At 43.0% G+C, this 266,336-nt stretch overlaps 4 protein-coding genes across 7 annotated transcripts; 3 read left to right on the forward strand and 1 right to left on the reverse strand.

The window, feature by feature from the left end:
* The first annotated feature begins 10,317 nt into the window (after nt 1-10,317).
* vipas39 (VPS33B interacting protein, apical-basolateral polarity regulator, spe-39 homolog) lies at nt 10,318-41,703 on the forward strand. Of its 2 annotated transcripts, none has more exons than XM_041215106.1 (20): nt 10,318-10,392; nt 11,513-11,593; nt 13,034-13,133; nt 14,871-15,017; nt 16,402-16,470; nt 18,027-18,082; nt 19,622-19,678; nt 20,124-20,216; nt 22,450-22,483; nt 26,968-27,070; nt 27,673-27,700; nt 29,111-29,184; nt 30,554-30,629; nt 32,408-32,542; nt 33,741-33,782; nt 36,541-36,630; nt 38,454-38,540; nt 39,820-39,909; nt 40,616-40,720; nt 41,020-41,703. In XM_041215106.1, the coding sequence occupies exons 2-20, from the start codon at nt 11,513-11,515 to the stop codon at nt 41,038-41,040; spliced, it is 1,488 nt and encodes a 495-aa protein (XP_041071040.1). In that variant the 5' UTR covers nt 10,318-10,392; the 3' UTR covers nt 41,041-41,703. The 2 variants fall into 2 exon arrangements, with proteins under 2 accessions (XP_041071040.1, XP_041071041.1); XM_041215107.1 differs by having other exon boundaries at nt 10,341-10,376.
* Nucleotides 41,704-42,752: 1,049 nt separating this feature from the next.
* ak7b (adenylate kinase 7b) lies at nt 42,753-108,359 on the forward strand. Its single transcript, XM_041214762.1, has 18 exons — nt 42,753-42,850; nt 46,222-46,401; nt 51,353-51,461; nt 56,473-56,567; nt 58,860-58,970; nt 61,790-61,873; nt 68,115-68,203; nt 71,387-71,477; nt 73,696-73,770; nt 75,020-75,169; nt 76,305-76,433; nt 82,464-82,587; nt 86,541-86,669; nt 91,358-91,423; nt 92,074-92,271; nt 97,939-98,159; nt 102,982-103,140; nt 108,164-108,359. Exons 2-18 carry the CDS (start codon nt 46,237-46,239, stop codon nt 108,200-108,202), a joined length of 2,034 nt encoding a protein of 677 aa, XP_041070696.1. The 5' UTR covers nt 42,753-42,850; nt 46,222-46,236; the 3' UTR covers nt 108,203-108,359.
* Nucleotides 108,360-116,453: 8,094 nt separating this feature from the next.
* papola (poly(A) polymerase alpha) lies at nt 116,454-190,316 on the forward strand. Of its 3 annotated transcripts, XM_041214974.1 has the most exons (23): nt 116,454-116,708; nt 127,991-128,161; nt 133,558-133,624; nt 134,480-134,561; nt 139,435-139,544; nt 139,636-139,689; nt 140,151-140,262; nt 140,766-140,855; nt 143,823-143,961; nt 146,162-146,234; nt 146,871-146,991; nt 147,234-147,318; nt 159,800-159,853; nt 160,955-161,074; nt 161,300-161,409; nt 162,251-162,372; nt 163,988-164,109; nt 168,445-168,542; nt 169,570-169,772; nt 172,881-172,985; nt 182,866-182,943; nt 183,783-183,839; nt 185,403-190,316. In XM_041214974.1, the coding sequence occupies exons 1-23, from the start codon at nt 116,701-116,703 to the stop codon at nt 185,496-185,498; spliced, it is 2,277 nt and encodes a 758-aa protein (XP_041070908.1). In that variant the 5' UTR covers nt 116,454-116,700; the 3' UTR covers nt 185,499-190,316. The 3 variants fall into 3 exon arrangements, with proteins under 3 accessions (XP_041070908.1, XP_041070910.1, XP_041070909.1); XM_041214976.1 differs by lacking the exon at nt 172,881-172,985; XM_041214975.1 differs by lacking the exon at nt 159,800-159,853.
* A 28,064-nt stretch (nt 190,317-218,380) lies between these two features.
* On the reverse strand, nt 218,381-260,956 carry ism2a (isthmin 2a). The gene is made up of 6 exons (XM_041215145.1): nt 260,880-260,956; nt 244,556-244,807; nt 235,110-235,425; nt 222,253-222,393; nt 219,885-219,953; nt 218,381-218,898 (listed from the first exon to the last, which is right to left on the reverse strand). Exons 2-6 carry the CDS (start codon nt 244,790-244,792, stop codon nt 218,381-218,383), a joined length of 1,281 nt encoding a protein of 426 aa, XP_041071079.1. The 5' UTR covers nt 244,793-244,807; nt 260,880-260,956.
* Nucleotides 260,957-266,336: the final 5,380 nt, after the last annotated feature.

Below are 266,336 nucleotides of genomic sequence, written 5' to 3' on the forward strand. Positions count from 1 at the left end.
AACTTCAGAGCATGTACTCCCTCCTCCATCCTCACCCCCTTTTTTAATCCCCTTTTTTCTACTTTCATTTTATTTTTTATCCACTTATCTTTATTCATTTATCCATGGTTTTATTCCTTTTTATCTCCTTTTCTTTCTCCACCACTGCCCCCTACCCCCCACCATCCCCCACAGGGTCATCTGTTACTTGTTCCACGTTGTTCTTTCACACAATGCTTTCCCTGCTATAATCACATTCTGCTTTATCTTTAAGTCACTATTAGCACCTTTTTTAGCACTAACCACCACTATCAACACTCCCTTTGTTCCTCAGTTCCTTTGTCAATCCCTCCTTTGTCCTTCTGGCCTTCTATCCAGCTCCATCTGCCCCATGCCCCTTAAACAGTATAAATTTCAACACATTTCCACTTCTCTTCAGCTCTGAAGAAGGATCATATGGACTCAAAACGCTAACTCTGTTTCTCTCTTCACAGATGCTGCTAGACCTGCTGAGTTTTTCCAGCATTTTAAGTTTTTGTTTCAGATTTCCAGCATCCGCAGTATTTTGCTTTTATCCCGGTCTGTACAAGGTGACCAACTCTCGCAGAGAAGATTAAGAGACACGCTGGTTTGGGCATGGGTCCCAGCCATGCCTGTCTCTTTATGGGGTATGTGGAACATTCCTTGTTCCAGTCCTACTCCGGCCCCCTCCCACAACTCTTTCTCCGGTACATCGATGATTACTGTGGTGCTGCTTCATGCTCTCGTCGGGACCTGGAAAAATTTATTAATTTTGCTTCCAATCTCCACCCCTCCAACATTTTCACATGGTCCATCTCTGACACTTCCCTTCCTTGACCTCTCTGTCTCAATTTCTGGTGATAGACTATCCACCAATATCCATTACAAGCCTACTGACTTCCACAGCTACCTCGACCACAGATCCTCACACCCCGCTTCCTGTAAGGACTCCATCCCATTCTCTCAGTTCCTTCGCCTCCGTCGCATCTGTTCTGATGATGCTACCTTCAAAAACAGTTCCTCTGACATGTCCTCCTTCCTTAACCAAGGTTTTCCACCCAGGGTCGTTGACAGGGCCCTCAACCGTGTCTGGCCCATCTCCCCCGCATCCGCCCTCACGCCTTCTCCTCCCTCCCAAAAACATGATAGGGTCCCCCTTGTCCTCACTTATCACCCCACCAGCCTCCGCATTCAAAGGATCATCCTCCTCCATTTCCGCCAACTCCAGCATGATGCCACCACCAAACACATCTTCCCTTCACCCCCCCAGCGGCATTCCGTAGGGATCATTCCCTCCGGGACACCCGGAGATGGTCCACTCCTCCATCACCCCCTACTCCTCAACCCCCACCTACGGCACCACCCCATGCAAACGCAAAATATGCTACACCTGCCCCTTCACTTCCTCTCTCCTCACCGTCCAAGGGCCCAAACATTCCTTTCAAGTGAAGCAGCCTTTCACTTGCATTTCCCCCAACTTAGTCTACTGCATTCGTTGCTCCCAATGCAGTCTCCTCTACATTGGAGAGACCAAACACAAACTGGGTGACCGCTTTGCAGAACACCTGCGGTCTGTCCGCAAGAATGACCCAAACCTCCCTGTCACTTGCCATTTTAACACTCCACCCTGCTCTCTTGCCCACGTGTCTGTCCTTGGCTTGCTGCATTGTTCCAGTGAAGCTCAACGCAAACTGGAGCAACAGCACCTCATCTTCCGACTAGGCACTTTACAGCCTTCTGGACTGAATATTGAATTCAACAACTTTAGATCTTGAACTTCCTTCTCCATCCCCACCCCCTTTCCGTTTCTTCCCCCTTCCTTTTGTTTTTGTTTTTTCCAATGACTTATATAGATTTTTCTTTTCTCACCTATTTCCATTATTTTTAAATCTATACCTTTTATGCCCTGTTAGTCTTATTCCACCCCACACCCACTAGAGCTGTACCTTGTGTGTCCTGCCATCCATTCTTAATTAACACATTCCTTTAGATAATATCACCACCTTCAACACCTCTTCATTCTTTTGTCTGTGACACCTTTTGATTATCTGCTCCCATCATTGCTTGCTTGTCCCTACAACCACAACCCCCGCCCCCCACTTCTCTCCTCCCACCACCCCCCCCACCTTAAACCAGCTTAAATTTCACCCCTCTCCTAATTTTACTCAGTTCTGTTGAAGGGTCATGAGGACTCGAAACATCAACTCTTTTCTTCTCCGCCGATGCTGCCAAACCTGCTGAGTTTTTCCAGGTAATTCCGTTTTTGTTTTGGATTTCCAGCATCCGCAGTTTTTTGTTTTTAACTCTGGTTTGGGAGTTTGTTAGAGTCGGGGGACTGCTATCAAAGCTATGAAAGCAGGGAGGGACTGCCAAAGCTGTGAGAGCTGTTGGGGGTGGGTGGTTGCATAACTGAGGAGAGCAGGTACTGTGCATGTGCAAGATTTAAAGGACCATCTTATATGAGAAGTGGTGTCCAGGCAGCCTGGGAGACAGGACCGTGGCCTCAAATATTGGGCAGTGCTGTAAAATAAGGGACGGTTGCTTACCCTGGTTCTGGAGACAGGCACGTAATGCATAACATAAATTAGGGTTGTTCAACATACGCCCTATCCCAGGGTCCGATTAGCCAAAGGTTTCTATCTGGTTTGCCAACCTCTCATAACTTGTGCCGACGGGGACTGAAGAATGTAGGCCAAGTGAGTTTCAGACTTTTCTTCTTCACCTGAGTTTTTCACTCTTTCGACTTCAAAATTTTTCAAATATCTATCTCAAATAACAGCCACCCAAAGCACAAATCAAAACAAAGATGGCAACTCCCTTGATTAGAGGCAAGAGAAGGAAAATTAATGCTGAATGTCGAGACTTCGAAGGCTCTTGGACCAATTTTTTTTTTTATTGAGCAGAACCAATAGGGCAACATCTTTCTTCAAAGCTGCAAACCCATGTTCAGAGGCAGCAGCCAAGATCAGTTTTCCGATGGCTGAAACAATAGCCGAGAGAGGGAAACCATTGCCTGACGGGGAATTTGTGAAAGACTGCTTGGGCATATTTACATCAAGGAAATCAGCCTTTCACATCAACTATTGCTAGAAGATTATACAACCTAGCATTCAAAATTCTGTGATCAAAAGGCTCAATGCATATCAGTTTTACAGTTTAGGGCTAGATGAAAGAACAGATGTGAATGAGACAGCTGAACTGGCAATCTTTTCACAAAACATTTGAAGTTGTTGAGAAACTGCTGGACCTATGTCCAATGAAAGTTACAAGAACGGGACAGGACATTTTTAATTAAGTGTCTTGGTGAAATTCAATCTTCCAGAGGACAAACTTTGTGGCCTAACAACTCATGGAGCTCCTGTGACGACAGACAAGCACCATGGATTCGTTAGCCTAATGTTCAAGTCACCATCTCATGAAGTCATCACACATCATTGCTTCATTCACCAAGAACAGCTGTGTTCAAAGACCCTGGAGATGAAACATATGTTGGAAAAGGTTACTTCTACAGTCAATTTCATAACGTTCAAGGGTCTCAATCACAAATAGTTCCAAGCCTATCTTAGCCTTTGATAGAGTCAGATTATGATGATGTCATTTTCTTCAGCCATGTTCGCTGGCTCACCAGGGCAGCCACATTAGCCAGATTCTGGTCATTGTTTGAAGAAATAAAAACCTTCATGATAAACAAAGGAAAAGATGTGAGCTTCATGGATGATGATGAGTGGTTTAATGACTTGGCACTCCTAGTTGACATCACCAAATATCTTGCAGACTTGAACATGAACCTACAAGGAAAGGAACAATTTGTCAACATTCTGTATGAGCATGTCCAAGCATTCATTCAGAAGTTAGAATTGATTCCAAAACAGTTGATTATGAAGAAAATTGTCCATTCCGTAAGGCAATCGACAAGGTTAGAGGCCTTGAGGTGCAGTGGTAGCCTCCCTACCTTCCCTCCTCTGGGCCAGAAGCTCTGGATTCAAGACCCACTTCAGAACTCGATGGCTGTGGAAGCATTCATAACATAGCAAAACAGATTGATTAAATCCTTCCAATACGCCTGATGGCAGATGGGAAGAGTGGTAGAGTTTCTTGATCAGCTATACTACACTAAGCAATAGCAAGCCACTTTACCAAGTGTAATCATGGACCAATCCAATTGAAGTCCATGGTCACCAACACCCTCTTAGGGCAAGGTAGCTGAAGGAGGAGGAGGATTCATAAATGATGTTGAGACAGTAAACCATGAAAATTATTCTTCACTGATCGGCAGTGTAAGAATATTTGCAGATTTCAGTAAACACTGTGATGAACTGAAGCTGTTTGCAGATCCATTTAAAACCAACGCCACTGATTCTTAAGACATGTTCCAACTGGAATTACTTGAGACCCAAAATGACAGTGACATGAAGAGAGCTTTCGCAGACCATGACCTTCTGTAGTCAAGATGTTCCCTCAGAGTGCTATCCAAATCTATCAAAACATGCCCTTGGACTCATTGCACTGTTTGGCAGCGCATAATGCTGCAAACAGCTGTTTTCAAGAATGAAAAAACATGAAAACAAAATCAAGATCACTCCTGACAGACGGACATGTATCCGGAATATTTTGGATCGCTGCATCAGGTTTGCTGGCAAGCATTGACTACTGGTGCAAGCAAAAATGATCCCAGATATCTCACTAAATCAGTGTTGCATAAAGTGACGAGAAAGTAAGCTGATAAATCAGTCTACCCATTTGAAGCTTGTTCCTAAAACTGCACATTTTTTTGTTGTTTTGATTAGTAGTGAGATAAATTTCCAATGCCTTACCTTTCCAAAATTTGCTCACCGAGCCCCTTGAGTGAGAAAAATATTTAGTGAGTGAAGAGGCGGATACCCCTGATCTAGACTGACAAACCAGCTCAGGACAAAGGTGACTGCCCTCTCAAGTGAATGTAAAAAACTCCATGGCTACTATTATTAAAAAGAGCCAGGGTGAGGTTGGGGTTATCCCCATTACTCTGTCCAACATTTATCCCTCAATCAACATCACTAAAACAGATTATCTGGTCATTATCACATTGCTGTTTGTGGGAGTTTGCTGTGCAGAAATTGGGCTGCTGTATTTCCTACATTACAACAGTGACTACACTTCATAGATACTTAATTGACTAGACAACCAATGGGATGCTCTGAGATTATGAAAGGTGTTATGTCCATGCAAATCTTCCTTTCTATAATATTAAAGCAACTTTAGTGGGGGGTTGGTTAGCTCAGTTGGCTAGATTACTATAGTGTGGTGCAGAATAATGCCAACAGCATGGGTTCAATCTCTGTACTGGCTGTGGTAGTTTGTGGAGGGTTGACTCCTTGCCTTACTTGTGGCTTAATAAGGAGTGATGCCCTCAAGCTGTATAACTACTTGTCTCTCTCTAATGGAAGGACATGCCTATGGTTTTCTGTGGACTCTAGCTAGGAACATAGGAGTAGACTATTTGGCCCATGGAGCCTGCTCCGTTATTCAAACAGACCATGGCTGATCATCTACCTCTGTGCCATTTTTTCCCCTCTATTCCCATATCCCTTGGTGTCTTTAGTATCCAGAAATCAATCAAATTCTGTCTTGAACATGCTCAATGATTGAGCTTCCACAGCCCACTGGGATAGTGAATTCCAAAGATACAGCACCCTCTGAGTGAAGAAATTCCACTTCATCTCAGTCCTAAATGGCCTACTCCTTGTTCTTAGAATATTACCATACATACCAAAAGCAGCTTTCATGGTCATTTTCTGGTGATGGACCACAAATTACCAAATTTATTGAATTCTATTGTCCAACTTGTCATGGTGAGATTTGAACTCAATTTCTGTGGTAATTATTCCAGTGTCATAACCATTAGGCTGCCATACCCTCTGATTGGTTGTGGGAGGAATGTTGGCCAGTATACAGGAGAATAGTATCACGGAACTTTAACATTCACCATTACTGGCAGGTGGTTCTTGCTTCCATTGCACATCTGAGGGATGTCCTCTGAGAATGTAGTATTCTGTCAGTAAAGAAAGACTATGCCATTCACATCCTCAGCATTGTATTGGTCAAGGGAACAATGACAACCAGAATATCTCGAGAGCTCAGTCTCCTTCATATAGTGCCATGGGATCTTTTATATTCACCTAGACTAGGCATTCATGAGAGCAGGTCTGTGGTAAAGCAGCATTCCCCCACTACTACACTGAAGTGTCAGCCTAGGTTTTGTTCTCTGCTGTTGGGTCTGAACTCAAAGCTTTCTGAATCATAAGCAGGACCACAGGCACTGAATCAAGCTGCCCTATCCTTAAAGCTGCCCTAAATTCTTAACCATAACCTCAGAAAACTACCCATATTACACCAGCATAATTTTTTTACCTCACAGCAGCTTTCCTAATGATCTCTTTAAGTGCGAATAATTTTGAGATTGCCCAACTTTAGTCCACAAAGAACTTTAACAATAAATGCAATAAATCAAATAGGAACCTGTTAACATTAGTATTGCTCTAATACTTGTGATTTGTCAAAGCTTGTTAATCATTGTGATATATGTAAGAGATATAAGCAGCAAAGAATTACTTATTTATTTCAAGCTTTGTATACAGTCACTTAGAAACATTGCAAAGTTTTCGATGTGCATTGATTTTTGTGATGTAGACAAACGTGCCAGCCATTTTGCACATAGCAAGATTCCTTAATGTATCACATTCTGCCACACTTCCAATGTGAAACCATGTAACACACCTAGTTATAAAACAGCATATCCTCTTCCTCAGAGTGAGTAATGGCAATTTGTTAGTAATTATACAATCAGTTTTAACCCTGTTAGTGATTTGGTGGATAAATGTGAATGATCAACCTGTGCCGTGTGTCATACAGATCACAAAGATGCTGGAAGTGCTGCTTGATCTATGCTCAGTTGGTTGATCTTGTCTGGGACAGCAGTAAGGACACTGCAATTAGCTTCAGTGTCATCGGATTTAGCACTAGGGGAATCCTGTTTCTCATCATTAACCATTCATCCCTGTGCGTGAGTGTCCATGTGTGTGAATTCCAGATGAAAGAAGGCTCAGATTTGGTTTTAACACTCCCAATGATGACACTCAAATGTTTATTGCAATATATTTTTTCCTTTTTGTTTATGGTTCTTTTACCAATTGCCTTAAAGCTGCGTGTCTGATTAGTTTTAACGTATTTACTCTATCAAAACCCTTTATGATTTTGAACGACTCTATTAAATCCCCCCTTAACTTTCCCTGCTCCAAGGAGAGCAATCCTGACTTCTCTAAGTTTCTGCAGACAACTGAAGTCCCTCATCCTTTGTACCATTCTAGTAAATCTCTGTACCCTCTCCAAGGCCTAGACATTCTTCCTAAAGTGTGGTGCCCATAATTGTCCACAATACTTGAGGCTGTGGCCTAACCGAAATCAACATGGTTTTACAAAAAGGAAATGATGTTTGACAATTTTATTGCAGCTTTTTGATGATCTAACTAGTAGGGTAGATGAAGGAACCAGTAGATGTCATATACTTGGATTTCCAAAAGGCATTTGATAAAGTGTCACACAAAAGGTTATTGAAGATAAGGGCTCATAGAGGAAGGGGTAATTTGTTTGCATGTTTGGATGATTGATTAATGGTCAAGAAGCAAAGAGTAGGGAGAAATGGGAATTTTCAAGTTGGCAGTCTGTAACTAGTAGAATGCCACAAGGATCAGTGCTGGAGCATCAGCTTTTTATAGTCTATACTAATGACTTAGGCAAAGGCACCAAGAGTAATGTATCTAATTTGCTGACGATACAAATCTATGTGGCAATGTAAGCTGTGGGGAGGACACAAAGAGGCCGCCAAGAGATATAGACAGGTAAAATTAGTGGGCAACAAGGTGGCAGATGGACTATAATGTGTGGAGGTGTGAGGTTATTCACTTTGGCAGTAAGAATAGAAAAAGGAATATTTTTTAAATGGTGTGAAACTTGTAAACGTTGATGCTTCATACAAGGAACACAGAAACATGTAAGTACGGCAAGTAAATAGGAAGGCAAGTGGCATGTTGGTCTTTATTGCAAGGGAATTGGAGTAAATGAATAAGCAAGTCTTGACACAATAGTACAATGAGACCATACTTGGAATATTGTGCACAGTTTTTGTCTCCATATCTAAGGAATGATATATTGGAGTCAGTACAGCAAAAGTTCACGAGATTGGTTCCCAGGATGAGAAATTATTAAATTGGGCTTATACTCTCTGGAGTTTAGAAGAATGAAAGCTGACCTCAATGAAACATACAAGATTCTGAAGGGGCTTGACAGGGGAGACATTGAGAGGTTGTTTCCCTGGGCTGGGGAAACTAGAACGCGAGGGCACAGCCCCAGGATAAGGGGCTGATTATTTAGGACTGAGATGAGGAGAAAATTCTTCACTCAAAAGGTTGTGAATCTTTGGAATTTTCTACCTCAGAGCATTGTGGATGCTGCATGGTTGAATATATTTAAGGCTTGGATAGACAGATTTTGGAGCGGGTGGGTAAGTGGAGTTGAGGCAGAAGATCACCCATGCTCATACTGAATTGCAGAGCCATTCAGGGGCCATATGGTTTACTCTCTGCTCCTTGTATTCTTAAGTTAACCAGTGTTTTATAAAGTCTTGGCATAACTTAATTGCTTTTGTATTCAAAAGCCCATATTCCCTTTTAACAATGTTGTCCTGCCTCCTTCAAAGTTTTGTGTACACATTTGTCCATATCTCCCTGTTCCTGCACCCCATTTAAAATCATACGACAGGATGGTGACAGCACACATGGAGGCCATGTGGCCGGTCAAGTTCATGCCAGCTCTCTGCAAGAACAATTTAGCCAGTCCCAATCCTCTTTCCCCACAGACCTGCAGATATTTTCCCTTCAGTTCCTTATCCAATTGTCTTTTGAAAGCCACAATTGAATCTGCCTCAACCACACTCTCTGGCAGCGCATCCAGATCCTAACCATTCACTATGTAAAAAGTTTTTTTCTTATGTCAACAACAACAAAAACATATTCATATAGCACCTTCAACGTAATGAAACATCCCAAAGCGCTTCGCAGGAGCATAACAAAACAAAGTATGATACCGAGCCACATAAGAAAATATTAGGTCAGGTGACCAAAAGCTTGGTCAAAGAGGTAGGTCTTACGGAGTGTTGTAAAGGAGGAAAAATTAGGTTGAGAGGTGATGGGAGGGTATTCCAGAGGTTAAAGCCTAGACAATGAAATCATGACCACCAGTTGTGGAGCAATTAAAATTGGGGATGCAGGAGGCCATAATTAGTAGATCACAGATATCTCAGAGGGTTGTGGGGATTACAGAGATAGGGAGTGGCAAGGCCATGAAGGGATTTGAAAACAAGGATGAGAATTTTAAAATTAAGGTGCTGAGAACTTCAGTATTGCTGATAAAAGATAAATGCTGGCGAAGCGTTTCATCCTGCACTCATCAGGATAGACGTAAGAATGCCAAATTTCAAAGGTTGCAACAATTTAAACTACATGAGAAAAGGGTGGCTGATTGGTTGAAGCATTGCCATGGAGAATGCACCAGGGAATTATTGTCGTTCCCCCCTCCCCCACTTTTGTTTAATTCAAAAAAGGCGCAATGCCTGGACATGTTCCCTTTGCCTGCAGAGGACAGGTATCTGCTAGTGAATATATGTAGCTTCTAGCACATTGTGAGCTTGACTGGTAATCTTAAATTGGCTGTTAGTTGTGATTCTTAGCACACTCTGGATTGTTCCTAAATCGCTAAAACACTTCCTTTCACTAAACTTCATCTACCAAGTGTCTGCCCATTTCACCGTTCTCTGTCGGTACGTTGGAGTTGGAAAGGTGAAGGAAATGTGGAGAAGATAAATACCTCATTTCAAAGAAAGAAAAGTGCTGGAAACCTGAAATAAAAGAAAATAAATTTGAGCTAAACGTGTAGGCTCATTGGAAAGGGGTAGCTGACCCTGCAGCTCACAGCCTGGCACTTTGGTCATGCGGCCCTTGGGAAAAGGTCACTGGCTGCTGCACGGGACCAGTTCATCGATGCACCCATTGTGTAGGCGCACTGCACACCCCTGAAGTGAAACTCTTGTCAAGGAGCCTGTAAATGTAAAGCGCCGAAAGGAAGAACAAAATCAACTGTTGTCGCTACGGCACGAACAGGACATTGACCTTCACCCTGTGTCTCCAAAGCGGCGGTTGGGCTCTGGTCGCGCGCGCCGGAAGCCTGCCCTCGCGGGATCTGTCGGGAGTTGTAGTTCGAGGGTCTGTTTGAAACTACAAGTCCCGGCAGCCCTTGCGCAGACCGGGCGGTGCTGCTTGTTCCTGGGAGGCTGATGCAGGGAAGTGAGTGAATTCAGGGGTGAGTGAGTGGGGGTAGGGAGCTAACAGAATTAACCTTCGACATGTAAACACGAATGTAGTAAACAAACAAGTAGATTTTCCTGGTGTTTTAAATCAAAAGTGGGCTCTTCCCTGTCACTGCCCTCCAAGTGTGTTTGAGTCTGAGTGACACTAGTCAGTCTTGTGTGTCCTGGGATTGCCTTTGCCAACCACCAGCACTAAATGGCAGCTAAACCCTTCTAGAGGCTCAGCTTCCAGCATTAAACTTCCATTGTTTTTGTGAGGGAATGTTCTCTCTTTTTTTATCTTGAAGAATTCCTGAAACCTAGGCCAAAATCTACTTCCTAATTTCACCCCCCCCCCCCCCCACTGAAGGGTACATTTGTCCCCATTTTCAGTTTTCTTCCCCCTGCAGTCAGATTCCTTGCTGATGCCCATAGCCCACCCTCCAGTTTCCAAGTGCCTGTTGTAGTGTGAATCTAGGCAGTCAGCTGTTTGGTTTTGGAGGGCATTTATATCGCTCTTTCAGGTCAATTCTATGCCTCGACTGCTACCTTGGCTGAGATCAGCCAACCAGACTGGTGCATTAATCCTCCTGAGTCAGCAATGAACTCTAACTTGAAAGCTGAACTGGGACTTTACAAAGAGTAGCAGAAACCTCAGCGTGCGTTTAAAATGGAGAATAATTCCTGTATTTTATAAATGTTTGTGATTAATTCTCATTTATGTTTTCAAATCCCTTCATCCCTCCATGGCCTTGCCCCTCCCTATCTCAATAATCTCCTCAAATCCCACAACCCTTTGAGTTATCTGGGCTCCCCTAATTCAGGCCTCTTGTGGATTCCCAATTATAATTGTTCCACCGTTGGTGACCATACCTTCAGTTGCCTAGACTCCAAGCTCTGGAACACCCTCCCTAAGCCCCTCTCTGTCTCTACTTCACTTTCCTCCTTTAAGACACTTACCTCTTTGATCAAGATTTTAGTCATCTGACTTATTAGCTCCTTATGTGGCTCTGTGTCATACCTTATTTTATAATTCTCCTGTGAAGCACCTTGGGATGTTTCATTACTTTAAAGGTACTATATAAATGCAAGTTGTTAATGCAACATTTTTCAGGTTATCTATTATACTTGCAGATGAGCAGAACTAAAAATGACGAAGAAGAATATTGGAATAGCACAAAATGCAAAGCTTTCATGTTTGATGATGACGATGAGGTGAGTAAATTGCCTGCATTTAAAATTCCTGATCAGATTATTTTTTGAGAGCTGATTTTTGAGGTGCTCTGTCCTGCTTTAACATTCCTCTTTGTTTTTGGGCGGGGGGGAGTGCGTAATGAAGGAAAGGACTTGCGATTATGTAGCATCTTTTCATATCCTCAGGACATTGCAAACTTCTCTCAACCATTGGAAGCGTCTCTGTAGACAATTACAGCACCCATTTGTGTGCAGCAAGATCCCACAAACACCAAACCGATACTTGACCAGTTAATATTTTTGATTTTGGAGTTAATTCAGGGAGGAACATTGCCCAGGTTACCAGGAGAACACCTTGATTTTCTTCTGGACAGTATTATAGGATCTTAAATGTCTCTGTACAGGCAGACAAGATCTTGGTTTAGCTACTTATTTAATGTGCTTATTTTGAAGAATAACTTGAGAATGGTTTAAAGTCTATATAATCTTATTTATTCCAATTTCTAAAAAATAACCCATCCTTTACAGCCTACCTCTTGGAGTTTTCCTTTTTCGTGCACCAACCACAGGTGACCTGCCCACAAGCCTTGAACAACGGCAGTATCTGATCTGGCAGATTGGAGTAGTAAGGGAATAACATGCAATGACTCTCCATCTTTCTCTCCCCCTTTCTAGTATTTTTCTTCTTTCATGGGATGTGGGTGCCATTGGCTAGGCCAGCATTTATTGCCCATCCCTAATTGCCCCTGAGAAGGTGGTGGTGAACCACTGCAGTCCATGTGGTGTAGGTACACCCACAGTGCTGTTAGGGACAGAGTTCCAGGATTTTGATGCGGCGATATAGTTCCAAGTCAGGATGGTAAGTGGCTTGGAGGGGAACTTCCAGGTGGTGGTGTTTCCATGTATCTGCTGCCCTTGTCCTTCGAGTTGGTAGCGGTCGTGGGTTTGGAAGGTGCTATCTAAGGAGCCTTGGTGAGTTCCTGCAGTGCATCTTGTAGATAGTACACATCGCTGCCACTGTGCATCGGCGGTGGAGGGAGTGAATATTTGTGAATGAGATGCCAATCGGGTGGGTTGTTTTGTCTTGGACGGTGTCAAGCTTCTTTAGTATTGTTGGAGTTGCACTCATCCAGGCAAGTGGGGAGTATTCCAGCACACTGGCTTTGGGGGAGACAGGAGGTGTGTTACTCAGCGCAAAATTCCCAGCCTCTGACCTGCTCTTGTAACCACAGTATTTATATGGCTAGTCCACTTCAGTGACGATGGGGTCAGTATAACTGGTTTGGGGTTCATGTCCTTTAGAACTGGCCAGGGATCTCTGTTATCAAGTGTGTGTGTATGTGGTTATTGGGGGAGCCACATAAAGTTTGAATTTATCTGCTCTCGCCCTATCGTACTTGGCTGCCACTTAGACAGTTTGTTACATTATGTATGATAATTCGTGTCATATTGTCACTTCAGCTGAAAGAGTCCAAGCGAGCAGTGAACAACCTCCGCAGTTTTGTGGATGAGGATGACGACGATGTAGAGAGGGTCAGCTGGAGCGGGGAGCCAGTGGGAAGTAAGTGCTATAGCTGTAACCCAAGCCACTCTCTTTTCTCCACCCCCCCCCCCCCCCCAACCCACCCACCCACACTCTTTGCCCCCCCCACCCCCACTCTTTCTGCCCACCCACCCATGCTCTTTCTGCCCCCCCGCCACCCACGCTCTTTCTGCCCCCACCCACACTCTTGCCCCCCCGCGCCCTGTTGTCCCCCCCACGTCCTGTTGTCACCCCCACCCCCGCTCTGTCCTCAGCCAGACACTATGGAGCTCTTCTCAACTCCCCACCAAACACTTGTCACACCATGAGTCAACCAGTCTCACTAAACTCCATCTTTGACATGAGGATTTCCAATCTCCACTCTCCAAGACTTTGCCTTTGAATCTTTACCCATACTAGTGCTTTCTCTCGGACACCTTCCATAAGGGTTCACAATCAGGGTTTCTAACTCTCCTTCCGATGTCCCTCTTCCCTAGTTCACCACCTGCATTCAAGCTATCTGCCACACACTCTGTCTCATTGATTCAGCCATCAACAGTACCACTGCTTCACATGCCCATAGCAAAGAGTTATGGATCTTCAGCCATCTCTTTGAACCTTCTTGCCTCTTGTAAGTTGTTCTTGCTTTAAATCTGCTTTCTGCAGCTTTTACCTCTTTAAATCTGAAGCTTAGAGCACCTCTCTCTATCGCTCACTCTTAACAGGACCTTTTCTAAGTTCCTGTCCTCCTTTTGATGAAAAGTTCTTCTTGGGACTTTACCCTGTTTCCATCTCTCTCCTTTGAACTTGGGACCTTTTGGCTCTTTTGGGACATCTGCAGTTCCCTTTCCCAGTGCCCAGTCTCTCTGGGGTCTTGGCTTCAAAACTGAACTTAAAACTGCTGTTTCTTTAGTTTTTTGTGTGTGTCTGAGGGAGGGACCTGACTCTCTAAACCCCCTGTTGCTGGGCAACAGCCCACTTCTCTACCGTTGTGTTTTTTTAACTTAGAAGTCGTAAAAACCTCATTAGAAATGCAAACGTCCTTATAGAGTGAAACTAAAACTCATTTTGATGTTTCTTAACACAGATACAGAAACAAAAATCAAACTTAAACATTAAAGCTAGAACTCATTGCTAACACCCAAAAAATACAAATATAACTGACTTAAACTGTCTCTATTTCCTAACACCTCCCCCCTTCACTCCCTTCCCTCAAGCTCATTTTTTTTTTCCCCATAACCTCACTCTTTTCCTCCAACAATTTCACTCTCTCCACCCCAAATCACACTTTCACCCCCTCCGCCCTCCCCCACCAACCCTCCCACTTACCTTCCACTCACTCCCCATTTGCTCTCGCCCTCCCACTCACCTCCCACTCACTCCCCCCTTGCCCCCCGCTCTCACCCACCTCGGCCCTCAATCCCCCCCTCACCTGCCCTCGCTCCTCCCCCCTCACCTGCCCTTGCTCCTCCTCCCCACCCCCTCTTCCCCTGGGACCCCCTCCCCCAACCGGGAAACAGAAAAGACGCTTTTGTTTCCAGATGCCTGAAAGCTTTACAACCAATGAAGCACTTGTTGAAGCATGCTCACTGTTCTAATGTAGAAGGCAGAGTTAAATCACGAATATAATGGGATCTGCGAAATGGGTGGAATATAATTGGCTGCTAAGATATTGTAAGTATTTAGAATGCAACTAAAGTTTCCAACTAAAATGCACCTTGTATCCCTGCGTCAGTATCTGATGTGCTTCTGAATTATATATTTCCTTTTCCTCAGGTATCTCATGGTCAATCAAAGAGAGCGCAACTGGAATCCGAGCAGGTGACCTCCGAGGCCTGGAACCTGTAAAATCCCTCTCTGACACAGCACAGTCGACTATTTCCAAGCCTGCCCCGGCGTATTCCTTCAGCAGCTTCTTCAAAGGTAGTGGCAGCTTCATGAACGTTACTGTATTACAGATGAACTGACAAAAATTGCGATGGAGGGAAAGACTAGGAGGCCCATCAAGCCTGCCCCCTCATTTATGGTGGCTGGAGCATTGTGAATAGGCACATCTTACCATACTCCCCGAAGCCCCCTCTGCAGCCCAGCGGCGTAGTAATGCCTCAGAAGGCCACCATTCACCTTTGAACTACACCTTACTTTGAAAGCAAGGCTAGCGCACCTTGGCAGCATGACTCCCTTTCAGACCCACAGGCTCTGGACGCCTTTCGATATCCCACCCATGATGCCATCCTTCATGGGTGAGCTATGATGATCTGTGTCATCAAGTTGTTCAACTATAAAGGGAGCTAAGACTACCTCAACTTTAAAATCCTTAATCTTTTGATAAAATGCCTCCACGCTATCTCTAATCTCCTCTGCCAGCCTCCAGGATATCTACACTCATCTAACTCTTGAATATCCCTGATATTTATTACTCCATCATTCCCTCCTTAAAGCTCACTGTCTCTCTACCTCTCTTTTCCTTTTAGGCTTTCCTAAAAAGCCATCACTTTTGGTGACCTTTCCTAATATCTCCTTGTGTGCTTCGATGTCAAAATTGTTTGATTTTTTTTTTGCCCATGAAGCACATTGGGTTATTTTGCTACGTTAAAGGCACATTATTGCAACTTATTGCCAGCCACACGCATGCAGACACACCCCAGGAGTGCTCTGTGTTTATCATTCAACAGTAGGAATCCTGGTTGAGGAGGTTGGTGTTAATTGTATATTAATTGCGTTTAATTGTATGCAGATAGAGCATTAACTGGGAATTCGGGTAAAAAAGGAAAGACCGAAACTGTGGGTTAGGAAGTACATGCTTGGAATGTGTAAATAAAAGCTTATAAAAATATGTAAAGATTGGCTCCAGTTCTATCCTTCAGTGCCTGACTTTCTGGAATAGATCAGATGGGAATTGGGGTGACCAATCTGTAGTTAAGTGGAATCCTTACTACAGTTGCCTTTGACTGGAGAATACCGCATACTCCACTCACTGCTGTGTGCTTGCTATTTCAATTTGCATTCTGACTCCAGAATCACTGGACGTTTTGGAGTGAATCTATGGCAAGTAGGCAGTCATTCTGATCCTGTTTTTAACAGCATATATGCGCATTGCACCACAAGGAAGGGGTGGTAATCCCTTTTAAAAGTGTGTCCAGCTATATGAGAGATTCAGAAAGATACTGTGACCTCTGTTACTGTGGTAAAGTAAACTATTGTGATACTGGGTAAATATGACTTTTATAAAGAAAGTGGACCAAAGTGTTAGTCGGTCTCGGGCTGTCCTGCACTCACCTGACTTTGAAACTGTTTTATTCCACAGGTAAAAGGGATCCTTCGAGTGTTTTATTTGGGGTCAGTCGGCCTGGGAGTTTCCAGTCACTTTCTGATTGTAAGTTTACCTAGTATTTCATAGAATATACAGCACAGAATTAGGGCATTCAACCCAACTGGTCCATTTTCTGTTTATGCTCCATTTCAACCTCCTCCCACCCTACTTCATGTAACCTTATCACCATATTCTTCAATTCCTTTCTCCCTCATGTGTTAATCCAGCTTCCTCATAAATGCATTTACGCTAGTCACTTCAAACACTCCACGTGGTAGCGGATTCCACATCCTAACCACTCTCTCGGTGAGGAAGTTCCTCTTACTGGATTTATTAGTGACTGTCTTATATTTATGCCGCTAGTTTTGGTTCGCTCCACAGTTGGAAACATCTTCTCTACATCTACCTTATCAAACCCTTCCATAATCTTAAAGGCCTCTATCAGGCCAGCCATCAGCCTTCTTTTCTGGAGAAGAGCCCCAGCCTGTTCAACCCTTCCTGATAGGTATAATCTCTCCATGTTGGTTGTGTGGGACCTTTATCATTTCTCCTGTGTCGCTAACCTTTGCTGCTTAGGGTTGCACAGGATTCCATTGTCAGCACAGTATCTACTCAACTCCCTTTTAAAATTATTTATGGAATCAGCTTCCACCACCTGTTCAGATGAAGCATTCCAGATCCCAACAACACAGCTCATCTCCTTTCTTTTGAAATGAAAGTTTCAAAATATTGTAAAATGTTGGCAGTAGAGGGAGTTGGCTTTATTGAAGCCTGTTCTTCAGGGGGCAGCAGATTACAGGAACTAGGTTTATGACCACAGACTCCCCAATCTCAGCTGTGGGACACTAGGGGCATTATAAAGTTCTCCCTCTCCTCTAAAATGGGAGGAGGAAGGATCAAGGGTTACGGTGTTGGCAACACTCACACAGCGTTTGTAAGGAGTTCCACAGTGGCTGCGTGTGGCTGGAGGAAACTCTTCAGCCACTCTATCACAACTCCTTCTTTGACCCGATGTCAGGGCCTCCCTTTGAGCGAGTTGCTTTTTTATTAAATAATTCATGTGATATGAGCAGTGCTACCAAGACCAGTATTTGTTACCCATCCCTAATTATCCTTGAGAAGGTAGTAGGTAACCTCCTTCTTGAACTGCTGCAAGCCACGTGCAGTTAGGCAGTTCCAGGATTTAGATCCAGTAATAGTGGAGAAATGGTGATATAGTTCCAAGTCAGGATGGTGTGTGACTTGGGGGGGTGGGGGGGATCTTTCAGGTGGTGATGTTCCTGTGCCCTTGTCATTCTGGGTGGTTGAGGTCATGGGTTTGGAAGGTGCTGTTGAAGGAGCCTTGGCAGGTAGCTGCAATGTATCTTGTGGATGGTACGCACTGCTGCCACTGTGCATCAGTGGTGGAGGGAGTCGATGTTGGAGGTGGTTGAATGGATTTCGATCAAACAGGTTTTTTGTGAAAATTGAGTAGACATGTTTTATTGGAGGGGCTGGTCACCTGAGATAGCACTCAACATTGGGCAAAGGCAAGGGAATAAAAAAAAGGTGAGATTTGCTTTCTCTTAAATCGTCAAGGTTTTGATCACCCTTCAATACTTTTGTGCCAACTGTCGTAGGCTCAACCACCACGAACTATGCACCCAATCTACGTAAATCAAAGACCGATTACAAGGTAGGTAAATTCATTTATTTAAACTTTCTGTGTAAATTACTAGTTGAGTTGTAAACTAGTTCCATCACTGTATCCTTAGAATATAATGATTAGGCACAGGAGTGGACTATGTGGCCCCTGGAGCTTGCTTTGTCATTCAGTAAGATCGGGGTTGATCTATCTCAATTCCACTTTCCTGCCCATTCCTGCAATTCCTTGATTCCCTTAGTATTCAAAGATCTATCGATTTCAGTCTTAAATATACTCATTAATTGAGCATCCGTAGTTCTCTGGAGAATTCCAAATATTCACAACCCTCTGAGTGAAGAAATTTCTCTTCATGTCAGCCGTTAGCAGCTGTTCCCTTGTTCTTAGAATGTGGTCCCTAGTCTGGACTCCTCAGAGAGAGGAAACAGTCTCTCAGCACTTACACTATAAGGTCCCTTAAGAATTTTATAAATTTCAATGAGATTAAAGGCTAAGAATTTTAAAATTAATTTCTTTGATCAATTTTTGGTGAGCATTGTCACCTTTGGGGAAATAGAACACTTAAGCCAGTAGCAGACCCTCTTGGGTCAACCATAACCTAGCCAGCTTCTGCCCAATTCCTAGAGCAGGACCCTTACAGCAATAGTTTTACATTTCTTGCACCCTTCTCCTCCTAAGGGCCTCTCTGGGCATGGATGCCAGATTGATGCTGAACCATGGGAGTTGAACCAATCACCCTACCGGCATTTTGCTGTTCCCTATGGAGAGGGGGGGGGGTTCTAATTCGAAGCAGTATCCCAAAGGATGAAGAGCGTTATGCTAACTCACTGCATTGCCAACCACAGCACCCCCACCCGACCCCATCCCAACAACCCAACTGGGTGGTTCTTGCCAAAACCTGAAGCATCAACTCCCAGCCATACGCTTTTAATGTCCAGCAGTTTGACAACTGATTGTGGCTCCGTGAACTATTTTGGAACTTTTCTACATGTTAAACGTGCTGCGTAAATCCAAGCGAGAATGTTGCATTCTCGTCTATATAACAGAAAATACTACTTAATTAGAAGACAGTAGCCAGATAGTGTAAAAAAGAAAGAGGTGATTCTCGTTTTGTTTACTGAATATGCTAAGACTAAGCTTCTGTCCTTCATATTCCTTGTCCTTTAAAAATCCAATGCCACTTTAATGAAATGAATGCTGTCCATTTGGGCCACTCTAATGGTTACGCTACTGGACTAGTAGCCAGATGCCTGAACTAATGATCCAGAGTTCATATCCCTACATGGCAGCTGGAAAATTTAAAATCAGTTAATTGACTAAATATGGAATAGGAAGCTAGTATCAGTAACCTGGACGGCAGTAGTTCAAGAAGATAGCTCACCACCATCTTCTCGAGGGCAATTAGGGATAGGAAATAAATGAAGGCCTTGCCGGTGATGCCTGCACCCCGTGACTGAATAAACAAAATCTGATGTTGAAGGAGTTGGCTCTGAACTAATTATATTGATATTGTAAAGCTTTATGATTTTGACTGTGGGGATTCATCTCGTGTTTCCCACTCCCTTTTCACAGGACGTTTCAATTGACTGGAGTCCACTGGAGACGGTTAGGCAGATGCAGAAAGGCAGGGTATGGTGAAATATTGACAAATGTTCTTTTGCATTCTCATCTTTTCTTGAAATTGAGGTACAGTTCCGCTGGCACAGGGGATTTTCCACTCCCTTTCCCCAGTGTCATTATTAATGTGTAAGCCTGGATGCTGAGTGTCTGCTGGACATTCATCCTTGAGGGGGCTGAGCCCTCTTGTCCTCAGCCGACATTCACACGTTTTCTTTCCTGGGATTGTTGGACAGATGATTTATTCCCTGCTTCACCTTAGGGACATTGGCTGATTGCAGCGGCTGATGCCAGGAGCTGTCATTAAAACATTAAAAACAGAAGATTTAAATTGGAGGGGGAAAAGATTGATTGAAACTTGAACATAATTGCGCACACACACACACAAACACACACTCTCTATTCTTATGGAACTAGCATTTATTTTTGCTCGTTCTTGTACCAATTTGGTTTTCAGATGTACTCTTTAGAGAGGTTTCGTTCCTTGAATGACAAACTGCACCTCGTGGATGAAGCTGTTCGAACGCACGATGGGAATGTCATCACTGCGGTGAGTGCTCATTGAAACTCCATTCAAAGTTTATCAGGTGTCTTGTTGAATGCATGATGTAAATCTCAGTCTGATGGAAAGTTTTGAAGAGCAGTGAGAGTGAAAGAGGTATTCCAGCTTGTTGAGTTACCCTGACTCTCTACCAGGGATATTGTCGGGTGATCACTCTCTGCCGAGAATGACTGTAGCAGGACCAACTGAGTGCAGGTTCTGGCCACAGACCTACAGTCGCACCTGTCTTGCTTTGTCCCAGAATGCAGAGCAACAACAACTTGTGTGTGTGGTACGTGTGTGTGTGTATATATATATATATAAAAAAATATATAAACATAGTAAAACATCCCAAAGTGATTCATAGCAGTGTCATCAAACAAAATTTGACAGCAAGCCACATACGGAGTTATTAGGACAGATGACCAAAAGCTTGATTAAAGAAGTGAGCTTTAAGGAGTGTCTGAAAAGAGGAGAGAGGCAGAGAGGTTTAGAGAGGGAATTCCTGAGCTGTTACGGTCTTGGCAGCTGAAGGCACAGCTGCCGATGGAGTGATTAAAATCGGGGATACACAGGGGGCCAGAATTGCAAGAGCTCAGAGATCTCGCAGGGCTGTAGGGCTAGAAGAGGATGCAGAGATTGTATTTGTGCTGCTCTCAGAGTCTGTGCCATGCCTATTGATGGCCAACTCTGACATCTTCAGATTTTTCTGTGCTGTGAGCAACTCACTGAGATAAGATTCAAGAGCCACCTGACCTTGTTACAATTGCTGTACATCATGCCTGTGCATCTACTGAGCAACATTGGTGACAATGGGTTTGTAGCAGTTGCAGATGGTTTTGTAGATCTACTTATTGTTTGATTAATCCCTACCATGTTCTCTCTGTATTTAATAAAAAGATCTAGACTAGTGCAAACAGTGGAATTTCAGTTCACTAAGCCATGAATGTTATGTTTATTTCCATTTAAGGTTCTCTTTGGACTGAACCAGATATAGGATATGTTAGTAGGGTGAGATGGAGTAAGGTTGAGAGGAGGCTCAGAAACACACAACCTGCGCAGCCACTGTCAGTGATTGGACTTGTAAATTCCAATTGGGTATAAAAAGGCCTTAATTCTTTCTACTAATGTTAGAAATAATCATACATACAGCATTGAAGCAACAGTCAGCAGAATCAAGGTTGGTATTAACTGGCCCGAGTCTCTGGACAATAGCACAGCATGGTGGGTCTTGTTCAAATCTGCTGTGTTTTATTCAGTTTGCCCTCATGTTTATTTTGTTCCCCTTTACGACTCAATTGTGCGCATATGCATTTATATCAGCCATCAGACTGCATTGACTGCATTGTGAATAGCTTCAGCCAGCCATTATCTCAAAAAGGCAACTGTGTCCTTATTTGTCTAGAATTGGGTGTAAACTCCTGCCAATCAACCATCAAAGCATATAATTATATAAGTTATTCAAGTTAACGAAGTGAAACGGGACAAGGAGATGTTCCTGTAATTATTTTCCTGATTGCTCAAGGAGTTACCAGGAGACTAATTTTTAATAATAAACAAAAGCAGGAAATGCTGGATAAGCTCAGCAGGTCTGGCAGCATCTCTGGAGAGAGAAACGGAGTTAACATTTTTAGTTCATATGACGACTCTTCAGAGACTCTCCTTCAGCTCTGCAGATATGTCATACAGACTTGAAACGTCAACTCACTTTCTCTCTCCACAGATGCTGCCAGACCTGCTGAGTTTTTCCAGAATTTCCTGTTTTTATTTCAGATTTCCAGCATCTGCAGTAATTTGATTTTAGATTAATCTTTAATTCCAGGAGAAGACCAGTGTGGACAGTGCTTGTAATGCTTGGGCTCAAGAAGAAAGATAAACATGTGTTGGGAAATATAATTAGAGGGGTACCTATTGCAATGATCTATCAGTTTGCAATGTGTGTTTCAGAATGCCAATAAACTAAAGAGCCTGGTATAACCATATGTCAGTTTGCAATTTGGAGATTATAAGGAAAGGTTGGTCAGTTATATGTGAAATCGTAAGGAACTTGAAATAAAGCTTGTCCTCCCAACTTAACATTTTGAAGATATCATCATTCAACATTCTTTCAGTGCTGTACTCAGGGATCATAGGGAAGCTTGAACTGCCAATCTTCATGGAGGATGGTTAATTATCTGTTTAACGCTTATTGTATTAGAGCCTATATTTACAAAAATGTTTCTTATATTTTATTTTCTTATAGATTTTGATATTCCTGAAAAAGTCATTAAGCAAAGGTAATTTGTTCTTGTATGATATCAGTATTTGTAGCAACCAGGGGAATTGAGGACAACATAAAGCCCTATCTACTTTGTCTCAGCAAGGCACCTTTCTCTCCTGGTGGCTCAACAACTGGGCTTATACACACCCAGTAACGTCCCGCATTCAATCCTGGCTCTGTGCTGAGTAATGCAATCTCAACATTGGGTGGACAGGGATAGGAGAGCTACAATTGACTTCAACCTTTGTGTGTTTCTGAAGGAGGGGCAAAGAGGAATGGGAGTGAACCTGGCAGGGTGTCTGATCTTCTAACTGCCTAGTGACCTCCATCAAGTAAAGACAGATGAGCTCTGTGCCTCTCACAATTAAAGAGCCGACTGAAATTCACGTTCTGTTTGTATATGAAGAATAGGAACAGGACATAACCATTTAGCCTCCCTCGAGCCTGTTCCACCTTCTGATGAGATCATGGCAGATCTGTGGCTTGACTCCATGTTCTTAGGCAAGCGAAAGGGATTTTAAAAAACTACTTTCTCTCTCTCCATTGCATTAAGAGTTAAATTGTGCCACTTCTCAGATTGAGCATCCATGCAGCCTGAGCCCAATTGCATATTTTACTGAAATACACACAGAAAATTCCGGATACACTCAGCAGGTCAGTCAGGATCTGTTTTTCTCTCTGCACAGATACTACCAGCCTGCGGAGCATTTTCAGGGAGTTTTCTGTTTATCTTTCAGATTTCCAGAATCTGCAATATTTTGGCTTCTGCTATTTTGCTAAATGATGGGCAGTTAATCCTATTGGTCCATTGGTATTCACTAAACTGTCACATGCATGTGTCTTTCCTGCAGCCCTTCTTACTACATCTCCCTGGGCCCTTTTTCATACAGTATTATGTTGATGAACTAACTGTCTAAGCTGGAGGTTCCCAAACAGTGAGTCTTGACTCCATGAGCAATTTGCGTTGCGAGTTCCTCCTCCTCCTCCGAGGCAGTGCTCAATGTGAAGTGGAGGTGCTCTAGTAGGACAACCCTGGCATTGGCTCAGAGTCCCCATGCCATGCGTGCAAGCATTTTTTTTCTTCTTGCCCTAGGTTCGGAGGGTGTGCTGTAAGGGAAAGTGCTCTGTAACCCCAGTACTGCCTCCAACAGCGTCTGCAAAATGATGTGGGAAAAACCATTGCTCCCTGCTCTCACAGCTCTACCCCTCTGATCTCATAGCTCCTACCTCCCCACATCCACTCTCCCAACTCTACTTCTACCACTGCCCTCATGACTCTACCCATCTCTCACCACTCTATCCCCTATCCTGCTCTCATGTCTCTATCCCCACCCTTGCCATCATGACTGTATACTCTGCTCTCGCTGCTCTACACTCCCCTGCTCTCGCCACCCTACCTCCACGCCCTTGCTGCTCTATCCACCCCCCCGCCCTCGCAGATAAACCCCCCCTGCCCTTGCTGCTCTATCCCCTCGCCGCTCAACCCCCCCCCCCGCCCTTGCTGCTCTATCCCCTCGCCGCTCAACCCCCCCCCGCCCTTGCTGCTCTATCCCCTCGCCGCTCAACCCCCCCGCCCTTGCTGCTCTATCCCCTCGCTGCTCAAGCCCCCCCGCCCTTGCTGCTCTATCCCCTCGCCGCACAACTCCCCCCGCCCTTGCTGCTCTATCTCCCCCCCGCTCCGCCGCTCTCACTGTTCTCCCCAAATGCCTCCTACCCTGCTCTTTTGTGGCCCAATCAACATTTTTCAGTATAACCATTGGTCCTCACTGTTTTTCTAGCAAATCCCACTATATTAGCCCCATACCTGCAGGGAACTGGGTTGGATTACCCAAGCTAATTTTCATTTATAGATCCTTGGCTGATGAGAGAAAAAGGATGAGGAAGAGGAGAAATGTTCGGCCATTAGTCCAGAATTTGTCTGGGACCCAGAGATGCAAGAGCTGTGTATAAATACACTGCACCTCCCTAGGGTCCCATTAATTCTTGTTACTGTGCCAAATAGAATGTGACACTTTGTTATGTTTGTTGACGCTTGTTAGTTTCACAGGATTCCCCCAATCGTGCCACTGATGATATGAGCCAACTGGTGGGAAGTATTTCTTACCTGTTTGAGTAAAGTTGAGGGAATACTTCATGCAAACAATATTGTCTTTCCTTACTGCTGATCTTTAAGCTTAAATTCAGCTCATGGGATCATCAATCTTTTCCAAGTCAGTACCTCCAATCATGTCTCCACATAAAAACGCTGTGAATTTACCATTGAGTTTATAATGCTGCAGTGCTCCAGTTATTGAAGTCAAGTGTTGTTGACAGTAGTGGTAATGCCTGCTCCTCCTGCTTCCTCCCCTCGATGGCACTGTTACATGTTAAAACTAATATAAGATATTGTAAGAGGCTATCCTTGCTTTGCCCGGGCATGGTGATGTCAATTCTCTCTGCAAACGGAATTAGAGGCATCGGCTTGGAATTTCCACTAGGTTACAATAGTTATTTCCAGTGCGACTCACCCAAAATTGCCCAAACCAACACAAAAGCAGTTGTTGTTGATCTTTTATTTATATAGCGCCTCTAACATAATGGAACGTCTCAAGGCACTTAGATCACAAACACATGATTTGCAATGAGCAGAACTTGCACTTGAAATTCCGCCGTCTTCAAGACTGGTTTATCAAAATTTAGGCTGGAAACCAGCCTGTCCCACAAACTGGCCACCCCGGATTGAATTAATCACTACGGCGAGTTTCCACTAATTGCTCCAGTCTGCGGGCCTTGGAGGAGGCTCTTAAAATTAAACTTTGTTTTTGTGCACAGGAGCGCTAATGGGCAGCTTTTTAAAAGCTTTTAAAAATTAATTTACTAAGGAACTGACTGCAGTACACCAATGAAACTAGCATATGGTTCCATATGGTTTTTAAGTCATTTTCAATTCTTTAAAATTGAGTTACTCACAGTTGGTGGACTAAAATGCTTATTTTTGGTGATAAACCCATTTTTAGCTGTATTAATAAAACTGCATCAGATTGCCACTCTTAAACACATCAGGGGCTATTTTTTGCCATAAAGGTAAGAATTACATTGTAAAACCCTGCCAGATTGTGCTGATTCATTGATGATTTTACATTTATGCAAATGAGTTTGAAAGGACACTTGAACATAAAATAAATCTGCAAACCTGGTGTAATTTTGAGTGCAATTTGCACCCATGGAAACTGTACCCCATAGGGTACAAGGATAAATATAGTTAACACCAGGGAAACCATTTTGATCAGGCATGATGGGCTGAATAGCTTCCTGAGTTGTCCAAAATCATGAGGGGGTCTGCACAGTGTAGATGGAGAGAAACTGTTCCCATTGCTGTAAGGATTGAGAATCAAAGGGCACAGATTTAAGGTGATTGGCAAAAGAAGCATATGGAAAAACTTTTCACACAGCAAGTCGTTAGGACTTGGAGTGTGCTGCCTCAGAGTTGGTGGAGGCAGGTTCAGTTGAGGCTTTCAAGAGGGAATTGGATTGCCATCTGGGAAGAAATAATGCGCAGGGTCACGGGGAGAAGGCAGGGGAGTGGCACCAGGTAATTTGCTCCTACTGAGAGCCAACATAGACATGATGGGCTGAATGGCCACTTGTGTGCCGCAATAATTCTGTAATTCTGTTCTGCCTCATCTAATGAGGAGAGACTTGAGATATTGAGTTATTTCCTTTGGAACAGGAAAGGCTGAGTAGAATCAATGGAGGTTATTAAAATTATGAAGAGTTTTTTGATGGAGCAAATAAGGAAAGATTATTTCTTTAGTTTGGGAAAACCTTGATAAAGGATCGTTAATCGTGATTGAGAGGAGATGCCAGGGGAAGTTTCTTTAAGGAGGGAGCTATTAGAGCACAAAACACTTTGCTGCAGCGTTAGATTGAACCAACAACCCTTGTATCTTTTAAGAGAAAATTGGATAAATATTGGCAGGTACAATGGGGTAAAAGCAGCACAGAGGGATTAGATTTTGTGTTGCTGTCACAAGAAGCTTGTATGGGCACGTTGGGCCAATTGGCCACCTCCTCCTGTGTTGCAAATGTCTATGCAGCCTCTCTGTCAGTTGAAACAGACACAGTTAAAAGGCATACTATGCCATAGATTGCATTACCAGAACCAGTGTGGAAGCAAAAGAAGTGAATAACTATTTGAAAAGGGAAAATTTAGAAGGATTTGGGGAAAGGGAAAAGCCTAAGTGGGTAGCTCTTTCGGAGAGCCGTCGCAACTGTGATGGGCCAAATGGCCTCTTTTTGTGCTGCAACATTCTATGATTTTACATCTAACGCAGTGGAGATTGCTTAACATATACTTTAAAAAAGTTAAACCTCTCTGATTTTCTCCTAAGCCCCTGATGGTAAGAATATCTTTTTAAATGATCGCGTAATTCCTTAACAGAATGATTTGATGTAGGAATGTGGGTTTCTTTGCATTGGTAATTTGCCATGCTTATCTGGAAGTATGTGTGTATATTGTAGAAGTACTATTTCGAGAGCTGGAGTACAGACAGGTCGCCCTACAACATTTTGTCCACTATCTGAAAGAGACAGGAGAGCAGAAACTGCTGTTGGAGATGCTCAAGTAAGGCAACCATTTTTATATCCTGTAGTTTTTGGTTATGAATACACATGCTATGAGAATAGAGCATAGAAGAACAACATAAATAAATGGCAGGTTAATGCAAAATAGTGCAAAGAGAAGAATTGGATTCTTAGAGAACAGGAGAGAATAGTTGGTGTTAAGAACAGGTGAAGAGGCAACGGGGCTGAAGATTAGACAAACTCCCATCTCATCCCATCTCCCCAAAACTGTTCTGGATAGGGGAGGGGACAAAGAAGGGGAAGAGATTGATCAATATCGAGAAAGCAAGGTAGATAAGGTTTGATTCCCAATCTTACCTCAGCTGATCTGCGAGGCAGCGCTAAGGATGCTCAAGTGGGCCTCAGGGATGTGAAAGGAAATGTGGAATTAGCCAGTATTCCCACTCCTAATCAATATCCTGTAATGACTGGGTGGGGGTAGAATTAGATTTTGCTAGCTAGCATCAGCGGCAGCAAATCTTGCAAATGAAAGCTTCAGAAGTAGGTAAAGAATGAAATTTAAGAAATTTAAATCAAGAAGAAAGCTGCTGCAATTTAATGTGCAAAGTGACATTACAGTATACTTTGTTTCTTTTAATGCAGGGTTCTGGGGAGAACAGAAGAGGCTGCAGTAAGTATAATGCAGCTTAGAGATGCAGAATAAAGCTCTGTCTGATTCACTCAAACATTCCCGGATCAAGTTTAGTAACTGTTTGGGGTATGATGGCTATGTGGTTATGTTACTGGACAAGTCATCCAGAGAATATGAACTCACCTTAAAAGATCTGGAAATAAAGAGCTGGCATCAGCACCAGCGACCATGAAGCTGTTGACCCGTTAAAAATCCCAACTAGAGAAGTAAACCTGCCATCCTTACCTGGTCTGGCCTATTTGTGACTCCAGTTGCACGCTGATGTGGTTGACTCATCTGCCCTAGCACTTGATTCAGTTGTATTAAACTACTGCAGGACTTCAAAGAAAAGGCTGCTCATTATTACCACCTTTTTGGGGCCCTCCGGATGGGCAATTAATGCAGCATGTGACAGTGATGCCCATATCCTGAGAGTGAATTAAAATTAAATGTAAAATTCACAGTAGTGTTTCCCCCATCAATCATCCACAGGTTTAGTGTAGCATGGGTGAGTTGGTATATCTTTCTCAACAATGTTCCATGTTCTTAGACCTTGAGTGACTATCCCTTGCTGCTTCGGTATAACGTTTTCAATTCTTGTGCAGTCTTTCCGATTGAAGTTTCCCCATGTAAAACCAGTTACCGTGCAACTTAATGGATCAAAATGCCAGCAAACTGGCAGAGAGGAAGCAGCCATCTCCTTGGGTCCGGGCTGCAGCTGAATCCCAGGCACAGAGGTGCAATTATAAGGGATTCCACCAGCCTCCTCTGTTTAAGCCCGTCCCATATCCGGCCTGGGTAAATTGAGTGTTATCTCATTAATCCTTTCATTTTAGAACTCAAAAACTTCTGGCCCAATGTGATTTTTTTTTTACCCACTTACACTGCAAGGAGTGACTAAATGACTTTTCAAAATGCCCACTGATGTAGAATTCAAATTGATGTGACTTTCCAGTACCACTTCAGAATCATTACCTGTATGTCAGTCATCAAACTGCAGGTGATATGTGGGGTGGGGCAGAGGGGAGGTGTAAAAGCCCTGGGGTGAAAACAGAATCCTAAGAATACACAACAGGTCCATCAGCTTCTGAAGGGACAAAAGTTCACATCTGGATTCTTCATCAGAACTGATGAAGCATTTATACCCAAAACATGAACTTCTTTGTTCCCCCTTTGGTGCCTCTCATGCTTTGAAGAATTTTCTTACTTTATTCCAGAATTCCACCATTTGCATTGTTTTCTTGTTGCCATGTGAGTGGTTTGGTTTGTGAGATTCTGTTTGTTAAATTGATACCAATTTTTTTTTCACATCGTGTGAAGCAAATGAACATGAACACCAAAAAGTACTCCAAAAATGCTGTTGTTTCTTAGCAAGGTTATTTTGTAGAACTATTTCATTTCTTGTTACAGCTATTGCAGTACAAGGAACATCTGAATATCAAAGGCCAAATGAAAAAAACAGAATATTTAAAAACCTGCACTGGGTGAGTGTCCTGAAGAGATATATACAAGTAGCTGAATGGAAGCTAGGCTATTTGTGCTCTTTTCTAACAATTCCTACCCAAATGTTTCTATCTTCATTTTCTCTCCACCTTTCCTGCAGATGTCGACTCCTTGCTGTGGTGTGACTTTGGGCTCTGTGTCATCCAGTACCTCACCCAAGTTCCTTTTCTTTGTGAGAGTCGTGGCAGTCTGTGTCAGCGGGCTGTGTCAAGCATGCTGCAATTAAGCCCAGTCATAAACCCAATCTTCACACCGTGCTTTCCAGCGGTTCTGCTTTTGGTACAACTTTCTACGCTCCTCTAATTCTGGCCTCTTGTGCATTCCCGATTTTAATCACTCCACCATTGGCAAAATTCCCTCCCTAAACCTCTCTAACAATCTTTTCTCCTTTAAGATGCTCCTTAAAACCTACCTCTGACCAAAGTTTTGGTCACTTGTCTTAATATCTCTTATGTGGCTCAGTGTCAAATTTTGTTTGATGACACTCCTTTGAAGTGCCTTGGGGTATTTTTAACTATGTTAAAGACACTATAGAAATTCAAGCCATTGCAACCCTGGCCGTGTTTGCTTTCTCTCTTCCCTAGCCCAGGTGACCATTCGCAGTTGTCCCTCCAAAGGTGCAGGCCGATATCTGCTAACTCAGTGTTTATCAGGAATTAAACCTGGGACCATATGGAGAATGCCTTATATCTGATTCCTTCCAGCTCTGTTGTGTTATGTTTGGGCTCTTGCTGCACCCAGATTACTGCCAGCTTGGAGTGTACAGTCTGGTAGATCAGAAAGACTGAATATTCTTGCGTTAAATGGGAAAGCATATCCAGTGAGCAGCTTGACCCAAACATAAGCTTCATTTTTATTCGAGGCTGAAGTAGTGGAGTGAAGAATGGATGGATTCGATGGGCTGAACGGCCCCCTTCTGTGCCTTTATCCTTTCTATGCGGCACACTAACATGCAGTGCAGTAGGAGGTATGTTCACTCCAGTAATCATTGACAAACACATTGATTAGCATGTGGTGTCTAAGGGCAGACAAAGGTGAGTTGTGTATAGTGTGTGACTGCTTTTTGGACTGACCTTGGCAGCTCCCACAATGTGTGTGAAGCCTTTCAAGAACATTTCTGCAAGACATAATAGAACACAATATAAATGCAAGTTCTTTTTCTTTTTGAACACTCTCCAATCTATGTCATTGCAACAGAACCGGTGTGTAAAAGTGTTCTCTTTGCACACTACCAGTTATGCCTGTCTTGCACTGGGTAGCTGCTTTACTTCAAGTGCCTGGGGAATGGTCATTATTGAAGTGTTGAAACAGGCATTCCACATTACTGTATCCCCATGTTTTTCCCTTTAGACTTCCATTTGCTTACGATGATGCCACATTTGTCAGAGATCACTATACACTGCTGGACAGACAGATCATTATCGAGGTAAGGGTAATCTTGAAATATTTCACTTTTTTGCTAAGTTTAATTTTGTTTCCATTCTTGTTGGATCTCTTGGTCCCCGTTCCCAATACCCGCCATTGGTCACCATCTCCCATACCTGCCACTGGCCCCTCTCCACAAGTATGATAATATCCTGCTTGATTACCATTTTGGAAGGAGCTACGCTGCTTCCAATTAGCCAGTAATCACACTATAAATCTACTCACTGAGACTAATTTTGGGTGATGGTAACATGGGTAACCGATGCCCTCCAATCTCATCAGGTGGACTTTCTTCATGAGCGGCTACGGACTATTCCTCACGGCTGAGTCTGTATTTTCCAAAATTGAGGAATGGGGACTGTGACTAGTTTCCCCTCCCTCAATCAAGGGCGCCAATGGGTGCATTACAGCACCCATACTGCTGCCTGCTTCCGGTTAAAGGGTTTGTTAAAATAGCCACAAAGTAAATTTGTAAGAACCCACTAAACATTTGTGTGCTAATATCACATCGTGTAATTTCTAACCTCCAGTGTAGAGGAAACAGTGGCATAGTGTTAATGTGCCTGGACTAGTAATCCAAAGGCCCAGCTAATGTTCTATGGATGTGGTTTCAAATCTCACCAAGGCAATTCAATTAATAAATCTGGAATATAAAGCTAGTCTTAGTAATGGTGACCATAAAACTATCATTGATTGTTGCAAGAATTTATCTGATTCACTAATGTCCTTTAAGGAAGGCAGTCTGTCTTCCTTACCTTAGTCTGGCCTACATGTGATTCGAGATCCACAGCAATGTGGTTGACTCTTAATTGCCCCCTGCTATGGCCCAGCAAGCCACTAAGTTCATGGGCAATAAATGCTGGCCTTGCCAGTGACACCCACATCCCATGAAAGAATAAAAAAGAGTTTTGCATTAACGGTCTGGATCTTGCTTAGGGAATCACAGCGCTCACCATTTTTGTTGATTAATCAGACATCGACTTCCAGAGTATGCATATACACGGTTAAATGTGGAAACCTGGAAGTTACAGCCTGCTGCTCAATAATAATGTAATTAACGAGAAGTTGTTGCACTTAACCTTAGTTACCAACTAAACGTGGTAAAAAAGGATGGGGCTGGGACATTCAGGTGAAAGTGACATTTTAACAGCATGTTAATTAATGCCAAACAACCTCTCCAGCCCTGAAAAAGTAGCTTTATAAATGTGGAATTTCGTTCCTTCAGAGTTTGTTTGATATTGGAGATTTTGAAAAATTAAAATAATTCTTATTTTTATTTTTTCTATCTTTTTATCACCTTTTCTCTCATTCCCTCTTTCAATCCTTCTTATTTTGCTTTTTGTACATGATTTAAATCTGATTTATACTTCCTGGTTTAGACTTTGCGTGACTCAGCGTTCTTCAGTCTGATTGGTTGAAGAGCCTAACTGTTGCTTTCCCTGCATTAACACACCACAGATCTCTGTAAAGGGGGCTGCACTGGATCAGTGTCCTGATGACGGTGAGACTCCACTCAAAATCCCACGAACCTTTGTGGGCAACTGTCAGCATAGTGAACAGCAACTGCTGTTCCTTTGCCACTGGCTGCATTGTACGTTTTCAATGCCCTCTAAGTATACAATCCAGTGTGCATATGCAGTGGCTTTAACTGAACAGCAAACTGCAAAAAAAGAGAGCAGCTATACATCTAATTTTATCAATAACCATGTAACCATGGGTGTATTAGTGAGAAATCAGTTTTGGGATTGGAAGTGAACCTTTTTGCTTTGGGATTTTCAGGAGAATGATAAACGCATTGAGGCGTCTGGACAAATGGAAGTTTTCAGGAAACATCCCAGGAAGGCCTCCATCCTTCACATGCCACTAGTCACAACGCTTTACTATTCCTGCTTTTATCATTACGGGGAATCTGAAGTAAGTCATTGTTTGTTGTATGTATATGTATGTATGTATGTCTGTACATATGTGTTAATCATAGCAAAGTTGATGACATAGGGGAACTGCTTTGCAGTATTTTGACCAGTTACACTATCACCTTGAGGAAGAGCCACTATTTTGAATTCCATCAGTGCAGGCACACATTTGGATCATAAATGTAAAATAACCACCACCCCACCCTGAAATAAATGCATGTAGAAATAAAACTATTCATTCTTGGTGGCAGAGCGATTCATGGTGTTGTTTATTGAGTGCTAATTCAATAAAGTAACATTGACCTAAAATTATCAGATGAACTTATAACCCCTTTGCTTCAATTCCACAGCAGAGAAGGGGTTGGAGTTTTACCTTCCACCTTTAAGCTTTATCAGAACTTGACCTGATTTACAAAACCCAGATCAACGTTTGTTACCAGTCCTGTCCCAAAGACCACTACAAAGGACAAGAGCAGTACCATCGTAGGAACCCCTGTTACCACCAGGTTCCTCACTTGGACATATGTTGCCATTTCTTCTCAATTTCTGGGTCAATATACTTGAAATCCCGACCTCACACTGGTATGGGAGCATCATCGCCACAAGGACTGCAGCAATTCAAGGGGAAGTTCTAGCACCAAATTCTCATGGTAATTAGTGACCAATAGTAAACAGAGTCTTGCCTACATCCCAAGAACAATTTTTTTTTTGAACGTTGCCCAAACCACTTTAATCACAGTTGGAATCTTGCACACCAGTGAGTAAGTTATTCCATTTGTTTTTGCCTGAGTCATTAAGAATTAATCCAGGCACATACACAAATGAACACCACTTTATTAACACATCAATTAATACCATCATAATCTTAAACATTTAAACACCACCTCACATACTTGGGTAGATATTGTTAATTGACACATCTTTGTTACAGGGGCAAACATAATTAAATCTGTTGCAATAGCATCAGCTAGACTATACGTAATACAGAATAAAGTTGCAGTTCCTATCGAGATTATGTTAATTGACAAGGTTGTTTAATGGCCAGAGAAAGGGAGATGAGGGCACTGCTGCTGGTGCCAGCAGCATGATGGTTGGGGTAGGGAATGTGGTGGTACGTGTTTCATTATCTCATGAATTGTTCTGGTCCTCATTTAGAAATTAAATACCTTGTGATCCTAACTCATTTTGTTTCTTCATAGGGAACATTCAGTAGCCCAGGCAATTTGAAAACAACTTTCAAAGTAAGTACTGCGCTTTTACAGTCGAGCGTAAGAACACATTCATTAAATAAAAGACATTGGTCCCAACGAGCGCTTGTATTTCACTGCGACCAAGCTCATCACTGATTCCATCCTCCCTATTTAATATGTAGAGAGAAAATGGTCAGAAATTCTCCCAGCCCTCCTCAATTTAATGTGTATAAAGACGCTGCCATTTCCCTCATGAGAAGTTGTGATTTTATTGTCTGCTTCCTTTAGCAGTCACCCAAGAATCAACAAACATCAACATGGTACAAGGGCTCAGTGGTAACACTACCTCCACAGAGTCAGAAGGTTGTGTGTTCAAACCCAGTCCAGAGAATTGAGCACATAATTTAGGATGACACTCCATTGTAGTACTGAGGGTGGGGTGCTGCACTGTTGAAGGTGCCATCTTTCAGATGAAATGTTAAACCAAGGCTTTATCTGCCTGCTCAGGTGGATGTAAAAAAAAATTCCATGGCACAATTCATAGAAGAGCATAAACCTGCACTTAACGGGTGGAATCTTTGGCATTTTGAGATATTTCAGGCATGGGACCTTTTCCCAGGCCGGACCCTGCATGTATCAGAAATGTGACAACAGAGAGAATTTCTGGGAGGTAGCCAATTAAGAGGCTGTCTCCATGGTGACTATCTAATTTTGGATAGCGGGTTCCTGAAGTGATAGGCCCAATCAGAGGGCCCGCAGCTCTCGACCGACAGCAGCCCCTTTGGGAGAGATAGGTGCTGCTGAAGCAGGTCGGAGAACCTGAGACCACTGCAAAATGGAGGCACCCTCAGAAGCCTACCTAAGATTAGAAACTATGGAAGGCCCACAGCTCTTGGTGCCTTTAGTGTGGAGGGGTGCCCCTCCACAGGAATGCTTACGGAATAGGCTCCCTCCTTTGAAATCATGCAGCTTAACAATGGGGCCAGTAAGATGGAGGGCCTTCAGGCCACCCGCTGGGAAGCTGCCTCCCCACTTAGCAAGGGGCCGGTCGACACCCGAAGAACTCCAGTGTCATCTGCACTTTGGTCCTAATTGATGTTAATTGGCTACCTACTGCTACAGGGGGGTAGCCACTGCTGCTTAGAGCCCGCCTCCAGCAAACGCTGACCTTACGCTTGACTTTCGCAATTGGCTACTGGTCCCACTGCCAAACTCGCTGCTAGAAGATTGGGCCTACAGTTTGCTTCACCAATTTTCAAATTGGCGAAACTGATGAACACTGTCAAGACAAGGTCGATGGCTATTTTTGCAGAATTTACGTGATTGAACAAAAGTAGCAATTTCCATCCACAACGCCTCCTGTAAGATGCTTTTCTGAATAGTGAAAGGAATATTTTCTTTAATGCTATATTTTCTTAAGGGTCGATTACTAGCTGGGAAAACCAACCTGTTCTATCTCGATACCCAATTCATGCCCAGACCTGCTTTCTTGAAGCCATATGAGTCTGGCTGACATTGAATTTTTTTTTTGTAAAATCTTTTTTTATACTCGTTCATGAGATGTGGGCATTTATTGCCCATCCCTTGAGAACTGAGTGGCTTGCTAGGCCAGGTAAGGTTGGTAGATTTCCTTCCCTAAATGATATTTGTGAACCAGACGAGTTTTTACGACAATCAGCAAAGGTTTCATGGTCATCATTAGACTTTTAGATTTTTTTTATTGAATTCAAATTTCACCATGTGCCTTGGTGGGATTCAAATCCAGAGAATTACCCTGGGTATCTGGAGTACTAATCCAGTGACAATACCACTACACTACAACCTCGTCAGGATGCCTTGGGAACTCACCCTTGGGAGCTCATACGTGATGAATCAACTCATCAGAACAGGTGTGAACGATCACTGAAATATCCAAACTGAAGCTTTATTGTGTGAGGCACATTAGTTCAGACATCTCATTCAAATTGTAATCTACACCACTCAGCCCTTCTGTCTTGTAGCCCCAACCCTTTGAGACACAAGTTTAACTCAATTGTAGCACTTAGTATGTTATATCAAGTTACCTCATATGTCAAATCTCGGTATGCAACAGTGAGCTGTGATAGCGAGAAATACCATTTCTGAGCTTGATTCTGTCTGGAACAGATGCATGTCGCCAGAAGCACTTGCTGAATGCAGTTGGCAATGGTGACCTTGGCTGTGTATTTTTCTTCTTTTGCTAATACCATAAATGCTGAGGCCGGCTGTAGCATCCCGACTGTCACCCCAGCATAGATCAGCAGGGACTGGGGAATAACTTGCCTACCTAATAGGAATACATTCTGTACAGAAAACAAAACCCTTACCTGTGAGCTGGACCAAAACACCACAGGCAAGTTTATTTTAACATGCTAACAGAAGAATGCGGAACTGGACTGCACAAGGTGTATGAACAAAATCTGCGTCAGAAATTACTGACCAGTTAGGAAAGCGTTTCTCTATGTGATGCATTCTCCTCCAATTGTGGTGACCTCTGTTTTTGATTTAGGGGTAGAGGGGCGAACCCATACATCATACATATGAATGCAAACGTAGGGCATCTTGAGTTGGAATCCTGGCCAAGATTAGGGAATAAAGAAGCATTAACAAGGGCAACTTGAATTTACATAAGTGTCTTTAATGTAGAGAAATGTCTATCAGTTTCACAAGAGATGTGAGGATGAAAATAACAATCACTTGTAGATGACTTATGTCCTGTTTTTAGTGAGGTTATATTCTGTGTGTTTATATTAATATTTAACAGAAAATATTGCTTCTGCTTGTGTTTTAGATTTCAGACAAACAGTACTTACTCACTACACTTGCAGCTCGTGCCAAACTGAAGGCTTGGAAAGATGTTGATACTTTATTTACTACAAAGGTAACATTTGTATAAAGTCGTCATTTGTATCACTGAGTCTAAACAGAAAATTCTGGAAATACTCAGCAGGTTTGGCAGCATCTGTGGAGACGGAAACAGAGTTAACATTTCATGCCAATGGCCTCTTCAGAACTGGACTTTTGAAGTGTTGTCACTGTTGTAATGTAGAAAATGTGGCAGCTGATTTGCGTACAGCAAGCTCCCACAAATAACAGCTAGTTTCTGTGATTGAGAAATAAATATTGACCAAGACACCAAGGATAGTTTCCCCTACATTCGGAAGAGTACCATGGGATCTTTTATGTCCATTTAAGAGGGTGGATGAGGCCTCAGTTTAACATCTCATCTGAAAAATAGCACCACTGACATTGCAGCACTCCCTCCATAGTGCACTAGACTGTCAGTCTTGAGCTTTGTGCTCAGGTCCTGGGGTGGGACTTGAACCCGGAACCAGTGACTACTAACTGGGCCACAGCTAACATCTAAGTAAATGAAGTTTAGTAATTTATAGATATGAAGCACATTTACCCATATTGTGTAAGACAGTTTCTATCAAGATTAGTACATGCTATTAACTGTTGTCACTGATTTAAACAAATTAACTATCATTTGGCCGCCCACCAAAGCTGTTCCTACCAATCTAACTTCTCTCAAATTGATCTATCTGGGCTGTTGTTGGTAAAGCATCCCCTGATGCTTTTGCCCAATAACTCACAGGTCTTCCTTCTTCATATTCATGACCTTGTACAACTTACCTCATCCAAGCTTACGTAGTCTGCATTTGTGAATTTTTGACCTTAAAGTCACATTCCTGGTCCACTCATTGCACTCATTTCAGACAAACAGTACTTACTCACTACACTTGCAGCTCGTGCCAAACTGAAGACTTGGAAAGATGTTGATACTTTATTTACTACAAAGGTAACATTTGTATAAAGTCGTCATTTGTATCACTGAGTCTAAACAGAAAATTCTGGAAATACTCAGCAGGTCTGGCAGCATCTGTGGAGACGGAAACAGAGTTAACATTTCATGCCAATGGCCTCTTCAGAACTGGACTTTTGAAGTGTTGTCACTGTTGTAATGTAGAAAATGTGGCAGCCGATTTGTATCTCCTGTATCTCCACCATGGCTTTCGATGGGGTAAAAGAAAACTAAAAGGATTTGGGGCCAATATCTACAGTTAGTATAATTATTCTGCAGAATTAGAATTAGACAAAAAAAGATATTATTTCCATTAAACTAAATTTCAGAGTGTGGTGAGGTAATTTTCAATTAATTATATTTTACCCACATCATTCCACCTTTGGTGACTTTTGCCACAAGCCATTACTATGGTCATTCAAATCCTGGGGTATGATAGAATACTCATTTTGTTACCAGTTCAGAGGCTTGGATTATTGATCAGGATACACAGGTTCAAATCCCACAATGGTAGCTGGGAATTTAAATTCAATTGAACCTGGAATAAAAAGTTAATATCAATAATGATGACCATGAAAGTACCGGGTTGCCATAAAAGTGCACCTGGTTCCCTGATGTCTCTCAGGGAATGAAATCTGCCATCCTTACCCGGTCCGGCCTGTATGTGACTCCAGATTCACAATTATGTGGTTGACTGCCCCTGAAGTGCCCTCACAAACCAGTCAGTTGTACTCAAGAAGGCAGCTCACCACCCAACTTCTCAGGGGCAATTAGAGATGGATAATAAATGCTGGTCTTGCCAGCGATTCCAACATCCCACAAATTAATTTTAAAACGTTCCTTAAGAATAACCTTTCTCCCTTTAAATAGATGATACATTGTGTTTTGTTTTATTTTAGAATTGGCTAGGATATACCAAGAAGAAAGCCCCAATTGGATTTCATAGAGTTGTGGACATTTTGCATAAAAACAATGCTCCGGTTGAGGTAAGATGCAAGCTTCTGATACTTCTGGAAGAAATTTTCTTCATTCTCCTCCTTTGGATAGGAGTCAAACGGGCCCCAAACGAGGAGAGGCACAAGAACAACAACAATCCTTCAGGCTTCTCTTAGTGCCCACAGAGTGGACCAGTGCCATGTGTAAGGTGGGGGTACTAGCAGTTACTATTCCATGATAAGTTAATTAGCCTCCTTCTGTGCATTACTATTCTCTGAGCCTCAAATTCGCTTCCTTTGCTGCCCCACATCGGCCTAGATGTCACTTATTTTTTTAATCAGTTTATTATCTTAGTTACTCAGTCATGGAAATGTCACGGTCTGGGTTATAATATGATTGTGTCTTTAGGATCAGATAACTATCACTGCCACAAATGTCTTTTGTCTTGGCAATGCAACATGATCGCCATTAACATCCACATGAGGATTCGCAATACTGCGGTGATTCGGTTCTTTCATGCAATTTAAACTCACACCCCCCCCCACCCTCCCCACTCCTGCACGCTACATATAACTTTGTAAGTGGGGGATCACTGTATCCATTTTTTCATGTGGAAATGGCAAACACCAGATCACCTTTAATGCTGAAACAGAAACCATTTGGGATATTGAGATGGCTGCTGGGGCAAATGAAATTATTACATTGGTGATGTAGGAGAGGGTAAGCGTTTATGCATTTTGATGAGGGTGCGGTTTATGCATTTTGTTTTGGGTACAATAGAGGACACTGCACTTTACAAGTTGATCAGATCATATCTGACCCAAAGGCTCTTGATGTTGGGAAAAGTCCGTTATTACCCACTATTCCTATCTCTCATGGCAAATAAATATCAAGTTGGAGGTAATTTTTGGAATAAGGTCAAAGTTTCCCTGACACCGTGTGATGGGGACTGGGATATCAGCAATGGATGTTCAGTTTGCAAAACAGTCAGTCTGTGATATCATCTATGGGCTCCTGCAACACATGCTGCCCTAAAAAGAAAGGATGTTTCATGGAATGATACCACATAGAAGAAGGCTGTTTGGCCCATCATGCTCTGATTTTTTGGTAGAGTTATCTAATTGGTCTCAGTTGCCTGCTCTTTCACCATAGCCTTGTAAGTGTTTTCCATTCAAATATTTATACAAATCCCTTTTGAAAGTTACTATTGAATCTGCCAGATCACAACAACTCGCTGCGTTTTTAAAAAAAAAGCTTCCTCACGTCACCTCTGATTCTTTTGCCAATCACCAATGGCATTTCATACGGTATTGTAACACTTTTCTACAGGTTGTTCAGGAATACGTTGCTTTAGTGGATAACACAGAACTGAAGTTGAACCTTGCCACAAAGTACAAGTGCCATAACATTGTGATTGATGTAAGTATAAGTGTGGATTTATTTCTGCTGCGATAGAAAGGAGTTTCTTGACAAAAAGAATAGCAGTGCAGTTTCATGCAGAGTATCCATTGTTGATGTGTTTTACACTCATAGAGGTCCACGACAGCCAAGTGTGTTTAATGTCAGAAATGGCATGGATCAACTCAGCTTCTGGATATCCTCTTGGACACTATAAATGGCAGCCTTTCATCCACCACCTCTACCCCCACCCCCCTCAATCCTCCACCCCCTCCCCCAAAGAGTACTTTTGAGTTGCATGGCAAGAGGATTCCTCTTCACACTTTCTGCTCTCCAGCAGCTTGATCATGGTGACAAAGGCGCTCAGTTTGAGTGCGTAAGGCCCAAATACCCATCAAAATAATTTGGTGAGTTGAGAATGCAAATGTGCCGTAGATTAATTACTCTGACTCTTCTGAACCTCTTGCATTAGAAGTCTCATTGCCAGAGACCTGAGAATGGTTCAGCAGGGAGGTACTGATTGGTTTAAAGGGAATGTGACTGAAAAAAGGAGAGCTAAATCTGTCTTTCAGGGAAGATGAGCAAAGGTGGTGGTAATGCAGTGACAGCAATTCCAGATGTTGTATAAATTGAAGACATAAGCATCAGTTGAGATTACAAAAAGTAAATGATGCAGTGGTTTGCAAGTGCTCTTTTACTTTACTGTTTTTTTTTGCTCCTGATTTAGACCTACAGGGATCTCAAAGACCGGCAGCAGCTGGTTCTGTACAGAGACAAAGTGGAGAAAAGCTCACTAGAACAGAGGAAGATAGATTATATCCTGAGCAATTCTGTAAGTTAAAACAAGGCTTTAAATCTTAGCTAGTGCTGGACTGCAATATTTAAGTCGTCTTGTGACAGCTGACTTAAATCTTCTGGCCAAGAGTGATGATCTCAGTCCATGATTGGGACTCTGGACTGCTTTAAAGCAATGGTCCTGTTCCAGAAATAGAAACAAATACTGCCCTGTTAAAGCTGTTGCCTGTTTAATGACTGGAAATGAGAGCTACCTAACGTGAAAACAAATAAACAAAAAACAAATGCACCTGTCAGTTTGCTAATGGTAGTTTTGAATATTGTCGAACTTTGCAGCAAATCAGATGGAAAAATTGATGAACCAAGATTCAATGCAGGAAAGCCTCCTGTGTGCATGATTCCTGAGGGAGCTGGAGGTTGGAGAACCTGGTAATCAGCAACAAGGAAGAGTGATCGACATCAACCTTCTGAGAATTGCAGGAACTCTTCCCCCCCCACCATGATTAAAATGAATAATTATACAGGACCTTACAAATTAAGTGTCCTATCCATATATTTGTATATTTCATGTGTATCAAGTTGTTCCATTGCAGAGTTATGACTTTTAAGAAAAGGGGTGGGGAGCGGTGGAGGAGGTATGGCTGGTGAAGGACAGTCATACCTCATGGGAGAAGTACAGATTTTCCAAGCTAAAACTAACAAAGTACTGAGGAATAGAGAGGAACTCTATTTCAGAAATTCAGGTATTTGGTTTTAGCCAGTAGATGTTGCTAGTTGGCCTCACTGATGACATCTAGAAACAGGAATAAAATGCTATTAGAGAAGAGTTAATATATTTATTGTCTGATTGTTTGGACCCTCTCCTTTTCTTCCCCACCCTAATAACACTTTAAAAATAAATAAATGTACAATTCCTGCATATTATTCCAACATAAATGAAAGTATATTTGCTGTACAGAAACTGAAAACCAAGTCTTGCATTAAGAATACATTTTGTAATAAAACTCTGGTAGCTTTCAATGTTGCACTTCATTTGTTTAATTGCATGGTGCTTTATTGTTTTCTTCCTGTGCTTGGCACCACTTCTGGCCTATCTTGGGTCTTAAGAGGAGAATGAGTGTTGGTTGGGGGAGATTGGGGAAACTCTCGCTGGTTTTCCTCCCTTCCCACCACTGTGGGGGAGGGGGGTATTCTCCCATTGCGTAGGGCTTTACTGGGGCAGACGGGCTAGGCTTAGTAACTCCAAGTGCCAGCATAGTGAGCTAAACCCAAGTCCTATAAACTGTTTCTCAACACACTGACATTTTTGATGTGCAGACCCTGATCTTCAGAGCTGCACTGCTGCAAACCTTACTTCCACATCTTTTCCTGGGTCGCTTGCTGTGATGCCTGGAAGACCAGTTATTGTTTGCAGGAGTCTCCTGGCACAAGAATAGAGCAAAGTACAAACAATACTCTGCTTTGGAGCAATTTTGGGCCTTGACGCCTAATTTAGGCATTGGTAGGTGAACCAAAGCAAAATGAAGCGGGATTAGTTTTGGGTTGTTGCAGAAAAGTGCTGATGTGGACAAGATGACTAAGTGCTTCACCCTTCAGTTCCATCATTATACCGGTGGCAATGCTTCAAGAAAGTACCTCATTGGCTATAAAGTGCTTTCATTCCCAAGGTTGTAAAAGGTACTATATAAATGCAAACATTTTCTCTCATTATGCAAAGCTATGTGTGCTTTCCGCTAAGCTTGCAGTGTGAATCCCCTGACAATGATTGACACTTTGTGGTGTGTCCCAGGCTGCAGAGTAATGACTATAATTCCCTCAAGAACACTGCCCATACTGGCTGCCTGCGTGCCCTCATTTCCCTTTGGGGAAGAAAAGGTCCAGTCTCATCCCAGAAGAGAGCAGATGGAGCGGGCAGTGGCAGTGATTGTTTTTCAATGGGATCCTTCCCCAACTCTGCTGTGCAGCTTCAACCTGACCTCCAGGTGTCCTGCTCGCTGCCTGACGGCACAGGCGAGGACCCTTCCTAGCAACGCGTCCTCCCGCTGCGTATCCAAGGGCCCGGGCAGCCATGGTGGGCACCGAACCGGGCACCACGCCGGACAAAATCCGGAGCAAACGGATCTTCCTCAACCACTTAGACTCGTTCGTGGGGACTCATACAGGGAAAGTTAGTGAGATCGGCAACTGGCTACTTAAGGGCAGTGTGTGTGAATGAGGGGTGTAAGTGCGTCAGAGGGAGGTATGTGTCTTTGAGGGGTGAGTGAGAGAGGTGGGTTGTGTATGTGTGTGAGGGGTGTAAGTGCATGGGGTGGGGGTGGGGCTAAGTATGGGTGTGTAAGGGGTATAAGTGCGTGTGAGGTGGGGTAAATGTGTGGCTGGGGGTGTGTGTGGGGGGGAAGGGTGTAAATGTGCGAGAGTTGGTAAGTGTATGTGAGGGGAGTAAGTGTATGTGTGTGTGTGGTTAACTGTGTGGGGGTAAGTATTCATGTCTAAATGTATGTTGGTAACTGGATGTGAAGTGTGTAAGTCTGCATATGGGGATAAGTATGCATGTGTGTGTAAGTGTATCTCTAATTGTGCATGTATGTGTGAGTTTGTGCATAACCATGTAAAAGAGTGTATGCATACATACTTGTGTACACAATTCTGGTTGGGAAAATTCTGGAAGGGTGTGTTACTTAACATCTAACTATACAACCGCCCAACCATTGCCCTCCCTCCCATAAATTTCTGGTACTGGCCACCTGACAATAATAGTTGACAACTTCGGTTGGAGGCATTCCTGGCCCCTGACGTAGGGCCACGAGATTCAGAATGCATTTTATTTATCCCCACCACGTGCGTATCAGCAGCTGTTGTGCGAGAAGTTGAGAGAGTCGGGAGGCCGTCCATCATTTTCGTCTACACTTGACAGGGAATCAGTGGAAAACAAAAGCAGAATTACCTGGAAAAACTCAGCAGGTCTGGCAGCATCGGCGGAGAAGAACAAAGTTGACGTTTCGAGTCCTCATGACCCTTCAACAGAACTGAGTAAAATTAGGAGAGGGGTGAAATATAAGCTGGTTTAAGGTGGGGGGAGAGAAGTGGGGGTGGGGGGGTGGGGTGGTTGTAGGGACAAGCAAGCAGTGATAGGAGCAGATAATCAAAAGGTGTCACAGACAAAAGAACAAAGAGGTGTTGACGGTGGTATTATCTAAAAGAATGTGCTAATTAAGAATGGATGGCAGAGCACACAAGGTACAGCTCTAGTGGGGGTGAGGTGAAATAAGACTAAAAGGGCATAAAAGGTATAGATTTAAAAATAATGAAAATAGGTGGGAAAAGAAAAATCTATATAAATTATTGGAGAAAACAAAAGGGAGGGGGAAGAAACGGAAAGGGGGTGGGGATGGAGGAGGGAGTTCAAGATCTAAAGTTGTTGAATTCAGTATTCAGTCCGGAAGGCTGTAAAGTGCCTAGTTGGAAGATGAGGTGTTGCTCCTCCAGTTTGTGTTGAGCTTCACTGGAACAATGCAGCAAGCCAAGGACAGACATGTGGGCAAGAGAGCAGGGTGGAGTGTTAAAATGGCAAGCGACAGGAAGGTTTGCGTCATTCTTGGGAACAGACCGCAGGTGTTCTGCAAAGCGGTCGCCCAGTTTGCGTTTGGTCTCTCCAATGTAGAGGAGACCGCATTGGGAGCAACGAATGCAGTAGACTAAGTTGGGGGAAATGTAAGTGAAAGGCTGCTTCACTTGAAAGGAGTGTTTGGGCCCTTGGACGGTGAGGAGAGAGCAAGTGAAGGGGCAGGTGTTGCATCTTTTGCGTATGCATGGGGAGGTGCTGTAGGTGGGGGTTGAGGAGTACGGCTTGATGGAGGAGTGGACCAGGGTGTCTCGGAGGGAACGATCCCTATGGAATGCTGCCGCGGGGGTGAAGGGAAGATGTGTTTGGTGGTGGCATCATGCTGGAGTTGGCGGAAATGGCAGAGGATGATCCTTTGAATACAGAGGCTTGTGAGGTGATGTGAGGACAAGGGGGACCCTATCATGTTTCTGGGAGGGAGGAGAAGGCATGAGGGCGGATGCGTGGGAGATGGGCCGGAAACGGTTGAGGGCCCTGTCAACCACCGTGGGTGGAAAACCTCGGTTAAGGAAGAAGGAGGACATGTCAGAGCAACTGTTTTTGAAGGTAGCATCATCAGAACAGATGTGACGGACGCGAAGGAACTGAGAGAATGGGATTGAGTCCTTACAGGAAGCACGGTGTGAGGATCTGTAGTCGAGGTAGCTGTGGGAGACGGTAGGCTTTTAATGGATATTGGTGGACAGTCTATCACCAGAATTTGAGACAGAGAGGTCAAGGAAGGGAAGGGAAGTATCAGAGATGGACCATACAAAAATGATGGAGGGGTGGAGATTGGAAGCAAAATTAATAAATTTTTCCAAGTCCCAACGAGAGCATGAAGCAGCACCGAAGTAATCATCGATGTACCGGAGAAAGAGTTGTGGGAGGGTGCCGGAGTAGGACGGGAACAAGGAATGTTTTACATACCCTAAAAAGAGACAGGCATGGCTGGGGCCCATGCGAGTACCCATAGCCACACCTTTTATTTGGAGGAAGTGAGAGGAGTTAAAGGAGAAATTGTTCAGTGTGTGAACAGGTTCAGCCAGACGGAGGAGAGTAGTGGTGGATGGGTTCTCATTGGCTGTGGTAAGATGCACTGCCTTAGTTATCAGAGCACAGAAATTCCTCTTTTATATGCTTCCATCATGACACCTTGACCAAACTGACCTCTGCTAAAATTGACAGTACTGAAAGTTAATATTGCTGTTGGAGAACTGTACAAAAACAATCTCTTTATAATATGATGTGGGTTCCATCAGCAGATTTTGATTTGTAACTCTTATATAATTTATGTAATTATGTATTTGTAACTCTGATTCTTACGCTAAGCTATACAATACTTGTTTGGCTTCAGCTGGAGTATTTTGTCCAATTCTGGGCACCACACTTTAAGAAGGACATGATAACTTTAGAGAAGGTACTAGAATGGTTCCAGGTAAGAGGAATTACAGTTACATGCATAGACTGGAGAAGCTGGGGTTGGTCCCCTTAGAGCAGAGGAAAAGCTAAGAGGAGAGTTGATAGAGGTGTTTAAGATTATAAAGGGTTTAGATAAAGTGAAAAGAGAAACTATTTCCAACAGCTAAAGAGTTGATAACCAGAGGGCACAGGTTTAAGATGATTTGAAAAAGAATCAAATTTGTCATGAAGCAAAGCTTTTTTACAAAACAAGGGATTAGGATTCGGAATGCACTGCCTGATAAGAGTGGTGGATACAGATTCAATAGTAACTTTCAAAAGAGAATTGGATAAATACATGAAGGAGAAAAAAATTGCAGGGGTATAGGGGAGGGCACGGGGGAATGAAACCAACTGGATTGCACCTCAGATGAGCCATCATAGACTTGATGAATCGAATGACCTCCTTCTGTGCTGTACTATTCAATGGTTCTGTGAACTCAAAGGTTGAATTCTGATACCTGATTCATTTCCAGCATCTATCCAGCTGTATGGTTGGAGCATCGCTGGAGGAACCAAAAGAAGATGAAGAACTTGTTGAGGAAGATGATGAAACAATTAAAAGTTTTCAAGTCGTCAAAGGAACATACCAGGTGGTGGGAACATTGAGTAATCCTGATGCCAGGAAGCCTGATTTTGCTTTTGAAATCTTCTCTGTAAGTTCTCAAATTCACTTTTTGAAGCAAAAATATTCCTAAGACTATTATTTTTAAATTTACTAACAGGACTGGAGCTTTTACAATTAGGCAAAGACAAGTCTGTATGCTCCCGGTTCCTTATCAGGTCACTACTGCTTGGTATGTAGTAAAGTTGATTGTCAAAGCCTCATTGCACAAAGGGAAATGGGCCAAACAGAATCTGAAAGGAACCTTGGGTGAAGGTTTCAAGTGTAACCTTCATCAGAACTGGCACAGTGAGGCTGAAGAAGACATCTGGTCTCAATGTTCACTGCAACAGCTACAGAGTTTAACTCCAACCTGATAGTCACCCAACCTTGGACGGCCCGCTTCTATCTCCTACCCAAAATCCACAAACAGAACTGCCTCGGTAGACCGATCGTCTCAGCTTGCTCCTGCCCCACAGAACTCATTTCTCGTTATCTTGACTCCCTTCTCTCTCCCCTTGTCCAGTCCCTTCCCACCTACATCCGTAATTCCTCTGACACCTTACGTCACATCAACAATTTCCAGTTCCCTGGCCCCAACCGCTTCCTCTTCACCATGGACGTCCAATCCCTCTACACCTCCATCCCCCACCAGGATGGTCTGAGGGCCCTTAGCTTCTTCCTCGAACAGAGGCCCGAACAATCCCCATCCACCACTACTCTCCTCCGTCTGGCTGAACTTGTTCTCACGCTGAACAATTTCTCCTTCAACTCCTCTCACTTCCTCCAAATAAAAGGTGTGGCTATGGGTACCCGCATGGGCCCCAGCTATGCCTGTCTCTTTATGGGGTATGTGGAACATTCCTTGTTGCAGTCCTACTCCGGCCCCCTTCCACAACTCTTTCTCCGGTACATCGATGATTACTTCGGTGCTGCTTCATGCTCTCGTCAGGACTTGGAAAAATTTATTAATTTTGCTTCCAATCTCCACCCCTCCGTCATTTTCACGTGGTCCATCTCTGACACTTCCCTTCCCTTCCTTGACCTCTCTGTCTCAATCTCTGGTGATAGACTGTCCACCAATATCCATTACAAACCCACCGACTCCCACAGCTATCTCGACTACAGCTCCTCACACCCCGCTTCCTGTAAGGACTCCATCCCATTCTCTCAGTTCCTTCGCCTCCGTCGCATCAGTTCCGATGATGCTACATTCAAAAACAGTTCCTCTGACATGTCCTCCTTCTTCCTTAACCGAGGTTTTCCACCCACGGTCGTTGACAGGGCCCTCAACCGTGTCCGGCCCATCTCCCGCGCATCCGCCCTCACGCCTTCTCCTCCCTCCCAGAAACATGATAGGGTCCCCCTTGTCCTCACTTATCACCCCACCAGCCTCCGCATTCAAAGGATCATCATCCGCCATTTCCGCCAACTCCAGCATGATGCCACCACCAAACACATCTTCCCTTCACCCCCTTTATCGGCATTCCGTAGGGATCGCTCCCTCCGGGACACCCTGGTCCACTCCTCCATCACCCCCTACTCCTCAACCCCCTCCTATGGCACCACCCCATGCCCACGCAAAAGATGCAACACCTGCCCCTTCACTTCCTCTCTCCTCACCATCCAAGGACCCAAACACTCCTTTCAAGTGAAGCAGCATTTCACTTGCATTTCCCCCAACTTAGTCTACTGCATTCGTTGCTCCCAATGTGGTCTCCTCTACATTGGCGAGACCAAATGTAAACTGGGCGACCGCTTTGCAGAACACCTGCGGTCTGTCCGCAAGAATGACCCAAACCTCCCCGTCGCTTGCCATTTTAACACCCCACCCTGCTCTCTTGCCCACATGTCTGTCCTTGGCTTGCTGCATTGTTCCAGTGAAGCCCAACGCAAACTGGAGGAACAACACCTCATCTTCCGACTAGGCACTTTACAGCCATCCGGACTGAATATTGAATTCAACAACTTTAGGTCGTGAGCTCCCTCCCCCATCCCCACCCCCTTTCTGTTTCCCCCTTCCCTTTTTTTTTCCAATAAATTATAAAGATTTTCCTTTTCCCACCTATTTCCATTATATAAAAAAAAAACCCCACTAGAGCTATACTTTGAGTGCCCTACCATCCATTCTTAATTAGCACATTCGTTTAGATTATATCACCAACTTTAACTTTAACACCTATGTGTTCTATTGTACTACTGTTGTTGACATCTTTTGATGATCTGCTTCTATCACTGCTTGTTTGTCCCTACAACCACACCCCCCCCCCCACCTCTCTGTCTCTCTATCTCTCCGTCCCCCCACACAAACACTTTAAACCAGCTTATATTTCAACTCTTTCTTGGACTCGAACTCAAGTTCTGTCGAAGGGTCATGAGGACTCGAAACGTCAACTCTTTTCTTCTCCGCCGATGCTGCCAGACCTGCTGAGTTTTTCCAGGTAATTCTGTTTTTGTTAGAGAGTTTAACTGTCTTACCCCATTTTCAGCGTGGATCCTCCCAATAGGTGTCATTCACATATTGCTGTTTCCATACAAAAGCACTCTTTTGTCTTTCCTGCCTTTGTCTTGTCTGTACTGCATGCTGCTGTATTCCCCTCCTCTCTTTATTTTCTTAGAACTATTCTCAGCAATTGTGTAAGAGGGGTTTCCCCAGTCTTATTTTTCTAATGGCTTCTTCATTGACACCCCCACTTTTAGCCTATATAAACTCCAACATCCAGAACTCTGTTGCCTGGAATGTTACCCCTTTTCTTACCAACCTTCATTAGCTCCCCATCCCTCAACATGTCAACCTTAGAATCTTCATTGTCTTCAATAAATGTTTCTGTTTGCATCCTGTCTTCTGATCTACCATTGGTGGCAGAACTATTTCCCTCCAATGCTCTGGAAGCCTTGCCAAAAGTGAAAGACCTTCATACACCCCCAGTTTCAAAAAGCTTCTTGAAACCTATCTCCTCAACAATATCTTATCTACCTTCCTTAATTCCATCACAACTCTTGCATTGGGAGGTTTAACCTGAACCTCTGAAGGAGTTTGGGAGATTTTGCTGCTTTAAAGGCAGCACATATTTATACATTATTGTTGTTAACTGTGCCAGTTCTGATGAAAGATCACTCCTTAATCTGCCTTTCTCTTTTAGATATTAATAAACCCACTATGCATTACCATCAACTTTCAGCTTTATTTCACATTTCCAGTTTTTCTTTTATCACATAAATTGTCAAATTAGCTGTTCCCATTAAGTAATAGTGTTTTTAAATATTACTGGAGCAACAGTGAAATTAAATCTTTAAAATTGATGGTATGGTACAAAGTTTTGTAAATCAGGTTTCAGGCTCAACCTCAGTCCCCATTTTGTTTCCTTTTTCTTTGCTAGTTTTGTTTTTTTTTTCATTTTTGCCCCTCATTTTGTTCTTGAATGTCATGATTATGCCACTCACACCTCCTCTAGACACACATCTTGTTTCTTTACTTGTCCTACTAACACTGCCTTTTGCCTTGAGCCTTTTCTCATTTAATCTCTCCTGGCAACCACCTCATACCATACCTTTTGTTGTCTTTGCACCCTCTCATCTTTCCCTGTCTCTGTACTCACTTTAAGCCTGTTACATCTCTAACTTTTCCCAGTTCTGTTGAAACATCATCGACCTGAGATATTAACTCTGTTTCTTTCTTCACAGATGCTGCCAGACCTGCTGAGTATTTCCAGCATTTTCTTTTTCTTTTCATTTTTCTTCTCCTAGGGTAGAGTTTTTAGCTAGGCATGTGGGCATGAGCCCAATCCGCTCAAGTGTAAATTAGCACGTGATGACATCAGGAGAATGTCCCGATGTCATCCCATACTCACGCGATATTTCGGTTGGCAGGTGTGCGCGAAAATTGGAAGCACACCGGACAACAACTAAGAGGGCAATTAAGCCCATTAAAGTTGGACTTTTTGTGGTCCGTCCAACCTTACAGTTGGCGGACAGGCGAATTTGCCAGGCAAACTTTGCCTTTTTGATAAAACCTCATCCAAGGGCAGGATGAGGTTTCCGTTATTAATTTAAAAAAAAGTTTGGACAGAATTTTCATCATCTATTTTTTCAGGTGACTGATTCTGATACGTGGACATCTTTTCCAGCATTTTAAAGCCTTTATTCATTGCTTTTAAATTCTTCAGCTCCCTGAGGCAGCTGTCTGCCTTCAGGGAGCTTTCATTCCACGCTCCCCTGCACCCATGCTTACATCAGTCCCCACCCTCCTCTTGCCTCCACCCCGGCAGTGCTGAGCATTTCAGCATGCTTTTCATGCTGGCTGGCCGTTAACTGGCCAGCCAGCGTGAAATTGCGGTCAGGGGCCAATCGCGGTTGGCAGTCTGTTCCCCGGCTGCTCCTGGGCTCGCTGATAGCGCGCGCCCACTGAACTAAAAGCCCTGCCCCTGGTGTTTTTATTTCAGATTCAATATTGGGTCTGCACTCAAGTTAGCTGGTCCCACTTGCCATAATTGGCATTCATGCCTCTGAGTTAGAAAGGGATCCCGATCTTGGTTTCTATTCTAGTGACCCCCTGCTGGAGAGTCTGTATGCATTGGTATTGAATGAGTCTAAGACTGAGCTTAACTCCAATGCCCTCCACAGTCAAACAGTCTGCTGAAAATCACTATCTCCAGTCACACATGAAAAATAGCCATTTGGGAGTGATACTAGAGAGGCTTAGCAAGAGAAGAGGGAAGAAAATTGAATTGAAAGTCAATAATATAACATGTCAAAATAAACAAAAGCTTTAAATCTCCATTTGAACAGTTTGACTTTGATATGCTCGAAGTATTGCAAAAATCAACTGCCAATATGCACTGCTGTTCTCTTTAGAGTTTAGACACAAATTATTGAAAATTGCCATCTTACACATTTTTTGGGAAATCTTTATTAAAAAGGTAAAATTATATAAATATCTGGAAATCATTTAATGAAACATCTGTAAAAAAGTAGTTTTCTTTATTTTTCACATCTTATTTCAGTTTAATACACGGGAGCAGCTATTGGAATATCTTCTGGACTGCGACATCATTATCTATAACATCACAGAATCAACAGAGATAATTGATGAAGCCACTTGGGCTGTTTCAGGTTCTTATTTATCATTTCCTTTTCCTACTTTTCCTTTTGCTTTTTCAACAATAATTATGTATCATCTGATCAATTTCTTTCACCTGGTTAGTTTCCTAAATGATCAAGATCAAATTAAAAATCCTAGCCTTAATTACCTATCAGTGAAGATGCAAATATTTCATTTGTTAAAGAAGTGGTGTGCTGAATGTCATTAAAACTGTAAAGGAGGCCTTGTACTTTCACCCACTAATATAGAGCGGAGCCCATGCTGAGTTATCCTCTCCTTAGAAAGCTGAGACACACAAATAGACAATGGTAATGTTGAGATATGCAACTTATCTCTTGTCAGTGGGATTTAATCTGTAAAGGGCTCTGATAAAATACACACTACCATGGTGTTTAGGTTATAGTGTGACTAATCGCTTGTTCTGATCTTCAGTATTGGCTCCACTTTATTTGAGGTCTGTATGCATGCCTATGCCTTTATCAGTATCTAAGGTAACTTGCATTCCACTTGAATTAGCAATGATAGAAGTCTGCACTTAGTCCTTTAAATTTTTAATGAGGTGGGAGCTTAAAACTAAGCAATTTTAATTTGGCATTTTTATTGGTCTAAGTGTGCTATTGTGCGTCGTATAATCAAAAAACAATTCTATTATTTATCCTTAGCGTGCTGGCAAGTTCAGGGAAACAACGGCTTTAATACTAGAATATTAACTAACTTACAGAAAATATACCAACATAAACATATTTGCATAAAAATAAAACCGTAAAACATTCTACCTGTGCTCCCTGTTCTCACTTTTTTCTTCCTATTGTCTCTTCTTCCCATGCAGCTTGTTTGAAGTTGAAAACATGACCTTTTATCTTCTGCCATCCAGCTACCAGCTGTTGGGGAAACTTTTATTAACAAGGGTTTTTGTCAGTTGGAAGCTAGCTTTAAAGGCCACTGTTCCTGCCACTGAGCATTATATATTTGGACGATGGGGTGAGGTGCTTCGTAGGTGTGACTAGGATTACATAGGATATTCATCTCAGAAACATGCCATTCAGCCAAACCAGTCCATGCTGGAGTAGGTATATCATTGACATGGCAATTATATTTAGTACCCAGACTATTGACCTCATTCATGGCACACAGTATGTTAATAAATATGGTTTTTAATCATCAAGGGTAGATTTTCTGATACAAGGTGATGTGCTTAGAAACAGATACAAAGAGTCAAATTGAAGCTCAATTCCACACAATTTTCCTTGCCCATCTCATTTACACCATTATGCATAGCTCCAGATGCAAAATTGAACATGGGCGGAAGGCAAGCTGCAGTGTCTGAAATTTAAAGAGACGCAGGCAATTAATGAAGAAGCATCACAATTGGAGGCCCAAAATCCTTGCAGCCTTGGAAAAGCTCAAAGGCTTCTCAATCCATTTCCAATCTTTGACAAAAGCTGACAAAAGAGATCTCGGAGGAGGTTACAGAGATAGGGAGGGGTGAGGCTGTGCATCAGTCTGCCGGCACCCAATCAGTTATTTTATAACTGCAAAGGGGAGTTTGCACTACATGGAGTAAGAGTGAAGAGGATTTGCCCCACCATGCTCCTAACCTCATAGGATGGGCGATGTTAGGGAGTTAGAAATAGGTGATCTTAATGATGGCGCAGTTATGTGATCAAAAGCTCATCTCGGGGTCAAACATGACACCAAGATTGTGAACAATCTGGCTTAGTCTCATATAAAAATTATTTTTAAATGCTATTTTATTTGCTAGAATGTGGTATCTCTTCAGAATGTTTTATTATTTAAGTGTGACTAACACTGGGCGGAATCGTCCCAGATTTGCACTAAGTGCAGTAGCAGCTGGCTAAAACGACGTTTTACCTGCGGCTGTGATGATAGGTTTTCACACCGTATCGTCTCAAACCTGCCTCATAACTAATGCATTCCTGGAAAACAAGCCGTTTCCATGGCAGGCGGGCTCTTATTTGTCCGTCACTCCACCACCTCGCCACTTCAGCACGCCGGGCACCATGTTTAAAGTCCAGTGCACGCACACATCTCAGTGCTTCCAGCCCACAACTACTGCAGGAAAGGTGTCCACAAAAGGCAAAAAGACTGCAGCCCCCAGGTTTAATGACGCATCACTGAAATACCATTTGGACACCCTGGAGGCTGCCATGATGTCCTCTACCCCTGCTCTGGCTGCAGGACGGGCAGCAGCATCACCAATCCAGCGTGGCAAGTGGTGGAGCGGTGGTCAGTGCCAATGCTGCATAGAAGAGGTTGGCTATCCAATGCAAAGAGAGGATGAATGATCTCATCCATGCAGCCAAGCTATGGCAACCATTTCATTACTAAACTCACACACTTAAGCCCATCACACATTTACTGGCATCTCACTCACAGCCAGCTCAAGGGACATCACCACCTATTCTCACACACAATCCCCATACGTCCTCTGGAGACTGCCACCTCAGCCCTCACCACCTTGAGGCCACTTGCACAGATCAACATGTGCCCCCCACTGACACCCTCGGATATCCTCCGTCCCCAATACAGCTCTTGTCCTGCAGCCTCTTCCCTTGCCTGATGCCACTTCTCCCTCTTTCCCAAGCAAGACCTTGCCCTGCAGTCATTATAAAGCCACACACATGCGGTTGGTTTGGAAGGTAGAGATCTACCCGTGAGCTCCACTAAACATGATGTGGTGCTGTCTGTGAAGCCTGGCGCTGATGATTGCGAGTGCTGACCAAATCAAGATAGGCAAACAAACCTTGAAGTCCCTAGTGAAGTGCAGCTCGCCAAGTGCACGTTGCTAATGTGCTGTTGTGAAACATGTTGGCGTGTTTTCTGGCCGATCCAGCGGGCAGGGGGCTGCTGAGTCCAGCCAGCTGGCCTTATGATGATATGCTGATGTATTACAATGAGGTTCCTGACATCCAGTGGCAGGAGACGTGGCCTGTCATTGGCTGGCTGAGCAGACAATCACAAACTAGTTTCACGCCGTCTTGAAACTGATCATGCCATATTGTCCGCTCACGCCACTGACAATGCCCGACGCCGGCAGGCACGGAAAATCCCAGCCACTATTTCAGGTGGGCATTTCCTGTTACCTGCTGCTTAGTCATTTTCTGTAGAGGCATGATTTGGGAAATTATTCAATATAATTGATCTCTGGCTAGTTTTCTGATCAGTCTGTAAATTGAATGAACGTGATAGAAAAATCTACCCTCTTTTATTGTAGTTTAATATGACATTTTAGGGTATCTAGGGATCTTATTGAGTTTAAGTTCAAAATGCTTATGATATGCATTAAGTATTTAAAAAGTTGAGCTTTCTAATGTACTGCTGGATGGCCTCCCACATTCTCCCCTCTGTAAACTTGATGTCATCCAAAACTTTACTGTACGTGTCCTAATGGGCTCTAAATGCTGTTCACCCATCACCCCTACACTGTTCATTGATCTACATTGGATCCTGGTTAAACAATACCTTGATTTTAATATTTCCATCCTTGTTTTCAAATCCCTCCAGGGCCCTTACCCCTCCCTATCTATGCAATCTCCTCCAGCTACACAACACACCAAGGTATCTGTGCTCCTCTAATTATGATCTTTTGACCATTCCCAATTTTAATCACTCCACCTTTGATGGCAGTGACTTCAACTGCCTAGGTCCTAAACTCTGGAATTCCCACCCTAAGCCTCCCTGCCTCTCTACCTCCCTTTCTTCCTTTAAGACACTCCTTAAAGCCTACCTCTTTGAGCTTTAGGTCATCAGTCCCAATATTTCCTTGCATGACTTGGTATATTTTGTTTGATAATGTTTCTGAAGCATCTTGAGGTTCTTTATTACATCAAAGGTGCTACCTAAATGCAAATTATTGTTGTCTCAACATTCCACTTTTAGGTGGTGCTATGACCATCACATTACATGACTTAATGACTGTAGGACCATCTGGAAGAAACAATAGTAACTCATTTATGGATCAACATGGCAAGGAAATAAATAATTATTTTTAAAAGAAATGTAAGAAACACAGGATGCACAGCAAATTGAAGAACCTCAGATATTTTCCTGTTTGGTTGTTGTCTTCCTCTTCCTTTTCCTCCCCACTCTGTCCCCTCTCATTCTTCTCTTTTTTTTCCTCCCATTCCTCTATCTTTCTCCTCCCATCCCTTGACACACCTCTACTCCCCCTCCTCTGAAAATCTTTGCACCTCATCTTCTGTGTCCCCCTTTACTATTTCCTCCCAGCCCCTTGCTCCCTTCCCTCCCATCCTTCCTCCTCTTCCATTCCCTTCTCTTCTCCTCTCTTTTCTCCTACCCTCCATTCCTCTTCTTTCCTCCCCTCTGGTCTTCTCATCAACTCCTCCCCCCCCTCCTTTGCTCCTTGTCCTCTGTTCTCCACTCGCCTTTCTTTTGACTTGTATCAGGGATCATAAAAATAAGATACTTAATAAATCCAATGAGGAATTCCAGAGAAACTTCTTTACCTAGAGTGGTTCGAATGTGGAACTTGCTACAATAAGGAGTAGTTGAGGCAAATAGCAGGGATATATTTAAGGGGAAGCATATGATGAAGAAAGGAATAGAAGGATATACTGATAGAATTGGATGAAGGAGGCTTGTGTGGAGCAGAACACTGCTATAGACCAGTTTGGCTGACTGGCCTGTTTCTGTGCTGTAATATTTATGTAATCTATATAAAGTTCATTATAACTAGTTGGACATTTTGTATATGAAGAGCAGCTGCATATTGCTGCCAACTGCAGCCTGACCCCATTTCCCAAGCAGTGACAAACATGATGTGCCTACTGGAGCATCCAGCATTCAAACTTATGAAGTATGGCACAGGAGAGATTTCACCAAGTTATGAATCACCTCTGAAACTCAGAGGCATGCAAATATATTAAAAAATACTTTTCTGTATCAACATACATTTCCTTGGCTTATTCAGGACCAGATAAGTAAATATTGAAAGAATGCTAAAGGCTAATATTTATTTTTTGTCTCCTTTTCTACTTGCAGCGCTACATTCAGAGATGGAAAATTTTGAGGGCCCAAAGATATTCATTCTGTTGTCAACAATAATGACATGGACACTCACCAAACCCGCTGATCCTGTAAGAAAAATTCAAAATGTTCTGACATTTGCCATTTAATCATTAGGAAAATCAGCCTGTTGTGAAGTTGAGTTTTATTGCAGACAGAGCTGATCTTCAGAATTCAAAACTCCATGATCATGGGCAGTTTGTGACTTAGTCTGTACCTGTTAAAACATTTGTGGATATGTTGATTATTGTTATTCTTGGCAAGGCCCATCCCTAATTGCCCTTGAACCAAGTGGCTTGCTAGGCCATTTCAGGGTTAAGAGTCAACCACATTGCTGTAGGTTTGGAGTCAAATGTAGGACAGACTGGGTAAGGATAGTAGATTTTTTTTCCTGAAGGACATTAGTGAACCAGATGGGTTTTTATGACAATTGATGATAGTCACCAGAGAGACTATTATGAATTTAAATTCCAGCAGCTGTTGTGGTGGGATTTGATCCTATATTCCCAGACTATTAGCATAGGCCTCTGGATTATTAGGCCAGTGATATTACCACTACACCACCATCTCTCCTGAGGTTAAGCTATGCACAATTACAGGATTTACAAAGTGTAAGCTGTTTTTCAATAAACGTAGTGATGTTACATTTATTATTCCTGCATAAAAATTAGCTTAAAATCCAAATTATAGTTTTAGATGGGCATCGCCATCTTCAACTCCCATCAGTCATTGTGTTTGCTGACCATGTGCACAGTCAGTCCTCTAATCTATTGATCTAAATTGCTCTTATGGGGAGAATAAATGAACTGAGGCAGTTTGAGAACCTTTGCCAAGTTAACTGGTGTCAGCAGCTTGGCAATAGGGTTGCTGCATTTACACTTTTAGTGCCCCTGAAATAAGGAAAGGAAAATGCCAGCAATATTCCAGTTACTGATAGCCATCTAGGACTGGAAAATGCACTTGTGTTGACACCTAGGCCTAGGTTTTCTGATATGTACATAGTTTAAATCTGAATGACGAGAAGAAGGTTTCAGACATATCCAAATGCAAGTTCCCAAGTTTGCACCTTATTTTCAGTATTTAGCTCCTGACGCAGATTTGAATGGGTGCGGGAAGCACAGAATGTGCATTAGTGAAATTTTAAAGGTTGGAGGCCATACAAAGGACTTGGCATTTCTGAAATGCTTTGGAAAAGTCCAGAAAGTACCTCAGCACATGAGAAGCCTTTGCCAAGGCTCTCAAAGGTGAGGGGAATAGGAAGTACCAGCAAACCTGAAGAAAAAGTTAACCCAAAGTCACGACAGCAAACCGATGATGGTTTGATGACTTCTGAAGTAGAAATAGTGCTGCATTAGATGGTTGCACAGAGGGTGGCCCTCTTTGTAACTCCAGGGCTCCATTCCATAAGGAGGCGAAGACAACTTTGAAGCTTCAGCTAACAGTTACTGTGCTGCTTGATTGCTGCAGATGCCTCAGCAGCAGATGGTATAGTTCTGCAACAATATTCCCTTTAAAATTTATCATTTTGTGCAGCCAGTTTTTACAATGTGCAGTACCTTTACATTTGCTTGACTGCCAAGCATTTGCAGTATTTAACACAGAATAAGTTTTGTGCAGTCCTTCCAAGTGGCTCTGCACGTGTACAGCTTAGCAGGAACATTGCTCTAGACTTGTTTGTTTTTTGCATGAACCCTGTGAAAATAATTTCCTGCAGCTTTTGGAGGGTGGATGCAACAGTGTTGCAGGTTTGGTTGGTGACATCTTGGCAGATACAACCAATTAAGACTGTGCTGCACGTCGATCTCCGGGTGCTTTCTTTAATGCACCACCACTGAAAGTGGGACAAAATGTGACTGGGGTTCTTCCAAGAAAGTGTCTAATGTCATGGTTACTCAGCTATTCCTGTGCCTTAATGATACCGTCAAGTCGCCTGTCCTACCCTCCCTTGGGAATCCACCACTTATCTCCTTTTGCAGTTGGCTTCAGATTTATGTCCATAAACGAGGCAGAATAGAATGGAAACCTCCAGACTCTGCTGAGGACAGGATTGGATTCAGCCACTAACAATTGCCAAGCTGACCCAATGCAGAGGCAGTGCTGAAACATGAAGATAAGTCATTGGGCGAGGTAATGGAGAGCTGCTGCACCATTGGAGCCATGCATGGCATGAGTTGGCACCTTCACGAGAGGGGAAATTAGGAGACAAAAGTCTTAATGGCCTTAATTGCTGCTATATAGTCTATCCATTATTACATGTAGTCTATATTAAACCATTAGGTAATATATTTTTAAAATTTGCTTCTGCTTTTTTAATGTGTTTTATTCACATGAAAATAAAGTTGACTGCTAATTTCTTTTTGCAGGAGGATCCAGAGGCTCCCTTAACAGAAGATGACTATCGTAGAAGAAAGGCTCATCCAAATTTTAAGGATCACCTCAGCCTTGAGAAACTGGTTACCAAACTTGGAAAAACTGTATGTAATCACAGAAGATGGTTTGAATTTTAGAGAAGTAATTTTCCTGTGTGCAGCTGCAATGGTTTGATGTGATACTTCAGTGTTAAAGCCAATAGAGAATTCAAGAGCAGCTTCTTTAGCCAAAAGATGCCAAGAATGTGGAACGTGCAACATCAGAGTATTTGAGATAAATAGGATATATACATTTAAGGGGAAGCTAGTTCACCTAAATGGCTTTTTTCTGTGCTGTAGATTCCATATAAAGTATATTTTATCTTAGTGTTTTGGGTGTTCATTTCCTTATTTTTGGATGAATCTCCAAGACTATAAATATCCTATTTCATTACAGGCATCAAGCCATGCGTGACTCAAACAAGTTGCATTTCAACTAATTCCCAATTTTTAATCAGATTTGAGAAATGTTATTGTCAGAGGACGTAAGGGAGAAAATTGCATTAATTCATGTTTAGGAAAGTATTGGTGTTGCATTTAATGCATGGTTTTACATTTCAACAGCATTTTCTTGTATAAGAAATGTGAATTACATTAAGAATGACTTCATTATTCATGCAATGCCATACAATAGTTTTTTTACAGGATAGATTATCAACTTGCTCCCTTGAGTACACAACTAACCTTCATTTCCGACATAAAAATAAGGCAGTTTTGGTAATGGCCAGTTGATCCACAATGCCAATTTTCTCTCCCCTTATAAGTAATTGAGACTAGGGTCAATGGAAATCTTAAAAACTGAGATTAGTAGATTTTTACTAAGTAAGGGCGTTAATGGTTTCAGAGCCAAGACAGGTAAATGAAGCTCAGCTATGATCTAATCAAATGGCACAATGGGCTGAGTGGCCTTCTCCACTTCCTACATGTTTAATGTAACCAGTAAGAACATTAAGTGAAGAAATGGATCTTTTTAGGTGGATCATGTAAATATAATTTAATGAATAATTTACGAAAGGGAAATCATGCTTGACAAATCTACTGGAATTTTTCGAGGATGTAACTAGTAGAGTTGATGAGGGGGAGCCAGTGGATGTGATTTATTTGGACTTTCAGAAGGCTTTCGACAAAGTCCCACCTAAGAGATTAGCATGTAAAATTAAAGTGCATGGGATTGGAGGTAGTGGATTGAGATGGATAGAAAACTGGTTGGCAGACAGGGAACAAAGAGTAGGATTAAATGGGTCTTTTTCCGAATGGCAGGCAGCGCCTAGTGGGGTACCGCAGGGATCGGTGCTGAGACCCCAGTTATTCACAATATATATGAATGATTTAGATGAGGGAACTAAATGTAATATCTCTAAATTTGCAGATGACACAAAGTTGGGGGGGAGGGTGAGCTGTGAGGAGGATGCAGAGATGCTTCAGTGTGATTTGGACAAGCTGAGTGAGTGGGAAAATGCTTGGCAGATGCAGTATAATGTGGATAAATGTGAGGTCATCCACTTTGGTGGCAAAAACAGGAAGGCAGATTATTATCTGAATGGCTATAAATTGAGAGAGGGGAACGTGCAACGAGACCTGGGTGTCCTCGTACACCAGTCATTGAAGGTAAGCATGCAGGTGCAGCAGGCGGTAAAGAAAGCAAATGATATGTTGGCCTTCATAGCAAGAGGATTCGAGTACAGGAGCAGGGATGTCTTGCTGCAATTATACAGGGCCTTGGTGAGACCACACCTGGAATATTGTGTGCAGTTTTGGTCTCCTTATCTGAGGAAGGATGTTCTTGCTATAGAGGGAGTGCAGCGAAGGTTTACCCGACTGATTCCTGGGATGGCGGGACTGACATATGAGGAGAGATTCATTTGGTTAGGATTATATTTGCTGGAGTTCAGAAGAATGAGGGGGGACCTCATAGAAACCTATAAAATTCTAACAGGACTAGACAGGGTAGATACAGGAAGGATGTCCCCAGTGGTGGGGGAGTCCAGAACCAGGGTCACAGTCTGAGGATATGGGGTAGACCATTTAGGACTGAGATGAGAAATTTCTTCACCCAGAGAGTGGTGAGCCTGTGGAATTCACTACTGCAAAAAGTAGTTGAGGCCAAAACATTGTATGTGTTCAAGAAGGAGTTAGATATAGCTCTCTGGGTGAAAGGGGTCAAAGGATATGGGGAAAAAGTGGGAGCAGGCTATTGAGTTGCTTGATCAGCCATGATCATAATGAATGGCGGAGCAGGCTTGAAGGGCCAAATGGCCTACTCCTGCTCCTATTTTCTATGTTCTTATGAATGTATATGTGGACAAACCAATATAACTGTTCCAGGGGGAGGAGTGGAGGGGTGATTGTAGGGCAAGGCCTGTGCATGGGAGTTCCCCATATGGTTAGTAACTGAACTCAGCAACTCTGGTGCCAAGTGAAGGTCAGGCTCTTACCTGCAGCATGGAGAAATCACAGGGAGAGTACATGCGTGTTGACAGCAATGTGAGAACAGTGGATGGATGAGGATGGAAGAATACATGCTGACAGGTGAGAACAGGGATCGATGACTGATGATAGCATGAGGACAGAGCCTAACCACAGATGATAGCATGAAAATGGAGCTTGAGTGTCGACAACAGTGTGAGGACTATCAAAAAATGTTCAGTATGACTCATTGTTACACTATATTTTTAAGTAGATCTTGAAGCAGACTGTAACAGTTTTGAAGTTCGTTTAGTATTTGTTACTACTTTGTTTTTTCAGCTAAGAGAAATGAATAAATTAAATGGTCAATGATTGGAATGGTCTATTTTATATGCATGTTGCATGATTTACATCTGTTAACGCTGCATTGATCAATCAATTTATTTGTGAGGAAAATACTTTGCATTTGTTGTTTTTAGAAGAAGCGCAAGTTTGCCACATACGTTATTGCTTCTGGACTTGTTTATGGAATGGAAGAAGATACATTTCACTACTTTTTCAAGGTAAAGAATATGTGAAGATTATGTTTATCACCATTTTGCAAAGGTCTTGAGTATACAGAAATTATAACTTGACCCATAGCATCAGTTCTTTTCTGTACTGTAATATATGGAAGGTGTCCTTGACAGTGCTATCAAACAGCACTTTCACAGCCATAACCTGACCTGTTCACTGGCACTCATTTTGGGTTCTGCCAGGACCACTCAGTTCCTGACCTCATTACAGCCTGGTCTAAACATGGACAAAAGAGTTGAATTCAAGAGGTGAGGTGACAGTGACTTCCCTCGACATCAAGGCAGCATTTGACTGAGTGAGCAATCAAGGACCCCCAGCAAAACTGAAGTCATTGGGAATCAGGGGGAAAACCCTCCACTAGGAATCATACCTAGCACAAAGGGAGATGGTTGTAGTTGTTGGAGGTCAATCATCTCAGTCCCAGGACATCACTGCAGGAGCTCTTCAGGGTAGTGTCCAAGGCCCAGCCATCTTCAGCTGCTTCATCAGTGACCTTCCCTCCATCATTAGGTCAGAAGTGAGGATGGCTGCTGATGATTGCACAGTGTTCAGTCCTACTCACAGCTCCTCAGATACTGAAGCAGTCCATTTCCATATGCAGCAAGACCTAGACAACATTCAAGCTTGGACTGATAAGTGGCAAGTAACATTTGTACCACACAAGTGCTAGGCAATGACCATCTCCAACAAGAGAGAATCCAACCATCACCCCTTGACATTCAATGCCATTACCATCACTGAATCCAACACTGTCAACATCCTGGGAGTTGCCATTGACCAGAAACTGAACTGGACCAACCATATAAATACTGTGACAAAAACAAAAATAGCTGGAAAAACTCAGCAGGTCTGACAGCATCTGTGGAGAGGAACACAGTTCACATTTCGAGTCCATATAACTCTTCATCAGAACTAAGGAAATAGAGAAATGAGGTGAAATATAAGCTGGTTGAGGGGGTTGGGACAGGTAGAGGTGGATAGAGGGCCAGTGATAGGTGGAGGCAAAGAAGAAATTGCCAAAGATGTCATGGACAAAAGGACAAAGGGGTGTTGACAGTGGTGATATTATCTAAGGAATGTGCTAACGGGGACATTAAGGGTAGCAAGCAGGACAAGCAAGTGACAGATGGCCCTAGTGGGGGTGGGGTGGGGGGAAGGGATCGAAATGGGCTAAAAGGTGGAGATAAAACAATAGATCGAAATGAATTTAAAAATAGGTGGAAAAAGAAAAATATTGTTAAAAAATTATAAATTGTTGGAAAAAGGGGGATCGGAAAGGGGGTGGGGATGGAGGAGAGAGTTCATGATCTGAGATTGTTGAACTCAATATTAAGTCCGGAAGGCTGTAAAGTCAGAAGATGAGGTGCTGTTCCTCCAGTTTGCATTGAGCTTCACTGGAACATTGCAGCAGGCCAAGGATGGACATGTGGGCATGAGAGCAGGGCGGTGTGTTGAAATGGCAAGCAACAGGGAGGTCTGGGTCATTCTTGCGGACAGACTGAAGGTGTTCCACAAAGTGGTCACCCAGTCTGCGTTTGGTCTCGCCAATGTAGAGGAGACCGCATTGGGAGCAGCGAATGCAGTAGACTAAATTGAGGGAAGTGCAAGTGAAGTGCTGCTTCACTTGAAAGGAGTGTTTGGGTCCTTGGACGGTGAGGAGGGGGGAAGTAAAGGGACAGGTGTTGCACCTCCTGTGGTTGCATGGAAATACTGTGGCTCCAAGAGCAGTTTAGAGGCTGGGAATCCTGCGATGAGTGGCTCACCTCCTGATTCCCCAAAGCCTGTCCACCATTTACAAGGCATAAGTCAAGAGTGTGATGGAATACTCTACACTTGCCTGAATGAGTGCAGCTCCAACAATACCCAAAAAGCTCGACAGCATCCAGGACAAAGCAGCCCGCTTGACTGGCACTCCATCCAGCTCCTTAAAAAAAATTCACTCTCAACCACCAACACACAGTGGCAGCAGTGTGTACAATCTACAAGATGCACTGCAGCAACTCATCAAGGCTCCTTTGACAGCATCTTCCAAATCCTTGACCTCTCCCACCTAGAAGGACAAGGACAGCAGATGCATGGGAATGCCACCACCTCCAAGCCACACACCTGACTTGGAACTATATTGCCATTCCTTCACTGTTGCTGCGTCTAAATCCTGGAACTCCCTCCCTAACAACACTGTACTTGTACCTACACCACATAGTCTGCAGGGGTTCAAGAAAGCAGCTCAGCACCCACTTCTCAAGGGAAATTAGGGATGGGCAACAAATGCTGGCCTAACTAGCAATGCCCACATTCTGTGAAAGAATAAAAAATAACATTCTGATTTTTTTTTTCATTTGTTCATTGGATGTGGGCATCGCTGGCTAGGCCAGCATTTATTGCCATCCCTAATTGCCCTTGAGAAGGTGGTGGTGTGCTGCCTTCTTGAACCGCTACAGCCCATGTATTGTAGGAACACGCACATAGCTTTTAGGAAGGGAGTTCTAGGATTTTGACCAAGTGACAGTGAAGGAATGACATTATAGTTCCAAGTCAGGGTGGTGCCTGACTTGGAGGGGAACTTGCAGGTGGTGTCGTAGCTGTACCGGAACCGCTTGACTAGGGCACAGCAAGTTCTGGAGCACAAGTTTTCAATACTATTCCCAGATTGTTGACAGTGCCCATAGGCTTTGCAGTATCCAGTGCCTTCAGCTGTTTCTTGATATCGCGTGGAGTGAATTGAATTGGCTGAAGACTGGCACCTGTGATGCTGGGGCCTCAGGAGGAGGCCGAGATGGATCATTTATTCGGCACTTCTGGCTGAAGATGGCTGCAAATGCTTCAGCTTCGTCTTTTGCACTGATGTGCTGAGCTCCCCCATCATTTAGGATGAGGATTTTTGTGGAGCCTCCTCCTCCAGTGAGTTGTTTAATTGCACATCACCATTCACGACAGGATGCGGCAGGACTGCAGAGCTTAGATCTGATCCGTTGGTTGTGGGATTGCTTAGCTCTGTCTATTGCATGCTCCTTCCACTGTTTGGCATGTGCTTCACCAGGTTGACGCCTCATTTTCAGGTGTGCCAGGTGCTGCTCCTGGCATGCCTTCCTGCTTTCTTCATTGAACCAGGGTTGATCCCCCCAGCTTGATGGTAATGGTAGCGTGGGGAATATGCCGGGCCTTGGGATTACAGATTGTGATTGAGTATAATTCTGCTGCTGATGATGGTCCACAGCCCCTCATGGATGCTCAATTTTAAGTTGATTGCCACACAATACAATGGAGGACATCCTCAACGGGAGTTGATCTCCACAAGGACTGTGCTGTGGTCACTCCTACCAATACTGTCATGGACAGATGCATCTGTAACAGGTAGATTGGTGAGGATAAGGTGAAGTAGGTTTTTCCCTTTTAGTTCCCTCACCATCTGCCAAAGATCCAGTGTAGCAACTATGTCCTTCAGGACTCGGCCAGTTCTCTCAGTAGTGGTGCTACTGAGGCACTCATGGTGATGGATATTGAAGTCCCCACCCAGAGTACATTTTGTGCGCTTGCCACCCTCAGTGCTTTCTCCAAGTGGTGGTCAACATGGAGGAGCACTGATTCATCAGCTGAGGGGGGACTGTAGGTGGTAACCAGCAGGAGGTTTCCTTGTCCATGTTTGACCCAATGCCATGAGACTTCATGGGGTCTGGAGTTAATGTTGAGGACTTCCATGGTAACTCCCTCCTGACTGTAGGCCACTGTGCGCCACCTCTGGTGATGGTGGTGCCTGGGACATTGTCTGTAAGGTAAGATTCTGTAAGTATGATTATGTTGTTTGACTGGTCTGTAAGACAGCTCTCCCAAATTTGGGACAAGCTCGCAGATGTTCATAAGGAAGACCTTGCAGGGATGACAGGGCTGGGTGTGGTGTTGCCTAGGTCGATGCCGGGTGATCCATCCGGTTTCATTCCTTTTAGACTTTGAGCGGCATCATCTGGTCCCGTTGGCAGCGGGTGTCATGGCGGTCGTGAGCGGACGATGTGGTGAGAAGACCAAAAATCGGTTTTACACCGTTGTGAAATCAGTTTGCGATCGTCCACTACACTGGCCAATGGCGGGCTACATCTACCACTGCCGCAAATCGGGAACCTAATTTCAATGCTTTAGCATCTCATATAATCCCTGCTCGCTGGAATCATCCTCCCATGCTGGATCATACGGGCACATCTTAACGACGTGTTTCACACCTGACATAGTGACGTGCACCTAGCAACTTGCACTTCACTCAAGACCGATTTTTGTTTGCCTACCTTGCTTCGGGCACTTGTAGTCATCAGTGCCAGGCTTCGCAGGCAGCACCGCATCACTTTTAGGGGGGCTCACGGGCAGGTCTGTACCAACCAGACCAGCCATAAGGTGGGGGTGGCTTTTCAGTGGCTGCAGGGCTAGGGCTTGCTTAGCGAAGGGGCAGAAGTGGCCTCAAGCATGGGAAGAGGCTGCGGAACAAGGGCTGTACTGGGAAAGAGGGGTATCCCAAGGTGTGTGTGGGGGCACATGTTGATCTGCGCAGCATGGATGAGATCATTCAACCTCTTTCTGCACTGGATGGCCAACTCTTCTTTGCAGCCTTAGCACTGACCACCACTGCCACCGCCTCCTAAACCAGAGTGGTGAGATTGCTGGAACTCCTGCAGCCCGTGCAGGGGTGAAGGACATCACAGCAGGCCTCCAAAAGGCACTCCAGTGACGGGTCGCTGAACTCTTCTTGGCTTTTAGAGCTATGTCTTCACTGGAGCAGTCCTGGGCTGTAAGCATTGAGAAGTGTGCACACAGCTGCAGTTTAAATATGGCGTCCAGCATGAGGAATTGGCAAGGTAACGCCATGGTGGGAAAATCACAGGCCATCCGCAACGAGACGGCGTGTTTCCTGTGGCTGCATAACTAATGAGGTAGGAAGCGGACGATATGGCGTGAAAACTCCCCCCATTGCGGCCGGCAGGTAAAACAATTTTTTTCATGCCCGTTACCACACTTAGTGCAATTCTGGGATTATTCCACCCTTTGTAGCGGTTTGATGCAACTGCGTGGCTTGCTAGGCCATTTCAAAGGGAATTTAAGAGTCAACCACATTGCTGTGGGTCTGGATTCACATCCATGCCAGACCCAACAGCAGATTTCCTACTCTGAAGGGCATTAGTGAACCAGATGATAATTGACAATGATCTTGTGGTCACCTTTAGACTAGCTTTTAATTCTGCCAGCTGCTATGGTGGGACTTAAAACCCAGAGCTTTAGTCTGGACTTCTGGATTACTAATCCAGTGACATTACCACTATGCTACCACCTCCCCTTAGTTGTTGTTTTACTTTATTGAAAAGAAGCATAAAATTTGCAGGTATCTGAAGAAAGGCCATCTGATGTTGGAACCCTCATTCATCCCTTTGTTATGTCTAGATTTGGCTATTACAACACACTGCTGGCTGATTTTCCATATTCTACCCTCCATAAACCTGAGGTCATCCAAAACTCTTCTGCCCATGTCTTTGCTCGACCAGGTCCCACCCCTGGGATCCCTGTGCTCGCTGAACTACTCTGGCTCCCGGTCAAGTATTGTCTTGGTTTTAACATTCTGATCCTTATTTTCAAAGCCCCCATGATCTCACCGCTCTCTGCCTCTGTAATCTCCTCCATTCCTAAAACCCCCTGATATTACTGTGCTCATCTCATTCTGGCCTCATGAGCATCCCTGATTTCACCATTGCTGGCCATGCCTTCAGCTGCCTAGCCCCTGAGCTCTGCAATAAACACTCTAAAGTCCTCTGCTGTTCTACCTCTCTTTCTTCCTTGAAGGTGCTCCTTAAAAACTACCTCTGACCATCTTAAAATCGGGCTTAAAATCGCCTGATGTGGCTCAGTATCTTAATTTTATTTTATAATGCTCTTGCGATGCACCTTGGGGCATTTTATTATGTGAAAGGTGCTATCTAAATATATATATTGCTGTTACTGAAATTCATTTGATTTTATTGTGACCAGGACTGCATTATATGATGTTTGCCCAAAATGATTATGTCATTTCACAACTTTGTTCCAATGGATGTGTCAAAAATGGATGTTATCTTGGACTGCTAGTACTGATGACCTTATGTGTGTTTGTTGTGTTTAATGCTGTGGTATTATTCTCATGAGGTTTGCACACTTCAAACATTATGCCAGTATAAGCAATTCTGACCTCATGTGAATGTTTGTTTCTGTATTTAGGAGGCCTGGCTTGGGCTGAATCCAGCAATATCATGCTTTGGAGAGGGAAAAAATATTGTTCCAACCATTCATGTCCAAGACTTAGCTTCGTAAGTATAGAACAAAAGCAAAGAGAAGAACTTCACTTTAAAGTCAAGAATATCAGCGGTGCTGTACTCCTTGCTTAATTTAATGTAAGGAGTACAGTTTAGTCAACTGTCCCAAGTACATAATTCTGTTGCATACAGCAATTCTGTCATTACCATCATAACTAGACAGTCTTGTAGCCCTGTTGGTTCTTCACCTGTCTTTTAAGTTAATTGGATCCTTGAGGGACTGGCTGTGACTTATTCTATGCCGTCCTCAACCTAAGTGAAAACTATACTTTATGTTTCTTAAAACATGTAATTTTCATTAACATTTTAAAGATGTGATTAAACAATAGAAGTTGGTTCCTCATTTGGCAGTAATTGAAGTTAGCCCAGTTTATTGCATGGCTTGCTTGTGCTTTCCCTTATTATTTCATCATATAGTAAACCCTTGAAATAGATGCTTGAAATGGAAGGAGGAGTAGATTTGATCATTTTCTCTTCTTTTCTGCAGAATGGCCCTCTTGCTGGGTCACAGTATCATGAGTATAGGATGACTTCCTGCATTTTGTTCAAATGCTATTCATAAAGAAAAATAAAGACTTGCATTTACATAGCATCTTTCATGAACACCAGATGTCTCAAAGTGCTTTACAACTAACGAAATACTTTTAAAGTGTAGTCACTGCTGTAATGTGGCAGCCAAACAGCAGAGTGATGATAATAACCTGAAAATCTTTTTTTGTGATGTTGACTGGGGGATAAATATTGGCCAGGATACCAGGGATAACTCCCCTACTTTTCTTTGAAATAGTCCCATGGGATTTTTTTGTGTTTACCTGAGAGGGTAGATGGGGCCTCAGTTTAATGTCTCATGAAAGACGGCACCTCAAATAGTGCAGCACTCCGTGCAGTACTGCACTGGAGGATTAGGCTTGTCTTTTGTGCTCAAGTCCTAGAGTGGGACTTCAACCTGCAACCTCCTGACAGACGACCAACTGAGCCACTGCTGGCAATCATTTCAGTTATTCAGTGTGAACCCTGACAGTGAGTTTTGGCAGGATATTGAACCACAGCAATGTTACACCCAAACCAGATCTTGCCCTTATCAAAGTCTGGACACAATGGGAATGAAGTTAGGCTTAGTGGGTATCATAAAATGGGCAGTATCCTATTGGACACCCATTATACTTCTGACTCAACATCCAGTTACATTTATTTTAACAGAACTGGATTTCATATGGGGCCCATAACAAGCAGATGATGCAATGACACCCAATTAGCACATCTTTTCAAGATGAATTTCTATCCTATTCCTACAGCAAAACTCACTGGACAGTGATCAGGAAGGACACCCTGGTGAATTTTGCCCTTGCTAACTGAGGTGTGATGTCAACCATGGTGCCCCTATCATTGCCCAAAACTGAGATGAACTAACTGAGCTCATGACAAGGGATTGAACCCGGGACCTTCCTCATTTGAATCACTCAGGTGCTTAATAAAGTTGCTGAGCCTTAAGGAGAGCCTCTTACATGCATATTTTATTCAAAGGACTTCATTCTTTTGAAAAAAATACAGTTGTAAAAATGTTAATTTATATTTTTTAAAATAACGTCAAATACTAAAGTATCCCCAGTGTTCTGGTCAATATTTACCCCTCAATGCAACAGTAAACTGAGGCCCTGTCTGGTCTTTCAGTTGGAAGTAAAAGAGCCCATGGCATTATTTTGAAACAGGTTATCAGGTCACTTAGCACAAAATATTCTGTCTCTAACATGTTGTTGTAGCCAGAGTATTTATGTGACTGGTCCAGTTAAGTTTCTAGTCAATGGTGAACCCCCACACTCCGTCTTCCCCCCACCTCAGGATGTTGGTAGCAGGCAATTCAACATTGGTAATGTGATTAAATGTAATCCCAAGCAAAGTTCTATCTTATTGGGCCTCATTGTCTTCTTTTGTTTCAGTTACACCAATGTTTATGTCTCTACTGAGGTATATAATGTTTTCAGAACTAAAGAACAAAGTGTGCAAGAAGTTAAACAGAACTGTACTTTAAAAAAAATTCAACTTTAAAGATAACCACAGCTGTGGCTCAGTTGGTAGCATGCTCAGCTCTGAGTTAGAGGGTTGTTGGTTCAAGTGTCACTCCAGGACTTCAGCATAAAAATCAAGGCTGATGCACCAGTGCAGCATTGAGGGAGCATCAGAGGTGTCATGTTTCAGATGTGACAGTAAACTGAGGCCCTGTCTGCTCTTTCAGGTGGGCGTAAAAGAACCCATGGCACTATTTTGAAAAGAGAAGGGGACTTATCCCCAATGTTCTGGTTAATATTTACCCCTCAATCAATATTACAAAAAAAACAGATTATTGGCTCACTTAGCACAGAATATTCTAACACGCTGTTATAGCCAGAGTATATGACTGGTCCAGTTAAGTTTCTAGTCAATGATGAACCCCCACACCTCAACTACCTGCCCCCAGGATGTTGGTAGCAGGGAATTCAACATTGGTAATGTGATTAAATGTCATGGGGAGGTTTTCTTTTGTTGGAAATGGTCAGCCTGACACTTTTGTGGCATCACTCAGCAGCCCAGACCTGATTGTTGTATGCAGGAATGGGAGCGCTTCATTAGCTGGGGAGTTGCAAATGTAACTGAAAACTGCAATCATCAGCAAACATCCCTACTTCTGGCCCTATGATGGAGGATGGTCATTGATGAAGCAGCACATGAGCCTTGGACACTTTCCTGAGGAACTCCTGATATCTCAGGGCTAAGGTGGTTGGCCTCCATAACCGTCTTCCTTTGGTTTTAATAGCAACAGGAGAGGTGAAAATAAATAAAGAGTTTTGTAATGAGTGTTAGGGGTGATTCCTCACTCCTTTTGGGGAGCTGTTCTCATTGGGAGTCCAGGTCAGAGAATAGGGGTACAATATTGTGGCTATACGGTATCTCATTCTTACAATCCTTTCAAGTGTGACTTTTCCCATTGAGATCAGAGAATCACCCCTTAATTTAGACTTGTTGAAGTATCACTTTCATATGGATTTATTGTTTTTGTTTGGTAAATTATCTCAAATTTCTAGGCAGGTGAAAGTGAAAGACACCATGTGGTTATTCCAGCACCAGTGTATACATGGACCAGTGTATTTATGAGTTTATGCTCTTTCAAAGGAGTGACATTTTTTTGGCCTTACCTTGCAGAGTGTTACAAAATGTAATGGAACGTAAACCAAAATCGTACTACATTCTTGCACTGGATGACTCAAAGCACCAGCTGAAAGAGATACTCAAGGTAAATGCTTAGAGGTCCTTCCTGAAAGAAAGATGTGCATTTATATAGCACCTTTCACTTCCACCGGATGTTTGAAAGCTCTTTACAGGCAATAAAGTACTTTTGAAGTGTAGTCACTGTTATAACTGTTATAATCTAAAACGATAAGTTTCAATCTGTTCTATTTTGATTGTGTCATGTCATCTTATAGGGAAAAATTATCCCCCCGTTGGGGGGAAAGTGCAGATGCGGGTGCGGGTTGGCGTGCCTCCGATCGGCGCCCTTGATTGGGGGCGTGCTGCCATTTTACAGGGGCTGGCCAAATAAGGCCCGCCCAGCGTGACATCTGCCAGGAAGCTCCCTGTGCGGGCGGGGTGGGGGCTTTCCCTCAGCCAGGAGTGCGTGTGTGCAAAAGAGCGCACTGATTTCCCCAAGGCTAAGTGCTGCCTCAGGTAGATCGGCTCGGAATTAAAACTTTTAAGACAAATGTTAAAAAAAATTTCCCTGACATGTCTCCTTGTGTGGCACTGTCACATGAGTTGGGACATGTCCATCACTTTTAGTGAAACCTTTATTAGGTATTTAAAAACCCCCATGAAACCTCATCCCACCAGTGGATGAGGTTTCATGCTTTTTCTTAAGCCCGCCAGGGCTCCCGGCCTGCCCGCCAACCCTAAGGTTGGATGGGCAGCCCTGTTAATTACCTAAATTGGTTTATTAATGGCCTCAGTAGGCCACTGACAGGTCGGCAGGTGCACAGCTGACTCGGCTGCGCCCCCACCGAGCTGAAAATGGAAATGATGCAGGGTGACATTGGGAGTTCTGCACTACGTCATCACGCGTCATTTTATGCGTCGGTGAGCAGGCCCCACCCCCGCTTGCCAACCAGAAGATCCTCCCCATAAAGTACATAAAATGTAATAGCATATAAATACTTCCAATGACGGATCATTTACTTGCTTTGCTTTCATCTTAACCTGCGGAACGTAAGAACATAAGATATAGGAGCAGGATTGGCCATTTGGCCCCTTGAGCTTGCTCTGCCAGTCAGTAAGATCAGGGCTGATCTGACTGTGACCTTAACTCTACCTTCCAGCCTGCTCCTCTCCCTTTTGACTCCCTTGTCACTCAAACATATGCAAGAAATTACTAGGAATCAACCTAGTCAACCTCCTCTGTACTGCCTCCAATGCAAGTATATCCCTCCTTAAATAAGTATACCAAAACTGTACACAGTGCTCCAGGTGTAGTCTTACCAATGCCCTGTAAAGTTGGAACAAGACTTTACTTTTATACTCCATTGCTCCCTTGCAATGAAGTTCAACATTCCATTTGCCTTGCTGGTTATTTGCTGTACCTGCAAAATGTGTGACCAACTCTCCCTACATCTCCATTTCCACAAAACTCTGGTTGCAATAAGCCAGCCTTGAACTCATTCACTTATGAGTCCAGGGAAGGGGTCCCTCGCATAACCCATTCACCTCCCCACACAGCCTTGAGCTCACCACGGTCTAAACCAACATGGGCTGTCCTCATTGCTGACTGGAAGTCCCTGTCAGCATGGTAATGAGGCCTTAATAGGTTCTATAATTAACTATAAATGGCTTCAATCGATTGTCCATCACTGTCCAGTGGGTAGCCGATCTAACCTGAGTTGTTCCTCATACAAAATGGCTTGGAATCGGGATCATGGGGCCAAACTGGCTCGGAGGCTGGTGGTGCAAATTTGTGTGCCCATCCCACCTCCTGACCGTTGGACATTTTGTCCTTGAGCTGACATTTTGGGTGTCATTCTGTTGCAGGTTTCATGTGAATGTTAAAGTTGTAATGGCAATTTTCAGAGAAATAGAGTTCTCATGGTGTCCCGGTCAACATTGCTCCCAACCAATACCACACATTAACTAGTCATTTACCTCAGTTCTTTTTGTGGGATGTTATTGGTGCAGTACGTACACCTCTTTTGTTTATACAACAGTCAATAGACTTCAAAAGTGATTCATTGTGTGATATGCTTTGAGACATTTGGACATGATAATTCCATATAGGGATGTTTCCTCGTATCATTGGGTCAACTATATCAGCATTGGAAATTTAGCCATCGATCTCCAGATCTGTATTGCTCAATTCTATCTTAGACGGTACCTTCAAGTGCTAGGCAGTTGGGTGATCTGTAAAGAATAGCTTAATCTAGAATCCAGTACTGTTGGAGACCTAGTAAATATAGTAATTATCTTGACAGGCAATCAGCAAACTTGGACCTGGCAAGATCCAGCATGTTCCTGAAGGAGATGCCCTGCTCAACTATGACTTGACAGTTAGTACATCATTTATTTCAATCTTTAACCATGCTTATGCTTAACTGCTTGAGTCGCCATTGTATTCAGCAAAATAACAAATAGGCTTTCCATGGCTGCTGCAGTTTTACCAATGTTGCCCATGTCCTGAGAGCAAAAACGCAGGTTATTTCCAAAACATTGTTGCTGCTGAATGTACTTTCTTCAATAGCATTAATATTTGAAAATCTTATTTGTGCAGCCATTGTTTCTTTCATAAAATTGGGAATTATTGAACTGGGAATTGAACTATAGAGTCTCGACATGCTGCACATTGCCCATTAGGAACCATTAATGGGAAAGGACAGAATAGCAAGCAGCGAGAGAATGAGAAGAATGATGAAAAGAAAGAGAATTTGGCTAAGTCAATTGAAAGGAAGAAACAAGGCTGGAGAATGTGGGAAGCAAGAATAGGAGATAAATTGGAGGCAATGATGAGTTGGCAGGCAGACTTCAGAGGGACCAGAGTGAAACTGGACAAATTATTGGAAGAGAAGGCATGAGGCAGGAACAGTTGCAAAACATACTGTGGGTGTTGACCAGTGTAAGGGGAAGGGAGGAGGTTACATTGTCTTATTTTCTACATACAAGTAGTGGATTTTGCACACTATAGAATACAGAAATAGAGAGAAGCTCATTCATCATCTGAAAAAGAAAAGGCAGGTTAACGTGTTGAGTGGCATAAAAACAGAAAATGCTTAAAATACTCAACAGGTCAAAGAACAACTGTGGAGAGAAACAGAGTTAACGTTTTAGGTTGATGACCCTTCAGATTTCTGATGAAAGGTCTTTGTCCTGAAACGTTAACTTTGTTTCTCTCTCCGCCGATGCTGCCTGACCTGCTGAATATTTCCAGCATTTTCAATTTTTATTTCAGATTTCCAGCATCTACAGTTTTTAAATACTGTGGATGCTGGAAATCTGAAACAAAAACAACAATTGCTGGAAAAACTCTTAAGAACAAGAAGAGTCATACGGACTCGAAATGTTAGCTCTGTCTTTCTCTCTACAGATGCTGTCAGACCTGCTGAGTTTTTCCTGCAATTTTTGTTTTTGTGTACAGTATTTTGCTTTTGAGTGGGCTTGTTTCACCAGAATCTTTCACTGTGGCTCTGCTAGTGTAATTTTAACTTCATCCACAAGGCAAACTTCCTTGAACCATTTTCTTTATTAATTTCACTTTTCAAAATTTGAAGTTTTAGTGTTTAAATTTGTTTTCTGTTCCAACAGCAATCAGATCTTGATCATTTGATGGTGAATCTGACAATGGAGGCTTTTTACATCAAGGAAAACTTTAACATCCAATGGGTGGCTGAAAGCGGTATTGTGGATAACATTCAGAACCTTATCAAAGAATACAAGCAATCTCGAACACTTCTGGTAAAGTGGTTTATTATCTCAGTGATTGATCATTTCTCATGGAGATCTTTTTACCAAATTTCATTTGGCTATATGAGTTTCTGGAATTTTATATTCATCTTCATACTTAATTCCTTCACATATAGAAAGAATGAACTATGGGGAAAGCAAAAGCATCTGCAACCTGATGAAAGGCCATCGACTTGAAATGTTAATTTTAATTTTGTTTCTCTCTTCACAAATGCAGCCCCACCTGCTAAGTGTTTCCAGCATTTTGAGCTTTTATTGTACCATGTCAAGATGTTTTGATGCCATCTATATTCACCCACCCCATCTTTGGACCATTCATTCTTTCCCTATAATTGACAGTGACAAATGTTGCTGTTATTTTGCACTGGATATTACTGAAAGTTAGACGAGTGCAGTGCTTATTTCTGTTGTTTTCCCTTGCCCCTCCAATTTTCTCCTATCCTGTCCTGAAGACCTTGGATCATGCTGGAGTACAGTTTGCTTCCCTCTGTTTCCTCACCCAAATGACCACTTTTTATAGGTGAGCCTAGACCAGAGTGTTCTAACCTCCAGCCAGTGCCACAAGCAGGTCCCAAGTGCTGGCAATCTGGCCACCAAAGTAACTCCATCCATTTTAATTGTTATATTCCTCTCTTTTAACCTGTTTGAATTTTGTGGGCCTGAATGCTTGACAAGTGTTGTTTTAGGTCCTCTGCTTCATTGCTTTCATTGCTGAATAACTCACAAATAACCCTCTAGACCCCACAAGGAAAGCCAAGCCCTCCCCTTCCCTTCAGTTTTCCCTCCCACAGGACCCTCCTGAAACCCCTCTTCCTTATCCCCACTATCTTCTATGCTGTAGGCCAATAATTATTTCCCACCTGTCCACACATGTGGAAGGCGGACTGGCAGTATGTTAATGAGGCCTGGGACTTATCATACACAGCCCACCATTCACCCACCCAAAACACGCCTGAAGTCTCTTTGCTAAATTAGCCAATAAGACATTTCAGCCCTGCTACCTCAGTGTTTGTTTTCTGCCTCCCCACTGAAGGATATTTATTATTTTTCTGAAAGCCTTATAAGATGTTTTGATATTCAGACAGATGCACTCAACATGTTATGATAATTATTTTATTTTCCACAGCCACTAAAAATTGCTATTCTGGGACCCCCTGCAGTGGGGAAAACCTCGGTGGCGGAAAAGTTGGCCAAGCATTACAAGCTGCACCATATCAAAATAAAAGATGTCATTGAAGAGGCTATAGCAAATCTGGTACGTTTATTCTAACCAGACATAAGAAGAGTCAAAAATGAGAAAAAACCACTTGACCCACCCAAACTCATCCCTCCAGTACTCTCACTTTCTAATTGGACCATCCAATTTTATGGCCTGAATCTTTCCCTTGTTGGGACCATGCGATTGGTGGGCCCAGGAGCAATTGGGAAACAAACCCCTGACTGCGATTAACCCCTGACTGTGATTTCACGCTGGCTGGCCAATTAATTGCCAGCCAGCGTGAAACTCGTGCTGAAAACCTCAACACTGCCAGGGTGGGGACGGGAAGAGGGCCGGCGATGACATCACCGCTGGCACAGGTGAGCACTTCAGACAGCTGCCTCAATGAGCTGCAGACCTGCAAATCACAAAACCACAGAATCACACTGTGCAGAAGAGGCCCTTCGGCTAATCGAGTCTGCACAAACACGTGAGAAACACCTGACCTCCCTACCTAATCCCATTTACCAGCACTTGGCCCATAGCCTTGAATGTTTTGACATGCCAAGTGCTCATCCAGGTATTTTTTAAAGGATGTGAGGCAACCCGCCTCCACCACCATCCCAGGCAGCGCATTCCAGACCGTCACCACCCTCTGGGTAAAAAAGTTTTTCCTCACATCCCCCCTAAACCTCCTGCCCCTCATCTTGAACTTATGCCCCCTTGTGACTGACCCTTTAACTAGGTGGAACAGCTGCTCGCTATCCACACTGTCCATGCCCCTCATAATCTTGTATACCTCGATCAGGTCGCCCCTCAGTCTTCTATGCTCCAATGAAAACAACCAAGCCTATCCAACCTCTCTTCATAACTTAAATGTTTCATCCCAGGCAATATCCTGGTGAATCTCCTCTGCACCCCCTCCAGTGTAATCACATCCTTCCTATAATGTGGCGACCAGAACTGCACATAGTAGTTCAGTTGTGGCCTCACCAATGTTCTATACAACTCCAAATGACCTCCCTACTTTTGTAATTTATGCCTCGATTGATAAAGACAAGTGTCCCATATGCCTTTTTCACCACCCCACTAACATGCCTCTCCACCTTCAGAGATCTATGGACACACACACCAAGGTCCTTTTGTACCTCAGAACTTCCTAGTGTCATGCCATTCATTAAATACTTCCTTGTCAAATTACTCCTTCCAAAGTGTATCACCACACACTTTTCAGGGTTAAATTCCATCTGCCACTTATCTGCCCACTTGACCATCCTGTCTATGTCTTCCTGTAGCCCAAGACACTCAACCTCACTGTTACCAACCCGGCCAATCTTTATGTTATCCGCAAACTTACTAATCCAAGCCCCCACAAAATCATCTATGCCGTTTATATAAATGGTGAATAATAGGGGACCCAGCACAGATCCCTGTGGTATGCCACTAAACACTGGCTTGCAGTCAATAAAGCAGCCTTCTGTCATCACCCTCTGTCTCCTACAACTAAGCTAATTTTGAATCCGCCTTTTCAAATTACCCTGTATCCCATGTGCATTTGCCTTCTTTATAAGTTCCCCCATGTGGGACCTTGTCAAAGGCTTTGCTGAAATCCATATAAACTACATCAACTGCACTATCCTCATCTACACACCTGGTCACCTCCTCAAAAAATTCGATCAAATTTGTTAGGCATGACCTCCCTCTGACAAAGCCATGCTGACTATCTGTGATCAAATCTTGCCTCTCCAAGTGGAGATAGATTCTCTCCTTCAGAACTTTCTCCAATAGTTTCCCTACCACTGACGTGAGGCTCACTGGTCTGTAGTTCCTTGGCTTATCTCTACAACCCTTCTTAAATAGCAGAACCACATTAGCTTTCTCCAGTCCTCTGGCACCTCCCTCGTGGCTAGAGAGGAATTAAAAATTTGAGTCAGAGCACCTGCGATCTCCTCCCTTATCTCCCTCAGCCGTCTGGACCTGGAGATTTGTCCACTTTTAAGCCTGCCAAAACCTCCAATACCTTGTCACTCCCTATGTCAATTTGCCCAAGAACCTCGCAGGCTCTCTCCCCGAGTTCCATACCTTCATCCTCATTCTCTTGATGTGAAGTATTCGTTCAGCATTCTAGCGATGTCCCTGGCTCCATCCATAGATTGCCCCCTTGGTCCCTTATGGGCCCTACTCTTTCCCTGGTTATCCTCTTCCCATTGGTATACTTATAGAATATCTTGGGATTTTCCCTACTTTTACCATCCAGAGTTTTCTTATATCCCCTCTTTGCTCTCTGAATTGCTTTCTTAAGCTCCACCCTGCACTTTCTGTACTCCACTAATGCCTCCACTGATTTGCTCCCCTTTTCTTTCTCATTGTATCCTGAATATCCCTGGTCATCCATGGTTCTCTAGGCTTGTTACTCCTTCCTTTCACCCTAGAGGGAACATGTTGAGCCTGTACCCTCCCCATTTCCTTTTTGAACGCCACCCCATACCACAACCCCCCCACTGCTCCTCTGTAGATTTCCCTACAAGTAACTGTCCCCAGTCTATCTTGGCCAGATCCTGCCTTATTTTACAAAAATCCGCGTTCCCCCAATCCAAAACATTTTTTTGCAACTTGTCTTTTTCTTTGTCCATAACAAGCTTAAATCGTACCTTGTTGTGGTCACTATCACTAAAATGCTCCCCCACCACCACTTCAGCCACCTGTCTGGCTTCATTCCCCAGAATTAGGTCCAGCACTGCGCCGTCCCTTGTTGGACCCTCTACATATTGACCTAAAAAGTTCTCCTGTGCACATTTCAAAAAATCCACTCCATCCAAGCCCTTAACACTATATCTATCCAAATTAATGTTGGGAAAGTTGAAATCACCTAATATAATTACCCTATTGTTATTGCTTTTACACACCTCCACAAATTGTGCACATATTTGCTCCTCAATTTCCCGCTGACTATCTGGAGGTCTATAATAAACACCTAATCATGTGGCTGCCCCTTTTTTATTACTAAGCTCTACCCACAAAGCTTCATTCGATGCCCCCTCCAAGATATGGGGCTGAATTTTCCCCCCGTCGGTGGAGGGGGGGAGGTTGATGGGCGGGCGTGTACGGGCACGCTTCCGATCAGCGCCCCCAATTGGTGGCGTGCCACCATTTTACATGGGCAGGCCAATTAAGGCCCGCCCAGCGTGACATCCGCATGGAAGCGCTATGTGCTCCCTGTGCTGGGGGGGGGGGGGGGGGGGGGGGGGAATCTCAAAATCGAGAGTGCGCTTTTTCACTCGTGCACGAAAGAGCGCACTCATCTCCCTGAGGCTAAATGCTGCCTCAGGGAGATAGACTCTAAATGTGAAAAAGACAAAAGCAGAAAAATAAAATTTCCCTAACACGTCCCCTCATGTGACATGTCACGTGAGTTGGAACATGTCCATAATTTTCACAAAACCTTTATTTAAATTTTTTAAAGCCTACATGAAACCTCATCCCACCCATGGATGAGGTTTCATCTTTTTTCTAATTCCCGCTGGGGCTCCTGGCCTGCCCACCAACCTTAAGGTTAGACGGGCAGGCCCTTTAATTACTTAATTGACCCTGTCAATGGCCTCAATTGGCCATTGACAGGTCAGGGGGCATGCAGCTGATTTTGCTGCGCTCCAGCCTTAAGGAAAATTTAAATGGGGCACGGTGACGTCAGGAGATCCCCCCAACGTCACAGCGTGTCATTTTGCGCGTTGGCGAGCGGGCTCTGCCCCTGCTCGTCAACTCGTAAAATTCTGCCCATCGTCTCTCCTTACTGCAGTAACTGACTCCTTAACTAATAATGCAACTCCTCCTCCTCCTCTTTTACCCCCTCCCGTGTCTCGCCTGAAGATTCTATATCCCAGAATGTTGAGCTGCCAATCCAGCCCCTCCCTCAACCATGTCTCTGTGATGGCTACTATAGCACAATTCCACGTGTCAATCCTCACCCTTAACTCATCCATTTTACCTTTAATACTCCTGGCATTAAAGTAGAGGCCATCCAGCCTTGCCTTACTCCCTTGAATCTTAATGCAGCTGTACTCCCTCTGACTTGATTGTTTTACTGTATTATGATGTGTCCCTATTCTGCTAATATTCTGTGTCCCTCCCCGTGCTGAATTAGTTTAAACTCCTCCCAACAGCACTAGCAAAACCCGCCCACGAGGATGTTAGTCCCGCTCTGGTTCAGATCTAGACCGTCCCTCTTGTACAGGTCCCACCTTCCCCAGAAACGGTCCCAGTGATCCAGAATAATAAAATAAAACCCCAAAAAGCTGTAAAAATGTCAACGCAGCACAATCAAGCACCTGAAAGCATGCATCCTAAAAATGTTATCCCCAGATATTCTTTTTATTTTATTTTCTAACCAAGATTTCATCCTGCCCTTGGATGAAGTTTCATCAAAAATGTAAAGGCCACCTGGCCGATTGGTCTGTTCGCCAAATGCAAGGTTGGATGGGCCATGATAAACTGCGTTCAATTGCACCATTAATGGGCTTGATTGTTCGTTTAATTGTCGGCAGGCACGCGAGTCAGTTGGGAAATATTGCACGAATGCATGGTGATGTCAGGACACCACCCGACGTCATCTCACATGATTTTATGCCTGATCGGGTCAGGCGCGCACCCAGTAAAATTCTGCCCTAAGTTAAATAATCCCAATGTTCTTACTTCTTCTACCCTGCCTGGCAGATTACCCCCAACATGTATCACTCTTTGAGTAATCCTTTTATTCCTGAACTAGGTTTAAGTTTACTTTGAACTAATTTCTATTCACGTTCTGTGCTCCAATTTTTCCAGCTCACTTTGAAGAAATACTCTATACTATTTAATATTTTATGGGGAGAATTTTCTCTCCGTCGGGCCGGGGTGGGGGGGGGTTGGGGTTGTACGCCGCCATTTTACGTGGGTGGGCCTTAAGAAACCTGGAAGCCCTGAGCGCTCCCTGTGCGGGTGGGGGGAGTAGGCGAAGTTGGGCACAGAGCTGCCTCAGGGAGATAATTTTGATTTTTTAAAATTTTAACAAAGGGAAAAAAAAATTTAAAGACATGCCCCCTGATGTGACAGCATCACATGAGCTGCAACATGTCTATGAATTTTATTAAAGTTTTTTATTAATGTTTTAAAATCATGAAACCACATCCCGCCTGTGGGTGAGGTTTCATGATAAATGCAAAGGCCACCTGGGCTCTTCACCTGCCCGCCAAACTGAAGGTTGGATGGGCAGCTCAGTTAGTTATTTCAATTGGAATTTAAGTAGCCTTAATAGGCCTTTGACAGTTCGCTGGGTGCGCATCCGATTGCGGTGTGCAGTTGGCGAACTGAAAATCTGAATGATGCGCATTGACATCTGGATGCACGCCCGACATCACCGCGCATCATTTTACATGTTGGCGAGCGGGGCCCGCACCTGCTCGCTGACCTGAAGCTTCTGAAGTGTATAGCTTAAACTTCTCTAATCCTTCTTAATAGCCCATCCAATTTACATATGGGAATCACTGTTATTTTTCTGTGGTCACTTATCTCTGGGAAGACTTTGTTAATTTACTTCTCCGGAAATATTGCAATGTTGCAAACATGCAGTTACCTTTGCATGTGTTTTTGTTGCAAGCTTTTTTCCTCCTAGATAGCTTGACTTATGCTAGTGTACACTTCCATGAATGCCAGTTTCCCTCAGGCACCTCATCAATGTGTCTGTTCTTCATGTGTAAGTCTAGGTATCAGTTGGCAGTAAGTTATTTAATCATGGTTGGATCACAGTCCTGTTACCTGCTGATGTCCACATACTTCACGTTCTTTCCAGAAGAGGAGTAGAGGAGTTACTGGATAGGAATTGAGCTACAAGCAATGGTTGACCTGGTCCTCCTTAGCCCAGAGGCACGGAAGCCAATTGAGGCATGCTTTCTTCCACTCTGGCTAAGACATGTGACTCAGCACAGACCAGCAGTGCCTGATGCAAACATTGCTTTTGCCAGCTGAACTTTTCTGGGTTAGCTGAGGCCTACTTTTTGAAAAACAAAACGTGTTATTTTCACAGCTTTGTTTTAAACTGAACATTCACCGTTTTAGGAATTTAAAAGTGTGCAGCCTGATACTGGGGAACTTGAAGAAACTGAAGAAGAAAGTGATGACATGGCAGCCAGAAGTGCCCAGGACCTTCTTGACCAAGTCAAAGAAAATATGGAGCAAAATGGTGGTAATGAGTGTTAGGTTTTTTTTGTATTTATTTTTACTTATGAATAAAGATTAGAGTTGAAAAACCTTTTAAATGTTGCATCAAGTTGTAAGTCTATGTATGGCCAAGTAGGCACAATGCATAGCTCCCTCTCATTGCACCAATCCAATAGTTTCTTCTAATGATTCTTTCCTTACAACCTATTCCAATATCACTGATAAATACCAAATGTCAGGACAAGCTCACATTGTGAACTGCTGCCCACTAACAGCTTGATTAACTTTAGTAAAAAATTAATTTCCTTTACAGCTTGTCACCTTACTGCACTGAACTGATTGACGACTGCCCTGATTTTGTTACATTGGCTTGGATTTTCGCTCCCAAGGCCAGTGTGCAAAGTCAGGAAAATTCCTGGCTCGCCACCATTGCCTAGGGAGAAACAGCCCTGAATGGTGTGTGCTGGAGTTGGTCCAGCACCCCTGGAAACAGTGTGGAGGCAGCCACAGGGGCTGCTGAGGTAAAATGTTCAAAAGATCCACCTTGGTGCTCAGGACTTCGGCCCGATTACAGTAAAAACGGTTAGGCCCTCTAGTCCTCACCCCTCAGACCCCCTCACCCCCCCAAGATGCCCTCACCCCACACCCACTTTCCATGTCCGTCCATATTAGCTCATGCCCCCCATAGCCACTCATACCCCTATGCCAACCTGTGCCCCTCTACCCACCCCCTATGGCCCCTAATACGCCCCTTGCCAACCTATGCCTCTCTACCCGCCCCACGGCTCATTACACTCTTCATGCAACCTATACCCTTCTATCCACCTTCAAGGCCCCTTATAGTCCCTATGATAAGTGCTAATGCATGCTCTAACTAACACCTTTTGCCCTTACACCCTCCATGCCAGCTGACCCAATATTCACTATGGCAGACCTCAGGAATGATAATAAGATCCATGCCAGCTGGTAAAGTCAAAACTAAGGCACAGAGCCATTCCTTGCTGAGAGAGTTTAATGACATTGTTCAGCGTCAACATCCTCATATACACCCAGTACCTAGCTATCCCATATTTATATGTGTTCAAATATCCATCACCAGTTTCCTTTAACAATGTAATTTACATTAACAAACCTTAACAATGTAATTAATAAGACATTGACAAAGAGCCAGGCTGAGATGAAATAAAATAAAGTTCTAAGTATCTATTACAGATTTTACTATATAAATACTCTCATTGATAAAAGCCCATTCAATACATTCAAATCTCTTCAAGTACTTAATCTCTTATAAAAACAAACATTTGTATTCAAAGCCCTACATCAAAGGCAGCTGATCCTTAAAATAACCTCTCAGCGCTGTCAATAAAACTATGAACTTACAGGGCCCCACCACTGTGATAATGATAGGTTGGAGAAGCAGTCAAGCAGTAATAATACTATAATGCTAGCCATCAGACTTATATCAAGGAACAGCTAGTGAGATTGCAAGCACTGATTGTTTTCAACTCAGTGACACAGCAGGCTGTTTTTTAATTCAAAATTTAAAGAGCAGGGGATTTAAATAACTTGATAGCTTGACAGTTCCACAGACCTTATTCACTTTTTATGCACATTTGTGGCTACTCTTAAAAGTCATAGGTCACACACTGTGGGAAAAAAACCTTGCAGAACTTATTTACTTTTTATGCACATTCATGATTATTCTTAAAAATTGTAGATCACACAATGTGTGAAATGAACCTCGCTGCAGCAAAAATGGCATCTGTTTGAACTAAGCACTGAGTTCAAATGGCCCAGCTGGGTTCGGGTTTCCCCCATTTGTCAAATCACATACTACGTGCACTGCTCCCCCCTCCCCAACCACCTCAGCATGAAAATGGGATCTGTCAGAAGTGGGGGCAGGTCTTCCAGATTTGGGATCCCAGCACCATTTTGAATAAGGCAGACGCTGCGAGAATCCGGGCCATTGTTTGCTGTATGTTCCATAATCCTTTTCTAGACCACAGCACATGATAGCATATAGTTATATTGCACTTGGTACAAAACTAAAATAATGTGAGATGGGTGGGCTTATGCCATTCACTCTGACTGCAGTATTAGGTTATGCACAATGTTTGGTATTGATGGAGAGCTGAGGTGTTTATAAATGGCTCATAAGTTATCCTGTGTAGCAAGTTCAAGAGTTGTTACTGATTATACAATTAATACTTTATGTGCCATTTCAAACTGCAACATAATTATAGTCTGTAACTTGAATCTGAATACGTAGAACAGGCAGTATTCAAGAGTCTGAAAGTTAGTTGTTACGTTTCAATTTATTACTAAATATCTTCATAAGTATAAACTATGTGTGAACACAGTTATAAATTACTATTGTAAGAGCACAATGGCCTTAATATAAATATTCCCAGCAACAGGTGGGGACAGTAAAAATTTAATAATGGGGAGCATGCCCTCAACCCATTACTTAAGTGTCTGTTGTCATTTTTACAGTAGCAGATAGCATGCAGATTCACATTTAGAGATAGGACTCTTAACTAAGATAAATAAATTAGGTTTCCAAGATGTAATTGGAACTCTGGGTTAAAGTTAACAGCTGTAATACAGGTTCCCATGGGCTCAAGAAACCTGGCAATGAATGTGCTTGTAAAGGCATGGAGTCATTACGGCATAAAAGGAGGCCATTCAGCCCATCAAGTGCATGCTGACAATCCAGTCAGTTCTATTTCCCTGCCCTATCCCCCTGGACTTGCAAGTTTATTTCCCTCAAGTGCCCATCCAATTTCCCTTTGAAATCATTGATCGTCTCGACTTTCACCTTCTTCATAGGTAAGGAGTTCCAGATCATGATCACTCGCTGTGTAAAAAAGTTCTTCCTCATATTCCCTGTGTATCTCATGCCAAAAGCTTTAATTCTGTGTCCCTAGTCCTCAGCTAATGGGAACAACTCTTCTTTGTCTACCTTAACTAAACCAGTTATAATCTTATACACATCTGTCAAATCTCCCCTCAACTTAATTTGTTCCAAAGAGAACAATCCTGGCTTCTTAAACCTGACCTTGTAGCTAAAATCTCCCATCTCTAAAACTATTCTGGTAATTCTCTACTGCACCCTCTCAAGGACCCTCACATCCTTCCTAAGGTGTGGTGACTGGAACTGTACGTAATACTCTTGCTAAGGCCTAACCAGAGCTTTGTAAACGTTCAGCATAACTTCCCTGCTTGTACACGATGGCCAGCATCTTCCAGTTGGCGAGCAGGGGCGGGGCCCACTCGCCGACACATCAAATGATGCGGGGCGTGTGCCCCAACATCACCCTGTGTCATTTAGATTGTCAGTTCGGCGGGCGTGCAGCCAATTAAGGCTATTAAAAAACTAATTAAGATGATTAGTGGACCTGCCCATCCAACCTTAAGGTTGGCGGGCAGGTTGGGAGCGCTGGTGGCCACCTGAAAAAGCATGAAACTTCATCCACGGGCGGGATGAGGTTTCATTGCCGAATCAAAAAACTGAGAGGCACTTTTAATGAACGTTGTGTCCATGTTAACATTGTCACATGAGGGGACATGGATGGTGAATGAAATTTTCACTGCAGTAACTTTTTTAGCTTGGGAAGCGATCTCCCTGAGGCAGCACTTAGTCGCGAAGGAGCGCACTTCCGACTTTAGGAATCCCCACCCACCTGCACAGGAAACGCATAGGGCTTCCCTGCGGACATCACACTGGGTGGGCCTTAATTGGCCCACCCACTAAAAATGGTGGCACGCTCCGGATCGGGGTCACCGATTGGAGGGCCACCCACCCCCGCACTGCCCCCCCCCCCCACCAACCACCGTCGGGGGGGAAATTTTGCTCAGTGTCTCTATTTATGAAGCCCTAGATTCCATATGCCTTGGTAACTACCCTCTGGTTAGGAGAATAATGTATTTCTTTCTTTATTCTGACTGATGACCTTCTTGTTTTCAACTTTGCAGGTCGTCTGGATGATTCTTTCATCATCAAGTTTATGAAGGAGAAACTGTTATCTATGCCATGCCTGAACCAGGGTTTCATTCTTGATGGCTTTCCTAAGACCTATTTACAAACCAAGGAACTCTTTAGTTGTAAGATTTGTACATTTTAATATAATTTCACAATTGTCACCTCGAATTGCAGTTGGCTCCAGCGCAGCCTGACACGCCAGCCTAAAAATACACATTGACACTGATTAGAATGAGGTTAGGGATATATGTATAAACATATTTAATGCAAGTAAAGGAACATTCCATGAGAACACATTTTTCAGTGTGTTTTAAAACAAAATCAAATCCCGTTCATTGTTATTTTTCAGTCACAGTAGAGCTACCTATCACCATTACAATGCACAACTCAGGAGTGTGATGGAATACTCGCCACTAGCCTAGAGAAGTGCAGCTCCAACAACACTTAACAAGCTTGAGAATATATGGGACAAAGCAGCCAATTTGACCTACACTCCATCCACCACCTTAAACATTCACTCCCTCCACCACCAGCGCATAGAGGCAGCAGTGCATGCAATATACAAGATGCACTGCAGCAAGCCAAGGCTTCTTCAAAAGCACCTTCCAAACTTGCAAACTCTACCACCTAGAAAAACAAGGGCAGTAGACACATGGGAACACCACTATTTGGAAGTTCCCCTCCAAATTACACGCCATCCTGACTTGGGACTATATCAATGTTCCTTCACTGTTGCTGGGTCAAAACCCTGAAACTCCTTCTCTTAACAACACTGTACCTACACCATAGGGACTGCAGTGTTCAAGAAGGCGGCCCGCCAGCACCTTCTCAAGGGCAATTAGAAATGCATTGTAAATACTGGCCTTGCTAGCATTGCCCTCCATCCCATGAACAAATAAAACAAAAAGCAGTATGAAGTTTACAAGCTGCCACCATTGGAAGCAACAAGCATGGGTAATACCACATCGTGATTCCTATGCCTGTTTTCAGTTTTGTGACCTTCATCTCCCTTCCTGTTTTCTTTCTCAGTTCTCTCCAACTCTCTAAATCTTTCTATTTCAGTCAATTGCAGAAAAATAATAGAAGGGCAAACAGACCACTGAAAAATGATGATGTGAATCTGGGAGCTGGATGCAGTACATTCTAGATGAAGCTAATGAACTTGACCCTAATTCATACCAGTTGCCATTTAGCTGTCTGGCATGACTTTTAAAAATAGTAAAGTAATACAGGAAAAATTGCTTGTGAGGCACACAGACATTGGGAGTCAAACGGAGGGGAGGGGAGATAAAGGGAGAGACTTACAGAGAACAGGAAAGAGAAAGAGTGAGAGTATGAATGAAAAACAAACAGAAATAACTAGAAAAGAAAGCCATCCAGAAAGAAAAGACACAAATAGAAAGAATTAGAGGGCAGGATTTTACCGTCGGCGAGCAGGGGTGGGACAGGCCCGTTGGCTGACATGTAAAATGACGCCAGGCGGAACCCCCAACGTCACCCCGCCCCATTTAAATTTTCAGGAAGGCGGAGACATAGCAAAATCAGTTGCGCTCCTGCCGACTTGCCAGTTGAGGCCATTGACAGATCAATTAAAGTAATTAGTGGATTTGCCCGTCCAACCCTAAGGTTGGCGGGCAGGCCAGGAGCCCCGGCGGCAACTAGAAAAAACATGAAACCTCATCCACAGGCGGGATGAGGTATCATGTAGGGTTTTAAAAATTTTAATAAGGTTGTTATGGAAATTATGAACATGTCCCAACTCACGTGACATTGTCACATGAGGGGACATGTAAGGGCATTTTTTTTTCTATTTTTAATATTGTTGACAGCAGAGGCGATCTCATTGAGGCAGCACTTAGCCTCAGGGAGATGAGTGTGTTCTTTCATGCGCATGCGCGAAAGACCGCACTCTCGATTTTAGGGATTCCCCCCGCCAGCACAGGGAGTGCATAGCGCTTCCTTGTGGACGTCACGCTAGGCAGATCTTAATTGGCCCGCCCACGTAAAATGGCACCACGCCTCCGATCGGGGGCGCCGATCGGAATTGCACCTGCACACGCCCGCCCATCAACTTCCTCCGACAACGGGGGGAAAATTCAGCCCAGAGAGTCAGAGAGAATTGAGAAATAAAACAAAAAGAGAGACCAGGGTCACAAATTTGGAAATGGGTGTGGGTATTGTGCACCTGTTACTTTCAACGCTGGCAGCACATAACCATGCTGTCTGCTAATTTAAATATTGTAGTGAGAAGCCAACACTAAGTGCACTGTTGAATAGCTGTACGCCTGAGCAGGGGGCGCAAAATCATGAGAAGTTAACATGAGTTAAAGCTAGCCTGCGTCTCTTAAAGGGGAGGTGCATTTTGACTGGAGCAGGTATTGAAAGTCATTCTAAAAGTGATTTGGAGTTGGGGACCTCCCAGTAACAGCACAACATGGCATAGGGGAGGGTCCAAGATTTTCTGAAGCTGCACTGGAGGCCTTGGTGCAGGAGGTGGAGAGGATGAGTGATGTCATAAATCTGCAGGGATCCAGGAGGCTTTCCAGACAAACATTACAAAGTTAGTGGGACAGATAGTCTCAGAAGTCAATGCCAGGAGTCCTCAGGACCTGGTTGAAGTGTCACAAGAAATTCAATGAGTAGTCAGTAAATGCACCTTCAAATGCCATATCGTACCAATTGCACCATGAGCTTCACACACAATGTACCATACCCCCAACACATACTGACCAACAGTCTTTATCAATTAGGTCTCACCTGACATTGATATGTTTTACCATAATGTCAGACACTTCACACTACTACAAGCCTCATACTCACATCTCACAGCTTGCACACACTTCCAACTATTCAACTAGCCACATCACCCAAACATATTACACAACACTTCCCCTCTCTTGCAGAATTAGGTGTGCATAATTGGAGGCAGCAGTAGCTAAGCAGCAGGGCCGGGCACGACTTCATGTCCTATTTTCAATGGAGACAGTCGCTATCATTGGAGTGGCCATGGCTGAAGTGCTGGCCAGTGGCAGGGCTGAAAGGTCAAAGATGACAGTAGGCAGGATTTTCCAGCCCTGCCTGCTGCTGGGAACGTCTGGTTCCCCCCGAAAGTCAATGAACTTTTGGCTGGGCTGCCACAATCCCTGCAGTAGGTCCCACCAGAGCAGGGACAGAGAATCCTAGCCAGTATCTTCATACCTAATCCTCCTTCTCACTTCCACTTCCCCCTCATCCCACAATTTCTTCTGATTTAAAAACTGCAAATGGTGGAAGAATGCCCCTTTTGCTTCCCCACCTCTCCTCACAACAACCCTACCCTTGTGCCTTTCTCCTTTCACATACCCAAGAACTGCAACCTGGCCATTTTCCAGGAAGAGTAAGAAATGGAAGAGCAGGAAGACATGATGAAGTAGAAATACTATCCTCACACTCGCACCAACAGCTCAGATCCTGATACTGCGTGTACATTCAAGGCTAGCTTAGAGGCATGTGCACACGGTGGGACACAGGACACAAGTGGCCTGCAGCCAGGGCAAGGGTGAGGTAGCGCCAGAGGTCACCATCACCCTCAAATCCTGACGCAGTGGACTTAGTTGAGGACTTTGATGGATATGCTTGATGCATTGACTGGCCTGCCAAAAGCCTACTGTCAATGTCAAGGATCATGGAAGAGTCTTTCACAAATCTGCTACACAGGGTTTTGCACAGAGTTCAGGATCCATCCTTCCCAGTGTAGAAATGATGGCCAAGTCCATGAGCACTTGTGGAGCTAACCTTGATGTAGTGTCTGATGGTTGATATCTCAACATCTGTTACATCACCAGCAAAAAACATCCAACATTTGGAGCAGTGGAAGTTCAGACTGAAGCCATGCAAGCTATGGTTGCCGCCATGGAATCTCAGATATCTGCCATCATGTCAGAATAGGCTTGTTGGGTGTCACAACAGTCCATTCTCCAACAAATTACAAAGTTTGACAAGGCACCACCCCATGGTAGTGATAGTACCTCCATCTCTTAGGATATCAGCATTTATCCTCCCACCCCTGCCACCTCATCATCAGCCAGCCAGTCCAGACTGCTGCCACCCATGTCAAGATAGTGCAGTCTAAAGCCAGGCCTTCAAGGGAAGGAGCTGTTCGAGGTTGTCCTGAAAGGCAATTTGTTAGTCTTCCCCACTGAAAGTCAGCAGCATTCCACTTAGAGGTTGACTCAAACTATGGTGTCCTCCTATGTCCCCCAGTCCTTGTCCATAGAGCCAAAGTGGATGAGATCTGAGAGTAGAAATGTGCTGGTCAGAAAATTGGTGATGGGGTGGGGGTGCAACAAATACCTAAAGAAGGGAGAAAAACATGAAGACAGGAGTCAAAGAAAATTTGGGGATTACCTGATTTAAATTTTGGCTGAATTCCTCAAACATTTGTAGGTTAAAGATCTTTGAGAGCTATTTAGAAGTCCGGATTTATGAGTATAGTCAAGCGTGGAATGAATAAAAAAAGACCATCAACCTACTGAGCTTCTTTCTATAGAAAAGGTGAAATTGGAATATCATGGGCTGTTCCCAATATATTTAGCCTCCTGAGAGAGGTAAATAGCCACACAAAACTTCCAAAATGATAAGACAATATCGGATGTCTCCTTGACTTGCAAAACACAAATATATATATCTAACATTATTAGCGATTTCATTCAATCCTGATCAGTTACATTCCAAATGGCACATTTCAGTGTCCCAGCAGCACAGACACTACTGCATTCTTTAGAATCTATATTCATCTGTTTACTCAACCTTGATTTATCTTGTAATGCAGTGGAAGAGGATGAGGAAGAAGAAAGTATCTTGAAACTCCCACAATACAACAAGACAATTACTCCAGGTTTGTGATGTTTCATTTTATTTATGATTTTATAAAGCTATCTCAATAATATCAGTCATACTTTATTCTTTGTCACTGCCATCCTGCAAAATCTACTGTCTTCAATTATGAAGCCTATCTGTTGTTGGTCCTATTTAATAGAGTTGAGGAAGAAAAGGTAACTTGGCCCATCAAATTTGCCCTCTCTGTATGTATAATTTAACCCACAGTGGACTTTATGCCTCCTCTTAATTCCTAAGGGAAATATTTGTTTGAAGCTCCCTGACCCTTAAAGGAATCAAGGAAAACCCTGGAATATTTATGCATCACTGCAATTTAAACCTGCCACAAGGGACTCCTCCTCCTTGTTGAATTCACTTACCCTTCTCCTCTGAATTCTCTACCCTCACTCAATTTCACCATTCATGGAAATACTCAAACCTACACACCATCAGCTTGCCTTCTCTGTGCTCCTGAGGTCTCAGTCACTAACAATGCTACCTCTGACTACTTTCTTGTCTCCATTATCACCCACATCCCCTCCAACCTCTTACTATCTACCCCTTTAAAAAAAAACTCATCAACTTACTTTAAAAACTCGCATTCCTCTGAACCTCTACCTATCACATATTTGCCAATAATTTAAGTCTCTGTATGCTTTCTCTCCACAGAGTTTGTCTTTTCTTTGGATGCCTCTGATGAGTTCTTGAAGAATCGCGTCTTGAATCTGCCAGAGAGTGTTGTTGTTGGAACCCATTATACACAAGACAGGTTCATGCGCCATCTTGCCTTTTACAGAGAACAAAATGCAGAAGATGAGACACTCCTTAATTATTTTGATGAGATTGAGATTCATCCTATACACATTGGTAAGCTTGATTGATGTCAATGAAATGACTAACAAACGTTATATAAGCAGGAGTAGGCCATATGGCTCTTCGAGAGTGCTTCGCCATTTGCTAAGATCATGGTTGAACATCTACACCAATTTCACTTTCCTACCCTATCTCCATATCCTTTGATTCGCTAAGTGCCTAGAAGTATATCAAAAGAATGTTGAATATACTTATCAACTGTAAGTTTTAAGAGAAGCAGACACTTCTCAAAATAGGCAGTTGAAAACTCTAGTTGATTTAAGGTAGTTCATTAAGTTTTTAAGAGTATTTTGAGCTGTATTACATTGAGGTGTAATACTGGTGGATACAGAAAATGGCTTTTTCTGGTCTTGTACAGTATAGTCTTAAGTTACTAGGGACATTGGGAGATAGAGAGTTAACTGTTTAGATATGATGCATAAGCTAAATTGATAGGAAAAGCGACAACTGTGACAGATGAGAGCGTTTTACTGATCCCACAGGAGAAACAGATAGATGGTGCAGAGCGTGTTGATCTCTGTAACTTGTGGAGGCAGCTGAAGTATTAGAAAACTCTTCCCTGGTCTTTCTCCATCTTCTTCAACTTCCCTGGTCTTTATCTGTGAGAATTGCCCCCACCACCACCAGCCCACACCCGCCCCCCCCCAACCTCCAAGCACCCATTAATACACTTTCTTCCTAGGGGCTGGTTGTTTACCCTATGTCAATCACTCGTTCGAATAGCTCAGGCCAATGACTACAGTACAAAGTGTTGGTGGGTGTCACCTCCCCCATGTCCATCACTTTAGCTCAAGGTCATTTTTTAGATTACCTCATACTGGGAGCCATTTGTTAACCTTTACTATACACTTGTATAGATAAGAAGGAACAAGATGTTGTCCTATCAACTTAGGAATGTCAACATGAAAGCCTGAACCAGGAGACCTCGACATTTCTGGGGGCTGATTATGTATTTTTCCAGAGAGAGAAGAGAAACAGCTTTCTGCCAGATGACCTCATACCATGCCTGCTAACTCCATAAGAATCCTATAATATTCTGAAAAGAACCATTTCTTACACAACTGAGTGTCCACGGCTCTCTGGGGTAGACAATTCCAAATATTCACAAACTTCTGAATGAACAAATTTCTCCTCATCTCAGTCCTAAATGGCTAACCCGTTATTCTGAGACCATGGCCCCTGGCACTAGGCTCTCCAGCCTGGGAAAACAGCCTCTCAGCATCTACCCTGTTACGTCCTCTAAGAATTTTATATGTTTCTGTAAAATTATCTCTCATTCTTCTAAACTCTAGAGACTATAGGCCCAACCTTCTCTATCTGTCCTCAAGAGACAGTAATTCATCCCAGGAATCAATTGAGTGACTGTCTGTGCCCCCTCCAAGGCAAGCATATCCTTTTTTATGGACAGAGACCAAAACTGTACACTTACTTCATTATTGCTACTAGAATTTCAGTATATGCTAAAATGGCCAGCAAAATTTTTGTATGATGTCCATTTGAACTGCAAACAACCAGTAACACAATTATAGATTTTGTCCATTCAACTTTTGGTTAGAGAGTATTTTGAGCTGTATTAAATTGGGGTGTAATACTGGTGGATACAGAAAATGGCTTTTTCTGGTCCTGTACAGTGGAGCCTTAAGTTACTAAGGCCATTGGAAGATATTGAGAGTAGGATGAATGTCACTGAACATGCCTATTGACACATGTCCTTTGAACTTTGAACCACGAACTTGTGACATTGCCTCAGGGCAGGATTTTCCCCCTGTCGGTGGGTGGGGGGGGGGGGGGGTTACTATCTGGGAGTGGGCACGAGCGGGCGGGTTCCCGATCGGCACCCCCAATCGGGGGCATGCCACCATTTTACGTGGGCAGGCCAATTAAGGCCCGCCCAGCATGATGTGCACCAGGAAGCGCAATGTGCTCCCTGAGCGGGTGGAGGGGGATTCTCTAAGCCGGGAGTGCGCTCTTTCACACATACATGTGAAGGAGCGCACAGATCTCCCTGAGGCAAAGTGCAGATAGGCAGATTGGCTTAGGTTTCAAATATTGAATAAGGATGAGAAAAAAATTATTGACATGTCCCCTCATGTGACACTGTCACATGAGCTGGGGCATGTCCATTACTTTTATTTCAAAATTTCTGGAACATTTTAAATCCCTCATGAAATCTCATCCTGCCCATGGATGAAGTTTCATGTTTTTTCGGAAGCCCGCCTGGGCTCCTGGCCTGCCCACCAACCTTAAGTTTGGACGGGCAGGTCCATTGATTACTTCAATTACATCTTTAAGGGCCTTAAGTGGCCGTTGACAGATCAGCGGGTGCGGAACTGAGTTGGCTCTGCGCCTGCCGACCTGAAAATGTAAATGACGCGGGGTGATGTTGGGACGCACACCTGATGTCACCCCGTGTCAGTTTATGCGTCAGCGAGCGGTCCCCGGCCCCACTTGCCAACCTAAAAATTCACCCTTAGAGTCAGAGAGAAACCTCCCATAAATTAATCTCATGTCGCTTACTTTGTTCTTGTTTTGCCTCTGCTGGAAGTTAGCATTATTAATCACAGGGGAGGGCCTAATGAATAAGGTGAACACTGAGGCTATGATAGCCTTTTCTTGTCTTCCTTTTCATTTCTATGCCACTGGCAATGGTAGTGAAGGAGCAATCATTGGAGAAACATATTGTCAAATCTTCTTACCTGCATTTTATGGTAGCAATGTGCTGAATGAACTGAATCGTGGCAATGTTTATAGCAACTGTTAGCATATTTGCATCTCAGTGGTGGCTGATATTAATTATTCCCCGGAGCCTGGAATGGTGAATACCTTAGCTAAAAGCAAAATACTGCAGATGGTGGAAATCTAGAACAAAAACAAAAAACAAAATACCTGGAAAAACTCAGCAGGTCTGACAGCATCTGTGGCGAGGGATACAGTCGATGTTTTGAGTCCGTATGACCCTTCATCAGAACTAAGACATACAGAAATGAGATGAAATATAAGCTGGTAGAGGGGGTTGGGACAGGTAGAGCTCGATAGCGGGCCAGTGATAGGTGGAGGCCAAGAAGAGATTGCCAAAGGTGTCATAGACAAAAGGACAAAGGGGTGTTGACGGTGGTGATATTGGGCAGAATTTTGCCCTTGGTGGGCGAGCGGACCCTACTGGCTCGGCGGGGGATGGGCAGCCGAACCCCGCCGCTGAAGGGGGGCCCGCCACCATTTTGAGTGGGCGGCCATTTAAGGCCTGCCCGACAGGAAGTGCTTCCTCTGCGGGGGTGGGAGGGAATCCCCAACTGTCAAAGTGCGCTCAGTAAAGTGCTGTCTCAGGGAGTTTACTGACAGGTAAGAAAAGTCAAAAAAAAGAGAAGTATTAAAATTATTAACATGTCCCCCTCATGTGACAATGTCACACGAGATGGGACCTGTTAATAAGAAACACATAAAATTTATTAAATTTTTAAAAAACGGACAAGAAACTTCATCCCGCCAGTGGATGAAGTTTCATGAATAATCTGGAGGCTGCTGGGGTTCCTGGCCTGCCCGCCAGCCTTAAACTTGGATGGGCAGGATCTTTAACAAGGTTAATTAGCCTGTCAATGGCCTTAATTGACAGGTCCTGTCTGCCCGCCTTCCTGAAGATTTAAATGGACCAGGATGACATCGGGGGTTCCTCCCGATGGTCATCCCGCGTCATTTTCCCCTCAGCGAGTGGGCTCTGCCCCCAAATCGCTGAGGGGAAAATCCTGCAGATTATCTAAAGGATGTGCTAATGGAAATGTGAATACCTTGCCTGATACGCGCGAACTGACCTACTTACTATACTTGTCTCTGAGTCTTCCAAAGCAAGTGTTGGTGCTGTCTACAATTCCACCCGCCCAAGGCCTGCAATGTATAATAGGGAGATGGCAAGTGTTGATACTTTTTCCGTTTAAAACACTCAATACTTACATTTATAAGTTTTGCCTTCCCCCTGACTCTCCCTCCTGTCTGTTTTTCCATTTGCTTCTAACACCTCTTGCTTCTGAGTCCCCAAGCAGGACTTCCCTGTCCCTACCTCGCCAGCATGCAGCTCCATCATTACAGCACCAACCTAAGAGCCATTTGCCATGGTCTGCTGCCTGGTGTCCATGGTTATCCTACCTCTTGCCTGATCACATTTGCCATATTTTCCTGTACAGGCCGGGGAACGAATTTTAATTACTTAAGGTGCTGTTGTCTTTCTTACATACCTAACCAGGAAAAATTCGCACTTCATAGGAAAAAAATGTTTCATCCACATTTTTTTTTTCATACTGGAGGGCCTCACTTGGAATCACTCACAATAACTTCAAGGTCACATTTTACAGGAAAATAGGAATAGCAGCAGTCCATTCAGCCCCTTGAGCCTGTTCCGCCATCCAGTTAGATCATGGCATATGCTATGAATATCCAGGACATTAATTGAGCAAGTCAAACTGCTGTGGGAGGCAACTGGGTCTCTAAATTGCCTCCATTCGAGCCAAGCACTAGGAGAGTTACTTTAAAGAGGCAGGTAAGTAGGTTAATAATAAAGTACTTCATTGGCTGTAAGGCACTGTGGGATGTCCTGAGGTTGTGAAAGGCACCATATGAATACAAGTCTTTTTTTAACTGTATCACTCTCATTGACTTTCCCTCTGATTTTCCTTCTCTCGCTCCCAAAGGAGAAGTACCTCAGCTGTCTTTAGCTATCTCCCAACGACACAGTGTGTATGGAAAATCTTGGGTGTTTATGCATTTAATATAGATTAAATATAGACACCTATAAATGCTAAATATAGACACCTATTTTAATGCATGGTTCACTTTTAGCTCTAGCAGAATAATCATTAGTGATTTTCATGGCCAATAATAAAAGGTGTAACTCATTAGAATGTGAGGTGGATTTAAAACAAACAATGAGTGCTGAAAATCTGAAACAAAAGCATAAATTGCTAGGCATATACAGTATGTCCATCAGTATCTTAAAGAAAAAGATAAGGTTAATTGTCTTGGTTAATTAGAACTTCCATGATTAGTAGCAGAGCCCATTGATAGGATTAACCAAAACACAGGTAAGGTAAGTAAGAATAACTGGTAGAGATCAAGAATGCAGATATGATATCTGCCATTACAAAACAGCAACCAAAGTGTTTTTTCCCCTTTATTCTTGCATGGAATGTGGGCATCACTGGCAAGGCCAGCATTTGTTGCCCATCCCTAATTCCATCGAACAGAGAGCAATTAAGAGTCAATCTTGCTCTGGATCTGGAGTCACATGTAAAGGACATTAGTGAATTAGATGGGTTTTTATGATAACTAATGATAGCTTCATGGTCACAATTACAGAGATCAGTTTTCAATTCTGGATTTTATTATCTGAATTTAAATTCCATCAGCTGCCATGGTGGGATTTGAACCCACGTCCCCACAATATCAGGTCTAGATTATTAGTTCATTGACATTGCCGCTATGCCACTGCCTCCCCAAATGTAAGTAAGAACTTAAAATGAAGAGGTGTAAATCACAGTACAAATGCAAAGGTCATTTTGGCCGAATATCTACATTAGATAGACAAAATTCAACGTAGCATTTTTCAGCAATGTTGAAGATTGCAGTGGGCTTACAAGAAAACTTGACAGTGCAACCTGTAACTGTTCCTTCCAGACGTTTCACAAGACAACGATGCTGAAAACACCCCAGTGATCGATGATATTATTAAAATCGTGGGATCTGCCAAAAACTACGGGCCCACGTATGAAGAGCTGAAAGAGTTGCAGCGCAGAGAGGCAGATGAGCGCCTGACCAGAGAGGCTGCTGAACTTGCAGAGCGGGAACGCAGGGAGGCAGAAGAAGCTGCCGAAAAAATAGCACGCTGGGAGGAGTGGGTGAGTGAAGGAAACATGCTTGAAGGTAGAACATTCTGCCTAGTTTGGATCAGATGCAGCACCTGTGTAGCCCGTGATTTTCATTAAAATTATAACTGGGCACCACAATTTGCCATCTGATCACTATCAGAAGCTTGTTTTTAGTGTTTTGCTTTCCTCCCACTATTAATGCAAACTGATGATCTACATTGAGATCTCTTTAATAAAGCACAGAAAATCTCAACAGGTCTATGTCTGCTGATATTTGTGACAGAAATAGTTACACCTGCATTATGACTGGTGAGGACACACATGAGGACTCAGACTATCTTTCCCATGTCTCAATTGATCATGACAGGACTTTTTTATAATTTATAAGGACGAAGGTATTAATTCAGTGTCTCTACTTAACTATTTACATGCTGATTGCAAAGAACTCAGTCTGACAGGCTTTCTTGAGTTTAAACTCAAAGGGCTTAGTTTTTTATTGTGCTAAATACCCACCAAGGTAAGGATATAAAGATGTTTAAAATGGTAAGCACATGTCCCGACCTTGACAACACACACTCACGAGCATGCAAGTTATACAGTAGGAAGTTAGCTTCTGGACAAATTCCCATTCAACAAGATGCAAAAAAAAATTGAGAATTCACTGCTTGTGAACCCTTGAGTTGAGACTGATGTAAGCAGTAATTTCTGGAGACAGTCTCTTTTAAACCTTAATCTGTCTTTTCCAAAAGTTGGTGCTATTGTACCTAAGGTTCCTTTTGATTGAAATGCTCCATCTCTGTGCTGGATTCCAAAATGTAACAGAGATAGGGTTCCGAACTTGAGAACAGGGCAGAGAGAGAGATGGTGTTACTAATCCTTTTGCAGACTCCCTCTTCTAATCTGACCAAAAGCAACCAGAGTGTAATAAAAGACATATCAAAAATGATTATTCTGGTCACATGACTTCTCCCCCCATAATGAGTTGGGTCTTCCACAAAAGATAGTTGATAGTTCATGGGCTGTATCTTTGGCCCAGCGAGTGAGGGCGGGGCCTGCTTGCTGAGGCTTAAAATGATGCGGATAACGTCGGGCGTGTCCCGATGTCACCGCACGTCATTTAGATTTTCAGTTTGGCGGGTTGACTGCGCGCCCACCAAACTGTCAAAGGCCTGTTAAGGCCATTAATTAACTAATTAAACCTACTGAGAAAGCTGCCCATCCAATCTTAAGATTGGTGGGCAGGCGAAGAGCCCAGGTGGCCTTCGCATTTATCATGGAACCTCATCCATGGGCGGGATGAGGTTTCATAAATGATTTAAAATTTTCCAAAAAACTGTTATTAAAATGAATGCACATGTCCCAGCTCACGTAACAGTTTCACGTGAGGGGACATGTCATAAAAAAATTTTTACAACACTTTATTAGACTGTTTAAACTTAAAACTAATCCCCCTGAGGCACCTCTCTGCCTCAGGGAGATTTCTGTGCTCTTCGCACTCCCGACTCAGGCACCCCCATCCCTGCCCGCACAGGGAGCGCTCCACCCTTCCGGACACACATCACGCTGGGCAGGCTTTAATTAGCCCGTCCATGTAAAATGGCAGCGCCTAGCCGATTGGTTGTCTTAATCAGTGTCTTTGTTTATTTCAAAAAGTCCTTTTAAAGAAGTTCAATATATATTTGCCTAACCGATGAAATTAAAGATCAATATTACTCATGCACACATCACATCATCATGACACCGAGTACAATTTCTTCCTCAAGTCTTTATGTGCTCCTAGCAGCCACCAGGCTGAAATCCTTGAGGACTGTCCTTAGTACAATTCTCTCTGTCATCAGGCTGTTGTTACTCCACCTAATGTTTAATTAAGCAAATCTTTTGGTTCTTAGAATCATGTCAGTTAATAACAACACAGATAATTGGTAACCTCCAAATTATCAGGTCCAATACCTCCACTGGTTCAGTTCCACAATTTAATGATATTTTGCTTGCAAAAGCTTAGCTCAATCTTCATTAGTTGAAATTGCTAGAGTTTAAATATTATTTGATTTCTTCTATATTCTTTACCCTGTAATAAATCCTATATCCAGTATGACTGTGCATTACATTCCTCAGCTGGTATCTGGCTAGAATTGATATCTAGAGCTAATATGGACATCTCTAACGTCATTGTTTCACAATCAAATAAAATATTTTAGATGCTTTAAAACAGCCTCTGCATTTGTTAACAAAATGTTCTGATAAAGGGTACATGAAAAGAATGTCACAGCCTATCTGTATTCTCTACAAATGCTGATGCCGTGTATTTTCAACAATTTTGTTCTTATTTCAGATTTCCAGCCGTTTGACATTTTTCCTTTTTAGTTTACATATTCTTTGCTTGCTTTAAGAGCAAATGCAGCTGTATTGTGTTTCAATTAGATTTGATTTTTTTTCACATTTGCAATCCATAATAAAACACAATTACTATATCCTTTATGCTTGAATGAAATCTGGATTTAGTAAATATTAGTAACTCAGAAGCTTTATTTCCATAACCAAAATCTTTTTCCTTGTAAATCTTTCTTATTGTTTTTGCATTTCTGTGGATTCCTGTAATATTAAAAATGGCCATCCCTTGATAGGAACCTATGAACATAGGAAATATGCCATTCAGCCCCTCAAGTCTGCTCCTCTATTCAACATGATCTACATGGCTGATCTTGTACCTCAACACCATTTCCTGCACTGTCCTCATATACCTTGATATCTTTAATAACTAGAAACTGAACATATTCAATGACTTAGCCTCCACGGCCCTTTGGGAAGAGAGTTCCAGAGATTTACCACCCTCAGAACGAAGAAATTCCTTTTTAACTCAGTCGTAACTGGCCAACCCCTTATTCTGAGACTATATTCCCTGGTTCTAGACCCCCCCAACTCAACTTGGCCAGGAGAAACATCCTTCCTACTTTGCCGAACTCTGTAAGAATTTTGTATGTTTCAATGAGACCACCTCTCATTCTTCTAAACGCTAGAGAATTCAGGTCCAATCTCCTCAATCTCTCCTCAGAGGAAATCCTGCAATCCCAGGATTCAGTATGGTGAACACTCATTGCACTCCCTCTATGGCAAGTATATCCTTCCTTAGGTAAGGAGACCAAAAGTATATGCAGTACTCCAGGTGCAGTTTCACCAAGGCACTATACAATTGCAGTAAGACATCTTTACTCCTGTACTCAAATCCTCTTGCAATCAAGACCAACATATCATTTGCCTTCCTAATTGCTTGCTGCACCTGCATGCTAACTTTCAGTGACTCATGAACAAGGACACCCAGGTCCCGATCTCTCACCATTTAAAAAATTACTCTGCATTTCTGTTTTTCCTACCAAAGTGGATGACTTCACATTTTTTCACATTATATTCCATCTAACATGTTCTTGCCCACTCACTTAGCCTGTCTAAATCCCTTTGAAGCCTTATGGACTCATAGGCATCTACAGCACAGAAGGAGGCCATTTGGCCCATCATGTCTGCGCCAGTCAACAAAGATCTGACTACACTAATCCCATTTTCCAGTGCTTGGCCTATAGCCTTGGAAGCTATGGCAATGCAAGTGAATATCTAAATACTTCTTAAATGCTACAAGAGTTTCTGACTCATCCACCCTTTCAGGCAGTGAATTCCAAACTCCCACCACACTCTGGGTGGAAAAATTTCTCCTCAACTCCCCTCTTAGCCTTCTACCTCTTACCTGAAATCTATGTCCCCTTGTTATTGACCCCTCTACTAAAGGAAAAAGTGCCTTCCTATCCACCCTAACTATGCCCCTCATAATCTTATACACCTCTATCAGGTCCCCTCTCAACAATTTGTTGCTCCTAGGAAAACAGCCCCAGCCTGTCCAATCTTTCCTCATAGTTCGGACCTTCCAGCCCAGGCAGCATCCTGGGAAATTTCCTCTCCACCCTCTTCCATGCAATCACATCCTCCCTATAATGTGGTGACCAGAACTGCACGCAATACTCCATTTGTGGCATAACCAGCATTTTATACAGTTCCAGCATAATCTCCCTGCTCTGTGTATTCTATGCCTCGGCTAATAAAGACAAGTATCCCTCTTTACATCCTCCTCACGAGTCGCATTCCTACCTAGCTTTGTGTCATCAGCAAATTTGGAAAAATTATATTTGGTCCCCACATCCAAATAATTGAAATAGATTGTGAATAGCTGGGGCTCAAGCACTGATCCTTGCAATACCCCGCTAGTCATAGCCTGCCATCCTAAAAATGACCCATTTATTCCTTCTCTGCATTTTCTATGCGTTAGCCAGTTCTCAATCCATGCCTGTATATTACCCTCAATCCCATATGCTCTAATTTTGTTTACTCTTGTGTGGGACCTTATCGAAAGTTTTCTGAAAATCCGAATATACCATATCCACTGATTCCCCTTTATCTATTTTGCTCATTACATCCTCAAAAAACTCCAATAGGTTTGTCGAACCATTTCCCTTTCATAAATACATGTTGATTCTGCCCAATCCTAGCATTATTTTCTGTGTCCAGTTATCACACCCTTTATGATAGATTCTAGATCTTTTTCTAATCTACTTAAGGTTGATGGAAATGACAGTCAGTTCCTGAGAAAATAACTGCTGATATGCTTATTAAAGCTGCACGTACATGAGGTTTATATATGTGTTTGTAGCTGAGAAATAGGAGTAGGAATAGATCATTCAGCCCTTTTAGCCTACTCCGCCATTTCTATCTTATACCTCAACTCTACCTTCCAGCACTTATCCCCATATCCCTTATCTCTTCTTTGGGTAAGCTATAAAGTTAATGTCTGTGGTTTTTTTTTATACAGAGCAAGCGCCTAGAGGAGGTAAAGAGACAAGAACAGGAATTTCTTGAAGCTCATTCAGTTCCGCTGCGAAATTATTTAATGCAGAACGTCATGCCTACACTGACCAAGGGGCTGATTGAGTGTTGCAAAATCAGACCCGATGACCCAGTGGATTTTCTGGTAAGGGAAATAAAATATTGATTCTCTTGCCACTGCCCCCTCAACTTTTTTAATTATCCTCCTTCCATAGGACACAAACCAACAGTTTCTCCTCTATGCAATAAAATTGAACTGTGACGACATTGCTTATGGTAATCAGTAATTGTACCAGGTCAGGATCATTGTGAGGGGTGAAATGATCAGGCTTCTATCCCAATCAGCAGCCCAGGCTAACCTTCCACAACTATGACTGGCTGAACAGCTGGTGAAAGAAATAAGAACTGTGAAGCATGTATTTATTTATATTTGATTTAGCACCAAACATCTTTATTCCCATGCTACATTTATACACTTAACAAGAAAGCAACTTTAGCCTCTTCTGCTGAAGAGGTATGTATGACTTCACAGATATCAGCAGTACTCCGTTGATTTCTCTCAGAAAAAATGTAGGCACTTTGTGTATTTGCACGTTATATATAGTGAATACTCCCTATTTCAGAAGTTACATTGTAATCACTGGATAACAGTCAGGTAATATCCCCCATCCTTAGCTCCCAGCTGTGCTATCCCTCCACATCTAAAGCAAATAGTAGTTTCTGTGCAGCAATCTTTGCACCTCCTCCACACCGCCTCCCACCTACCCCTAACCATCGAGATAAAAACAAAAAAACTGCGGATGCTGGAAATCCAAAACAAAAACAGAATTACCTGGAAAAACTCAGCAGGTCTGGCAGCATCGGCGGAGAAGAAAAGAGTTGACGTTTCGAGTCCTCGTGACCCTTCGACAGAACTTGAATGAATCCAAGAAAGGGGTGAAATATAAGCTGGTTTAAGGTATGTGTGTGTGTGGGGGGGGTGGGGTTTGGGTGGGGGGAGAGAGAGAGAAGTGGAGGGGTTTGGTGTGGTTGTAGGGACAAACAAGCAGTGATGGAAGCAGATCGTCAAAAGATGTCACAAACAACAGAACAAAAGAACACATAGGTGTTAAAGTTGGTGATATTATCTAAACGAATGTGCTAATTAAGAATGGATGGTAGGCCACTCAAGGTATAGCTCTAGTGGGGGTGGGGGGAGCATAAAAGATTTAAAAATATTTAAAAATAATGGAAATAGGTGGGAAAAGAAAAATCTATATAATTTATTGGAAAAAACAAAAGGAAGGGGGAAACAGAAAGGGGGTGGGGATGGAGGAGGGAGCTCAAGATCTAAAGTTGTTGAATTCAATATTCAGTCCGGATGGCTGTAAAGTGCCTAGTCGGAAGATGAGGTGTTGTTCCTCCAGTTTGCATTGGGCTTCACTGAAACAATGCAGCAAGCCAAGGACAGACATGTGGGCAAGAGAGCAGGGTGGAGTGTTAAAATGGCAAGCGACAGGGAGGTTTGGGTCATTCTTGCGGACAGACCCTAGGTGTTCTGCAAAGCGGTCGCCCAGTTTACGTTTGGTCTCTCCAATGTAGAGGAGACCACATTGGGAGCAACGAATGCAGTAGACTAAGTTGGGGGAAATGCAAGTGAAATGCTGCTTCACTTGAAATGTGTGTTTGGGCCCTTGGACGGTGAGGAGAGTGGAAGTGAAGGGGCAGGTGTTGCATCTTTTGTGTGGGCATGGGGTGGTGCCATAGGAGGGGGTTGAGGAGTAGGGGTTGATGGAGGAGTGGACCAGGGTGTCCCGGAGGGAACGATCCCTACGGAATGCCGATAGGGGGGGTGAAGGGAAGATGTGTTTGGTGGTGGCATCATGCTGGAGTTGGCGGAAATGGAGGAGGATGATCCTTTGAATGCGGAGGCTGGTGGGGTGATAAGTGAGGACAAGGGGGACCCTATCATGTTTCTGGGAGGGAGGAGAAGGCGTGAGGGCTGATGCGCGGGAGATGGGCCGGACACAGTTGAGGGCCCTGTCAACGACCGTGGGTGGAAAACCTCGGTTAAGGAAGAAGGAGGACATGTCAGAGGAACTGTTTTTGAAGGTAGCATCATCGGAACAGATGCGACGGAGGCGAAGGAACTGAGAGAATGGGATGGAGTCCTTACAGGAAGCGGGGTGTGAGGAACTGTAGTCAAGGTAGCTGTGGGAGTCGGTAGGTTTGTAATGGATATTGGTGGACAGTCTATCACCAGAGATTGAGACAGAGAGGTCAAGGAAGGGAAGGGAAGTGTCAGAGATGGACCACGTGAAAATGATGGAGGGGTGGAGATTGGAAGCAAAATTAATAAATTTTTCCAAGTCCCGATGAGAGCATGAAGCAGCACCGAGGTAATCATCGATGTACCGGAGAAAGAGTTGTGGAAGGGGGCCGGAGTAGGACTGGAACAAGGAATGTTCCACATACCCCATAAAGAGACAGGCATAGCTGGGGCCCATGCGGGTACCCATTGCGACACCTTTTATTTGGAGGAAGTGAGAGGAGTTGAAGGAGAAATTGTTCAGTGCGAGAACAAGTTCAGCCAGACGGAGGAGAGTAGTGGTGGATGGGGATTGTTCGGGCCTCTATTCAAGGAAGAAGCTAAGGGCCCTCAGACCATCCTGGTGGGGGATGGAGGTGTAGAGGGATTGGACATCCATGGTGAAGAGGAAGCGGTTGGGGCCAGGGAACTGGAAATTGTTGATGTGACGTAAGGTGTCAGAGGAATCACGGATGTAGGTGGGAAGGGACTGGACAAGGGGAGAGAGAAGGGAGTCATTTCTCGTTATCGTGATTCCTCTGACACCTCACGTCGCATCAACAATTTCCAGTTCCCTGGCCCCAACCGCTTCCCCTTCACCATGGACGTCCAATCCCTCTACACCTCCATCCCCCACCAGGATGGTCTGAGGGCCCTTAGCTTCTTCCTCGAACAGAGGCCCGAACAATCCCCATCCACCACTACTCTCCTCCGTCTGGCTGAACTTGTTCTCACACTGAACAATTTCTCCTTCAACTCCTCTCACTTCCTCCAAATAAAAGGTGTGGCTATGGGTACCCGCATGGGCCCCAGCTATGCCTGTCTCTTTATGGGGTATGTGGAACATTCCTTGTTCCAGTCCTACTCCGGCCCCCTTCCACAACTCTTTCTCCGGTACATCGATGATTACCTCAGTGCTGCTTCATGCTCTCATCGGGACTTGGAAAAATTTATTAATTTTGCTTCCAATCTCCACCCCTCCATCATTTTCACGTGGTCCATCTCTGACACTTCCCTTCCCTTCCTTGACCTCTCTGTCTCAATCTCTGGTGATAGACTGTCCACCAATATCCATTACAAACCTACTGACTCCCACAGCTACCTCGACTACAGCTCCTCACACTCTGCTTCCTGAAAGGACTCCATCCCATTCTCTCAGTTCCTTCGCCTCCGTCGCATCTGTTCTGATGATGCTACCTTCAAAAACAGTTCCTCTGACATGTCCTCCTTCTTCCTTAACCGAGGTTTTCCACCCACGGTCGTTGACAGGGCCCTCCGCCGTGTCCGGCCCAGCTCCCGCGCATCCGCCCTCACGCCTTCTCCTCCCTCCCAGAAACATGATAGGGTCCCCCTTGTCCTCACTTATCACCCCACCAGCCTCCGCATTCAAAGGATCATCCTCCTCCATTTCCGCCAACTCCAGCATGATGCCACCACCAAACACATCTTCCCTTCACCCCCCCCTATCGGCATTCCGTAGGGATCGTTCCCTCGGGGACACCCTGGTCCACTCCTCCATCAACCCCTACTCCTCAACCCCCTCCTATGGCACCACCCCATGCCCACACAAAAGATGCAACACCTGCCCCTTCACTTCCTCTCTCCTCACCGTCCAAGGGCCCAAACACTCCTGTCAAGTGAAGCAGCATTTCACTTGCATTTCCCCCAACTTAGTCTACTGCATTCGTTGCTCCCAATGTGGTCTCCTCTACATTGGAGAGACCAAACGTAAACTGGGTGACCTCATTGCAGAACACCTGCGGTCTGTCCGCAAGAATGACCCAAACCTCCCTGTCGCTTGCCATTTTAACACTCCACCCTGCTCTCTTGCCCACATGTCTGTCCTTGGCTTGCTGCATTGTTCCAGTGAAGCCCAACGCAAACTGGAGGAACAACACCTCATCTTCCGACTAGGCACTTTACAGCCATCCGGACTGAATATTGAATTCAACAACTTTAGGTCTTGAGCTCCCTCCTCCATCCCCACCCCCTTTCTGTTTCCCCCTTCCTTTTGTTTTTTCCAATAAATTATATAGATTTTTCTTTTCCCACCTATTTCCATTATTTTTAAATATTTTTAAATCTTTTATGCTCCCCCCACCCCCACTAGAGCTATACCTTGAGTGCCCTACCATCCATTCTTAATTAGCACATTCGTTTAGATAACATCACCAACTTTAACACCTATGTGTTCTTTTGTTCTGTTGTTTGTGACATCTTTTGATGATCTGCTTCTATCACTGCTTGTTTGTCCCTACAACCACACCAACCCCCTCCACTTCTCTCTCTCTCCCCCCACCCAAACGCAACCCCCCCCCACCCCCCCCCCCCCCCCCCCCCCCCCCACACACACACACACACACACACACACACACACACACACCTTAAACCAGCTTATATTTCACCCCTTTCTTGGTTTCACTCAAGTTCTGTCGAAGGGTTACGAGAACTCGAAACGCCAACTCTTTTCTTCTCCGCCGATGATGCCAGACCTGCTGAGTTTTTCCAGGTAATTCTGTTTTTGTACCCCTAACCATCGTCACCACTACGAGTGAGATCAAACAATGCAGCAAATTCACATCTGCAGTTTTTAAAGATCACACAGCTGGAAAGTCCACTTATTTTACCTGTTCCTTCTGTGACATGATGTAAAAATTATGAAGATATACACAAATAGAAAGGTATAGCTGGCTTCTCCCTCAAAGCGTAGGTTTCTAATCAATGTTTTCTACAGCAAATGATCACATAACAAAAAAAAGGTTTACCATACCCAACTTCAGTTACACCTCCCTTAAATACTCCTACATATCCTAATTCCTGCTACCCTTATGCAGAACTGACCAACCATACTAATATGTATGATAATGTTTTTATTTTCAAGGCTGAATACCTGTTCAAGAATAATCCACAAATTGAATGAAGAGAAGGAAGAAGTTGATTTGCTACCAGAGATCATATGGATGTTAAACAATTTCTGATAAAAAGCATTGATTAGAAAGGTGTCTTTTTAAATTGTATATTAGCAAAATAAATTGTAGTGAAAATGTAATTTGTGTTATTAAAATAAATCCTGCTTATACATTTAAATAGCGAGACAGCTATTCACTTGTACAATTATAGTGCAACACCTTTGCATTATTCTGACTTAAGAAAGAAATCCTATTCTCTGTTGAAAAGTGCAGCATTGGTGTTTTGGTTAATCATTAGGCTATGATTAATACGGACAAAGATAAAACATGAGAAATGGTGTACTTTTCCAGCCAGGATGCCAAAGAATAATGGTTTTAATGGGGACACGGAATCAAAGGTGGAAGTGAGGGTGTGGCTGAGTAAATCAGTAGCGAGCAAAATGTCATGGTGAAAAGAGAGCCAAAGTCTAGACAACTGGGAATTCAAAAGGGCAGTTAGAGTCAGAGAAGTCTACAGCACAGAAAAAGGCCCTTCGGCCCATCATGTCTGTACCAGTCAAACAAGGACTTAACTATTCTAATCCCATTTTCCAGCATGAGACCCATAGCCTTGTATGCCATGACATCATAAGTGCATATCCGAATATTTCTTTAATGTTAAGAGGGTTACTGCCTCTACCGCCCTTTCAGGCAGTGAGTTCCAGATTCCCACCACCCTCTGGGTGAAAAAATTCTTCCTCACATCCCCTCTAAACCTCCTGCCCCTTACCTTAAATCTATATGTCCCTGGTTATTGATCCTTCCACCAAGGGGAAAAGTTCCTTCATGTCTACCCTATCTATACTCCTTATAATTTTACACACCTCAAACATGTCCTCCCTCAATCTCCTCTGCTACAGGGAAAATAACCCCTGTCTATCCAATCTCTCCTCATAACTAAAACTCTCCAGCCCAGGCAACATCCTGGTAAATCTCCTCTGCTCTCTCCCTAGTGCAATCACATCCTTCCCATAATGAAGATTCCAGAACTGCACACAATACTCTAGCTGTGGCCTTACCAGTGTTTTATACAGTTCCAGCATAACCTCCCTGCTCTTATATTCTATGTGTCGGCTAATAAAGACAAGTATCCCATATGCCTTCTTAACCACCTTATCTATCTGTCCCGCTATCTTAAGGGACCGGTGGGCATGCACACCAACGTCCCTCTGATCCTCAGTACTCCCCAGTGTCCTACCATTCATTGTGTATTCCCGTGCCTTGTTTGCCTGCCCAAGTGCATCACCTCACTTATCAGGATTAAATTCCATTTGCCACTGATCAGCCCATCTGACCAGCCCGTCTATATCCTCCTCACTATTTACCACCCCACCAATTTTTGTGTCATCCGCGAACTTCCTGATCAACCCTCCTACATTCAAGTCTAAATCGTTTACATATACCACAAACAGGAAGGGACCCAACACCAATCCTTGTGGAATGCCACTGGACACAGGCCTCCAGTCACAAAAACACCCCTCGACCATCACCCTCTGCTTCCTGCCACTCAGCCAATTCTGGATCCAATTTGCCAAATTGCCTTGGATCCCATGAGCTCTTATCTTCGTTATCAGTCTCCCATGTGGGACCTTATCAAAAGCTTTGCTGAAGTCCAAGTAGACTACGTCAAATACAGTGCCCTCATCTACACACCCGGTCACCTCTTTGAAAAATTCAATCAAATTGGTCTTGACCCCCTCTTAACAAAACCATGCTGACTGTCCTTGATTAATCTCTGCCTCTCCAAGTGTAGATTAATCCTGTCCCTCAGAATTGCTTCCAATGGTTTCCCTACCACTGAAGTTAGACTGACTGGCCTGTGGTTCCCTGTTTTATCCCTTCCTTCTTGAATACCACATTGGCTGTCCTCCAGTCCTCTGGCACCTCTCCTATGGCCAGAGAGGTATTGTAAGTTATTGCCAGCGCCCCTGCCATCTCCTTCCCTTACTTGACAGCCTGGGATACATTTCATCCGGGCCTGGAGATTTATCTACTTTTAAGCCTGCCAGACCACTTAGAACCTCCTCCCTTTCTATGCTAATTTCTTTAATTATATCACCGTCCTTCTGCCTGATTTCCACACCCACGTTTTCCCTTTCACTTGTGAACACCAACATAAAGCATTCATTTAGAACCCTACCTGCGTCTTCCGGCTCCACACACAAATTACCGCTATGATCCTAAATGGGCCCTACTCTTTCCCTAGTTATCCTCTTACTCTTAATGTACTTGTGAAATAACTTTGGATTTTCCTTTATTTTACCTGCTAATGTTTTATCATGCCCCATTTTTGCTCTTCTAATTTCCTTTATAAGATCCCCCCCTACACATTCTATACTCCTCTATGGCTTCCGCTGTTTTGAGCTCTCGGTATCTGCCATAAGCCTCCCTTTTTCTCTTCATCAAATCCTGTATATCCCTCGACATCCAGGGTTCCTTGGATTTGTTGGTCTCACCCTTTGTCTTTACTGGAATATGTTGGCCCTGTACTCTCCCTATTTCCTTCTTGAATGAGTCCCACTGCTCTGACGCAGATTTACCTAAAAGTAGCTGCTCCCAGTCCACTCTGGCTAAATGATATCTGATCTTATTAAAATTGGCCTTCCCCTAATTTAGAACTCTGATTTCTGGCCCATCCTTTTCCTTTTCCATGACAACCTTACATCTAACGAAGTTATGACCGCTAGCTGCAAAATTCTCCCCCACTGATACCTCTACCAATTGCCTGGCTTCATTCCCTAAAATTAAGTCCAGGACCTTGTAGGACCTTCTATCTACTGGCTTAAAAAGCTCTCCTGAATGCATTTTAAGAATTCCAGTGCCTCTGAACCAATCACACTATGACTAACCCAGTTAATATTGGGGAAGTTGAAATCCCCCACTATTAGTACTCTATTATTTTTACACTTCTCTGAAATTTGTCTGCATATCTGCTCTTCTTTTTCTCTCTGACTGTTAGGGGGCCTATAGTACACTCCCAGCAATGTGATTGCTCCTTTTTTGTTTTTCAGTTTTATCCATATGGCTTAATTTGAGGAGCCTTCTGAGATGTCATGTTTCCTTACTGCTGTAATTGATTCCTTGATCAATATTGCAATACCCCCTCCTCTTGTACCTCCTTCCCTTTCTCGCCTGAAGACCCTATATCCTAGAATATTGAGCTGCCAATCCTGCCCCAATCTCAACGATGTCTCTGTGACAGCAATGGCATCATACTTCCATGTGTTAATTTGTGCCCTCAACTCATCTGCCTTATTCGTCAGACTCCTTGCATTAAAATAAATACCATCCAACCTTGCCAAACTCCCTTGTGCCTTAACTGGCCTATAATTTCTATGCCTTCCAGACTCACTTGCTCTCTCTTCTAATTTTGGCTGTGCATCTCCCCCTGTTGAACCTCCTCTCAGGATCCCAACCCCCTGCCAAGTTAATTTAAACCCTCCCCAACAGCACTAGCAAACCTCCCCGCAAGGATGTTGGTTTCATTCCGGTTCATGTGCAACCCATCCACCTTGTACAGGTCCCACCGCCCCCAGAAACAGTCCCAATGTCCCAGAAATCTAAAGCCCTTTCTCCAGCCACGTGTTCATCTGGACTAACCTCCTATTTCTATACTCACTAGCGCGTGGCACCGGAAGTAATCCTGAGATTACTACTTTTAAGGTCCTGTTTTTTAATCTGCTTCCCAGCTCCCTAAATTCTGCTTGCAGGACCTCATCCTTCTTTCTACCTATGTCGTTGGTACCAATATGTACCACAATCTCTGTCTGTTTGCCCTCCCCCTTTAGAATGCCCTGCAGCCGTTCAGTGACATCTTTAACCTTGGCACCAGGGAGGCAACATACCATTCTGGAGTCACATCTACGGCCACAGAAACGCCTGTCCGTTCCCTTTACTATCGAGTCTCCTACCACTATTGCTCTTCTCCTCTTTTTCCTCCCCCCACTGTGCAGCTGAGCCGCTGACAGTGTCATGAGCGTGGCTGCACTCCCTGAAGGAATCTTCACTCTCACCATTTTCCAACACAGTAAAACGATTCTCGAGCGAGATGCACCCTGGGGATTTCCTGACTACCTGCCTGACACCTTTCTTCTGACTGATGGTCACTCATTCCCTCTCTGTCTGCACTTCCATTAGCTGTGGGGTGACCATGTCTAAAAATGTGCTACCAACGAAACTTTCAGCCTCACGGATGCACCTTAGTGCCTCCAGCCGCTGCTCAAGCTCCGAAACTCAGAGCTCAAGGAGCAACAGCTGGTGGTACATCCTGCACACGTGGTCGGCCAGAGCACAAGGAACATCTAAGATTTCCCACATGTTGCAGGCAGTACATAACAAGGGACTGAGCTGCCTTGCCATGCCTCTAGTTGAAAAAAAAGCCCTTTAAGATAAATACAGTAAAAAAATGTTAAATTATTTATGTACTTTAAATAAAAACTAGAACTCTTACCTTTCCTTAGCTTAATCTATTTTAAACTGGAGAAAAACGAGAAAAAACTGGAGAAAAACACTTATCCACTACTCACCAATCAACTCTCACCTTTGTATTGACATCACTTTTTGAAGCTTCCCTGCACTCATGCTGGCTCTGTTCTCTCCACCACTGTCTCGCGCTGTCTTGTGATGTCACTCTTGTTATTTTCAACAAGAACTGACTGTAAGACTCTCTTCCCAGACTGCTTCACCGTGATGCTGACAGCAGAACACTTTCCCAGACTGCTTCACCATAATGCTGACAGCAGAACATTCTTCCCAGACTACTTCACTGTGATGCCGACTGCAGGACACTCTTCCCAGTTCTAAGTGAAGAGTTTTTTTTCAAGGGCCAAAACAGGAGGTAAGGTTTGGAGAGGGAAACAGGGTGTGGTTGGAGAGTGATATAAATTATTAGAGTTGTCTTATCTGTGATTGATACCATGCGATGTTATGACCTTTGGCCAGATCCCGGGTTGCGGGGGGAGATTCTGTCAGGGACTAATAATGTTTTGTTTAAAATAGATAAAGTTTGAGATTCAAGATGCTTACTGAGTGAATAAAGCCACAAGATTCCACAGGTTTTGAACAAACAAAAATAAACTTTACTATACAAGTTCAGAAAGATATACCAATTTACATTATCTATCTTATAATCTAACATTTAGGGTAATTATGAAGTGCCTGTGAGTTAACAGGTGAACTGTGGTCAGATACACCACACTACACAATAGATGACAGATGCGACCAAACCAGATTCTATGGATTTCACAACAACCCAACCAGATGTTTGTCACATTGTGAGCCAACCAATCTCACTGAAACTTCGTTTTTCTCAGTAGAGTTTCCAATTTTCCCCTTTGAAGACCTCACCTTGATATTCTCTCCAAAAGTCCCTCCCATTCAGATGACTTCAATAATGACACTCCTTGCAGAGTTTCTGTCTTGCCTTCTGAGATTCCTTTTCCCTGGATCTCTGAGTACATTCAAGCTTCATCTTCCAAGCACAATTTCAGATCTTTAGCCATGCCAAGTAGAGCACCACTGCTCTTTGTCTCAATGGTCTGCAGCACAGAGTCACCAACCTTCAGCTACCTTCTCCGGTCTTCAGGGCTTCTCTCAAGCCCACTTAATTTTAAGTCTGCTCCCTGCAGCTCTTTCTTTAATTTGGAGCCTATTGCTCTGCTCCTTTCTTCTAACTTACCTTAACGGGACTTATTTTTATCCCCTGGCTTTGTCCCTTACCTGGGTTCTTCTTGGGGCCTCTCCCTGTCCCCCTCCCTGCTTTGGGACCTCTCCCTGTCCCCCTCCCATGTCCCTCTTCCTAGAATATCTACTTGATAATGGCACTCCATATAGTGTTATGACATGGCAGGTGATGTGTACCAGGCAGACCAAATCCACAAGGGAAACTTGGTCCTGCTATCACAATGGTTTTGCAATTTGTATTTATTACAAGAATATGAGTGCTCTGAATTCAGAAGTAATGAATCCACCAAGGCCTTTAGGTATTTTAAAAATTAAAATCTTTATTAACAAAATAAAAGATTTCAAGCACATACCTAAGACTACAATTACTTACTACTACAACAAATCCTAAAATTCCTAATTGACCTGACTCCCAGTTACACCCCCCCTTTGAGGCAAAAGTCCAAAATAGATTTTAGGTTTAAAACAAACCCAGCAAGTTAACACAATACCCACTTGACAGGGGAATTGCAAATGGCTTTTCCCAACTTCAGTTAATTTACATAGCAGACTTACGCACAAATGGCTGGAGGTTTCTTGAAGGCTGTTTCACATACTCCCGTTAGATCTTACATGACCTTCTCCACATAGACTTTCATTCTCCTTTAGGTATGTTTCTCTCTTTTTAATATGTGAAGTATATTATTCCATATGTCTTTGACACTGTATCTTCCTCATGATATAAAAACTTACATGTTGCCAATATTGTCAATAAGCTTTGGCAAAAATAAACACTCCTAGCCTTGCTTATCTGGCAGACTAAGATCCCTTTGAAATTCAACAATCCCTTCATTTATCTAAAAATACAAATTCCCTTCACACCTTACATGCTAAGCCAGCATCCATGTTTACTCATTAGCATGCCAAACACACCTAGCTTCTTTTGATAATTTCAAGCTTACAGTCTACTTGACTCCAAATGTAATTAAATCACACAGTCAGACCCAACTATAAGCACACCCATAAACCTACTTCACAACAAACCATAAAAATATTATGAAAATTATTATACTTTTGTCACAATCAGGTTATCTGACCTTCCCTTTCACATTGTTCTTCTTTCTTCCTTCTGCGCAGGTGCACAGAGCCAGTCCTTGGCCTGAAAGCAGTACTGTGCATTTGCAGCCAGTTTCTGGCCAGAACATGCGCAGCAGACCCAAGGTTTGTCAGAAGGTAGAATTCCCGACCTCCAAACTTCAGATTAAGGTAAATTATAGGTGTCATCACAAAGGGTAGTGAGATCATGTGAGGTGGCAAAGTGAAAGTGGGTAGTCCTGAATAATTTTACTTGGAGTGTGAGGTTCAGGGAGGGCAGTGAATTCAGAAGAGGGATAGCATGATGAATTGAGATGAATGAGACAGAAACCACATGATAAACATTTTTCAAAGAGGCACATGCAAACAGTAAGTTTCAAATTACAATCCAAGTAACAGCAGAAAAGCTTACACCAAAACAAAATTGTTAATTTGCTTTCTCTCTGGGTGTGATTTGTTTAACAAGACAGCACAAGCTGTTGGATCTTTTATAAAAGAAACAATGACATGTGAAAAAATGTTTTTTACTCAGTGATCAGTTAGGATCTAAAAAGTACACTGCCTCAGATTGTAGTGGAGGTACTCAATGATGGCTTTCAAAAGGGAATTGGATAATTATCTGAAGAGAAAATATTTGCAAGGCTACCAGGAAAAGGAATGGAACTTTTAAAAAATTTGTTCATAGGATGTGGCCATCGCTGGCTGGGCCAGCATTTATTGCCCATTCCTATTGCTCCCGAGAAGGTGGTGGTGAGCTGCCTTCTTGAACCGCTGCTGTCCATGTGCTGTAGGTATACCCATAGTGCTGTTAGGGAGAGTGTTCCTGGATTTTGACCAAGGAACAGTGAAGGAACGGCAATATATTTCCAAGTTCGGATTGTGAGTGACTTGGGGGAACTTCCAGGTGGTGGTGTTCCCATGTGTCTGCTGCCCTTGTCCTTTTAGATGGTAGTGATCGTGGGTTTGGAAGGTGCTGTCGAAGGAGCCTTGGTGAGTTCCTGCATTGATGTAGATAGTACACACCACTGCTACTGTGCATCCGTGGTGGAGGGAGTTTTCAAGCTGTAACCATCCACTGATTCTACCCCATGCACTTCGACGTTGTTTGGCATGGGCTTAACCCAAAGAACGCTTAGCCCTCCCAGGGTGGTGGGAGGAGGCGTATGGCGCTGCTGGGCATGCGTGGACTGGCTTTAAGCCACCAGTCTCCATACTCTCCCCTACTCGCGTGTGTGCGCATGCGTGACCGGGGAGAGGCGAAGGGAACGCGCACTGCGTCCCCTTCCCCCCCAACCACGACGTTCCCGGGCCTCACGTCGCGCGTCACGAGCGTGGTGACGTAAGGTGTCGCCGCGTCGGGCACGTCGAGCCGGCTGGCGCTGGCTGCGGCGGGTTTGTTGTTTTTGTCCGTCTGTCGCCATGTTGGGACCGGGCGCTTTGTTATAAGAAGGAGGAGGGGAGGGGGTGGGGGGGGGAAAAAGGAATATATATATATAAAAAAATTAAGGGAAAAGGAGCGAAAAGAAAATTCAATGAGAATATAAAACGCCAAAGGGGTTAAAATTGGCTAAAAGCGGCGGAGGCGGCGGAGGGGGGAGAGAGAAGGGAGAAGAGCGGTTAATAATAAATATCAGGCCGCAAGGATGAGAGTGAACCTCGGCGACCGTTAGGGAAGGGGGAGTGGAAGTGGAACGGAGCCGGGCCGAGCCGAGCCATGCCATAGTGAGTACCGTGTGGAGAGCCGGGGCGGGTGGCGAACTCCCAGAGGCCAGGCCAGGCCACTGCGATGACCTGAAGGCCAAGTGGCCGCCGGCCGCCGCGTTCAGGCCTCTCAGAAAAGCCCTCGGAGCCCTCAGCCGTGCTCGGGTTTTAATTTCAATTTATTGCTGAGCGGTAGCGGGCTGCGCCTCTTCTCGCAATAAATGGGCCTTTCATTTTAATTTTATCTATTGCTTCTACGGGCCTGTTTGCTGAGGGAGGGGAGGGGGGCCGGTAGTTGGGGGATTTTGCTTTTTTTTTTAATCAACATAGTTTTCAATTTGTTCGATAGGGTTTTTAATGTTTAACATGGTTTTGCCTCTCTTGCTCTTCGTAGTCTGTATTTTGAGTGAATGACTGGGTCACCGTTTGTAATCGGTGAACCCTTTGAAGCCACGTTTGCTGATTTTTAAAACAAACCTTTTAAATTACCGACTTAATTGCAGTTTAAAGCACTCAGTTGCCAAAACTCTACCTGTTGAAATACTGTTTTCTTCCCAAAACCTTGTTCTTTCTAATATATTAAAACTCACCCCTCTCCTGTGATAAATTGTATAATTGGTGTTGATGTAATCAAAATCGGATCTCCACCTTCTGACATGTTAAAAGGATGACCTTGGTAAGCAACTTTAATTGAAGCCAGTACAGCAGGCTTGGAAAGCATCCGTTAATAACTCTTTTCAAAAGTGAACTTGCTTCATTTGGGGAACATGGAGAAACCTGGCTTCTGGAAGGAGAAGTTTGTCCTCTTTCAAATCCAAGTGGCTATTTTGTATTCTTAACAAACTATTTTCCAGTGTTTACATTTTTAGAGGGAGTAAAAGACTGTATGTGTGTGAGAGAGAAACAGCAGCTACACTTTGACTCTCTGTGAACACTATCTGGAAAGTCACTCTGCAGTGGCAATTTACCGTCACATCTTGTAGGGTGATGTGGCGTACTGAAAGTAGCATGAAGACTTTGGCCAAACCCCTTTGAATAATTGCATATTTGAAAGGAACAAATATGCATTTTTTTAAAAAGCTGGAAATCTGAAATGAAGAGGAATACTGGGAATGCACAGCAGCTCAGTCAATGTCTGCAAAGGGAAATGATGGGTTAACAGTTTTGGTGCAAGAACCTTCCTTAGAACAGAAATAGAATGGAGTAGAGGGAGGGAAAGGGGGTAAGAAGGTAACAGATACCACATAATGGCAGCCTTGGCAAAATTGAAGGGACGCTGGACTTGAAATTGGCTAAGAGACAAGAGAGCAGTGGCAAATAGTTGTTTTCAGACTGGAGGAAAAGTACACAGTGATGTTCCTCTGGGTTCAGTATTAAGGCCACTATCCCTATCCAAAATAAATTACCTGGACTTGGGTATATAGGGCATCATTTCACAATTTTTCAAATGCATAAAACTTGGAAATTTAGTAAACAGTGCAGAGGTTAGTAACAGACTTTAGGATTACATAATGCAGGTGGGTGAAATGGCAGATGAAATTTAACTCAGAAGTGTGAAGTGGTTTGCTTTGGTGGGAAGAATGAGGATAAATAATAATGGTACAATTTTAAAGGGGCTCCAGGTATAGTGACCTGAGGATGAATGTATGCATATCTTTGAAGATGCAAATGCAAGGCTCTTAAACTAGTGTTTGAGAGCCTTGCTTTTATTGATAGAGGGACAGAGTTCAAAAGCAAGGAAAGTATGCTAAACCTTTATAAAACAGTGGTTAGGTCTCAGCTGGAATATTGTGCTCGGTTTTGGGCATTGCACTTTAGAAAGGATGTTGCCTTGATGAGGATGTGGGAGAGATTTACTAGAATGAAATCAGGGGTGAAGAGCTTCAGTTATATGAAGAGCCTGAGCTTGTCCTGCTTAGAGCAGCGAAGATTAGGAGATTTGATAGAGATGTTCAAAATCATAAATGCTTTTGCTAGAGTAAATACTGAGGATCTGTTTCCATTTACAGCACATACAGTAACCTGAGGACACACTTAAGATCATTGACAAAAGAACCATTTGTTGTAAAGAACAATTTGTTGTAATCTGGAATGCACTGCCTGAAAGAGTGGTGGAAGCAGATTCAATAGTAACTTTCAAAGAGAAATTGGGTAACTTACTTAGGGGATAAATTACAGGGCTAGGTGGAAAGAACCGAGCAGTGGGAACTAGTTGGATATCTCTACCAAAGTGACAGTATAGGTTCAATGGGCCAAATAGCCTTCTGTTCTATATGATTCTATTATCTTGTATAACAGGCACAGCCTTAATGAGTACCTTCTCTATTGAATGTGACTACTTCAAAATGGAAGATACTTTAGCTAGAAGATGTAAAAGAAATCAGTGCTGGGGTGAAGAATTGGGAATGTACAAGAAGCCAGAGTTGGAAAAACGCAGAATTCTTGGAGGGTTGTATGGCTGTCACAGGTTCCAGAGATAGGGTGGCGTGAGGTCTTGAATATGAACATTTTTAATGTGGAGATGTTGGATGTCTGAGCATGGGGGTGGGAATTGTGGGTTAGAATGCAGACAGCAGATTTTTAGATGAGCTGAAGTTTATGGAAGATGGAGGTTTGTGTTGAGGATATAGGGTCCAAACCTCAGTTTGGGTTTAAATAGAATTCCTAGGTTGTGAACTGATGGATGGGTTCAATCTTAGTGGTAAATATGGCCATGAACTCCTTACACTACTTGGTGGAGGGGGAACACAAAGTATTTAAGGAAATGGTTTGTAATGGTAAAGGATGCCGGGCTTATTCTTGTATTCCAGGATGATCCTGGGGTAATGTGCAGTTTTGGTATTAGTGCAGTAGTGCTCTTTGTAGTCCGGCCAGATAGCTAAGTTAGTTCTGCACCAGTTATGTTCGAGTGTTTTGTCCTTTAGACTTGAGGAAATACAGATGGACCATACCAAAAGGAACGTGCACGATCAGTCTATTTTCTAGCAAAACAAATGTTTTAAGTATGAAATGTCTTGTATTCATAAAGTACTAATTATGCTGAAGGCCAAATAATGAATAGAGACTTGGAGATCCACTGGATATAAACAGAAGTAATCCAAAATAATAAATTTAAATCTTTAATAACAGTTAGAAAAATTGAGTGGACTGTCTTTAAATAAATACAGCAAGACAATGCAATCAAAGACTTAATAACAAATTTACCACACACTGAAAACACTTGGGAAAATTAAGATGTATCGGTGTTTTATTTGCTCTTTTGAATGAAAACAAGCCCCTTTTACTGGAGCACTGTTTTCTAATTTAGTTTAATCTATTTTTAATTTTTTCAGCAAAAATTTCATGAATGCTTGGTATGGATTTTGTAAAACTGAAAGTGAGATGTGTCCATTAACTAGTGTGTAGGGAAGACAACAGTTTCACAGGAAGCCAGAAACCCTTCAATTTATTGTGACTGCATGAAATTTGTGTGATTGTGCGCTCTGATTATCTCCTGCATTATTGTTATACAGGTAAGACTGAACAGTCATGTGTGTACATGATTCTGTGAAAACTGTTATTCAGGTTTCAGTCAGAATTTGTATAGATCTAAGTGAATTTTGAGAAGTGGTGACGGGGAAGGATATCTGTTTTTGGGATATCTATTTATGGTTTTACATTAAGTTCTAATATTCTGAAACTTAAAGAACACGTGTGTGCATTGACATTAGCTATGTATGTCATTTAAGAAGAGTATGTTTCAGCAAAAATGTTGCTTATTCACTTAAAGCACTACTTAATGAGTTTTATAAACACAGATTAGGAGCCCCAATGTGAGGGTATATAATTTACAGTTTCCTTAGTGTCTTGAAGCTGTTGAATATACAATCAAAACCCCTTTGGTTTTGATGGTTTAATTTGTTAAGCATAAGGGTTAGGGAGGTGGCAGATTTGATTTCTGAGCAAGGCTGAATTAGTTTATTTTCCCTAGGCTGGGGTAGAAAAGTTACAAGTTGTCATGTCTGACAAGGGAAAAAGCATCCTGGATTTCAGCTCTTCTAGGCTATCCATCAACCCCATTGGAGGTAAACTTGTTGATGGAATTAAACTTGGTGGTTCTGATGCTTGAGGTATTCAAATTGCCTGCTAGTGCGTTCATTGTGCAGGCTTGCACATGAAAAGTGAACAAGGCACTGGAGGCTGTCCAGGTCCTATGGAACCAAGGAGTCAACACTTTAGTTGAGATGGGAGAAGATCAAATTGTCAGGAAATGGAGGAAGAAACCAAAATGTTTCATTTTAATGCGTTGAAGTATAGATCACTGTATAGCTTCCTGATGGCTTTTCTGGTTAAAGAAGTAAGTCACAGTGTTATACCCAAAAGGTTTCAGGTTTGAATCTTGAGAAGGCCTCCATACACTTAGATGGGTAGGGTAAGAATTAATTTTCCAGTTACACAAGAATGGCCACTTAAAGGTACAGAACAGTACAGACCAGAACTCTCTAGAAGATGTTCATTTCTTCAAGAGCTGAGGAAACTGCAAGAAAAAGTGGCAGTTTTTGTTCAAAACTTGACTCTTTATTGACATGAGAGTGTTTGCATTAAAGGATGAAGAATGAAGTCAAAAAAATTGCACCTTTGTTACAATTAAGGAGGCTTATAAGATTATATTTTGGGACTGTCAATTTAATGTAAGGTAAAAGAAGGGGGATCATGTGACCTGTTCTGAAGTCTGCCTGCCTATGTGGTTTGATTGTTGGAGATCGAAAGAAGGTTTAGGTTGCCTTCCTGAGAGGAATATGCAAGGTATTTATGCTTGGAGACAATGGCACTAGCCTCTGAATTTACTCATGAGCCTTGCAAAATGCCAGAAAGGTGGTGTTGATATCAGGTTGTACACAGTTGCACTGTGAACTGTCCGTTTACTTCTAAGATAAAAGGGAGTTGGGAGAAAATTGGCTAATTAGCATTTCTACTTGTAAGCAGGGGTAATGTGTTCCATGTTGCCATGGGGAAGAGGGCAGAGAAAGCCACTTTTGAATTCGGTGTACAGTCTTCCATACAAAACAGTGAACATCAGAGACAGCAGTTCTTATGGTCAGCAGAGAGAAAAAGCTACTTGTCTTATTGAGCTACCACATCCAGATGCAGGAGGGAGACAGTCTGTAGTTGAAGAGACACATCGTGCAGCCTTCTAATGATTCTGGGAAATTTGTTCTGGGGTAGTCAGGGGAAAGTAGAATCATTGGAACAGACTTTACGGCTGGTGTTGAATTTATGAAACTCTCTGAAAACTGGGTCGCTCTAAGTTACTACTTGGCAAAACAGGCATGTGGGAACCTGGGAGTAACTGGACTGTTTGCGAAAAAGGCTGATTCTGTGAAGAGTGCCATGGATGATGAGTATATAAAAGGCACTGTCACTCTGTGGTTTAAGTTGCTTACAAAATGTTTAGTCAGTAGTACTTTTGGTCATTTGTGGCAATAAATTTTTAAATTGTGAAATCTTGACATGCCATTCTTTTCAGCTATTAACTGGAAGTTTAAATTTCTTAAAGTTATCGGAGGTCGTAACACCCTCAGCTGTGTGGATTGCACATGTTCATAGTTTTTGGAGTGCTGTTTTGAATATCAGCAGACTTGTGTCATGTGAGGATATAGCTACGTGCCTGCATCATAAGGCGTGGGTATATTATGCATGATAAATGCTAGGTGCAGCTTTTTACATGTTGTGATGTTCCATGTGTGCTCTGGCTGTAATAGTGATGTGTGTTTCTATTTTCTGACGCGTCCCAGTGGAAAGGCTAATTGTACTTGAGAGGATACAATACTCCTGGGTAGTTTTTAAAAAGTAACATTGTTTGGGTTCATTTGCCCATGTTAACGTAAGGCATTCTGCATGACTACAATTACATGATCTCTGGTTTGCTGTGCTTGTGAATGATGGTCAAGCTGCACTTTGCTGAGGCAGGTTTTATCTTCAGAAATTACATGAGGTGGTTTTGTTGTACAGATTAACTCTGGCTGTTGACTAGTCCAGAGAAACGACTCCTGTTTCATAGATTTTAAGCTAACATATCACAGTTCTGAATTAAGTACTAGTTAAGGCAAGGATCTGTTAACCATGAGTTGTAAGCACTTGTTAAAAATTGGGGCATAAAAACAAAGTGCTGAAAAGTTTGAAGTCCAGTATGACTCATCAGAACTGAAGGGAGGCAGGCCTCCCTTTAGTCCTGAGGAAGAGTCATTGGACTCAATGTTAATGGTTTCTCTTTCTACAGATGCTGCCAGACCTGCTGAGTTTTCCAGCACTTAGTTTTTATTTCGGATTTCCAGCATCTGCAGTATTTTATTTTTATTTAATAATCAGGGCATGGTAGGTTGGGGTGGTGGGAGCAGCTGAGGAAAACAGATATTTCAGAATAGCTGGTTTTGAAAGTGGTGTCATCAGGAAATATGGCAAAGACTGAAGAACTGAATGAAAAGGTTGGTGTATTTACTGGGAATAGGAAGGGAAGAAATTAATCCCGTGGGCCGTAAGATTCTGTGATCTTAAAATAGGTGTTGTTTGGAAAGCTTGTTACCAGAGATACATTGGCGAGAGAAGTCTGGATAGGGAAGTTGGGATGGACTATGTTAAGAGTGGAAATGGGAAGCACAGTCACTGAAAATTAAGACCTGATTGAAAGCAGGAAGCGTCTTGAACACAGTAGTGTAATGAAGTTTTAAAGGAGGTGGTCAGACACTGATGAAGTTGCTGATGTCTTGACTTTTGATTCAGATTTTCAGTTTTTATCCTTTATCCCAATTATAGGATTATGTATGCTTGAGTTTGGGATGAACAAGAGGAAATCTTACTGGAGTGACATATTTTTGTCAATCAAATGGACACTGGAAAAATGGAGATATTGGAGAAATGAGTGTATTAGTGAATTAGAATTAGTGAAGTTAGAAAATGATTTGGATGTTGTCTTCAGTGTTACATTTTGGACATCAAGGAGTAACTATGTTGAATGTTCTATCGGGAGAATGAATTACCGCATATCCTTGTGTAAAAGTTGACCCCATGACTTTTGGCCTAAAAGGTGTGATTTTTCTTGTACTTCGTGTAAAAGTTGGCCCTAATTTTTTGGGAATCAAACTGTTTTCACTACTAATTACTTTGTCGCTAGAATTGGCAGAGGGGAATCTCCCAGCCAATCAACAAGACTAATTTGTATCACATCTGTCATGATGCCTTCAAGAAAGAATAACAAGTACAGAGCTCAATTTAAACTGGAGAAAAAAGTGGCAGAATAGGTTAATGCGCATCGACAAAACTGTTTATTATCTTATCACCCACGGAGCCATCGGACTCTACACCCTGAGAGAAGCAAAGGATGGTATTTCAGAACTCAAGGCCACTACTAGGTGGTGCACCAGAATCGTGAAAAGACAAGATTTAGTACTTCGTCAGGAAATGAAAATTTCACCTTGCCTCCTTAACGCGACGGCCTCCTCAATGCAATGATAAGATCATCAAATTTCACCATTGTTTCATTGAACATAGAGAGGAGTGAGTATCGATTGGCCTGTGTTGGAAATATGGATGAAACATTGATGAACTTCGACAGGCCAGCAAACAAAACTAGTGAAAAAACCATCCTTGTAAAGAAATCAGGCCATTAGAAGACGCAGTTCACAGTGGTCCCATCTTGTATGATGGGTGGCACAAAATTAAAGCCGATGGTGATGTTCGAGTGCAAAGGTCTCCCCAAAGGGAAATTGCAGAAAGGTGTTATTGTCCATGTTCACGAGAGAGGCTGGATGAATGAAGGCAGTTGAAAGAAATGGGCCGAAGAAGTGTAGAGTTTGAGACCAGGCAGACTACCAAAAAAAAATTTGCTCATTTGTCACTTGCGCAAGACCCACCTATTGACGATGTAGCCTGTGATGAGAGATTAACTGACAATGACTTTGCCCTTATTCCTGACAGTCATATGAGTGAATATATGTATAAATAAACCTCTTGGACCGTATCCGAAAGGTGTGGAACAATTGGATGTTGAAGATGAGAAAACATCCACTGAAGGTGAAAATATACTCGCACCCTCAACATTGTGCCACTGAGTCCTAGACTATGGAATGAACTTGATCTTGATATTGTCAAAAAATCATTTTTAATATGTGGAATATTGAATGTGCTCAATGACAAAGAGAATGATTACTTGTGAAATGATGCCGAAGTTTCTTGTACTATTGATGAAGATGATGAGCAAGATCGAAATGGTATATACAACCAGGTTATTGGGATGAATTGTTTGCTGATTCAGTTAGTGATCAGAATGATTTCTCACGATTTCACTGTGAAGAGTTATTGTTAATTCCTTATGGTATATATTTATCAAGAATTGGATGAAAGGATGAAATGTATATTGTTTGTAATGTTATAAATGTTGAGAATTAATGTGAACTTTTTAGTGTCGTTAGTTTTTACTTTATTCCATTGCAACTGTCTTTTGGGCCCAAATCAAGCCTGCATGTCATCCCTCAAAAACATTGCTTGTGTACTTATATTATTGGTCTCAAAAATTTGACTTTTACACAAGTATATGTGGTAATCAGTGTAAAGTCTATAATTGTGCATAATTGTGGACAAAGAAGTTGAGATTTTTTTTTCAGTTCTTGTTTTTAGCTGTCTAGTTTAAATAAACATGATACAAGAGCTAATATGTAGCCGTGTTGCTGTTCTGTCTGAGGGTCCTGTTTTATCCTGTTTTGAGTTTCTTGACTGCCACAAATCCAAACTTGTTTTCCTAATGTTGTTATGAAAGTTGCATTCATGTATCCTGCTACAAAGGCAAGCTTTGCAGCTAGCTGCAACTGAAATACTTTACATTCAAACTTATATTTAAATTCAATAATGTGCAACACAGCTTTGACACGATAATTACTTTAAACTTACTAATAGGAATACTAGCTGTTGTAATTGTTCTTTGTAGTCATGCATCAACTCCTTTGTTTTCAGTTGTGCTTGCACCTTCTGTTGTTATCCTGTTCCACCTTGCCAGCTGGTGTCAAGTTTACTTGCTTGGAGAGCGTTTTGGGCAAATATATTCACCATTGGATAATATAATTTCTTGGTGTCTGTTGGATGAGTAACCTTATTATAGACTGCTCTTTTGCAACCAGTGTGGCAGATTTCCTTTGCTGATCATTGCTGTTGGTTGTGCTTCCATGCTTGTGAAACTGTTTGACTATGCATTCTACCTCGCATCAGCCAGTTTTTCAGAAATGCTCAGGATGCTGGCTATATTAATTTGCAAATAAGCTGTTTACTGTAAGCATTTGCTGCCATCTTATATTAGATACAATACTAATAATATGATTCTCTTTTGAAGGAGTTCCTATGGTTTCTGTATGGGGTAAATGATTTATTTGTCATTATATATGTGTCACTCACGGCAGCTGTAGATGGAAGCAAAACTATACTGAGAAATATCTTTACTGCTCAACATTTTTTTTGCTCATTCATGTGATGTGGGCTTCGCTGACTGGACCAGATTTATTGCCCATCCCTAGTTGCCCTTAAGGTGATGCTGAGCTGCCGCCTTGAACCACTGCAGTCCATGTGGTATAGGTAGAGAGGGAATTCCAGGATTTTGACCCAGCGATAGTGAAGGAACGGCGATAGATTTCCAAGTAGGATGGTGAGTGACTTGGAGGGGAGCTTCCAGGTGGTGTTGGTGTTCCCATCTATCTGCTTCCCTTGTCCTTCTGGATAGTCGTGGGTTTGGAAGGTACTGTCTTAAGAACCTTGGTGATTTCCTGCAGTCCATCTTGTAACTCTTTCGAGCACAAACACGTTTCCATCTGTTCCTATTCAGATGAAGTTACATTGTTTCATAGTTTGCCATTGTGAGATTTGAACTCTTGATCTTGGGGTTATAAGCCCAGTACCATAACCACTTGGCTATTTAGGCTTGTAGATGATATACACTGCTGCTACTGCGCACTGGAGGTGGAGGGAGTGAATGTTTGTGGATGTGGTGCCAATCAAGTGGGCTGCTTTATCCTGGACGGTGTCAAGCTTCTAGAGTGTTGGAGGTGCACTCATCCACGCAAGTGGGGAATATTCCATCACATTCCTGACTTGTGCCTTGTTGATGGTGGACAGGCTTTGGGGACTCAGGAGGTGAGTTAGTCATCGCAGGATTCTTAGTCTCTGAACTGCTCCTGTGACCACAGTATTTATATGACTAGTCCAGTTTAGTTTCTGGTCAGTGGTAAACCCCAGGATGTTGATAGTGGGGGATTCAGTGATGGTAAATGTCATTGAATTTCCAATGAAATGACAGCCTTGCAGACTTCAAAATGTCTAACCTTGATGAAACCTATTGTAAATGTCCACTAACTGGAAGAGGGAATTCCATGTTAAATAAATGTTAAATCTTGGTTATTTGTTTTATTTATGTCTAACCACCTGCCCATGATATTCAATGACATTACCTTGCCGAATCCCTCACCATTGACCAGAAGCATAATTGGACCAACCACATTAATACTGTGGCTGTGTGAGCAGGTCATAGGCTGAGTATTCTGCAGAGAGTAGTTCGCCTGACTCTCCAAAACCCTTCCACCATATCCAAAGCAGAAGTCAGAAATGTGACAGAACACTCCCCACTTTCCTGGATGAGTGCTGCTCCAGCAACATTCAGGAAACTGGACACTATCTGAGCCAAAACAGTCCACCTTATTGGCATTCCCTCCACAACCAATGCACAGTGGCAGCAGTGTGTATCATCTGCAAGATACACTGAAGCACCTTGCCAAGACTGCTTCTACAAGCACCTTCCAGACCTGTGTTCTCTGCCATCTTGAAGGACAAGGACAGCAGGCATATGAATACCAAGTTCCTCTCCCAAGTCGCACACCATCCTGACTTGAAAATGTGTTGTTTTTCCTTCAGCATTGCTGGGTCAAAATCATGGAACTTCCTCTAACAGCACTGAGAGACAACCAATACCACATGGACTGTAGCAGTTCAGGAAGGCATTTAACCACTGCTTGTAGGCAGTTAGGAATGGACGGTTGCCAGCGATGCCCATGTACCATGAATGAAAGAAAAATGTTTTAATTTTTTTTTTGCAGCTGGTGAACTTCATTGTGAAATTATGGTGTTTAATGCTGTGTAAACATGCTTCACTTATTGAATGAGTTAAATAATTTTGATTTACTTGGAGACCTTTTAGTATAATTATTTGCTGCTCCAACCTGAAATATCGTCTCACACAGAATGTACTCAATTGCTTTATAGTTTGACATTTTTACTGTTTTGTTCCACAGCCCTGCTGCAAATCAAGGATCTCTGCAGCCCCAGACACAAAAACATTATGGTATTACATCTCCAATTAGTTTGGCTTCGCCAAAAGAAAATGATTATGTGCTTACTCAGAAACTTATTGAAGCATTGAAACCTTTTGGAGTCTTTGAAGAGGAAGAGGAGCTGCAGCACAGGTGAATCTTACAAGAATCAGCCATGATAGGGAAGATATTCAGCCTTGATTTAGTTTAAAATACTCTTGTTTTCCCAGGTATCCTAGTTTTCAGTAAAATTTTCATTTTATTCACTTGACTGACCTACTTTGGCTGGTCTCTATTTTAAATGTAGATCAGGGAAGAGGTGTGACACCCTCCCAGAAACAAATGCCCAGGGTTCTACTCAATCTCTTGACCATAATACGTTTTCCATCTCCACATACAAACACAATACTCTGAAAGTTGGGGGATTTCTTTGTTAAGGGAACAGTCACTCACCTAGGATGTAATTCCTTTAAGAGTTCCCTACTTATCTGCTGTGACTGTTTCCAACTTGGCTGTGTATAAGAACTTGCTCTGCTCGCAGCCTTGGTCTCCTGTATTGCCAGCACTAACTGGCCGTTGGCTGTGGGTCATTGTTCCAGAAAACATCTGATCTTAATTATTAGCTTGTGTAACAAGAAAATGTATGCGCATAAAAATATTTTAAAAGAGTGAAAGGCCATTTGGCCCAGTGTGTCTGTCTCTTTCGGATATCAACCCTGTGTCTCCACCTCTAGCCATGTTCCTAATCCTGTCTTAGAACAACCCAGAGCTCTGTAACATGTTGAAACCGTCACTCCTGACAGGTTTTTCCAGATTTAAATGAAAAGGCTCACAAGACATCCAATCCCTCCAATATCAATGCACTATGGCTGCAGTGTATGCTAACTGGAGGATATGTAGGAAAGAAGTAGGCTAGTTTGCCCCTTGAGCTTGTTGCACCTTTCAATGAGATTATTGCTTACCTGCAACCTAATTCCATAAACGTGACTTGTCCCATATACCCTAATACCTTGGTTTAACAAATCCATCAATCTGTTTTAAAATTAGCCATTGATTCGGTATGAATTATCATTTGCAGACAAGAGTTCCAAACTTCTTTCATCCTTTGTGTGCAGAAGTGTTTCCTAATTTCTCTGAAAGGTTTGTCTTGTAATTTTTAGAATATGTCCCATGGTCCTAGATCCACAACCACTGGAAGTAGTTTCCTTCTATCTACGCTAACTGTTCTTAATATCTTAAACTTAAAAGCCACATAAGCAAATTTGCTGGCGACATAAAGAAAGGTGCATTCGAACCAATGGACATGGAAGCATAAAATTTAAAAGATGATAATAGATTAAGTGAATGGGCAGAACCATGGCAAATGAATTTCAAATTGGGAAAATGTGAGGTTATTCACTCTGGGCCTAAAAAGGGCACCACAGAGAATTTTCTAAATGGTGAAAAGCTGAAACAGTGGAGGTCCAGGTGCACAGATCATCAAATGCCTTGAATAATTAAATGCCATGAGAATAATCAAAGTCTAATGGAATGCTGGGCTTTAACTTTCTAAATCACAGGGATTACATAATCTCTTCTTGTCATTTAATTCTTGTAGTCCAGGTATAATTCTGGACTGCAGTGGTTCAAGAAGGTGGCTCACCACCACTTTTGCAAGGACAGTTAAAGATTGACAGCAAATGCTGGCCTTGCCAGCAATGCTTACATCAAATGAAAGAGTAAAAAAAAATGCTAGTAAACATACACTGCATTCCCTCCAAGGCCAGTATATCTTAGAGTGATGCCCAGAACTGTAAGGTGAAGTAGTTGAGCTCCCAACACAGATCCTTGCAGGGCACCACAAATCTCAGCTGACCAATTCCAGGACCTCCCCATTTATCCCTAAGCTATCTCCTGCCCCTCAGCTAATTTCCTAACCAGGTCAATAATCTGCCTTCAATTCCATGTTTCAGCTTTAGCTAACAGACTTTATCTGTCCTTAATTATACTTCTCAACATATTTCTCAACAGATGTTCGGTTAACTGATCTATAATACTCTGGTAACTCTTGCTTTCTTAAGTAGCATAATGGCATGCAATTTTCAAATCTAAAGGAATGGCTCCTGAAGGGATAGAAGTTTGGAGGATTGTATTTAGGGCAATGTTCTGACCTATTTCCTTTAAAACCCTGAGACTGAAACCATCAGAGCCATTGTTTTCTTCATTATTGCCATTTTGCTTATGTTAATTTTGGTGAGTCCCTCCCCAAATCCTGAGGATATTGACATGCTAACCTCTTTACTGTAAATAACGATGAAAAGCAATCATTTAACATGTTGGCTTTTTTTAATTTTCATTGAAAAATATCACCATTATCAGTTTTCAAGGTACATCACATTGCTTCTGACTCCACATTATTTTATGAAGTATAGAGTGGAGTAATTTATGACATAGAAGGAGGCCTATCAAATCTATCCTCATGGAACAATCCAGCTAGTCCACCACTTGAACCCTGTAGCCCTGCAAGTTTATTTCCTTCAACACTTTAAACTTCACATCATCCAGAACAAAGCAGCCTGTTTGATTGGCACCCCATCCACAAACATTCACTCCCTCCACCACCAGCGCACAGTGGCAGCATTGTGTGCCATCTATAAGATGCACTGCAGGCACTCACCAAGCCTCGTTAGCACCTTCCAAACTCACGACCACTACTATCTAAAAGGACAAGGGCAGCAGACACATGGGAACACCATCTGCAAGTTCCCCTCCTGGCCACTCGTCAACCTGACTTGGAAATTTATTGCCCTTGCTTCACTGTCACTGGGTCAAAATTGTGCAACTCCCTCTCTGTACCTACACCACAGGGAGAGCAGTAGTTCAAGAAGGCAGCTCACCACACGTTTTCAAGGGCAATTAGGGATGGGCAATAAATGCTGACACATCCCATGAACGAATAAGCTTTTTTTAATAAGTGTCCATCCAATTTCTGTTTGAAATCATTGCTGTTTTCCACTTTCACCATCTTGTGAACAGTAGTTTTCAGGTTATTACCACTCACTTCATTTAAAAAAAGTTCTTGCTAATATTCACTTCTATTAAATAATTGTTTAAAAAAAAAAATTTGTTTGATTTTTGATATCCTGTGGCAAGTTTCTTTTCATACTTATTTCCTAACCCTTGTATCTGCTTTGTCACTCGACTGTATTTCTTCCATTTGACGGATCTGTGCTATTTCATTGCATTTTTGTGTGCTTTTTCTTTTGGTTTTATGTAGTCTCTTCAGTCATCCATGGCTGTTTTTGGCAGGTAAAGCTCTTGCCTGTTAGGGGTATAAACTGATTCTTTACCATGTTCATTTTTGAACACTACATTGACCTGGTTTAATAACTATTAGATAAATGTTTACTCACTGTCAGGCTGTTAACTAAATTTGACATAATACTCTATCTGTGATGACATTATTGGTCCTAGGACATATTGTTACAAAAATCCTGAGTAATTCACTTTCTGACATGCTAGTCCGCTTGTCCCAATCTGTACGAAGGTTAAAATTCCTCAAAGAAATCACTCTATTTTTACTACTTGCATGTCTCTGCATTCATATTAAGCAGCCAGAGGGCCTATATACGATTTCTACTAAAGTCTTTAAATACTTCACTATTTCTTAAATCTGTGCAAAGCCTGCACTGACTGCTTGTCTCACGTTATATCCTCTTAGCATTGTGATTTCATTGTTAATCATTAAGGCTACTACCCTCCACTAGTTTCCCTATCTTTCCAGTGGACCTGATAACCTGGTATATTTAACTCCTAGTCCTGACTAACCTGCAGCCATACCTCAGTAATGGCAGCCATGTCACACTTTCCAAACTGAATTTGGACTTAGATTCTCATTCAATTTGTTCCTTTACACCAGTGCTTCCCAAATCTTTTCACACTGAGACCCAATTTTGAGACTTGAAAGTTGCAATTAATTCAGAGTGAAAGCCAGGTGGTGGGAGGTAGAGCTGTAAGAGCAGGGGAGATTCGTGAAAGTGGGAGGGGGTGGGGTTGGTTTTGTGAGAGCAAAGCGGGGAGAGATTTGAGAGCGTGAAGTGGGAACACTGGCTTTTTTGGAGCCGGAATCAGGCCCCAAAGAGTGGTCAGTTAGGCCATGCCCGCCGTTACAAAATGTGAGGATTTAAAGGGGTGTCTCAGCTGTTAGTAATCAGTTAGAGCTCCATGGCAGCCATTGCTGCCTCACAGCTTGCGACCCCAAAATCTTGTCTGAGATCACAACCCAAAGTTTTGGAAGCTCTGCTTTACACTGTGCATTTGTATAAAGAATGCTTCTTTGGGGCCACACACACTAACCTGTTCTTCTGCTCCGATTTTTTTACTTACCTATTTCTCTCTCCTGATTTAATGACTTTGCATATTTTCGTTTTCCTTTTACCTGAAGTAAAACTTCTGATTGTTACACTCTTTTTATTTTCAGTTTGCCTTTGAATTATTATTTATACTGCCTTTTCCACCTGAGCTCTGCAGCAGCTGCCATGTCTTAAACAGCAATTTTCAAACCTGCGACCTCTCATCCAGATGGTCAAGGTGCATGGGAACACCATTGCCTTCAAGTCACATGCCATCCTGACTTGGACTTACACCTGTTCCTTGATTGCCACTAGGTCAAAAACTGGACTATACAGTGGGAGTACTTTCTCCATGTAGACTACAGTAGTTCAAGAAAGTGGTGCAGTACCACTTTCTCCTGGACAACTAGGAATGGGCAAATTTGGCCTTGCTCGTGACACCCATATTTTGAGGAAATTAAGAAGATAAAACTTTGACTTATTTTTCACCCATTTCCCCTCGAATTTGGCAGACAATTTGTTTGGATCAATTGTCAGATTTTTTTCAAACTCCATTTGAATTTCGATTATGTCTGCTTTTCAGAAGGGGATGAGCTTGACTACCATTTTTTAAATTCCCCATCCAGTGTGTTCTCTTGCATAATTTAAGATGCCTAGTTAAATTGGATTTGTACATCAGGTAGCAATGAGAAAATTTAGGTTAAAATTGCCATGTTTTGGAAAGAATCTGCATGTTCTAATGTGCAAACTATTCTTTATGTCAAAAGGTGGTTGCAGTGGTGAATCTATAGGGGATTTGGACTGTTCCTGACTCTATCCAACATGGATCCTCTTTCCCTATTACTTTTCAATTTGAACTAATTTGGAGCATTGACTTTATCGTAGTTTTACTCCCAGTTGATCTCATTAAGCTGAGAGAAAATTAAAAGTCATGAATGCTGAATGCTGCAACAGTAAATGTTGCAAATACTGAAGAGGTCAGCCAACACGTGAAAGAGAAAAATTGACTACCATATTGAATTGTAAGTCTTTGTCAGTATTTCCCACATAGCCCGTTTTATTTAAATTTGGGTTGGCCACACGAAAGATTTACTTGTAATAAATACTGTAAACAGTAACTAAAGAAAAACAATGAACAGTGAAGTAAAGGCTAATTTGAAAAACAATTCTCTGTTATGGTAGATTCAGTGATATTTTAATTACCTCCTTATCTTGCAGAATTGCAATTCTCGGAAAACTAAATAGCTTAGTTAAAGAGTGGATTCGGGATACCAGTGAAATTAAGGTAAGGATAGTGCTTAATTGAAATTCTGTTTGTTCTTTGTCTCATGATATATGCTGCCACTTGCAACAAACATTCGGATTAGATTTCCTGAGAAATTGGAAATCATACATGGGAATTGAGCAAACTAAAGGGTGCTTTAATTTTTTGTAAGTAGCTGCAAGAATATTTGAAGCAGATTCTTTGTTGAATACCGGAGTTAGTTTGGGTGGTGGTTCCCAGATAAGGAAACTAGACCACAAAAAAGCAAAATACTGCAGGTTAAGCAACAGGTTCGCAAAGGAGCACAAGCTCTCTTAAACCTGTAAAATATACTGAAGTCATCAATATGTAGGCTGAAATTTGGAATGTTGAATAAATCTAGCTTTACTGTTGATTGGGAAAACAATGTATTCATGTGCACTCATTATAATTTTTCTCAAATCGGTAACAACCGATTGTGTCATCTAGTTGTTGATTCAGCTTTACACACCACTCCCGGAATTGAGTGTATAATCCCGGTTGACATTCCAGTACTGAGTGCTAAATTGTTAGATGAGGCATCAAATTAACACCCTGTCTTCCTGTTCAGGTGAATTTAAAATTCCCATTGCACTAATCTAAGAAGAGTAGTAAGTTCTTCTTGCATCCTTAGCAAAGTTATTTCTTCATCTTGCATCACCTAAAATCAACTTATTGTTCATTGTTTGTGGGAGCTACTTGTTCATCTGTATAGCAACAGCCACTTTGCTTCAAAGTTTGTGAAGTATTTTGAGACATGAGAGACTCGTTAAGGCACCATAGATATGCAGATTCATTCGTCCTTCATGTAAATTGCTGATAACCTGTTCTACAGCATCAGTTTAATTCTTTTTTCAGAACCTTCCTCCATCAGTAATAGAGAATGTTGGTGGGAAAATTTTTACATTTGGTTCATACCGATTAGGAGTGCACACAAAAGGTACGTTGTACATACTAATATATTTAGGTTTCATTCTGTTACATGCACGTCTGCCAATACATACTTCTACCACTAGATGGAATTTCTTAAACTGCAGATTCCTATACCTACAGCAATGCTAATGCTATGATGGAAATTTGGGCACTGTCAATCCCTAGTCCTAGTTTAAAGTTCCAGTCTTTTAATGACTTGTCAATATATCCCATAGTCTCTGTGCGCTATCAGTTACATACTTTTTTAATGGGCGGGGAGGGTGGTGGCAACAGAAGGAATGAGAATCTAGTTTTGGATTAAATGGAAAATTTCACTTAGTGTTGGTATTTAAAACCCAGCTGATTGGTCAGACTCAGCATGTGAATTCTTTTACCTAGCCTGTACTTTCTGCTGAGTGTACAAACTCCCCAGGTATTAAGGATTGTGAAAGCTGCTTCCTCGTAGGTGCATTCAGACTAATGAAGGAGAAGGATTTTGCACTAATTGGGAAGAAGCATTCAGTTTTGGTAAATTTCAAGGGCAAAAAAGAAACCCATTCACAAGTCATAAGACAGCAAAAAGAATAGCAAATGGACCAAACCAAGCTGGAATACTGGGTGCTGGAAATATGAAAAGAAAATGCTGGAAATACTTATGGAGGGAGTATCAGATTTTTGACCCCATGACAGTGAAGGAATGGCAATATTGTTCCAAGTCAGGATGATATATAATGTGAGGGGGGGGCTTGCTGATGTGGTGTTTCTATGCGCCTGCTGAACTTGTCCTTCTAAGTGGTAGAGGTCGTGGGTTTAAACGGTACTGTTGAAGGAACTGTGGCAAGTTGCTGCTGTGCACCAGTGGTAGAGGGAGTGAATGTTGTTACGGACTCTAGAGACTTAATTTTTAAAAAGATTTAAACTTCCAGTTACTAGCTGAGAAAATGACATGGCAGGATTTCACATTTTAAAACTTTTACTGTAACAAATGAATAAAAAGCGCTTGGTTAAATGCTATTTTCTTTTTGTAGGCAACTTATACTTTAACCTACAGAGGGAAGCATTCACTTTTATAGAGCACACCATCATACACCCCATGGAATTGCAGTCCCTACCCCTGGCTTCCAGTGGGTTCCCATGTCCCCTGTTTCACTGAGTAGTAACTTTGATTGGGCTGCCTTACAGGGGCTCTCCTCAGTTTTTGGAGAGTTTCTTAAGTCCACCGCCAGCAGTAAAGTCTGTTCCAATGATTCTTCTCCCTGGCAATGCCAGGGCAAACTTCCTGGAATCCTTAGATGACTGCAGGATGCATAACTTTGATTAGAGACCATTTCTTCTCACATCTGGCTTTGGTAACTCACAAAGCTAAGCAGCCTTTTCTCACTGCTGACCACACAGAACCTCTTCTGCCTGCGATATTTATTGACTTGTAGGGAAGCCTGAAACCTGATGGCTTCCTCTGACTTCTCCCTGTCATAGTGTTGTGAAACACGTGAATCTTGCGTCCAGGTAGAAATGCTGATTAGATACTCTTGAACTCAACCTCCTTTCATCTTAGAGGTAAATGGGCAGTTTACAGTATAACTATTTACAATCTGGCATTTCAGCACCTTTCTGGGACTTTGTAGACTCAGAGACTGATTCTCCCAATGAGTAGATTTTGCCATTGTCTGCAAGCGTAAATACTTTGCACCGCCTTCTTAGTAAAACAATTTGAGCTTTCCTTTGATCTCTCTGACAATCAAACAATCCAGGCTTACTGTCAAGGATTCAGAACAGGTCACATGACCCCTTTATTTATCTTAAATTTAAAGCTACAGTCCCAAAATATTATAAACATTGTTACAATTGTGAAGCTTAAGATTATTTGGTGGATGGGTCGCTTGAATGGTGTGAAACTTTCTCAGCATTGTTGGAGTCGCACTCATCCAGACAGGTGGAGAGTATTTTATCACACTCCTGACTTGTGCCTTGTAAATGGTGGACAGACTTTGGAGAGTCAGGAGGTGAGTTACTTGCCTTAGAATTCCCAGCCTCTGACTTGTTTTTTAAACCACAGTATTTGAGTGGCTGATGCAGTTAAGTTTCTGGTCAATGATAAGCCTAGGATGTTGGGGAATTCAGTGATGGTGGTGCTGTTGGATGCCATGGGGAGATGGTTAGAAAGGCATTGGTTGGCACTTAAGTGACAAGTAATATTCAGCCCAAGCCTGAATGTTCTCCAAGTCTTGCAGCATGCAGGACTGTTAGGATCCTGGCCCAGACCCCAAATTTTTGCTAAGGTTCGGTTAGGGACCAATAACTTTTTGTTTAAAGAGAATAAAGCCACAAGCTTTACTATACAAGGTCAGAAAGATAAAACAATTTACAATATCTAACATTTTAGGGTTAATATAAGGTATATGTGAATTAACAGACAAATGTGGCCGAATACACCACTTGCACATTAGATGCAGCTAAGACACATCCCACTGATTTCTCAACAACCTACCCAGGCATTAGCAAACAGTGAGCCAACAAATCTCATTGAAACACTGCCACTCTCATGAGGGATTCCAGCCTTCACCTTTGAAGATCTCACCTTGGATTTCTCTCCAAACGTTGCTCCAACTGGAACGGCCTTGGTGACTGTTCGCTTCACAGGGTATCAGTGTCATCTCCCAAGACTCCATTCCTCTGGATTCCAAAGTATGTACTCAAGCATCAACTCACAAGCAGAACTTAAGCTCTTTGGCAGTACCAAGCAGATACTACTGTTCCAAAGGGGAACCTTTGTCTCAGTGGCCTGCAGCACCGAATCGCCAACCTTGGGGCCGCCCCTGGGCCTGTTTCTGTTCCTCTACCTGGGGCTTCTTTTGGGACCTCTCCCTGTCCCCAACCTGGGACTCTTATCAACTGTGGCGCTCTGCTCTTCGCCACATGATCCAGGTTTTCGTGCCATCTCTCCTATTTTTCTCTTTACATAAACACACTGCTGTCAGGATGGCCGAGCCCTTTAACTGCCGGATTGTGCATGTGCCATCTGCTCCCAGCCTGCACATGCACAAAACTCCTAAGGACTTGGTGTTCCTCGGCCCTGCTTACCAATGAGGTAAGTCTAGATTTCTTGACAACTGCTTCAGTATCTGAGGAGTTGTGAATATCACTGAACACCATCGAATATCTCCACTTCTGGCCTTATAATGAAGGTAAGGTCATTGAAGAAGCAACTGAAATGGTTGGGCCTAGCCCACGGCCCTTAGGAGCTCCTGGAGCACTGTCCTGGGGCTGAGTCGATTGGCCTCCAACAACCATATCTTTATATTTCACCCCTTTCCTATTTTTACTTAGTTCTGTTGAAGGGTCATGAGGACTCGAAACGTCAACTGTGTTCTTCTCCGCTGATGCTGCCAGACCTGCTGAGTTTTTCCAGGTATTTCTGTTTCTGTTTTTGTTTTGGATTTCCAGCATCCGCAGTTTTTTGCTTTTATAACCATATCCATCTTCCTTTATGCTCTTCATGACTCCAATCATTGGAGAGTTTTACACCTGATTCTCATAGACTTTAATTTTGCTTGGACTCCTTGATGCCATACTCTGTCAAATGCTACCTTGATTTCAAAGGCAGTCATCTTACTTCACTTCTGAATTTCGGCTCTTTTGCCCGGGTTCAAACATGGTCAATCAAAGAAAGCAGCAGAAGGTTAGTGATTCTGTGCTGCTGGCCATAGGGCTCAGGTATCCCTTTTGGAGCAGTAGTATCTGCTCAGCTCAGCCGAAGAGATCTGGAGCTGAGTGGTCCTGGCCATATGCAAACTGGCTGTCAGTGAGTGGGTTGTTGCTGCTTGATAGTACTGTTGACAACACCTTGCATCACTTTGTTAATGATTGAAAGTAGACGGATGAAGCAGCAATTGGCCAAATTAGACTTGTCTTACATTTTTTGTTGACTGGGTTACCTGGGTAATTTTCCACGTTGGCAGTCAGATGCCAGGGTAGCTACTGTACTGGAACAGCTTGGGTAAAGGGGCTTTTGTTCTGGGAAATAAGTATTCAGTACTACTACCGGGGTGTTATCAGGACATGCAGCCTTTGCTGTACCCAGTGCCTTCAACTGTTCTGATACAGTATGGAGTGAATCAAATTGCCTGAAGAATGGCATCTCTGATGATGGGGACCTCGAGGCCAAGATGTATTATCTACTTGGGACATCTGCCCGAAGATGTTCGCAAATGCTTTTGTTTAGCAATGCTGGACTCCTTCATCATTGAGGATGGAGCTGTTTTTGGAGCCAGCGCTGCCTGTTAGTTGTTTAATTGTCCAGCACCACTCACAACTGCAGAACTTAGATCTGATCCACTGGTTGAGGGATTGTTTTGCTCTGTCTTTGGCGTGCTGCTTCTGCTGTCCAGTACGCCTGTAGTCCTGTATTGTTTCTAAATCTTGGACCACCCTGATATATAAGACAGCATTCCCACAGGTTGGGAGAACAATATAGGCAGCATGTCTAACACTTTTTTTGCTGCTGGGATGTTGACGCCTTTCTTCCCTGTCTGCATTCAGTTAGCTAAGCTCAGCTATTGGGATGCTATTAACCTTGATGGTTCTACTACATAAAGGAAATTGGCTCTTATTTCTGTTCCTAATGACTTTGCACTAAGCCTTACTGGAAGTTTGTTGACATTAGGACTGGATCCAACTGTGATGTCTCTGGGACTGATTGACCTGTTGAACACTTGCTGGAGGGCTTCATGTGCTGGTAGCACCATATAGCAGCAAAGGTCCATACCTTCAGAAATGTGTAGCGAAAGGGTGAATTCTTCAGTAAAGAAACGTGTAAATTGGAAACATCTTAGCTTGAGGTAGATGTTGGATAGCAAGCATGCTAAGTATGCACAGTAAAGCAAAAATCCTTATTCTTTTAGGTGCTGATATTGATGCTCTATGTGTTGCACCGCGCCACATTGAAAGAATTGACTTCTTCACATCCTTCTGTGAAAAGCTGAAGCAGCAAGATGAAGTGAGGAATTTAAGGGTAGGTATGGAAAATGTTGCACTATTCGCGTGTGTGTGTGGTGTTCAGTGCATTTATGCGCTGTATTGACTGCTGTCTGTTTGTTTTGCAGGCTGTTGAAGAAGCTTTTGTGCCAGTAATTAAACTATCCTTTGATGGTATAGAGGTACTTTATTAAGTATTAATTGATTTGCATCATTCTTCAGTTAAATTTGTAATTTCTTTTACAAGGCAATATTGAAAAATGTAGTTTTTGCATGGTGAAATTAATAGTCACTAATAAGTAGTGTGATTCTACCATGTTTAGCATTTCAAGCTTGTAAATGCAAAATCACTGACATTGAAACCTTGGTATCACTTAATTCCATATACTATTAAATGTTTGCAAGTCTGAAGGCGAATTCTGCTAAAATAAAGTGCCCCATGTCAAAATGTTGTATTCTTGTGAAATTTAGATTTTTAGACTCCAGGAAAGTAGCTATATAAATTTAATTTAACACAAGGATTTTAGATACATGTATTGAAAACTAAAGGAGGCAAACTTTTAATATTTGAATCACAATGTGCGTTATCTTTTAGGAAAATGACAAATGTGATCGGTTCAGAATGTCAAATCTTCTGTTTTAGATTGATATTTTGTTTGCAAGATTGGCACTTCAGACAATCCCTGAAGATTTGGACCTTCGAGATGATGTGCTGCTTAAAAACTTGGACTTGAGATGCATTAGAAGCCTTAATGGTAAATGACTGTCAATTGTGAATGCATATTGGATAACTTTGATGTGAAAAATGGAGGTAAAAATATTCATTCTTGCCCTGGGTTATGGGCTAATGAGAAGAATGGCAAAGTTATGTGTGATGAGTGGGAGTGTGACTGTAATCTGTTTATACTTTAATATTTTATTGAGGGGACTGTTCCAGTTTAAAGAACAGGGGCTTTGAATGTAAAATTCAAGTTGGATGTTTTTAATGCTTTTCATTCTCCCTACCAATTCTGCAAAAAAACAGTGGTGTGAAAGGCTTTCAGGTTTCAAAAAGTTGTGCAACAACTGCAGTTGACTGACCTGCAGCGCATGAAGCTCTTGAGTGCATTCATCCACTGAATTCTGTCAATGAGGGCGACAGAGCAATAAAGTTTTCTAAAACTATGATTTTTTTTTAAATCACGCTTTCAAAGCAAATAAGCTAAACACCTTTTTGGACTGTGTGCTAAACTAAGATGTGTTTCTCCCTGTTCAACAGGTTGCAGAGTCACCGATGAAATATTACATTTAGTACCAAACATTGAAAATTTTAGGCTGACATTGAGAGCAATTAAATTATGGGCAAAACGTAAGTTTTCACACATTTTGTGTACAATAGAGTTGTTTGTAATGTTAGAATTTGAGTTTTCAGTCTCTTAATTCTTTAACCCCTTATTAAGTTCAGAAATGATTCCGAGTGATAGCTGTTATGGCGACGATGGTTATATTTTGTTAAGTATAAGTAAGATTTGACATACTAAAACCTGAGCAATTGCATCAAAGCATAACAGCATCATCATCCCCCCCCCCCCCCCTCTCTGCTTGAGAAATCCCTTCTTATACTTTCAGCAAAGCCCATGGAGACCAATTTAATCCAATCATTACCTTGCAATTATTTGAGTTGCCCAATTACAAAAATGTCTTTTAACCATCTGCCCACCCAAACATGGTCAAATTCTCAAGATCTCTGGCTTCCTACACTCAGACTCCTATCAGCCTATAGGCTATATGCACACCTGGGCCTCTGAAGTTCTGCCAAGGTATTTATCTCATAGTTCTCATGCTGCAGGTTGCCTTTTTGTGCATGCTAGTAGATTTCTGCTGAAGTTTTACTTTTTTACAGTTTGGTCCCTTTCAAAACCTTCGGGGGTGTCAATGAAGGCCCAAACCACAATTCCTCATCAAGTCACCTCTGTTTCTTCCATCTAGAGCGCATTACAAGCCGGATTAAAAATATAGTTCACCATAAGATTCAGTATAACAATGAGTTTCAAGAAGTGTATAGTCGGTCACAGTATTTAATTTTGTTAATTAGCAAGACAACCCAGTGTAGGGTTTCTAGGATTCACAAGAGGATATTTCCTCTTGTGGGAGAATCTAGAACCAGGGGTCACTGTTTTAAAATAAGGAGTTGCTCATTTAAAACACATGAGGTGAAATGTTTTCTGAGGGTCGTAAGTCTTTGGAACTCCCTTCCTGTAAGGGCAGCGGAAGCGGAGTCTTTGAATATTTTTAAGGCAGAGGTGGACAGATTCTTGATAAGCAAGGGGGTGATAGGTTATTGGGGGTAGACGGGATGCAGATTTGAAGTTACTATCACATCAGCCATGATCTTATTGAATTGGCAGAGCAGGCCAGAGGGGCTGAAAGGCCTACTTCTCCTTGTTCGTATGTTTCAGTAAGTAACATTCTGACCTAGGTGGTGTCAGGCTTTGAGTTTTAATGTGACTATATCCATTCAGGTGAGTGGTGAATACTCTATCTCACTTCTGTCTTGAACCTTCTAGATGGAGAGGTTTTGAAGGGGAATTCTCTGTAGTTGAGATACACAATGCATGTGTATGCATCAATCTCTTAAGTCTGCTTGAAAGGTCTCTTGATGTGGTTGATGCAATGCAATCAGGCCCAGCCACGTTGAGGATAAATTGCAGTCAGCAGACAAACTTGGGACTCCATTTGACACACAGATGCTGCTCTGCTCCCTGGATCAGTTAAAATATTAAACAGAAGTAAGGAGCATTACTGCTTAGGGTTAGCCATCTAGTGGTTCAGTTTGTATTGTCCAATGTTGAACTGAGCTAAGAATCAGGTTAAATCCCTGACTCGTGCTGAATTAACTTTGTTCACCTGGGCAATGGTAGGGTTGCTGCAGCTCTCCTCTTTGGTCCTGAAATAAATTATTACCCACAGTTCTCTCCTCTGCCTGAAAATATGTTTGTGGATACACATTAAGAACAGGATTGTATTTGGTTGTGCTGCCCTCCAGTTGAATGCCCTATCAACACTCTACATGTAGGTTCTGATATGACGAATGACCACTTGGGTGAAAAGCAGCATTCAAGTTATGTTCTGGAAGAGTTCATATTGCTGGGGACAGGCTGTTGGTTTTGCATGACTTGAAGAATCCATTTTCAGTGGACAGTGTTTCAGGCAAGCATTGAGTAGTGTTTGACTTGGAATTGTAGCCTTTGAGATTTCTGAATCTCTGGGATTCACACGATCTTCTCCAGAGTTGGTATTATAGCTCTTTAAATTCTAGGTTGTGTACTCTGTGCTGCCTGACCAACTGCCAATAGTATCTATTCCTGGCGGGTGATTTTTAGCACTTACTTTGGCATTGTTCAAGAGGCTCGCTCAGCATTCTGTTTGACCTGGATACCAAATCAAAAAGGGAGTGACTCCAGCCCACAATCATCTGGAGCCTTCTGGGGAAACTGGCCTTTATAAATCAACTGTGAGAGTTGACCAATTAAGATGTGTCCATGGTTCAAGTCAGAGAACAAATGGTGGAACACAGAGCCAGGCCTTATGAGTGGGGGTAGATTATCTGATGGTACAGTTAATTTTCTGCTGTGCTTTATCCACTTGTAAAATAATGGCAATATATTTATTGATTTATATGTACTAAGTGCTTTTTTTCAGTGGGAAAAACTGAACCCACAGCAGGGTAAACAATATTTTATCACTAAATCAATATTTTTCACTTAACCCTTTTCAAACAAACAGCTGTGACTCATTAATGCCCTAGCCCACTAGTTTGTTTCTTCCTCCAGCTTGAATCAATTTAGTGGATGTGTACTGTAATATTATTTGCTGGCAACTGGAGAGTGCGCTTCTTGGTTGGTGGTTCTCAACTTTGCTATGACCCCCCATAGAAATAGCCTTTTGAGGCAAACCAGCTGGATCTTGGTGATTGTTTTAAAAATGGCTGCAAAATTTGTCATCATCATCCCTGCTTTTACCTGTCTCTCCTCCCTTCTATTCATCTCCCACTCTTTCGCCCGAACGACCCTGCCTGCGCACCCCCCCACCCCCAATTTTCCACTATGTGCCATCATATGGAAGAGCCCATTCAAAAGTCAGACTCTCAGCTGCATTTGACCTATCAGGTCATGTGCATATTGTAGGGCATAATCCATAGTTGGCCACTAATGCAAGTTAAAGAAGTTGCAATAATGACTAAGAATTTACAAAATTGAATTGTAAATTAAATGTTGTAATGTGTGAAACATGCTCATCACATCATGCTAAGAAAGACTCTGTTGTTTTTAAACAGGCCACAACATTTACTCTAACATATTAGGCTTTCTGGGTGGTGTGTCATGGGCCATGTTGGTGGCAAGAACATGTCAACTGTACCCCAATGCTGTTGCTTCCACCCTAGTACACAAGTTCTTCTTGGTGTTTTCAAAATGGTGAGTATTGCTTTCTATGGATCTTATTTGTAAAGTAATTTGGCAGTGTAGACTTAGTAACATTTAGGATACTTCACTTCTGCTAGGGGGTGTATGTAGGCTTTTGCCTCCGGGTTGTATCAACATTTCTTTTATTCCCTTAAGTTTAGAAGGTTGAAGGTTGATCAATCCAAAGTGTTTAAAAATAGAAAGGTTAAGTACGATTGACACAGAAACGATTTCCTTTGGTGGGGAACCCAGAATGATGTGACATCATAAAATTAGAGCTAGGCAGTTTTGGCATGAAATCTGGAAACATTTTATCATACAAAGTGTAATCCCCTCCACCACCCTCCGCTGCACCTCCCCTGACCAAAGATGTCTGTGGATGGTGAGTCAATTGCTAGATTTTTATTAGGTAAAGGTAAGGAGGCATGTGGAGCAAAGGCTGGTAAATGCAGTTGAACAGAAAATTAAATGTCTCTTATCAGGTTTCTTGCCTAGAGAAAAGAATTCTGGCCTGTTCAATCTTTCGTGACGTAACCTCTCACTTTGCTTTCATTCTAAAGCATTTTTTTGCATCTTCAGTGCCTCTGTATCTTTTTAATAGTATTGAGATCAGAATTGTTCACAGTACTCCTCCAAGTGTGGCTTGACTATATTTTATGCAAATTTAGCATAACTTTGCTGCTTTTCAATTCTACACCTCTTTAAATAAAAAAAGAACCCCAGTTCTTTGCTATTTTTATAGCCTAACTATCTTGCATTGCTACTTTGAATGATTTGTATATCTATGCTCTCAGACCCCTCTGTTCCTTCACCCATTGTGGGCACTTATTTCCAAGGAGTATATGGCCTCTTTATTTTTCATACCAAAATACATAAGTTCAAACTTGCTTATATTGAAGTTTATTTACCACTTTGATTTGCAAGCATTGCACACATCAACTTAGAGGTGTAGCTTATTTAGCTTTTAATTAGCTTTTGGGTACAGTGAAGATCATCACCTGATATTTGCAGAGTTGTGACCAGTGTTCACTTAATGTACTTTGTGCTGGTAAGATTAACAGAGGTTTTAAATAGCTGCACAAATAGAATGCAGATTTAAAAAATATATACAAGCTATTTTCATTTTTAACATTTGCTAGGATAGCCAACCAATCAGCTCACTCTTCTCATGCATTATAAATTATTCCCTTTACAATTTGTATTCTTGCGAATCTGTCCTAATGACTGCAAGATGAAAAGCTTTGGCAGCACGTTTTTTTTTTTCAGCAATGCTTTCTTTCTTAAATAGTAAAGTGGAAGCGTGTTTTATTTTTAAATGCTATGTGGTCACTGTAGCAAACCACATTTGTAACTTGGTGTCTTCCCTAGAAGAATTTAGGCGGCCATGTGAAAACTGTAAAGCCTGTTAAAATCAGTATCTTGACTTTGCCCTCCCCAGGGTCCTAACTGTATTTGCTTTAGCAAATAAATTATTCAAACTAAACTTCAAGACTCTTTTTAAATAAATGCTGTTTAGAGTTACAACAAAGAATCTTGACAGTGGCTAATAAACTCAAATGTATGCTCCTTTTTTTAATGTACAAAAAAGCTGTTAATAATGGGATAGTAGCTGGCTCACTAAAAGCTCTGCTGGAGAACACTGCTTGTTCACGCACATTTTAAGTTGTACAGCTAAAATTGTTGAGATCACCACCTGGGAAAATTGGCAGCAATACGAGATTTGCATTAGCTGGACTAGAGTTTTGGTTGCTATCAGCACAAGCTGTGTTGGACAGTCTGAATAGGTCCTCCAAATTATTAAATTATCTATACAAGTTAAACTGCAATCTTCAAATATAATAACTTAAAGCAGTATTAAAATGTTTCATATGCTTATAAAATGTCTTTGGCTGGATGTGAAGTTTAATAAAGAAATAATCCAAAAGTAAAATGAATCCACCTGAATTAGATTTCAAGATAGCTTCTGCTTGGCACCTGCGCCTTTATAAGAAAAAGGACCTTTAAACCACCAACTGGGCCAGCCTTTTCAACTGCCTAAATTAATAAAAGATTTGTTGATGAAACCGTATTAAAGCAATCACTGGAAATACTGCTGTGAAGCAGCATGTAAGTTACTCGGAGACAAAACTGCAATCTAAAGTGTGCTTTTGCAGTCCAGCATATTTATTTCAAGGTATTCTGAATTATCAACACCGTTGCATTTTCTTGTCAGGGAATGGCCTAATCCCGTCTTGTTAAAGCAACCTGAGGACTGCAATCTGAATCTACCAGTGTGGGATCCACGGGTAAGTTTATAGTGAGTTGCCAGCTTTGAATCAGGCTGTGTTGGTTCTATGTTGATGTACAATGATGTGACTTGTTTTTACTGTTGGCCCCAATGAAAGAAGTTCATTCTGGCGAAGATACATCAGATATGTGGAAGCTAAACAAGCATAGGCAATCTGAGATGGGGTTTGATGGATAAATTATATTTTGCATGTGCAGTATTGACTGCTTTTCAGATGATGTTTTACTTGTGATATAGCTCTGCTTCATCAGCTATTAATTGTTCAATTTATGTCTTGTGTGCATACTTAGTTTTTGCAATAATTCAAGAATGGCATAGATGCATTTAAGCATGGTATATTATGGCATATGTGTATTTAAGGAAAAGCTGGTAGCTACATGAGGGAGAAAGAAAGTGGAATTGCAAGGTGGGAAGAGGCTCATGTTGAGAATAGACCTGCACGACCAAGTTGCCTGTCTGATTTGTAATGGCATGCAAGAATTAAATCATTATCCTAGAGATTTTAAAACGTCGCCATCTGAAGTTACTGCAGGGTTTTTCCCGTTTAACAATACAAATAATCTTTTGACCCTTAATTTTGTATTGTTGTATACTCAGAAGGTGTAATAACTGTGGGTTATTATCTTGTGTGTAGGTTAATCCAAGTGACAGATACCATCTCATGCCAATTATCACACCAGCCTACCCACAACAAAACTCTACATACAATGTCTCTGCATCCACGCGTGCAGTGATGATGGAAGAGTTTAAGCAAGGTGAGTGATTTTATATATTTAAACGCAGAAAATACTGGAAATACTCAAAGGTCAGACAGCATCTCTGGAGAGAGAAACTGAGTTAGTGTTTCAGGTCGGTGACCATTCATCACTTTAATGACTTGATTTGGAAGGTATCCTACTGTATGAAATCAAACTTTTTCTAAGACTCCAATCATGCTTTTCAATCCTAATGTATTGCATCTAAATAGAGGTAAGGAATCCACTTTGTTTCCTCACAGGTCTTTCGATTACAGATGAAATTTTAATGGGTAAAATGGAGTGGTCCAAACTCTTTGAAGCTCCAAACTTCTTTCAGAAGTACAAGTATGTATTCAATTACTTATGAGTGGGACAAAGGTTGTGAGGGTCAGTTTGTGTTTCACGTGCAGTTCCTATACCTGGAGGCAACTTCTCTTGCCCTGCTCCCAAGAAAAAAAGTAAACCGCACAAACATTTCTGATTTGGTCGCAACCCAACACTGAGCACCTAAGTTGTAACATTTCAGCCTGATTAAAACAACATTTTGATTGAACTAAGAAATCTCCAATCAGATAGAGACTGATCTACAGTAATTCACTATTGCTATTTGACTAGAACACCTATTTTGTAGTACAACCATATGCAATTGTGATGGGCAATTTAATTATTCATTAATACTTAAACTCATTTGGTCTATGTTGTGAATTAACTTAATATTATGAAATGCCGTTCCATTTGCCCTTTCCCTTGAAGTTTTTTTCTGAAACCCATCGCCTGTTTTCGGAGTATTAAGATGGATTTCTTTCAAAAGAATATTATATTCTGAGTGAGATTCTTGTTGTTTAGGATCTTAGTGCTTATTTTCCAAAATTATTTGGTACACCTTTTATGATAGACTAAGCATAATATTACCGAACTTGTCATAACTTTGTATCCATTTTCCTAATAAAACATTTTTTTCTTAGTAAAATGGTGAAATGTCTGTCTCTGTTCACAGCTGTCCTCAAGAAAGTCAGAATGTCAGTATTAGATAAAATATATTTGAAATTTACGGAATTTATAAAATTAAAAATTTTGATTTTATACTCTCTTGGCATATGAATGTAACTTTAATAGCTTAGATCCCAACCCTTAATGAATCAGTAGGTAATTTATGATTTGCCAAAAAGGCTAAGTTTCAACTCATGGTCCATGTTGAAATAGCTAATCTCATTGGAGCAACATTGTAATTGGGACACCATTGATGCAAAAAACTGGGCTCCCAGACCTAATTGATATCTACTGATCATCCAGTGGGAATGCATGTGTTTTGACATGAAGGCAGCATTGTGGTTGGACTGTGATAATCTCAAATTCCCAATTAAGGCACAACTGGATGATAACCTTGTATCATTGGTGGCTATAATATGCTTGCGTTATAAGCTAGTTTGTGTGGACCGGTATTCTAGGATGAACAACATAGGAGAGCATCATTCAAGAAATTGAGTTGTTAGGGTCCAAATTAAAACACAGAACACCAACGATAATTATCTCTGGGTTGCTACCTGAGCCACAAGTCAATTGGCATGGGGTTAAGCAGATTAGAAAATTTAACATGTGGCTCTCAAAGAGGGGCTTTTGATTCTTGCGGCACTGGCGTTAGCACTTGCGGAGGAGGGAGCTAATCTGTTGTGGTGGGCTCCATCGAGAGCGGATTAAGAACGGTATCCTGGCAAATGGTATAACTAGGGCTGTGGACATGATTGGTGCAGGGGGGCAGGTGGGGGAGGGGCGGTGGGGTTGGCGAAGGGATATTTAGAAATCCAAAGAGAAGTTGAGGCAATGGAGCAGTGTAGCAATATGGGTAAAGACAGGCAGAGTGGGGCAGCAAGTTTAACATTAATTGTGCATCAGTGAATAAGGTTAATGCAGTGGTAAAACAAAATAAAACTAAATTAAAAGGTCTTCAACTGAATGCATGAAGCATCTGCTTTAAGATAGATGAGCTAGTGGCAAAATAGAGATAAGTGGTTTAGATCTAATCGCCATTACAGAGACATGATTGAAAAGAATAAATATTTCAGAATACATAATATTTCAGAAAGGCAAACAGAATGGCAAAGGAGCTGGGGTGGCCCTGTTAGTAAAGGATGATGTAAGGACATTAGTGAGAAAGGATCTAGCCTCAGAAGGTCATGAAGCAAAATCACTATGAATGGAAACTAGGAATAACAAGAGTCAGAAAATGCTGGTGCAGTAGTCATACTGTTGGACAGAGCATTAAACAAGAAATTATTGGAATTTGTAACAAAGACACTTAATAATTGTAGGGATGTTAATCTTCAAATTGGCTGTTAAACAGTCAAATTGGCAAGGGTGGTCTAGAACATGAGTTTGTTGAATATTTTTGACAGTTTCCTGGAATAATACATTGTGGAACCAGCTAGGAATAAAGCTATCTTGGATCTATCATTGTGTAATGAAGCAGGGTTAATTGGTCACGTTCATAGTAGAAAATCCACTGGGAAATGGTGGTCATAATACCATTGAATTCCACATTGAGTTTGAAAGTGATTTATGCCAATCACAAAAAAAAATTAAAGCCAATTGGGTATGAAGGAAGAATTGGCTATGATTAAATTGGTAAATAGACTTTTTAGTCTATTTTATGGTAAATAAACAATGGAAAACATTTAAAACGATTCAAAATGTTCAAAAATATATTCCATTGATAAATAAAGACTTAAGAAGGAGCCATCAGTGGCTCAAAGTTAAAGATAGTAATAGATTAAAAGAAGAGGCGTATAATTTTAGAAAGAACAGTTGAAAGTCAGGATTGGGAGTATTCCAGGAACCAATAAAGGCCCACCAAAAGGTTGATAAAAAGGGGAAAAAATTGAATGTCAAGTAGCCAGAAATGTAAAAACAGATTGTAAGAGCTTTTGTGAAAATATAAAAAGGAAGAGAGTAACTAAAGTAAACCTTGGTCCCTTAGAAGCAGAGGCAGGAGAAATTATCATGGGAATGAGGAAATGGCAAAAGCATTTAACAAATATTTTGTCTGTCTTCTCAGTAGAATAGATACGTTTTATACCAGAAATAGTTGGTAACCTGAGGGCTAAAAAGAGTGAGGAAATTAAGGTAATTTATGTCGGCAGAGAAAAATTATTGGAGAAACTTAAGGGACTAAAATATATCAGAATTTTAATGGCACAGGAGGAGGCCATTCAGCCCATTGTGTCAAAAATCAAATATGACAAATCTTGGGACTAATGGCCTGCACACCTAGGGCTCTGAAAGAGGTAGTAGATGCGCTGGCTATGATTTTCCAAAATTTAAATTTGGTACTGGTCCCATCAGATTGAAAATTGGCAAATGTAACATTGCTTTTCAAGAAAGGAGCGAATAAAAAAACAAGCCAGTTAGCCTAACATCAGTCATTGGGTAAATGCCGGAATCTGTTATTAAGCGAGCCTTAACGTTAGAAAGGTATATGATTAGAACAAGACAGCATGGTTTTACTAAAGGGAAACCTTGTTTGGCAAATTTATTCAAATTACATTACGTTGCATTGCATTGCATTTGATGATGTAATTGGTAGGGTAAATAAAGGGAAGCCAGTAGATGTAGTATACCTAGATTTCTAAAAGGCATTTGAAAAGGTGCTGCACAAAAGGTTAATAGCCAGGATAAGGGCTCGTAGTATAAAAGTAAAATACTGTGGCTGCTGGAAATCTGAAATAAAAACAGAAAGTGCTGGAAAAACTCAGCAGGCTGTGACAGCATCTGTGGAGGGAGAAACAGAGTTAACATTTCGAGCCCGTATCAGCTCTGAAGAAGAGTCTCACAGTCTCGAAACGTTAACTCTGTTTCTGTCTCCACAGATGCTGTTAGATCTGCTGAGTTTTTCTAGCATTGTCTGTGTATATATTATATAAGGGCTCATAGTGTGTGTAATATATTAGTATGGATAGAGAATTGGTTAATGGACAGGAGGTAATGAGTGGGCATAAACAGGGCATTTTAAAGTTGGCAGACTGTGACTGGTGGAGTGTCACAAGGATCGGTGCTGGGGCCTCAGCTATTTACAACATATGTTAATGACTTAGATGAAGAGACAGAGAATAATGTATCCAAGTCTGCCGATGATACCAAGCTAGGTGGGGAAGGTAAGCTGTGGGAAGGACACAGTGAGGCTGCAAAGAGGTACAGACAGGTTAAGTGAGTGGGAAACAAGATAGTAGATGGAGCATAATGTAGGGAAGTATGAAATTATTCACTTTTTTCGTAATAGAAAATCAGAATGTGTTTTAAAAGATTTGAAACTTGTAAATTTTGACATTCAGAGACTTGTGTGTGCTCATACAAGGAACACATACCATGTAGGTAAAGCAAGCAATTAGGAAAGTAAATGGCATGGTGGCCTTTATTGCAAAGGGATTGGAGGACAGAAATAAGTCTTGCAACAATTGTACAGGGCTTTGGCAAAAGCACATAATGGAATACTGTGTACAGCTTTGGTCTCCATATTTAAGGAAAGATTTACTTGCATTGGAGGCAGAACAGCGAAGGTTCACTAAATTGGCGCTTAGGATAAGGGGGTTGTCATTAAATAGACTGAGTCAATTCGGCCTATATTCTCTGGAGTTTAGAAGAATGAGATGCAATCTTATTGAAACATACAAGATTCTGAAGGGGCTTGATAGAGTAAACACTGAGATTGTTTCTGCCGGTCAGGGAATTTAAAACATGGGGGCACGAACTCAGGATGCTTTATCATTGAATACATTTAAGGCTGGGGTAGAGAGATTTTTGGTGTCTTAGGGAACTGAGGGATATGGGGAGCAGGCAGGAATGTGGAGTTGAAGTCAAAGATCAGCCATGATCGTATTGAATGGTTGAGCAAGCTCGATGGGCCATATGATCTACTGCTATTTCTTGTGTAACATTCAGTCCATTTAAGAACTGGTAGTGCAGAACTTGTGTGGTTGAAAAAAGGTATTTTTGTCAAAGCTTTTCATCTTGCACTCATCAGGGCAACCTGCAAAAATACCAAATGTAAAGGGAACAACAATTTGTATGAGAAGAGAGTGCTGATCGGTAGAGGTGTTGCCATGGAGAATGTACCAGCTGACAGTGACTGACAGTTAACTGCCAACATTGTTTGAAATTTAAACCAGGCAGCTTGACTCTGGTCAAGGTATTGCCCTGAGGAATGACCCAGCAAATGGCTGTCACTATTTTGTTTAGCTGAAACAGGTGCAATATGTATACATGTTCTTTCTGTCTGCAGAGAACAGGGCCCTGAGTATTAATATATGTAGCTTCCAGTATACACACATGGGCAACACTGTGAGCCCGGTTGACCATCTTAAATTGGTTGTCAGTGGAATTCTTAGCACACTGAGGATTATTTAGCAAATGTCCAATCGTGGAATCACATTTAATGTTGCACATTGTGTTTTGAGTTTTGCAAGCACAGGCTGGTTGGGTACGGTCTGTACCTTGCCTGTTGTTCCTTCCGCTGTTTCCTTTACATTTGGTATCCTTATGGGTTGTCCTGATGATTGGCGCAGGAGCAAAGACAATGGGAAATCAGATTGCCAAAGAACAATTTTCCCTAAGTCTTTAATGTTCCAGGCAACACTGAGGCACGATCTGTACCTTGCAGTTAATAGCAGCCTGTTATGACAGCAGACATAAAGTTGAATATAGTTTGGATAATTTCCTCCAGTGCTAAATGTTGGAATAGCTAACGCTTCCATCTGCTGGACAGGATACAAGAAAAAGCTTGTCTGAGGTCAAGTTTCTCAACAGCTCTAAATCTGTTTCACACTGTATATATATCTCTCTGCACATATTCTCTCATGAGGTCCAGTACACACTTTTCTGTCAAAATTACTGCAGTTAGTGCTCTTCTGAATTTTCCCAATTCATCTGAGATCCAATACATTGCCCTCTCTACCACCCCTGCTGTTTTGAAATCAGGACTCTGATATGGAGAGCAGGTTGTTTGCCTGGGATTGCGGCTTATGGATAGTGAGACTGTCCAGAGTGCAGACTTCTGCAGAAGATTTCACTGGCTCAGAATCATTGAGCTGGACTGAGAGTTGGAGGCATTCTGACCCATAATGAGAGGGGAAGGAGTATTTGGACAGTTTACTTCAGGCCTTGGTGTCACCTTGTAGATGGGTACAGGATCAGACCAGGGTTGATGTGACAAATAGTGTACTTAGTAAGGGGAACTCAGGTGGGACACAAAACAAGGATCTGCAGAAACTGATAATATCCAACAGGTGCAATGCACTTGCCACCTGTGTGGATAAGGGTGAGGAATGTTAGCAGGACAACTAGAATGGAAACTTGGAGCAGGGATCTGTCCAAAGGGAGGAGGGACAGTGTAATGTTGGTAGTTGCAGTGTATTCAATAATTTTGGAAGGGTGGGGTGGATAGAATCCTTTGTAAGAGTTCTGTATTGTATGTTACCTACATGGTGCCAGGGTAAGGGAGATCTTGTACCAGCTTGATAGGATATTGGAGGGGCAGGATTCAGCAGTTAGGGTCCATGTTGGGGCTAACATCACAGGAAAAATGTCCTGTTTAGAGACGACTAGGAGCTAAATTTTAAAAACCTGGATCTCGAGGGTTATATTCTTCAAGTCACGTGCAAATTGGCATAAGGACAAGCAAAATAGGGAGGTAATTGCATGGCTACCAGAGTGGGAATGAGAGGCTCCACCTCTCGGGACACTTCCGCCAGTACTGGGACAGCAAGCAGTTGTACTTGAACTGATTGAGACCAGGCAGGGTCCTAGCAGCAAAGGTTAATAAAGTGTTCACAAAGACTTTAAACTAACAAATGAGGGGTGAGCCCAGGTGAGAGAGTTTGTATAAAGAACTATTCTTAAACAAATAGAGTAATAGTGAAATTGTGTGTAAGGCACTACAGGTTAAAGAGAAAAAAAAGATGTTAAGTAATCAAATCAGGAGAGAGCAATGAGAGAGACAAACATTAGAATGGAAGGGCAGTTAAGGTGTGTAGCCCAAATGCTTATTCTATATACAAATGAAACAAACTTAATGACTTGCAGGTGAATTAATTGATGAATTAGAAGCAGTGGAGGTCCAAAGAGACTTGGGGAATCTACTTACATAGATCATTAAAATGTCATCAACAGGTGCAAAAAAAATCAAAGGCTTTTGGAATGCTGGCCTTTAGAGTACAAGAACATAAGGTGTTTGAAGTCACGCTGCATTACAAAACTTTGTTTAGACCACATCTGAAATATTGTGTTTAGTTGTAGGCACCACACCGTAGGGAAGATATATTTGCTTCAGAGAAAGCACAATGTAGTTTTAGTAGAATGGTACCTGGAGTCCAAGGGTTAAATTATGAAGAGAGATTCTACAAACTTGAGTTGTACTCCCTGAAATTAAGATTAAGTGGTGATTTGATTAAAGCTTTCAAGGTATTTAAGGGGGACTGACCAGGTAGATGGCGAGAGACTATTTCTGCTGACTGGGAATCTAGGACAAAGGAACATAACCTAAAAATTAGAGCCAGGCTTTGCAGCAATGAAGTTAGGAAACATTTCTACATAAAAACGGTGGTATAGTTTGGAACTCTTCTGTAAGTAGCAGCTCAGTTAATTTTAATCCTAAGATTGATGTCTGTTGTCCAAAGCATTAAATGATGTGGAGCAAAGGCAGTTATGAATAAAAATCAGAAAATGCTGTAAATATTCAGCAGGTCAGGTGGCATCTGCAGAGAGAAAAACACTTTTGACATTTCGAATTGATGGCTTTTCACATGTCAGTTATTCAACCAAATTATACTGATGAGAATTTCTGTCATCCTGTGGGGTGAGAAACTGCTTGGCATTGCTGCTCCTTTAGAGCTATGCCATATACAGTCATCTTGGCTGGATGACACTTCTGCTCCCTTTTCCGCATGTCATCAATAGGCAACTCACTGGAAGGATCTTCGATTGCCTATTAATGGCTCTGACTCCCGTACCCATAACCTTACTGTTATCAATGATTTCACTTTTCTAGGTTTATACAGTTTAGGAATGTGTTTGTTTTACTTTCACTTTTCTTGTTCTCCTGCACTTGGATTGGTTTAAATCTTCATTCCACCAACTTCTAGTTTCAGTGCTTGTTGTCATAGACCCTTTCTGGAATCAGTGCACATCTTATTTCATGTTGCACAGCTTTCAGGCTTCTGAAACCTTCAACGTTGTGTACAAATCAATGTGTTAGTTGCTCTGATGCCTGGAGCAGTTCTAAGTAAGTGACTACAGTACAAGTTTGTGACTTTTAATTTTTGTCTCCAATGCACAGGTTTTGTCCAAAGCAGTAGTTTTGAGCTCAGCATTGGAGCCTATTTAGATTGGCACAGATCTCATGGAAGAAGGCATTCTAGAACTTCATTGCATCTTATTGTGCATTTTAGTTAGATGGATTTGGGTCGCAGCCATGATCTCATTGAATTGTGGAATCGACTTAAGGGACTAAATGGCCTACCTCTGTTCCAATGGTTAAAACAAGAGATTTCTGATATTGTCAGATTCTGCTGAGGTGACCTCAGAAAGGGAGCACAAGTGAATAACTGGTTCTCAGGCCTCTTTATTAGGATTGGGTTTCTTTCCTCTTGAAGTGCATTCATTACTGTTCCAGCATGGTTTGGAGGGAGTGGAGATTCTAGTTTCTCTGTTCCTCTTCCATACCACAAGCAATAACTGATTATGAGAAAGATAAACCTGTCATAAAAGCAGAAAATGGTGGAAACATTCAGGAGGTCAGGCAACATCTGTGGAGAGAGAAACAGTCACTTGTGCCGATAACGTTTCATCACTTCTCATTTATTTTTATTTCCGCTTTCCACTGGTGAGGTATTTTTGTAAACGAGGGCAGTAAAGCATAGGTTCGTGGAATAGGTAGATTGTGCAAAACTGTGAAGAATCCATTTTTGAAAGGCAAGATGAATGTGAATATACACAATGAAATTCTGTTGAAAGGGTATTTATGAACAAGGCATATGTAGGGATGCAGGTACACAGGACAAAAGCAGTGGTTAGGCCATAATTACAACGTGGTATGCCATTTTAGTGAAGCAAGGGACATTAAAGCCATTCTGTTTGGATTCACTCAGTTAATGCGATGGCTGGGAAACAGTCCTGAGATACTTGAGCTATTTCCACTGGAATGGAGAAGGTCGGGGCGGTTTTAATAGAAATTTTTTAAATTATGAATGCATGAATAGGGAAAGATTATTTCCTTTTGTGAATCAGTGATTGGGGGGTGGGCCATCACTTTAAAATTACCATTGAAGAGATGAGAGGGAGAAGTTGAGATATTGAGTTTGTTGAATATTTTAACGGAAATTGAATAAATATTTGAAGCTGAGAATGACACTGAAAATGTTAATGGTGTTAGAATTAGTTTTGGATTGCTGTTAGTCATGCTCCACTATCAGTGAGACATTGTTAATTCTGGTGTTTAAGCTGTTCCTAAAAATTGGTTCTGGCATATTGCAAACTCTTAATTGACAATGTACACGATTATTTACCTTTATGGATAATCTTGTAACAAACCCTAAAAATAATCAACTTAACAGGGTGGAAGTTCTAACCACATTTTTTAAAAGCCTGTTGAAAATAAAAGTATGGTAACCACAAAGGAGGCTGAGTGCAAATTTCATTATAGATGTTGACACTGAAATTTCTAAACTTCAGTGATGGTATGTGCTCTGGTAGGTATTTTCACGTCAGATAATTGAATTATATTTATTGAAAATTCCCACACTTGTGCACAGTGCCATTCAAGTTTTCTCATTATAAATTCCTGCATCCACATTTATAATGAAAGCTTGTGCTCTAATTGTTTTCTTGTCAATGGAAGTACTACTTGCTGCCTCTGATAGATGGTGTATTTACAGCATGAATCGTTTACACGTGCAATTTCCATTATAAATGTGAGTTGAATAATTTATAATGGAGAAAGAAAAATAAGGACAGAATGCATGGCTTCAAAGTAAGAACTGAATTACAACTCCATGCCCTAGTCTCGTGTCCCTTTTGTTCTGCTTCATCTTGGTCCTGACTATCCTTGTGAAGGCATTCAACAATGTTTATAGTTTTACATTTTTGCAATGTAGGGGGAGCTGTGCTCAATTTTAATATATCTACGTATAAAGGGTTTGGTTAAATATTTTTGGAAGTTAATTTTTATTAAATTGCTCTTTACCTACATTGTATAATTTGTTGTGATATTAGTTTTTGTGATTTATATTTTTTTTCCTTTACATCCTTTAAGGTTACGTTATTCCCATATAAGATGGGAAGTGACCTTCCTTGCTTTCTATTTATGTTCAACCATTTAAAAACTCAATCTTTGTTTCCTTAAAACTAAACTAAAAGTGAGAAAGCAGTAATTACAAAAGGCTTAACTGATTTAAGTAGGTAACTTTCCTTTTAGGGACAAAGTAGGGAGAGCCAGGAGCAAAGATGATAATAATGCGCAGATGTTCACTGTTCTTGTTTTGGTTTTCTTCAAGGTCTTTGTTGTTTGACCATTTGGTTGATTTTGTTAAGCTGACTTTCATTGTATGTCAACATTACAGCAGAAAAGCATATAACTTGTATAACTTGAAAGGGAATTGGATAAGTATCTAAAGACAGGAGGTTTGCAGGGCTATTGGGAAAAGGAGTAAGACTGAGTTGCTCTTGCACAGAATTGGCATATACTTGGCCCAAATGGTCGCCTCTTGACTGTAACCATCTCTGAATTCTAACTTTCTTGATCCCCCTTCCTCCATTACTGGTTTGAAGTTAAAGACTGACGGGACTAACCTGTACCACTTTGCTCTTCAGTAGTTTTGATTTTTTTTCTCCTCCATAATAGCAATACTCATGGTACCCAGTGATATCACTCAAGCCTATCCCATTTCCTCTACAAGTAACATGTCAGTAAAGATACTCTGTAGACAGAACAAGTATTGCCCTTTGATTTTGAAGAGTTCTGCAACACTTTTGAAGTGTTGTTCAGTATGCTGGTCACTAGCCAAATGTGATTAATTAGAATTCTGGTGTAGCTAATCGATGAATAAAAGTGATTAATTGTCATCAACGTGGTGTATGGATGCGTACTGTAACATTTCTGTGCGTTTGGTAAATGGTACGTTGCAAAGTAGTGTTCATGAGTGTTATTTCATTGTGTGTGCTTTACTTCCTTGGTTACTGCTTATTGATTTACCTGGTGAAATAGTGTGCAACACGGGTGAAAACATCAGATTTCAGCACCATGAAAACACCAGCAACATTATGGAGGGGGGAGCTGTCATCGTGGTCAGCTTGACCAATCTGAATAACCACAGACCCCAATCCCAACCAATAACAAGCAATTTCAGCAGGGCACGTCATGGCGCAGGACAAGGTGAATCCACCTGTACTCTGGATGGAGCGCAAGGGCACGTCTCGTGTGAGTCAACATTCTCAGCAAGCCCTTTGAAGCCAAAGTACTGTTCACAAGCGCTGGACATAAATCCCGAAGCTGCAGTAAGATATGCTGTCTGATTAAATTCATGACAGATTTTTGAAATTCCACACTGAATTGTGGTAGTGATTTAACATACGCTTGAAGCATGTTTGCCAGTATTGTATATAAGATGTTTTCTACTTAAAATTAGTGCACATGGCTAAAATGGTGTCACTGTAGCCATTAATGAAGCCAGTTAGCAATTTCTATTGGGCAACAGTGTTTTAGATCAAATGTCTTCAGCTCAACTCTGTGTGGGTCACCTTTTGACTTTCTTGTCTCTGCTGTTGCTGCAAGAGGTACACATTAGCAAACCCAAAAATGCTAGGCTAAGTGATGTACAAGTTGGAGGAAGGAAGAGAGCTCACAGGCATGTGGATCACTAATTTTAATCCATTGCATTTTATTACCTGAATTCCTTGGGTTATTAATCAGTGTTAATAATTGTAAATGTATGTAGATTTTATTTTTAAAAATAAACGCCTTTTTTTATTGTTCGATATGACTCATTCTGTTTGTTAATGCTCCTTGTAAGTAATGGGCACACATGACAAAAGCTGTTGAATGTATGTTACTGGTTAGGAGCCAGTCTCTGTAAAGCTAACAGATTAGTAAGTAGGTGCATGCAGGACAGCATGCATGCCTGGTTGTGGTAAGTGAAGTTGGATTAGGATGATAAGCACAGCCTTGCCTTCCTTTTTTTCCCCCCATGTCATTATTATAGTAGAAGGAATTGCTAATGGAATTGCTGTGCTTTGTGGAGATGATTGGAAACCCTGATGAGATTTAAAGTCATCACATAACCTTGGCCTTCCCTGACATTGGGTGAAAATGCTGCTCATAGTCCATCTAATTGGACCATGGCATAAATAATATTATAAAACCTGTCAGTATGATTGCTTAGAGTTTCTCATTGAGAAGTTTTCCGGTGCAGCAAGGTCCCTTTTTAGAATAATATTTATTGGATCATAAACTAAATTTTATTAGGCTATACCTATTTGGGTTTGATCATTTTCAGTGCACATTTTTCAAATCTATAAAAATTTTAAAAATCGTAAAATTATGACATTTCCAATGGAACTACGATTCTGCATAACCCAGAATTATACTTGAACTTATACTTACTGAACCATCAGTAAATAGGTGAGTTTCAGCTCTGAACTTGAAGGAAATTCACTGCAAGTTAAAAGCAAGATTAATTTCCAAGAACATTCAAAAGAAGTGAAAATTGGCAAGTATTTCACAAGACTGAAGTACTTAGTTTGTCATTTAAAACACACAAAGTAATTTATCTCCTCCCTTTCAAAGGCATTACATTGTGCTGCTGGCAAGTGCCCCAACGGAAAAACAGCACTTAGAATGGTAAGTTCTTGAGACTGTGTTGTAATAAGCATTTAAGATTGATTACTGGATTATGATTGTATCATGTGGGGGCTAAGACACTTGCTGCTAGTTAATATAAAAAAGCCTGTTAATATGATTTGGCAATTTTCTAATTACAAGTTTGGGTACACAGATCTGATATAATGTCCTTGTATCATCTCTCCCCTCCTACAGTTGAGTAACCTATTGGCATATGCTTGGTCACAGTTGAGGTTTTCACATGGAGTGGACACTTGTATGTGATACAGAATGATTCTTGGCACTCTTGAACCATACACCACTAAGTCAGGGGAATAGGAAAGGGTGAAAGTTTAAACGTAATACACAAAATAACTTGTGGAATGCATTTGCTTGTGTTCCTTGGTGAGCATGTTTTTTTAAAAAAAATCTAAAGCCAGCATGTTCTGTGCCATGCGTATGGTGTACTTAAAACTTCTGGCTGTCAAAAGATAGCTGTTCTTACAAATAAATAAATAAAAATGTTGATTTATCACGAGCTAACCTTCTGTACCTTGTATTGGTCAGAGGCAAAGGGCTGTCTTGGAGTAGTTTAGTAAGAGTTGAGAGTTCAGGGCTTGAACACAGAACATTGGCTCATGTACTGAGTGAGAGCTGCACTGTTGGAAGTGCTGTCTTTTGGATGAGACAACAAACTAGCTTCCCACCCACATTTTCAGACCTGTATGAAGATCCATGGCACTATTTGGAGAAGAGCAAGGAGCAAACATACTACTCTCAACCATTGCCATCAAAAGCAGATTGATTGATTAATCATCTCATTTTGGGACCTTTTTGTATATATCACTTGCCTCATTTGTCTATAAAGTAACTGATTCTATCTTGAGCATTGAATTGCTTGAAAGCCCTGGTAAGCCATTATATAAATGCAAGTTTATTTGTTCTGCCACTTTAAATTGTATTTGCTTACCTTCTTGGATGTATAGCTCAACACTGGTACACTTTTTTAACCCATTAGATAGAAACTGCTTTTAGTTATGTTAAGCCTTGACAAAGTGCAATGCCATATGTAGCTTTCTGGAGCTCCTCATCTCCATTCAGTAACAATGTTTTTGTATTTAGGGTGGGCTTGGTGGAATCCAAAATCCGAATCCTGATTAGCAGTTTAGAAAAGAATGAGTTCATTACTCTGGCTCACGTTAATCCACAATCATTCCCAGCTCCCAAAGACAATCCTGAGAAGTAAGTAATTTTGTCAGTGTTTATGACCATTTCAAGGATTATAATTTGTTTTATTGTAAATGGTTGCTGAGCAAGAGAAAAAAAATGCAAGATGAACGGCGATTAGTGTTAAAAGATTAGAAGGTGGTTTGACCTGAGAGAAGAAATGTTTGCTATGCTTTGCGTCACACTTCTATACAGTATTACAAGTCATGAGGTGTCTCATACTGTGCTTTTCTATTTCAGGGATGAATTTAGCACAATGTGGGTCATTGGGATAGTCTTTAAGAAAGTGGAAAATACTGAGAACCTGAGTGTTGACCTGACTTATGACATTCAGTCATTCACAGATACTGGTAAGAGGCATTTGTGGTCTTGTGACTTCTGCAACTGTTAATATACAGGGAATTCAACATTTTGAGAAGCTAGTATGCTATTATTTCATGCCAGAAATCCTTGCAGATAACTTATTTTGGAAAAAATGTAGCATGGTGGGGCAACTTTAGAACCTGGTTACGTGGGTCTGTCAGTTAATCCACCCTTACTTACAGCCCAGATAAAAGTTTATTGTCCAGCTGCCAAACTAAATTTGACAAGTTTTAAGTGCCTTACAGTGAGGTCAACAGTTTTGTTGCAGAACAGGTTTTGAATGTGTCTCATTCATGGCCACACTTGCTCAAAGCTGACTCCTAGCCTTATGCAAGTGTCGGTTATCTGAACCATACCTTCCTATCCATCTGATATCTCTAAGCCCAGCTGTCATTTAATTACTGAGGTTCAGTTTTAGTACAAATCTTTTAGCATTTTCTTTGTGGCTCCTGAGCCAATATTCCATCTAAGCTGTGCAGCAACCCAAAAGTTCCTGGGCCCAAGTTAGCCTCTTTAAGATGCTGCGCACACATGCAAAAAAAAAATTAAAGGTACCTGCACTTAAATGAATCAGCCATCGACTACAGAAAATAATTAGAGGGTACATTGGCCCTAACCATGTTTAATTACTCCAACTGAACTTGAAATTACATTTTCTGTAATGACAGGCTCCTCCATTTTCCTACCTGCTGTTTCAACATTTGGGGGAAAGTTCCTGCTCTTGGCGCTTCCTCTGTATTCAAGAGTGTTGGATAGAGATGGCACCCTTGATAGTGTTAATTATAAAATAAGTCAGCAGCAGAAGATTAATTTCACCTACCCTTACAGTTTATAGGCAAGCAATGAACAGCAAAATGTTCGAAGCAGATATGAGGATTGCAGCAATGCATGTGAAAAGGAAACAGCTCCATCTGCTTCTCCCCAGTTATGTTCAACAAAAAAAGAAAAAGGTAACCTATTTCATAACCTGTTATATTTAAATTAGGTGATCTGTAAAAGGAATAATTTGTCTCCAGACTATCTGTGCTACTTCAGTAAGCACATCTGTTAAATGAATACAAGAACACAAGAAATTGGAGCAGGAGTAGAACACATGGCCCATCAAGCCTGCTCCAACATTCGACATGATCATGGCTGATCTTGGGTTCAACTCCATTTTCCCGCCTGCTCCCCATATTCCTTAATTCCCTGAGACATCAAAAATTTGTACATCCCAGCCTTAAATATATTCAATGATGAAGCATCCATAACCCTCTGGGATAGAGAATTCCTTTGAATGAAGTAATTTCTCCTCATCTCAGTCCTAAATGATTGACCCCTTACCCTGAGGCTGTGCCCCAACGTTTTAGATTTCCCAACCAGTGAATACAATTTCTCAATGTCGACCTTATCATGTTTCTTCAGGCTTTTGTAGGTTTCAATGAGATTGCCCCATTTATTTGGCGCCTCATCACAGGACAAACCCCCTCATCCCAGGGACCAATTTAGTGAAGCTTCACTGTATCACCTCCAATGCAAGTATATCCTTAAATGTGGAGACCAATGCTGAGTACAGTTGTCCAGATGTGGCCTCACCAAAATCTGAACAATCGCAGCTACACTTCTTGTACTCCAATCCTCTTGCAATAAAGGCCAACATGCCATTTGCTTTCCTAATTACTTGCTACACCTACATGCTAACTCTGTGTTCCTTGTACGAGCACACCTAAGTCTCTTTGGACATAACACTTAAAAGTTGCACACCTTTTTAAGAAATATTCTGTTTTTCAATTGTTATAACCAAAAGTATAAGTTGTTACAAAACGTAATAAATAACTAGGTAAATTGAATCTTTGGTCTGGGTTACATATTATCAGATATCATTTATTCCATCATCTTTTGTAAATGAAGTGGTTTGTTGGACTGCAAAAATAGTTGGATTTATTTTTTAGTCTGCCAAAATACTGCCAGCTATAGCTAGCTAAATAAATTCCATCCTTGGAAGCTATTCCATTATAATTGATGTTTAGGCAACTATCCAACAGAAATGATTTGATATGTTTTTGTTTCCATTCAGTCTGTCAGGCCACTGATCAATGATTACTTCCTCATTGATTTTTAAATAAGTGAGACTGGTTCTAATTGAATACAAGGTTTTAATTATTAATTTGTAGCAAACAGGAGGGTATGTTAAATTCCTTGCATTCATGAATGGTAGGATGCAAGTTACAGTGCTGAATTGCCAAGCTCCACTGGGAAGTTGATTCTTCCCTGTGGTCGGAGAGGGTTGAACCTGATCTTGGCATTGAGAAAAGGTCTGGCTTGTGGTTTGGTTTCTTGTGTACTTATTTAATGGTTTATTTTCTTCGCCCACCTTCCAAGGTATGTAATTATTCTATTACCTTTGAAGGGGAAGGTTAATCATCTATTGGCCTAGCCGAATCTAGTCAAACCTAATTCTCTTTTTAATATTGTTTTCCCCACTCTGACCATTGTATTACAAACAGCTGGTACTTGAAATTTGTCAGGAAATGCATGTTCTGAATTCAGGATCTAACTTACTTAAAACTTCTTTTTCATCTTAAGCATTCATTGGAGGGGAACAAAGCCAACTGTGAAGATGAAAATAGCATGGAGGCCTCTCTGGATAGTGACCACAGCCTGCTAGTGCCTTCTAGTCCATTACAGAATGCCAACAGCCCGCAGAGGTAACATGGATGTAATTTCCTCCATTTTTTGTTTTTATGCAAGGGTTTTGTTGAAGACTGTCTCCTTGGGATCACATCCAGAATATCAGTTTGAAAATTTAGAATATTCCCACTGTTTTGTATAGCATATTAGTTTATTAGAATTTATGGTGGGACAAACTCCAGTAGGGTTGATCAAATGTTAGTCTCTGTAGCTAAATATCACATGCATGGGCTCTCATTGGTGACAGCCTACCATCTGGTTTGCACCATGGTAGTCAACTCTGTGTTGAGTATTTCCTGGTGTGGCCCAGGAGCCCCACTCTGGCATGGCAGTCTCTGCCACATTTGCTGCAGAGGAATACAGTGAGCTGAGAAAGTGCATGATTTACTGGCCTGTTTTCTCTGTGCCCTTTTCTCAGCCAGCTGAGCTTTTCGTTTCTGCTCACCTCTTCCAGTGCCCTTCCAAACAGTCAGCTTCCAGCTGTCAGCGACTGTCTCCCAGTTGTCAATGTCAGTGTTCTCCATCTGCCTATCTCACTTACTAATGTCCTTATAGTAGAGATATTGATGCTCAGGAGGTCGTGACCCAATGACCAGTTCACTCTACAGAATGTCTTTGGGTTTGCAGCCATCATCCATCCAATTAACATGGCCAAGCCAGTGCAGACATCATTGGCTTGATAGAATTAGCATGCTCCAGGGCGACTCTGAGTCAGTGACCTTGCCCTGCCAGGAGATGCCAGTGTTAAGCCTGACACAATGAACCTAGAAACTAGGTGTATTGCGTAGCATATGTAGCCCAGGTCTCTCTACTGCAGAGCATTGTGCTGAGGATGCAGGCTTGATGGAGTTGCAATTTAGTGTTCTTTTACTCAGCTTGGATATAACAGCTGCAGCTTTTCTGTTGCATGTGTTGATTTTGACATCAAGCAAAAGATTGCTGGTGATTGTGGAGCCTAAACATGTGAAGCTATCAACAACCTTCAGCCTCACATTTTCAATATTGATACATGACAGTATGGCAACATCCTAGACCATGACATTTGTCTTCCTGTTGCTGATGGTCAAACCAAACTCTTTACAGGCGTGAGAGGGTCTGTCCATTTGCCGCTGAAGGTGTTCCTCGGTATGGAATGCTAGTGTGGCATCGTCAGCGTAGAGCAAATCGCTCATGAGGATTTGGTGCGCCTTTGTCTTGGATCTCAGGTGAGCAAGGCTGAACAGCTTTCCATCAGTTCTGGTGTGTAAGTGGGCACCCTCTGTAGATGGCAGCAGCAAAGACAGGAATATGCCCGAGTGCCAGACACAACCCTGTTTGACCCCACTGTAGATCTCAAAGGGTTTCAGTGTTGCCCTGTCATAGCTGACGTTACCCATCATGTTGTCATTAAAAAAAATCATATTGAGTGGCTTCAGTGTGCAGCCAATTTTCTACAACACCTCAAGTGAACTGCCACTGCTCACTTGGTCGAATGTCTTGGTGAGATCGATTAAGGCAAAATATAGTGGTCTCCTTTTGTTCACAGCATTTCCCTTGCAGCTACCAGACTGAGAAGACCATGTCAATTGTAGATCTCCCAGTTCTGAAACAACACTGGCATTTAAGAAAGGTGTGTTCAGCTAGGACCTGCAGCCTAACAAGGGCAAATACTTCTCCCATGATGCTCAGTAGGGCGATGTCACGATAATTGTTGCAGTCATTGCAGTCACCCTTGTTCTTGTATAGGGTCACAATCTTTGCATCACACAGCCTTGGGCAGTGTCCCCTCCCTCCAGTAGAGACAGAGAAGTTTGCGCAGATGCTACAGGAGTGCAGGTTTCCTTGCTTGACAAATTCAGGTGGTATGGCATCAGCACCTGGAGCATTGCCCATGGCAGTTGGGTCAATTGCTTTGCTAAACTTCTTCACTGGGTTCACTATCCAGCTTTTCCATGACTGGCAAGCTTTCTTAGGTGTCTAGAGATTCTGTGGTTCAGTGTTTCCCCCCCTAGAGTATGTTCCACCCTTCTCTCCAAATATTTACTGCTGTTGATGATGACCTCCCCTACCTTCGTTTTCAATGGAGCTGTTTTCTTTGGTGGATGTGCTGTCTTTTTGATCTCTTCATACATTTCCCTAGCATTCCCTGTGTCAAAGGATATCTGGATATTCTGGCAAAGTTGTAACCAGTAGTCATTGCCGCACTGTCTAGCATTCCGTTAGACTTCACTTTGTGCGGTTCATAGTGCATTCAGAGTCTGCTTGCTTGGGTATCTCTTATAATTAATGAGAGCTTGACTTCGATGACAGTGATGTTAGTCTCGAACCAGACAGCATTTTTCTACTCTTACTTCCCTTATGCTGAGAGTGCAGCATTGTCGATGGTGCCTTGAAGTATATTTCCATTTCACTTCTGCACTTGTGTGGGAATGCGGGAGGGTAGCTGTTCAATCAATTCAAGGAACTGTTGGTTTTTTATCTGGGTGGGTAGTGGGCTGATGTTCATATGAGAATTGAGTTTCTGTTTTGAATGAAAAAATGCAAGGGTTGTATCCTAACCCTGGTGTATACCAGTGAGTGATCTGTTTCGCAGTTAGTGCTGTGATAGCTGCGTGTGTTGAGAATCTTGTTCAGAGTCATGTCTGCTGTATCTGATCCAGCTGATGCCAATGGCCTGATCTTGAATGTCTTCAGGGTATCTTGTGGCATGGTTTATTCGAAAAGGTGTTAGTTACACAAAGCTCAAGAAGTCTCTGCCCATTCTCATTTATTTTTCCCAGACCATGATGTCCGAAGGTAGAGGACTTTGCCTCATGGTTCAAGCCCACTCTTGTGTTGAAATCCCCCAGTAGATAAAGGTGTTCTGATTTGCAGATTCTGCTGTTAGCAATGTTAAGCTCATCATAGAACTGACCTTTCACGTCTGGAGTGGAGCACAGTGTTGGAGCATAGACACTCATGAGGTTAACTGGCTGTGTTTGAGTTGAGAGATGGGGAGAACACGTGCTGAGCCATTTGTGGAGCTGCCTTATAATGGAGCGTAGAGGGTTCCTTACAACTTGCTCACGTATTTCCCCTCTCTTCCCTGCCAGATGAACGTGTAATATTTTTCATCCAGTGATCAACTCTCAGCGAGACTGGCCTGTTGTAGGGAAGCTACGTCAATATTCAGCCATTAAAGTTCCATGTCAGTCACGACTGTCCTGTGCATAATATCAATCATCTGCAAGTCATCTGTCAGTACCGTGCACTGATTTTATAGCTTGCCAGCTTAAGAGTTGGGCATCTTCATTCTTTAAGCTTTTTGCCTGGTGCAATGGATTCCGTCCACTTGTTGAGCAGAGACTCTAAGCTCCAAGCAGTTGGACTGTGGCTGGTCAGCACCTTACTTGTCAAGGGCTGCCCAACTTAAATGGGCGGTGGCTGACTAGTGGGGCATGATGGTGCCTTCCTTATTTGTGTTAATGCTCTGCAGTCCTCTCCAGGGTGGAAGCCTGGGCAAAATATATGTAGAGCTTGGGTTGCCTAAACGATTGGACCTCCTCTCGACCTCCCTGATTGAGTCCAAAGGTTTGCAAAGCACTATGTTGGCACCGGCTTGATTGAAGAAGTTGCTGGAAAGATGACATATTTAGACAGTCTACTTTTTGGCTCCACTCCCGACTTTTTTTTGTCAGGGTTTACTCCCTTAGCCTTCAACTTTCATGAAGCATCTTTAGGGCAGCAGAGCTATTCGTTCATAGCTGGGAGATTGATTCATGAGTGCCAGCGCCTGTCCACATGCCAGTGGACATGCACACTGCGTGTCTGGCCCTCCGAGTTCCTCTGAAGCTTTAGCTGGGGCTGCAAAGGAGATACAGTTTCACGTGAGGATTTGCCAATGGAAAGGCTATGTACTGACGCAGGGTTATGTATTTGGCTTTCTTTCGTATGGCTGCTGGCCAGCAGTATAGGTTGAAAATGAGAAGCAAACTCGCACATGCCCATGTGATCTAATGAGATTGAATTCTTGGTATTAACATATAGTGATTTGATAATTGAGTATTTTTCATAAAAAGCTTATACAGTAACAGATTTTAGTTTCTCCATCGTGTAACTGGCGTTCAGCTTGTTTTTTTCTTAAATTACCTAGATGTATTTTTGGAGGTGAATTTTGAGGTAAGGGCTACAGTTTTCCATTCCTCTACCTGATGGAACTCTTTAGAACAATTTCAGGTGAATTAGTTGGGATGTACGAAATGTAGGAAGCGAAAGTGATGTTTTAAAAAATTCCCGTACATGATCCTTTATGTATTTTCTTCTTGTATTTTCATGGCAATTAGTCATGCATGAGTGTGCTGTTCGGTAACTTTTCTTCTTCTCATTTGATATAGTCCTGTTACTGCTGCATTGACAAGCGTTCAGAATTCAGAAGTCCAGGTGGAATCAGAGACTAGTCCTTCCAAAAGAAATTCCATTCCCAGCTCAGGGGGTGAGTAGCAACCCTTTCTAGATGGTTAGAAGTTGAATGAAGGAGTGTGTTGGTGAAGGGTGAGCTTCTCTAAACCTTTTCACAAGGTACATGTCATAGTCCTAGAGTGCCTATGTTCTTTTGCTTCTTCTGAAACCTTGCTGTGCCTGGGCTTAGTGAGATCAGACAGTAGCTTTGAACCCGGTCATAAAATGCACTTACCTCTTATGCCTTGATACAAATATATTGCTATCTTTTCTATCTATCCCCAGCCCTCAAAAAAAAGAATTGCTTGTGCTTTATGGGGCCAAGGATTACACAAAGGATAATGTATTTTTTATTATTTTGTGGTTTATGAAGTAAGTGATGTGTGATAGCATATCTATTTGTCTGTTTTGCGGTTTCAATTATTATAGACAATCCCTTTGGAAGAAATTCCGCTAACAGTTGCAAGGCTCCATCCCAACCAATTTCCCCTTTCATTTCATTTTGCTGTGCGAGGTTGGCTTGTTGCACTGCACAGTCCCTTCACTATTGATGCACAGCCGTGCATGTGCTCATCTTAAAGGGACCGTTGTTTTTGCATGGCCTATTCCCTGCATGGCTGTGCTTCCGCACAGCTTACAGGGGACATCACTCTCAATCTACCCCATGTTTCTCATCTGATTTGGGTCTGGATTCAGCTCCTCTGCTTGTGTTGTGGGATATCAACGCTAACAGCTCTAGGCAAAAAACTTGATGCTCACACCAGGCTTCGTGTACAGCAAGGGGAGAATTCCTTGACCACATACTGTTGATTTCTTAGAGGCATAGGTTTTTTCCCCCTTATCTGAGGATATATATAGAGGTTGAACTGGTTCTCAAAGAATAAGGAAGATCACAATGACAGTAAAAAGTTTAACTGAGAATTTAAACTGACTTAAAGACAGGAGGCATGAAAGACTGAGTGCTTCAGTTTTCAGTTGATGACTCCACTATGTTATTATTTCAAGTCCATTTATGTGACTAGTTAAATAACTTGTGTGGATTTATCTTCTCTCTCTCCTAGGCTCATCTTCATCATCCAGTGAACACATTCCTCAGGCCTCTCCCACACCTTCTACTGCACAGCCAAAGTCAGCAATCAACTGGGTTTTGTCTACGTGTGTCAGCAATCAGTCTCCAAGTGCAGCCACAAAAGGATCCAGCCCTGTTATCTCTGGGAGAAAAAGACCGGCATCACCACTTACAAATGAATCCACAAAGAACGAGGTTTGTAAGCTTATTTTTGTGCTGAATTTCTGTATTTCCCACAGTTGAGGATCTCAAAACAGGTACTTTTTCAATTATTGTAACTTAAATTTGTTTCTGCTTTAGCTTTTTTTATGCTGGTTAGCATGAAGACAGTCTAATTTACTGTCTTTTTGGGAATTTGGAGGAAAAAAGAAGGAAGCCTTCCTAAAGTGAGAGTGAAACTGAGCAGGTTCTCTGCAGCAAAGTTGATTCCTGAGTCAGGCAGATATTCAGTGCTCCAGGTGTCAGTTGATGATTTGGGTAATGAATGACCAGCTAATCTGGCTCAATAATACACCTTGGAGGTAGATTATCATCGAAGGGCTGGAATTCTTACTATTTGTGTCCAGGTAATCCTGAAGGTTAAAGGATGGGATTGTTATGAAATGGATAAATGGTGAGAAATTTGCTGGTGCCCTGTATTGATAACCTTGGGTTTAACCAACAAAGCACTTATCCATGCTGTGCATGCAAACTTCTAGGTAACTATGTTTAATAAAATCTCTTCATTCCCATGAGAAGAGTGCCTAAATTCAATATCAGGACAGTAGAAACTGTGGATTTTTCAGTAGTTCAGAATGAGACATGGTGATGGGTTTCTGGTGTGTCAAACGCTCAGTTGACCAAAAAAAAACTGCTAATTAGTTGAGAGAAAGCAGTAGTGTGGTATGGAGTTTGAAAGATTGGAGGGTTAACTGTTTTTCTTTTTACTTATACGCAGTTTAAACAGAACTTCTACTCTTGTGTATCTAACACTTGTTATTTTGTGCCACTTGTCAAACAGTAGCTCAAACTCAATAGTTTCATCTTTCACAGACCAAAGTCTGTGATATATTTGTTGTAAATTGCGAGCTCTCATGTAAAAAAAAAATTGTCAGTTGACTTGTTAAAACTAGGAGGTACTTGCATGTTGTATCCTGGAGCTGCCAAACTTGACTGATTTATTTTAAACCTGCCCAGAGGATGCAGTAGAAATCACCTTCCTGTGTGGTTCTGAAATTTAACCATCAGCCCACGATGCTGTGAATTGGTGCTTCTTGACCATAAAAATTCAGCTAATTTGATTGCTGTTTTACTACTAACTTTCAATTCTTGTATGACAGGTTAGCAGAAGAAAAATGATTCAGCAGCATAATTGAGCACTTATAAGAAACAGAATTCAAGCTACACTCCCACTACCCTTGTTGAAATAACATGCTCTGCCATTAAGTGACTGATTTCATTCCATTTTTAAATCATTAGGAAATAGAGATAGTTTAAGTCATATTGGTGTTTGTGGGTGTTAGGAGTGAGTTTTAGCTTTAATGTTTAAGTTTGATTTACATTTCTGTATCTGTGTGTCAAGAAAAGGTCAAGTTGAGTTTTAGTTTCACTTTAAAAGGTGCCTGCATTTCTAATGAGAGTTTACAACTGTAAGACAAGTTAAGGAAACACAGGAGTAGAAAAACTGAGCTGTTGCACAGGGATCCAGAGAGGCAGGTCCCTCCCACAGACACACACACTAGAAACAGCAGTTTTTGAGTTCAGTTTTGAAGACAGCTGCCAGGCCGAAGCAGCCTAGAAGAGGCAGATAGTTATCCCAAGCTAAAGTTGGTTGAAATTAGCTGCCAGGGAGAGGCTGGAACAAAGGGGACAGATAGCCAGTCCCGAGATGAAGAAAAAATTTCCCAAGAATCCAGGGGAATGGAACAGGAGAAAGCCCCAAGCAGACCTTCTAGTCAAAGGAAGGACAGGAGCCTGGAAAAGATCCTATTAAGAGTGAGGGGCAGAGAACGGTTCCAAATTTCAAGCTTAAAGTTCCAGCCTGCAGGAAGCAGAGTCATAGCAATTTAAAGGCTTGTGAGAAGTCAGAAGGTCCAAAGACAAACTATTACTTTTTGCTGTGGGCATGTGAGGCAGTGATGTACTGTTGACAGCTGAGTCGGTGAGGGAGAGTGCGTCGAAGAAAGCTTGAACACGTGGCGACCCAGGGGAAGAAGAACATCGGAAGGAGAGTTTGAAACCCTAGGAGTGAGCTCTTATGGAAGGTGTCTTGAGAGAAAGCATCGGTTTGGGAGAAGATTCCAAGGCCAGTTCTTGGAAAGTGGAGATTGAAAAACCTCATGTGAAAGAGTTTGGTGAGACTGGTTGGCTCACAGTGTAACATGCATCCCCAGGGGGAGTTGAGGCAAGATCCATAGCACCTGTCTGGGTTGGCATCTGTCACTTGGTTTCAGAGTGTGGTGTGTCTGACCACAGGTCGCAAATTGGTTTACATGGACCGTACTTAGTGTGAACAGTGGAGTATAAGATAGCTTTTGTAACTTGTGTTATCCTTACAAATATTATATATCTGTAAAGATATAGTTGTGGGCGAAGGAGTTCGTTAGCTGACTCTGGTGACACTGTTCAGTAGCCCCTCTCCACATACCTAAACAAACAAATAAAAGTTAGGATCTTTCAAACTAGGTTCCACCCATAGATCAGATTGCCCATTGGTGACCTCAGCTGGGGATCATAAAATTTCATACAAAAAAGAATTGTGAATACCTGTAGCTACTTTGTATAATGGGAAAATTATTAAAAATATTAACCCTGTAAATTTAAGTATATCTTTGACATAAATTGCCGGTTACCAAGGTGAGACTTACTCAGATGTTGCTTAGGCAAAACCGCTGGCATGTCAGCCCAAAGGCCAAGATAAGAACAGGTCTTTCTATGTTGAGATGATGAGTTCTCAGTTCTGTATTTATTTTCTGAATCCTATGTCCTCCAATTTTGAAAGAGTAGAATTTTAAATGTGGAATTCTTTTATACGTTTAGAAAAGTGTAGCTGAGGCAGAAGGTCAACCACGATCATATTGAACGATGTAGTAGAATCAAGGGACCAGATGGTCATCTACTTATTTATTGTGTTATATTCTGCCCTAGTGTACAGATGTATGCACAAATAATTGTAGTGCAATAATATATGGTTTTGTGTTATCAGGTACAGATTTAGGTTTTTCTTATTATGGCACTTGTTCATTCTATCTGACAAATGGTAGCTCTCAAAGGGATAGCAATAAACAGGCAGCTCAACTCTCATGTTTTCTGGACATTGTTTAGGAGCCTGCAATGAATGGTGTAACAATGGATCAAAATTCATCACAAAGCTTGAAGAGAGCATCTGCACAGACATCTGAAGTTTCACCAAAGAGAAAGAAACTGGATGTAAGTAGCTGATTCTCTGTACAGGTTAACTATAGAAGTTAGGGAAAGCATCAAACTTAAGGAAAAAGCATATAACTGTGCAAAGATGACTGGCAGGCCAGATGATTGGTCAGAATATAAAGAACAGAATGACGGAAAGGTTAATCAAGAGAAAGAAATTAGAGTATGAGAGGAAATGTAAAACTGGAAATGTAAATATGGTTAACAAAAGTTTCTACAGGCATTTAAACAGGAAAAGAGTATATAAAGTGCATGTTGGCCCTTTGAGAATGAGGAGTTAATAGTAGGCAATAAGGAAAAGGTGGATGAAATGAACAAATATATTGCTTCTGCCTTCACTATAGAGGATATATAAGGGGGAGGCGATGGCATAGTGGTATTGTCGCTGGACAAATAATCCAGAGACCCAGGTTCAAACCCCACCTCGGCAAATGGTGGAATTTGAATCCAATAAAAATCTGGAATTAAAAATCCAATGATGACCATGAAACCATTGTCGATTGTTATAAAAACCCATCTGGTTCTCTAATGCCCTTTAGGGAAGGAAACCTGTCTTCCTTACCTGGGCCTGTGCTGGGGCCTCAGCTTTTTACAATTTATATCGGTGACTTGGATGAGGGGAACGAAGGCATGTAGCTAAATTTACACAACGCAAATGTGGAATGAAGTTTCCACTTCTCGTCAGCTCAGAAGAAGGGTCATATGGACTCGAAACATTAGCTTCATTTCTATCTCCACATATGCTGTCAGACCTGCTGAGATTTTCCAGCATTTTCTGTTTTTGTATTAAAAAGAAGGATGTTATGCTTGTTTTACAGGGCATTGGTGAGACAGCATGTGACTCCTAAATGCCCTCTGAACTAGGGCAACTAGGGATGGATAATAAATGCTGGCCTGGCCAGCGATGTCCACATGAATGAATATTAAAAAATTCCAGTAATATGGAATTAGAGAATATTCCACAGTTCAGGAAAGAAGGGCCCTAGAGTAATTGACTTAAAAGGTTTAATTTAAAGGGATAACTCATGGCAGGAGAGCTCAAAGCCGTGGTGTGCTCCATGTGGGAAGCCAGGAACATTTCCAGTGCCTGGGACCAGCATGTGTGCAGGAAGTGTGTGCAGCTGCAGCTCCTGGAAGCTCGGGTTTCAGAGCAGGAACTGCGGCTGGGGACACTGTGGAGTATCTGTGAGTCTGAGACCATTGTCAATAGCACGTTTGGAGAGGTGGTCACACTGCAGATGAAGGGACTTGAAGGCAGTCCAAGAGAAACAGGCAGGTAGTTCAAGAGCCCCCTGGGGTAGTGCTCAGAAATCGGTATTCCATTTTGGAGGCTGATGAGGGCGCTGGTTCCTCCAGGGAGTGCAGATAGAGCCAAGGTTCTGGCACCACCAGCAGCCTATCTGTACAGAAGGGGAGGAAGAGACTAAGAGCAATAGTAATAGGGGATTCTATAGTCAGGGGAACAGATAGGCGCTACCGTAGCCATCAACGTGTCTCTAGGATGGTGTGTTGCCTCCCTGGTGCCAGGGTCCGGGATGTCACTGAACGGCTGCAGGGCATCCTGAAGGGTGAGGGTGATAAGGCAGAGGTTATGGTACATTGTTGGTACCAATGACATAGGTAGAAATACTTCAGGGAGTTGGGCAGTAGACTAAAAAGCAAGACCTCTCAGGTTGTAATCTCTGGATTACTCCCAGTGCCATGTGCTAGTGAGCTCAGAAATAGGAGAATAGCGCAGCTGAATACGTGGCTTAAGGGTTGGTGCAGGAGGGAGGGTTTTAGATTCCTGGATCACTGGGACTGTTTCTGGGGAAAGTGGGACCTGTACAAGCAGGACGGTGTACATCTGAACCAGAGCGGGGCGTACATCCTTGTGGGTGAGTTTGCTAGTGCTGTTGGGAGGAGTTTAAACTAATTTGGCAGGGGGAGGGGACACAGAACGTTAGCAGAATAGGGACACATCGTAATACAGCAAAACAATCAAGTCAGAGGGCGTACAGCTGCATTAAGTTTCAAGGGAGTAAGGCTGGATGGCCTCTACTTTAATGCCAGGAGTATTACAGGTAAAATTGTAATTGTGATGTAGTAGTCATCACAGAGACGTGGTTGAGGGAGGAGCAGGATTGGCAGCTCAACATTCCGGGATATAGAATCTTCAGGTGAGACGGGAGGGGGTAAAAGAGGAGGAGGAGTTGCATTATTAGTTAAGGACTCAGTTACTGCAGTGAGGAGAAATGATATCTTGGAAGGGCATCGAATGAAGCTTTGTGGATAGTGCTTAGGAATAAAAAAGGGGCAGCCACATTGTTAGGTGTTTATTATAGACCCCCAGATAGTCAGCGGAAATTGAGGAGCAAATATGTGCACAATTTGCAGAAGTTTGTAAAAACAATAACAATAGGGTAATTATGTTAGGTGATTTCAACTTTCCCAACATTAATTGGGATAGACATAGTGTTAAGGGCTTGGATGGAGTGGATTTCTTGAAATGTGTACACGAGAACTTTTTAGGACTGTAAGTAGAGGGCCCAACAAGGGATGGCGCAGTGCTGGACTTAATTCTGGGGAATGAAGCCAGACAGGTGGCTGAGGTGGTGGCGGGGGAGCATTTTAGTGAGTGACCACAATATGGTACAATTTAAGCTTGCTATGGACAAAGAAATAGACAAGTTGCAAAAAAATGTTTTGGATTGGTGTGGATAAGAGCAGATTTTAGTAAAATAAGGCAGGATCTGGTCAATGTAAACTGGGAACAGTTACTTGTAGGGAAATCTACAGAGGAACAGTGGTGAGGGGGCGATCAAAAAGGAAATGGGGAGGGTACAGGCTCAACATATTCCCTCTAGGGTGTTAGGAAGGAGTAACAAGCCCAGAGAACCATGGATGACCAGGGATATTCAGGATATAATGAGAAGGAAAAGCTAGGCTTTTAGCAGGTACAAGGGGAGCAAATCAGCAGAGGCATTAGTGGAGTACAGAAAGTGCAGGGTGGAGCTTAAGAAAGCAACTCGCAGAGCAAAGAGGGGATATGAGAAAACTCTGGCTGGTAAAAGTAGGGAAAATCCCAAGATATGCATATCAATGGGAAGAGGATAACCAGGGAAAGAGTAGGGCCCATAAGGACCAAGGGGGAAATCTATGGGTGGAACCAGAGGATATCAGTAGAGTGTTGAACGAATACTTCACGTCAGTCTTCTACCAAGAGAATGAGGATAAAGGTATGGAACTCGGGGAGAGAGACTGCGAGGTTCTTCAGCAAATTGATATAGGGAGTGTCAAGGTATTGGAGGTATTGGCAGGCTTAAAAGTGGCCAAATATCCAGGTCCAGATGATTTGTGTCCTAGATGGCTGAGGGAGGCAAGGGAGGAGATTGCAGGGGCTCTGACCCAAGTTTTTGATTCCTCACTGGTCACGGGGGAGGTGCCAGAGGACTGGAGAACAGCTAATGTAGCTCCGCTATTTAAGAAGGGTTGTAGAGAGAAACCAGGGAACTACAGGCCAGTGAGTCTCTCATCAGTGGTAGGGAAAGTATTAGAGAAAATTCTGAAGGAGAGTATCTATCTCCACTTGGAGAGGCAAGGTTTGATCACGGATAGTCAGCATGGCTTTGTCAGAGGGAGGTCATGCCTAACAAATTTGATTGAATTTTTTGAGGAGGTGACTAGGCATGTAGATGAGGGTAGTAGTCCGGTTGATGCAGTTTATATGGATTTCAGCAAAGCCTTTGACAAGGTCCCACATGGGAGGCTTGTAAAGAAGGCAAATGCACATGGGATACAGGGTAATTTGATGAGGTGGATTCAAAATTGGCTTAGTTGTAGGAGACCGAGGGTGATAACAGAAGGATGCTTTAGTGACTGCAAGCCAGTGTACAGTGGCGTACCAGAGGGATCTGTGCTGGGTCCCCTTTTATTCGTCATTTATATAAATGACATAGATGACTATGTGGAGGGGGAGGATTAGTAAGTTTGCGGATGACACAAAGATTGGCAGGGTGGTTAACAGTGAGGCTGAGTGTCTTGGGCTACAGGAAGATATAGACGGGATGGTCAAATGGGCAGATAAGTGGCAGATGGAATACAACCCTGAAAAGTGTGAGATGGAAGGAGTAATTTGACAAGGAAGTATTCAATGAACGGCATGACACTAGGAAGTTCTGAGGAACAAAGGCACTTTGGCGTGTGTCCATAGATCTCTGAAGGCAGAGGGGCATGTTAGTGGGGTGGTGAAAAAAGCATATGGGACACTTACCTTCACCAATCGAGACATAGATTACAAAAGTAGGGAGTTCATGTTGGAGTTGTGTAGAACCTTGGTGAGGCCACAGCTGGAGTACTGTGCAGTTCTGATCCCCACGTTAAAGGAAGGATGTGATTGCACTGGAGGGGGTGCAGAGGAGATTCACCAGAATGTTGCCTGGGATGAAACATTTAATTTATGAAGAGAGGTTGGATAGACTTGGGTTGTTTTCGCTGGAGCAGAAAAGACTGAGGGGCGACCTGATCGAGGTGTACAAGATTATAAGAGGCATGGACAGGGTGGATAAGGAGCAGCTGTTTCCCTTAGTTTAAGGGTCAGTCACGAGGGGACACAACCTCAAGGTGAGGGGCAGGAGGTTTAGGGGCGATGTGAGGAAAAGATTTTTTTACCTAGAGGGTGGTGAAGGTCTGGAATGCGCTGCCTGGGAGGGTGGTGGAGGTGGGTTATATCACATCCTTTAAAAGGTACCTGAATGAGCACTTGGCATGTCATAACATTCGAGGCTATGGGCCAAGTGCTGGTAAATGGGATTAGGTAGGTAGGTCAGGTGTTTCTCACGAGTCAGTGCAGACTCGATGGGCCAAAGGGCCTCTTCTGCATTCTGTGAATAGCTGTAAGTCAGGAGGTGGAGGGGAGAGAGGGAAGCGGTACTGAGCAAACTGATGGAGCTGTAAGCTGACAAGTCTCCTTGCCCTGATGGACTTAATTCTAGGGTTTAAAAGAGGTAGCTAATGAGGTAGTAGATGCATTGGTGTTAATTTTCCAAAATTCCCTATCCTAGATTCTGGAAAGGTTCCATCAGACTGGAAAATAGCAAATATAACCCCTTCTTTTCAAGAAGGGAGGGAGACAGAAAACAAGGAACTATATGCCAGTTGATTTGATGACTGTCGTGGACAATCATTAAAGAGGTTTTTGCTGGGAACTTAGAAAAAATGGAAGGCAATCAGGAAGAGTCAGCATGGTTCTGTGAAAGGAAAATCATGTTTAACCAATTTATTAGAAATCTTTTAAAGGAGTAACGTGCTGTGGATAAAATGGAGCCTGTAGAAGTAGTGTACTTGGATTTCCAAAAGGCATTTGGTAAGGTGCCGCATCAAAGGTTAATGCGGAAAATAAAAGCTCGTGTAGGGGGTAACCTATTAGCCTGGATAGAGGATTTGCTGGCTGACAGAAAACAGTGTTTGCATAAATGGGTCTTTGCCTGATTGGCAGGATGTGACTAGTTGATTCCCGAGTGGATCTGTGTTAGGGCCTCACCTTTTTACAATTTATATCAGTGACTTAAGATGAGGAGAGCGAAGGCATGTAGCTAAATTTGCAGACAATGCAAATGTGGAATGAAGTTTCCACTTCTCTTCAGCTCTGAAGAAGGGTCATACGGACTCGAAACATTAACTTCATTTCTCTCTCCACAGATGCTGTCAGACCTGCTGAGTTTTTCCAGCATTTTCTGTTTTTGTTATATAAGCAAAGATGTCATGCTTCAGTTTTACAGGGCATTGGTGAGATGGCATCTCAAATACTGTGTGCAGTTTTGGTCTCCTTATTTAAGGAAGGATGTAAATGTATTGGAGGTGGTTCAGAAGAGGTTTACTAGATTGATACCTGAATTGAGCAGGTTGTCTGATGAGGATAGGCTGGACAGGCTGACCTTGTTCCACAGGAGTTTAGAAGAGGGAAGAGTGACTTGATTGAAGTATATATGATCCTGAATGGCCTTGACAAGGTGGACATGAAAAGGATGTTTCCTCTTGTGGATAAGTCCAGAACTAGAGGGCACTGTTTTAAAATTAGGGGTCATTCTTATAGGGTAGAGGTGAGAATTTTTTTCTGTGGGTTGTGCGACTTTGGAACTCTTTGCCTCAGAAGGCATTGGAAGCGTGGTCACTGTTTCTAAGGCAGAGGTAAATAGATCCTTGTTAAGGAAATCAAAGGTCATCAGGGGTAGATGGGAATGTAGAACTCCAAACACAAACAGATCAGATGTGATTGTATTGAATGGCGAAGCAGCCTCAAGGGGCTGAATGGCCTACTTCTCTTATTTCGCATGTTCGTATGCCATTAAATTTATGTACAAGTTTTCTGACATTTTTTAGTCATTTGCGGATGAGAACGTCTCTGGTAAGGCTAGCATAGCATTTATTGCCCATCCCTAATTGCCTCCTTGAACTGCTGGAGTCCATGTGGTGTATGTATACCCACAGTGCTGTGAGGGAAGCAGTTCCAAGTTGTTGACCTGGTGACAGTGAAGGAACAACAATACAGTTCCAAGTCAGGATGGTGTGTGACTTGAACTTGTAGGTGGCATTCCCATGCATCAGCTGTCCATATCTTTGGAGGTGGTAGAGGTTGCGGGTTTGGAAGGTGCTGTTGAAGGATTCTTGGGGAGTTGTTGCAGCGCACCTTGTAGATGGTAGTACACTGCAGCCTCTGTGCATTGGTGTTGGAAGCAGTGAATGTTTAATCTGGTGGATGCAGTGGCAATCAAGATGGCTGCTTTGTCTTGGATGTTGTTGAGCTTCTTTAGTGTTGTTGGAGCTGGACATCACATTCCTAACTTGTGTCTTTATAGATGGTGGACAGACTTTAAGGAATCAGGAAGTGAGTTATTTGCAGCATAATTCCCAGCTCCTTGTAGCCACATTATTTATATGATTGTTCTGGTTAAATTTCTGGACAATAGTGACCATCAGGATTGTTGATGATGGGGTGATTCAGTGATAGTAACACGGTTGAACACCATGGGGTGATCTTTAGATTCTCTCTTGTTGAAGATGGCCATTTCCCTTGCATTTATGTGGCATAGATGTTACTTCCCACTTATTAGCCCAAGCCTGAATGTTGTCCAGGTCTTGCTGCATATGGGCATGAACTGCTTCAGTATCTGAGAAGTTGTCAATGGTACTAAACACCATGCAATCATTAGCAAACATCCCCACTTCTGACCTTATGTTAGAAGGAAGATCATTGATAGAATAGCTAAAGATGGTTGGACCTGGGACACTGCCCTGAGAAGCTCGTACAAAGATATTTTGGAGCTGAGATGATTAAACTCCAACGACTGCAGTCATCGCCCTTTGTGTAGTTGTGATTTCAACTAGTGGAGACTATTTCCGACACCCATTGACTTCTATTTTGCTAAGGCTCCTCGATGCATTCTCTGTCAAATGCTGCTTTGATGTCAAGGGCAATCCCTCTCTTTTCACCTCTTAAGTTCAGCTCTATTATCCATGTTTGGACCAAGGCTGTAATGAGAGCTGGAGTCAAGCATCCTTGGTGGAACCCAAACAGACCATCGGTAGCAGGTTTTTGCTAAGTGCCACTTGATAGTACTATCAGCGACACCTTCTATTTCTTTGCTAAAGATTGAGAGTAGACTGATGGGTGGCCATTGGCCAGGTTGACCTTGTCCTGCTTTTTTGTGGACAGGGCGTCTTTTCCACATTTTGGCAAAATCTAGTGTTGTGGTTTTATTGGAACAACTTGTTAGGAGCACGATTAGCACAAGCCTTCAGTACTACTGCCAGGATATTGTCAGGGCCCGTAGCATTTTCTGTATCTAGTTTCTTTGACCTTTTTTTTATCATGTGAAGTGAATCAAATTGTCTGTAATGTAGTTGAGCACAGGAGGAGATTGAGGTGGATCATCCACTACTGGTTGGTTGCGTATGCTCCAGACTTGTCTTTTGCACTCACATGCAGGACACCAGCCCCATTGAAAATGGGGATGTTTGTGGAACCATTTCCTCTTGTTAGTTATTTAATTATCCACCATCATTCGTGTCTGGATGTGGCAGGACTGCAGAGCTATGATCTGATCTATTAATTGTGGGATCACACAGCTGTTTCTGCTATTCAGTTTGCATGTAGCCCTGTGATTGAGTCTTACCAGGTTGGCACCTCATTTTTAGGTATGTCCGATGCTGCTGCTGGTATGCATACCTACATTCCTCATTGAGCCAGAGGTGGGAGTTGTGGATCCCTCCCAACAATGGCTCTTTTGCTGCTCCAGACAAATTTTCTGTCATGCCTGTGACAATCTCCACAGCGGGTGGGATGGAAAATTTGGTAATGGTACACTGAGGAATGTGCTGGATCATGAGGTTACAGATGGTGGTTGAATACAGTTCTATTAATGTTGATGGCCCACTGCGCCTCATGAATGCCCAGTTTTGAGTTGCTAGATCTGTTCTGAATCTATCCCATTTAGGTAATGGTGTCACATTACACAATGTATAGTGTGCTTAGTGTGAAGAGAGGGATTTGTCGGTGCAGTGCTCACTCCTACCAACACTGTCATGGACAGATGGACCTGCGACAGGTAAATTGGTAAGGATGGGGTCAAGTAGGTTTTTCCCTCTTGTTGGTTCTGCCACCACCTGCCGCAAGTCCAGTCTGGCAGATATGTTCTTCAGGACTCGACCAACTTAGTCATTCATGATGCTACCAAGCCACTCTCGGGGATGAACATTGAAGTCCTCCACCCAGATTACATTCTATGCCCTTACCCTCAGTGCTTCTTCCAAGTGGTGTTTGACATGGCGGAGTACTTATTCATCGGTTAAGGGAGGGCTATAGGTGATAATCAGGTGGTTTCCTTGCCCATGTTTGACCTGATGGCATGGGACTTTATAGGATAAGGCATCAATGTTGAAGACTCACAGGGCCACTCCCTTCCAACTGTGTACCACTGTGTTGCCACTTCTGGTGGTCCTTTCCTGTCAGTGGGACAGGATGTCCCCAGGTCTGGTGATGTCTGGGATATTGGCTGTATGGTATGATTTGGTCAGTATGACTGTCAGGCTGTCACTTGATAAGTCTTGGGACAGTTTTTCCAATCTTGGCACAAACGTCCACGTTAGTGAGGAGAGCTACATGGTGTCCCTTTATCGTTTCATATGCTGATGCCGAGTAGTCCATCCAGTTTTATTCTTTAACTTTTCTGTGGCAGTTTGATACAGCTGAGTGGCTTGCTTAGGTGATTTCAAAGTGCAGCCATGTTGCTGAGGGCCTGGAATCAGATGTAGCTCAGGTAGGATCGGGACAGCAGATTTCCTTCCCTAAATGAGAATTATGAATTCAGTAGTTTCATTATCATCACGAATGAAACTAACTTTTTATTATAGATTTATGAATTAATTGAATTTGAATTCCCCTAGCTGCTTTGTGGGATTTGAACTTTCATCCCCAGAGCACCAATCCAGGTATTTGGATCGTTAGTCCGGTCGCATTACAACTACATTCCCATCACCTTAATGCATTGCCTTCCATTTGATCCTGTCTGTTGTCTTTGACAATTCTTTCTGTCAATACACCCTTATTCTTTGCAACTTTGTTCCTATGTCATCTTGCTTTGCTACCTCTTTCTCTTCCTTTAATTGCCTCCTTTGATAACTGTGTGTTTGGTTCACTGCCCTCTCACCAGTATTTCCTTCTGTTATGGCTGCTTCAAAAAGTAAATTGTTTTTTACCCAAAGAGACTGGGAAAGGCGGGGGGAGAAGAATATTCGAAGTCTACTTCTGTGTTTTATTTTTAGTGGTTTATTTATGGCAAGTGAACTTATGGTAAACCAACTAAACAATCAGTACAACTTGATTATGTTTCTTGCTTGTCAGGGATCTGTCCCTCTGAAGGAACAGGGTGACTGTTCAAGAAGTCCCACCAGTGAGAAAAAATTGGATGAAAATATGAAGGTAAGATATGGCTTCCAGTATAATAACATTCGAATTCTAACATCTGGCGTGTGGAAAACAAAAGGTTCTCTAAACTTCACCTTACAAATATAGTTATAGTCGTTTGGTAGTACCAAGCTTGAGTATTGCTGAAAAGAGACATGTCTGAGCTTTTTGCCTTGCACTCATTAGGACACTCGCAAGAATAGCAATGTAAGGGGAAGACAGCAATTTATGGCTATCACTTATTTTGTTTAGCTGAAACAGGTACAATGTGTGTACATGTTCTTTCTGTCTGCAAAGAACAGGGCCCTGTGTATTAATATATGTAGCTTCCAGTCCACGCAAATGTGCCACACTGTGAGCCTGACTGGCAATCTTAAATTGATTGCCAGCGTAATTCTTAGCACATTGGGCAACATCTGCTGAATAATCCTCAGTGTACTGACTCATTCCTCAGGGCAATGCTTTGACCAATCAGGGTCAAGCTGCCTGCTTTAAATTTCAAACAATGCTTGGCAGTTAACTGTCAGTCACTATCAGTGGTGTATTCCCCGAGGCAATGCCACTTGCTAACCAATCAGCACACACTTAACAGACAGCATAAATTCCCCTAAGTGGTATTCTTGTAAGTGTCCTGATGAGTGCAAGGCGAAAAGCTTGGACATTTCTATTTTTTCCTGCAATACTCAAAAAAAAATACTTTTCTCAACTTTGAAAACTATGAAAGGAGGAAAAAATTAAAACTAATGGCCTTGTAAGAAATAGGAAGTTTTATCTTGTGCAAACTGGTCATAGTGTTAACAAAAATCTATAATTTAATTAAGTGTTGATCTATATTTGTCTTTTTTTTTCTGCAGGAAGTTGAGTCTGAAGAAAAGCTGACACCAATCCCATCTAAGGCTTCTGCCTCACAGGTAAGTGTTTGTAATGTGTAGTGGAGTTTAATTGCCAGATACACGGCCAGTTGGGGATTACTGCAAACAGATGGGACCTATGATTCTCTCTCCACTCCTGAAAGTACTAATTCATTTGGAAGTATGGTCCTGCAGATACTGGCCACCCACCGTATCTGATAAATGGCCGTTCTTCGTTTACGTATATTTGCAGTGGGTTCGCAGGCTTTGTAACTGTGAGAAATGTCACAGATGAGCATGATCCTGTTGGTTCCCATGTGTGTACTGCCTAATTGGGATAATAGTTAGGAGCAGGAATCATCACTGCCGTTTCCCTTTTAATTCCCTCAAAAACCTCAAGCCAAGTGTTGTGCTCTTTTCCCCACTTTAACTGAGATTGTACCAAGAATCAAGCCCAGGGCCACTGTGTTCTGTATTGAACAGTGTCAGGCTAGTTGTCAATCAGATGAGCTATGCAGAGACTCTTCAGCTTTTAAGATATTCTGTTTTTCACCCTGCCTGCTGTACACTAGCTAGTGCTAAACAGTAGGTCACCTGTTACTAGACCTGTGCTTAAAGCCCTTGCAACTGGTGAAACAGTGACCCGGAGCCTTATCTTTTCACTTACATTGGAAGCGCAATGATTCACTTAACACTTGCAGATGAGGACTCTGAAAGGTAATTGCCAAGTAGGAAATTATGGCAGTAAATGTTTGGGTTGTCAGCGGGTTGAACAACCATTTTGTGTCATGTGATCAGAAGCTGACTTTCTCAAATTGTTCTAAATGTATTTGATTAACTCAAGTTTAAGGTCCGAACGCTACTAATGACTGAGGAGGAATCAGTTAAACCAAGAAGTTGTGATTCGATGGTGCCAAGCTTGGGTTTCTAAAATCATTAACATTGTTCTTAAACATGGATAAACTGGTGGAAAGTGAGAGGGAGGGCAGTGTGTGAGCACCTGCCAGATTACCAGCCTTTTTTGTATTCCCGAGTGCGAGAGTGATATGGGAAGAATATTCTTGGATATGAGAGGAGCTCTATTCCAGTGCTGGCCTGTTCCTCTTCTGATTGATATCACTAACTGGTACCATCAAGCTGCTAATACAGAAGTCAACCTTTGTTGGCTGTAAGTTATTCTTGCAGCACTGTGCCCTAAGATGCACAAGAACCCACTTGAGAATTTTCAATGTTCTCCACCATGAGCAATTCATTAGTGTTAACTTTTTTCATTGCTTTCCTCTCCTCCTGTCTTCTGTCATTTTTAAAATGTTAAATAAAGGGCTTGATAAGCATTTCTGATAAATTGTGCAAACATAAATTACAAACTCAAATCAGGAGAGAACAAGGGAGTAAGTAGTTTAATTGCTTTACACGAGGGGTGGTGAATGTGTGTAGTCCAGGGAAACAATAGAGGTGTAAATACTGGTATTGTTCAGTCCTGTACGTTCCTAAGTTTTTGTGTACACTGGCTATGCTGAGCCTTTTGAATATGTAGTTGCGAATATTTACATTTAGTAGCACCATCATTATCTGCCACCTATTTATTGAACTGATACATAAATTAATTTTTTTTTTACACAGGAACCAACGAGCACAGAACTTTCTGATGTCTCTTCTCTTCCTGTGAACCCTGTTCCAGTAGTTAAAAATTCGATAAAGCTGAGGCTGAATCGGTAGAACTGCTACCACTCCCGGGGCCATTGAACACAAAAATAACCAGGAGGCACACACATATATGCACGCACGCACGCACACACACACGCACACGAGCACACACACACGAAAACAAAACACCTACCGGAAGAGTCATCTGATCGCTGGCTACAGCTTCCTCTGTGGAAACGTTTTAAAAAGTTCTTTGAATGCAGGTGATCGTGGTATATGGTGAAGTTGGACGATAAAGGCTGTAGATTTTTTTTTAAAACATGTCCTACAAGACTTGATCATTGTTGAATCTGGAGTCTGGTAGAACTCGACCAGTGATGATGATGCACTGCGGACTGACTGGTCATGCAGGGAGTGCATCTTGGCGGAGTACTGCTGATGTGTTGGCAACAGTTATGTTAGTTGAAACCGTTTTTTCTGAGAACTTTTCTTTTTCCTGTTATCTTTGCTCTTAAACTGCCTTGCAATTGTGAAAAGATTTTAAAAATTTTTGTTGACCAATTGTTCAGTCATATGGGCATTATTTGTAAATTTAGGTTAGTGATGGTATTGAGAAAGATTTAATATTGAAGGACTCTTGTACCAGACCATGCCATTATTGATTTCAGGGCACTTAATCTATGTGATCCAGCTGTTTCTTTTCTTCCTAATACCAACTAAAAATTCAGATCTTTGTTTCTGGGGCATCTTACGACCTGGAAAGGGGCAGTAGCTTCTGAGAATTTTTTTCCCAGTTGCTTCCATTGTTTTTGTGCTGCTTTTTGATCATTAGATATTAATTTGACTACCTACTTCTAGTTTATGCCACTATCAGGGACTGTTCGGGACTTATTTTGCTTCAGAACTAAATTCAGGATGGTGGATGACATGTGAGGACACTGGACATTTCCTTTTGGAGCTGGTTTCAAATCAAGCCTACGTGGGTGGGATTTAATATCTGCTACCACTGGGATGAGTTACTGCTTTAAAATGTTAAATCAGTTCCCTGTCGATTTGAAATCCAGTGTAAAACTCATCCATATTTGACATTGATTGAATTCATCTATATTTACATTGATCAAAACTCCTAGGTGATTTGCTCCTGCTTGGGAAAAGCAGACTGTGTGCTTTGCATGGCTTATGGGTTTACAAACTGCATGGCCATTATGCATCCATGAAGCATGGCAATGTGGGTTTAGAACTCCCTTCATATTTAGCTAGGAATCTGGCTTTTGTCTTGTACCGTTGTTTACATTGACCCATTTGACCCTGGAGTGACTGTTACCATTGGGCTGACAAGTTTTTTTTCCTAGCATTTGCAATTCCATTTACGTACCCCCAGTGTACAAGCAAATAACTTCCTTTCCCAAGAGCTGCCATTAGAAATACATTAAAAAATTAAAATCTCCTTTGGATCAGTACAAAAAGAAGGCATTTTTTTGCTGGTCCTCCAATATATGTCACTTTTAAATCCCTCTAGAACGGATGAGGATAGATATTCTCCAGGCATGTGATGTAAATTGGAATCTCTGTATAACCAATGTCCACTTTTAATTGTGTTTCAAAACTAACTGAAGGAAAATCTTTTTGGTGCTTTATGGTTTGGGATTTGTTATGACAACATGAGATATGCATGGCAACATGTTCAGAAAACTGATTCTTCCCTAAAATTAATGCAGACAGGCCAGAAATTACCTTAACTCTTAAGTGTTACATAATTTTTTTGGTAAGTCCAGCTAGCGCGTGTAGAAGCAAATTATAGAAGAGCTGCTTGCTGGACTGCGCAAGCAGGCTGAGAATCTGTCACGTGCAGTTATTTAAAAAAAAGAACACGTGGTTCAAATTTTGACACACTGAAATTTGAGCCAATTAACATAAGTTAATGGCTCAGTCCATAGCCATTTCACTCAGAAGAGTCAATCTTTTTTAAACAGATATGAATACATCATCTGCTGGTGGGTAGGGGTCAAATCCTATAGTTCTCCATTGTGTAACTTCTTGAGTTTTTAAAGAGGTGGTGGAGGATTTCCTCTGGGAATTGAATTCTTTGTGCTTGCATAGACTTGAATAATTCCTGAAAATATTTTTCAACAATTTATCACAAAAAGAAGAGTTTGAGTTAAAATGTAAACTTTTGGCTATGGGAAAGCGCTTTCAGAAGTACAAATAATATTTGATTGTTTTAATTTACTAAATTTAAATAGTTTAAATGTGCCTCCCCATTGCGCCCCTCCCCCCAAAATAAAACACCACAAAAGTGTCTAAAACTTGATCACCAGCTGAAAAAGTAAACATTTTCAAATCCAATTAAGCCTGAAATGTGGGTAATTAAATCTTCCCATGTGACCAGCTGGAATTGGGAGAAGAATGGAGAGTTGCATTTGAAATATTAACTTTTTATGTTGAATGTACATGCATGCATTTCGCTCTTGGGTCCTGTAGATGACCTGTTCTTTTTCCTGTTCCTAGAAAGCATTTCTAATTGTGAAATGGTTGACCCACTCTGGCAGAGCTGAACTATGTATCCATGCAAAATATGTAAACTCAATTGTCTGTGCTCTATTAAGTTCATTTATTTTTTCAGGAGTTTCAGATATATTCAAGTCCCTCTTAACATCGGATGTACTGTAAATTGTTAGTCTGTTTAACAAATCACCAAGTAATTTACCAGGAGGATCTCCCAGAAACTTCCAGGCTTTCATTTTGAAGTGTACTGTCATACAAATTTCTCTTTTCCCACGTTATGATACTGCAAAGAATTTGACATTTTAGGGGGAGAAACATCTTATGACAATTAAAAAGCCATTGCAACATCAGTGGTAATCAACCAATGCAGGCTGTGCAGGAAAAATAAATTTGTTTGTAATTTTGCCTGCCTCACAACCCCGTTTTGGATATCAAAGTATTGGCTATGACTACTGATTAACTTCAGTTATATAAATTGTTCTGTTTACAAAGAAGCAGTTCTAATAATTTTAAAAAATAGACTTGTTTCATTTTCAGCACCTTTGTTGGTAAGAAGGGATTGGGGAGATGGGGAAGACTCTGTAATCGAGGTAAAAAGAATTGTGATTTCCCCTTACAGTGGACCTGCCTTTGAACTGGTGTTCTTTGAAGCTCTTTGCCTATGCTTTCTTGTAGTGTTGTGTGTTCATTATAACAGACCAGGCCACTTTGAAAATTGATTAAGCGAGGAACCGTTGCAGGGTAAGAAAGTGAGTTCTCAGTATGAAAGCCTGTTTTGGCCATTGTAGAAAAAGGGACATTTCTTTTAAATGGGTTTCTTGTGGTAGAGAATAAATGCAGCTGATTCCTGCTTCAAAGCATTGGAAAGAAAATTAATAATCCTGTTCTTTCCCATCCAAGGAGCTACCCCAACAATTGCATGTCTGTAGTAGGGAAAGAATTATCCCAATTAATTTTACATAAGAGAAATGAAATGTATACTGACGAACCATGAAAGTGCTTGCATAGTAGATTGTAGTATATATTGTGATGTCTGATTTGAATTTCATTTTGCTGAGCATTTATTTAAAACCACTTTGAGTCTTTGGGGAGACATTGATAACACAGATATCTCAGAAATTGTCTTGTTTTTAATGCCAATATCCCAAGAAATTGGGTTGAGGAGGAAAAACCTTGAACAGATCTAAGATATGCAGCTTATAGCAGAGAGTAACTTTTTGCCATATAACTGGTACAATACACTTCTACTGCCAGTGTCGTCTCATTTGAGTTAAGTTATGAAATACACTTTTACTGTAAGCGTGCATTTGCATCACAGGGTCCAGGAACGCTAAGGTTCATTCTTGCTGGTTTGTATAATATGGATATATATAAGGCTGATTTGCCCTTCCCATTAATTAATGGAATACTCTTAAGTTTACTCCCTCTTGGGTACATTAAAAATATAGAAAAAAATTGTAGAATGGAACTCTTTCATTTCTTCCCCTCCCCCCCACCAACCTCCACCTCCAACCCCAGCCAAATAACTTTATTCCAAACATTCCTATTAAGAAAATATTAAAGTTGTATCTGCCCACCCTGGTTGACCGGAACATTTCTTTAATGTGCTAACAGCATTAACCCGTTTTTAGGTTTGCAGTAGGTGACTAGGTGGGAAATTGGCCCGTTGAACTCCATAAGACTCCTTTTAATATGGCAGCAACAGGTTATATGAAAGCTGCTCAATGGTGCTAGTTACAATATCTGCCTGGGGCTTTCATGAGTGCTCTGTTTCAATGTGTTTAAGCCAACTATGTTTAATGAAACTTTTGACTGTGTTGCTTCTGTTTTGAATGCTTTTGTCCACTGATGGTTCCATTGCCACACTGCATGAATAATGGTTATAAAACAGTTCCCACCGTTTTGAAAAAAAATTTCATGTGAATGAATTGGTGCTGGACTGACCTGTTCCCATTTAACAGGATGATCATTAACTGGCTTTTACTGAATCAAAGTTTTTAAAACATCAAAGATTTCGCAATTGTCACTCTCTTCAGAAATCAAAAAGTTTGTTTACCTGCCTGAATGTGAAATCAAGCTATTACAGACTGTGGTTGGGCAGGTTATTTGTGGACAAGCAAGAATTGAAAAAGCTTCAATGTGAATGCACCTATTGTTCTGCCAAGATGAGTGCTAAACTATTTTATTTTTTCATTGTTGGTGAACTTGTCATAGTTTTCTCTTCCTCACAGTTTAACTGTTGCTTTCGCAAGCTGTACTCTGCGGCTCACAGATGGAGTTCTGTTTTTTTCATAGTGTCTGTACACTAGTAATTTTCAGAAGCTATTTTGTATAGAGATGTATTTCTTCATTTAAAATAAAAAAAAATAAAAATGCAGCACAAAATTGAGTGACATAAGGTTTCTTTGTGTTCAGGTTTAGCCTTGGCTAGTGTCAGGCGTGGCTTGGCTGGGAGTCAGAAAACTATGGATTCAAGTCCCATTCCAGAGACTTGAGCGCAAAATCAGGGCGGACATTTAAGTGCAGTTCTGTAAGGGAACACTGTGTAGTTGGAGGTGCTATCTTTCAGAGTCAGTGTTAAACCGATGTTTGTGTGACCTTGCTTAAATGCATTTTGGTTTCTGTATTTCCTATATTAGGGCAGTGACTATAATTCAGGCATCTTTGGGCTTAACGTATGTTGGGTTAGTGCACATTAAGTATTGTGAGAGCTGGAAAATGCGCTTCTCATTTGTCCAACTCCACTCAATTAGGAAAATTTTCCATCTTGACAATTGTGTGTGATTAGGGTCAACATTAAGCTGAGGCATTACCCTCCCCAGCCTGTGTTCTGCGTTGGGTGGTTCATGCAGTTTTCAATCCCTGTGTTTATCTCTCACGAGTGTACAAATATATTCCAAGCACCACAAAGCTGTATAGAATCATGCAACACAGATGTAGGCCCATACCTACCTGTGCTGGTTCTTTCAAAGTCCCATGCCCTTGCTCTTTCCCTGTTGCCCTGTAGGCTTTTCAAATATCTATCCATTTCCCTTTTATGAATTAACCCTGAATTCACTTCTGCTATGCCTCCAGGCATTTTATGACAGATTATAACTCCGTATGCAGATATTGCCCCATCTCCCCCTTTTTTTAGTGCTAATTATCTTAAATCTGTGTCTTCTGGTTACCAACCTAGTGAAAACAATTTTTCTTTTATTCACACTGTCAAGCCCCTGATTTTAAACACCTCAATTACATCTCCCCTTAACCTTTGCTCTAAGGAGAAAGATCCCTTGCCTAGTGGCTGTTCTGCTGCCTTGGATTTGAGACCGTCCGCTGCTGAGTCCTAAAGTTGTATCAGTTTTCTATTCAGATTGACAAAAAAGCCCTGCGGCAGTGTCCATTTTAAGAGTCTGGGTGAGTAATATGCTTTATTCCAAGGTGCATTATGTTTCTGCAGATAAGTGAACCATGTGCAATGCTAATATGGTATTCAAACTGGATTTCTGCATGATACTGACTGCCTGCATTTTGTTATGCAGGCGATCTTATGACTTTTTTTATGATCTTATGAAATTAATAGAAGCACCTCAAGTTAATACCTATCAGTTAAGATAAACTCAGCTTCTTTACACTGTTGGAATCAGTTTAAAAACTCCCTTGATTTTATCCAACAATAAATTTTAAGCAGGTGGAAGTTGTGACTTGAACAATCAAACAAAAAGTTCACTGTATTTTTTATTCACTGCCACCAGGGGCCGTGGTTGTACCTTGAAAACCATGAAATGCATAAAAACATCAAAGAGCAAAAAATGATTGGGAGCATGGGAATTGTGAGAGAAAGATCAAGATCCTTCTGAATCGCCTTTTACCATCCTGGTAGTTGCATGATCCAACAATGATGGAGTTTTATATAGGATATACAGTACAGAAAAAGGTCATTTGGTCCAATTAGTCTATTCTGGTGCTTATGCTCCATGAGCCTCATACCATTTCTCATGTAGGTCTACCACTGTAACCCTCCCTCCTCCCTCATGCTTGTCCAGTTTCTCCTTAAATGCATCTATACCAATGGCCTTAACTCCTTCCTGTGGTAGTGTTCCACATTGTCAACACTCACTGGAATCTTCTTTACACATCAGTTTTGAATTTCAAGCTCAGTTAGCATTCTCTTGCCTAACAGTTGTACTGTTACGAGGGATGCAGTGAAATGGATTGTGGCATTATATAGTCCCTTTTGTATCCTAAGAATGACAATCATCATCTACCTCTCAATCTCTCTTCCAGTAAGAACATGCCCAATTTACATAATTGCATTTTATAATCCAATCCCATCAATCATTCTGGTTGCTCTTTTCTATATCCTGATTACACTTCAAGAAATGTACTTCACTTGCTAAAAAGTACTTTGAGACATCCCGAGGTTGTCAAAGGCACTAAATAAATGCAAGTTTTTCCTTTTATTAATTGCAATACTCTTTTTGTACTTAGAATACTTTGTATAGTAATGGCCCCTAAGGGTGATCAGATTCAATATTGGTCAATATGAAATGTATTGATTGAAATTCTAATGCAGGGCTATTGCTGCCAATATTTCTCCTTTTTCCCCCCATCACTTCTTTTCATACTTTCTGCTCCCAGAAACCCATTTGAAAGTGTTGTGCACTATTCTCCAAGCATGAGAGGATACAGGCAATCTCACCCCAATGTCCCTTATCATTTCAAATGTAAGCTATTAGAATCCTTCCATGTCCAGCTTGTAACTTTGCCCAATTTTCAGGAATAAACATAAATGTCTCTGTATTAGTGAAGTTTTATCTGACATGCTTAAGGAGTGAATTACAGCAACTATGTCATGCTTGCATTTGATTAAATAGTAAAACAAAAGTAGCGATAAGTGATGTACAAATAAAAATGAGGACAATACATATAAAAAAGTATGGGATATACAAATGGAAATGTAGCTTGAGCAGCTGGTAAAATTGACCAACAAAATAGAAGAGCTAGTTAAATCAATTTGGCTTCTTACTGAAATAAAGTTTGTAACATAAAGGTAACCAAATTCATAAGTAATCATCCAATTCCTGTGTATTAGCATTTTCTGTGAAATGTTTCAAGTGGTATTTACCATTGTAAGCCTCTACCGTAAATATATATTACTTGTAGTGTATATTTGCACACAGAGTTTGGACTGTGTTAAATAATGTGGTTTGCTATGCAAAGTGGCAATGTGAACTTGTTGGGAGGGTAAATAGTGCAGATGGTGTGCTTTTATCAAGCTGAAATTTAACACAAAACTCCAAGTCACCGGCAGAAAACTGGCAACTGGTACATGGGTAACAAACAGAGCAAATGTTGAAAATACTCAGCAAGTCAGACGGCATCTGTGAAAGAGAAACAGTTAACATTTCGGATCAGTTATCTTTCCTCTGAGCGTGCATAGAGCTGGAGAAGCTGCAATATTGGTTCTAGTAACAATCACAGCTGAAGAGGAATGATATGCTAGATCGAGGATCAAATGAAGCCATGTAAATTGAACTGAGAAGCAAAAATAGGGCAATCACATTGCTGTAAATGTACAATAGACCACCCACACCGCACCCCACTCTCTTTCCCCCCCTACTCCCTGCCAACCGAAACGGAGATAGAAGATCAAATTTGTAGGCAAATTGTTTAAAAGTGCAGAAACAAAAGGATAGGAAGTATCAACTACCAGTAGCATTGTATTGTAAAAGGGATAGACGGCACACAATTCTTAAAATACATTCAGAAAAATGGTTTTAGCTAGTGCGTAGCAAGCCCAACAAGAGATGAGGTAATGATGGTTTTGGCTTTAGGGATTGAATTTAGACAAGAGGAAGAGATATCAATAAGATATGGCAGTGATCATAATTCTGTCAGATCCAGAGTATTTATGAAAACGGATAAAGATAGACCAAGAGTAATAGTGTTAAGTTTGGGGTAAGGTGAGATATGATTTGTCAGAAGTGGGCTTGAAACAAGTACTTGAAGGTAAATTAGTGTCAGAAGAGTGGGAGGCGTTCAAGGAAGAGGTAGAGAAGGTTCAGAACGAATATTTTCTCTCAAAGGGTAGGACTCCCTAATCTAGATTCCCCGAATGACAAAGAGCATATATAGTAGAATGAGGCAAACAAAAGCATTTTTAAAAAAAAATTCGTTCATGGGATGGGACTGTTGCTGGCTGGTCCGCATTTATTGCTCATCCCTAATTGTCCTTGAGAACTGAGTGGCTTGCCAACCATGTCATATGTAGGGCAGAGCAGGTAAGGACAGCAGATTTTGTGAACCAGTTGGGTTTTTAACAATAATTTCATGATCATCATTGGACTTTTACTTCCAGAGTTTTCTATTGAATTCAAATTTCACCATCTGCTGTGATGGGATTCAACCCCCCAGTCCCCAGAGCATTACTGGAATATCAGTCCAGTGATGACAGCACTATGCTACTGCCTCCCCGCCAAGGTGCAGCAAGTCTAGAGTAATATGGAAAATGCAGGGGAGACATTAAAAAGGAAATTAGGAAAGAAAAAAGAGGGCATGGAAAAGTATTAACAAATCAAAGTCAAGGAAAACCCAAAGATGTTTTATAAATAGTTACAAAGCAGGTGTATAACTTTGGAAAGCGTAGGGTCAGGTCAATTAGAGACCAAATAAGTAACTTGTGTGGAGGCAGAAACCATGCATGGTTCTTAATGAATACTTTGCATTATTTTCTCAGAAGCAGACATTGTAGTGTGAAATGCTGGATGGGATCAAAACAGAGAGATGAGGAATATTCAGGTGTTTTGTTTTCTTGGAAGCAGATAAATCACCCGGCCCAGATGAAACGTTTCCCAGACTACTTAAGGAAGCAGCCCAGCATCTCTCTAACAGTATTAATATCTATCTTATTGCAAAGCTATATTCCCTATTGTATCCCTTTCATCTATTCAACTTTCAAGTGTCATACTTTTTTAGATTTAAAACAACCTACCTTCTAAAGAAAGTATGGAAGCTTTTGACCCACAGTCTGAAATCGGCAATCAATTACAGCTGTCCTTTGATTTGGCTCCACAGTCTATGACCACTTCCAGTGACCTGGATTTGCCTATTGAAAGCCATTGTCTTAAAACGTTCTTTTTTCCATTCTCATGGTGTGGACGTCATTAGCTGGACCAATATTTATTTGCTCATCCCTAGTTGTCATTTGAGATGGTGGTGGTGAGCAGCCGCCTTCTTGAACTGCTACAGTCCGTGTGGTGAAGGTGCTCCTGCAATGCTGTTAGGTAAGGAGTTCCAGGACTTTGACCCAGCAACAATGAAGGAAGAAATGATGAAAAATGTTCAAGTCAGGTGAGTGTGACTTGGAGGTGGTGTTCCCTTACCCGTCTGCACTTCTCATTCCAAGTGGTGGAGGTTGGTTTTGGAAAGCTCGAAGTTAAACATCACAACCACGATTCAATGACAGTTTTTCCATGTCCTTTACTAATTACACAGCTTATTTTATGCAGATTTACTCTTTAACACCCCTCAAAAAATTTCTGACTCTTGGAGCTGTAGGATCTGTGAACATCATCCTCACACCAAACCTGACTCTTAGCCTGACCTTCTGCACCTGAGGTGCTTTCTGGAGGGAGGCATGTAGCCCCTTTGCATTGCAGGAGCTGTTTTCTCCAACCTCAGCAAGTTGGACCTCCACCCATTACAATGTGCAGGTTCTACTCCATACATTTAGGAAAAGTCCCAGAAATGCAGTGGCTGAGTAAAGAGGGCAGAGACTAGGTCCAACAGTTCTGCATCCCTCCCATGCAACCACCGCCTCTTCCTCCCTGACCAGGCACCACCCACCCCCTTCCCTTTCTATCTCCATGGTAGAAAGTTTCCCCAGGCACTAAAAGAAGGAATAAATTGGGCTAAAGTTTCTAAATGGTGTCATTTGAAGTTAATAGGATATTGGCACAATGCAAGTTCTCTCATTTGGTTTGGTTTTCTCTCCTGCAATTTTCTGCCTCATTCTCTCCTGGAGGCTCCCTCCAGCATGCAGTCTCTACTCAACCAAAAGGTAATATGTTTTCATGCATTTATTCAGATGGGATGTGTGGATTAGCTATTTGACCATAGGAATCATCATCTCCAAACCTAATTGTTTCCTCAAAGTCAAAATACAGCAGATGCTAAAAATCTGAAATTTAAACAAAAAGCTGGCAAATGCCCAGCAGGCCAGGCAATACCTGTGAAGAGAGATAGTGTCAACAATAGCGTGCAATGTTCTGCTCTTATCTGACTGAATTTTTGCTTGCCTTTTTCTATCTTGTTTACCTTCATTCTTTCCCTTGTTCTGTTTAATCTCTCTTGCCTTCCAGCGTATCACAGATACCTTCCCTTCTGTTCTTTTGCCCACCTGCCCCTCTGTCCCCTCTCCCTCCCCTCTCCTCCCTCCCCCTCCTTCCCCTCTGCCCTCTTCCTCCTTCCCTCCTCTCTTCTCTTTCCCTCCCCCTCTCCCCATTTCCTTCACCCCCTCACCCACACCGTCCATCCTCTTCCCACATTGCCTTCCTCCCATGAGGGATTGTGTGGCACAGAGGGACCTTGGTGTCCTTGTACATTAATCACAATAAGCTGTTATGCTAGTACAGCAAGTGATTAGGAAGGCAAATGGAATATTGGCCTTTATTGCTAGGGGGATGAAGTATAAAAATAAGGCAGCCTTGCTACAGCAGCACAGGGCATTGCTGAGACCGCACCTTGAAGACAATGTACAGTTTTGGTCTTTATTTAAAAAGGGATATACTTGCATTGGAAGCAGTTCAGCAAAGAAACATAAGGAATAAGATCAGGAATAGACCATTCGGCCCCTCAAGCCTGCTCTGCCATTCAATAAGATCATGGCTAATCTGCTTGTTTCGGTTGGGTTGATAACCTGGGATGAAGCGGGTTGGGCCTAAATTCATTGGAGTTTAGAAGAATACAAGGTGATTTTAGTGAAACACACAAGTTTCTGAGGGAGCTATGCAGGATGGATGATCAGAGGAGTGAAGGACTGCAGAGAGTGACCATGTCCTTCAGTGAGCAGAAATACAAGGAAAGCAGAAGAAACATTGGGATAGTGTTATTTCCACCTCACCCCAGTGAAAGCTCTAGATAAATGCTGCCCAAACATATTCCCATATGACACCATTTTAATGCCTCAGACATCATATGACCCCAGAGTGAAAATTCGAGGTGTCCAGAGTTGTTGAGCAGGGGGTAGGGGGAGCTCAGATCTTCAGTTGTTGAGCGGAGGTGGGGTGCTTTAGTTCTTGATAGTGGGGGGGAACAGGAGTTGAGCATGTGGGGGAAGAGGGTGGTAGTTGATATGACAGCGTTCATCCAAAAAACCAAACACCTAAGTACTCTCAGGCTGTTTTACAGCAGCAGCAGTCAAGCCTCAGAGAACGGTCCATTAGGCCATGTCCACCACCAAAAAAATTTAAGCATTTAAAGAGGCCTTGATGCTGTCAGAAATCAGCGAGAGCTCCACAGCAGCCGTTGCTATCGCAGAGCTCGCCACCCTAAGAGTCTAGATTTCTGATTAACAACCGCTCTCATTTTCTCCGACAGCAGGAGCTGGTGTTAGTCCTGCTGTAACCATTTGCACCCCCCCTGTATCCACCTTTTGTTTTTTGTTTCCTTGCCTCATTATTACCCCCATTTTGCCTCACACCATCATCCTTTTTGTCACTTAACCACTCTTGCCTACCACTGACCTTCCCTTCCCCCACAACCCCTCCCTCTGCCTGCACTCTTTTTTGAAAGCTGCCCATCACTCCAGATCTGACCAAAGGCCATTGGCCTAAAACATTAATTCTGCTTCTCTCTCCACAGATGCTGCCAGACCAGCTTATTGTTTCCAGAATTCACTGTTTATATTTCACCAACTCGTTACCCTTAGTTCATGGTTATGTACTTTAGAAATGCCTTTTAACATTTGCTAGCCATCGCAAAACATGGCTCAGTTACTGGCGTCTGCTTTGAATAATTTTTAAAATACCTTTAATATTTTGATGTAACAGATACGGGCAGAAGAGATTTTAGTGGAGCTTTTTAAATTACTAGGCAACGTGCACATTTGTGGTTAAAAACAGAAAATGCTGGAAAAACTCAGCAGGTCTTGCAGCAGCTGTAGAGAGAGAAACAGAGTTAACATTTCGAGTCCGTGTGACTCTTCAGAGTTCTGAGGAAGAGTTATATGGTGTTGAAACATTAACTCTGTTTTTCTCTCCACAGTTGCTGCCAGACCTGCTGAGTTTTTCCAGCAATTTTTTTATTTTGGATTTCCAGCAACAGCAGTATTTTGCTTTTACCTTAGTGTGCATTTGGGGGCCTCGTATCACTGACTTTTATTCCTTTTGACAATTATTACAAGGCACACGAATTATTAAAACCTATTTGAACTTCTTCACCACCTCCCCCCAACCATTCCCCGCCCCCTCCCCCAACACACACACACACACCATCCCCACCTACACTCAAGCTTAATGTAAGCTCAAGGATCAGCAATTTATCTTTCGATTAGGCACTTTACAACCCCCCTGGAGTCACCAAGGAGTTCAACAAGTTCAGATCAAAACCAGCAATCCCCTTTCTTCAGACAGCAGCTGTTGGGAATGATTCCGCTTTTCCCACTTACACCTCGGCTAGATGCATCTTTTATTTCTTGTCCCTTTACCACCCCCTTTATATCTTGCATTTTGTCACTGTTTTGTCACTTATTCTCTCCTGCTATCCATGCAATTCGCCTTTCTCCACTTATCCTGCCTCCATACCTGTTTAAAACCAGTTACACCTCTAACTTCTACCAGTTCTGATTTATTGACCTGAAACTTTAACTTTTTCTCTCCCTCTCTCCACTGATGCTGCATGGCCCATTCTGTATTTCCAACATTTTCTGACTTCAATATCACCATTGCCCATTTTACCTACAGTGGGAGCAAAGAAACGCTCAATAATGGTTGTGGATGGATCTCCTGTTTTTCAAAACCAATTGCTTTCTTTTTAATTATTCTTTCCAAAGGATTTGTCTTTTTTCCTCTCTGCCTGCATCCCTTAGAGGTTAGTTTCAGGCTGGTAACAATCTGACAGGGCACATTCTGTCCAACCTCCTTTCACGGCCATAACCATCTTTATACCAGCGATGGGGCATATCGCTATCCCATTGATCAGAGGCTCCAAGGAAGGATGGACCAATCTCCTTGACAGCTTCTTGGCTTTTTATTGCTGTTAGCAATGTGATGAAGTGAAGTCAGGGCCAAGATACTGGAAGGACTCCCTCCTTTTTAAATAATGTAATGGGATCTTTAATGTGTACCCAAACTACTAGAAGACGCAGATAGATCTGGGTTGAATGACCCAACCGCAAAGCAGGAGGATGCAGGATTTGTCCTAATATCTCATCCACAAGGCATCACCTCCAGTAACTGAGCAGTCCCTCACTACTATCTAGATAATGCATTTAAGCCCTTGAATTGAACTCCGAACCACAACCTAACTAAAAGCACACACACATGTTGCAAAGGGTAAATGGTTGCCCTAGGTCCTTTTGGGACATTCTAAATAAAGAATTAATAAAAAGCAGCAGTTTGCTGATAACTCTTGTTTGTTCTGACATCAGTCAGAGCTGTACTGATTCTTTTAAATCAGAGCAGCCAGGCAGCAGGCCCCTGTTGCAGGTCAACAAATTCCTACTGGATTTTGCCACGTGGATCTTCTCGACCCAACCAGGAATCAGATGAAGCCATGAGCTTGCTCACTTCATCTGCTAGATAACATGAGAGCTGAAGTCTTCTACTGTCTGACTTATTGCCCACAGCTTTACCTGCGGTGCCTGTCTACAACCTGTTCCTCCCATAGAGGGCAGCAGGAAGGATTATTTCCCAAAAAAGGGGGGAGGAGAATGGATAGATCAGATGGAGCTAATAGAATCTTTGATATTTCTAATATCTAAGATTTGGTTGAGGTGGAGCCCATTATCCCTGGCAAGGCTTCTATATGATCTCTTCTGCAGTGCTCCCTCGCTAGTGTTGGCATTTACTGATGGCCTTTCTGGAATCCATCTGCATAATTCCACCGCAAATTCCTAGAATCCTCTGCGTAAATCCATTTCATGTTCAGCCAAATTCTTCCTTAAGTTCTTTTTTTAGTCAATGATTGTTGGGAAGGTAAGCATTTGGCATGATCAAGTGCTGCCATTCCTCATCGCAACCTTCCAAAGAGGTTTCCATTTTAACATCCCCTTCCTCCGCCCAAAATTCTTAAGGTAATTCTAATGTCAGCAAATGGACACGACCAGTCACTGTGGGAATATGCAAAGAACATGATGTACGATTTCATAGAATGATACAGCACAGAAGGAGGCATTCGGCCTATCGTGCCTGTGCTGACCCTTTGGTAGGGCTATCCAACTAGTCTCAGTCCCCCTCTCTGAAAGTCAGGCAAAGATTTTCCTTTCAATTATTCTTTCCAAGTTCCTTTTGAACGTTGCTATTGAATCTGCTTCCACCAACCTTTCAGGTACCCCAGGTCATGTGTAAATTAATGCTTCCCCATGTTGCCTCTGATTCTTTAACCAATTACAGTAAGATCCCACCATTCGCGACTCGCTCTTTCAGGAATTTGCTTATCTGCGCAAGTGTCTTTGTATGCCAGTTCACCCATTGTGGGCTCAAATTCACTTAGCTGCGGTTTTAAAAATAAAAGATAGAAGCCATCTTTAGCAAATGCTGAAAAAAAAAGAAAAAAAAAAAAGGTGTCCAATATCATATTTCCTGCAGTAGAAAGTGCGTCGTCTGCTGTTGTTTGCACGTGAGTGTTCCTTGTTGCTGCTGTTTAATTCCTGATCACAGTCCACATCCACTCTCAAATACTGTAAATGTGACAAATTTTACATCTTTCCTGTTTTCGTGTTTTATTGAACAATTTCTCCAGTAAAATTCTCTTTAAATTTATCAAAAATGTAATTTTTTAAAATTAAGAATGTAGGATGGCTGGAATCTATCTAATTGACTCCCATTGTAAAGTATGTTCATCGTACACGATCTTGCAGTTTGTGAGGTTTTGTGGTAATGTAACCCCTGCAAGTGGCGGACATTACTGTACCCCAAATCAGTGTCCCCTGACCCTTGTGCTACTGGAAACAATTTCTCCCTTGTTGACTCAAAACCAGTTATGAGTTTGAAAACCTCTATTAAATCTTCCTTTAACCTTCTCTGCATTAGGAGAATAGTCCCAGCTTCTCCAGACTCACCACATAACTGAGCTCCCTCATCCCTGATGTCTTCCTGATAAATTTCCCTGTTTCCTCTCCAAGGCCTTGATATCCTTCTTAAAGCCTGGAGCTCAAAATTGAACACACAACTCCAGTTGAGGCCTACTCCATGTTTTATAAAGGGTTAGCACAATGGCCTCAATTTTGTACTCTGTGCCCCTTTCAATAAAACCAAGAATTCCAAATGCCTCAACCACTAGTCCTGCCACCTTCACCTTCATGTGTCTCTCTGTCCCTGCTTCTCATTTAAAATTGTGCCATTTAGTCTATGATACATTTTGGTAGGAAGAATGAGGAGGTATCATTTCTGTGCATTGAATTTTGTCTGCTGTGTCTGTGTCTGTCACCTTCACCAGTAAAGTCATCCTGATGTCAATCCTCCCATGCGTTTCCGGGTTTGCTGTCATCTGCAAACTTTGAAATGACGCCCTGTAGTTCCAGCAGGCTCTTAACATGTGTCAAAAAGAGCAGAGGTCCTAATATGGACCCCTAGGAAACATCACTGTATGCATTCCTCCAGCCTGAAAAACAACCACTCGCGATTATCTCTGCTTTCTGTCCCATAGCTAATTTTGATCCCATGCTGCCCTTGTCTCTTTAATCTCACGGGCTCTGATTTTGCTAATAAGTCTATTATGTGGTTTGTCAAACACCTTTTGGAAGTTCATATACACTAAGGCAACCACACAAACCCCTCTGTTGTTTCATCAAAGAACTCTGCTATTTCTAGTGTATTCTGAGTTAAAGGGAAGTTATATTCATTAGGTGCAGCCTTGGTTCAGTGAGTAGTAGTCCTGCCTACATATGTTCGTATGCCTCTGATTCAGGATGTTGTAGGTTGATGAGGTTACTGGGTTCAAGTCTCACTCCAGATACCCAAACACAAAATCTAGGCTGACACTCCAGGTAGGGTTGCCAGCTTGCCAAGATTGGCTTGGAGTCTCCAGGAATTGAAGATCAATTTCCAGGACACTGCTGCGTTTAACCCTGGAGAAAAATCATAGGGATAGCTGTTTGGCTGACGGTTAAACATCATCCAACTGGGTAATTTTTCACTTTTTTGTTTAGCCTCCCTTTATTTCTAATTCCTGTCAGTGATTTTAGAATTATTCCTTTGCCCCTCCTTTCAACCTCTTCACCTTTAACTTGTGCCTAAACTCTGTTTCTCTCACTGGTCTTTAAAGGGTACTGCTTCACACACTCAAAAAATGTGGCAAACTGTTTTTGGTGTGTGACAGAAGCTTGAGGAGTTCTGTGCTCCAATTAAGGCCTTGCTACCTCCAGCAATGTTTCAGTGTTACACTTTTCCACCTGTGTGTTTGTGACCAAAGCTTTGCTGAGTACTTTTGCATGTGTCACAGTCTCTTTAACTTATGTCATCTCTCTCTCTTTCTTTCCCTCCCTCTGTCTCTCTCTCCTCCCTCTGATTTTTTTTTGCTCTTACACTCTTTTTCTCCCTATCCTCTCTGACTTTCTCTTTTCCACCCTCTTTCTCTCTTTTCCTCCTTCCCTATTTCTCTCTCATTTTCCCCCTCTCTTTCTCCCTCTTTCCTTTTTTTATTTTCTCTACCCCTCTTCTGCTCCTATTAATAATATTTAGAGAAAGGAGCTTAAAGATACACCATACAATGTGGAGAACGATAGTGCAGAAAAGCCATAGGGTGCACATGGTCTTCAGTTGCAGGTTGACCCCTGTCACTCCTTGCTTGGAACTTTCACGATCTTACCCAGCCTATCTGAAAGAGAGGGAGAAGTGGTACAAGGGCAGATTACTTTTTGTATTATTCTTTTATTCACTTTCAAGGATTGATACAGCCAGAGCACCCCGGAATAGTAATCTGTTGGCTCCCATCTGCAGCACCATCTCATCGTACATGGCGATTGACTATTTGGGGGTCGGAGCCCACCATGGTTACCCTGAAGTGAATTGTCACTTTCAGTGGAAGGAGGGGACAGAAAAGTGAGTGGACAGAAGACTGAAGAGTGGAGGTCCCACTCTGAGCAGCCTTGGGACAGCAAAAGGGAGGTGGTTACTCCCTCACCTCACTGCCGGGAGTGGTGTGAAGGGATAGCAAAATAAAATGGGCTGAGTTAATTAAACTTGGTGATGGCAGTGGGTTGGCCTTGTTAAATAAAGTTATGTGAATAAATCACAGGGTTCCAGTCCATGAGCCCTAAGTGAAATCGCAGCTGTTTTCAATTTGAAATACCCAGGATTGAACATCAGGAAAGAGTGCAATCTTCTTATATAGGAAGCATGGTAATATCCCTCTCCAGTCTCCCTTGGATTCAGTCTTTAAAACAATGTCAAATCAGTGTTTAGCTGAAATTAATTTGTATGTTTGTTTGTCTGCATGTATGTTTGTAGGTCTGGATTTGTGTTTACATCCGTGTGGGTTTATGCATCTGTGCGTGTAAATGTTTATGATTGTACGTATGTTTGCCTGGATCTTTGTGTAGAAATTGCCATGGCGTCTCTCCTGGCTGATAGTGCTTTGCAAGCATTTGTATGTAATTAAAACCTCTCCTGAACTCTTTCCCTCCTCTCTTTGCTAAAAGTTATGTTTCAAAAACATTGCACGAGATGGTAGAACAAAGTGCACTTCAAAATGGAATGGTTCCTAAAACTCAGCCCCATTTTTCCCGTTATTCCTCAAACCTCTTTCAGCTCCTCATTCTGGCTGCCCATGTGCCCCAAGATGCGGCTTTACAATTGTGTTTTTAAAAAATAAGAATAAATAAAAATAAGCGTTTCTGCTCAGCATCTGTCTGGCTCCAAGGACTTGACTTGTAGCCAGTGAACCACTAATGGATTAATAATTGGAGAAGCCGAATACACCCCCTGGGTTTGTGAGACCACTTACACGCCCACAGAGACTGAGCACAACTCCTGTGCCCAGCTGAATGCACATACGAATTAGGAGCAGGAGTAGGCCACTCAGCCTCTCAAGCCTACTCCACCATTCAATAAGGTCATGGCTGATCTCATTTTAACCTCACGTTCCTGCCTACCCACACCCCCCCCCCGATAACCTTTCACCCCCCCCCCTTGCTTATCAAGAATCTATCTACCTCTGCCTTAAAGATATTCAGGGACTCTAACTCAATCACCTTTTGAGGAAGAGAATGCCAAAGTCTCTCAACTCTCTGAGAGAAAGTAAATTTTCCTCATCTCTGTCTTAAATGGGTGACCCCTAGTTCTAGATTCTCCTAGAAGAGGAGACATTCCCTTCACATCCATGCTGTCAAGCCTCCTCAGGATCTCTTATGTTTCAATTATGTCACCTTTTACTCTTCCAAACTCTAGCAGATGCAAACCTAATCTGTTCAGCCTTTCCTCATTAGATAACTCACCCATTCCTGGTATTAGTCTGGTAAACCTTCTCTGAACTGCTAATACATTTACACCCTTCCTTAAATAAGGAGACCAATACTGTACACAGTGCTCCAAATGTGGTCTCACCATACAGACAAACATACAAATTGGGAGCAGGTCAGCCACTTGAGCCTGCTCCACCATTCAATGGCTGATCTGATTGTAACCTCAACTCCACATTCCTGCCTACCCCTGGTAACCTTTCACCTCCTTGTTAATCAAGAACTTTTCTAGCTCTGCCTTAAAAATATTCAAAAACTCTTGCTTCCACCGTCTTTTGAGGAGGAGAGTTCCAAAGACTCACTACCCTCTGAGAGAAAAAAAATTCTCTTCATCTCTGTCTTAAATGAGCGACCCCTTATTTTGAAACAGTGACCCCTAGTTCTAAATTCCACAAGAGGAAACATCCTCTCCACATCCACCTTGTCAAGACCCCTCAGGATCTTAATGGTTTCAATTAAGTTGCCTCTTACTCTTTCAATGGATACGAGCCTAGCCTGCCCAACCTTTCCTCATAAGACAACCCGCCCATTCCTGGTATTAGTCTAGTGACCTTCTCTGAACTGCTTCTAACGCATTTACATCTTTCCTTAAATAAGGAGACCAGTACTGTACACAATACTCCAGGTGTGAACTCACCAGTGCCCTGTACAACTGAAGCATAACCTCCCTACTTTTGTAATCAATTCTCCTCACAATAAGTGATAACATTCTATTAGCTTTCCTAAGTACTTGCTGTACCTGCGTACTAACCTTTTGTGATTCATGTATTAGGATACCCAGATCCCCCTGAATCTCAGAGCTCTGCAATCTCTCACCATTTGGATAATCTTTTTTATTCTCCCTGCCAAAATGAACAATTTCACATTTGCCCACATTATACACCATTTGTCAGATCTTTGCCTGCTCACTTAACCTATCCATGTCACTTTGTAGCCTCCTTATGTCCACTTCACAATTTACTTTCCTACCTATGGTCAGCAAATTTAGCCACCATTCTTTCAGTCCCTTCACTCTAATAATTTATATAAATTGTAAAAAGTTGAGGCCCCAGCACTGATCCCTGTGGTACACCACTTGTCACATCCTGCCAACCAGAAAAAGACCCATTTATGCCAACTCTCTGCTTCCTGTGAGCTAGTCAATCTTCTATCCATACTAATATGTTACCACCTACACCATGAGCTTTTATTTTCCACAATAACCTTTGATGTGGCACTTTATCAAATGCCTTCTGGAAATCTAAGTACAGTACATCCACCGATTCCCCTTTATCCACAGCACATGTGACTCCTTCAAAGAACTCTAATAAATTGGTTAAACATAATTTTCCTTTCACAAAACCATGTTGACTCTGCCTGATTGCCTTGAATTTTTCTGAGTGCATTGCTATAATATCTTTAATGATAGCTCCTGACATTCTCCCATGACAGGTGTTAGACTAACTGGCCTATAGTTTCCTGCTTTCTGTCTCCCTCCCTTTTTGAATAAAGGAGTTACATTTGCTATTTTCAAATCTGATGGAACCTTCTCTGAATCTAGGGATCTAGTTTATATAATCTACGAGATGCTTTGCAGCAATTCACCAAGGCTCCTTTGACTGCACCTTCTAAACCCACAATCTCTACCATCTTGAAGGGTAAGGGCAGCAGATACATGGGAACACCACTGCCTGCATGTTCATCTCCAAGCCACACACCGCCTTGACTTGGAACTATATTGGTGTTCCTTCACTGTTGCTGGGTCAAAATTTGGAATCCCTCCCTAACAACATTGTGGGTGTACCTATACAATATGGACTGCAGCAGTTAAAGAAGGCAACTCACCACCACATTCTCAAGGGCTGTTAGGGATGAGTAATAAATGCTGGCCTAGGCAGCGACGCCCATATCCCCTGAAAGAATTTTAAAAAGTTCTTGATCGAGTTGACATTATAGAGAATGTAAAGAGTATTTATAAAGAACAATTGGTCCAGCTGTTCTTCTGGACTGGGCTTTGATAGCCTGAGGGGCTGAGAAAGACTTTCCGGAGCATTTGTCCTGGAGGATCTTTTCTTTTGCCTAGCCAAGGAGATTACAGCTGCTGGGAAAGAAGCACAGAGGGGTGAAGGGTCTACTCAAGATGCTCTGGCCATCATGAGTGTTTGGTGAAGGCTTTACGGGCCAGTTGGTCTTTTCCTGTCTATGAATTTTGCATGTTTTCTATGACGTTTGAGAGAGAGTTGGATAAACCTCTTAAAGAAAAAAAAGAGGAAGATGAGGAAAGTGGGACTAGGGCAGGCAGCTCAAGTGAGGGTGAGATGGGGACCAGAGGAATAATGGATTGTTTCTATTGCCATTTTCTTCTACAAATAAATTATTCATTCACTAAAAAATGATCTCTTCTTAATTATCCACCTGGGTAAGTGTTACCAGCCCAGGCTCTCGGGTGAAATGTCGATCACTGTTTATGTGCATGTCTGACTGGATTCAATGTGAAGGGAACAATGTTCTCCAAAGTTTTCAAAGGACTCTCTTCATCCTTAACATGTGTCATCAATCTTGTGCTCTGCGATGTTCGAATTAATTTACTTCAGCCTTCTATCTTTCCTCTCAAGTCTTTAGTGGAACCACATGCTTTATTATCAGTGCAGCTATTAGATTAAATTACCTGCTCTGAATTCCTTCTCTGACCCCCATACGCGCCGCCCCCCCCCCCCCCCCCCCCCCACCACCCCCCCACCCCCAAACTCTTCTTGTTTCTTATTTAACTAGTGAAATACAGTCAGAGCTTTCACTCGGTAATGTGGGTGAACAAACGGAGTTGGTGTTGGGGTCAATCCGTCAAATTGCCCTAAGTGATAGAATCATATGCTACATGTTCGTTCTCCGCTATCGTTGCCGGCACACTTTCATCCTTTGGAACTGCTGGTTGGTGATCGCTGAGAGCTGGAGTTTCGGTGGGTGGACAGAACTCCCTGGTTACGCAACATCATGGTTAGATTGTGAGCAATGTTCCTTATTCCTCATGTCTCTACGGCAATGCAGTGGGACTTCTTGAGGTGCCCCCTCTTCCAAGTGGCTGGGTTGTGGGTTGCGACCATCAATGGTGGCGGGGCTGAATAATCAAAAGCCCATTACAGCTGAACATGACCCTGTCCTTACCTGAGGCGCATGCACAGTTTCAGCAGGGATTGTTTGATCAGGAGTTGGCATCAAGGTTTATTTATTTTTTTGTTCCTAATGGCCACTTGTCGCTCAGTTTGACCCTCAGATCAGCTAATTCAGTGACTGATGTTTGAAGCTGCGATTTACCTGTATCTCACTGAGGGAAGCTACATACTTCCTCCCTGATTATTGGCATCTTAAAGCTATAAGCTTATCTTAAATATAAGTTAAGGCACTTATAAATCTAATAATGAATTTAAGAGAAGCTTCTTTACCCAGAAAGTGTAGAGCGCACTACCACAAAGAGTAGATGAGGTGAATAGCGCAGATACATTGAAGCAGCAACTGGTTCAATATATGAGAGAGAGAAGGATATGCTGATAGGGTCGGATGAAGTAAAGTGTGAAGCATAAGCACCAGCACAGACCAGTTGGGCCGAATGGCCTGTTTCTGTGCTGTATATTCTTTGTAAAGTTTTTACACACGTGATGACATTTTAACAAGGACCAAATGGAAAAGCTGTGAGTCTTTTATTGCACTCCACCAAGTAGCAAGCCTGCAGATTAGGCCGGGTCCCAGTTCGCCAGGCCTCTCTCTTCCTGCACTGGTGTTTTAGGGAGACCTGATTGAGGGGAAGAACTTCCATCCATCCCGAGCACGGTACCCTATGTGACAGAGATATTGCGGGGATGAGGGACTTTCCAGGCCAGGAGTTTCCTCAGCACGGGCCTAAGATGCCCTGGACAACCAGCATTCCTGATGAAAGCAGGTAGACTGGCAGAAATGGGGACTGTGTCCTGTAGCCTGGGAAACAAAGGCTGGCATCACTGAGGGATCAGTCCTCTTTCCAACCCGAAGGATATAATTAATAGTTAAACAGAAATGCAAATGATTGGAATCTGGGTGGAGCTTTTGGAAGCTAATAAGGTAAGAGGAAATAATGTCTCAGCAACACCAAACTATAGGACAAGTGGACTTTTTAAGAATTAAAGGAAGGTTAGAGAGAAGACCGAATAAAATCAAGGAATTTATTTAAAATTAGGAAACAAATTTTTAGCTGGTTGGGAGCTGGAGGTCATTGATAAACAAAAGCCAAGAATGATGAAATATTCCATGGAACACAATGGCATCTTGTGTTGCTGGAATCAGGGAAATTCATTGCTAGCCTTAAACAGCATGTTTAATATAGGCAAAAGCCCAAAGTGCTTCACACAGGTGAAAATATCACACAAATATTGATGCTGAGTTTCACAAACTGCTTGTTCAAAGAGATAGTTTTAAGAAGAATCTTAAAAGGAGGAGAGGGCCAGGGAGAAGCGGAGGGTTTTAGGGAGGGATTTTGAGAGCACAGGGCAGTGACCTCTGTGGGCATAGCTGCCAACAGGGAGTGGGGAGAGCACACGAGGTCAGAGTTGGAGGGTCAGATGCAAGGTGGGATAACTGAGAGGGATTGGGCTATTGGAATGGGTAGGCCAGATAATCAATCAGGGTTCAACAATGGAAAGGGCAGACCGGACAATGAACTGGATTGAACAATGGGGATATGGAGATGAGATGGGCAGAGTCAGATTTTTGGGGATTAATTGCTCCTGGTCTAAAAAGGAGCAGGAAGACCTTTCTGTAACTCCTGCTTTCTGATGCTGTTGAATAAGTCATTGTACATTAACACTATTCAAATGAAGATTTTTGAACTCTATTTCTCAGTTAGTTTACACAAGGATATGGCTTTATTGATTCAGCTCCGCTGCCCTCAAAGAGTTAAGGCCAGACTGTCTGCCTGGAACAGATTGAAAGAATTAGTTCAGGTTTTGCTAATTCTCCAGGTGGCAGCTAACCCCAGCAGCAGGGAAGGAGCAGGGAGCTGAAATCCTGCCTTCTCTCCCTCCATCGCACCAGCTCTCCTTCACATCCAGTCAAGCCGTGACAATGCACCTCTGTTTGTACAGAACACTAGGCCTCGCTCCTGCTATGAAGCCTGCCGTGTTGATTTATGATTTACCAAAAAGGGGGTTCAGTTTAAAGTATTTGACGGATGCAGTTATGCCTCCCTCGCGATAGGGCACCATCACCTGTGGCTGTTTTCACTTGGTTAGTGAAATTAACCCCTTTGTGCTCTTCACACTCGGTTTGACAAACAAGACTGGTCATCCATTGCGAGGATCAGATGTAAACAGGGGTCCTTTTATTGTTGAGTTGAGTCCAAGGAGTGGGAGATTGAGACCGATGGTCAATGCTCTGACCCAGCCAGGCCTGCAGCACCCAGGGAACCATTGAACAGTCACCAGGGGCGGTGGGAGCTGCACGGGCGCCTGGAACTGTGGTCATTCCTGCTTCGTTCTGGATCTTCCTGAGGGGTAGGGTGACTTTGGCTGGGCTAGAAACAGGAAGCTTACCCGTGCGCATAGAGCCAATTGGAGGTGAGGGAGGTCATCGACCTGTTGAGCCCACCTTCCACAGATACCCGTGAGTCCCCGGAATCGAACTGATTTCAGAGATTTTGCTTCCATTTGTCACCTGCGCTTTGTGTGAAGATGTGATTTCTGACCTCGGCTCTTTCTAGTTTGTACCCACAGCCCCTTATCCCTCAGGTCTGACCTGAAACATTCTCTTATTCTGTTTGTGTGGAATATTCTGTTCCTATTGGAGTCTGTGTCTTGTATTAAGCGCCTCATTCATCTCCGGCCAAGGCTGCGGAGTTCAGGTTTGTCTGGCTTATCTTCAAAGCACCTTTCCAGGAGTTCTTCACCCTGCTGCCTTCAGGGGTTTTTCATGAATAGGACATGAATTGGAAAGGACAGCTCCTCTGTTTCAGAGACAGGACTGTGGGAGTGCGACACCAGCAGGAGTCAGGGCTGTGGGACTGCAACACCAGCAGGAGTCAGGGCTGTGGGACTGGGACACCAGCAGGAGTCAGGGCTGTAGGAGTGCGACACCAGCAGGAGTCAGGGCTGTGGGACTGGGACATCAACAGGAATCAAAGCAATGGCAGTGGAATGCTTCCAGGATTGATAGCTTGGATACTGAAGGGCAGCAGATGTTTATTCAGCCCTGACTCCTGCTGGTGTCCCAGTTCCACAATTCTGACTCCTACTGGTGTTTCAGTAGGGGAAGCCGTTTGGAACAAAGATGGCCCAGATGCCTCCTCCTCTTCCTCCTGCAACAAAGAAGCTTCCCCTCTCCCCAGCCGCTCTGTCTCCTTGTCCTGTCCTAGAGGCACTACCTCCGCTGCCCTCCACCACCCCCTCACCTCACACCCATACCTGTTGCAGTCTTCATGTAGACAGGTGACCTATAACTCTGCCCTCCCTATAATAATGCAGCAACCCTCCCTGCAAAACCCAGGAATTCACCATCACACCCCCAAAAACACCTCAAAGCACTTTCACAACTTTTCTGATGGCCCGTTACTCAAGATGGTCTCACTTGAATGAATGACTGGCCCTCTAAATAGTGCCAATGGGGAGCTTGGGGGTTAGGGGAGGAGAGGGGAGGGAATGGGGTTCCCCCTTGCAGCAGAATGCATGGTCAGCTTTGAGTGAAAAACAAATGCATTCAGTGGAGCTGCGCAGCCCAAGTTGGGAATGACTGATGCCACCATCTGGTTAGTTGGGAAGCTCCTGGTGCAATTATGGAACGTCATGTTCCAATACCTTTCCCAATACCAGAAGCAGCCGGAAGTGAAGCGCGCTCCAGCTTCTGTAGTGCCATCTCCTGAAGAGCTACGGAGCTGACATTTTCAGCCTGTCCCTTTAATAAAAGCTCCCAAGGCACTTCACAGGAACATTGTCAAACTACATTTGACACCAAGCCACATAATGAGATATGGGCAGATGACCAAAAGCTTGGTCAAAGGGGTAGGTTTTAAGGGGCATCTTTAAGGAAGAAAGAGAGGTAGCGGATAAAAAGGATATTAGGGAGGGAATCCAAATGGATCAGTTAGTACAAGGGTAATGGTTGAATGGGACTTGGTGTGAGTTAGGATACAGGCAGTACTGTTATGAATGAGCTCAAATTAACATATGGTGTGTGTACTATACCTTTAAGGATGTGATCCTGTCTCTGTATACATCACTAGAAGGGAAATTCTGTGCTCCAGTTTTAGTTTCATGTTTGCTTTAGGCAGCAGAACAGACACAGGTCCTCGTGCCTCCAAGCTAAACAACAATGTAAGACTGTTCTCATGTGCCGAGTCTTCATAAATGAATCTTGTGTCACTCTCATACAGCAAATAAGGTCAAGGACTTGGATCATTATAAGAACATGACATGGCGAAAGATGGGAGGCAGCCAGGAGAGCACTGGAACTCCCCCATCTCCCTCTGTGTTTGTGGTGGGCCTGCCCTATCAATGTTCCCTTCTGTCAACCCCTTGCCCCAAAAACCCCCTTCCTCGAACATCCAGTCTGGTTGGAGCTGGAAAAATTACCGTGCTGCAGGTTTGTGCCCTAGGGGTTAGTGCACAGCCCAAGAAACATCATAACCAACACCAAACATAAAAGAAGGAAAGCTAAGAAAAGCTAAATGTTCAAAAGAAGGGCCAATCCTATTTTATTTTTGGTATTTTTATTGAAAGACAAAATGGGTGATAAATGACACTTCCTTTTCATGTAAAACAGAAGTCCCTTAGAAACAAATGGTTTCACAGTAGTGCACCTTCAATCGTGTAAAATATTTAAGTCTCATTTTTTAAGCATGAAACACAGACAATAAATACTGTACAGGAAACTCACAATTACAATCAGCTATTACGTCCTTACATTACGCACAAGAATTACTTAAACATAAAAACCATTTGCAGCATTTTGTTTGCAACTAATCCTCTTGAGAACAGTGGGACACAACTTACATATAACATCAGAATAAAAATGGAAAATCCAAAGTAAAGTGCCTCAGTTCTGGAGCAATCAATCGGGAGTTACTCCAAGAAGTTACACAGAGCCAACATTCTTTTAATGTCCTCTGAATTTTCACCCTCCCGTGCCTTAACGTGGTGACCCATGCTGGGCATGTCTAGTACTACAAGTACCCCAAACTCTCTTGGCATCTCTCCCAAGTGAACCCAGAGATCTGACCATTTAGGGTGATGGGGAGTACCCCAGCAGAGCCTGCTCCCCCCCACCCACCGCACCCCCCACCCCCCCCCCCCCCCCCACCCCCCCCCAGCCACCTTACATAATCCCTTCGCCTGCTCACCTTCCATGAGGTGCGTCATTGGTTTGTGACCAAGTGTGGGACACCACGCTCGATTTGGTCCTTCTTTAGTCCAGGTGTCTCTTACTGCCACCATAACCAAGACCAGTGAACATGGGCAGCCTAGGGATTACACCAGAGATCCTTTAGGCCTCCATTGCTCAGCACTGCACTGGACATTTGTCATGAACATTGATGTAACGGTCGGTGAAAGATCCTGCTTACTTGTCCATCCAGGGTCTCTGGGAGAAGGTCAGAGGAAAATCCCTGGCGATTATATTCACTGAATGAGACCATCAGCAGACCGTGCGGTCAGGTTCCTTGCCTTTTGATGGGTGGGTGAGCCTTGAGGGATCCAATGGGAAACTCCTGACAGGAGCCAGGTTGTTGCCATTTGTTGCAAATGGAGGGAAGCCAACAATCACCCTAGGACACATCAACTGAGCATGAAAGGGGGTCAAATAGCATTGGGAAGGGGCCCGCAGAAGTGTCTGAGAATAGAAGCATTTGGCAATTCCATACCACATACTGTTTTTGGGGGATGGTGTGCAGGGGGGTGAAATAACCCATGCTAAAAAGACCAATGGGCTGCAAGCAGGGTTTACAGATCCCCTCACACTCCCCTTTCCCCCGATCGTGTACATAGCAACAGGCAACCGCCAACTCTAAAAGAAAGTGGGGAACCATTAGAGGTCAGAGGACAACCTTTAAAAAGCAAACTGCTTTAACACAAAAATGATGATGTAACGCCACAGTTCAGTGTTGCGGAAATACAAATGATAAATCCTGCAAGAGCTGGAGCAAGACTCGGTTCTCCATTCATAAATAGAATCTCTTAATTTTCTTGGCCCACTTAGGCTTAAAATAACACACCTTTAACAAAGAGATGGCTTCTCTCCCTCAGTCCCGTGTGTACAGTTCCTAAGCCCAAGCGCCTGAAATTGGAAATGATGGATGATAGCTAATTCATACAACACCGATTTTAAACTTTTTTTTGATTGCGTTTGTTTAGTGTGACTTCACACTTTATCACAGAGAGAGTCGGGCGTGATCCACAACAGCAAGAGGAACGGTGCCTGGTTTTGCTGATGGTTTAAAAATGCTGAGGATTTTCGGACACCAATTTCCATTACCAAAGAAAAAGCCTATAAATCACAGTTTGATGTAGGGCAGGAAACACTGTGAGATGTACCAGTGTCACTATGGCAGGTTTTGAGCCGTCAGTCGGGGTAGTCTCAGTCACAATCTGGTATCCATTCAATCCTACGGAAAGCAAGGTTGCTTTTCAAAGTGATCGTCCTCATCAGTTTTCAGGTTTTTTTTGTGGTCTTGAGGGAAACTCAAGGCATTGCCCTCAGGTGGTTGGACCTCGAGATAGTCAGAGACCCATATAGAGCTGAGTTTGGGTGCAGTGCTGGAGTCCATATGATGTAGCCAAAGGAAACACTGACTTTTCCAATGGGATTTGCACAAAGATTAATATCCCACACACCCCTGAAAATGATCATTCATCCATATAAAGCTAATGGAGCCAACAATATCACCACCACTGTCCCTGGGTTCCCAATCTCATTTTATGTAACTCAATGTTACTTCTATATATAAGAAATGACAGACACAGCAGCATATTACGCAAGGGTAACTCAAACCTAGGTAACAAATACCTACGTGTGAGTTACAGACTGGAATCTAATTGAGGGGCTCAGATAGCTTATATACAGAATAATGGATACCTGGGAATGAGTTACAGACAGAAATCTCATTGAGAGGTTCAGATGGTTTATATATAGAATAACAGATAACTGGCAGTGGGTTATAGGTTGGAATCTAACTGAGGGACTGATAGTTTATATATGCAATAATAGACAGCAAGGAGTTACAGATGGAATCTAACCAAGGGGTTTTGATGATTTATATATAGTGTATACAAATGCCAGCAAATATGCTTCTCACTGTTGATACATGATGACAGGAGCATACTGACTTCATCAAATCTTTCTGTAATACACATCAAGAGTCTCAGAGGTTATGCACAATGAGACTCTTCCAAGTTATAGAATAGAGAATTCTCAGCCCCCAGCTCTGTGGGGATGAGGTAGATTACTTTATTTTTTGAAAAGTAGGAAGTTCCCTTAATACCCTCCATCCTCAGACTCCTGAATGAAAATACTTAAAAGGGCAGATATTTTCTTCATTGGGCCTAGCTTAATGAAATAAAAAATGAATCCAGCTACTTTAACCATCAGACATGGTATGGAATAATAAAATCCCAGCCATGACATTGGGAGAACTCTCCTGCTCTTCTTTGAATACTGTCATGGAATTTTTATGTCCACCTTGGCTTGGTGCAGCACATGGAAGACAGCACCTCTGACGATGCTGCACTCTATCCGTACTGCACTGAAGTGTCAGCCAAGAATATACACTGGTGTCTCGGACTCGAGCTTGAACCCACAAAATTGTGACTCGGAGATGAGGAGAACACCAGCCCAGGGGGAGCTGACAAACGAAGAATTTTTGTCTATCTCTATTGTAGAATAACAGTCTGCGACTTGGTCTCCCTCCATATTCAGGTGTAAAAATAACACCTCGAACATCATGCATTGGCTTTAAAATGATGTCTTTGTAATGGTCTCCCTGCAAGAAATGGTTCACTCTTTGTCAGCCAAATGGATATATCAGAAAAGAAGCCATATTCTAGACTGAACCACTTCATTCCATTGGTCACACATACTTGTAGAAGACTAATTTACAGGTAATGGAGAAAAAGTAGTGGTGTGATGGGCCAAGTGGCCTCAAGAGGTGCTCTAAGAGTTTTCAATTCTAACCGCTGTTCCCGAGCCACTTTTTTCTCCAATCCGTAGCCATCCAATCGGATTTACAATAGTACCTTTCAAAGGGGAATTGGATAAATACTTGAATCAAAAACATTCTGAGATCCATGGGGAAAGAGCAGGGGGAGTGGGACTAATTGGATAGTGCTACCAATGAGATAGCACAGTCACAGTGGGCCAAATGGCCTCCTTCAGTGCCACATCATTTTAGGATTCTTCTACATTCTATTGGATAAGCCCCTGCCTCTTACGTTTCGGGAGATTTAGGGGACTCAATGCTCAGAGAACTCATGACACTTCATTCCAAAGCAAATGTTGAAATCTGAGGGGGGGTGCAAAAACTCCCCCTGAAATTTCAATTAGATGGTTTTAAAAAAAGGAAATTCCATTCATTAACAAAGTCTACTCCTTTACCTGAATGAAATTTTGAAGAGACATCTGAATGTGGAGGGAGTGTGTGGGCAATCTATGGAACAGACACTTAGGGAGATGGTGGAAACAGTCAGTATTGATTCATCCAAATGCAAATGTAATAATTTCTTTCAGAAACTATTTTGTGGTACAGTATATGAGTAATTTGAAATGTGACAGGTGATGGTCGTACCATTGCTTCATAGGATCAGTTGAATTTGGGCCTATGAATCCCAAAGCTCTCCACCACTGGGGTTATCCACATGTCATTTCTGGGTCTGTTGTGGACGAATTGATGAGGATTTATTGCTACTATTAAAAAGGGAATGAAAAGACTTGCATTTATATAGCACCTTTCATGGCCTTAGGATGTCCCAAAGTGCCTTAAAGCCAATGGCATGCAACAAATCCATTGTCATTGTGTATTGCAACTACCAGGATGGTAGATGGTGGACTAATTGGTCTTTACTCATTTAGCAACTACTATGCTTGGGTGTCACGAAGGTTGTACACTGTAATATAGAGGTCCTGAAAGACTTGCACCCTGTGTAACAGTGCTCCATCTCTAGGTAGTGAACCTCAGAGGCCCTTGTTATGCTCCTTACCAAGGGTCTGGCAAATTCTGATCAATATATGGAATCAGCAGAGCTTGGAGCCCAAAAGATATTGTTTCTGTGGCCAGTTCCAATCTTTTCTTCGTACGAAAGAACTGGTGTTTCTTTATTTCAATTGAAAGTCGAGGCCCATAGAGCAGGATGCCATCAAGGTAGAAAAAGCAGGAAGAACTGCTGGCTTCCCAAGCGTGGGATGTAGAAGCTTGTGTTACGAAGAAGGTAGAGGAGACAGGGAGGTAGAGCATTCTGCAGCTATCAGTTCTGGGAAAACAATGGATTAGATTGGGAAACAGTGTAAATTCTCACTCAGCCACCAGTTTCTTCATATTAAACGCACTGATCATTTGTTTCCAGGAGAAGTTTGTGCTAAGAAACTCGAAAAGTTTCTTAAAAGCAGGTATCAACCTAAAGCGAATTAAAACAAGTTCTCTGGCCTAACTGCGCCAGAGTCAGATTACACGGTGATTCAGGTTGAAGATCGAAGACGGCATATGTAGGCGTTAAGGGGAGAAGATCATCTCCAATCGGCCTCCGTTGTTTTCTTCAGATTCAGTCACTCCGGTCTCACCTAGCAGTTCAAAAATGTGTAAATAGTGAGTTCTGGTTTGAAACCAGGCCAGACAGCCTGAGTCACTGTGGACGGAGAATCAGTGGTCATCGCACAGAATAGTGTCACCAGCATCAAAAGGCCTTTTGTGACCTCAGGGCCTCCTGAAGTGCTTCATAACCAATGAAGTACTTTTGAAGCGTCATCACTGTTGGAATGCAGGAAATGCAGCTGCCAATTTGCACACAGCAAGCTCCCACAGATTAACAGCAGCCATGGACGTTGGTTCAATTTCCCAGATAATACGTGGCGCTTTAAACTCACCCCCTCTCCACCAAACCTCCCAGCACCACCACCCACTTTGTAGTCAAGCTTGGAGAGAATTCTGCACTGATCAAATGGGGGCTTGGCCTTCCTCACTGAGAATCAACATGAGCCACAGAATCGACGGAAAGAGATGGGGTCAGGCCAGGAGAGACGTGAAGGTCGCTGACGATTCCCTGCGCCCATCGGATTTTTGTTTTAAAAGTGGGCGACGAGACTCTCTTTAGCCACGGTGAAAATTTGGAACTGGGAAAAGCCCAAACCAGGGATCCCGACAGAGTGAGTGAGTGAGTGAGTGAGAGAGAGAAAGAGGGACAGAGAGTGAGAACTCCATGCCTTGAGTTTACTGAATTATCCAGAGAATGTGGGTGTGACAGGATCAATGCGTTTCTTATTTGAGTAACACCCAGAGCTATAAAAATAAGACAATGATGATGGAACGATGATACACCTCATTATAATACATTTCATTTTCCTCATGTGCACAATCATTTGATAGCTTGAAGGTATTTTCATCAGATGAGCAAGTGGTTATATGTAAATATATATAAATATTTTAATGTTAGGGCCAATCTGGTACTGTTTCTAACCATCGCTGGTGTTGCCATGTAAACGTTGGCTAATGTTATTGGAGGTGGGGTAGGGATGGTGGTTCCCATTATTGAAAACATCCTTTCTTTCTTCAGTCATCCCCTCGGAGACCCATTTTTTAAAATCATTATTTTCAGTACTCTTTTGCTTCCTTCAGTTGAGCTATAAAGTCATCTTCCAAAGGGTTTTCAGAGCAGTTCAGGCCATTGTTTGGTGGGCGCACAGCATTGTACCTGCTCCAGTCCCCTTTGCACAGTATCCATGGCAACACGTCCACTTTGTAGTGGAGCTCCGGCGAGAACTCTGTGCTGATCAGGTTGGGAGCCCCCGCTCCTTTCCCCCTCGTTATCAGCTTCATCTGGTCATCATAGCAACAGTGCTGGGCTGCCAGGGTGGTGCTGTCCAAGGACAGCATGGAGCGGATACAGAACTTGGAGGTGGGCTTGTAGATGTCCAGGCGCTCCTTCGGCCCGCTCGCGTCTCGCCATCGGAAGAATCTTCCCTTGCCATCTTCATGGACGCTGACAATGCTGTACACAGCTTCAGTGGGATAGGTGCAAGGGCAGCTCGGTAAGTCGGTCAGGGCCTTCATCAGGTACTTCTTGAGGAATTCGCTCTTGCAGTTCAACCATTTATCACAGCTGTCCACTTCTGGGGAAGGAAAGTAAAAGGGTGCAATGAAGATGGATTCACATGGGAACAAATTTCCTCAAGGGCATTTGGCAAGGTCGTTAACACTGTAAGGGCCGCAGTAAAATCTAACCAGGCATTGTTAAACACTATTGCAAGGAGAAAGGAAAAGCAGGAAACAGGAAAAGGCCACACAGCCTGTCAAAACGGACTTCCTCACCTTTTTCAGGACAACAATAACCCAAAGGTCATAAAAATAAGGTCGTCACTAATAAATCCAATAAGGGATTCAGGAGAAATGGCTTAACCCAGAGAGTGGTTAGAATGTGGAGCTCGCTACCAAATGGAGGACGAGAGATGAATAGTAGAGATACATTTAAGGGGAATCTAGGTAGGTACATGAGGGAGAGAGGAATAGAAGGATATGCTGATTGGGTTAGTTAAAATCAAGTGGGAGGGGATTCACGTGGAGATTAAACACCAGCATTGACCAGTTGGGTCAAATGGCTTGTTTCTGTGCTATGTAATTCTCCGTAACCGGCAGGATTGCATTGGCACCCAATATTCAGCCAGTTCAAACTTTCTTTTCATTGACTTTAATAAAAAGAAATATCAAAGGTGCTGCATAACACACGGTGATCCAGTAATTCCAGTTACCCACCACTGCCACAGTTGCAACTCCCATCTCTCTAGAGAGATCGGTAACACGCCATTCACCCATTAAACCAACAGTGGAGCTTATGCAAATTCTAATAGTTATACTGTCGGTGGTGCCAAGAGACTGGACTTCCCAAATCACCCACCGAATACAACGCCCACCCCCAACTTTGCATGGCTGATGAACTCCTGCCTGTCAGACAACCCTGACATGTCGGATAGATCAGCCAGGATCTTATTGAGTAGCAGAACAAGCTGGAGGGGCTGAATGGCCTGTCTCCTCTTCCGATTCTGTTTACATTCCTAGGGTGAATCAGCCGACATTCAGGCTGTTGGTGTAACATACGCACCCGAGTCAAACAGCTCTGTTCCATTTCCCTTCTCTGCCAGAGTTTTTTCAGTTGCTGCATTCAGGTCATCTTCCATCCCTTCAGGAAAAAGAGTACAGTGAGGGTCAGATGTAGCCCAACAAATCTACACTTAGTTACTCAGGGCAAATGGAGTGAATCAAAATTTGATTTTTTAACATTTATTCTTTCACAAGATGTGGGTGTCACTGGCAAGATCAGCATTCGTTCCCATCCTTAATTGCCCTTGAGCTGAGTGGCTTCCTAGCCTATTGCAGAGGGGGAAGTTAAGAGGGGCCTGGAGTCACATGTAGGTAAGACCAGGTAAGGATGGTAGATTTCCTTCCCTAAAAGGTGAGAGTGAAGCAGATGGGTCTTCGCAACAATCAATGATAGTTTCACAGTCACCAGGCTGAGCTTTCAATTCCAGATTTATTATTTCAATTTTAAATCCCACCAGCTGCCATGGGTGGGATTTGAACCTCTTGCTCCCAAGAGCAGTCGCTGGATCTCTGAATTACTAGCCCAGTGACATTACCATTATGCTGTAACCTCCCTGAATACAATGTGCAATTTGAAATAAAAGCAAAAATTACTGTGGGTGCTGGCCATCAGAAAAAAAACCTGAAAGTGCTGGGAGAGAGAAACAGATTTAATGTATTGAGTCCAAAATGACTTCTACGGAAGTGAAGAAGAGTTATACTAGACTGGAAACGCTAGCTCTGTTTCTCTCTCCACAGATACTGTCAGATATGGATGAGCTTTTCCAGCGCTTTCTGCGTTTCTGCCAATTTGAAAACCATGCCCAAAAGTATTTTACACATGAATTTTTGTCGGACTTAATTTTATTTCATAGAGCAGAACCCATTCAATTTCCAAACAATTTCCCACATCTTCTTACTGCTTCCGTCCAACATCTTGGCCTCTCTAAATTGGATAAGTTGGATCCGGAATGGAGTTAACTGTCTAGGTTTGGGGGATGTTACATCTTCTAATAGTGTGTGTGTCCAAAGTTGCTGGACTCCATGGGCTAATGGACAATTTAGAGGGGAATGGCTCAATTTGTTAATTCTAGGATTATGTGTGCTCCAGGGCACTCTGAATTAGTTGCACAATAGAGAACATTTTCCCTGGACTTGTGAACATAGAAAGATCAGGTGGGGAGGAATGTAGTCTAGATGACATCAGGTACCATGAGTATGGAAACTGCTGGGTTGCTGTAAAACCCAACTGGTTGACCCATGTCCTTCTGGGAAGGGAACTTGTCACCACCCCCCCACCCACTGCTACCTGGTCTGGTCTACACATCAATCTAGGCCCACTGAAAGGGCTGAATTTAATGCTTCCCCACTGGCAGATTTGAAGGTGGTGGGGGTTGAGGGATGAGGGATGGGGGGGGGGGGGGGGGGTGGGGGGTGGGAGGAGGCAGAGTCACATAAAATACAGTGGGCAGCCTACTCCACCATCCCTATCCCCACCAGAATTTCACCAGGGGCAGAGGTGGAATCGGGTGTTCAGCCTGGCAGTGGGCCCATTGAGTGGGCAAAACTTAACCAGTGGAAGGAAAGGCCCAAGCCAATCGTCCAGCCCAGTAGGTTTTCCTGTGTGGCTAGCGGCAGGTAAAGCGGAGGTCCCTCCTATATGGACCCATGAGCCCATTGGAGGCCCCCACCCCCAGGTTCTCTTCACCCCCATAGCCTCTCAAACTTTGACCCCAAACCCTCTCATCAGGACCTCCCAGCTTGCCATACATCCAAACCCCCAAACGCTTACAGCATGATCCAGTGCTGAGCGCCTCCTCAAGCCCAGAGTGCAGTACCCAGAAGTGGCCACCCCTCCCAGTGGCTCTGCTGGTATTGAAGAGCTGCGGGATCTGATTGGCCAGCAGCTCTAGGAGGCGGGACTTCCTCCCCTTAAGTCTCGCCTCCAGTCTATTAACGGCCAACTGGGCGTGCTCCCCCCCGACCCTCGGGGATGGAGGGGAGAGGTGCAGAGACCACCGCACCTTGTAAAATCCAGCCTGAGGAGTCAGGTGTCAGACCCCTCAGGGCATCTAGGGATGGGCAATATATGTGGCGCCATAGCATCATTCATATTCCAAGAACAATAACTGATTTCCTGTCCATTAATTCAAATAGACAGAAATTTGCTTGGATAGTCCACTCCCCCGTTCTTGATTTTCCTGTGTGTGCTGCATCCACGTAATCCCATGGCCCCAGGAGCAGGAAATTCTCCCCTTATATATGTTGGATACCAGATGCTGTCAAAAAACTGTCCCATTGGTCTGAGGGAAGTAATTCATTTTGCTATAGGTGCTGATGGGTTGTTCAAATCTGCCTTTAACCTTCCCTTGGAGGTTGCCAACACTCACCTGGGCATCGTTTCAAGTCACAGGTTCGTGACTCGGTTGCGGTACAGGCATAGCCGCAGGACCTGGTGCGTTTCTGATTGCCACTGCCACACGTCACGCTGCAGGGGGACCAGGCACTCCAGTCTTCATTATCTTCATACTCTGCAGTGAGGATGGGAGAAAATTCAACTTGTAAAACAGGGCTATAAGATTATATATTGCATCGATAATTTTGTTGTTGTTTTGGTCCTGTTAGGGCCGTTAATGTTTAAAGAAGAAATCCGAACACCCAGCAATCAACTAACAGATCTGTGCCACAAGAGTTCATGTTTTTAAATAAAAACAAACTTTACATAAAGAGAAATTAAACAAAGCAAGTACCACTAACTTAACACAATACCTTATGAAGACTTACGCTATAAACTCAATTCTACTTTTTACTTGCCCCCAAGAGTTCCCTTATCTTATGAAATCTTGAAGGTTTGTTCACATTTCCTGGGATATGCCACAGCCCTCTGGAATTCACTTTAATTCTCCTAGGAGTTCAAGCTACCCTCCGAGGTAAGATTCTATGGGGGTCCTTCCATTAGCTTTTTGGCTATATGGCTGTCCATCTTTTCTTTATAGACATCATGGTTGTGGATGCCTCAGCTCCTTGTTCGGGCCACTGGCAGACACCCAACTGCCTTCCCACAGCTTTCCAAGTTAGCTCTGCTGACTGCATTCTGCCACAAGGCTCTGTGAGGACCATTATAGATTTCTTCCACTAGCTGCAAATCTTCCAGCTGCTTTTCCCTCACAAAATCCAAACTAAGATAGAGCCCCACCCACATTCCATGTGGTGAATATGAAGTTAGTATTTACTCTGTTTGAAGTGCATGCCTAACTAACATTTATTTCATTTGACTCTCCTAAATCAGCGAACTGCAGTCTACACCTAGACTAGAACTGTCTCTGTCTGTTCCCAAACTGAACTGCTTGCTTCTGTCAGCAAACACACACAGATAACTTAAACATAAGAACCTTGTAATCAAGGATCCACCCTGGATCACTATCTCTACTGCAATGTAGCATGTTTTGGGCTGATTCAAATAGAATTGCAAGCACATTATTTTCCCTTCAACACAACTATTTGATTCTCTAAACCATATGAATAATTTCTATCCCTAATGGAGCTTTACGACCTCTTTCCCAGAATTGCTAATGATAGACACACTGGTTCTACCCAGAGGCCCAGGAATGGGTCACCCATTGTTTGAATGTTATTTCACTATCAAGTCTGACCTTGTAAGATAAACACAGGTTAGGTTTTAACTATAATTAACTCCAAGCTTGTTTGAAGTTTTTTCCCACAGTTCCTGATTCTTAAAACCACAAGTTATATTCTACAGCACGTGAACTGTGGACCAGATTTTCACAACAATACAGTTGTATTCAATGAGATACTAGGGCTCGGAACACCTCAAGATATATAATCTATATAAGACTGGCATTATTACACAATGTGAAACTGAGGTTTAACTAGGATACCTGGATTGACAGTAAAGGGTGTGAACATAAATGAAAATTATTAATGTCTTTGGGAAATATGTGATGTATGGATTGGTGAAGTTGTGGATTATGCTTTGAACCTCTAACCTCTTTGTCCTATCTCTTAGGAAAATTTCACCACCTTAACATTGCGGGTTATTTCAAAGTGGTAAACTCTCGTCCAAATACTTGTGTGATGTCCTGACAACTCTGACATACAAATGTGAGAAAACACGGAATATCAGCCCCAAAGCTCAAATATAGTCCATTACCAGCTCTGACAAAACTTCATCAACCTGAAACATCAACACTTTCTCCCTCTGCACATTTTTGCTGCCTGAACTGATTTTTCCAGCACTATCTGTTCTTAATTTTACAATCTGTGAATGCCTGATTATCTGTTATACTGAAGAACCATTCTGATCACAGTAAGTTCATCCTCTCAGTTGTAGCCAATGAACGGGAGATATACCAGTGTCATCAACAGAAAACATAAGCCTCACTGGACTGGCATGTACGCATCAAAATGCCAACAGCCATATTTTTATGTATAAAGTCTTGCATTTGTTTAGTACCTTTCACAACCTTAGGATGTCCCAAAACATTCTTACAGCCAATCAAGTATTTTTTGAAGAGCAATCGCTGTTGTAATGTAGGAAATATGGCACTCAATTTGTGCACAGCAAGATCCTACGAATGGCAAAGCAATAACGACCAGATAATTTGTTTTAATAATGTTAGTTGACGGATAGGTACTAGACGCTAGGAAAAATCCTTTGTTTTTCTTCAAAGTAGTGCAATAGGATCGCCTACATCCATCCGAGGAGGCAGACAGGGCCTTGGTCTCATCCGAAAGACAGCAGCTCCAAAGAGTGCAGCACTCCCTCAGTACTGTAGCAGAGAGTCAGGGAAGATCTTGTGCTGAAGTGGCTGGAGAGGGTCTTGAACCCACAACCTCTGACTAATCTGCAAGAGTGCTGCACGCAGCTTACACTTGAACATGTCTAGCTGGCAGGAATTGAGACTGTTGGTCAGATGGTGAGTCGTGCCAACTATTGCATGGACACCTGCAGTTACCGTGCATCAGAGGGTTGACACAGCCTGTCACAGCTGTAGGCCCCATTCTGTGTCCACCTTCTTCCAGTCTTGCTGCAACATCGTGGATGGTGTCGTGAAGTACAAAACAGGGTCAATCTGCTCACACCTCCCAAATCTGCAACCTCTACCGCCTAGAAGGATAAAGGCAGCAAATACATGGAACACTGTCACCTGCAACTTGCCCTCCAAATCACACACCATCCTGATTTGGAACTATATCACTATTCCCTACTATCGCTGGGTCAAATTCCTAGAACTCCCTAACAGCACAGTGGGTGTACCTACACCACAGGGATTGCAGTGGTTCAAGAAGGCAGCTCACCACCACCTTCTCAAGGGGCAATTAGGGATGGGCAGTAAATGCTGGCCTAGCCAGTGATGCCCGCATCCCATGAATGAATTTAAAAAAACAATTACGTCACATCATTAACTTCACTTCAGTAGCCAAACTGGAAGTTAGATTTGCTTCTTACTCTAGATGATGTTGGCTACTGCATTTGACTCTCACTCCCTAAATTCCAGAAACACACTATATTTTCTTGTTTCGCCATTTTAAATATCTCTCTTCAAAGGCTACAGAGAGACTCAATGTTTTCAACATGTTAATAAACACCCTCAAAAATGTGATCTGGACCAGATTAAATATCTTAACATGTTCCTCATCCATGTGTAAATGTGCAGCTGAGGCAATGAATCATTAAGATAATGGGCTGACCGTGGATAATTGTGTGAGAGCAGCACACTTCACTGCTGGTGAGCTTTGCATTTGGGAATAAACCTGTACCAGAGAATTTACCCCATTGTTTATGGCTCCATCACTCACACACGTTAATCCTGGTACTCCCACCTGATACTGTGGGTGTCCCTACACCATATGGACAGGAGCCAACCGTTCAAAGTGGTGGCTCACCACACACCATAACGGCACAGAGGGATCGACAATAAATGCTGGCCTTGTCATCGGTGCCCATATCCCATGGATGAATTTTTTAAAAAGTAATATAAAATGCCCAGTTTCTGTATAAAATGGTGATTACCGTAACAATCTAAGATAGAGCACACACCAGCCTTGAAGTATGACAGCATGAATACATTAGCACGGAGGCTGTTTAAATGATAACATGAAACACTTTTTACTGCTGCTTAGATGGGGGAAATGATGGTGTATTGGGTAATGACACTGTACGAGTGATACAGAGACCCAGGCTAGTGGTATGTGTTCAAATCCTTACCACAGCAAAAAAGTGGAGGTATTGACTTACTTAATGCACATTCACAACTATATAGCATTTCACTTAGTGCTTCACAGGAGCATTATAAATTAAAGCATGACACCAAGCCACATAAGGGGATATTAGGTCAGATGATCAAAAGCTTGGTTAAAGAGGTAAATTTTAAGAAGTGTCACAAAGGAAGAGCCTGAGCTGCAGAGGCAGAGAGGAGTAGGGAGGTGATTCCAGAGCTTGGGGCCCAGGTTACTGAAGGCATGGTCACCAATGCTGGAATAAGAGCTCAGTGGAATTTGGGGAGCGCAGATATCTCAGAGGCTTGTGGGGCTGGAAACAAGGATGAGAATTTTAAAATCAAGGCATTGCTTAATCAGAAGCCAGTGTAGGTCAGCGAGGTGAACAGGACTTAGTGCAAGAGTTTTGGATTACCTTAAAAGACCAGCCAAGAGTCTGCTGCGATAGTCTAGGAGGTTACAAAGGCACAAATGAAGGTTTCAGCAGCAGATGAGCTGAGATGGGGGTAAAACCGGGCGATGTTACAAAGTTGGAAATAGGCGGTTTTAGCGATGCCGTGAAAGAGGTCGGAAGTTCATCGTGGGGTCACCCACTTTCTCCTAGTCTTGATCCATAATCTTGACACCTTTGGTCTGAGCCTCCTCCCTAGGCTTATATTGGGCCCACAGCAAGTGCCTCTGGCATGATGATAAACCACTTATTGTCCCAGATCATTAAGGATAACCATTTCAAAGGCTGGCTCAATAGTTTTTGGGAGAGCTCATTAGCATTCCGATCCCCTGTGTTGACAGCTGTGTGGTTGTCCTGCAAAACTAACTCCCTTGACTGGTGAGGTTAACAGCCCTCCCAATGGCAAAATGGTCAAAAATGCTGAAACTTTCCACGTGTAAACAGTGTCAATTTTCAGCACAAACCTGAGGCTGCAGCAACTGAATTGTGCCTAATGTTGCTGCCAGAATTCAAACCAATGGCACCGGTTCTGGACCGATACAGAGTGGCAAGACTATGGCCAGAATTGAATGTGGGTCACCAATGGGAAAACTCTGAAGTAACCCAACAAAGTGACCCAGAATGAAACTTTAATTGGCTGGACCCAACACAGAGGTAGTACATGCACAAGCACAGACATACCAGAGACACACATACGAACAGACAGACAGAGACACACACACACACATACACACACACACACACACACACACACACACACACACACAATCAGACACACAAACACAGACAGACACATGTACATATACCTATATTTGTACACACACATTATATTTTTATGTCTTACATTAACCATTTCTGGACTTGTAAAGATCAAATACTAAACACCCAGATCAGCCTCCAGTACTGCCTTTGAGTGATGGTACCATTGGCTATTTCTCGCTCTTGTGTAGCAGGTAAATTTACCTCAGCAAAATGACACTCCCAACTTTGGGATCTTAACTATGTCACGGGGCTATGATCTGTCAAGATCAATGAGTCCTGCTTGTTTCTCTCTCTCTCTCTCTCCAATAAATATCAGGTCCATGACAGGAATGCTATATGGAAATTCAGGCACACCCATACAGATATCTCACTTTGTTACAGATTGAAATCAAGTCTCAAAATGCTCTTGACTTCCAATTCTAACCTTCCGCCTGAAAATGACCATCAGAATCTAATCTGCAGACTTGCCTGACTGAACAACACTGATATTGAAATCAGCCTGTGTTTGTTTAATCACAATAAGACTGCAACCTTAAAAAAGGACTCACATTTATATGGCGTCTTTCACGATCACCAGATGTTCCAATTTGCAACCACTGAAGTACTTTAGGTGTAGTCACTGTTGTAGTGTAGGAAAGATGGCAGGCAATTTGCACACAGCAAGCTCCCACAAACAGCAATGCAATAATGGCCAGATAATCGTTTTTTTTTTGTGATGTTGACCGAGGCATTAATGTTAGCCTGAACACCGAGGAGAACTCACCTGATCTTTTTCAAAACAGTGCCATGGAATATTTTATGTTCGCCCGAGAGGATAGATGGGACCTTGGTTTAAGCATCATGTCTGAAAGACAGCACCTCCGACAGCGCAGCACTTCTTCAGTACAGCGTCAGAGTGTTAACCATGATTTTTGTGCTCAAGACCTTAGGAGGGGCTTAGAACCTACCACCTTCTGGCATTAGGGACAAGAGCACTATCCACTGAGCCAAAGGCTGCCGCACCACCTTAACAGTGGAAAATGTATTGTGAATTCCATGGTGCAACACATCTATCTTCATAATAAACATGTTTTATTCTCAGAAGAATTGCCTTGGGAGGTTATTTAGCTGGAAGAAATACATTTGATAAACTTCACATGAAGTTGATACTTTGTTGACTAGTTTAGTGTTGTAAAAGATTTGTCATCAAGACTGTGTGTGTAATACTTCTGGAATTTCTCCACATCTGGGTTGCTCACAAAGCCAGAGAAGCAAATGAATAACAAGTTCTATGGAGCAGGACAGCTTCTGATTTCTGAATGCTCTGTAAACACAAACAGCTGGGTCTCACTGACAGTTTCTCAATAACCAGTTTGAAAAATTTGTTGAAATGTTCAGTCCAAGTCTTTTGAAGTGAGCAGCAATTAACCTGCAGGCCAATAGGAAGTGCGGGAGAGGCACATGTGTATTTGGGTCTGTTGGGAGATGTTTCACTGACCCACTGGTGGTACAGTGCTCTGGGACAGCATATAGCTTTGGATTGATCTCTCTTTGGGATGCCCTCTCCCTAATTAGACGCGCTAGCTCCCTCCATCCCTCTCTCCGACACTAGCTCCCTCCCTCTCTCCCTCCCCAATACCCTAGCACTCTCCCTCTCTCTCTCCAACACCCCAGCTCCCTCTCTCTGAGACCCTAGCTCCCTCTCTCTCCAACACCCTAGCTCCCACTCCCTCTCCCTGATATCCTAGCTCTCCGTCTCCCTCTCTCTGACACCCTAGCTCTCTCTCCGACGCCCTAGCTCGCTCTCCCTCTGTGACATCCTAGCACTCCCTCCCCATCTGTCTGACACCCTAGCTCCCACTCCTTCTCTCTGATATCCTAGCTCTCTCTCTGTCTCTTCGACACCCTACCTCTCTCTCCCTCTGAGACATACCCTAGCTCCTTCCCTCTCTCTCTCCAACACCCTACTGGGGGTACTGTTGGAATTCACTATGGAGTGTTTGGCCCTGTCATCCCCCACACTCCTGACATCATTCAGATCACTGGGGCATTCAGAAGGTCCCACTGGATCATCACTGCCACTGGTCAGTAACAGACTGGATCTAACATTCAATTGGCTGAGGACCTCCTGAGGAACCTGCAACACTCACTGTCTGATATCCACTTGAAAAATGGCTTTTGGGTGTGACACAGTTTGGCAGACTGTTGTTGCAAATTACGGTGGGGGGGTGGGGGTGGGGGTCGTCCCAGCATTTAGACAATGCAGAAGTATGATTACAACCAAATTTTGTGCCCCAGAGAGTAGGCAGCCTCGTTGCTGGCTGGTGTGGTGAATGCTGACTTTCTATCTACGGCACCTTCAAGAGGACCGTTTCCTGACTGGGGCAGAGATCACCTTGCATAAAAGTTGCATGGATTAACAGTTCATGTATACATTGCTCATGAAGCTGAGAGGGAACATTGGTGGGAAGTAGGAAGTGTTTAGGCACAGTGCTCCTGAAATCATGGTGTGGGGCAGGCTTGATGGATGAGCTGGTCTTTTCCTACCGATCAGCTCTACACATTTGTACCACAAAGTAAACAATATCCAACAATCCAAGTCACAGCACCTTCTGGATTTATTGGTTAATGGTGTTGAGATGGGACAGATATCAACTCTGCTCAATCAGTGGGTCATTATGACTTTGCGTTTCATTAGGCAGAGACAACAAAGAACCACATCTGTTGGTGGAAAGATGTAGTTCTCAATGAGGACCTCAATGACCTCTACAGAGCGTTTGGAAAGGACGAGTGGGTTCTTTGGGAGCTTAAGAGAGATGTGTCCTGTCAGGGAGTCCATGCAACCAGTAAAAACAAAACTTGCATTTGTATAGTGCCTTTCATGACCCCAGAATGTCTCAGAGCGCTTTGCAGCCAATGATGGAATTCGGAAGTGTAGTCACTGCTGTAATGTAGGAAACACAGCAGCCAACATGTGCACAGCAAGCTCCCAGAAAAAGCAAAATGACAATAACCAGGTAACCTGTTTTTATGAAATTGATCGAGGGATAAATATTGGCCAGCACACCAGGGATAACTCCAAACCTTCTTGGAAATAGTGCTATGGGATCTTTTAGACCCGCCTGACAAAGCAGACGGGGCCTCAATTTAACATCTCATCCAAAAGGACAGTACCTCTGACAGTGTAGAACTCCCTCATTCCTGCACTGGATTAGTTGAGCTCTAATCTCTGGAGTGGGACTTGACCACACACCCTGGTGATTCAGATACTAGAAAACTACCAAGTGAGTCACCGTGAACACCGGGATTAGTTTACAGATACCCAATCCTGTACAGAATGCGAGGCTCATCATCCAGAAGAGCACATTCAGTGTTCTCAACATCTGGTGGACATAAGCATTTATGGGCAGCAAGTGGATCCCATCTGTCAAACTGTTTTACAAGGAACAGAACATTCTCAGTTATATAAGCAATGACTGCAGAAACCTGCTATATGTCATCTGCTTCCCTCTCTCTTCCCCAACCCACATTCCCAAACAACTTTTCCTTCTTTGCCTGAAACTCCCTCTCTCCTTGACCCAACGATGAGTTCCCAAACCAGCCACTAGACTGCCCTCCCCTCCTCGTCACCCAGGAAATGCCCACCTTACAATAAAGGGATCGAGCTATCAGCTGGAGTCTTGCTCACGCAACTGAATATTTTAATACTGGAAGAAGTCCAACAGGGGAAAGAAGCAGATCTTACAGTAGAGTGACAGAATCCTTGGAAAAGGAACAAAGTCCAGTTAATCAGTCGACAAACAATCTGAAATGCATTTCCCTTCTCGTCAGCCTCAACTTTATTCCAAACCTCCAGGTTCAACTTAGAATCTGACAGTGCAGGAGGACTCCCTTCAGCCCATTGAGATGATGCTGGCCCTTTGATAGAACTACCCAATTAATCCCGCTACCCTGCTCTTTCCCCTTTTCAAGTATCTTTCTCCCGGTGCGTTGGAAGAGGGGAAACGGGAAAAGCACTGAATCCCTTGGATGGAGACCGGGTGGTCTATGGAGCAGGAAGTATCACAGGTAATGGGAGGAGAGCTGGTAATGGTGTCACCAACAAAAGTGATCAGTTACCTTAATTAATTAGCATTGACTGGGTGAGACCAGGCTTCAGGCTCCTTCAGACATGGTTCAGTTTGGTATATAGGGGCAGATCCACTGTGGCAATTTGGGATTGGTAGCATGGCCCCCTCAGTGCAAACTATGTGAGCTTTGTTTCTCCGATGGCGCTGAAGACCTGAATCTTTAATATGTCCTGAAAATTGCAGTCAAAGGCAATTCAGTTCTCAGCCTGTTTTTAAACCCCTCGGTGTTCTCACACCCGCCCTACCTCTATAACCTCCTCCACCCCAGCAATCCTCCGAGATATCTAGGCTCTTCTGATTCTGGCGTCTTGTGCATTCCTGATTTTAATTGTTCCACCAAAGCTCTCAGCCTCTCTGGTTTCGCTTTTCTCCTTTAAGACTCTCCTTAAAACCTATTTATGACCATGCTTTAGGCCAGCTGACCTAATATCGCTCTGTGGCTCGGAGTCAAATTTTGTTTGACAATGCTCATTCGAACATACAAGTTAGGAACAGGAGTAGGCCACTTGGCCCCTCGAGCCTGCTCCGCCATTCAATAAGATCACAGTTGATCCGAATGTAACCTCAACTCCACATTTCCACCTATCCCCAATAACCTTTCACCCCCTTGCTTATCAAGAAGGAGTCCATGCAACCAGTAAAAACAAAACTTGCATTTATATAGTGCCTTTCATGACCCCAGAATGTCTATCTAGAAACTATCTAGCTCTGCCTTCAAAATATTCAAAGACTCTGCTTTTATCGCCTTTTGAGGAAGAGAGTTCCAAAGACTCACAACCCTCTGAGAAAAAAAAATTCTCCTCATCTGTGTCTTAAATGAACGACCCCTTATTTTTAAACAGTGACCCCTAGTTCTAGATTCTTCCAGAAGAGGAAACATCTTCTCCACATTCACCCTGTCAAGATCCCTCAGGATCTTATATGTTTCAATGTGCTCCTATGAAGCACCTTGGGAAGTTTTTGAAGGCGCTCCATGAATATTACATCCGAACATGTGAATTGGGTACAGGAGTAGGCCACTCAGCCCTTCGAGTCTGCTCCGCCACACAACAAGATCATGGCTGATCTCATTTTAAACTCAACTTCACATTCCTGCCTACCCCCGATAACCTTTTACCCACTTGTTTATCAAGAATCTGTCTACTTCTGTCTTAAAGATATTCAAGGACTGTGCCTCAACCACCTTTTGAGGAAGAGAATTCCAAAGTCTCACAACCCTCTGAGAGAAAAATTTTTTCCTCATCTTTGTCCTAAACTAAGGGCGACCCCTTATTTTGAAACAGTGGCCCCGAGTTCTAGATTCTCTCATCAGAGGAAACATCCTCCCTACATCCATCCCGTCAAGTTCCCTCAGGACCTTACACAATCAAGTCGCCTCTTATTAGTCCCTGCCAGGGATATTGAGGGTCTCCTAGCAGCAGAGAGTGCTGGATATGGAAGTACACCAGCGTGCAGGGATCTTCAGCATGTCAACCCCCTTGAGCCAGCGGTGACTCCACCGGCCGGGTCATGGGAGCTGAATGGATGATGACGACATCCCTGAAAACAAGCTCTATGGCGAGTTTGCTATTGCCGTGAGACCAGCAGGTTCCCACGCCTCTGGCACAAGGAGGTCTGCGGGTGAGACCTCGAGTTGACCGAGATCAGAGTCGATGCATGGGAAGTCCTCGCTGCTGACTGGTGGGCGCGGAGACAAGTAGCGGCAGGAGGGGTGTAGAAAAAGCAGAGGACAGAAGGAACGGCCAGACGTTTGGTGGGAGGGGGTGGTGGTGGGGGGTGAAAGAGAGAGCCTAGAATGTTACAATTAGGCAGCTGGTTTGAACCAGACAGCCCTAGCAGTATGCTTTGTAAGTATAGGCGAAACAACGCTTTTATCGATCACCCTACAAGGAACATAAAATAAGTTCAACCTAACAATATTGATCCATTGGCATCACCTGTAAGAATTCAATAATATCCTGACAATTGAATGTAATGAACCTGTAATGTTTGCAATGTGAATGAAAGAGTGACTTTGCCACAGCACACTGAACAGAAAAAAAATCTTTTGCAAATCACTGAGTATGACCACAATACAAAAGAATCTGTTATGAGTTATCTACAAGTAAAATCTGGGCAGACGTAGCCATCAGCATAATCTAAAGACACATTAAACCTACTGAGGCCCACAGCACAATCACCAAGGAACCAATAACAATGGGAACACCACCACCTGCAAGTTCCCCTCCAAGTCACTCCCCATCCTGACTTGGAAATGTATCACCGTTCCTTCACTGTCGCTGGGTCAGAATCCTGGAACTCCCTAACAGCACTGTGGGTGTACCTACACCACATGTTCTGCAGCAGTTCAAGAAGGCAGCTCACCACCACATTCTCGAGGGCAACTAGGGAGGGGCAATAAATGCTGGCCCAGCCAGCGATGCCCACATCCTGTGAATGAATTTTTAAAAAGCAGTGCAATTCAACAAAACCCCATAAGACACATCAAACACCATTGTCTGTCAATGAAGAGGGGAACCCAGAATTCCCAGGAATGCAATTAGGTAGAAACAAAGGTTCCTAGTGACTTTTACTATCATTGATAAAAATTCAGAAGGCAATCTGTACCATTCTCACTGGAGATTTCATCACGTGACCTCCTTCCTCCACCTGCCCCACCCCCCACACTTCCATTTATTGGTTGCCCAACATGCCCATTCTCATGGTGCTGCCACTCCAATTGGATGATCTTTGACTATCAGTCAACAGCCTTCACCTTCTGAACTCCAGCATTTTTAGGATTAATAAACAAAGTGTTGACTTTTTTTTTCCAAATCCCTCGAAGATTTTTCTTTCCCAGCTACGCCCTGGAGATTAATGTTTAATTCCTTTTGATTCTGGGACAAGACTCAACAATTGGCAATCTCTGCTATGGAATGGGATTAATTGGGATCTGGGATTAGGATACCAACATGATAGATTTACTTTGTGCTCTGTTTATTCCAGAAGGAGAGGGTGTGTATTTGCTTAGTGTCTTTCGTGGAATCAGGACATCCTGAAACACTTTACACCCAATGATGTACTCTTGAAATGCAGGCCCTATTGTAGTGGAGCAACATTTACAGTCTCACTATACTAAGTGCATAGAAAATATCATCCCCCTTGATTATGAAGTGCTGAGGAAAGGTTAGGGGGCTGAAGGGCTGAAAAGGGCCTCCAGAATGGGTACCTGTAGGGGCTCAGGGATACCAGCTGTTGACCCTCTGGGCAGGATGCCCAGGTATTGACACTAACTTGCACATATGGTTTCCTAACCTCAATAGATTTTAAGATTGTAATGGGGTCATTTAAACCCAATCAGTCCAAAACTGGCAGGATTGGATTGGATCAGATGAGACTATTATGGAAAATAAAACCAGGCAGACTAAATTGACCTTGCCAATTTCCTGGCAAATGGATTAGGTTAAAATTACCCACCCCCCCCACCCCCCCCTACATATCAGCCAATGCCAAATTTGGCATTAATTTGGTAGCCTTACTTAGAAAGGGAAGAGGGGACTGGATTTCGAAACCTCTGCAACATAATCGCTCTACACAATATGTCCTTTTGTGAATTAGCGTCATACTCCTAACCTTGATATATCCATTGAAGTGACTGATAGATGCCCAGAAGCACAGAAGGACCTCTCATTTTTATTACACTCACCATAGTTAAACTTCTCCTTGGAGGACCAGCTCTTCTGTAAAGGCCAGTTCCTATCCCAGATGCCATCCAAGGTGCTGAGGAATGTGTCCTCTCCCTCATACTCCACAGCATAATCATCCTCTTCATCGGCATCCATCCCGTTTGAGGACTCCAAACTGCCGACTTCAGTCGAGTCTGGGTATTCCCAAAACAGAGGCCAAAAGATGTCTTTGTGGGACAACCATTCTGCTGAAGAGATGGCCCAGTCATTTCGGTTACCCTTCAGGAGATCCATCTCAATTTCTGCCTGAGGATCATCCACCACCTCAATCGTAACCTGGTGATCAGAAAAGCCAAGCCTCAGTTGCTCAGTTTATATCACAAATTACTACATCCTAATTTCCACCCTTGAACAGTCTCACTCTAATTTCAAGGTTATGCCCCCTTATTCTGGGCTCCCCTCACCAAAGGAAATAGTTACAACTCCTTTAATCATCTTAAAGACCTCAATTACAAAACCCCCCCCCCCCCCCCCCCCCCCAACCCTAATTGCCTATACTGAAGGGATTTAACTTTATTCCATATATTCCACTTCAGCAGAGAAGATACAGCAACAAATTCTGACTGGACTTGAAACCATTATTTTCTAGTGAGTTTGAGACCAATGTTAGAACCAGTTCAAATGCTTCTGCCCATTTGTACAGTACGTTGTAGGTGTCCTACCTCCAACTGGGCCTATTAAAATTATTATCCACTGAGTGGATAAAAGCTACACGCCACTCCAGGTGCCTAGGGTCTGGTGTATGGAAATGGACTGCTGTGACTAGACAGTGAAAGGCTTAGTTTAGCTACGTAGTTGCTATGTTTGTGAGAAATTCAAATTAAGGTGACTCAAAAATCTTATGAACATCCTAACGAACAAGGCAAAATGTAGAGGAGCTGGGCATCAAATATCTACCTCCACCCTATGGTGCCACGAGAACCAATGGTAGACATGTATCCTGTCACAGAGTCTATCCTTACCCCTCATTGAATCTCCTGAGGGAAAATGCAACATAAGTGCCTCTTTAGTTTTCCAACAGCATTCTAGGCTTCAGTTAAAAAAAAATCTATCCATGCTTTGTGATTTTTCATCTCTGGCTTGCTGGCCTCCGTGGATAGAACCAGCCACAAGGGGCTGTTGGCAAATAAACCATCACTACCTGTTCTTCCACTGGCACACACCTTCTTAGTGTCTGCTTTTAGGGCTTTTCTGTTGAAGACAAATGTCTCCCTTGACAGTGTCTTTGAGGTACATTCATAGGGACTTGGGGAAGGACAAGTGATAAGGCGTTGTTCTTTCAAGCAGCGAGAGTTCATTAAAATGAAGTGGGATTGTCATTCTGAGGTTACCCACACCTTTCTCTATACCGCTGTTTTTTTTCCAAGGTAACAGAAAATAAGGGCCATTGTTAGTTCGCTGATTCTCTGGGGTATGGGTAAATACATTTGGATGGCAACAAGGAAAATTATTTTTGCTATATTGAGGTTACTTCTCTGTCATGCCCAACACCAGGGTCAGCCACACCCACCCTTCCAAGGTCAGCCATGCCCACCTCCCCAGGTCAGCCATGCCCACCTCCCCAGGTCAGCCATGCCCACCTCCCCAGGTCAGCCATGCCCACCTCCCCAGGTCAGCCATGCCCACCTCCCCAGGTCAGCCATGCCCACCTCCCCAGGTCAGCCACGCCCATCCCCTCAAGGTCAGCCATGCCCATCCCCCCAAGGTCAGTCATGCCCAACCCCAGGGTCAGCCACGCCCACCCCTCCAAGGTCAGCCATGCCCACCCCCAAGGTCATGGGCACTCCCAAGCTAAACCATGACCCCCAAGATTACACCAACCATATTTGCAGGTATGAATGCACCTTACTTTATTTGTTGCCTCCTAATCAGCTGCAGTTCCAGCCAAGGACAGGACTAACAGCTTCCTGCAGTGAGTGTTTCTAAAGGCCTTCAACATTTTGGGTCTGTATGTTGTGACGCTTCTTTTTAATTGTTCAAATACCTTTAAATTTCACTTAAACAAAAATTTCCCCTCTGCTACACTTGTGCCCTGTATATTTGTCCCACTCTCCACTTGGATGTGTGAATTAAGATATAAATGAGCTGATCCAGAAAATTTTAAATGTGCATTACTTGTCAAGCAGGTTTATCATCTGTTCTTAATCCTTTTAGGCAGTATTTTACCCATGGTGACCCATAAAGTACTTCTGAATTTTTCTGTGAATCTATCCCTGTAACCAATCCTGTTGCACAGGTGGAGCCCTATTTTAACCAGAGTTTAGGGAGTTTAGTCTGGTGCTGGTGACGGTGGGCTTGCCGAATCTGGTTGGACACATTCCTAGAGTTATCATCACATGATCTCCAGCCTCTGACAATCCTGCCCCCCACAGTTTCCCACAGCCAACTGGAAAGCAAATAGATTCCTTATTACCCAAACTCATGAAGTGTTCAAAGAAAATTTAAAAAAACCCACAATGTTTTAATGCCGCTACGATTTTTTTTCATTGCTCCCAGCACTGCCTGGAAGATGAATCTTTAGTTCCTGGACTCCTGGCCAATTCTGGTGAGTCAGCAACTCGAGATGGTGGTGGTGGTGGGGAAGGAGGGGATGGGAATATGTTACAGTGCAGGTAAATGTTACTCAGTGTGCTTGCTGTATGTGCTGGAGGTTTAGGGTTACATAGTGGGGGAATGAGATGGGGGGGAGTCTACTCCCCTTGGGGTAATCAGCAGCCATGCGTGGAACATATTCAGAAGTGAAGAGGGACTTCAGCAGAGCATAACATTCTTATGCTGATGCAAACAAGATGAAAAACATCAGAATGTACATTAAGACAAGTAAAAGGATCCTAGGTGACAGAAGATCAGGCCTGGAAGAAGGCCCCAGACTCAGGAAGGGGATGCAATGGTCTGGATAAGGTGGGTGAGCAAATCTCAAGAGCAGAGTGGGGAAAAAAAAAGGTATTTTAAAAAGAAGGTCAAACAAAAATAGAAAATAAAAAGAATCCAATTAATACAGGGAGGAAATGAGGGGAGGTTAGTTCAAATATGCAGAATTGTTGTTATTTGTAATGGATGTCAGGGAAATGATCGGAGAGCTTCTTTCTGGCCGAGTTCTGAGTAATGAGGAGTTCACCCAAAATAATCAGCTGCTTTGAGGATTATTGACGCCTAGTTATTGCCGGCTGTGTTGCTAGGGGCTATTCTTAAGATAGCTCTGCTTCCTGTTATTTTTAGCGTTGGGCTTAATTATGTAATTATGATTTTATTTGTATCTAGTGAACTGAAAAGAATGAATGTTGAAACTGCAGTGGACTCCAGGTTTAGGAGAGGACAATTTGGCCTTCCATTGCTGCAGTTTTACCAGACTGGTTAGTCCAAGTGTTAATATCACAAAGCCTCTAAGGTAACATGTCCACTGTGCCTTCTGTTACCATGATGAATCCATGTTTGAATTGCCACAGAGGGACTTGGTGGCAGAGAAGGCAACACTGAGTCCTCATTCACTTTCAGTTTAACTGTAGGCAACACATTTATTGTCCACACCCCCTCATTGCCCTGATGGCATCGAGAGTTACCGGGGTGCTGCAGGATTGCAGATGTATACAATATGCGCCAGGTGCACTTTCACAACTGAACCATTCTTTACAGAAATCCAGTAGCTTTTAAGCGCCAGACCAGCAAAAGCAGAATTATCAAATTCAATTGCACTATTTGCCAATATGGGGTTTGAAATCACAGGTTCTGGTTAATTAGTCTACCATACCCACCGCATCACCATACCCACTATACCACTGCACCACCATGCCCACCACACCACTATACCCACCGCACCACCACACCCACTGTGGTACCATACCCACCGCACCACCACATCCACTGTAGTACCATATCCACCACATCACCATACCCAACAGCACCACCATACCCTCCGCACCACCACAACACTGTAGTACCATACCCACCGCACCACCATACCTACCTGCACCACCATACCCTCTGCACCACCATGCCCACCACACCACCATGCCCAATGTATCACCATACCCACTGCACCACTATACTCACTGTACCACCATACCAACCATACCACCCTACCCACCACACCACTATAGCCACTATACCCACTGTACCACCCTACCCACTGCACCACCCTACCCACCGCACCACCCTACCCACCGCACCACCATACCTAACTTCAGTTCAGTGCATGCTTTCCCCTTTTTGATCACTTTTCTCCCCTCTCTTGCAATCCTTCCCTGAAGATGTTTACTCTTTGTTGAGGTACAGGTCCATGAACTTTGCATACATGGTTGGTATTCTGATTGAGCTTTGACCATAACAGAGTGGCTATACAGGGAATACATGTTCCAGTGTACACTCATGGAATTGTGTAGTTCCTATGACTGTGTTACAGGGCACCAATACATGTTCCTGTTTGGTACCCATTATGTGGTATTGTGCAATGCAGTGTTCTCAAAGTGTGGGATATGGATGGTCTGTGAGGGTCCTCTGGTTGGGGGTGGGGGGGTGGGGGTGGTGTCTGTGGACCGGTTCAAATTACAATGCCATGGCTGAGGCCATTCAAGATTACAGGCCAGAACCCTCATCTGCACCCCCATGTGACATCACACACCCAGATCAGCTCCTGTGTTCACGCACGAGTAGTCGTTAGTGAAAGCAACAACTATGTAGTTTTATAAGATTTATGTTACTGTTGAATTTGATTAACATAGATTTAAGATAAACATTAGTTTCGAGATTATGATGATGATTTTATAAGATTTATTGGAATATTTCAAATAAACCTGTTCTATTGTAGTATTAATGTTTCTAATATGAAAATGTCTACACTTTAATTTCTGGCATAAGTTAATAATTTATCTATACTTAATTTTTAAAAATAATTGCACATAAATTTATTACATTTAGTAGGAAAATATTTATAGTTGCCACAAGTTCCATTCATTGTGATGAGTTTTTTGTGGTCTCTTGCCCTGCCTAAGTGGTCCATAGATGAGAAAGTTTGAGGTCTGCTGGTATAATGTCCATTATCATTTGTCATGATTCAGAACATAAACAATGTAAAACTCTATAACGGTGGGCAGCCCTGGAGTCCACAGGGCAGCATTCAGAATGTAGAAGGGATAGCGGCTACCAGGGATGTATTAGCCACGGCTACTGGGGCATTCTAAGGGTTATCAGGCCAAGGGTCATCAGGTCAAAGGCTATCAGTGTAGATGTGAAAGGGTCATCAGGGTAACAATCCTGCAATCAGTCTGGAGGATCCACTGACTGATATATAAACTGTCCAAAACCTTCAGCCTTAAGATGCAAGGTTTCTGTCATCTGTTCACAATGCCTGTATCTGTGGCACAATGAAGTCATTTTTCCTTCCTCACTATAGCTGACTCAGTGACTTAGTCTTCCTGTGCAAAATGATCATTACTTTTGGTGCAGTTGGGCCTAATGTTGCCAAAGGTAAAACGACAGAGTTACAGACCAGCCAATGTTCTCTGGTTGAAGCTTTGTATCAAAGTTTGACTTGGTTGCGTTAGTGTGCGTGGCAGATTAGCCTTTGCCGCTCTGGCACTAGACTGCAGAACTGGATTTCAATTGCCCCTTTGTGGGCCACAGCTTCAAAAAAGTGCCTGATTGAACCCAGGAAGCCAAGTCTCAAAGCATTTAAAATTGTTTTATGAAATGTTGGAAATGGGGTATATTTGTTTAAAAAGTTAAGATAACATGAGTGAATGAGAGAGAGCAAGCCAGGCAGAAAGAGAAGAGGGTAATGGGGTAAGAGGGCTGAATGGTTTGACGTGTTGTTTTATTTAATTATGCATTGTTTAGTTTTACATAGGATACACGGTACAGAAACAGGCCATTCGGCCCTACCGGTCCATGCTGATGTTTATGCTCCATTTGAGCCTCCTCCCATCTTTTCTCATCTAAATCTACCATTGTGATCATCTCTTCCTTCCCCCTCATTTGCTTGTCTGGCTTCCCCTTAAATATTGCTATTCACTTCAATCACTACCAGTGGTAGCAAATTCCACATTCTCACCACCCTTTGGGTAAAGAAGTTTCTTCTGAATTCCCTACTGGATTTCTTGCTGACTGTCTCATATTGATGGCCTCTAGTTATGCTCATCCCCACAAGAGGAAACATTCTCTCTGTAGTTTGGTATTAATATTTCAATACTAATGCTTTTCCTCACAATGGGGAATCTATAATATAATGACAGTGTTTATCGCAACAACCGTGTGGGAGCGGAGAGTGTTTTTCAAAATTGCCCAGAAACAGGAGACTCAAATCTCCCTGGACAGGTCGGCAGTTTAACAGTTAAAAACCAATATTTACATTTTTCCCCCAGATATTTGAAAATGTTTCGATAGACACTGCGAAAAAAGAAAGGCTTTCAATCTTTAGCATTCTAACACAGACGCATTGTTTAACTGGTTCTGACAAGGAGTCTCCACTTTAAACAACAGCAACTTGCTTTGTGCCTTTCATGTAGAAAAGCATCCCAAGGTGCTTCAGAAAGACACGAGACAAAACATGGACTGCACCTACAGGAGGTGAGATTAAAAAGGGAAGCCAATAGCTTGGTTAAAGATGGAGGGGTTTTAAAAGAAACGAGGTGTAGGGGTTCAGGGAGGGAATTCCAGAGTGTGCGTGTAAGCCCATGAAAGCACAACCTGGGGCGAGGCAAGATATGGGAGTCAAAGGAATGGAGAACATGGGTAGGAGGGGAGTTGTAGGGTTGAGAAGGTTACAGAGATGGGCAGAGGCAAGTTCATGAAGAGATTTAAAAAGGCGGATGAGAATTTTTAATCTGAGGCACTGGGGAATGGGGTCCCGTGTCGGTCAAAGAATATAGGGGTGATGGGTAGAAGGTGACAGCAGCAACAGGGTGGAGGGTGGGAGACTAGCCAGGAGAGCATTCAAATAATCAAGGCTAGAGGTGACAAAGGCAGGGTTAAGCATTTCAGTAGCAGGTGGGATGAGGCAGGTGTGGAGGTGGGAGTTGTTATGGAGATGGAAGATGACATTCTTCATGGTGGAGGTCAGAAGCTCAGCTCAGAGTTAAACAGAATGGAGCTAGCAAACAGTTCAGTTCAGTTCAGTTCAGCCTGAGAAAATAGGTTGGAGTCGGTGCCAAAAGGGGATTGTGGATGATGCTTTTGATCTTCCCAGTGTTTAGCTGGAGGAACTGAATATCTAACAGCACAGATGCAATGGAAGGCTCAAGGGTAGGAATGGAGAAGTAGAGCTGGGTGTCGTCAGCATGCTAAAGCTAACCCAGCGTCATCAGATGATGTTGCCCAGAGGCAGAATGTAAATGAGCAAGAGGGAGCATCCAAGGAGAGACTTTTATGGATCTCCTGCAGCAAGGATGAGAAGAGGGGCCATTCCTTGAGACAATCAGAGAGGGAAGAAGGAAGTTACAATGGGGTCATCCCACGGAGCGGGACTGCAAAGGAGGGGCAGGTCAACAATGCCAAACCCTGCAGTGAGATTGAGGAGAAAGAACATGGAACAGTCAATCACAGTGAATATGGTTTGTGACCTTACACCTTAGTGCCACAGGAAGGGTGGAAACTTAATTGGAGAGGTTCAAAAATGGAGTTGCGTGAAAAATGGGCATGGATTTGGGAGACAACAATATGTTCAAGAAGTTTGGAGAGGAAAAAGCAGGTTGCGGATGGGGTAGTAGTTGGCAAGGAGAGGGGTCAAAGTTTGTTTCCTTTGAGGATTGGGATGATGGCAGTAGTTTCAAGAGAGAGAGGCAGTACTTGAGGAGAAGCAAACCCTAATAATGTTAACTAGCAGAGGGGCCAGGAAGGGAGGTTGGGTGGTCAGCATTATAGTGGGAGTGGGATTGAGGTAGCAAGAATTGGGACACATGGACAGGTTGAACTCAGAAGTGCTGCTTGGGAGGGAGATAGGAGATGAAACTAGAGAGAGAAATGGGGGTTCATGGTGAGGGTTGGGAAAGCTCTGGGGGAAGAATGATCTAGTGAAAGTTGGGAAGCAGAGGGAACTGAACATATGGTCTCTCTAACTTGGCAACCCTAAGCCCCTTGTTTTGGCGTTAAAGCTAAGAGGGGAGGAGAGGGAGTTAAAGAAACAGTAATGGAAAAAGAAGCTTGGGGGCTTTCTATGTTCTGGAGAATGAACTTGAATATTGGGTGCTTTCAGAAACGACTCAATAGTGCTTGATGTGGTCCAGCCACATCTGGTGATGGATGGATAAACCAATTGTCAATCGTCCACCAAGTCAATTCTGTGCTCCTTGAACTGGAGGCAGTGATAGTGGAGGCCATACCAGTGGGAGCAACTAATTTACTCAGGACCAGTGCATCTAAGGTGAAGTTGAGTGAGTGGTTGAGCAAATTGACAGCTGCAGAGATAATGAATAAACTGCTAATCCGTCTTTTCTTGTTTCAGATGCCAATGATCCTTCTACATTATTCCAGACCTTTCTGTTCCTGATGAACTGGCCCCCAATCTATCAATGTCTGAGAACTCTACATACTTAGGGGAGGCGGGTGAAGGGAGATTAAAGACTCAATTCGGTTGAGAGTTGCAGTCCCCAGGTGGTGATCTGTGGTATGAAAGCAGTGGGGGCAGCGAATGAGTAACAGGTGCAGTCCGCAATGAAAACTTTCAATGATGAGAATAAAAGAAGAATATTGATCGTGTAGTTTCCCCTTCCTTCAAATGGTTTGGGATCATTCTGTGGCATAAAAATGAGATAAGGCAGAACCCAGTATTTGGTCATCTAATGATATGGGCTGCAGCAATGAGTTAAAAACAAAAAAACTGCGGATGCTGGAAATCCAAAACAAAAACAGAATTACCTGGAAAAACTCAGCAGGTCTGGCAGCATCGGCGGAGAAGAAAAGAGTTGACGTTTCGAGTCCTCATGACTCTTCGACAGAACTTTCAGTTCTGTCGAAGGGTCATGAGGACTCGAAACGTCAACTCTTTTCTTCTCCGCCGATGCTGCCAGACCTGCTGAGTTTTTCCAGGTAATTCTGTTTTTGTTTTGCAGCAATGAGTTGTTGCTTGAGTTTTTCTGTCTCATCCCTATTGAACAACGGATTTTGGAGACCCAGGATATACATGGAACAATCAGACCCCCAGCCAAAACAGTCCAAGATGCATTGATTAAAGTAGTTGGATGCATATTTGATTAGAACATTGGAATGGGTGAATATTCCACAAGTTTGTTCAATAAATTCTGGGAATCAGGCATTGCTTATGCAATCATTCCCTTGGGAGGTTGAATGGGCAAGGTGGGGACTATGTTAGGGTAGGTTGCACACGGACTGCGTAAGAAACAGGCTTGATGGTCCATCTCTTGTCCCCAAGCTTTGCCACGCTTACAGTCATGAGTACAGTAATCGTTTCTCTCACCTGTATGTTTGGGTTCTGAGCATTAAGATCTGCGTTAGTCAGATCGGGGAAATTCTTCAGGTCCAGGACAAAAGGATCCACTTCCTCCAGGTTGGAACCAAATTTCGGCTGTGCCTGGGTGCCCTGCGCCTGTTGAGGTGACCACCGGCGCTTATGGCGTTGCTGGCTGCTCTGCTTCCAGCTCTCTAGCTTGTTATTTTCCTGCATCAGCTCTGGCCTCTGAGTCGACCTTGTCATTGAATGGCTTTTGACCTTTGGAAGGAAACAGAAATATTGAGAGGCTGAGGGTGTGTTTATAAGTGGCAGTTGAGAAAATAGTGTGAGCGCTTTTGTTAAATGTAAGATGTAGTTTGTCGATTTATTTTAGTGTCCCTCGACTCCCTATCTGTTGAAGGTGTTGACTCTTGCTGTGCCCATATTTCAAACAAGCCCATGTCCAGAGCCAGGAGCCTATTTAGGGCCTAGTTTTCTTGAAGGGATTTTCCCACCTACCAGTGGATCTGCTCTCATCCTCAACTGGACTAAACCCTTTCACTGAAGTAGATTAAAACTATTTATGTGGCAGTGATGGAGGAAGAGAGAGAGAAAAAGCCATGTGATAATGTGATAAGCTTTACATCATGGAGACGGAATGCAGTCAGAGAGAGAAAGATAAGGGCTTGGCCTCTCTCTACATCTTAACTTGATGTCCCCGTGACATCATTTCAATCTGGGACAACAGGGTTTATCAATGGGGGAATGAAGCCTGGCAAGCAATTTTCAGTTTGTAGGACCCACTTTGAAATAATGAACTCATGGGTTTCATGAGACGAGCCAGTATCCCCCCACCAATTGAAAGGATTGCATTTATTGACTGCTAGAGGAGCTGTCATGGAATCACTCCTAGTCAGATACTGTTTCTGTGGTTCTGATTCTGTGGTTCTTCTTGTAATGGCAGCAGTGTCGTACCACGGAATGCACAATGTGATATTCTGCTGCTTAGGTGGAGTTATGCTGAAACTATCTTGTCTACTTTGTTATTTTATGGTTTTAAACAGAACCTGAGGTCAGTCGGAGTTTAATTGCTTTTTGGTGAAAGAACTTTGTGTGGTTTGGAATGTGTTTGTAAACGTCAGGCTTTAGATCATTAAAAACAAGCATAGGATGGTTGTCTTTCTTTCCTTTCTTTTTATACTTTTGACCCTTGGATGTGCAACATCTGGATTGTGATGGCTTTTCTCAAAGCGTTTATATATAATAGCTTTAACAAAATTTTGTTCAATTTAAATTGAAATAGGTCTACTTTTAACATAGAAAGATGGATTCCTTAATAAAAATAAAGGAACATTAAATCTATTTTTTCTTTCTCAACAGTAACTTACAGAGCATTGCTGAAAAGAAAGTCAAATTGCCAAAACTTTTTGTCTTGCACTCATCAGGACAAATGCAAGAATGCAAAATTGCAAACTAATTGTTGTACGACCAACCGAACTTAGGGAGCCTTTTGTTTTCACAAAAGTCCCAATGCATTTTACAATGAAGGCAAATAGATGTCAAGTACGAGCTAAAAGGGGTAAATCATGAGAACAGGTTGCACAGACTAGGCTGGTGTTCACTTGCAAATAGGAGATTAAGGAATGATTTAACTGAAGTGTTTAAGGCTAGTAAAGAATTTGATATGTTGGATAGAGAGAAATTATTGCCTCTGGTGGGTGAATCAAGCACAAACGGGCATAACCTTAAAATTAGAGCTAGGTCATTCAGGGGTGAGGTCAGGGAGCACCCCTTCACACAAAGGGTAGTGGAACTTTGGAACTCAAAAAAGGCTGGATCAATTGGACAACTAAGGTCGATAAGTTTTTGTTAAACAAGGGTATTAAGGGAAATGGAACCAAGCCAATTCAGGTATAGATCAGCTGAAAGGCCCATTCCTAGTACAGAGAAGATTCAAGGTGTGATTGCAGAGGTGGATTTTGAGGAGGGTTTTATTTTCTGAAGAGAAGGTGAGAGAAGTTTCAAGGTTCAAGAAGAGTGCAATTGCAGGATGGCTAATGGCTCTGCCACTAATGGATGAAATTGTTGGGGGTGGGAGGGTGGCTGGAGGGTGGGTGCATAATAAACTAGGGTTAGAAGACCAGAGGGGGCAAGTTGAGACATTGGACTGGAGGGCATTGAGGAGTTTGGTGGTGGTGTATTACAGATCACTCAAGGAGTCCAAGTTGTTGTGGCAATTTTACATGCATGTTGTAGTCTAGAGCTATGGGTAGTGATGATGGAGGCTCCATCTTTCCATCACACGGCTGACCAGGAATCTCTCCCGCTCTTACCGCCTGCCATTGGTGTGCTTTGGAAGAATTTGCAGGGCGATATTGAACCTGTTTAGCTGTGTTATGAACACACCCTCCTTGGCCATAAAGTCTTGAGGTGGGACTTGAACCCAGATGTTCTGGCTCCAAGGGAGGGGTGCTACCCACTGCACCATAAGACGCTCCCCCCACCATCATTGAGGAGTAGGATGGAGCAACCAAACAGTTCTGGGTTTCCAACATTTCTTTTCTTTTCCAATTTCAGACTTGTATCCCTCCTTGCTTTATCCCCCACAACAAACTCATTAGTTGCTCTGATGACAATCTCTGATGTGCAGGGTGGCGGGGGGAAGGGGAGGGTTGTGGGGGGGGAGGGAACACCAGGGCAGTCACAGGGGAAGAAGGAAGAATCACACCACGGTGGGGAAGGAAAACACTGCGGAGCTGCCTCTGTCAGGAAGACGCTGTTTAAAAGGGGAAAAGGTTATGAGGTACTCAAGAGAAATATCTTTGGAAGAACAACAAAAGAGAAGGGATTGCATTTGAGAGCCCTCAGAATGACATCCCTGCCAAGATAAATTCAACAAATTCCACTAGCAAAGGGAAACATCCCAACCCACAGAGTAAGTGTTTTTGTTCCCTCACTGTCTCTGCCTCATGTACATGTTTTTTTTCTTGCTTTTTATATCCTTTTGTGGTTTCCTGTGGTACGATTCACAGCGGACGAGTATAGCATTAACATTCCTTTGTAGCGATCTTGTCACAGAGACAAACCATGAGGAATGCACCAAGCACTGGCCAGTCAGATCAATCCATGCGAATTTTACAGGGAGGGGCTTGATCTCCCAGCATGCTCCTTGCTCCACAGGGCAGGAGGGTGTATTTTGTGACTGGATCTAAGCCATAAGGACAGGAGCAGGTCACCTGGCCCCTCGAACTCTGCTCTGCCATTCAATAAGATTGTGGCTCATCTTGTGCCTCAACTCCACTTTCTTGTCCTATCCCCATATATCCCTCAACTGCCACAATCTATCAATCTCTGTCTTAAGTATACTCAAAGATGGAACAACCACATCTACAACCAGATCAGCCATGATCTTAATGAATGGCAGAGCAGGCTCCATGCTCCTATTTTCTCTCTGGGGTGGAGAATTCCAGAGATTCAGCACCTTCTGTGTGAAGAAATTGCTCCTCACCTCAGTCCCAAATGATCGACCCCTTATCCTGAGGCCCTGTCCTTTAGTCCGAAGCTCTCCAGCCAGGGGAAGCAATCTCTGTCATCCCCCCTTCTCTGAATCTTATATGTTTCAATGAGATCACGCCTCATTCTAAGAAACTCCAAAGAGTCTATGCCTAATCTACTAAATGAAGCCGTGTTTTCAAAGCATTTTATCAGTGGATTTTATTTAGTGGTGGGGGCGAGCTAGATATATCACCTACAATGCAGGGTTTGTGTGGTAAAGCTGTCTGTTTAACACCAGTTCTGCCTATTGGCTAAACATCTTTTAAAATTACTGGCAAAAGAGCCAGGAGGGAGAGGAGGAGAAATGTTTTTTTTTAACCCAACAAGTTGGTGTGATCTGGACTGCACTGCCCGAAATGGCGGTAGAAGCAGATTCAATAGTAACTTTCAAAAGGCAGTTCGATAAATACTTGGGAATGGAATAATTTTCAGAGCTATGAGGTAAGAATAGGTTAGGATGGACTAATTGGACAGTACTTGCACAGGCACAATGGGCTGAATGGCCTCTGTATTGTATGTTTCTACGAGACAGCGCTTGTAACAGAGGAATCCACTGCCCTATGACTGATAGGGCTGCCAACCCTCTAGGATTGACCTGGAGTCTCCAGGAATTAAGAGTTAATCTCAGGAACACTGCTGAGAACAACCTTGACCACAAAATCATTGGGGGCTTAAAAAATAATTTTTTGTTGCATTTTCTTCAAACTATTTTTTGTTCGTTATAAAAATATTGGAAAATTGGGGGTGGGGGGGAAGGCTGTTTAACAGGGAGGTAGTTAAAGAGCAGGAAGTCATGTGATGTAACCTCCAAGATTACATCCAACCACTCAATGAGTGGTCCAGTTGAATGACTTTCAGGCAAAAATGTTGAAACACTATCCCGGTACAACTCTACCAACCTGAGTTGAAGGGTAACACAGTGCTTTGTTAAAACTTATTCTTTCATAGGAAGTGGGTGTCACTGGCATTTGTTGCCCATCCCTAATTGCCCTTGAACTGAGTGGCTTGCTTGACCATTTCAGAGCAAAGTCAAGAGTCAACCACATTGCTTTCAGTTTGGCCAGCCCAGGTAAGGACAGCGGATTTCCTTCCCTAAAGGGCATTAGTGAACCCGGTGGGTTTTTACAACAATTAACGATAGTTTCATGGTCACCTTTACTGAGAGTAGTTTACAATTAATTCCAGATTTATTAATTGAATTTAAATTTCACCAGCTGCCGTGGTGGACCACAATCTATACATCCACAATCTGTAACCTCATGGCCGGACATATCCCCAACTTTACCATTACCATCAAGCCAGGGGATCAACCCTGGTTCAATGAAGAGTGCAGGAGGGCTTGACAGGAACAGCATAAGGAATGCCTAAAGCGGAGGTGTCAGTCTGGTGAAGCTACAACACAGGGCCACTTGCATGCCAAGCAGCAGAAGCAGCAAACAATAGATAGAGCTCAGCGATTCCACAACTAACGGATCAGACCTAAGTTCTGCAGTCCTGTCACATCCAGTCGTGAATGATGGTGGACAATTAAACAACTAACTGGAGGAGCAGGCTCCACAAATATCCCCATCCTCAATGATGGGGGAGCCCAGCACATCAGTGCAAAAAACCAAAGCTGAAGCAGTCGCAACAATTTTCAGCCAGAAGTGCCGAGTGGATGATCCATCTCGGCCTCCTCCAGAGGTCCCCAACATCACAGACGCTAGTTTTCAGCCAATTCGATTCACTCCACATGATATCAAAAAATGGCTGAAGGCACTGGATACTGCAAAGGCTATGGGCCCTCAGAACATTCTGACAATAGTACTGAAGACTTGTACTCCAGAACTAGCTGTGCCCCTAGCCAAGCTGTTCTAGTACAGTTACAACACTGGCATCTACCCAGAAATGTGGAAAATTGCCCAAATGTGTCCTGTCCACAGAAAGCAGGACAAATCCAACCCGGCCAATTACTGCCCCATCAGTCTACTCTTGATAATCGGCAAGGTGATGGAAGGTGTCATCGACAGTGCTATCAAGCAGCACTTACTCAGCAATAACCAGCTCACTGACACTCAGTTTGAGTTCTGCCAGGGTCACTCAGCTCCTGACCTCATTACAGCCTTGGTCCAAAAAATGGACAACAGAACTGAACTCCAGAGGTGAGGGTGATAGTGACTTTCCTTGACATCAAGGCAGCATTTGACCGAGTATGACATCAAGGAGCCCTCGCAAAACTGGAGTCAATGGGAATCCGGGGGGAAACTCTCCGCTGGTTGGAGATATACCTACAACAAAGGAAGATGGTTGTGGTTGTTGGAGGTCAATCATCTCAGTCCTGGGACATTGTTACAGGAGTAGAGTAGATAGAATTCCTCAGGGTAGTGTTCTCAGCCCAACAATCTTCAGCTGCTTCATCAATGACCTTCCCTCCATCATAAGGTCAGAACTGGAGATGTTCACTGATCATTGCACAATGTTCAGCACCATTCCCGACTCCTCAGATACTGAGGCAGTCCATGTCCAAATGCAGCAAGTCCTGGACAATGTCCAGACTTGGGCTGACAAGTGGCAAGTGACATTCACGCCACATAAGTGCCAGGCAATGGCCATCTCCAACAAGGGAGAATCTAAACATTGCCCCTTGACAATCAATTGCATTACCATTGATGAACCCCCACTATCAACATCCTGGGTGTTACCATTGACCAGAAACTGAACTGGACTAGCCACATAAATACTGTGGCTACAAGAGCAGATCAGAGGCTAGTAATCCTGCAGTGAGTAACTCACCTCCTGACTCCCCAAAGCCTGTCCACTATCTACAAGGCACAAGTCAGAAGTGTGATGGAATACTCTCCAGTTGCCTGGAAGAGTGCATCTCCACAACACTCAAGAAGCTTGACACCATCCAGGACAAAGCAGCCTGCATGAATGGCACCCCATCCACAAACATTCACTCCCTCCTAGCAGCAGTGTGTACCATCTACAAGAAGCACTGCAGCAACTCACAAAGGCTCCTTGGGCAGCACCTTCCAAACCTGCAGCCTCTACCAGCTAAAAGAACAAGGGCAGCAGAAACATGGGAACTCCACCACCTGCAAGTTCCCCCCCCAAGTCACTCACCATCCTGACTTGGAAATATATCGCCGTTCATTCACTGTCGCTGGGTCAAAATCCTGGAACTCCCTTCCTAACAGCACTGTGGGCGTACCTACACCACATGGACGGCAGCGGTTCAAGAAGGCAGCTCACCACCATCTTCTCAAGGACAATTAGGCATGGTAATATATGCTGACCTAGCCATTAATGCCCATATCCCATGAACGAAAAATAATTGAACTATGCCCCCAGAGCATTAGCCTAGTCCTCTGGCTAACCAGTCCAATGATATTACCACGACACCACCATCTCCCCATTGTTAAATGGTGCGCCACCTTCAGGGCAGCAGCTGTCAAAGCGCCACATTCTTGAGGCTCATTGTCCTGACTTGCCCCACACTCAAAGGGAATCAGTGCTGCCACCACTGAGAATATTCATAAATAAACATACGCCATTACAGAAACAATGTGTCCGTCACTCAACACTGTGCTCCTGCTCTGCCCACTCCCAGGTAAAGGAAAAGAATGGAAGAACAAACTCACCATTTTACAGAACCTTTCACATCCTCAGGATGTGCCAAAGCACTTCCCAAATAGCCAGACCCGCCAGCTCTGCAAATTGTCCATGATCTCTGTGCACCCCCATTTTCACGGTGTCTTCAGCTGCCAAGGCCTCCACACCCCTTAGCAAATCCATCCTAAGCCTCTACACTGCTTTATTTCTCTCCCCGACATTAAGATGCTCCATAAAACCACCCTCCCACCTGTCCCGATATCTCATGCAGCTTGGTGTCAAGTTTTGTTCGGCAACACTCCCGTGAAGCACTTCGGGGCGTTTTATTACATTAAAGATGCTGTGCAAATGCAAGTTGTTGTTGTTAAGTAGGAAACGAGGCCGCCAATTTGTGCACAGCAAGCTCCCATAAACAGTGATATGATAATGACAAGTTGGGTAGTCAGTTTTTGTGATGCTGATTGAGGCATAAATATTGGCCAGAGCACCGGGGTAGAACTCCCCTGTTATTCTTCGGATAGTGCCATGGGATTGTTTACACCCACCTCAGCGAGCGAGTGGGCTGGTGGGACTCTTGAGAGCATTTCACAATCATTTTACACTGAACCTATCATCCTTGAAGAAGTAATAATGAGATTAGCCACCGATAGTCCCACTGGTAAATGCACTTCCCAGTGGAGAACTGAGCCATGCAGGCCAGCAAGGTACAAGATTCCATTGCTAGTCTGTGGCTGACTCAAGCAATCTTAATTTGTTTTAACTTGACCACGGCATTTTTTGACGGGGGGATGGGGAGGGTGGCGGGGGGAGGTGTTCCTGCTGCCGATTGCTATCTACTGACCCCTGCTGGCAAGTGTAGCAATGTAGATGGTGTGTGCACACATGTCAAGGCATTGCTTTGCAAACAGCCCGCTGATGCTTCCAGTCTAAGATCCTGAGAAATAAGAACAGGAGAAGGCCATTTGGCCCACCAAACCTGCTCCACCATCCAGTAAGATCATGGTCGATCTGATTGTGGCTTCAATGTCACATTCTTGCCTGTTCCCCCATAACCCCTGACTCCCTTGTCAATCAAAAATCCGTCTAACTCAACTGTGAATATATTCAATGATAAAAACAAAAAAACTGCGGATGCTGGAAATCCAAAACAAAAACAGAATTACCTGGAAAAACTCAGCAGGTCTGGCAGCATCGGCGGAGAAGAAAAGAGTTGACGTTTCGAGTCCTCATGACCCTTCGACAGAACTTGAGTTCGAGTCCAGGAAAGAGCTGAAATATAAGCTGGTTTAAGGTGTGTGTGTGGGGGGCGGAGAGATAGAGAGACAGAGAGGTGGAGGGGGTTGGTGTGGTTGTAGCGACAAACAAGCAGTGATAGAAGCAGATCATCAAAAGATGTCAACAACAATAGTACAATAGAACACATAGGTGTTAAAGTTAAAGTTGGTGATATTATCTAAACGAATGTGCTAATTAAGAATGGATGGTAGGGCACTCAAGGTATAGCTCTAGTGGGTTTTTTTTTATATAATGGAAATAGGTGGGAAAAGGAAAATCTTTATAATTTATTGGGAAAAAAAAAAAAAGAAGGGGGAAACAGAAAGGGGGTGGGGATGGGGGAGGGGACTCACGACCTAAAGTTGTTGAATTCAATATTCAGTCCGGAAGGCTGTAAAGTCCCTAGTCGGAAGATGAGGTGTTGTTCCTCCAGTTTGCGTTGGGCTTCACTGGAACAATGCAGCAAGCCAAGGACAGACATGTGGGCAAGAGAGCAGGGTGGAGGCCCGAACAATCCCCATCCACCACTACTCTCCTCCGTCTGGCTGAACTTGTTCTCACGCTGAACAATTTCTCCTTCAACTCCTCTCACTTCCTCCAAATAAAAGGTGTGGCTATGGGTACCCGCATGGGCCCCAGCTATGCCTGTCTCTTTATGGGGTATGTGGAACATTCCTTGTTGCAGTCCTACTCCGGCCCCCTTCCACAACTCTTTCTCCGGTACATCGATGATTATTTCGGTGCTGCTTCATGCTCTCGTCAGGACTTGGAAAAATTTATTAATTTTGCTTCCAATCTCCACCCCTCCATCATTTTCACGTGGTCCATCTCTGACACTTCCCTTCCCTTCCTTGACCTCTCTGTCTCAATCTCTGGTGATAGACTGTCCACCAATATCCATTACAAACCCACCGACACCCACAGCTATCTAGACTACAGCTCCTCACACCCCACTTCCTGTAAGGACTCCATCCCATTCTCTCAGTTCCTTCGCCTCCGTCGCATCTGTTCCGATGATGCTACATTCAAAAACAGTTACTCTGACATGTCCTCCTTCTTCCTTAACCGAGGTTTTCCACCCACGGTCGTTGACAGGGCCCTCAACCGTGTCCGGCCCATCTCCCGCGCATCCGCCCTCACTCCTTCTCCTCCCTCCCAGAAACATGATAGGGTCCCCCTTGTCCTCACTTATCACCCCACCAGCCTCCGCATTCAAAGGATCATCCTCCGCCATTTCCGCCAACTCCAGCATGATGCCACTACCAAACACATCTTCCCTTCACCCCCCTTATCGGCATTCCGTAGGGATCGCTCCCTCCGGGACACCCTGGTCCACTCCTCCATCACCCCCTACTCCTCAACCCCCTCCTATGGCACAACCCCTTGCCCACGCAAAAGATGCAACACCTGCCCCTTCACTTCCTCTCTCCTCACCGTCCAAGGACCCAAACACTCCTTTCAAGTGAAGCAGCATTTCACTTGCATTTCCCCCAACTTAGTCTACTGCATTCGTTGCTCCCAATGTGGTCTCCTCTACATTGGAGAGACCAAACGTAAACTGGGCGACCGCTTTGCAGAACACCTGCGGTCTGTCCGCAAGAATGACCCAAACCTCCCTGTCGCTTGCCATTTTAACACTCCACCCTGCTCTCTTGCCCACATGTCTGTCCTTGGCTTGCTGCATTGTTCCAGTGAAGCCCAACGCAAACTGGAGGAACAACACCTCATCTTCCGACTAGGGACTTTACAGCCTTCCGGACTGAATATTGAATTCAACAACTTTAGGTCGTGAGTCCCCTCCCCCATCCCCACCCCCTTTCTGTTTCCCCCTTCTTTTTTTTTTCCCAATAAATTATAAAGATTTTCCTTTTCCCACCTATTTCCATTATATAAAAAAAAACCCACTAGAGCTATACCTTGAGTGCCCTACCATCCATTCTTAATTAGCACATTCGTTTAGATAATATCACCAACTTTAACTTTAACACCTATGTGTTCTATTGTACTATTGTTGTTGACATCTTTTGATGATCTGCTTCTATCACTGCTTGTTTGTCGCTACAACCACACCAACCCCCTCCACCTCTCTGTCTCTCTATCTCTCCGCCCCCCACACACACACCTTAAACCAGCTTATATTTCAGCTCTTTCCTGGACTCGAACTCAAGTTCTGTCGAAGGGTCATGAGGACTCGAAACGTCAACTCTTTTCTTCTCCGCCGATGCTGCCAGACCTGCTGAGTTTTTCCAGGTAATTCTGTTTTTGAATATATTCAATGACCCAGTCCTCCCTGGGGAAGAGAGTTCCAAAGACTAATGCCCATTTGCGAGAGGAAATTCCTCCTCACCTCCATCTTAATTGAGAAACTCCTTATTTTTAGGCTGTGCCCCCATTTCTACGTTTCCCCATGAGAGGAAACATCCTCCCAGCATCTACCCTGTCAAGCCTCCTAAGAATCTTATATAGTTCAATAAGCTCACCTCTCATTCTTCTAAACTCCAGTAAATATAGGCCCAACTTGCTGAACCTTTCCTCATAAAACAACCACTTCATCCAAGGAAATGAGCCGAGTGAACCTTCTCTGAACTCCTTCCAATGCAAGTTCATCAATCCAGCTGCTGCCTTTTGGATAAAACATTAAACAGAGGCCCCCCCATCTACCTTCTCAGTTGGATGTAAAAGATCCCATGGTACTACTCGAAGGGTGGAGTTCTCCCCAGTGGTCCAGCCAACACTGTTCATCAACCAACACCATCAAAACAGTTTAATTGGCCATACATTTCAGAGCAGATTGTGGGAGCTTGCAGTGCAAATTAGCTGCTGTGTTTCCTGCAATACAACAGCTGTAAAGTGCTTTGAGACATCCTGCAAGTCTTCCTTTCACGTGAAGATTTAAAGTTATATGAAATTCCATAGCATCTGTAAGACCCGTGTAGACACAATGGGCCAAGTGGCCTCATTCTGTGTTGTAAATTTTCTCTGATCTTTTTATTTAATTTGCTCACGGGATGTGGGCTTCGCTGGCTGGGCCAGCATTCTTATTGCCCATCCCTAATTGCCCTCGACAAGGTGGTGGTGAGCTGCCTCCTTGAACCATTGCAGTCCATGTGGTGTAGGTACACCCACAGTGCTGTGAGGGAGGGAGTTCCAGGATTTTGACCCAGCGACAGTGAAGGAACGGCGATATATTTCCAAATCAGGATGGTGAGTGGCTTGGAGAGGAACTTGCAAGTGGTAGTGTTCCAACCCTATAACCCTATAATGTTTAACAGCTTCAGAATAAGGGCAGAGAAATTTGGGAAAATGAAGGGTTAATTGTTTTAAAAATACAGAAACTCAAACAGAAAATCTTGTATGGTCATGTCCTTTCAGATTTCATTATTGGTTTCTAAGGAAAACAGACAAATGACTTGAATTTTTGCAGGCAAATATTTCGCAGCCATAGGACAAACTAATAAACTATTCGATTAGTAGTATGAATTCAGTGGGCACTAGGACCAGAACAAAAGTATTGTAATCTCAGTCATCTCCGCTTCCCTTTTCCCAGTAAATCACATCATCGTTAAAATGGATTAAGTCTCAGGTTGATCACTGAAGTACACTGTCACTGATACAACCAGATACAGCCGGGGAAGGAAAATCAGGACTGGCACAGAACTACTGACCTGCTCCTATTAGCAGCGCATCCTTCAAATAAATATCCAACCCTGTGTCCACATTGCTTCCATAAACAGATAGAGTGAAAAAAGGAGAGGAGGCAGAGAGGGGGTGGAGGAGGAAAGAGAGAGAGAGTGAGATGGAAAGAGAGAGTGAGGGGGAAAGAGAGAGTGAGGGGGAAAGAGAGAGTGTGGGGGAGAGAGAGACGGTGAGGGAGAGAGAGAGGGTGAGGAGGAGAGAGAGAGAGAGAGAGTGAGGAGGAGAGAGATAGAGAGGGTGTGAGGGAGAGACAGAGAGGGTGAGGGGGAGAGGGAGAGGGGGTGAGGGGGAGAGAGTATGAGGGGGAGAGAGAGTGTGTGTGAAGAGGAGAGAGAGTGTGAGGGGGGAGAGAGTGAGGGGGAAAGAGAGTGAGGAGGGAAAGAGAGAGTGAAGGAGTGAAGAGAGTGAGGGGGAGAGAGGGGTGGAGAGAGAATGAGGGGAAGAGAGAGTGAGGGGGTGAAATAGAGCAGGAGGAGAGAGAAGGGGAAAGAAGAGGAGAGAGAGGAGAAAGTGTTTTTTTATTCATTCATGGGATGTGGGCATCGCTGGCTAGGCCAGCATTTATTGCCCTTCCCTAATTGCCCTTGAAAGGGTGAGTGAGAGGGTGTGGGGGGAGAGCAAGAGTGAAGGAGTAATAAAGTGAGGGTGAGAGCAAGAGAATGAGGGCGAGAGAGCAAGAGAGAGACCAGGGAGAGAGAGAGCGTGAATGGGGAGAGAGAGAGCAAAAAAGAAAGACAGAAGGAGGACAAAAGAGGAATGAAGGGAGTCAGAGGAATGAGGGAACAGAAAGAGTTCCAAAACAAAAACAGAAACAGAAATACCTGGAAAAACTCAGCAGGAAAGCTGAGCTTCCAAAGGAAGGAGACAGTATCCAGTAGAGGGAGAGGCAGACAAAAAAATGAGGAATCAGACTGAAGGCAGATTAAAGAGTGAGAGAGAGAACAAACCTGGGAAAAGAGTGTGAGTGAGGAAGAGCGAGGCAGAAATTGAGATACAAAGGTATGCACACGTATATGTTTCCCACAGGATAGGGATCAGGAGCTGAACCAGCGGCTGAACTCTACCTTCTTAATCCACTGGCAGTAAACCCATTCTGAGTGGCTGAAATCAGAGCAAGTGACAGCTCAGGACTCAGACCAGAACCCCTGCTCTGAGGTGGCTGCTTTACACTCGGAGCCACTGGGATTTATTTTATAACAGGGAGCCCTTCTGTCATAGCTTTTAAACAAAACAAGTTAGTGAATTGCCCATTTGCTTGGATTTGGTTTGTGTATGGACTTTAGTATCAGAGCTATTAGTATTGAGACATTAACACTGAATAAGCCGTCAGAAACTCAGTTAAGGCAGTGTTGTGGCCCTCAGAGAGTTGGGATTTGTTTCACCTGCAATCAGGAACAGACGAGATCTGAAATAATCCTCATCACTGGAGTAAATGAAAAGCAGATCACAGAACAGCAAGAAGCTGTGATGCTGCATCACAACATGCTGAAGGTTAGTTATGAGAGCTTTCAGAACACACCAATCGTCCACTGAGAGTGAGAGCGGGGGTGGGGAGATAGTTAAAAAAATCTCTGAAAACAGGGCCTCTGGTGAACTTTAGTTCAAACTCCTTAGGCCAAGTGGAATTACACCTTATTCAAAAAATGCACCCCACCATCAGGGTCCCTATTAACCAGAGTCTCACCACCAGGGTCCCTGTTAACCAGAGACTCATCAGGGTCCCTGTTAACCAGAATCTCACCACTAGGGTCCTTGCTAACCGGAGTCTCACCATCAGCAGGATCCCTATTAACCAGAGTCTCACCATTAGGAGGATCCCTATTAACAAGAGTCTCACCATCAGGAGGATCCCTATTAACCAGAGTTTCACATCAGGATCCCTGTTAACCAGGGTCTCTCACCATCAGGATCCCAATTAACTGGAGTCTCACCATCAGGAATGTCATACAATCTGTTACCAATGAAACATGAATGTTTGGGAAACAGCTTCTGTTTCCTGTGCAAATCCTGAAGCTGGAACCCCCTCCGATCCAACACACACACAGACACAGGCACCCACATAGACACATGCGCACACATACTCACACACACACACAGACATGCAGGCAGACAGACACACATAGACCCACACACACAGACATGCAGACAGACAGACACACACACACATGCAGGCAGACAGACACACACATAGACCCACACACAGACATGCAGACAGACAGACACACACACACACACATGCAGGCAGATAGACACACACATAGACCCACACACACAGACATGCGGACTGACAGACAGACAGACAGACAGACACACACACACAGACAAACATGCAGAGACACACACGCGCAGAGCACAGGCATCCTTCAAGATTAGACACCAATAAATGACTGTCCGACATGTGCAGAAGGACTGAGACTGAGTGCCTGAAGTAGCAGCAGACAGGAGAGAACTGGAAGTGCAGCAATGATTGGGAATTTAAACCGGCCGGGCCTCAAAGCAAATCCCTCCTCCTCTCACCCCAACCCCCTCAGTGCGGACGGGACTGGAATCTCTGGTGGGTGAGTGAGTGAGGGAGGGAGGGGGTGCAGCTCAGCCGCCCGCCCGCATCCCTCTGCGTTTGATAACTTCCGCGGATCACAGGGAGCTGGACTCTGGAGGGATGTGATACTGAGAAAATGAAGCCTCTACTAATTAAAAAAAAGGCACATGGACAATATTCAACGAGAAACCAGTCTCAAGCAAAACCCACCCCAAAATATAAAGACCTCCCCAGCTCCTCTGCTCGGACTACAGGAGCGATCAAACCGCGACCTGAATTTCATCTTCCCAGTGGGGTCACTGCTCCTGAGAGCAGCAGGGCCACATCTGCAGGTGTCATAAAGAAATCACAGCGCATTGCATTTGTTCTAACCCCCTGATCCTCTGCAAGTACCCGCCGCTGTCCGCCCTCACAGTCCGGTCCCTGGTTCCCTGCCCACCCACCGGCCGGGGTGGGGTGGGGGGTGGTTTCGGACTCCTGCTAGCCCGAGTCCCGGGGCTGGGGGGCTGATTTGGCTTCACACTAAGCGGCAGAGAAGCAGAGAAACCCTCCTGTATTGCCAGCGGGAACCTGGGGCCAAATCATGCAGAGACCCATTACAGTCAAACACAACCCGCTTTCCAATTCCCTTATTTACATCATTCTCATTGAAAAACAAAAAGATGATCATCTCCTTCCATTCATATTCCCAGGGGCTCTCTCTCTCTCTTTCTCTCTCCCTCTCTCACCCTCTCCCTCCCTCTCTCTCCTCTCTCTCTCCCTCCCTTCCTCTCTCTCACCCTCACCCTCTCTCTCTCCCTCTCCCTCCCTCCCCTCTCTCTCCCTCTCCCTCCCTCCCCTCTCTCTCCCTCTCCCTCCCTCCCTCTCTCTCACCCTCACCCTCTCTCTCTCCCTCTCCCTCCCTCCCCTCTCTCTCCCTCTCCCTCCCTCCCCCTCTCCTTCACCCTCTCCCTCCCTCTCTCTCCTCTCTCTCTCCCTCTCCCTCCCTCCCCTCTCTCACCCTCACCCTCCCTCTCTCCCTCTCCCTCCCTCCCCTCTCTCACCCTCCCTCTCCCTCCCTCTCTCTCCTCTCTCTCTCCCTCCCTTCCTCTCTCTCTCACCCTCACCCTATCCCTCTCTCCCTCTCCCTCCCTCCCCTCTCTCACCCTCTCTCTCCCTCCCTCTCTCTCACCCTCACCCTCCCTCTCCTCTCTCTCCCTCCCCCCCTCTCCTTCCCCCTCTCCTTCACCCTATCCCTCTCTCTCCCTCCCCCTCTCCCCCCTCCTTCACCCTATCCCGCTCTCTCCCTCCCTCCCTCCTCCTCTCTCCCTCACCCTATCCCTCTCTCTCCCTCCCTCCCTCTCTCTCACCCTCTCCCTCACTCCCTCTCTCTCCCTCCCTCTCTCTCCTTCTCTCTCCCTCACCCTATCCCTCTCTCTCCCTCCCTTCCTCTCTCTCTCCCTCCCTCTCTCTCCCTCCCTCTCTCTCCTTCTCTCTCCCTCACCCTATCCCTCTCTCTCCCTCCCTCTCTCTCCTTCTCTCTCCCTCACCCTATCCCTCTCTCTCCCTCCCTTCCTCTCTCTCTCCCTCCCTCTCCCTCCCTCCCACTCTCTCACCCTCTCCCTCCCTCTCTCTCCTCTCTCTCTTTGGGTTGTGTTTCTTTAGTATGCAACTAATACAATATATTTTTTTAAATGATAAATAAACACTCACCTCCGGCACTGCGCCGCTTCTTTCCCGCTGGGTGCTGGGCTCAAATTTCCCAGTGGGGACTCCTCGGAGCAGGACGAAGAAAGTGGTGAGAAAAATGAGGAACAGGAGCCGGACTGTCTGTCTGATTAGCTGCCGCATCACCTCGCCTTGTGTCTGAGGGTGTTGGTCTCAAATAAAATCAGAGGGGGCAAGAGGGAGCCACTCCACTTTTTTTGTTGTGTGTTTTAGTCAACTATCGTCTCCCACTCTCTCTCTCTCTTTCTCTCTGAGTGACTGCAGCCACCCTCCAGTTTGTTGAGGAGTCGCTGGTCCCTCCTCGCTGCAGCTTCTGAGCGAGTTTCTTCCCTCCCAGTCTTGGGTGTACAAGATAAAAGTGATCTTTCCCACCACCTCCCCCCCCCCCAATCCGTCACTCACTCACTCACTCACTCATTCACTCGCAGTCCGGTCGGTTTGCAAGAAGCAGACACCTTTCTCACATTCTGCCTATTCCCCACCCCACCCCCCCGTGAAATCTGATCAATGTCTTGTCAGAAAGTGACAACGTTCGAGAGTGAGAGGGTGGGCTGGGCTGGAGTTGGGTTAGTTGGGGGGGGGAAGTTTGGTTTTCTACACGTGTCCTTTCCTGTCCGGAGCTCAGCCACTACCCTCTTGACCAGTCTCCTGTGTGGTGGGTTGTGGTCTCTCAGTCTGTAGGGTCCCCCAGCTCTCTCCCTCTCTCTCTCTCTCTCTCTCTCCCTCTGCCTGGATGCAGTTTTGTACGTATTTGTGGCATTGTTCGACTGATAAATAAAAGCCCGAAGCACCAAGACGTCAACGGCTTTAGTGGCGTGTGGGTGGTTTGGCGTTGGTGGGGAGGGGGTTGGTGCTTGGGAGAGTCTTAAATGAAGAGATAATAAAATCCTCGCAAGAGCGAGGGGAGATGGGGTCAAGGGTGTCGGGAGAGGGAAGAAGCGATAATCCCAGAGTTAGGGGAAATGATAGCAAAGTTTACACACTGAGAAGAAGGAGTGCGAGTCACACAAGGAGCGTGGGAAGCGGTAGCCAGATTGGGAATTAGAGAGAGAGAGAGAGAGTTTTTTAAGAGGTTGTTAATAGAGAGGGAAGAAATGGAGCGAGAGGCTTAAGGTCCGAGTTAACAAAAGGAGAATAATCGAACTGGAAACTAGTCAGGGGGAATCGAAGTAACGGCAGATATTCAATTAAGAACAAGGGGGAGAGAGACTGAGAGAGAGAGGGAGAGCAACTTACGGGTTAAGGTAAGCACACAGCAACGTGTGGGGAAAAGGGCGAGTTCCAACCAATGTGAACAAGCAAACTGGACCGAGAGAGGAGTGCATCAAGAGAAAGGGGTTAGGGACCGTCAGCACCAGGAACTGAAAGGGTAGGTAGAGAGATATGGACGCAACAGGTCAGACAGGAGGGGGGAGATAATGAAAATAGGAACGTGACAATCAAGGGAAAGAGTCACACAGAGGAAGAGAAGTGTTTGCCAGTATTTCACTAAGGACTTTACTGGAGTATTTGCTAATGTATTTACACCACCTTTAAAAACACAGCAGCTGAAGCCCAAAGTCTAGCTGTACTGTGATGTCTTGGAGTGGTAGAGGCAGGTTCAAAGGGGAATTAGATTGTTATCATAAAAGGGAGAATGTGCAGGGTTACGGGGAGAAGGCAGGAAGAATGGCACTGAGTGATTTGCTCATTCGGAGAGCATGCACGATGGGCTGAATGGCCTCCTTCTGCACCGTAACAATCCTATGATTCTGTCTTCATTGAACCCAGGAATTGACACACTGAGGACACACACAGATAGAGATTAGTGATGGAGACAGTGAGACAAAAGGCCAGAGAAAACACACACACTGACAGCAACAAGGAAGGAGGCCCTTTCACAGACAGATAGAAGAGGAGATATCAGATGGGGAAACAAGAACCATGAATAGGGGGAGAGAGAGAGAGACACACACACACACACACACACACATCAGAATGAGAGGTAAGCAAACAGACACAGGAGAGAGAACCTGAGAGAGAGAGGGAGAGAGGAGGGTTTGGAGAATCAATGTCAAAACAACTACACAAGAGACAAATACAAAAATACACGAGAAAGACACAGAAATATACGGGGAGATTAAAACAAAGGACTGGAGACATTTGTACATAATGGAGAGGTGCAAGAATGACTCTTGCTAGACATACAGAACATACATACAGAAATCAGGTTGTCAGTTCAGTCAAATTATAGGAAATGCTGGAGGAAAAAAAGACTTAAGTTTCATTTAATTCACCAGAATGTGAATGGCACTATCTCAAAGAGAAATCTGGCCAATGTTTATTCATCAACCAATGTTGATGAATAAAGCTGTTTAATCGGTCACATATCTTGCTGGGAGCTTGTTGTGCACAAGTTGGCTGCAACTCTCTCTGCATTTTGACAGTTCTAACACTCCATTGGCTGTAAAGTGCTTTAGGGTGCCCTGAGCTGGTGAAAGAGGCTATTATAAAAATGTATGTTCTTTCCTTAGAATGAGAAATGGAATGAGGGGCATGAAAGACACAGGTAAAAAATAGGGAGAGAGATAGAATCTGCCAAAATTATTAACGGGAGGAACAAAGTGTGATCGCCTGCTTAGACAGGTAGAAATAAGAACTAGGAGCAGGAGTAGGCAATTCAGCCCCTTGAGCCTGCTCCACCATTCATTACAATCATGGCTGATCTCATTTCGGCCTCAACTCCAATTTCCCGCCCTCTGCCCATAACCTTTCAACCCATTACTAATTAAAAATCAGTCTATCTCCTCCTTAAATTTATTCAGCGTCCCAGCATCCATTGCACTCTGAGGTAGTGAATTCCACAGATTCACGACCCTTTGAGAAAAGTAATTCCTCCTCATCTCTATTTAAGTCTACCACCCCTTAGCCTAAAACTATGGCCTCTCATTCTAGAATGTCCCAAAAGAGGAAACATCCGCTCCACGTCTACTTTGTCTATCCCCTTTAGCATCTTATATACTTCAATTAGATCTTCCCTCCCTCTAAACTCTAGCGAGTATAGGCCTAAACTGTTCAATCTCTCCTCATAAGACAAGCCCCGCATCTCTGGAACCAATCTAGTGAACCTCCTCTGAACCACCTCCAGTGCAACTACATCCTTCCTCAAGTAAGGGAACCAAAGCTGTGCACAGTACTCCAGGTGCAGTCTCACCAATGCCTTGTACAGTTGCAACAACACTTTCCTATTTTTATACACTATTCCTTTAGCAATAAATGCCAAAATTCCGTTTGCCTTCCTTATTACCTGCTGTACCTGCATATTAGCTTTCAGCGATTCATGCACGAGGACTCCCAGATCCCTTTGTGGCCAAATAGCACTGAGGAGGCAAAGAGCCAGTTGAAAGAGAACAGATTTCTCCCAAGACAGACAGAATGAGGAACAGAGGGCAGGGGGGGCAGAGAGAATGAGGAGCGGTGGGGGGAGAGAGAGAATGAGGATGGGGGTGCAGAGAGAGTGAGGAGCGGGGGGGGACAGAGAGAGTGAGGAGTGGGGGACAGAGATTGAGGGTCTGGGGGGGCAGAGAGAATGAGGAGCGGGGGGACAGAGAGAGTGAGGAGCGGGGGACAGAGAGTGAGGGTCTGGGGGGCAGAGAGAGTGAGGAGCAATGAGATAGAGAGAATGAGGAGTGGGGGGACAGAGAGGGTGAGGAGTGGGGAATGGAGAGAATGAGGAATAGAGGACAGGGGAGAGAGAGTGAGGAACAGAGAGCAGTGGGGGGCAGATGGTGGCCAAGAGAGTAGGGAAGAGAGACTGGGAAGCGGGCAGATATAACTCTTCCAAAAACAGCAGAGATGAGTAAATATTTCACAATGGAAATAATGAGAAGCAGAAAACAGGGCAGAGAAGGTGAGGAGCAGAAATGTCAGTATAGAATGATGAAGAAAGGATAGCTCAGGTCAGAGAGGGTACGGAGCAGATGCAAGTGCTGGGAATAGATCCCATGAGACTGCGGGAGAAATTAGAAGAATGTAAATGTTTGGGAATAGGAAGAATTGTCTGGGAAAGTTTTGTCCTTTATATGCAGGAAGAGAGACATCAAAAAGAGGAAAGAGAAAAGATGTATTTTTAAAAGATTTTACAAAGGTCATTCCTGGTCAGAGCAACAGTACCAGAGATGTGCAAGTGTGAGTGTGTGTGTGTATGTATGTTACTATATATATATATATATATATGCATGTCTATATATACATGGGTGGATATATGTGAATGGAAACAAGTCATCCTCAGTCCCAAAGGGCTGCCTAAGAAGAAGGCCATGTGTACATATGTGTGGGTGTATATAAATATGTATATGGGTGTGTATATGCCACTAGTGGTCCCTTTGAAAGAGCCTTCACATTCGATGGTAAGAAAGGTGGTCCAACAGCATCCTGTCCCAAGTCAACTTGCCCAGCGTCGAGGTGCTAATCACTCAAAACCAGCTTCACTGCGCGGGACATGTTGTCCGTACACCTGACACCAACTCCCGAAACGACTGCTCCACTCGGAACTCAGTCACAGCCGGAGACTCCCAGGAGGACAGGAGAATTATTTTAAGGATGTCCTCAAAGCATCCCTGAAGATCTCAAACATCCCCCCTGACTCATGGGCGTCCCTGGTTTGTGACCAACCAAAATGGAGGAGGTTTATTTGGGAAGTCACCAAACCCATCTAGAGACTTCAAGGACTTGGAGGGAGCGCACAAACCTCCGAACAACCCACCTACCCAACCCTTCAAGCACCACCTGCCCCACATGTGGTAGAATCTGCAGATCGCACATTGGACTTATCAGCCATTTCAGAAGCCATCTAACCAGAGTGGAAGCAAATAATCTTCAATCTGGAAGGACTGTTTAAGAAGAGATGTGAGTGTGTGAATATATGTATGTGTATACATGTGTGTATATTTATGTATAGGTGTATATATGTGTGTGGGTGTGTGTATATATGTATGTGTATATATGTGTGGGTGTGTATATAGGTATGTGTATAAATGTGCTGATGTATATGTATATATATGTGTGTGTGTGTGTGTGTATATGTGCATGTATGTGTGTGTATATGTGCATGTATGTGTGTGTGTATATATATATATATATATATACATATATATGTGTGTGTGTGTGTGGGTGCGTGAGTTGAGCTGACTTCTCTGCTGAGGTTGCTGTTCTACAATTTCAACTCAATCCATAAGTTAAAATTGATTTTCTTCCTGTTTTCTCACGGTTATTTCTAATTAAAAGTTCAATGTAAAATGAATAGTGTAAATGGAGAAATTAACAGTAATTTTACTTTTGACATCAATTAGATTTGGTATTCTGGAAGAGATCAAATGGTTGAAAGCTATCTTGTGATTAAAATAATATGAAATAAAGCAAAACCTTGCATTTATATAGCACCTTTGATATTTTCAGGACACC

The sequence above is a fragment of the Carcharodon carcharias genome, chromosome 20 (assembly GCF_017639515.1).
Source record: "Carcharodon carcharias isolate sCarCar2 chromosome 20, sCarCar2.pri, whole genome shotgun sequence".
NCBI classification, from domain to species: domain Eukaryota; kingdom Metazoa; phylum Chordata; class Chondrichthyes; order Lamniformes; family Lamnidae; genus Carcharodon; species Carcharodon carcharias.

Coding starts and splice junctions, on each gene's coding strand:
- vipas39 (XM_041215106.1), top strand. CDS start 11,513: ATGAGCAGAACTAAAAATGACGAAGAAGAATATTGGAATAGCACAAAA. Junction 22,484..26,967: donor GAAAAAGTCATTAAGCAAAG/GTAATTTGTTCT, acceptor TGTATATTGTAG/AAGTACTATTTCGAGAGCTG. Junction 33,783..36,540: donor ATTTGAAAACAACTTTCAAA/GTAAGTACTGCG, acceptor CTTGTGTTTTAG/ATTTCAGACAAACAGTACTT.
- ak7b (XM_041214762.1), top strand. CDS start 46,237: ATGGTTGGAGCATCGCTGGAGGAACCAAAAGAAGATGAAGAACTTGTT. Junction 56,568..58,859: donor TCACCAAACCCGCTGATCCT/GTAAGAAAAATT, acceptor TTCTTTTTGCAG/GAGGATCCAGAGGCTCCCTT. Junction 73,771..75,019: donor TGCTCAACTATGACTTGACA/GTTAGTACATCA, acceptor CTGTTCCAACAG/CAATCAGATCTTGATCATTT.
- papola (XM_041214974.1), top strand. Junction 168,543..169,569: donor TTCCATTCCCAGCTCAGGGG/GTGAGTAGCAAC, acceptor TCTCTCTCCTAG/GCTCATCTTCATCATCCAGT. Junction 182,944..183,782: donor AATTGGATGAAAATATGAAG/GTAAGATATGGC, acceptor TTTTTTCTGCAG/GAAGTTGAGTCTGAAGAAAA.
- ism2a (XM_041215145.1), bottom strand. CDS start 244,792: ATGACAAGGTCGACTCAGAGGCCAGAGCTGATGCAGGAAAATAACAAG. Junction 235,426..244,555: donor CTCAGAACCCAAACATACAG/GTGAGAGAAACG, acceptor TCTGATCACCAG/GTTACGATTGAGGTGGTGGA. Junction 218,899..219,884: donor AACAGAGCTGTTTGACTCGG/GTGCGTATGTTA, acceptor TTCCTTCCCCAG/AAGTGGACAGCTGTGATAAA.